The 237,361-nt window shown below is 41.0% G+C and overlaps 2 protein-coding genes across 16 annotated transcripts; one reads left to right on the forward strand and one right to left on the reverse strand.

The window, feature by feature from the left end:
• The first annotated feature begins 11,862 nt into the window (after window positions 1–11,862).
• On the forward strand, window positions 11,863–19,890 carry SMIM28 (small integral membrane protein 28). Its single transcript, XM_054064247.1, has 2 exons — window positions 11,863–12,193; window positions 18,235–19,890. Exons 1-2 carry the CDS (start codon window positions 12,083–12,085, stop codon window positions 18,631–18,633), a joined length of 510 nt encoding a protein of 169 aa, XP_053920222.1. The 5' UTR covers window positions 11,863–12,082; the 3' UTR covers window positions 18,634–19,890.
• A 17,657-nt stretch (window positions 19,891–37,547) lies between these two features.
• NHSL1 (NHS like 1) lies at window positions 37,548–220,574 on the reverse strand. Of its 15 annotated transcripts, none has more exons than XM_054062570.1 (10): window positions 219,881–220,573; window positions 85,959–86,111; window positions 70,033–70,160; window positions 66,943–67,014; window positions 60,771–60,963; window positions 55,776–55,907; window positions 43,999–47,427; window positions 43,334–43,463; window positions 42,854–42,921; window positions 39,595–39,811 (listed from the first exon to the last, which is right to left on the reverse strand). In XM_054062570.1, exons 1-10 carry the CDS (start codon window positions 220,206–220,208, stop codon window positions 39,735–39,737), a joined length of 4,710 nt encoding a protein of 1,569 aa, XP_053918545.1. In that variant the 5' UTR covers window positions 220,209–220,573; the 3' UTR covers window positions 39,595–39,734. The 15 variants fall into 15 exon arrangements, with proteins under 15 accessions (XP_053918534.1, XP_053918533.1, XP_053918541.1 ...); XM_054062572.1 differs by having other exon boundaries at window positions 39,633–39,811; window positions 42,870–42,921; window positions 219,881–220,572; XM_054062571.1 differs by having other exon boundaries at window positions 39,679–39,811; window positions 42,791–42,921; window positions 219,881–220,574.
• Window positions 220,575–237,361: the final 16,787 nt, after the last annotated feature.

A 237,361-nucleotide genomic window follows, 5' to 3' on the forward strand; every position in this document is an offset into this window, starting at 1 on the left:
TTTCGAAAGGCTGACTTTTAGATCCAGACAGGTCAGATCTGTCAAGTCCCTCTGGAGCCTACCAAAACACACTCCCTCTCCTAGGGGTCTCAGAGGAAGAACAGCGCTCAGCAAACCACGCGAAGGTACACATCCTCACAAAAGGTTTGGGAAAGCTTTTCCTTCCTCTGCCGCTACAAGAAGCGCCAAACGCTGATGCATGGACATGAAGTTGCCCTAATCTCTCATGATATACATTTATTTACAACACAGTGTGGCTACACTGTATTCATCTGTGGTCAACTAAAAGTTAAAAACCTCCCCTCATACCAAGCCAGACATCTTTCCCAATTGTAATTTTTTGACAGGTTGCCAAGATAGCGCCCAGACTCACCAATACCATTTTGCAAATGAAAACAAACAGAGCAAGTAAAAAACTGGTCAAAAGGACCCAGAGTATCTACAGCACATGCTCTGGCCTCTTGTTTGTCATAGGGCTGTAGATCTGTGGGATACAGGCAGATCTGACAAGAGGGAGGAAAAAAAAAAGCAACAGTAGAGGATTTATGGGAGCGATAATAGAAATGAAAATTAGAAATACTAACAGATACTTCAGGTATAAGACTAAAAGAGAAGGGAAATGTGCTTTGATTGCAACAAATAACATATGATGAGGCTGCATAGGCAACCAGTGGCACATTTGTACACCCAACATTCAGAAAGTACCAGCATGGTAATAATGGGGCAGTATTTCCTGCTGGAAGCACCTTCACTCCAAGACTGACATTTCTTAAACCACATCTGACAGACACACAAATCTGTCAAAATTTTTATCCACTGAGTGGGCCTGTGACAAAAGCAGAAATAACAGGTAGAGCCAGGCTTGGATACTGTCCACTGAGCCACACGAAACACAGGGGGATCTTCAGTTTCTGAGCTTCTAGGAAATAAGCTAGCATCAGGATAAATCTCTTAACATCTAATATCACCATTAACAAGCACAAGTTGAACTCCTTATCCAAACACCTGACAATGCCCTAGAACAGTGCATTCAGCACGCAGGTTTTGAAATCCAACAGAATCCCAAATAAACCAGAACAAGTTAGGTGTAATCATGAGTCAATTAGGTTCTAGTTTTATAATCAAGAAAAAAACAAAAAAAACCAAAAACCCAAACCCCAACACATTAAGTTGCCTGTGCAATTTTCTGACTCCTGACAGAGATACATGGTGGTAAATGAGGTTTGGGTTTTTTTGTTTTGTTTTGGGGTTTTTTTTTTGTCACAAGAGAACTGCACCTTTATCTACACTGTATTTACTGGTAGCTCTATATCCATAAGGTAGAGACAATACTTCTGGCTTGCCAGCTGTAAGGAGATATGGCCAAGCTGAAGAATTTTGTTTGCTGTGGTGAGCATGACCACTTCTAAGGAGGTCTCTCTCACCATCCTCTTTCCTCACCACAGTCAAACAAAATTACTTAAGATTAAAATAATTTAAAATACTCCCGTGTGGCACTTTTCAATTATTTACTATGGTTTTGAATGCTACATTACATTCCTGGCAGAGTGCTTTGTACTTCAAATCAGGTTCTCCTTTATGCCAGAGATTATGAGGACAGGAACAGATCAAAATAAAACTGGAAAAGATGCTGTATTGAAAACTGTCCTTATAAGTAAGTATGCCCAGGAGGTCAGAAAGAGACAAATCTTCAAGCCTAGTAAACAAGAATTTCAAGCCTAATGAGAAAGTTAAAAATGGTTTTGTAGACATAGCACAGTAACTCATATAAGGAAAGGAAGGTGACAAGGCTCTCAGTGGGTTTGAAACACTTACCTGCAAAAGCAATTAATCTTTCATTGAGAAAATACAGGAATTGGCCTCTGGGTAGAATTGAAATGGCTACATCACAAGAGCAAGTACCCTGATAAAAACGTTCTTCTAAAGTCCCAGCTGCAGGGGACAGTCATCAGAGCAGATCATACCTCTCACTTGCATACACTACATTTCCTGTTAAAGGGAAGCTAAATAATTGAATATCTCAATGCAGGCTCTTGTGACAAGCCCCAAGCCCAAGAGAATAAAGATGATTAGTTTGCAAAGCCAACCATGAAAAAAAGAAAAAAAAAAAGAAAAAAACCCAAAGGTTTCAATCTAGATATAAGTTTTCGAATCAAATCTCTTTTATCATTTCAGGGGAACAAGAGCAGCAAAAGGGACGAAATGGAGATGCAATGTAACAGCCTGCCAGAGATTTTTTTCAGGTAGACCTGTACTGAGAACAGGACAAGAAGAATGACCAGCATTAAGTGTCCCTCAAGGTTAGGAGGGTTCACAGGGTAAGCTGTGCCATTCTAAGCACAGATCTACAGTGATTGCTGAAGAAAAACAGCATGAGAAGGAAGAGCCCAGAGCAGGGCACAAGTGCTAAACTACATTATTTTTAATGTCTCTTTTAGAGCCCAAGCTACCAAATCAAGCCAAGCTGGCTGGTCAAGTATTCCTCTCAAGGGGGCATCAGTCTGAATGTGGCAAATAGCAACGTTTGGAGCCAAATGAAGTTTTTTTTAAAAAAACCCTAAAAAATGAACAAAACCCAAAAACCAAACAAAAAACAACAACAAAATACCCCACCTGAAGAGCAACATCAAAAGGAAAATGCCTTAACCAGCCAGGTCTAGTGCTGCCCCTACAACCATTTTCTCCTGCATTAACACACTAAGCATTCCCTCCAAGTCATTTGACCTTGAGAGAGTGAAGCCACCTGGAAATGGGATGAGAGACTCCTCATCTTGTTGCAAGAAATCACATCAAACAATTGCCTCAGCTGTTCTGTTCACAGCTGATTGTGTTTGAACCTCACTGCTCTAAGCAAAATCTAGTTCTTTTTTTAAGAAGAAAATCCAGATAAAATCAGCCTGGATCCAAACCTTCCCCACAATGCAACTCTGTTCCCAGAGAGCACCACTGGAGCTTCACATAGGAACAACATTTTGAACAGCCTCCTCCATGCAGGCTGAACTGGAACGCACCATGGGGCATCCTCTTCCCACTCGCTATCCAAGAGATGGTTCCTGCAGTGGGTATTTTCTCAATACTCTCTCAAATGACAATCAAGTCTTCTGACTTTAGGACATGACAGACTGCACACATGAGAGAACTGTTCAGATCATCCATTCAACCTCCTCAAGACCCAGAGAAGAATTTTACGTTTTGCTGCTGGTTTGTCCCTCCTACTTTTTCTTACATTGGAAAAAGTCTGCCATTCATGTTCAACTCCTTCCCATCTGCCTCCTGTCATTCTAGTTTCCAGTCTAGGACTCAGCAAGAGTTCTTTAGCCTTCCCCTTGAGTTTCTAGTTGGTAAGTCCAGCAGATACTAGTAATTACTCTTTATTTATCAAATAGACATTCCCAATTACATTTACATACTAAGGCTAGCAACCAATCAGCATGCAGTACATGCACCGCATTATTTGATGCAATTGATGCATCATAAGCATACCTCATGGAGAGTCTGAGCAGCTCCTGATGAAAACACTACAGTCTTATGAAGCAAAGTGCTACGGGGCACCTATTGCCCCAAGAGGACATCCCAAGGAGGAGATCACCTGTAGCAACTACTTCGCATCTCTTCCCAGCTGGCTGGTGAGGAGAAGTTTTCCCTTTTCTGTTTTTCCCCACTCTGCTCCTCAAGGTAAATTTGTGGTCAATGTATGACATGAGTGTTTAAGGCTAATGCATCTGTCTTTGTGCAACAAGGGTTATAGTCTTAAATCTAGGCTGGACTGCAGTTTTCCTGACAAACTGAACCATTAACAAAGGCACTTGAGAGCTCTCGTCATGTCTGCAGATTTGGGGCCTCTTCTATGTACAAAATTTTCTTCACGTGTTTCATTTCTATAGTGAACTTTATTTTCAGTTTGCAGGAGGCAGTGCATCACCCTGTAAGTTGGAAGTAGGAAGCTTCAGACTCACAACAGGAGGTTCCACTTCAGGATGTGAATTCAGAATTGCAACAGTACACAAGATGTGTGTTATTCCAAACAAAGGGGTGTTCCAGTTTGTCTAAATTAAAACAGCACAAAATTGGCCAAAGTCTCTCAGCTGATGCTCTGTCAAATAAAGCATGCTTCAACTTACAGAGTTTCATATTAATTCACAAGACCAGAGACAGGAATATTTTTCTTCCTTGTCCTGAAGGAGGGGAGCTCTCATTGACAATAGAGCACAACACTGAACAAGCATCTCCCAATTTACAGTTCCAGTTCTCATAGGGATGCAGTCTGCAGCTTCAGGGAAGACACTTAACCAGTAATGAGTTAGGATAACTGCAAGTAACCTGCGTGATCCATGTTAGAGACCAGTGAGACCTGGGTAACCTCTGCTACTTGAGCTTATCCTCCAGCTTACCGCTTCTTTTTCCTTAAGGTTTCTCTTGTAGCTCTCCAAGAGGCCATTCAAGCAGCCAGTAGTGTCTAACCTTTTTATCCTCCTTTTACAGAGCCTGAAGGGTTGCCACTACTCTGTCATTGTTCCAGTTTGTCATACCGCTTCTCTTCACAAATATACGGGCAATTGCAATCCTAAAATTAGCCTTACAAGCTTACATATTAAATTTTTATAGTTTTAGGTCAAGTAGATACTTTTCAAGTCACTCATTCTTATTGTTCCTGCTAAATATGTTTGAAAACCAAAACCTCACCAAAGCTGGTGAGGGGGCTGGAGAACAAGTCTTACGAGGAGCGGCTGAGAGAGCTGGGGTTGTTTAGCCTGGAGAAGAGGAGGCTGAGGGGAGACCTTATTACTCTCTACAACTACCTGAAAGGAGGTTGTGGAGAGGAGGGAGCTGGCCTCTTCTCCCAAGTGACAGGGGACAGGACAAGAGGGAATGGCCTGAAGCTCTGTCAGGGGAGGTTCAGCCTGGATATCAGAAAAAAATTCTTCACAGTAAGAGTCATTGGGCACTGGCAGAGGCTGCCCAGGGAGGTGGTCGAGTCGCCTTCCCTGGGGGCGTTTAAGGAACGGGTGGATGAAGTGCTTAGGGACATGGTTTAGGGAGTGTTAGGAATGGTTGGACCCGATGATCCAATGGGTCCTTTCCAACCTTGTGATTCTGTGATTCTGTGTGATTCTGTGAAGGCAGGAATGAGTTTCAAAAGCTACTTTTCCTCAGGCCTTCAAACGTTTCAAGCATTTTAACAATGACAAATGAAGATTTACAGATTCATTGTTAATGACAGGAAAGATCTTGGGGCTTGTCTAAATCTGTGATTAGAAACATTAACCTGTAAATATGTATGTTAATACCCACAGTAGTTCTGCTCTGGAGATGAAACTTGGCCTTAAAGTGATGACAAAGGTGTAAGAAGTAATTTACATTTGTTTTTTCCTACCTGGTAAAGAACCAAGCTAATTTTAGTACTTAGAGGAACTACTCCTTCTCCAATAGTGGTCTTTTGACCACACTGGTTCTAAGAAACAATATCAACTCCTTCTTTTGCAGTCTAGAGTCAACAGATTTTTGGCAGCAAACTTTTTTGGCCCAGCGTTACACAACATCAAAAATCAGGGTATGTAACATCAAATACAATGAACAATTCCATACTACAAAAATAGCATGCAGTTAGATGCAGTTAAATCTTAAAAGTTTACTTTAAAAAGCTCAGCTGAAGTTTAGTCAGACATTTGTATTTTCTCCTTAACAGTTCATTTCCGTATATCGGCATGTAGCACAGGAGGTGGGGGGGAGCAAAAACAAAACAGCAAAATAAATAAAGTGTGGATAAAGAATACAAAAAAGCATATGTTTTTTACCACAGATATTAAAGAGTGGCACACCTGCTCTATTTCTTGAAACCTTATAAAGAAGAGATACAGGCATCACTGCAGATGCTATAAATATTACAATTCATAATGGTACCCATAGTTAAATGCAAGCAAATTTTATGACTGCCTTAGACAATATTTTGAGCATAGATCTCCCAGACGTAGATAATCTATTAGAAAAGTTTCTTTTTAAAGGCAAGAAAGCCAATAGTTCAGCCTTGTTTTTAATGGTTTAACTTAAATTAGATTACATTACTGGTATTAGAATAATATAAATCTTTATTTAAAAAGAAAAGGAAAAGGGGAGACATTTTATGTTGCTACCAAACTAGTATCTTCTACAGGAAATCTAAACTAATGGCATTTTTAGGTATATTAAAAGAATTACTATTTTTCACTTAAGGAGACTTAATTTTTGTATACTGCAAGTAAGTTTCCCAAAATACATAATAAGCTTTCCTTCTTCTAGCAATACTTGTCTGGGTTTTTTCACAGTCATACACACACTGACACCCCATTTGCACCACCTCTCTCCCCATTTGCAGGATACACGCTGCCATGGAGAGTTTGTCCCCTTTTTGGGCATGCCAGCAGAATCAGATATGTACCCTTAGTTAGTGCCTTTCCACTTTCTTGCTCCCTTTGCCTTAGATGCATTTCTAATCCACTTCTTTTTTTTTTTTTTCTTTCTGGACTATCCTCCTTAGAAAGTAGCAAACTGCCTAATCTCTCACTAAGTTTATGGCAACACTTTAGAAGAATATGCATCCAAAAGAGCACGTGGGCAGCTTGACTCTTCAGAAACACACTGCTTCACCCAGAAGTGCTTAAATGCATGTGCAATTCCAGTCTTTAGTAATATCATCTCAGAAAAGATCTCTGCAAACTACTCATAACCTCATTCTAGGAAAGAGGAGGGAAAGGGGTACACTTACCTGCCTGTGAAACTCAGGTTAAACTAAATAGCTGTAGAAGCCAAGACATTATAGTTCTGAGAAAGATCAAAAGAAGACGTCTACCTTCCCGATGCCTACCTACTCCGATTCCTCTTGCTTATCACTGCCACAGATCAACCTACAAGTCACACCCAGTTGCCAGTTCAAGTTCAGGATTCCCAAGCAGAACAGTAGCAATCCCAAATCACTCCAAAGTAAACTGAAGTCAGCCACATGTTTAGGAAAGCTGGGATAAAGTGGAAGTTTTATTACATAAATCTAATGACTCTTTTCTATTCCCATATCCTATACATACATTATTTGGTTTTAATTCCATTTTTTGCCTGAGTGTTTTCATAAACGATGTGCTATGAAATTCAGCTTTAATTATTGATGAAAATAACAGCCTTGAGTCAGCGTAAGTTGCAAAAAATCTCTAATGCACCTTACAGAGAAGCAGAATCAGTCAAGAATGCTTTTTCTTCAAGACAAATGGCAAAGCACCAGATAAGCCACACCATGGGCTCCAGGGCAGGAGGTCAGAGTCACCAGGAGGCTACAGCACCAGGATAAATTAACTTTCATAAATGTTCAAGCAACTGCATAGTTGATAGTAGGGCACCTGAACCACCATGGCTGTCTTTACACTGTATTCCCTGTGCCAGATAAATGCCTTCCGAGTCAGGTTTTACTAAAGAAAAAAAGTCTTCTCATTTGATTACAATTACATTCAATAGGAGTAATACAATATAGTGAGAAACTGGATCACAGCCTACTTCAGCTACGCCAGATAAAACAATAGGGACAGCTTATTATCCACTCCTTTATTCAGAGGTAATGGTGAAGTTTTGACTGAGTGTGATAGCAGAGTCAGAGCCCAGGATGGCAGCACAATTTTCACCAACATTCCCACAGAGAGGAGTGGGTCTGACAACATCAGGAAGACAGAATAAGTAAGTGGGCATATCTCAGCTGAAAACCAGAAAACACACAAAAACAGCAGCTGCAGGACAGACAAGGCTTCCTGATGCCACAGACACCTATTGCACGACGGGACCTCAGGACCTGGCACCAGGCACCTCAGCCTCTCTGCCACAGCTTGGAGAAACCTGTCGATCCCATAGAGCCACTAACCCTCTCCAACAGGCACTGGCTGCTGGTAACAGCTCGCTTTTGGGCAGTGCTTTTATACAGCAGGTTGTTTGGTGTCCCACTGCCCTGAAAGATCTGTAAGGTATTGACAAGATGGCTAAGCGGTTATACAATGTAACATGGGCTCTAACTGAAAAAAAAAGCACAAAACCTAACCACAACCAAACAAACGAAATAGGAGCAAAATGCAATATAGTGGATACTGGCAGACTTAAACAATGGAAAAGAAGAATTCGTGGTAAGGGTGACTAACTGTAAGCAAAAGAGATTAAACCTAACTTGACACAAATTACAAAAAAATAACCCCCCAAAGCTCTAGACAGTATTGTCAGATGCATGCTGATCGGTCATCAACACTCCATCATGGCCACAGAGTTCCTCAAGCATTGCTGTGCTCACAAAACTCTAAGGGATATTCTGCAAGAGGCAAACCTGCTCTGGCAGCAACCTGAAGTCCATCCCTGTTACTCTCTCTAAGTGCTGTGCTTCCAGCTACCATCTGCGGCATCAGATAATACCTTAGCAGTATCTCCTCCCGCTCCCATGGCTTCTGCTGCTCCTACGCCATCGACATGCATACATTTTCTAACTGGGTTTCCCTGACTCGGTTTCTACAGGCTATGAGCATGTGCAGCTTGTCCACAAATGCTGCTCTCCAGAATACTGATTTTCAGTGGGTCTATGACATCTTGTATCAACCCTTTGAAGAGACAACGGGTTTAGTTTCGTAGAGGGAGGAAATTGCTCTTCAGAAAGTGCTCTCGTTTTTAAAAACGAATGTATTGACACGTGGGGAGTTTTTCACTCAGCACAGATCAGATAACGCCATGTTTTTTGAAATTCAGCAGAGTTGCATAAAAGCAGCCTTCTTTTGCAATAAACTGTCTTCTGTTCATACAAGTTCAGGAGTCCATGCCTCAATCCCCTCATTGACATTTAACAAAAAATCAAAGACAAAAATCCCAATATGGTGAAAAATTTACCAAAAAAAAAAAAAAAAAACAAAACCCCAAAACACTATGAATTCACCCAAGTGAAACACAGCATCTGTCATCTGGTTGTAGGCAAGAGACAGGATCTCCCTCTACTTCATCTGATGATCCTACATCTGATAACACAGTACCACTTAGTGGTCACACATCACTCACTATAATTCATGGTTTCACATTATTCATACACAAGAGCACAGTCATTCCAGCAGGGAAGGTCCACCACCATCTGTGGAAAGCAGTAAAAGAAACTGGGGAGAGAAAGTAGTGAAAAATTTGAAAGACACCTAGGTCACTGTGGGTGTTCTGTTCCCTACCAATATTAGTGGCACTACAGCCTAGAATGACACTGCTAGCCTTGAACGTTTCAGCAAATCAGAGACATAAATTATTTATGATGGTTTGAGTTTCCTACTGAGGACAGCGGAGGTACATATTTTCTGCAGCATCTTCCTCAGGAAATCTCTCCCTGCTCCCGTGACAGAACACTGGAAGCAATATTAGTAACACTGCCACATAACTACAAACATCACAGTCACTGTTTTACAAACCTTTACCAAACTTTAATCAATTTGGTTATACTATTCCATGCCAGACATTTCCTCTAGATTATTTGAGAGGGCAACTGTTAAACTATTCCAAAGGACAAATAGTTATGTCCATGTCTGAAGACCTTTGAAGGTCTACCTTCCCGTGCTTCAAAGTGGCAAGCCCGACATGTGACTATTGGGCTTGGATTCAAGGATATTCGACGTTCCTCCTCCCAACTTTCACACTACAGCCTGTCCAAGCTAATGAGGTATTTATGAACTCTTTGTGAGAAGAAGAAATGTGTCATGTGTGCTCCACAGAACTGACAGAAATATGTGACAGATTTGCCATCACAGCTACAGTCTTAAGTGGTACTGTTTCAGTTCTGCATAAGAGCAGATCTTCTCTACACAGGCAGTATGTCAGATGAGCATCCGACCACTGACAGTAGAAAGACATTATCTCCATTGCTCTCTGTAATCCTCCTGTTGGGTCCACTAATTATAAAGACAGCGCAAAAATCATCATTCTATATTCTAATTACCTGCATGTCAAAGGCCACCACATTTCACTAAATTCCCATTTGGCCTCAGCTCTACAAAATTAAATCATTCTTAACCATTTGCAAGGTGTGAAGAATTCAAAGCAGCACTTGGCAAATTGGGTCAGGAAGTCTTAAAAGCGCATATCTCATTTTGGCTAAAATTCATCCAACTATAATCCAAGGATGCCAATCAGAATGTTTATATTGTAAGTAAACGTAATTTTTTACTTCTCATTATTAACGACACAGTCCCAAAGCAAATTTACAGCAAGTTTCTAAGTTAATAATTTTAGGGATTGTATTAAGACCCTAATTAAAACAGTATACAAATGTTTCCTGCTTGCACAGGAGATGAGAGATTTAAGCTACAAAGCCACAAGACTTCATAAAGAATTTATTTTCGTAACAACATCTTGGAAAAGATGATTGTCATTTCTGCTTCCATTACAAAGTGTCAAGACATCAAGTCAAAGGTCTTGGTGTGACCTTGCCAGTCATGTTTAGGACCCAGATTCTCATGGGATGTTACAATTCACAACATAACTCTGCCAGATTCGGGTTGCAGTACCTCTGAAAATGCTTTCCAGGGTGACAAGCCCAGGAAAGCAGGGGTCTTCTTACAAGCCTGCAAAGGCTTTGTTGAGATGACCTTTATAGCTTCACACAGGAGCTCCTGAGCAGAGGCAAGAGCAGAGTCCAGTTTCCAAAGAACAATCTGGCTGCTTCAGCATCAAGACCAACCCTTCATTTGATGTTATTACTTCCTGTCCACTGCCCAGCTGGCAGCTTCAGTAGCAAAATGGGACAGATTTACCTCTTTTTTCCACAGCCAAGGTTCACCTGGAGGGTAAATCCCTTCTGCATGCTGCAGTTGCAGGGATGCAACCAGCCTTCGAACAGGCAGGTCCTCTCATTAGCAACATCAGGTGCTGGCACTGCTGTTGTTGGAACTGCGAGATTTCCGCCTGCAGCGAACTAAGCCTGTAGTTTTCTGGAAGCAGTGAGCTCAAAAGAAGAATTGACAAGCAAGAAAGAAAAGGTCACAATTCTGACCTCAATTTTAAATTATCAATCCCAAACACAACCTTTGCTTGAACAGGTGAGCCTTGAGAAACTAACTACTACCACGGCTGAATGGGATATTACCAACAGCCTCTCCCTGTGACAGCAAGAGAGAAAAAAACCGGACACTTCCAACTTTTCAGTGACAGTAAAACTTTGATTCAATTTTCAACTTAGAGTGAATATTCCTCCCTTTAGAGGTTGACATACATCACTGAATTATTTTTTTTCTCTGGATAAAGAATACAAAGACATCCTGCTGGAGACAATTGCCATTTCACTATGCATGTCCTAGAAAGCTGTAAAAAAGTCCTGATTTGACTGAACTGACAACTCGTTATTACAGAAAGCAATCATATGCTCTCAGTGACCAAAGCTTTCCTGGCAGAGCTGTGTCTCGATTTATCATTAGCATCTACATCCTAACACTGCTAAATAATTCAGTACAGCATTTAGTCTTATGTCCTTGCTTCTCTACCCAGAAACCGCCCTCGCTATTTGCTGTATGTTCCAGCAACAGGGAGGAAAAACCTGCCTGATCATGGTTCCTCCTCAGGCTCTATAACTGATGGGGAACCTTCACTCTCAACACAGAAGTGCAAGCTTGATTAATTTTATTTTGTTGGAAAAAAGTGTTTATTAGACACCTAAATATAGAGCGTTATTTATCCACGCAGAGTCATGACCATGTGGGCTCAGATTCACATGCAAATTCCCCTTTTAATAATCCTAATGCAGGGAGTGCTCCAATCAGAGCGCTATCAGCCCCAGCTCCCTGATACCTGATGCCAGCTTTGCTGGTAATGTAGGCCACCGAAGCAAATCCAGAGAGATTGAGTTGGAAGTGGAGAGAGGCTCCGAGATCTATTTGCTTGGCTTCCTGACAAGGCGGGGGGTGTCTAACTTCTTTTTTTTTCTTTTCCACTATAAACAGGATATCATTTAAGAGGGATCATAAGCTGAGAGCAGCCCAGCTGGGTCAAGGCTGGGAGGCGGGGACACACTCGCAATCAGTGAAGCAAGGTGGAGGCACAAAGACAGAAGACCAGGTTAAATGAAAGCATGAGGTGGCTCTTAGGCAGCAGCTGGAAAAAATTCGGACACGCTGACAGGGGAAACTACGACTGGCTAAACAGTGAACCAGGTGGGCCACTTCTGGAAACAGAGCTTCAGGTCTGTATCCCTCTGTTCGTCTCTGTGACACGTCCTTTGACTTTGCTTGTATGTGTACATCTGTGTAATGATTCAGCGTATAGCACAGAGTAAATACCTGGGTATTGAGAGGTATCAAAGCTCAATTACAGAGAATCAGAGCATTTACTTACTGCTGTTGTTTTAAACACATTTGTGGGGAAATATCATTAGACAGAAAAATCTTGCTGAAACAGCAAATAAAGAAGTTTAATTACTTCTTGTAAGCATAATACATTCTGCTATTTCTTGATTGCCTTTCTTTTAAATACATGTTTACACTTTGGATCTGGACCCATGAAGCCTTTCTGCAGATGTTAAGAGTCAGTAACAATCAGCAACAAACTCTTCTTCCCTAAGCTGTGCGCTGATTACTTCTCCTAGAGAGGATCACATGCAAGCAAGTGGGGGGAGGGAAGCAGCCCTCAGAGATGAAAACACAGTCTGCCTTTCTGGCTTTGTCTGGGAGACAGGGAAAGGGTTTCTCTGACCAGAAATAATAATTTAAGGTGCACATCTATCCCCAGTAAATGTCTGGGTCGAGTAGCACTAGCAAATAGACTGGTCACACTACCTAGCCGAGATACCAAGTGCATTATTGTAAAATAAAAGGGGTAGGAGCAAGTAGTCAAAACAGGACAAAACATCAAAATGTTTTACTGTTTGCCAGAGGTATATGTTTTTGCTTTTTACAAGCAATAATGAATCAGCTTTAAGAAGTAGGATGAAGCTTGGAAAAGCACCTATGCATGGACCACAGCCTAATGACTTCAAAGCAGACTTTGTTCCAAATCCACTTAAAACATTTCAGAAGTATTGGTTTCCTGATTCAACTTCAAAAGGCGTTAGTGTATATATATGGGTTATATTAATAAAAATAATTTTAATAAAGTTCTAAGTACCCTAGCAAATCATTAACAACATAATAAATCCTAGCACAAATCAATCACTTCAACAGGAATTAAAGTAAGCCAAATAAACTCTTGTTTTTCTATCCTTACACAAAAGCTTCCTTTAAACTCATGTTTCACCTTATTAAGTCACTTTCATCAAAGACAGGTACTAGGCTTCTTTTGTTTAGACAAAGACTGCAGTTCTAAACCCATCCCATTACTCATCATGGAAATGCCACAAAACTGGGCAGAACTCTGCATTTCATTCCTTTACCAACAGGCACAAGTAAAAGCTCATCTAAACTGATATGGGTCACATAATCCGTAAGCTGGCAACTGTACATGCTCAGCACATTAAAAAAAATGTCAGCAGACAGATTACTAATGAAAGGCTTTACTACTTCTAGTCTGTGCTCAGTGTTTTGAGTGTTTTGAAAACTGACCCTTTACTTCAGTCCCTACAAAGATATAAATGAAAGGAAGAGAACAAACAGCTGCTACAACAGCCAAACTAAAAATCAGTTTGGAGAAAAAAAGAGGATCTTTTTAAAACATAATCCGTTTTATCCTCATGCTCTTTTCTGCCTTTCTCTTTATAAAGGTTAATTTCCCCTTATTTGTGTGTCTAACTTATTTCGTGCTGGAAGTCAGAGCCTTATTTTTGTCAATTACAAAGCCAGCAATAGCTACTTGTGATAATGCAGGCAGAGCACAATTTTATCTCCAATGAAGTGGCAGTATCAAACCAAATCAATCAAGAAAACACTACCAAATAATTCTCTTAGGCCTTTCATATTCTTGGTTTAGAAATTCTAGTAGTTAAACAGTAGAGGATTTTATTTTATACATGTCCTGTGGTTGGTTTATCTGCTTACACTTTCATCTAAGTTACCTGAGAATCAATTTCATTTCTATTTTTTTTTCCAGTTTTAGAAATTATTCCTGCTACCTATACAGAGTGATTCCTTTCCTAAATCTGAGTTTCAGTTTTAGAAGTCAGTTTTAGTTCAGTTCAGAAACCTAGTTTTACTTTAGAACTTCAGAGCAAATACTAATATTTTTCTAAGTTAATTTTAATAAAAATTAAATAAAAGTATTTTTTAATAATCTGGGAGTTTTTTTATGGCTGCAAGATTTTTTTCCAAGTCCTAATGTCAAGATCTCTACAACACTCTTGGCAACTCATCACAGAAATGGACACAAAACAACAACTGAAAAACAGAGTTTAATGTTTCTCAATTGTCTCCCAATACTTTTTATACATTCCTGGATACACCTATAGGAAGTTTATCAGCTTTTTTAACTTCATCTCAGTATAAAGTCAGACCATGTAACATGTTTGGTAGGAGGCAGTATCAAAATGGGAATGTAACTCCTTGTTATTTATGCTTCAGGTTGTAGGCATCCTTGAGACAGTTCACTTGCTAAAAAACAGTTTCAACCCAAATAATACACTAAGTAGCCTACAGGTTATTTCACCCAAACAGGATAGCTAAGGTTTAACATTAACAGTGTTTAAAAGCTACGAACACTTTGAAACACAGACTGAGGAAAACTGGTCCTTAACGTCACCTGTCAGCACACAGAAAAACTTATTACCCAATCCTTAATCCTACTTGCTTCACAAGTTGCTATTTTGCAGATCATAGTAAGACATACTGTTCTTTCACAACTGCACAGCACATAGTATTCACTTCACTACTAACCATTCAATGTGCTATTCTCCTCACCTTTCTGAGCACACAGCCCAAGGTCTTATTTATTGCATCTTCTTCAAACAAGAAATTTGTCGTGTCTTGTTTTATACACATTACTGAATGTCACTGGGAACTTGCGTAGTTACTTTGGACAGAAGAGGACAGAATAGTTGGAAGGGGGTCTGCAATGATCATCTAGTCCAACAACCTGACCAATTCAGGGGTGCAAGTTGGTACAAACAGTTTCAGAATTACCTATGTCATTTTTGCCCAGATCCATCAGTATCAAAAAGTACTCACAGGCTCTGGACACTGCTGTTTCACCTTCAGAGACAGCAACACAGATGCAAAATTTCTGTAAACCAAACCCAGGCATCCCAACCTAGGCACTGCAAGTGAGGTATAATTAACAAATAATTGTCTTGCCCACCCACCAAGGATTCAGTGACAGAGAGCAGAATACAGCTCACCAGAAGAGCATTCACTGTCCTTAACTAGCAGATGGTCTTCTCTCTTCCTCTAGTCTCCCAACTCAGTCGCTACATATCCTGCAACACATTACCCTGACCTACTGTGGTCTTCTTCCCTACACTACCTATCACAACCCTACGTCAGGCACTTTGTACACAATAACATAATTATGCACAATTATGTGCATTGTGATTCAGATTAAAGATTCACAGATTTCCAAAATGCTGGCATTTATTCGTCCCTGAGGGCTTGAGTTGCAACTTTAGAAGCAACGCTATATGTTACTCTTGGAAGGCTTTTAAAAATGAGTAGTTTCTCTTCTATTTTCCTAACATTAGGTGCAAATTGGGCCCTCCAAGATAATAAATTTACATATTTCCATTGACAAATATTTCTTTGCAGGACCAAAGATTGCTGAGTTCCAATTGAGGCTTTGGAGCAAAGTATTACCCCGATACACAAAGGCATTTGTTAATTTCTTCTCTCATGCTTAACCCGTTCTTTTCCTGCTTCCCAGTTCATCACTAGCCCTTTCATTTTACTTCTTCTGCAAAGAGGATGGGACTGGTGCAGTGGGAGAGGAGCCCAGAAGTTTGCTGCTCAGACTTTTCTTCTCAGTCCTATCCAATCCTACCGCCTTCATTCTCCATTCCCTTTTGATTTTCCTCCCCACAACTTTGCAATTTCTGCATCCTCCTCACAAACCAATGCTCTCCATCCACACTGGTGTGCAATTCTGGTACACACTTTTCTCTGTTTCTCCCTTCTCTGATGAATTCACAGCTCTTCACTTCAGGAAAACTGGTTCTTATTTTGTGCTTCAAATCTGTATCCAGGCCACCAGCCCCTCCTCTGTCTCCTTGCATTCCATGAGTTCTCAGAAATCAAGTCTTTGTACTAGACTGTGTCTTATAACAGGATGCATCAGCCAGCGATAAGATTAGTCTGCGCTTCCAGTAGCGCATGAAGGATACGCCATCCTTGGCCATTATTTAAAACACAAACTTCCTTCTTCTCGAGCTGATAGTGAATAATACTGTCAAATGTAAGCTCAGCTCTTCTAAGTATTTATTATAAAAGTATTGGTAATATAACTGTATCAATGAGTCTCAATATATATAGTGCACAAACATAATACAAAATGCTTTTTCTCATTTTTCCTGTGAAGTGCAATATCCTGCCTTTCATAAGACACAATAATAAAGCATTAAAATAAAATTTAAGAAAACCCCCTCATTTTTTAAAGATATTTAATGCCTGCATTAGAATAATTGCTGGACAGTGTCTTTCAACTCTGCTGCTTCCTGTAGCTCATTTAATGGTCAGGTAAGACAACAGCTTGTACTGCCAGAAACTCTTTAATAAGAAATGATCGGTAAGTACGAGATATTTCTTTAGTGCGCATTTTTGTGGTTAAAGACAGCTGTGGAATAAAAGCTTAATAGCTGCTCCACAATAGTTCTGATGTATTTTAAAACTACTTTAATGCCTTTGGCCTCAGACCCACATTACATCATGAAAAAAAAAAAAAAAAAAGATAAGTCTCCTCTGCACTATTTGTTACGATGCAAAACCTATTTACATCATTTTTTTTTTTTTAGGCATGACCACATACTAAGAATTTCATAATATGACAAAGAATTGTAGAGGTAACAAATGCCTGGTAGATAATAATCGGGTGACTGTAGGTTACAGTGTGATTTTGCAGCTAAAAGAATGACTGTGGTTCTTGGAAGAATACACAGAGAAAGTTTTTGTAGACTAAGGGGGCACTGGATCTACTGGCCCTTTTCACAAGGCCATTACTGCAAATGGCCTGTTTGCATCCCCGTTTCCAGCCATTCTGAGGAAAGAAACACTTGATTTGTCCTAGCTTGCAAAGCTGTCTTCATTCAATATAAAGGAAATTTGATCCATTGATCTGTTTAGCCTCACCACAGAAATGTGAAAAATCGCAGTCTTCAAGCACTTACAGAGAGAATCATTTGATAATAAACAGTATTTTAGGGGCTGGGTTTTTCCCCCAGTCTAGATTAGACTCTGAATGAGAGCCAATTATTAAAAGCTGGAGCTAAAGTCAGACTAGAAATAAGATCTAAATTTTAAAAGTGAAGCTAATACAGTAGAAGATCAAAAACGTTATTAAAGAAAAAAAAAATTGGCTCGTAACTCCTGTTAACAGAACAGCACAATTCAAAAGCTGCAGGAAAGAGGCATTTTGTGCCATATTTTCCAGGAGATTAAGCTGACCAAATAGTCACAGCTGCTATTACTCTCACACCAGAAGTTCTTTTTCCACAGATTTAAACAAGGAAAAATGATTCCTGGGTAGCTGGCAAAACAAGCTCAAGAAAGAGCCCCAGTCCAGGCTGTCCTGACACATTGTGTTTTATTTGGGGCTGGCCTGTAAGGTCAGAACAGCCCAAAGAACAGGTATTGTAGGTAGTGGGTCCTGAGACAAGGGATAGTTGCTGTAATATTTGTTTTTTAAAGTAAACAGTAGAGTTTTCCAAATAGAAAGATGATGGTGGTTCAGCAACCCTACTCCTCTGCAATTCATTATTCTCCCAGGTTTAAAAGCTTAACAATTCCCTCACAAATAGTACTGGTACCATCATAATCTAAGTATAATAAAATCTCATTCCAAAATTCATACAGTTCCAGGTTATTGGAGTTTTCCCTGATCATGGAGGCAAGGTTTTGTAGAAACTCGCCTTCTTCGCAACTTCTCCATTTTTTTCTCTCTAGTTGTCAAAATATTTTCTTTTAATGGACCATCAAATGGAGTTTGACTATTCACAGCTCTGTAAAATATATTGTTCACGTTCCACTAATGCAGACGGAAGAGAACTTGGGAAAGCAACAGCTAGGTGGTAATGGAAAGCAGTGGATAATGTGCATTTCCTCCTTGATTAAACAATCTCCAGAAATCTAATACACTACCTATCTGCTTTACTAACAGAGCAAACAACAGACAAGTTCAACCAAAGACGACATAGAACCGTTTCTGTGCATCATATTGCCTGCCACCATGATGCTCTTCCTGGCATTCCTGCTGCTCTTCCTGTACCGCCGTTGCCAGCACCCCACTCCACAGGGACAGATCTTCAGCATCGACTTGCCCGAGGCACTGCCCGAGCATGACATGTCCAATTTCCTTTCTGTGCTCCCCTGGAGCAGTGAACAGAGCTTCCACTACTCCACTCTGCTCCCTGATGCCACATTCCTCACTGTGTGTTTGCCTCCATCCTATGAGGAGGCCACCATGAAGACTTCCATGGATGAGGCTCACATTGAGCCCTCTCCAGACCCAGTGCCTCCGTACGAAGAGAGCATAATGCAATCCAGCAGCACCAAATAAACAGAAGCACCTTAGCTGAAGCACACAGTCCCTCAAGGTACAAACGTGGAACTGCTATGGCCTTGAAAATTAGCAAAACCATTCCAAATGAATTAATGAAAGTAGAAACTTGAAATAACAGGGAATGAGCACCTTCACCTCATCTTTGGATTCTCCACCTTCCATTTATTGCAAGCGTACACACACGCCAAATCAGACCCAGACCAGTAACATGGTTACTCCAGTTAACAAAGCATATCGTGAAGGATTAAACTTAAGGGCAGGTGGACATTTGTCCCTCTGCAATCCCTCAGTTATAAGGAAACATGAATTATGCTATAGATTCACCAGTCACAAAAAGGGCTTTTAGCACATACCTGTTGTGGTTTGACTTTTTCTTCCTTATGTGTTTATTTTTAATTGAGTTTGTGACAAGCTGATTTACTCAGCCTGTGTATGTTAACATCACATCACTCTGCAGTGCTCTGGAATTATTTCAGCAGCTCTCAGGAAAACAAATAGATATATAACCTCTACAAAACTTCCAGCAGCTGTCCCAAAGGTTCAGACACACGCTGTGTATAAAGTTTTTCATTGGTGAGAAAAGATAGCCAAGGACAACCAGAGAAGACCTGATCATCTTGGGTGAGGAAGACTCCAGCACCACCACACAGGAGCACACTTGCACTGTTGATGTAGGCTACTTGCCAAGTTCATGTACCACAGTTCCAGACTACTGACTTGACTTGTTTTCCGATTTACAAGTCTACAATAATGAACCCTGTTACCAATTTGGTGCAGCATGGAAAAGAATCAAGGGAAATTTAATAAAAATAAATACACACACTCAAAACCCTGGTCTATGTTTCAAAACAGCATTATAATCCCTTCCCCTTCATCACTAGAGCAAAGTAAATCCCATTCAGGTGCATTGGTGACAGTGGTTCAGCTTCTCAGGATGCCTTGTACATGAATACTTTCAGATGATGTTAACTTTTAAGTCTTTCTTACAGGATACAATTTTCACTATGTTGATAGATGCTCTTGCTAAAGAAGGTGGCTATTACAGATCCTGACAGCCTCAAAAAATACGACAGCTTCTTCTTTACAGGTGTCCATGACATTACATTTGTCTGTCGCTTGCCAATGGAACAACTATTATGTATTACTGCGTGCAGTCTTGATGTAATTCCTAAACACAAACGCCTTCCTGGTTTGCACCTTGTGATTCCAGCAACTGTCATGAATTGTCAACATCAGCCAGTCCTGCCTCATGGATGTTTTACAGTCTTTAAAAAAAAAAAATTAAAAATGGTGGAATAGATCATCACTGTAGAGCAGAAGATAAACACGCCACATTTAAGCTGCAGGTAGTTAAGTTTCACGTTATTATGTCAACAGTGGCACAATTGACATTACCACAGTAACCAAGTAGTCCAACTCAAAACCTATCATCCCATTCAGATAGTTTCCTAAAACAAACAAACAAAAAAAGTCTGCCTTTTGTAATTCGGAAATGGGATTATTTTCTTGAACTACACTTTTGAGATCATTACCTTTTCTAACATTTGCTTTTGTTTACCGAACTATAAGACCAGCAGCAGCAGATATTTCAGACAAATGCAATGCATCCAAGCATTTTTCTTTTCAGACCATGTCTGGGATTAGTTCCTGATATATGCTGATGCATTTGAAAGTACCATATTTGACTGTGTCCTTGAATTTTGTTTACCTCCTTAATATAAGGTACATACACTCGTTGCCAGATACAAGGAAAGCTGGAAAAATACAAGAGTCTCAAACAACATATGCTACCTAATCAGCAAGGTGCAAAAGTCTGAGATTCAAAGATAAATCACCTCTTCCACTTCTGTCTGTATGTTCCGCTAACTTCAGCCAAAATTTACAAGTATGCTTGAAAATTCAGCCATCATTGTATTGAAGTGAGTATATTTTGCTTTAAAAGATATGCTTTGTTCTAAAACGAGTCACACTGTTCTTCAGCATAGTTTCTTCTTTATTCTTACCAGAGTAGGGCCTGAAAACTTGGCATTTTTTCAGGCAGTGAAACAATTGCACAGGTGGTACAAGCAGGGACAGGTAACCTGGGAAAAGTATAAGGATGCTGCCTGGCTATGCAGGGGTGAAGTCAGGAAAACCAAGATCTATCCGGGGCTGAACTTGGCAAGGGAAGCAAAGAGTAACAAGAAGGGCTTCTAAAGGTATGTCAATCAGAAAAGGAAAGTTAAAGAAAGCATATCGCCCTGATGAACGAAAATCAGCAGAGAAGGAGGTACTCAAGTTTTTTGCCTCTACCTTCACTGGCAACCCTTAAAATGCTTGGCTCTACCGTGAATATAAAAACAAACAGAGGACATTAGTATAGAGATGGAGGAAGCAAGGTAAGTACATTCGGGTCTAGCACAATTCCGAGACCTTCACCATGGCTTTTTTCCAAAGCATTACCAGAATTCATCAGCTGGAGAAGGAGCACAGTGCTACATAAGCAGCTAGTACAGTGTTCCTAGCCCAAGACTGGTGAGATAGTCCTTAGGTGTTTATATCAATAGGTCTGAGTAGGGCCACCAGGAGGTTCTGCACATCTCCCACACTTCTATGCTGCTCCCACACTTCAGCAGCCCTGGTCCTGCCACTCCCACCCATAAGAACAACAGGCCACGTAGTCTCAGCGTGTCATATCGTAAGAACTGTACTGGAAACAAAATAATCCTATTTTAGATGCTCAGAGCATACTTTTATTACAAAACTAGCAAGTTAACACACTCTTAACCACTGGCACACAGTTCTAGATGTTATTGTAGACTCTTTATAAGCCAGGCACCAAAGAAATTCTACTTTCTTTTCCTAAAAAGATGACCTGATACAGATTATCTTACAAGGAAAGAACTGCTGCTTGATATTGCATTTTGTCATTGCTTTGTGGGTCAGCTTGTAAGTCAGAAGGCTTGTTTTCTTATCTATTATTCTTTAGCTTAGGCATAACTTATTTTAAGTATAATATATAATAAAGATTTTACAGATGACATGCAAGCTATACTATAAACACGAAGTGTGCCTGGATACTGTATCCAAGAGTTTCACATGAACAGCTCACTCTTTTTAGCCATTATCACCTCAGAAACTTATCACCACCTTTTAGACCTATGAAGTTAATACAAATATTTTGGCAGCTATCTGGACTCCTTCCAAGGCTTTCCTCCACTCTCCAACCAGCTAACCACACAGTTGTCAGAGGCATTCATGATTTTGGTTTGTCCAGTTTTATTTATTACCGAAATTCCGGTGTTACCTGGGACAATTACAAAACATTTACACAGAGCATATTGATAGCCAATAAATATAATTTTCTAGCTTTGTTAGACGATAAAGACTATTTCCAGAATGGCTTCTATTTAGAGCAATTATATTCATTTTCAAAACGCTGGAAACACTTTTTCATTATAATAACCACTTGCTTCCCTGGCACAAATTAAGCCGTGTGCATTTCCCAGTTCCCAGAAAAGGAGAGCTTAGAAAGGCCTTCTCTCTATTAGAGACCTTGCCATCAGGTCTAACAGTTCAGCCACTGAGATTAAATTCTCACTTTCCTGAATACTCAGCTTGTTTGGAGAAATGGGACACCACTACACCTAACAGCCACTCTGAAGGAGGGTTGATTTACATTGCTGCTGAGCCTTAGGGAACTTGCAGAAGCTCACATAGTTTGCCCGCTCTTGTGTCCCCAACACTATACCAGTCATTTGTGAAGTTTTATGCCTTCATTTAGCAATTTTCATATATAGGACCCAACAATATATACTACTCCAACTGGTGTATTTCCAGATAATATAGGTTTGAACTGTAAGTTTTTACAACATATAAATGTTGTCTGTTTTGTTACAGCCCCTCTGGGAGGCCACTGAGCCAGCTCGGGGGCAGACGCTGTGCTGAAGCAGCACTGCCTGTACGCAGAGTTTGAATACGCCTTAGTCAAGGAGCAGGTTGCATACGCAAAGGTTGGATGACCTTTGAGGTCCCTTCTATTTCCAATGCCCATGCCGCAGACAGGGAGATCTCCCACTGGATCAGGTTGCTCAAAGCCCCATTCAAGCTGACCACAAGACACCTCCAGGGATGGAGAAATGACAACTTCTCTGGGAAACCTATTCCAATGCCTCACCAGCTTCACAGTAAAAAAAAAAAAAAAAAAAAATTCCTGATATCTAATCTAAATCTTCCCTCTTTCAGGTTGAAATTGTTACACCATTTCCTATACCTGCACTCCCTGAGCAGCCTCACACTGAGGAAAGTGGGAGCAGAGCAGTCTGCCGCACTGGGGGTGCCTGGGGACTCGCACTGCCACCACTCCATCCCATCCCATCCCATCCCGCAGAGCCACTTAGTGCTGCCAGACCAGAGGAGCAAGGACAGAGGGGTGGGAGGAGCCATTACAGGTGGCTTGTGGCAGCTGTCTTCCCATCCCCCACTCCAGTCAATCAACTTTCTCATCCCCTGGTAGCTAATGATGACTGCACCATGGGCTGACTGGTGATCAGCTGCCCTTGACCGTGCAAGACCTCTCACCTCCAGAAGTGGCTTCTGACTGAGGCTGTTGGGACATGTTTTTCTGTGGACTTCAAGTCCACACAAACTGCCAAAGCCATCCTGCAACTCCAGGGACCCCAGGAGCAAGGATGCAGCCAGAGCTGCATCCCAAAACCCAAGTGACAGTTCAATAGCACTGTATTGAACCATTATGTAAGTGCCTGGTAAATCAGCACAGCTTTAAATATTTAATACCAGATATTTTGCTCCGAGTAGACTAGCACTTAACTAGTTTTTGTCTCAGTTCCCCTCTCTAAGCACTTCCACACAGAAGGGACATGTGGCCTCCAAGACCCATCAGCGTTCGCTCCTCAGGGCTGCCCACAACCAGCAAGCGTCCTAAGGAGGTAACAGCACAAGGAGGTATAAGACATTACAGAGAGCAAACAGGGAGTAAAGTATAGGTAGGAGGATAGAAGGGCTTTCCCCAGCACCGAAGGGAAAGCTTGGACACCCGAAGAGCTTCCTAGAGAAGCTTCCACCAAATACCTGCTGAATCACAAAGTTTGTTGCACAGCCACAATGATCTCCTGGCACTGATTTTCATTATCTTAATTCACTAAATGCAATACTGCAGCAATCCAGAAGCGGATTCACTGGTCTGGCTTTGGAGAGGGCAGGCAATCGGTCTTGCAGTGTGGGGTGATTAATAAGGATAACCCTTACAGCCATCCAATTTTAATCCACAGCCTCCATATCTCTGGCAATCAGGGCACCCTGAGTCTCACTGTTCGTTGAATCAAGGGCACAGAAACTAATAGGTAGCAGCAGTAGTCCTTTCAGCGGTCAACATAAGGACAAAAACTAAAAGAGAAGGTTTTTCTTAAAAGCAACAGCCTGTTCTCCAGAGCAAGCGTTTAACACGTTGCTCCCTCTAAATCTGCTTTCCAGTTCTTCCTGTTGAAGGCCTTTCTTTAAGTACTGCATCCTCTTGCTACACTGCTTGTACCACTCAGAAAGTAATTAAATACAGGTTATAGTGACAAACATTGGTAGGACAACTCCTATAGTATGTAAAATGATCTGAACTTTTGACCTGAGCCTACTTGATTTGAACCTTTGAGAAGATTTCCATGACTATTTTCTGTACTACATACAAGGTCATATTTCAGTTTTGATATAGCTCCCTGAAGAACAAATTTTCCCTGACACGGTATTATGAAGACAAGGTTCCTTCCAACAGAAGGAATTATTTCTGTTCTGGGTCACAGTCAATAAAACAGCAACAAACATTGTAATGTAACTAAACACCCTGCACTTACCAAAATACTTGTAACAAACAGTGCCCCAGGAGCCCCAGGAAAGCAAAGTTCAGCTCTGGTCCAACATTACAGATGTCTTCAGATACAACCACCACCTTCATTGAGCTTTTCAAAGCCCAATAGCAAAACTAACCTCAACTCTCAATGAGGTTTCACCTGTGGCTTGTTTTTTGCATAGCAATCAAGGAGTTCCCAGGATTTAAAGCAACCCTTAAGCAATCATTATGCAGCCAAAACTTAATTTTCTTAGCTAGTCTGGCTAGTTTCAATTAGATGCTAGTGATTCTCTTAACTTCCCTGAGAACTACTTAACTGCTGCCACTCAGCCTAGCCTTTCCAATCCCACAGGCAGCTGTGGTCTTTACTTGTGCCCATCTGTGAGTAAATTTAACTCTTTCTAGTCCTTAGAGAGGAGATAACAACTGAACCAAATTAAATCCTTCTAGGGATTGGAACACTCTTTTTGTCAGGTCTGTAAAGTTCTTGGCCCATGGAGAGCTGCCCCCACTCCTAGCAGGCTTACTACAAAACAGTGTTCAGGACCAGTAGTGGTCCTGCAGACATACTCTGTTGGTCACAGTGCTGGGAGCCTACTATGTAGCTGAGAAGAAAGGCTGTGCTGGGCAGCAAGCTTTCCTCAGGGAACTAGTCTAACGTAATATGATTGTGTTGCATATCACAGAACATTAGGTGTTAGAAGGGACCTCTGGATTTCATCTAGTTCAACCTCTCTGCTAAAGCAAGTTCAACTGCCACAGGTTGCACAGAAATGTGTCCAGGCGGGTTTTGAATATCTCCAGAGAAGGAAACTCCATAGCCTCTCTGGGCAGCTGGCCATCTTGGAGTCCTTCCTTTCTCTCCTACTGGCTTTTCCACCCTGTTATGGCCTTTCCGTGAAATCTGTATGAAACGAGACAATTTAAAAAATATAAAGTTTCTTTCAGTTTCATGGAAACTCAGGTTTCAAGGAAAGTGACTATAATAGTGATCTCACTAAGGGAAAGACTAGTATATAGGTCATCTCTTATAAGACACTAAGAAAATCCACATAGAAGGAAGACTCCATAAATATGGTGAGCATGTCACTGCAGCGTGCGCTGTGTGACATGCAGAGGATCTGACAAAACATAAAGATATAGAAAAAAACCAGACATTCGAAACCTTGTTGCCCACAGGACTTCGGCAGAACAATGGTGTTTTATTAGATTTATTTGCGACATCACTGCCTCTGTACAGAATTAAAGAAGCAAATGCAGTCTTTGAACAAGCCACCAAGGCAGATGCTTTCTTGAACTCCATGCTCTTTGCTGATCTCTATGTGCCATTGGGCTGGTTTCATTTACCTGGTCTTCTGAAGGGATGACAGTATAGATGACCCCCTGTTGAGCCTGGTGTGACATCCACTCTGCATCCAGCTTTGCAGTCTCCCATTAATGCCACCCAAGCACCAGAGCGATGAAATTAATCTGTTGGAATTGGATATCTTTGCTGAAGAAAGAGCAGAAACGAGTGTATCCACCAGCTGTGGATTTATTTGTGCATTTTTGCCAAATGGTTCGTGTCCCTATAATCCAAAGGGAATCTCCAGAGTAAAAAAGCTACTAAACTAGTACCTATTTTCCTGCATTAGAGAACTGAGTTTTCATTTTCACCAATTAAACTATGCACTACCTGTAGCCAAAACCTGAATAAACCTGTGGTACAGCAAAATCATTAGCCTCTTAGCACACACATTCACTGGGGTGATTCTTACATGAACTCCCAACAAAACTTCCTTTTTTTTCTTACAAAGGCCACATTTTATGTAGATTATAGCACATTAGGTTCTGTATTATGTTCAGTAAGCACACTTTTTTCCAACTTGGTATGGAAGCACACTCCAGTGTGAGTCAGCACAGGCAGGATACAGAAACACTCACAAAACCATGGGTGAAACGCAAAGAGTAAATTTATTTTCATTACCTTACAAATGACAAATCATAGCACTCTGGCAGAGGCACATGCTGAGACACGGGCCCCACAGAGCTCAGTTCATGCTAGAGGATCACTTGCTGGTTTTGCCATACAGTTAGTATGATACATGTATTTTTTTAAATCCCAGCGGCAGGTCACTTGAGCATGTTTATAATCCTCCTCTCCAGTCTTCCATTATTATCCCATGTTCCACTCCCTTCTCAGGGGACCAGTTCCCCTGGCTGACAAAACTGGAGGTGTCTATTTGGGTTTGCAGGGTGTAGAGGAGGGTAATTTACACAGACATGTAATAAACATACACGAAGAAGGAATAAATATATCCCCACAAAAAGGCTTTGTCCTACCTATCCTGTCAGGGAATTCAACCACTCTGGTTGAAATTCAAACCACTCTGGTAAAACCAGTGGATTGTTTCATTTCATGCATTAAGTCCTGAGGACGCTGAATGTCATCCTTTACATGGGCTGATTCTCAGGTATGTAGAAGCAATATATGCCTTCAAAATTAGAACAGTGTTCATGGTGTTAGTCCACCACCAATTGATTTTGTAATGTTCCTTGGTGTACAGCCATTACCTACTCAGAAAAAAAATAACAATAAGAACTGTTAATATCAAAAGCACTTAGCATACTATAATCCTGTAATACAGCTACTGGGGTTGGCACAGCAATGAAGTGTGTTGTCAAAAGATCTGCAGCTCTTAATACTCCCTCAGCACAAAAGGCAGTTGAGTTAGTTACAGTAGATACCAAACAAATCCAAATATTTACATAGTGATCTTCTGGAACTGTATCCAGGGCATGCGTTTGTAGTACGAGACTACAAAGCACAACAAGCTGACTTTTGATAACAGAGAAAAACAGGACTGTTGTCTCCTTCCAGCAATAAGTACACCATTGCTTCACTTTCTTCAACTAATGTTACTCTGGATTTGAATAACCTTTTGTGGGGTAATTGCCTGCACAGACTGAAGATATATGGCTTGTGTTTATTAAGGTTGAACTTCATCATGCCACCAATAACACCATTCCAATGCTACCTCCTCTAGATAAGGCATGGGTATCCATTGAAGGTACTTGACTAGAACTCAAGAATGTGATATCAACAGAGAATGTAAAATAAAGAATCTGGAATACAGAACTGTATGCATTCTTAGGGGTTGCGGTCCCACCACACAATCCATTGGTGCAAGCAATTCCATTTTCCTTGTAGTTTTGATTTTATGAGAGACGTTATATAAATGTATTTCGGTCCTCAGCATGTTTTGTACTGGTGTTGTAAGATGATCATAGAGTGTTTGTTTATGACTATTCCCGCTGTTTAACAGAAAACCTCCTTTAATAAGATGTGAAGCCCAGGGTTGTAACATTTCAGTAGTAGTCAGCTTTTTTAATTGTTCCTTCAGCATCCTATTCATTCTTTCAATCAGAGCATTAGCTTGGGGGTGGTAGGCAATGTGGAATATCCAATCTATCCCTAGCCCTCAAGCCAAGTATTAGACATTATGTCCAAGAAAGCACGTTCCATAGTCACTTTGTATTTGATGAGGAGGTCTATATTGATGAATGAATTGTTCTAATGTTTCAATTCTGCTATGTTGATGAGCATATTTGGTGGGCCTACAAAAAACCAGCCCTGACACTATATCCACAAAAGTGAAGAGTTATCTCCACCCTCCCTTGTCAGGGCAGGAGCCCTTGTAATTGACCTGCCAGGTGTTCAAGGCTGGCTGACACTGTTTTATCCTTCCCCAAGGCCTATATAAGGCCCTTAATTGTAGCTGCATATGAATAGTACAGCTATATGCACATGCTTCATAAATACATAAGGGGAGGTGATTATGAGCAATGCCCTATGTGCTTGCAGTATGAGCTGATTGATGTCCACAATCTATCTCTACATTTACAGCCTGAGCACGTGCTTCAGGAGAGGTCATATAATCTATTATTTTGTGACTCAAGCAAATCATCTTTCTGATGAGATGAGACATGCCTTACTTTTAAAGGATACCTTTGTACATATTGCCAAACTTATTGCCATATATCTGCCCCCATACAGGGCATTTTTGTTCATGCCAGTCCTCTTGGGACCAGCAAGGTGACCACATCGTGAAGCTTTAGTATACAACCCAATTGTCGGTGTATAAGTAGTGTGCCTTCTTCCCTTCCAGAGATGCTGCAATCAATTCAGCCCACTGACTATGTGCCTGTATATCTGTTTGCCATAATATAATTCCTGGACCCAGAATATATGCAGCTACTCTCCATTGTCTTTGTCCAGGTGCCGTGCATGGTTCACCTCCATCAGTAAATCAGGCATCTTCTTTGTGCTTTGCTATTAACTGATCATAAGAGAGAGCTTCTCCCATATGAGATGTAGGGATATCTCCAAGGGAAAGAGTTTTCTCTAGCGTGGGAATATGATTAGACGGCACAGCTCCTAGGAGAATTGTGTGTGTTATGGTTATGTGTGTTTGTTTCCAGTAGAAATCCGTGCTGAAAATAAAGTTTCAATTTCCAATGTGTGGCTGCCTGAGCTACTCCTGCACGGGCCCTAACTACCATAAGTAACTCCCTCATGTACAGGTAAGAGTGTGTGTACAGTCACAGTATGCTGGCCTGTGATTGATTCAGTTTCTTGTAGTGCCCAAACTACAGCTAAAATTTGATTTTCCATCAGGGTATAATGTACAGTGGAGCCTTGTAATACCTTGGGTCAAAATCCTGCAGGTTCTTTCTGATTGTTTGCCCCCATCACCTGTCACAATCCTCACAAGACTGTACAGTCTACAACTGTTACTTCTAATTCAAAAGGGTATTTTCACTTAGGACAGTATAATAGCACATATTTAATCAAAGCATTTTTGCAGGCATCAATCCTCACAAGACTGTACAGTCTACAACTGTTACTTCTAATTCAAAAGGGTATTTTCACTTAGGACAGTATAATAGCACATATTTAATCAAAGCATTTTTGCAGGCATCAAAGGCTCCTTTTTGTTGCTTGATCAACTGCCAAACAACCTTCTTCATATTCAACAGCTGCAGAGAGTGCATTAATACTACCGGGCATGGGATAAAAGTTCTCCAATACCCAATGTCCCAAGAAGGTCTAGAGCTGTTTTACTGTGGTTGGTACAGGAAATTGATGGATTTCTTCTGTTTTGGCATCTACCAAGTAGTGCCTTGCCTTGAGGTGGCAGGCAGAGCGGAGGGTGGGTGTAGAGTTGGCAGTGGGCCTCGGTGCAGTCGGCTTTTTTGCACAGGTACTAACTTTTGCCATTAGCAAAACATTTCTGATGTTGTGATCCCATTTGTTTGTGATTGTGGGACACCAGCTTGCAAAAGGTCTTTCCACATTTGTTTCCTTGTCACACTGTAAAGGATGTAACTCCTTTCAGTTTTGCCAGCTTTTGTTTATCCACCACTTGCACAGATGGTCCTGAAGCTGCATCCCCAATTTCCCTCAAGGTACTTGCTAGGGCACCTACATTACTAGTAGCATTTGTGACTATCCCAGGCTCACAAAATCCATGCCTTCTGCACTCTTTTGCTGATAAATCTGTAAGAATTCCCATAACTCTTTTGAGGTGTAAGTACACATGACCTGCGCTCCCGTAGCCACTTGTTTCTGTTGCCTCTTCATTTGAATGACGGTGTCATTCTTCTACCACCCCTCTGCCTTCTAAATTCAACTCAAACTCAGCCTCAGAGTCTGAGGATTCAGTCTGAATATTTCCATCCCATTTCTCAGGATCCCAAGAAGGTTTTGTGGTGAGAGTGTGAACTTGGGAAACCGAAACCTTACTTTTTCCATATTTGTTCCTTTGTTTATTAGCAATACACGCTACCAACTGATCTACAGCACCTTGCAGCTTATGGCACCACTCTGCTTGAGTAGTAATCACTTCTTGCTTGATCACCTTCGCCTCTCATAAAGTCTGGACTTCCTTTTCCAATTCTCTCGTTTTACTCTCTAATGCTACAACTTTACAATCAAGAGCTCTGAGACTGGTAAATAATAACCATCCCAATCTCTCTGCTAACTTGTGAGAAGACTCCAGTGCTGCTTTTCATGGCAATCCACTCATAACCATTTCAATTGTCTGGGGGTTAATCACTGGCCCAGCATCTCTTCCAGGCCATGCTTCTGGTGGAGCCCATGTAGCCAAGAAAGTAGCCGCAGGGGTCCAGCAGTCACTACTGGGCCATCCCAAAATCCAAGGTGTCACTGTTGTGGCCTTCCCAGTCCCCAAATTTTTTGCAGACGACGGCATGGCTGTTGCTGGATCCTGCTAACTACTTCAAAATATGAGAGCTGCACAGGCAGGATGCAGGAAAAACAACAACAAAATCATGGATGGAATTCTTTTTCATTACCTCGCCAATTGGGGGTTCCTTGACGCAGCACATAGGTAGAGGCACACAGGCAGGAACACAGGCACCATGGAGCTCAGTCCAAGCTAGAGAATCACCAACTCCGCCTCCTTCGCCTTTTTATCAGGGATTTGCACAGGTGTAGTTTACCTCTGTGCTTTGATCTTCTCTGTAGCAAGGCAGGAATTTCAAGCATGTCTGATAAGGTGCCTCTACTTTTATTATAGGCCTGTGTTATCTAAACACGGATGTTCTACTTGTCAAGCACACAAGGATAAACAGGATTCAGTATGATACATGTATTTTTCTATGCTCCAGCTGAAGATCACTTGAGCTTGTTTATAACCCTCATTGCCAACCTTCCGTTATTATGCTGCATTGGTTCTCCACATACTACATTAAAAATGTTGTGGCAACAGGAGCAAGGGAGGAGAGGGAAAAACTTGCGTGCTTTGTAAACTTGAAGGAAACAAACTGAATTCCAGATTCCAGTATCTTCTCAGATGCAGACTGCTGAAAAGTGCAACTGAAGACTACCAGGAAAAATTTAGATATTTTCTGGTATTTTCAGTAGGCTCTGTTTTTTTCAATTAGGCTCTATTTGATTAGGCTCTACTTTTCCAGGCAGCATCTCTCAGGGCATCAGGTTCTTGAGAAAAGCAAATCAAGATGTGCAGCCATTTATCTTACTGATTTGTTAACTGAAAAGATATCTTTTTTCCCAGGACCGCTTCTCATCACAATTATTAAGGAAATGCAAACATTTGCAGGTGAAGAGATCATAGTAGAATAGACTGTAGGCAACAGTCTTGCAAGGTGCAGGCTTACAGGCTATAGGAGAGGCTCCCATAATGTGGGCATAAACTACAACTTGATGCTGGGCACTGGCAGCAGAGATATTTCTCTCCATACAGTGACGTGCACACTAGGTGTTGCCTGTCCATACTGTTATTGCTAAAGCAGTGTCACCACCACCCATAGCTGTTTGCAGCTCTTTCGTGGGTGGAAGGACAAGGTGGAGTGGCTAAAGATAAAGAGCTGAGCTTCTAGTTTGTGGGAGAAGGATGTGAGACGGGATGGTGAGCAACAGGTTGGAGGTCATGGTCAGTCTCTGGATTTCTGCTGGAGAAGAACGAAAAGAAGGCATCTAGGGTTGTGATTAAGGAAAGAAGACATGCGATGAGACGGGAAAGGTAGTGGAGTCAAGGTGTTGTCATATTAAAAGAGGTGAGAGAAACATATCTGCAGGAACCTCTCCTCTGAATCCTCAGTCTAGCACACTGAAACATTTTGGCTGTCTATAATAACTGAAGTGCCAACAAGGCTGGAGGCTTGCAGAAGCAGGAGTTGCTGCCACTGGCGGCATTTTGCCTTGGACATCCATGGTCTACAGGCTGATGCCTAAAGGCCAATCAAGCTTAGACTCCTTTCATATTTATTATTCTGGCAAGCCTTTCAGAAGATATATCAGTATCACAAAGAAGTCTTGATGTTAGCAAAATGTTTGAAGGAGGATGAGAAAATACCTGTTGAAGGAATACAGCTAAGGCAGTCCACATAAATTAATAGATTACATGAGATGTGGCTCACACAAAGAAAGAAAAGTTCAAGAAACAGGAGTAAAAACCAGAATTATTTTTGAGAAAGACAATGTCAGTTTATTGTCAAGATACTTTCTTCCCTCTTCTCTCAGCAAGTATTTTAGATAACAGACTCTACAGTTTCCCAGACATTTGTGATCCCTTGATTCAGAGCATGTTTGTGGCACAAAAGTAATTTTTATATCCAGCCCAGGTCTACAGAAGTTGGCACATCATGCAAGAAACTCGTTCCATGAATTAGATGACCAATTTGTTGCATAGTCAGTCCTGAGCTTCAGATATGCACTTCAGAAAAAGCTTTTAGTTTACTCAAGTTTGCTTGTCTATGGTTGTACTTAGCAGTCTAGAAACATAGCGCTGGTGATTTTTTAAACTTGGTGAATATAAACTACTTTTCATGTCCCCACATGCCAGTCTTCATTACTGACAAATTCTCCAAAAACTGCAACAGTAAATGGAGAAAAATAGTCGTATCACTGTTCCATGTTGGAATAAATAAAGGGCTACCCTCTTGAATATTACATTGAGGTACACTTTTTTCCCTGTATATTGCATCACAGAGACCTCTCTCTAGAATTTAAGTTTGGTTGATTCTACATAACAGATTTTTGCTCTAGAAGATCAAGTGTGCTGTGTATGGGAATATGCCAGTTTTACCTGGGATTTGGAACTGCACGTCATGTCTGTGGCTTACAGGTAGACATAGGCTACCTCAGAGCCACACTTTAACTTCTGTGCAACAGCATGACCTCTGCTCCCAGCCACATGCTCTCCGGTGCACACATTTTTGTTGTCTTAAGATCTCCTTGCTGAAATGTACTTCTGCTTTGTATTAGGACTCTATAAAAAGGTAAATATATTAAAATCATTATCACTCCCTAGCTTGTGATTTCTGTACTGATTATATAAATCTGGGCTTTGCTGTTTTTTCAATCCTCTTGACTACACTGCAACTCCCAGTTGGCACAGTAATTTACAAGAATCACCATTTTCCAGGCAGCCCATTACAACTTCCTGATTAAGGAGAGAAGGATTGGACCATCTTTCATACTCCACTAGAGCAGCTTCTCAAGTGGTGATGCTGTGCTGGGCACTGAATGCCCTTGTCACTGTGATGCTCTTTCACCAGTTTTAAACTGACCTAGAAATCAGTGTACTTTTTCCAAATTGAATCACTGGCTACACTAACTCATCCTCTCTTCACACCAGGCTACAGAAAAATGGACACAGAAATTCCTGCCTTTAGGAGTTTACAAAGTACATATATTTGACTGACTTTCAATAGAGACATTATCTTACTGCCAAGATGTAAAAAAAGAACACAAGAGTTAATGCTCAAATACTCTACTATGGAAGCATTCTTCTTCAGATGGCAGATAGGACATTTTGTTTCCTGTATTTCTTGCTTGTTGCCAGATTTTAGCTAATTGTTTTTGTAATTTACATACCTGTATGTATTTTTTCCCCCCCGCAAATTAGTTTTTACCATCTAAACACAGAACTTAAATTTTTACTTTTTTTTTTTTTTTCAAGAGGTAGTGGATACACAGAAACTTCTGCAGCCTACACGTCCTGACATATTTTTACCTTTTTTGTTCTTTCAGTAGCTAGAATTTCTGGTTTTATGCTGCAAGTCAGTGCATACTACAAACAGAGTCAACTCACATACATTGAGATTGGCCATTCTCTCTCTCCTGTCTGTACCCCCACACATGCATAGACACATACATTTGGACCCCTATAAGTGGACATTTCCTACTAAACATCGATGGCACTTTGCATTAGCATTGTTGGGAGAACTGTTTGGCTCTTAAAAGGCTGGTTGTGCATTATATGAAAGAACTAACTGCGAAAAGCTAGATTTACAACATAAAATCTACTCATTCTGCCGAGGAAGCACTATCATGGCTTTTCAGAATGATGTATGACATAGCACTTCTTTACCAGACGTCTGTGCATATTACTCTGAATGTTTATTAGTTCACATCAGTATGGACACAGCTGTGATCAAGTACTGAGTACTTGCAAGATTTTTTAATTGTGCACTCTGATTTAAAGTTGATAACACCTCTTTCTACCAAGAAAATTATCCATTTTATGTTAGAAGGCTTCTTCTAAGTTAGAAATCTTTCATTAACCATGAAAGAAATAACTTGTGGAAGTTATTCAGAAACTAAAATGTAATGGGGAAATTCAGAAAGCTAATACAACGTACCTTGAACATTATATAGCTAATATAATGCGATTTCTAACTTTGTGTTCTTTTTTTGTGAGTACTGAAGTTCTTTCAAATAAAATAGATCAAACAATTCTTCATTGCCACTGTAATTTTTTTAATACTTTGTTTTATTGTTGAAGTCCATCCTCTTGATCTTCTCTTATAGAAGCAAAAAGACAGTTTCGAACTACTTAAATAAATGCAGTATAGACACGGCTTTGTTGGGGCAGTAACTGCTGGTATAGATGGCTTTTCCAGAAATTTGTGGGATCTAAACAATATCTGATGAGGTATATTTGCCTGCCATATGATGAAGACATTATCCCTGTGCTGCACACACAAGTGGCCTCTCTTACTCCGTGAAATGACTGAAGGTTTTGCAAGTTTCCAGCATGCAGGTGCCTCTGGAGAACTGTAAGCCAGTCAGTAGGAATCACTGGACACAGGGATGTTGGCAGAAATTAGGCAGGATCAACCTGAGCTTTAGTCTTCTTTCTAGTCTTCTTTCCACATTTCAGGTAAAGCTTTTCTGTACAGAACCCTTCAAGAGTTGTGCTCTAGTCTGCAGCCACCTGCCCAGTGTTCCTAATGTGTCCCAGAACATTCTTCATTTCAGCCTATCATTGCTTCTCTAAGCTTACAGCATTTTGCTCTTTTTCCTCTTCTGAAATATTTTTTAACACGTTTGATTGACTTCAGCTTTCTATACCCCCTTGAACTGTGAAGAAATACATAGACTAAAATATTTTATCCCCTTTGTTCCTTTGCCTTTTTGTCTCTTCCATACTTGCTGAAGCTTCTTTATCTTCAACAATCTGCATTAGCCTACTTGCCTCACACCTAACTATCATTCTGTGCGGTCACTGTACTTTTCTTCTCAGTGACCTCCTTGCTTCTCCTTTTCTGCCATTATCCTGTGCCTTCTTTCATGCCAAGCTTTATGCATAAATCAGACTTGGTTCCTTCAAAACCCTATCTTTGTCAAATCCATTTCTTTCCCAATTCTTTTAGCTGATTTCCAGTTATCTTCCAAACTTGCTCTCACCAAGCTATTGCTCCTTGCATAACCAACCTTCATTTAAATTAAGATAATAAATTCTCCTCTTTACAGTATATAAACATTTGAAGGCTTGAACATGCCACAGACCCTTAGCAATGTATTAATGTAATAACTGAATGTAATTTAATGTTGTTAATGTAATTAACTTCCTTCTCCAAGTCATAGAGGACCCAACGAGGAGAGGTGCTATGCTGGACCTTGTTCTCATCAACAAGGAAGGACTGGTGGGCATTGTGAAGCTCAAGGGCAGCCTTAGCTGCAGTGACCATGAAATAGTGGTGCTCAAGACCCCTAGGGCAAGAGAGGAGGGCGCACAGCAAACTCACTACCCTGGACTCCAGGAGAGCAGACTTTGGCCTCTTCAGGAATCTGGCTGTTAGAATACCATGGGATAAAGCCCTGGAGGGGAGAGGGGCCCAAGAAAGCTGGTTAATATTCAGGGATCATATCCTCCAAGCTCAGGAGCAATGCACCCCATCAAAGAAGAAGTCAGGCAAAAACACCAGGAGGCCTGAATGGATGAACAAGAAGCTCCTGGATCAACTCAAATGCAAAAAGGAAGCCTATAGAGGGCAGAATTAAAGTCAGGTAGCCTGGGAGGAATACAGAGAAATTGTTCAAGCAGCCAGGGATCAGGTTAGGAAAGCTAAATCCCTGATAGAATTAAATCTGGCCAGGGACGTCAAGGGCAACAAGAAAAGTTTCTATAGGTATGTCAGTGATAAAAGCAAAATCAGAGAAAATAAGGAACCCATTCCAGAAGTAGATGGGAGACCTGGTTACCCAGCTATGAAGAGGGCCAAGGTACTCTTTAGCCTCAGTCTTCATCAGCAAGTGCTCTAGCCTCACTGCCCAAGTGGCAAAAGGCAAAGGCAGGGACTGGGAGAATTAAGAACCACCCGGTACAAGACCATCTAAGGAAACTTAAGGTGCACAAGTCCATGGGACCTGATGAGATGCGTCTAGAGGTCCTAAGGAACCAGCAGATGAAGTTCCCAAGCGACTATCCATCATATTTCATAAACTGTGACAATCCAGTGAAGTTGCCAATGACTGAAAAAGGAGAAATGTAACCCCCATTTTTATAAAGGAAAAAAAGTAAGACCTGCTATTTTTCACTTAGATGATTTTCCAATAAGTAAACAATAAAACAAAGCCCAAGCATTTTTGTCAGGATGGTGGTGTAAGGACTAGTTAGCATTTACACGTTGCTTTGAAAGGTAAAGTATCCGCTGTAGTTAGGACACAGTGCTCTCTGTTTCATGTGATCAACTCTGGGAGAGACACCAAAGCAACACTCATAAGATGTTGAGGAGCCGCAGAATGTTTTGCGCCTACTACCTCTCTGTAGTTCAGATCAGTATTAATAGTATCTGAAACAATTATCCAATTCAGTTTTCCTTCATTTAAAAAAATCCAATAGTTCTTTAAATATATTTAGCATGCAAAAATGGTAGAAAGTTTGCTGTGCACCAGTTAATCCCACCATTGTTCCAGTGAGCGCAGCTGGATTCACCTTCTCGGCTTCATTTCACTTTTCACCCATGCTGCTTATAATCTGGTTCTCCAAGACTTTTAGCTTTCTGGGACAGGTTGGAAGTCAAGAGAGAAGTAGTAGAAACACACAAATGGTACTGGAAAAAGCTTAGTATTAATTCAATTTTTTTAGTCCCAGCATTGAAATGCCAAAGCAGGGTGGATGTATAAGTACGCTCTAGTTGCCTCTGAAGTGAATTGGTAAATTTTGCAATGAAAACTGGAGATTAGTAGTTGGATGCATGGTTTATGGCATTCAGTGGGTTGCCATACGCTGCAGGACACATCTTTTGAAGACGATTTTAATCAACTCAAAAGACAATATGGCAACTGACAGCCTTTTTCTTTATTGAAGCAAAGTCACAGCATTTTCATCACTATTCCCCTCTCGCGAAGGGAAGAGTTAAACAAAGGCCCCTGAAATTTACATTACTAACAGGCAAAGGATTGAAGAAAGAGATTACAAGCATATTTCTCTAAAATAAATAATCTACAAAGAGTGCTTTTTCTTCTTCAAAGCAATCTAAAAATGTATAAATTCTAAGGTAGGAAGATCAAAAGATATTTTAACAACTTTCAATATTTACAAACAATACAAAAAATGCGCACACCATCAAATGATGCAAAATTCTTCTTAAAAATTAAAAGCTTCATTCCTACTAAGAACCAAAACCTCCAGCCAATATTTCAGTTTAATTAATGGTCTTCTTTACAATTGGAAAACCGTTAAAATGTTTTTATTATCTGTAAAATATACAATAAAAATGAACCTCACTAAATTATTAAGGTTAAAAAAGAAGAGAAATACTGCAGGCAATCAAAAGGGAAAGTAACTGTAACTTATTCTTTGGTAACCAAAAGTTAGCAAGTATCTGTATTTCAAGTGATGTACAGTAATAATCTTCCCATTTTGACAAACAGAAGAAAGACTTCTGGCAAAACACAGCTCCCAAGTTTCAGTTTTGAAAGACAGGCTCCACCTACAGCTCTGTAGTGCAAGTTCTCAAAGACAAATTTTGCTTTCTAATTCAGAAACATAACCCTTCCAAACTCTGGCAGTACACTGCTTAATTCCTCTCCCACTTTTCAGTTGCCTGCTCACATCCTCTTCACACATCCAGTTGTTCCAGTTCTCTAAGGGAATATTCTTGTCAAGGAAGCAATGCACTTGGAAACAAGTGTTTCACCAAGTGTACATGTGTGGCTGCATAGCAGCTAGTAGTGTGTCACCAAATTCAGCTCCCTTTTCCATGTTAACTACATATTTCATTTTCCCTCAGGAAAAAAAAGTACCCCAGACCAATTCATAACCTGGTAACCTCACTGCTTTAGCAGGACAGTCTTCATCAAACACTGGAGCACACTGCAGTAATAAGCCACGTAACCCCAGCGCCAACACTACTACCTTCTCATCGGTGAACGTGCCTCATTCTTCCTCCCTCTGCTTAGTGAATGCACTTCGCTGCACCACTACAATGCTTTCGAAGCTAATGTCCAGCTTGTACCACAGGAGCCTTCCCGTTCCTCATTTTCTTTTGCACAATTGCAGTCTCAAGAGAAAGAAAAACTTCACACCCCTACAGGCTCTGAGAAAACTTCCCCCCACCCCCTCGAGGACTTCTACGGCTTTACACAAAAAAATTCAACTTGAAGCCACAGACCACTCATTCAAAGCAAGTCCTTCCCACCCCACCCCAAACTTGCAGAACTGTCATTGCCTGAGCATTTGAACACACACATGCAGTTCACGGAATAAATGCTTAGCAAAGTAAACTTGTCCTGGTCTGGGCTTTCTTCTGGAATCTAGTCCTCTCATTTGTTAGATTAATAGCCAATGCCTTCTGTCACTTTCTTCAGCTGAAGGGCTTAGTTACTTCCTTGAAGTACCTGGTTGAGTCATTAAGTCTAGATGGGTTGGATCCAAGGTCTCCTTGCAGCCTGCCTCCTCAGCATATGGAAAGTCATTCATGTCCATTTCATCACTGTTAAACACATCAAGCTGCCTCTCTTGCTGCTCTTCCAAAATCCTTCGGACCCTGCTCTCTGACTGTTCCACCACTTCCCCATCTCCTTCACTAATGACAGTCATGGGGCTGCTCTGGATACGATTGCGGACGTTGTATTTGCTGCTGGCAGCAGATGGGGGTGTTCGTGACCGGCCATACCTGGTGCCAGAGAAGGACATGCTCCTTGGCATCAGGCCCTCGCTCTTGGCCCACTCTTCCTGGGCCCGTTTGCTCTTGCTGGGTGAGCAGGTGGCAGAGCTGTCTATGAGGTCAGGGGAGGCATCTGTCTTTGTCCGGTGGAACCGTGGGTCTGTATTCTTTAGCATCTCTGCTGCGGACATGCGGGAACTGGTGTCACAGCGGCTCCCTTTCTTCAGCAGCAGGGCTTTGAAGTTGTCGTTGCTGGTGCTGCTCTTGCGAACACTTCTCTGAATTGATCCAGCTTGTTTGAGGGTAGATAAGGTTGGGGAAGCACCAGTGGGAGTTACGGGGGGCGACGGAGAATGGTTGCGGGTACGGTCGTCTTCAGAATCTTTACGGCCAAGGACTTTCCTTTTGGATCTGAGTTTGAAAAAACAACAAAAAAATAGGACTAAACCAAAAAATGAAACTTTTAACCTCTCCTAATTAAACTCAGCTTAAAGAGATGGCAATGAATCAAGCTAAAGCAGGGAGACGGATAAAGGAGAAGTAATCTAAATCTAAAGCATGAGCAAGAACACCACCAAAACTGTATAGGCATTAATGCAGGTATTGGACATATAAACTAAATTTATTGTTCTTTTTCTGCACATCTGGAATAATACTGATGTCCAAAACACTTCAGTGACTTCAGTGAATCAAGTTTTCTGGAGCTAGTATCCAACTGCTAAGACTAATGCATTATAAAAATTAGACTCAATGCCATTTGTCTGTTAGTTTGGGGATTTGATTAAAAATATATCCCTCAGAGTATGTTGTTTCAGTTTGGTTTGGTTTACTATTTCATTTGATGCTTATTGAAGAATTAGAAGTGTAGTTTAGTGTACTTGCTTTTAGAAAAGGATATCGCAATGCACTGCTGCTGAAGTTAAGATGAAGTAAAATGAGCCACATGTAACCATTCTGGATTAAATTATTTTTTAAAAAATAATCCCCTCCCTAACCCAAGCATTAAATTAATAGTGAAAACTGAGTTTTCCAGCTTCTATTAAGATGTACAGACAAAATCCACAGTTCTGTTGGTGCTCTGTCATTCCAACTGTTCAACTAAATGAAAGAGAGACTAACGTCCCGACATGAAAATTATCTTTTGAAATGAAAGGGCAGAGTGTTTTTTAATTTAAATGTAAAGTGCAGGGATAACAAAAAAGATGTAAGAAACAATCATGGAACTGGGAGTAAGTGGAAACTGGACATCTGTCACCCCACTTTCACATTATTAGAAAGCTTGAAAAAAAAAATTTATTACATGCCTGGTATCTGTAGTAAAGCTGCTTTGCTTCTCTGCATGCTAAGCAAGAGTTAATTCATAAAGATTGTATAAACGTTAATTTTACATATGGTATTTTGGCAAAAGTTTAATACAAGTCAGCAGACTTGTTAGAAATACAAGTTTATCATGCCATAATTCCACACTAATTTTTATCAAGAATGCGTTCAATACAGACCATTCCCCCTGTAAAACAGGATTCTTCTTAATGTGATCTTTGGCTGTACTTTCTTAAAATCCTTAAGATTTTGCCAAAACAAGCTCAAATGTCTTTATGCATTGCAGCTTAGTGATAATTTAAAAAAAACCCAGAAAACAAAGTAGGAGGATCCATCAGCTGAGTAGGTGGCAGCAACAGACATTGCCATAAACTCTGCCAAGACTTTGGAATGATCCTGTTTCTCTTAAGTGGTGAAGTTTATGCATATATCACTTATGATATCCCCCACAGGCAGCTGTAACAGCTGTTATTTTCAGCTGTTGCCTCCACCTGCCTTTCTGGAAGAAGAATGTAACACCGACATCCATTCATCCTGAGGATGAACGGACACCAGAAGACAGCATAGGGATAAAATGACAGCTACAGTAGATGCAAATGTAAGAACCTTGTCTAGATTTAACTGTGTGTCAGTATTGCAGGCAGCAAATGAATTTGGTGCGTGGATGCTCTTCAAGCCTGTATGCAAATGTGTGTGCGTTACTTACAGGGAAAAGGTTTCCCTTCACTAGGGTTTTGGCTGCCTATAGGTATCTTTCTGAGTGTGTACTGCTGCCAAAAAACCAAATGAATTCCAAATAAACAGAAAGCAAAATTCAATTGCAAAGATCTGCAGGGAAAGATATAGTATCTGGCTTTGAGCGATTCAGTGAGACTGTGAATGCAGTGCAGAGCAGCCAGTTTGCTGTCAGCATCTAACCAGCTTTTCTCAGCATGTATGAATTATGGCAGAAACTTAAATTTAAAAACCAAATTTGATTTTGGTGGCTTTTCAGACAGAGATAGGGCATATATTCAAAGCAAACCATTGACTTAAACTTAGGTTGTTCTTCCTGCCCTTAACACACATACCACTAAATTTCTTGTCTTACACCGAATCACATATTCAAGAGTGCCAATCACTAAAATAATACCTTTCAGAAATAACAGAGGGGAAAACAAAACATTTTTTATTAATTAACAACGAAGGAAGATAGCAGTTCAAGTCTAAAGCCAACAAAAGCAAGGTCTTAATAACAAATGTGTTGAGCAGTTTTAACTATGTCACATCCAGTTCCATTGTCCATTTCCCCATAAACTCATGAATTTCACGTATGTACATACACACAGAAATCCACTCTCTATCTGTAAATTTAATGGAGAAAGGCTACTGGCCAGAATATTTCATTCTAAACCCAGATTTGTCACAGTCCTAGTAAGCGCCATGCGACATGACTGCAACAGATCATTTTTAGAACAGTTCCTACACGCCATGTCCTAAGGGGTAACTTTAAGTATATGATATAGGTTATAAAAAGTCAGTATTGCATATATACAATTTTAGTAACATATGAAACAGAATTGTTTCAAAATTAAAAATAGCATTTCCATCTCAAGCGCTGCACCCTCTCAGCTCCCAGCCACTGTTTCAAAAAAGGCTTTTCCCATCCCCCAGTACTCCCGATGCAGAACTCACACAGATGTGCAGGCTAAAACACCTGGATAAACCTATACAGATGCTGCCAAGCACTTTTTGTCACCAGTTAAGAGACCGCCCCTCTAAATTTTGAAGTAAAAGACAAAGCCACAAGATGGCACTATAACTACATCGAGTCTAGTCTAAAAGCCCGTTCAGTAGCTCAGAGTGGCAATAGTCTTCTGTGTGTACTGTTTAAATGGTGCACACATTTAATTTTGTGATTTTAATCTTTTTTTTAAATTTTTTTTTTGACAACCTAACGTGAACAGCAGAAAAATCTACTTTCCTATTCAGGATGATTTTGTTTTCAAGGGAAATGAATAATGTCATTAATAATATTGAGCCAGTACTGCACATTTCATTCATGAACCAGTTTGACACAAAACACCCGACCTCAGGCTGGATTATGGCAAACTATAATCCAGCGTTTGCCATATGTTTTGCCATATGACTGACATGTTGTGTTACTTGCCAGTTTCAGCCACGCTTGCCATGAAGCATTAGCGTTGAGCCTCTGTCCCAAACTGCACCATATAAGCAGCGAAGAGAGTAAAAAGAGATGGGAGAAGAACGAGAATGAAAACAAAAAGATACACAGAAAAAGCAACAGTAGAGTTAATATGGCAGATTGAGAACAGTGCAATAAATACTAGATGTAACTTGATATTTTAAGGGGCAGGATATTTATATTATAATCTACGTTGAGTTAATCTGGTAGCTTTTAGTTCAGAATGGAGTAAATATATTTGTAAAACAACAAAATGCAAGTTCTTTTCCTTATCTTTTTCATATATAGCCTTAGAAGAAAGTTGATAAATGTGTGCTTTCTGTTAAGTAATGACTGCTGTAATTGGGTGTCTTAGTAAAACGATGTTAAATTAATTTTTGAGAGAACTATCAGACCTGACAGTATGGAAAAGGCAATTTCTGCAGTACCTGTGAATGGCTGCAAAAAGATCCTCAGTAGTCCTTGGTCGCGCTGGTGTTGCCACTCCATCCGTCTCCTCCCCATAACTATTGCTTGGCAGGAATGAACTATTTGCTGTATCTGATTCAAACACCTCCACTATGTAGGAAGAATGAACAATATTGTCAGTCCATCATGGGAACCCAACAAGCATGTAATGCTGAAAGTAGCCTTCACTGATTCTAAGGCAAAGCATCCAAGAGACTGAGCAAGTGCTCTGTTGTCATTATTAGAATTTTAGTACAATGCTCTCTTGCGAAACTGCAGTGCACGAAATGTCTGTGTTGCTGACATACAGAAGCAAAGAACAATACTGAAATAAAATTCTTATCATTTCCACTAAAACACAAAATCAAAATTAACAAAGCTAACCATATTTTCATTGCATCTTTTAATCTTAGCACAGTTAAATAAAGCATCATTTTCTTTCCATATCTGCCATAACGAGAAGTCAGAAAGAAATTTTAAGAAATTTCATAAAGTATTAATCTTATCCCTGCAACTTTCTTTAGGCTTTTAGCTTGAACTATCACAAGAGGCTCTTTTCTCTACAGAAGTCTACCTGAAAGTCCAGATTGCTATTCTCACTCCCCTACTGCTGCATCTCAAGAAGAGTCAGGGAAAAGAGACTCACCACTTTCACTTTCTTGAGAAACGTGCCCGTCAGCGTTACTGCCGCTGTCCTGGATGCTGCCTGAACTGATTCCTTCATCAAAAGCGGACTGCTCCTCCTGCCTGGGTTCTTCTTGAACTGGTGATGCAGCAGGCTGTACCACAAAGGCACTAGCTCCCACTGTCTCAGAGAAGGTGAATGCGGCAGCTCCTCCCTCAGGAACCAGGCTGCCAGAGTCCATCTCGTTAGAACTGAGTCCATCTGTAAGACAATTTCTCGCCTCCCCGCAGTGTGCAAGCACAGCGTCTGTCTCAGTTGGGTTTGATGTGCTTCTGACAGTATCACTCACTTCAGCTATTTTCTCCACTGTAGGATCTAACTGTGGAGGTGGTACAACAAGGTACAATTTGGGTTTCTTTGAAATAGGAGGTGGTTTCTTGCTTGGCAATACACCCTGAGTCTTGTTGGGAGATGCTGGTGACCCCTGAAGTGACATGCCAGAACGGAGGTCGTCACTCTGCACTGAAGAGTCAGGTGTGTCTTCAGTAGCTGTCCTCAGTGAATCGGTTTCAAAAGATTTGTTTAGACCTTCTGCACTTGCAGGCTTTTGATCAGTGTCAAGCGCAGTTATGTTATCGGAGAAAATAAGAGGAGAACCCCGAGCCAGTGTCTGAACCGAAATTTTAAATGAAGTGCTTTGAGTTTTCATTTCCTCTTCACCTAAGTTATTACTGGGTCTTAGTGAGAGAGATGGCTTTAGGGAAGACTGCAATGATGAATTTACAGTACCCTTTTCCTGAGAGACGGTTTCAGCAGCAGATTCAGGTGATGGTTCACCTTCTGTCACTTTTTTCACAGATCTCAGCTGCACCATTTGCAATGCTTTGGTAGTTACTAAGGGCATCACAGGTCTCAATGCATCTTGCTTGTTGAGTGGCTGTTTCATTGCACTGTAGCAAGAATCTTCCTGGTTATGTTTCTTAAAAGAATACTGTGAGCATATTGTTGCACTTTTCGTTAGTTTGGGATCAAGAGGTGGTGCTGGTGGTGGGACAGCTATGGGGAAAGTAGAAGGAGGAGGAACAGAGGAAGAAAATGAACTGATGGAGACTTCCTGCGGAAACCATGGGACAGTCTGGGTAAAGGAAGAATTGACATCAGCTTCTGGCGGAGGAGGGGGGAATGTAGGAGAGGCTGGCAATGGTGACAGATCCATGACTTCTGCTGGAGGAGGAGGAGGGGGAGAGGGAGGAGAAAGTTTGGGACAATGCAGAGGAGGTGTGGGAAGAGGAGGTGGTGGAGGAGGTGCATCAGAATCTGGAGGAGAGCTCAGCGTGGGGTCCAATTTCTTCACACTCACACTCCCTTCAGTAGATGTATTTGAAGAAAGAGAAGTGGAGGATGACGATGTGGAGACTGAAGACAGAAGAGAGGATTTCCTTTCAGGCACTTTAGGCTTCAGCTTGGATTTCCCATTTCCTGACGAAGAAGATTTTAAAAGTACAGGCACTGGAGTAAGTGCAGTGGGTGTATTGGACTGACTGGAGTACCCACTCGATGGTGATGTGACCCTGTGGGACTTCTCTGGAGAAGTGCTCTTTGGTTTGGCCAGTCCACTGGGCACTTGTGGCATAGAAGCCCTTGAACCATCACTGAACTGGCTGATGCTGTAATCACTGAGAGCAGACGATGTACTGACAGAATGGGTCACCGTGGATTTTACCTGGTCATCTGCTACTGCGGCATAGTCGCTGTAGTAACCCCACTGGTCAGCATACTCTGACTTTATGCTACTTGTTTCACTCTGAGAGGGAGTGACTGTGCAGATGGAGTATAGGTTTGGAGCAGTGGTGGAAATCATGCTGCTGCTTGCACTGACTGAGCTTTGGCTGCGGGAGCGCAACACCCAGGGATCCTCATAATCACTGCAGGGGCTCTGGGAAGGGGAGCTGCCATTTTTGCACTTGAGATTCAACTGCAGAGAATGCTGGAGGGTGGCAATGAGCGTTTCATCAAGTACCTGTCCATTGGACTGGGCTTTTTTCTTGGGCATCCTTCTGAGGGAGTCTGTTCTGGATGGTGGCAAAGGTGGCTTCTTTGCCTTTTTCAGAGAGATGTTTCTTGCAAGGGATTTGTCACCTTGGCCTAACTGGTCATCCTGATGTTTCTTCTCCTTTCCTTCAAAGACATTTATCACGCTGTCTCTGGAGTCCCCAAAACCATTACTACTATTGCATGGCATGTCTGACTTCAGTCCAGAGTCCTCATGCATGGAACTATAAAAACCATCATGGTCTACAGAATACAGAGAAGTAGAATCATCCCTGACTGAAGTCCTCTCCAGGCTGCTGCTGCTCAGGTTGCTACCAGGAGTGTGACAGTCCGGTGAGGTACAAACCACCTTGTGTGAAGGAGCCTCACTGTTTTCTGCAGACTTGTACAGCCAATGCTCTGTGTTGTGCCCCGCTGCTTGTGCTCGCTCCCCTGAACAGCTGGATTCACTCCTACCATCGCTGTCCTGGGAAGGGTTTGGTAAAGCAAGATTGTTCCTACAGCTGTAACTTACGCTCTGAGACCCAGCCTCTACATTTCCAGGAGTGCTAAGAGAGACAGCAGAGTCACCAAGAGAAAGCATCATGACAGTATTAGATGGGATGGTATCTGAAGTCTGAGAGTGACGTGTGGAACTGCTCTCACTCCAGTTTCCGCTTGATGAATGGTGATCTTCTTTCCCACTTACTGCACTGCTGGCAACAGGATTGTCTCTTGGCTTTGGGTAGGCAGCAGAGCTGGTAATTTTACTATCCAATGATCCAACACTTTGGGCAGTGTGAATAACGATAACTTCTGAGGAGGATGACAGCGTTGCATTGGGTATGATGCTGGTTGAGTAGGTGGCATGAGGAGAGACCACACATGCTGGGCTTGCAGACTTTTCACTATCATAGCTTCTCACCTCTTGAGACTTCGGCCTCAACAAGGTCCCTGTCATGGAATTATTTGTCAGATGTACAACACTATCATCCACTTGCAATTTACTTATCTGGTGGGGTAGAGCATCAGTGATGTCATCTGTCTGCCTGCAGATGCTCTGTGTCTGCTCTAGGGACTGCAGAGACACTCTTGCACCAGCCCGAGGCAAGCTATGAAAACCTATATCATTATTTTGTCGAGAAGCAAATATAACTGCAGCAGAATCACTCATCACTGACATGTTTCCAGACGAGCTAGAGAACTGAGACATCTGGGCTGCAATGCCTTGTCCTTTCTGTGCTCGTATTCTTCTCATTGAAGGGGGCACAACTTTAACTTCCTCCGTCTGGCAGCTGGTGTCCTTGGTTTCAGAGCGTTGCATAGCAGAGCGATAGCTGTCTAGTCTCCCTAGTGTGGAACAGTGATCTGGGACATACATTGAATGCCCTCGGAAATCACTTTGGCCCGTGCCAACTGCTGGAGTCAAAATAAAATAATTATTCCTTGAAGCACAAATTCACCTTTATCTTCTTACAAATTTAAAAACTAAAATACCCCCACCAAACTACTTGATACCCATGGTCTTGAAGGTTATGCCTTCGGAAAAGAATCTGCAACAATGCATTTTGCAGAGGCATCATGTCTTTTCTGCATTTCTCTTCCCTTTTTCCTTATTACCAGGAACCTTCTGCTTACAGAACTGTCTGTGTTCCTGCTGCATGAAATCCTCTGTTTATGACATGGTAATAATTTCCATAGTAATCAGTTATGTCAGAAACCAAGTAGCGCTGTTTGACTTCCAGTAGGAAGCAGCAGGAACAGACAAAAGCCTGAGAAATGTGAAGTGTGTTTCCATGCTAATGCCTCATGCAATAAAGAAAAGGGAAGGAAATCTAGAGACTAATGTGCATAATCAGTTCTGCTTTTTAAGAGCACTACATTTAGAAAAAAAAATTCAATGGACACAGACAGCTCTTCAGGTCTTGCAGTTCATCTGAAAGGAGGCCAATACTTTAAAATACGCATGGTTTTACCACAAATAATACATATGCTGTAACAGCATTTATACAAAGACATTATCCAACACTGCAAAGAAAATCATTAAATAACATATGCAACTATTTTCTATTTATCATAAAGGAAAAACTCCATCAAGAGGGGAAAAGAAACAGCTACTATTGATGGTCATCTCATCCTCAACATCATCAGGGAATAAAAAACAACTGAAGGCTTTTAAAATGAAGTAATAATCATATATTGGCATAAAAAAAAAAAAAAACCTTTGAAGACAAGGGAAAACAGTTTAGTTTGAAATATAGTTATGACTGGGTCAGTAGAAAGGACTCAGGTTCTTATAAATTGACACTTTTATCGGTAGCTGCCTTTTAAAAGCACAAACCAGAGGACTGCTTTAAAATTGGTCTGTGTAAGGCTGTTGCTTTTCAATTCAGTTGCACTACTGTATAAATAGCAGACACAAGAGACAGGCATGCTGCTGGAGATGTCTGTAAGTATGGTGTATATATCACTGCTGGGGAAAACCAGTTATTTCGAGTCTCTCTGCCTTAAAGCTATTCTCAGAAGCATGCCTGATAGGGTTGTTCTTTCATATTTACTATATGGAGCTAGATCAAGAGAATAGGTATTCTTATCATGCAGCTTTAAACACTACTTAACGGACATATAATTATCCTTATCCTTGGCAGGCACATAGGATAAGGAAAAGAGGGCTCTGAAAAGGCTACAGTGAAAGCAGCACACACAAAAAGATTGTTTACTTCTTTTCTCCAGGCACATAAGTAGTCTTTTAGCAGCTTGAAGCCTATTTAATTTGCTTTGTGTAGATTCTCTTGCTATCATGAAAACGTAGACTCTTTCTGCTTCTGGTAGAGGTTTGCAGCAAAACTAAATACTAGGATACTGGCAAACATTCTGGATAATCTAATATGAGATACTGTCAGAAGTCAGAACAGATGGAATATTGCAGCCAGTCAAGAGACGTATCTGCATATTCTGTATACAGTTCTTAGTAACTGCACAGTAAGAAAAATAATTTAATTTTGTTTTCCACATGTACCTTTTCAATAGAATCAGGTTAAGAGCTAGAAAAACATTCAAGTAGACATTGTGAATGTTTCTGGAACCATGACATCTCTGATAACAACTGTCAGCCAATTAAAAATAGCCAGTAAAAAAAATCTGCATAGTAGGTTATATAAATAACCAAAGAGATGGGGTGTTTTTCTTCCTACTACTATGAAATGTACACACACACAAACACACGAGCCAGAGGATGCAGCTTGCAGAGAATGAAGCTATTGTCACTACAGCAAGTATCTAACACCGTCACATACTGACCTGTGTCTTCAGTATGCAATATGTTTTTATGCACAAAGAAAGCTAAATGCACTCCACTTCACAAGCAGCGCAATGCACATGGATACTTTATGCTTGTTTAAAACGTTACTGCCAGGGAAGGTATATGGCAAAACAGGACAGCACTGGACTTGCTAAGCTCCCCCTCTTGCAAAACCAGCAGTGTCACAGTGCATTATTGGGACATACTGTTCACTGCAAATGCACAGCGATGCTTTAAAACATCTGAGATAGATACAAAATTAAACCTTGGTGCTCTGCCTAAGATACTAAATGAGAGTGGCCAAGGACCCTTCTTATGTCAATCCAAGCTAAGCTCTTTTCTGGCAAGGATGGCTGTACCAAAATGCCTTGGGGAGCAGCTCCGGCCCTACCCCTTGGCAGCCATGCTCAGACAGAGCCTGGGAGACTGCTGGCTGGCCCAGGCCAAAGCAGTGCCATAGGAGCGTGCTAACAAAGGGGCAGCATAAACAACTGCAGGATGCTGTTGAGCATTAGTGCTAACTCCGTGTTTGTCATTAAAACAGATGTAACTTAGGGTTCAGTCTAATATGCTCATGGAAATGGCATAAATTGAGTCAACATCTTTGCAACCTCCATATTGCAGGGAAGCCTATCAGGGCAGGTCTTTGCACCAGTGCAAGGCCTCCTGTAGCTGGACTAGTTCAGAGCCGAAATGAACCCAGAGTTCTGAGAGGGCGTGTCAGGTCAGCCCCAGAAATATAAACCACAGGGCTATATCCTTCAATCATTATATGGTATATGGTATATGGTTAGGGAAGGGTCTTTTCATGGTTGTTCCTATTACAAGAATACAAATTTGAGGTTTTAAATATTTTTTTAGAAATGCAGCATGTTCTGAAATTATTTCAGCTCTGGTTTTGGCTTTATGTATATGCACAATCTCATGCAAAGCTGTGAGGATCTACTTGTCCTTTATAATACAGCAATTAATCTTTTTACAGTTCTGTTTCCTGAAGAGAGACAACAGAAATCTGCAGGGAAAGTGGTTAAAAAAAAAAATCAAGCAAAGGAATATTTAAGATTCAGATATTCTCTTAAAATGTTGAGGATTTTAAGATTTTAGTGGAATTCAGAGGAAGGTGGCAACTTACAAATGCACCATAAACCTCTCACTGGCTTCCAGAATAACCTTGAAGGTTTTCAAGAATCTTTAAAATCAAAGCTTCTTTATTGGTATTGCAGCTAGAAGATCAACAGTCCAATTCTAAGGGATAGTTCAAACCTTTAATTGACTATTACACTGAAAATGCTATGTTTTTTCAGAAAACTTCTAATTAAGTAATAGCAGTCAGGAGTTACAAGATTCCTGCAACACCAAAATTCTAGAACTGAATCAGGGCTTTTAAAGAACACCATCCACAAGTCCATCTAGTTGCAGGCACAATGTCTGTGCAGACAGCAGCAAAAAACACTGCAAAACTGGACAGCAGGTTACAGATGCTGAATGTTAGGAAGTCTGAAGTGGCTGCTGTTTGGTGGTATGATAAATGTGGCTGAAAGTAATTCATAATCATCTTGTCTGCATTTTATATTATCCTAGGTTCGTGAGCCTAGCAGTCAGTGCTATGTCTACCATTGGAGATCTGGAACTACGCTCTTTTCTTCTTTATTATCCTACTTCTTGCTGTGCTGAAAATATCTCTTATGGCAAATGTTCTTCTCTAATTCACGTGTTCAGTGTAGACTCCAGCAGCAACTAAAGAAAACCTACTATCTGGAAGAAGTGACACATGCAGTGTATTTAACATTTCTTGCATGGAAGCGCAGAGAAGAGGTTCAAATGAATACCTTAGTGCCAAGAGCTTGGTCCAAGATAGGCATATATAGGTTACAACAGTTTTCCTTGACTGTGGTAGGTAGTGGTACTGCTCATTAGAGATGACAGGGACTGCAAACTTGATGGAAAAAAGAAAGTGTCTACATGTAAACCCTAGCTACTAGAAGACTCCCTGTCTCCGTGTGACTCTGGCTGGTCTTGCAGCATCAGCAACTTGCTGCAGAGACTGGGCAGAAAGGCCCTCTGCCTTGAAATGAGTGCAGAAAACAGAGAATTTGAGAGGATAAAAATGTGTGTTGATATTACAAAGAACATGGTTATTTCAACTACTGAAAGCCAAAAGACAACAGAGTCTTTCTGTTTGATTAAAGAGAAGCAACATGTCTAGCAGAAAAAGAAGAAATCAAAAGGTGAAAAACTTCAAGACGGTTTCCTCTCTCTTCCCCCATAGTGAGGCATGTTTATTTGGAAGATGAACTATGGTGGAACCTATACCCCAGTCTGTGACTTGCCCCTCCTGCAAGACAGGGAGGGAGTTTGGGACACCAAAAGCTGTCTATCGGTACCTAGGACTGCACCGGTGCACAGCCCGGGAGAAACACTCACAACCATATAACTTCACAAAAAGAAAGTTAGTCTAAGCCAGACCCTAGAGCACTGACACAGAGGAGGGACCATGGAAACATGAAGGCATTTTCTGCCTTCATTTCATGTGAACAGTTGGAATGCGTGGAGGAAGCTAAAGACAACCAAGAGCCAAGAAATGAGCAAGGCCTGGAACAGGTTTTCCCAGAGAGCCCCTTATTTCTATCAAACTTCTTTTTGGGAATCACCATCTTGCCTGAGGTTAGAATACCAGTTTGCCTTATAAGGTACCTTCTAAAGATGACAGGTATAAAGTGATGGATAATGGCAACACAGAGCAGAGAAACTGAAAGAACAGAAACTTGAAATAAAACACCATCTCCAAGCTTCTTGCCCTTTCTGTAGTTTTGATCAAACACTGACTCCATTAAGCATATATATAATTATGTTCTATAAGACAATGAAGGTAATTCAGAGGTATGCAAAACCTATCTTTTCATTGCTGGGTTTGGCACAGAGAGAAACATGTTGCCTCCTCCTCTTGCTTTGCTGTTGCTCTGTTAAACAGTACTGAGAGGGTCCTCCTATTAAAAAATAACTGTTCCTTAAATAACTGACATCTCTAAGCTGGTAGGCATCACATATTCTGTCTTAGAATCCCATCTATCACATCACATTTTATTTATGCAGCCTTTTTTATGTATTAAGTGTCCGGGCTACACAGAGAGACTGGTTCATCACTGGAAGACACCTGTGAAAACACAGCAGTATTACAGTGCTTAAAAGTAAATTGTTTAAAGATATTTCAGCACACGCCTCAAGGGTGTAGTTAATGATTCCTTTCAGTATGTTTGGGTAAATTCTACAAGGGTATCACAGTCGCTGACCTCAGGCCAGTAATCAGCGCAAGCCTTCTCTTCTGTTTGCACTTTTTTGTTCCAAAGGAGCAAAAGCAGCCGGGGAGAACCCCAGCAGCTTGGCCTGGCAGAAGCTCTTCCAGGTTCTCTTGCATGAAATGAAAATAGTCAATCTTGGTTGAAGCTTTGAGGTTCTCTCAAGTTTCTGCTTCCTTCTGAAGGATAAACAAGAGGTAAGAAGAATCTCCTATATGTGGTTGTTATTCAGCCTGCACAGAGCAACTTTGGTGTATCAAGGGATTTTCATCTTTGTGTAAACATTATAGCCATTCACAGCAATGCTTTAGGGCAGAAACAAAGAGATTTACTCAGCTGAAACCACAGGGAGAATGTCAATATGCACAATGCAATGGCTTGATTTGGAGTTTAGTCCAGATCCTTGTTCTGATCAAATGAACTGTAGAATGTTTTAAAACAACTTGTTGTTTGTTTTGGGACAGTGTAAGGGAAATAGGGAACAGAGAGCTACAGAAATATTTTGGGAATGACAGGGAGAAAAGACAGAGAGAGCGCAGAATAAGGATGGAGGAGACTTAATTTATTCCCAGCCTTGCCAGCTGCCTGGTGGGCGACTTCACTGCAGCATGCCTTGTTTCCCCATCTGTAAGATGGAGACACTGATAACTGCTCTTTTTTTGAGCACACTTTGTGTTTTAGTGATGGAAAGCAATACACTAACAGGATGAGCATTGCCATCACAGTTTTCCTGGCATATATTTTGCTGTCCGGATGGCATACCACCACCATGGAAGCAACATGAAGCTCCTCAGACAACGTTGATGGTAGGGCAGATGGCTAAAGCCCTATGCGCCTGCTGATTGTGGGCCAGGGAACTGTCCTGAGTGAGCTCCTACAGTGAAATACTGACAGACCTGAAATTTCCAGAACTTAAAACAGGAGCCAAGGAAAACCTTCAACCAGTTCAACATGAAATGTGCTCAGTACAGCAATGAAAGACTGAAATCAATGCCATAAAACCTGTCACCTTTGGCAAACAGACTGGCAAAAGTCACAAACTTCTTTAATTGAAGAATTCTTTTAAAGACGGATGCCAACTGCATTCTCAGTTTATTCCACCAGGTAAACTATAGTTAATGTTTTTTTAAAAACATTAAACATCTATCTGAAATGTTCACAAATGTAACCCCAAAGTTTTGCAAATACTGCCAGCAGGAAGCATGTCATTTCAAAATATACATGCCTGAAAGAATGTCAGGTACCCCAGCAAGTGACAAATAGTAGTTTGGAACAAAACATTCTGCTTTGCTCTGCTTTTCTCTGCCCTAGAGGTAGCTCTTACATATATCAAAGATACTTTCCGTTAAAAACTATGACCCTAGTATGCATGTCATTTTTCAGAATACCACACTAGACTCAAGACCACTGTAACAACTTTGAAAATAAAAAGTTTAAGTGCAAAGTAATTTAGTTTAAAATGGAAAAAGAGAAAGTAAGAAGTATCCATCCTGAACAGATGAGAGAGGATGAAAGTTGTCTCTGCTACTCCTCAAACCAGCTGTAACCATGGTATCTGAGGGCTTAGCCCTAGAGAGACCTAAAACAGGAGAAAGGAATCTTTTGTTAAGAATAATTCAATATGAAGTTTTGTGTAGCTTTGTTTCCAGCTTTCATCTTTCTTTGGTTAGAACAGATGTGCTTTATTTTATTTAAATTTCAAGCTTGCTTATAGTTAACTGCAAGGCTGATAAATGTGTCGTTCTCTCAGGAAATAATTTCAAACTTCAACCTCCAGGAGGACTCCACGTCTGGAAAGTGTCTCCTGCCACATAGCAAGGCTCACTATGGACAGTGAAGAGGAAGGAATGGAACCTAGGCTAAGAGAAGAAGCTCCTTAAGAAACACACAAAACAGCACCCATTCCACAAGAAGAGATGGACAAAGACACCTGACAGCTTCAGACAAGTCTCAGTCCAGAGCAGCAGTTCTTCTTGTGAGATCCATAAGTAATGAAATTTAAAGCTGCCTAACTTTAGCTGACCTAACAGCACTAGGGCAAGTAATTTTTCATTCTTGAGCCAGAGGATTCACATTTCAAGGCACTGTTTCATTATAGATGCTGAAGGAGCACAGTTCCACTCTCAAACTGTACTTCATGTACCTGCTTGTTTCCTGGCTTTCTCTGTGCCTGGTTCTCTAGCTCATTTCAAACCCATCCAGACAAGTTAGATACTTTTGCTCCTGTTCTGAAAAATCTAAACAAGAACCAAGATTTGAAAGTATAATTTAAAAAGAAAGAGGTGCAAAATTCAAGGCCAAACTTACTGGAATTGTCAGCATATGAGGTGATTCCACACATAAAGTACCTAAAATTATTTTCTGCCAGACTATTCTAAAGAACATTCTTCCTCTACTCCAAAAAAGGGAGGGGGAGGATGACACAATTTTATCTGTGAAGTTATTATTTGGGAAAAACTGAAATATCTTTTTAAAAAATAAATAAGAATGACCAGAGAATTCTGCCAAAAAAGTGTCTGAAAGGTCTGCCAACATTCAGACTGCTTCATCAGCCTTGAAGATCATGTATGTTACTAATCGTGAAAGAGAACAGCCTAAGGTAGTGTAAACGTGATTGAGTAGGCATTTTTCCTTTGGAATACATGCAATAGATAATAAAATAAGCCCATGTAAATTATTTCCAATCAACTAACACTGCTGCTTAAGGGTTTGCCAATTAGATTGAATCTGAACTGGAAAATATACAGGGTTTTCACTGTTGATACAACTCTTGGCATATTCAGGAAGGCATCCATGAATTGTTTTACTCCAGTGCGTAATTATTTGCAAGCCAAAATGCCTGCCCACTTCAGTTTTGCTTTAGTGAAAATCCTGAGGGAGTGGACCGAGTCTCCAGAAAGCATTAAAGATCAGAAACCTTGCATCCCTGCAGATTTCCATTGTACTAGCGCATCATTTCCCAGATACCTTGCTCCCTTCAACAGATGGAAGTCACCAGACAAAAGGCCCTAATTCCCAGATGCCCGGTGGCAAGGAGGCACACACATATTTGGAACTGTAATAGGCTATCAGACTGTATTGGTTTCATGAGCACTGATAATGTTATTAGTCGAGTAACGATAAGCAGTGACAATGAACAGTGTATGGAATACAGTTCTGATGAGCCATACCTAGCTCCTTTTGTATGTTGTCAGGGATTCCTGTAATAGTCTTTCTCCTTTTGACTTTCTTCGGCCGTCTTACCACCGTGTCAGTGTAAATTAGAGACCGCCGAATGCTGGCCTGGCGGTCGAAATTCTCCCCTAATACATGGTAGAACAAGCAAAGCAACATTACTTCCAAGCACGCTGACATCATGCACTTTCTTCCACTAGTTTTGTTGTAGGAATGGAAAAAAAGGCATTAATAAATGATGTTAGCTTTGTCCTACAATGAAGATATACACTGAAGGAAGATACGGCACATCGTCACACTAAGGCTTTATACACACATATCTATTATGCAGTACTGCAGCTTTTAAAAGGAATTTTGAGTTTGAGCCCAGTTCAGATCTGATGAGGGCAGATTCAATTCTACAAGTGAACAGAATCCTTGCTTTAAATTGGCCCTTTTTGCTTTTTTTGTGTGTGGTTTTGTTGTTCTATTTTAAAGTAATGTGCTAAAGAAAAAGCAAGTCTGTTCATGAAAATGAAAGATCACAACGGTTCATACAGGAACAGACACTGCTGCTGGCAACAGCTCTTGCAATGTCTTTGCACAGCTCCATCATTAAATCACACAAGACACATTTTTTCATTCCAAGTTGCTCTGAACCTGTCAAGTTTTCTTGACATTTCTTGTGGTGATCTTTTAACATGAATACAAATAAGTACTACGGAGCATGCAGAGATCAAACTGATCTTGCGGTCTCATAAATATTTCAATCAGAGTGAAAGCTACTTAAAATTGAAACTTTATAAATGATTATAAAAACATACAATGACCAAGAGCTGAAAAAATGTGTTAAGTGCACATCACCAGACAAAGCCTTATGATGACCACGTGCTGTATCTTAATGGGACCCAGAAGCACCACTATCATTAAGCAGCTTCTCCTTAGCAGTTCACTTGTGTTTAGAGGTTTATAATTTGGCCTTTTTACTAGTAGCAAGATAAAACTTGCCCTATAGATTGGGAGCTGAGTTAACTGTCACTTCTAAATATTTTTAATGACTATCCCCCATAACTAACACGTAACTTACATCTTTAGAAGTTAAAGCATTTTGAAGCTCTGTCCTCTAGATGACCCATTTAAAACTTAAATGCAGGAAAAAACTTGACATATGCATATGTGTTTTTTGCCTTGTACGCTTTTTTGGAAAATTGATGACCAAATTATTTACCTCTAAAAAGTGATTAATGCACAGTAACTAATACGTCATAAACATTATCCCTGGCTGACTGCACATCATTATGATGTGTGTCATGCAAACAGCACAGAAAATCTCATTACCGCTATAAAAGTTAAAGATACAGTCATATGTGAAGTGTAACACACGGACTTGTGAAAATGCAAGAGGAAAAAATGTAGCAGTTTCATTCACCATATTGTAAATATAAAGACTCTGACTCTGTTTGACTGGAGCCTTGTGCTCTCATGAGCCACACTGGCACTAAGCGGAATCCTTGCAGCTACAAAGTGCCAGTTTTATCCAAGTTTTGGATTGATTGAAGTTAGGGCAGATTAAGGGAGGAGGAAATCCATGTAATGTGTAACTTTAGAGCTATGGATTCCCTGGCTTGAGTCCTGAAATATTCAGATAAAATGACTACCCACCATCTGGGGCACTACCACTGTTAGGATGTCGGGACCCTTATGGGGTCAGGGTGAGGACCATTAGGTAGCCCCGCTATGCAGGATAATAATTCTAGCCACATTATAACAAATCCAAATAATTTGAAGGAGAAAGTTTTTAATCTCTAAACACATCTTTATCCAGTCAAAGGCCAATAATTACATCTGAGATGGTGACCTGCAAGGAAATTAACAGAGCTTTGAATGCCCTGGAATAAAATGTAAATCATAAGTAGGAGGTGCAAACATGGAGAGAGTCTTTTTACATGAAGCCTCAGACAGCACAAACAAGATGACCATGGGGAAATGTTACTGTGTCAGCTGACCCCCAGTAACGTCTTCCCCTAAGCTACTGAAGAGCTAACTCAACCAATCCATCTTCAATGGCTCTTGATATATAAAGGCATTTTCAAAGCCACTGTGCAAATTTGTAGCATTTCAAAGTAGCAGCTTCAATAAATTCCAACAAACAAAATTGGAACATCTCAGGGTTTTTTTCCTTTCTTCATTTTCTTTTTAAGAAAATATCAATGTTAACAATGAATATATTTTGCAGATTTAGGGATACTTTTCTCCTTCTGTTACAGGTTTGCAACAAATTACCTGGGCATTCCTTATAGGGTATTCTAGTTTCCCCTCACACAGTTTGCTCAGTTTCCTTGGATTCACTGAAAACATTTAAGTATGTGCTTAAATCTTACTGAAGTCAGTCAAGCTGGACTAAAGCAAATGCTTAAATGTTTTAGGCGATCCAGCCTGGCACTGATCACTTCTACCACCACCACGCTCCTACATCTGGAAAGAAAGTTAGTTCTGGAAAACCCATGAAAGCAGACACCATTAAACATCTTTTGACCCCCAGGATATGTAAAAGCAAAGACTGGCCACCACTGAAAATTCAGCCCAGTTCCTTCCAGACCAGAATAAGCTCAGCCCAGGGACTCCAAAAGACTGAAACTGCTTCCAAATCTGGATGCCTAATCAGCAGCTTGTCAGCCTAATGCAATGCCCTGGCACCTTCAAGCTATCCAACAGATTTTTACTACTACTGTATTAGTTGCAATCTGTTCACCAAGGAGCCCCAAGAGCTGAACTTGCGGAGCATTTGTTGCACAGCCACACGAGAGGCCGTTGTAACAGAATCATTGCTAATGTACTGCTGAAAATGCTGTCGATTGCCGTCTCTTCGGAGGATGACTTTTTATTTCATGCCAGGAGTGATAAAGGGGAAATTTTTTGACCTCTCTTCTGGGAGAGTGAGAAAAAGAGCAAGCGGAGGAAAAAAAACCAAAACAAAACAGTGATGGTTTGTTCTACTGCACATTGAACAAACAGCATCGAATCCTTGGTCGTTTTTTTCCTGCCTCATGCAGTAACATTGGGAACTTCACAAAATAAAATTATTCAGTGTGTGGGAGGGTAGAGGAGGGGAGCAGATTGTGACTTTTTAAAAAGGAACAAGGACAGCAGTTTTTTTTTATCTGTTGCATGGGGACCATAGCCTGTTACTGTTACTTGCCTTGTTGTACAGTAGCAATATAATTTTTCCAAGGGAAAGGAAACAGTGGATCCCTGAGACCAATCCACATACTGCAACAGCAGTCTTCCTTTCCTGCCCTCCCTTTCTACCCCTTCCTATTACCACATTTATAATGGAATGAATGCTCAACAGCACACTCCTGAGAGGTGAGGTGTGATATGCACATGCACTGTTTTTATCAGGAAAGTTGAACTGCTGAGTGTAAACCTAACAATCCAGGGCACACAAGGTTTGCTATACCACTCAAATTAAACTGGCTGGAGAAACATATGTGATTTATCCAAACACAGTAACATTCACAATGATTAAATCTATAAGGTTGTTGCATCTCTTTTACCCCATTTTTCTTTCCAGCTGTCTACTTCCCTCATATATTTTCAGTATTACATATATTTCAGTCATTACAGCAAACAGCAGACTACTCTTTCTGTAAGCATACCCTTTCCTGCTGTCACAATATCTAAGCCTTGCTCAAGCTTATCAATTATGTCAGATTATCTTGGCCTTCTTGGCCATGACTTGGCCTTCTGCCCTTGTATCCAATATTCCCTAGATGATGCCAACTTTGCCAAGTAACAGTTCAGCATTGCATTTATTTTCCTTCTATTAATTTTCCAGAGGTGAGGTGTTCATAATCTTCAGTTGTCTTTATGCTATTCATTTCAAATATATGTTCTTTATTTAAGGGAACATTTCTTGTTGATTTCTTGAAGCTCTCTGATGTTTGTCCCAGAATTACTGTGCCTATACTATTTAAATACTATTAATACTATTTAAAATACTGGTTTCTAAAAATACAAGTGAAAAAATTATTGATAGTCATGCAGAGAAAGAGAACACCTGATTTACTTTCAAAATAAAACTAAGTATTGTAAGCTATTGATTATAAGAGTGAGAGCAGAGTCAGAACACGTCCTATAGCCTTTGAAATAAATCAGATACTGAATGTCATTGTAGTTTTGGCAGGCAAACAGTCAGTTATTTGAATTAACTAATAACAGACAATCTTGATACTGTGCAGAAAAAAAGATGGATTATTTAATTGAAGTGATAATTCAATCTTTCATAGAAATTCTATTTACACACAATGTAATCTACTCAACATTAGGCTTTAGCATAATTTAACTTTCACAGAGCAGGAGCTCTGCAACAGTAAAACCAAAGATCATTTTCAAAATGAAGAGTTAATACACAGTTCATAATAACAAAACGTGGGCTGTGGCCACATAACTGGAGTGTCTTACCAAGACACGAATGGGGCTTGAAGAGGTAGCCCTATTAACTTATCACTCTCTGACACTTAAAACCTCTTGTTGCTGATAAAAATAGTCGCCTAGATGTTTTTTTGTTTAATTTTGTAACATTTAGTCTTTGGAATAGAGAAGTCCCCAATAACCTTCCTTACATAGAACTCCTAGAAGAAAATTCTGAAATATCATTAGCATTGCATAAAGCCTGATATTCCATTACATAACTTCAGTGCATTCCACAGCAAAACACTGCGACTTCTCAATGCTCCTCTTCTATTTCATGAATATCTAATGCTGTTTCAAGCCCAATTTGTGTAGATTATCTTAATTAATAATCATTTTAGGAATTTTGAGGTTTTCTCATTAAGTTGTGAGACAGACTCTTAAACACAAAACACTGTTTTCACAGGAAGGTGCAATAAGTAATTTAAAATTCATGCATCAAATTCATGTCTGTCAAAATGCTATCCAACTGTATGTGTCCCCTTTTATCCCTTCCCTCCCTCATTATTGTAATGTAATTACTGAAATTAAAAGCCTACCAGTCACATTAATAGGAACCACATCTGTTTGAACTGCCTGTGCTTGTTGTCGCATTTTCTCTTCTGGTGTTGGCAGTGGGAGTGACTTAGTCCAGTTGGTCTGGGTGTTGATATCTGACAACTCACTCGAAACTGGAGTTTTAGGCCTTTTGATGGTAATAAGCTTTTCTTCTTCTGGGGAAGAGACAGGACACTACAAACAGAAAATCATGCAACAATGTAAGTTTACTACCAAAAAAAAAAAGTAGGACTGTGCTACTACTAAGGCATTGCTACTGTAGTCAGTATGATGCTTGTGGAGATGATTGCTTGTGGAGCAAAACACACCCTTACCAACATCACACTTTGACCTATACAAAGAGTGATTTTAAAAAAAATCAAACAACCAACCCACCCCACAATAAAACACTCGGTTTGTATTTATCCAAGGCATCCGATCAGTCTAAGGAATATATACCAATGAAAGAGAATTGAGTAGTCTGGAGCAGAGCAAAGCACAGAAACTAATTATCTTACACACTAACGTGGAGTGGCAAAGCCCTCCTCCAGTGCCCTGCTAGGAAGGTAAGATTTGAGCACTGCTTTGCTCCAGCTGCACTGGGTTGTAAGGATGCACAAAGTCTCAGCAAGAAGCCTGTTATGGAGAGATTTTGGGAGAGCCATGTAAAAGAACCAGCCAATGTGCCCTACAAAATTATCATTATCATTAAATGAGTGAGGGAGCAAGAATAACTCTGCTTTGGCCTTGGAGAAACTCATGCCAGAGTAAAGAGGTTAATTCTGTCCATTTTTCAAGGACACAGCAGTTAACAATATTAGTACCCAAAGAATGGTTATTTCTAAAGTCATTGCTTATGAAAGAGGCAGATTTCACCTCCCTGCTGGGTGTTTCACATAAAAAAATACTAACAAAAAAACCCACCCTCAACCTCCAAAAAAACGAACAAGAACACCCCAATGAATCAAAAAACTTTGTGCACCAGAAAAAGAGGTTGCAACAGCTTGTGCTTCCTTCCACCAAAGTTATAAGCCAAAAAAGCCATTTGCTTTCAGAGAGCAAATCTGTTTTCATTACAAGGTCCTCAGCTGTGTGCCAGTAATGGCAGAGAAAGCCATAATGTAGCCTTTTACTGACAGTACTAGTCCATAGCAAACCCGCAAGACAGGTAGGTTTAGGGCACACAGAAGACATCACTGGAGCTTCTAGCAGGTGGCCATAAGCTCCAGGCAACCCCAGGAGAAGCAGCCTTCTCTCCTACCCACTCCTGCCAGCAAGGCAGCCCAGGGAACCCCAGAAGGAAGACCTGGAGGAAAGCCAAACTCCATCTCCTCCTGCGCCCAGGCAAAACAAAAATAGAGAAGAAAACAAGGGAAGAAGAGTTGTGTAGAGGCTGCAGCACTAGCAGGGATATCTCTCTCTGCAGCCTCCTGACTCCTCTGCTTCAGGGGTGTTTGCTTGAGCTGCTTGGCACAATGGACTTCCCTTTCTACCACCTCACCAGTAACAGTCCTCCCTGCTTTTCTTTATTCCCCTGTCCCTTTGGAGAGAATCACAATACCCAAAACAGGGCTTCCAGTACTGAAGCACTGCCTCTCCCTCACCACTGTACACAGGCGTAGAAAGAAACATCATAGCTATTTATAACAGATGATTTTTTTTATTATTACTATTAGAGGTTTTCAGTCTAAGCAATCAGTTTTCTCTTGAAGCAGAGTGCTATACAAAAGACATGCCCAGACACTGCACCTCAACCATCGTTTATCCTTTTGGATTTAAATTTTCTTCCTGTTACCATGAGGCGCTCCCACTGTATACAAACAAATAACTACGTATTTATTCTATTATGCTTCCACTCTGCACCCTTTAGGACAGGGCCTAACATTTTATTTAATAAAAAAAAAAAATAAAAGCAACTCCCAGGCAAAAGGTAAAAGAATATAAAAGTAAAATCTCTGCAGGTAATAATAAAAGAAAATATTTCAGGCAATGAAATTATTACTAATGTCATCCTGCGGTTTGGAACACCACTTTGAAATGTGGGAGCTCTTCTTTGAGGAAATAATCCATTTTTGTCAGTCTTGCATTTCTTTACTAGAGAGGCTGAGGATGGGATGGATGCTGCTCTGTAGGAAAGGGCTCAGCCCTGTGAAAGCCCCAGCAACTCTTTCAATACAAGCTTCTTGGAGGACACCAATATTTTTTTCAGGCCCACATTGGTTTTAAAAGGCACTAAAACCTTTTCTATGAAAATACAACATAAACACTTATTTTTTTTATGAGGGTGTGTACTTCTACAGTTTATACACACGTACAGTGTGGGCACACATATGTCTACGCATCTACATACAAACATAAGCACTTTACAACCTCGAATCACTCAGATTTATAAAAACCTTCATTAACTTAAGCAATCTGGGAGAGAAATGCCATTGCAGCAGGGAAAGCTGCCTTCCCCTCAGTTAGGTTTAAAAACAGCTGAGAGAAAGAGTTTGTAAGGAACATGGCACGGGAGTGCTAGGCCAATGTCACAGTGCACGTGTACGAGTGCACCGAAAGGAGTCATCAGAAGTTGAGGCACAGAAACACTGCTTTCCCCCTTCTACAAAAAGCTTTTCTCCTACCTCAATCAGAGCACCAAAGGGGATGCTTTGAGCCTGATTTTGCAGTTTGTGTGGGGCGAGGATGAGCTCCAGTGACCTTCGGCTACCGCGCTTGGTTGATACTGTCAGCATTAGTATGTCACATTCAGACTAGACTGCAGTGCTAGGTCTCAGCTGTCAAACAGCATTCACCAGAGGCTACGCCAATACGCCAAGAGGCAGAGATATTGGTTACAGAGCCACCCCTCCTTTTCAAGGAAATTACCTAAACCATGCAGAACACTTTCTGTTACAGTATTAAACAGACAGAAAAACTGAAGAACTGAAGCATCTACTACAAAGGAATCCTAAATGTAAGAAAATCCCATGCAGCAACAATCACAAATTTTGCAGAATTAAAAGTTGAGAAAAGTGGCGACAGATGGAGGAAGACAGACAGAATGAATCAGCCAAGCGAGCACGTAACAAATGAACCACAAATGAAAACCCAGTTGTGCAGTTGAGGTCAAAGCACTGCATCAGTGAGAATGATTTTCTGTCATAGGACAGTGATGTGTACTTCTCCAAACTAATTTAGTAAAAGAGTTGTGGGTGGTTTTGTGTATAGAAGAAATGTTCAGGTTTCATCTGAAGGTACACTTTCCATGGTTCCTTCAGAAGCACGACTGTCTCTACCTACAGTCTTTCAAAGTATTTACAGTAATAGTGGTGTAGGATTTTTTTGATGTGAAGATACTTTAAACAGGGATAACAAAGCCACATGCAGCTTTATTGCACATAGACGGAAACAGCAGCTCAACTTTCAGCTTTCTTCACATAGAAATTATTTACCTCTGATCAGGATGAAGATAGGGATTTACATATTTTTAGCAAACATTCCCAGATTTACAACACAGAAGCTTGCTGGAAGGTGCAGTGAATTGCTGCTGTGTAACAGGAAAGTCTTCCCAAGTAAGGTCTGTTACATCAGAAACAGAAGTGGACTAGGCAGTACTTCGAGATTATGTATCAGGTCAGCAAAACTGATCATAAACACTTTGTTCATAATAGAACACAAAGCACTTGTTCCATTTTTAAAGCATCTCAGATGCATAGTAACTTTACTGCGGGACTTAAATGGCCAAAATTCTGTGCAACAGGATGCTAGACTCATCTCCTCAGAAAAATTTGGAATTAATCTTTTTTAATGGACCAGGGAAGAACTAAAGATGATACGAGATGTAAAAGAAACAGACTAGGACCTTGCAGTGTTTCCACAAACATGCATTAGAGGGGAAAAAGCATGAACTTTGAAATGGGAGTTGAAATGAGAATCCGGGAGAGAAATGGCCTATAAATACCCTACAGACAAGCTATTTGGCTCAGTAAGCCACAGCCTTGCCTTGTTGACATATTGTCCCCCAGCCTACTCAGCTGCTGAGATACAACAAAAGGGTTTCACTATCTCAGCACATTCATGGTATTTGAGAGGTCCCAGATGACAAGTGAGTATATGCTGTATATCTTGCAGCACGCTCTGCCTAAATACCCTGTGTATTCTTAACCTTTTTATGTTGTAGGGTTTTATACTATACTGTTTGAAAAAAGATGAGACCTCTGAAACAAAAATCCAATCCACACAAATTTTACCTTTCAGCAAAAGAACTTCAAACTTTCAGTAATGTCTTTTACCTCACCGTCTACTGCAATCACTTCTAAAATTATAATTCCTCACAGAAGCAAAATTGAGAAAAAAACTAAAACAAATCAGTATTGCGGACAGGAGTGATACCAATTCAGCTGTCTATTACTATTTGCCAATGCTCTGTTTCTCTTCCAGCCTTTTACTAGGTTTGATGGCTTCAAGTGCCCTTTTACTCAATGCAAAGACAAACAGTAACAGGGAAAAATCCTCCAATCTCCAAACCTTTAAATTCCTCTTTCTTTGTCAACTGCAAATGTCACTTTATGTGCCTGCTTAAGGTGAATTAGTCCTGTCTTGTTCTAGTCCTCCAGACCAAGGTCCCCAGTCTAGTGCCCCCAGATTTCACAGGATATTCCCTTTTATTATTCCTAAACACAGATCTTCAGCTGCACCAGCCAACGTTGCTATTCCACTAAATCCTTCACTGTCTCAGTAAGGAAGGGCTTTTTTGTTGTTGTTGTTGACAGAAATTACTGACCCTCAAGCAAGTTATCAAATTAATCAGCACGGCAAAAATGTTCCTTTCTTCCTACTCTGCTGCAATGGGACTACAAACACAAGAGCAGCTGTACTACATCAGATCAGAGCTCTAAATGCCTCCCTTGTATCTGCCTTATGGTAACTGCCAACCAATGATACACAGGTGAAATCAAATCAGAGGATACATACAGTAGATACCTTCCCTCAGCATTGGATGTAGCGTCCTCCCCCAAGACTTTACCCAGTAGCTTTCTGAACCCATCTACACTTTCAGCATCTACAATTCTTGCAGCAATTGCACAGTGTGAGTATGTGGCGAGTGAAGATTTACCCTCTTTTCTTTGTTCAAGGAATTTCTGTATTCATTTGCATATGCTCTGGCATTTTATGGTTTGTCTTGCTGTTTCGACCCAGTAAACTGAGAAGTATTTTTTTAAAAAAAAAGTGAAGTAGTATAAAACACACGTGCTGATTACAAGAGCACCCCATGCAATTGCAGCAGAGGGGCAGGGAGGCCAGCTGAGGGCACCATCACCTAGAATTATCCATAGTTCTGCCAGAGCCCATGCCTCAAGGCTCCCAGACATTCCCACCCCCAAACTGGAGTACCCAACTGCTTTAGCCCCTCTCAACACCAAGTAAAATTTTGAATTAGACCTCTTCAAGTCCCTCAAGCCAATACAGTTAATGCATTTGTTTAAATGGTCTCTCGCAGATATTGAAGAGACAATTAATTGTTTGGCTGAGTACAGTGGCAAAATTATACTCTCCCCCCCACCCCCCCCCCCCCACCCCCCCCCGTGAATAAGCGAAATAAATGTTTTTGCACCTGAAGCTTAACAGATTGTATCAAATCAAAGTTCATAAGCCAAATCACAGGACCTGGGGAAAAATACCACGAGTTTTTGGCATACTGACTTACAAACATTTTCATAGATGGAATAAAGACATGATATACTGCATGCCTGGGAGCAAGGACTCTCTGTAGCTCACATTCATCATTTAAGAAAAACACATGATTCCAAATTAGTAAAGGTTTTCCTTGGCTCATTAAAAACCAGTGAAGCAGCCAATTAAATACGACACAATGTTCATTGGGGAGGGGTTTCAAAGGAGGCAAATGTTAATAGACAAAAAGGAATTAGAAAATTTCAGTGAAACAAGTAAACAGTTTAGGATACTGGACTGCAGACAAGAAGTAAAGGAAAAACAAAGGAAACAAACCTGGTACAGCATTCTTCCATTGAGCAGTTGACTTTTCAATTTTTTATTTTTTTTTCAACCAAAACCAAAGCAGATAATAACTGAAGGCTAAGAGCAGAACAAGACTGCACATATGCTAAATGCTACAAGTAACATCAAGCTGCAGACTTGGCAGCTGGATGGTCCCACTCGTGGGCAAGGTACCTTGTTGCTCCAGGGAACCAAGTTACAGCAGGCGCTAATGCAAGACTGAGAGATGCAGTCTAACAGACTAGACTGTTGAGCAAGACAAAAAGAAACAAAGAGAATGAGTGATAAAAAGGGAAAGAAAAAAGAATGAGAAGAAAACTCACAAAAGACAAATACATTTAATATACATAATGTATACAGTCCGAATGTAAGAGGAACCAGAGTTTGAAAGCAATATCTCAATACACCTTTGACACTCAGAAAACAGAGCAATACTGAAAGGACAGGAATAGCTCCCAAGCCACATCATCAACAGCGGTATGTAAGAGATGAGAAAGAAGGACACTGGTGACAGTGCTGAGATGTAAAATCCAGATAAACCAGTTTAATCTCCAACAAACTCAATTAGAATCAACACAAATACAGTGTGGTGGAGCTTGGTGTGTGCCCCATTAATGCAACTTGAAAGAATCAATTTAAGAATAAAAGGACAGTTTCAAAAACTTCATTTTTTATCATTCAGAGACATCATGTTTCTGTGATTTCTAATTTTGTTTGCTTGGGTTTGATTTTGGATAACTTGCCTGTGTGTGTCTCGTGGTTTCCCTCCGAAACACCACGTTCTGTTTATTTTAGACTTTTTCTAAGACTCACACTGAACCATGTGCTTTGTATGAATATTATCTGGAGACAAACACCCACCTCCACTAAACATAAGAATGTTTGTGGATCGAGGTCTCCTCTTGAATCATCTAGCCATGGTTTCATATTATGTCTCCAGTGAAGACAGACTAGTGGAATATCAACCCACGCAGAATAAAAAGAATAAGGAAAGATGGTTTCCTTTGTGAAATCACCATGCAGCTAAACATAGTCTTTCTGCGAGTTGCCAAATATGTCAAACTCGGAAGCAAATTTGTCAACAGCAAATAGCTATTCATCTATCCCTCATATTCTGCTGTTCTTGAATTTCAACTACTGAATACTGGAGGTATGGAATTTAGATGTTGGCTTTTCTGCTTTGAACGACAACAAAGCCACAAAGTTTTCATTTGCTGGTGAGGAGTTCACATTTTGATTCATGGGGTTTTGGTGACACCAGTTCCACACTGCCACTGAAGAACTGTTCTTGACTCACTCAAGGCATAAGACTTATTAGTATTACTTAGCACTTTACTCATGAGATTATAATTCAAATTCGGAGGGCTGTTGTGGTTAGCATTCACTTAAAGCGTAAAATTTTAGGCCATTAACAAAAAGCCAGTTGAGAAAAGATAGTGCTCAAAAGACACCACTAAACACTAAGTTGTACAATATGAAAGGAGAATCATGCTACCTTTTACAAGCGATTAATGCCTTTCTGAGCTGCAAATAAGAGCAGCAGGGTTAAGGTTCTGAGGTAATCAGTAACATCTAAGCCTGTCAATTTGGCAACTATCTCTCTCCACAGTTCTGAATCATCCTTTCAGCTAAATATATTTGAAATGGAAGTGCTATACTGTCCTTCAAGCCTAATTAGTTGCATTATTTTTTTTCAGAATGTACAGAAATTGTTAGTAACACGTTATGTTAACACTCAAAGAAACCCTTAACCAAGATAAGGATGACAGCTCTTACTCTCTAAAAGGCCTCACCTATGCTTAAATGCTTTCTTTCAAGCGGTTAACAAAGTGTATTTATATATTTTATACGTTACATTAGTTCTAGATGTGCAAATGTTATGTGCTGCACAGCATTGGCCAAGGACACATCATAACATATAGGTATGCATGTATATGCAGTACACTAATACAAGCAATGCATTACTACTTTCCCCAGTGGAAATCATAATGCCACTAATTTCAGTAAAGTTTTGCAAATTATCATTATCATGCACGCCATGGTACGAATGTGCTTTACATTCTCTGTTCACTGCCAGAATACACCACACACAGCTAAACAAGATGCTCTAACATTTCCTGCCAATAAACAGATACAATGCAATCACCACCTGGATGAGACACTGTACATATTCCGTAACACCTTTTATTATGTGATTGAAAACTATGGAATATAGAAATGAAAATACTGTATCCTTTAAAGTGAGTTCTTGGGATCTGCACACTTTGTATTGAGACAGAGTTATTTGGTTCATGCTACAGAGGCACATATGGTTTAGTAATGATTCAAAAAGATCAAACCATGTTACATTCAAGGATAACCTCCCACTCTCAGAACAACAGTTTGTGGCAAAGTATTCTAAAACTATCTTGAAATCAAATCACAGGAGCTCAAGCATTTCAGGTTTGGACAGCCAGGCTTCATCCCATCCCCTTCCCCCAGCATCAAAGTTAGCTTCTCTTTCAGAAGCCACAGGCACAAACAGGGCAAGGTAACAACAGAGGTGTAAATTTCTTCTCTCGTTTAGAACACTACTGTAATTTACTAGTTTTGTAACTAAAGTGTGTATAAATTGATGTACACCTAACAACACGTCTTGAAAACTTTCTTAGGATCTTTGCTCAACTGACCCTTCTCTTTCTTTATTGGTTTAATTCATTTCTAGATTCTAAGTTAAGTATATACAACATGAGATGTGAGCCTATAAACTGAAAATCACCAAGCAAAGAAAGCTGATAAACCCTACTTAGCCGTCAATCTTTCACTCTTCCAGATGCCTTTATGCAAACAGTTGTGATGCATTAGGACAAAACCTCCACCTAATGAAACTACATAACTGCCTGTATTAGCAATTCAAAGTGTGCATAAGCAGGTACACTGATGGCTGGCTAATAGCTGTTCCTGCTACTTAAATGTAAACATGTAAACATTTAAGAGACTCCAAACAGCTATCCTTGCTGGGGTTTTCTCTCCAGAACATTACCAAACTCCTCTTGGTTTTCAATACTTTTATTTTGCCAGTGGTAACTTCATATAAATGCATGAGCAGAACTTGGATTTTTAAGAGACTGTAGACGTCAGATGACCTAATATCACTATAATACAAAGGAGTAAGCATCTTCACAATGTTCTAAAAGAATCTTAAATTATCTGAACAATGCTATGGCACGTGATTAAACTGCACCAGTTATGTATTCTTTCCAGCACTTCACCCCTCATCATTACCTTTTGTTCAATTTCTTCATAATCATCCTGGTAACTTCCACAGATCGCACTGGAGGATGAGGAGAAGGTGGGGCCCTGAGAGTAATACTGTGAGCTCCGGTAGCCATCCCGCCGCAGCTTGTCACACTCTGCAGAAGGACAGAGAAAGACGAGATTAATTAATGACAAGAGCCATTGCTGTTTACGCTTGGTGTACACCGCACTTACAAAAGCATACAGTACTTTCCCGAAACTGTTTACCATACCTTAGCATTGTCTGCCCCAAATAACAGAACCCAAAGGTGCATTTCTTCTATCTGTATCTATATTTTTCCCTTCCTCACATTTATTATATCCATCTGCCCACACATAGTGTAAATACAAACGGCTTTTATTAACTCAGAGATGGCAAGAGCTTTGGAAAGAAGGGGAAATCATGTTATTTATTTATTTAACTGAGGCCTGGCTTCGTGTCTTGACAGATGGCAGCATCTTCCAGGATGGGAGACAGAAGCATGTGAGTTAACACCAGGGGTCTCATTTGCCAGGCCCGTAGACATCCATTATGTGCCTTACACTTGAAATGATGATGATGATCACTACTCAAGCACCATCTGCTAATTAACTTTGGCACTGACCACTTGTCTTGTCTCCCTGCCTGTGGAAGAGACCATTTATTGTGACTTTGGAGAGACGAATGCAATTACAGGGATCTGAAAAATCTCATGTCACTGCACAGCCTGTATAGTTTAATACTAAAGACCTTTCAGAGCTCACAAAGAATTCAGAGCAAACACACATCCTCACTCAAAACAGCCAAAACCCCAGTTAGTATCTCATCCTCCTCACCCAAGTTTTCCACAACAATCTTCCCACCTCCTGATTGATATTCAGTGTGATTGTACTAAAGAATAACAGACGCCGGAGCATAAGGAAAAATTAAATGTTCAAGATGCAGCAACCAAATTTATCAGAGCAGTCAAAATGTTTGCTTTACTTTTCCAGAGACAGGTATCTGAATCTGTTGAAAAACGAGGAAAGCAAGAAGAAAATTAAGTATTTGGTATGATTCTATCTAAGGAACTGAAAATTCTGCACAATACACAGCCATTATCGTGAGAAAGCACTTTTATCAACATATGCTGCAGAAAGACTTTCTGTGATTGCATCACCTGTCTCTCTATCTTGACCTTTTTAATACCCCTTAAAATGGGAAACATGAATGTTTATATTGAGGTTTTAGAGAAGCTTTCACCTGGCAAATGATTAAGTGGAGTTACAACTTGCAACTCTAGCATATATTTCCTCTGTTATAGTCAGACGCTTCTGAGACTGAGGTCTGGAGGACTCCGTGCTGGTGGGTTAACCGAGCTAGAGCAACCACAGCTCTATGAGGATTTAATCAGTGCAGACCACCCTCTACACGCACATTAAGAAGGCAAGCTCACAGTCTGACAGCTACCCATCTCCATCAGAGCCAGATGTACATCCTGGCCTACCACATGTTTCTGTATAGGGTCAAAAGGGCAGTATGGCACAAACCTACCACTCCTCTGTCAATTCAAGGACCAAGTGTGGTGTGATGCATTTGGAGATCCAGGAACAGAGGGCTGGTAATCCCGTTTACCTGTTTCACACGTGTGCAGCACAATGCTGCATACATCTGGCTAACAGCTGCTGCACTTCAGGGGAGGGGTGTGTGTGTGTGAAAACTGACTGCCAGCAACTGCAGCAAAACAAATTCCTCCACTGCCCCTCTAAATCTGGCACTGGATCCAGCCAGATCCAGTGCATAATGCTCACAAACATGGGACCCTGACAGGCTGTCTGTTGGTTTGAGCTACAAATCAACAGGGATAAACAGGTTGTGGCAGAACAAGACAGCCCAAAGACTTGTGTCAACTTGTAGTGTGGATTAACACACTACAAGTTAACACCTTAGGCACTGCAAGTTTTACCTTCCGATCAGTTGTTGATAACCACAAACAGACATAAAAAAAACCTAAGGGGCAGTTGGGTTTCCTCCTGTTCCTGGGATAAGACCCAGGGTCATGGCTGGCCACTTCCATGACTCTCCGACATCGACATCGGGCATCACAGCAGGCCCCAAGGGCAATGGGGTCTTACAGGGCTTTGACAGATGTACTGTCTGGTATTAACTGATTGACCTTATTTATTCTCCTAACTGAGGAAATGAAGATGATGAATAATCCAATTCATGAAGTGCAGAAGAACTCCAAAAACCTAAGGAAGTCAGCACTAAAGGTCTCAAGTCCACTGCAAGTTAAACAAGTGGAATGGCAATAAAAAACTAGCAATTCATCAAGCTTGCAACCTCTGTTCCTCCACAAGACAACATCCATGAACACAGAAATTACAGCAGCGATGCTGCTGAAGAAGCCAAGAGAACTGCTACAAACCAAGTGAACACACCAACAAAAAGGTGATCTGTCCCAAAGAACAGCTTTTCTGTTTACATACTGTGAAAGTACATTTCACAGCACAGAAGGAAACACATTGTGGGCAGCACCCGAGGCCAACAAACCTTAGCAGAGATTTTAGGCAGGGATCTTCTACTTCACGTTGCAACAGCCCACAAGAGCAACACAGGGTAAATCATTGCATCTAACTGAAGCTACTATCACTGCCAGCCCACAAATGGCAACTTTGGTTTAAAACCTATCCTAACTGGAGAATGCACTTCCTCCCCCCCATCTCATCTCTATTATTAAAGGTGTGCATGGTCTTCTGTAAGCAATCAGCTTTGTAATTTTCATATAAATGTTTCTTTCATTTACATAAAATATATCCAGGAAGAAGGTAGAAATACTTATTCTAGGAAAGACTCCAGACACGCTTCCTTTTTCCAGGAGGAACAATACCTTGTCCTATTCCCACAACCCCAAACAGAATGAAACATTATACACAGTTAGTGAAAAAGTTCTTATAGTTATGCAACTTATTTAAAACACAGAAAGCTGACTAGGTAACAGAAGGGTACAGCCAGTTTCAGCTATTAATAATCTTCAGTTTTAGGAATGTGACAATACGTTAGTGCTAGCTCAGCCAGGGACAGATACACTCATGGACCCAACAGCAGGCCTGCCATTACCCACATTATCCAATATACAAAACCATGCACAGCCCTTCCATATTTCTGCCAAAGAACTGCCAAGGCAAACCTTAGGAGACCACATCAGGTAGGATACAAACCCATTCCTGAGGACGCTCCTGCCAGTTCAACCCTGGAGCACACGCAGAGCAAGCTCAGAGTCATCATCTTGTACGTATCTGATCTGAACCATGCAATAATTATTACTGTGCCTCAAATTAACTATTTATGTTTAAACAAACACTAACCATTTGCCCAGGAGGACCAAGGAAGAGCCAATGCTTTGGCAACTGTGATCAGAGGCTGCACTGGCTGGTGCCAAGGCACAGAAACTGGAACTACCTCCCTTTCATCCCCTGCTACTTCTGGAGCTGAGTGCGCAGGGGTGCTGCCCATCATCTTCTGCTGCTCTGCAAATACTTTCCTGGCTAGGTAAAACCCTAGATTAGTTCTTGTCCTTCTCCTTCTATACTAGTGATACGTTAAATTTGAAAACCTCCTTTGTATTACAGAAGTTGCTTAAAAACAACTTCAGTCAAATTATATCAAAATATAATTTATCCTCATTTATGTGGCACAAGTTAAACCCTTCGTAGAGAAGGAATTTTTGCTTGACGTTCAGTTCTGCTGTTCACAGGATGTTTTTAGTTAAGCATGAAGAAAGTGCATCAGAAATGTGGTAGAAAACCAATTTAAGCTCAGCTCATCACTTCCACAGTTATTACAACAGCGTAAAGATGATATACAAGAGATGCGTGAAGAAGCAGTACATTAAATCTGTACTCCAGCTCCTTTACATTTGAGCCACCGTCACACCCCCAACCACTTGTATGTCTGCTCAGGGCTGCACTACTACAGGGTTTGCTAAATCATGGCATCAGACAGGAGCGTGCTGGGGATGACAGCAGGTGAGCGCATCACCTTTCTCTGCTCTTCTCCTTCATGCTAGATAAGTGGGGGAACGTGTCGATACCAGTGGTACCACACTGACAGCGAGGGCTCAACCTAGCTGACTGCAATTCTGCATTGGATTTTTGAGCCAAAGGCACTGAATTCACTGCTGTTGTGAATAACTCAGCCTCTCCGTGTAAGCCTTATGTCCAGGCTCGTGTTACAGGCAGTCAGGCCAAGTGTATGAAAATATCTCCAAGGCCTCTCTGCTCAGATCCCCTCTCCATTTTACACAAGGAATGCACACTCGACCCTGAGCTGGTAACACTGTACCAAATCTCGCATGCAGACTATTTATTGCTTTTCCAACAAACCATATTCTTACGTGATAATTTGAGTCACAAATTACTGGAGCAAACAGAAGGCACAGCACTGATACCTCAATAATTTGTCTGACATGGTATTACTGTGGAAAACCACAATTAACATCTACCTTCTCTGCCTAGTCACACCTACACAGCCCTGCTCCTTAACAGAAGGCAGGCTGGGCTTGCTGGGAGGAGACTTGATGTGTTGGCTCCTACTCTCTCCTTTAACTGACTTTGGTAACATTTTGTACCTGCCAAGCTTCCTACCTAAAACTAGTCACAGTATCTAGAAAGTTTATATGAAGGAAAATGCATTTCCCTGCCAGCAGCAAAATCAGTCAGAGCGAGATGGATTTGTGGCGTTTTCAGAAGTTCCCCGTAATTATTTTTTTTTATTTGTAAAGGAACTGTGCAAGACTAGGTGTCCTTTTCCATAGGCTTCTTGATAAAACTGTTATTTTGCCTGGCGAAATCAGGGCACCAGTACTGACCCGTCTGCAGGCAGAAAAGCTCCAGGTGTTGATTTTCAGGGCTGGACCTCATGTGGACCTGGGATGTGTCCCTAAAGTGTGGCACCAGCAGCAGCAGAGCCACAGCGCTCAGCCACCACTCTGGACAAGTCCTCCACACCTACAGCCTGAACAGGCAAGCCATAACTTACTAGATTAGCCCTAATGAGACTACTCATCTAAGTAAACACTGCTCACGTGACCACTGGAGGATCAGACCTTAAGCTCTGTAGCTGCCTACATCCACATGTACATGGTCAGATGCACTCTGACAAGCACATATTGAAGAGTTTAACATTAAAAAAATCATTTTTCTATTTTTTTCAAGTATTTATTAGTAACCAGTAAAGACACCAGTAAAGACTTAAACTACCATTATATTTACAAGTATAAACTTAGAAACTTGGCATCAAAGATATTCAGACATCTACAAGCTCCAACTTGCTTGGAATAACTAGTCATCCCATGGTATGGATCAAGCAATGAAAGACAGAAACATCTGAATTGCCTCGTATGCAAGCACAGCTCCTGGAATTTCAGACCAATCACAAAAACCCAAGGACAAAATGCCAACCCAACAAGGGTCAGCTTCCTGGAGCAGCAGAGGCACTGTCTGCCCAGCAGAGCTGCCCAACACTGCTGGAACAGAAACCCCCTGATGTAAAAGGTAGAAAGAGGAAAGATCAGCAGACATTTTACTTGTCTTTACAATTACAACCTCTTGTTGTCTCCTTGTCAGCAAGAAGGGACAAGCAACAAGCTGACAGCTGCGTCTGCATGCTTGAAAAATTATCTCAGCTAAAGTCAGGGCGACTTCGTGGCAGAGTTTTTCACGTTGTAACTTCTATATTGTAGAGTGGGATTCTTTCTTTATTTTTCTGTACTAGAGAGAGGCTATTAACTGCAAGATCAGCTAAACTGTCAACTATAGAAATAAATCTGCAGACTAGCATATTAAACCACCTTTATCCATTCACTGCACATATCACTAGAAAACTCCTCTACTCCCTGAGGTCAAAATCTTTTTTCTTTTAACCTTCAAACACTGTAGCCAATCACTTTTTCTGTAAATACAAACCACTCTCCTCCGTAAGTCACAACTACAAATACAATCTTAGATGTTATTTTTCAAAGTTTCAACTAAATCCAGACAGACTGTAGTACAATATACATCTGTCTCATAAAAGCAAACTTTTAAAAAACACATTACTTTAACAGTTACACTGCACTTTAATAATAACAATATGTACTATATCACTGCTTTTGGGGTTAGAGAGCCTTTTGTTTCAAAGCTGATAAATAATTACGTATCATTTCAACTTACTTCATGCATATTTTGGATTTGAATTTGTTTTTCCAGCTGTGCTGAGACAACTAAGAGCTGGCAGGATTGTGACAGACAGGACTGGGTGTCAGAAGACAAGGACTCCCAACCCGACACTGCTGCATTTAAGCAAATTACTTCAGGTTAGGTCCAGTCAAAAACTTTACATCTACAGACAGATATGACACAATCTAAATTTCACATATTTGCCTCCTAAATTCAGAGGACATACGGATATCTACAATGCCTGCAGCATGTCAGTATATAGCTAGGCACCTCAGAGTAAGGCCAAGTAAGGGAAGAAACTGAGTTGCTTTAACTTTCACTCTCATCACAAAAGTAACACCCAACATGCGTCCAATGCTGCAGGCAATGCTCTTAGGAGTAGATTTCAACAGCTCTGCTTGTGAGGATTATGTGCTTTTCATCCAACAGTTGCTTAAACTAAGGTACTGCAAGTTGAAGTATTTTTCATGTAGATACAAATTAAGGATGGGGTAAGTGCAGGCTGTATCTCCAACTTTCTAACAGTGTGCTCTAAACACTAGGCAAAAAGGTTACCACCTGAAATGTAATAGCCACAGTCAGGTTTTGTGTGGGACTGGTCACACTGGTGTGTATCGAGACATGCCCCAAGTACACTTACTTCTTCAAGGGTGCAGCTGCCTCTCTGCCGGCTTGAAGCACTGTAGTTAAGACACGGGGAAGACCAGGGTAACTGGACTACGCAATTAACCAGAGAATTTCAGGAAGGTAACTTTTCAAGATAAAGAGCTTGTTTAGTCTGGTCAATGGCTGGGACGGTAATTAAAACAGACACCTTAGTTCAAAGGTCTCTTTGGTTACTAAAGCTAACTGGAATTATTGCCTTTCACTCTGTGCCTCTATGAGTCCCTCATTTGTGAACTCAAGGTAAGAATGCACAGCTCCCTTTATGCAGATGAAACAGGCTCTATAAAAGCAGAGTTGTACAAAGGAAATCTTGTTTTTGACAAATATCTCGTGCTAAAGATGACTTTTAAAAAAGCAGCTCAATTTAATTCCAATGCAGCATCTATTTTTGTCCCTTGATCTAAATATGAGGCAGACAGCTTGCCTCTACCACTTTATATTCCTCCAAAAATTCATTCAGCTTGGATCAAATCCCATTTCCCTTAAATGTATAAATCCCCATATCATTTGCAGAACTTGACTATCACAGGGAGTGCTTCTATATCAAAGCTCTACAATATGTTGTAAAGCCATAGTGATGATGCACTTGTGTAACAACTGAACTGTAACCAATGCTGACTGCAAAGCAAGTTCATGAACTTCAGCTGTGATACATCAAGTGCACTGTTTTGTTCAGACTCTCATTTCAATGGGTCAGTAATTTCAACAGATGTAGTACTGTGGCAGCCCAGCTAAAAAAACTTCTGCTAAACAGCTCAATCTAGATGCTTTGGCTAATGCCAGCCTTTGCCAGTCCAGCTACACTCTGTATTATTCCTTTCTCTTCCTTCCACATACAGTTTCATATTACTATTCCTACATCTTTATTTTTACCAGTACATATAGAAAAGTGTAAGACAAGCCTGGAGACAGTCCACACTGGTACTCAACACACATCTTCCACAAGCAAATGCCATATGAAGTTTCAAGTTTTTAACCCACTGGCAAAGCTAAATCGTTTACTGCAAGGCCTTCTCATCCAATGAGTAACAAGAAAGGTCTGTCAGATCTCAAGACTGTCATTCTTGAATAAGCAGCCAAGCCCAGCCACATACGTAGATTTTAATGACAGATACTGTGCAAAGGTTCCCAGGAACAAAGATGACGGGCTCTCTAGAGGATGAAGGTAACCCTAAGAGAGCAGTGTCAGATTTGGTGATGGAGAAGTCTATTGAATGCATACTTCAGAGAAATCTTACTGAAAGTGACCAAATGTATTTATATTAGGTCCATTTCCTCCCACGCACAATTGCTCACCCTTGTCCTAACATGGGAACCAGCTGCTCAGCAAGACTGGGAAGCCCACCATTCCAGACTGACTTATTCAGGGCTCAGTAGCAGCACAAGGATGAGGCATGAAACTGCAACATTAAAGTAAAGCAAGTACGCAGTTAGTTTTATTTTCGAGTGTACAAATCAGATGCAAGTATTTAAGTAAGATCCAGACTAAAAGGGAACTCTAATGTGAAAACAGGCTGACCACGCCTTTCTTTTCCTGAAGAACTTAAAAAACAAGTGTATTTATCCCCCTCTTAACTCCCTAGGTAATCTGCCTGATTTAGCCACACAGAAAACCTCTCTAATGGCACCAAAACGAAATATCCATTGCAAGTTAACTTTGTAAACAAGCTGTCACTGGGGGGTGCTTGAAATAATTATCACTGCTTGTCTTGAGTTCATTTAAATTTCTGCAAGTGTGTTATACCACTACATTTAGTGGTGACAAGATGTCCTAAGTTTAACAGTTTATCTGCTTCCTTTTGCATGCCTGATGCTGGTATTAAAATCATTCTTCTTGCTTTTTCTCAATTATTTTTATGCATATTTGTTGTTTCTTAGACAACTGAACACAGCTGATATAAAAACATGAAGAGAGCTTTTAGTTTTTCTCCTAAGATACTTAAAGCCATCTAAAATGCTGTAACCAAGCATATAAGTAACGCCCTCAATCTAAGAGAAAAAAGCAAAGAGGCAACCAACCAAAGGCTGATATTCCTGGTGATGGAAGTTGCTTACCTAGCTCTGAAACGAATACACCCCAGACAGATCACATTTCCTCTCTCCACTAAAGCCATAGGTCTGAAACGAGCTGAGGTTTGATAATGTTTTAACTAAATCCTTCTACTGTTTCTGAGTTGTACCATAAAACATTAAGAAATAAATTAATCTGGTTTAAGAAAAAAAGCCTAATTAGTGTTGTTTTGAAAAAAAAAAAAAATCACCTTTTAACACTTTCACTGGAGTTGCTTTCACTTACCACATATCTCATACAATCCATATACATATAATCTCCCGGTATGTTTTTACAGTCAGCACTATATAAATAAATCTAAAAATAGGGAACCTAAATGATTCTGAGTAGCTCAATTTTTCAGCACAAGGGCAGCTTTCAAACACATGCAGTGCAGACTCCCAGTCAAATTCTGCTTAGTTTCATTTGAATACCCACTTTTTAAAATTCCTCATTAAAAAGGACAGTTGGAGTATGGAACTTGGCCAAAACTATCAACAGATGTACTGTGAATTAATTCAAGAACAGTAAAAAGGGCAGGATACATGGGCAGAATTTCTGGTATTAACTTGACTACTGAAACGGAAATAATGAGAAATAAGTTGATTACTATTTTTGATTTTATAGATCCAAGACCTTTCCGGAACATATGGTCTACCCCTAGCCTTTAATGGTCTTTTACTTCATTAAGGTTTCCAGTCAGTTGGGAGCTCACATCTTGACATCCCACTGAACCTGAACTAGACCTATAGTTAATATGAAGTGATTCCTCCCATTTTGCAGCTCTTTAATGAAACATAAGATTATTTTAAGTCCATAATCTTCTCAGCAGGATTATCGACTAGTAGGGCTGACCCTAATATTGCTCATCTGAACAGTGATCTGGCAGATGCACTGAGAAAACAAAGGCTAAACACATACCTGTCTGGAGGGTCTTGCAGCAAGACATAATAGAGGCTTTATGAGTAACTACTTAAATCCGGTTTTATTTGACAATGCTAACCAGATGTCTTCTGGAAAACAAATCAAGTGTTTCAATCACTGCTGCTTAAATAGATTCCTTGAATCTGGCCAACAAAGCTAAACAGAAGCTACAGTCAGCCAAATCCAGCTCTTCTGTAGATGAGATAATAAATGAATCATCGCAGACATTGGAACAATGAGCCCTATACTATGTACATAGCTTGAATCAACACAATTACCCTTGAGGGGGAAAGTCACAATGTACAGGCAGTTGCGCATGAAGTCTCCACAGCTACAGTTTGGAAAGGATTGTGAAAGTCAGCATACCAACTGTTCCCACTACTTACAGGTACATCTTCCTCACTAAGTAACTGTCACCTTGCTATCTGCTGCCAAGACAGGCAGGCCACACAGTAACCAGCACTGTGTGACAAGACACTGCCCCTCAGCTGCAACTTGAACTGCACAGAGAGAGCACTCACAGCACCACAACACCCTTCTTTCAGGAGATGGCTATCCCCCGAAAGCCTGATATCATTTCAGTTCGGTTGTGTTTGCCCTTCAACATTGACATGGTTATTTCATCCCTTCCCTTTATGCCTGTCGTCTCGCAGTTCATAGACAAGTGACAACACACAATAGTGGAGATTGTCCTCCCTCGTTTTTTTATTTTTTTAAATTCCAAGTATTGTACACTGCTAACTGTGGCAACTGGAAGATAACTACTCCTTGGAAATCTAGCTACAACACTCCATCTGACTTATATCCACATTTGGGGGAATAGCGGGTAGTTCAAAAAATGCAGAAACAAAGACAGTTCAGGTGCACGATAGGAAAATTTTCTTCTGTTCCTTCACCTTATCAGTTTGCAAGATTATTTGAGACCAGTACATTCCAGACTATTTTAAGCTTTCCTTCTAGGACACCAGACCTACACCTCTGAACACAGTGCTGACACTTGCAAACCTGTCCAGAAGGTAGACAGGCACACTTATGATATGCTTCAAGCAGTTAAACAAAATAACTTTACAATAGTGCTATGTCTCCTCCACATCCTCATGCCTTATTGCTTGTAATTTTTTTATTATAATACAGTTAGCAAAATGAGGATTAGTCTCAATTTACTTTTCTTACCAAATATTTCCACCATTGCTAAACAATACTGCTGCTGTACCCGCACCCTCAGCTGAAGGCCACTGTACTTTAGAGACTTCTTCAGACAATGGTCCTTTAAATACAACCATGCTGCAGAGCAAGAACCCAGATCTGTCCACGTACCAAGTCAGGGATGGGGACTGCTTTATGGTGCCGTGCTATTCTCTTGACTCTGGTTGAATACTGAACCTCTTGGCCTCACAGACTGAAAAGGCAGTAGGAAGCACTGCACTACACAGCACTTGCCCCTTCAGCAAAGGTAAGTCTGCCTTCAAAAAAAACAAACCAAGCCAATGCCACTCCGAATAACATTAAACTCATAGCTCTGCTACCGTCCAGACCAGACTCTCAGAGCTGGTCCAACCACTGAGTAGATGTTAGCAACATGGGACTAAACAAGTAAAGCCGCCATTCAGCCTTGGAGCCGAGCACAGAGTGCAAGGAGATAGGATTGATTTGAGGATCCTGACCCCATGCAGAGGCTCAACTCTTCCTTCCCATCTGTCATCTTTATCTCCCATTTTCACAGCTCCCTAAGAGGAAATACCGACAGGGAGCAGAGTCACCCGAGACTCCTCAAGGGTCAATACTGTTTTGTTTCTATCTGAACACCTGTATGATGGAAAACACCTTCCAAAAGATTACCATGAAAACATGAGGAACAAGCCACTTAAGACAGGTTCTCAGGAAAGGCCAGAAGTAGTTTAACCCTGATGACAAGCAAACAGGCATGTCGGATGGCTACCTGTCTGCTCCACCAAGCACTCCAAAGTCCTGGCTCCTTCCTCAAAGAAAAGGAGAGCCCGTTTTATGCAACACAAACAAAATATTTTTTTAAATGGGACCTATCATCACAACCCAAGAATTGCATCATTTTCTAAGCATTTAAATCATATTGCAATGGTACCATGACTGTGAAGTCCAACTGACTTTGGTTTTCTGCTCTAGCCATCAGATAATGCCACTGAGAGCTTTCACATAAAATTAATTTAATGTATTTAATGCAGCCTCGCTTAAACATATCCAGCCACTGATTGTAGTCAATGACAACTTTACTTTTTAATATATGTTTCATAAAGGCACTTCAGTTCTCAGGAACAGATATACTGTGCAACACAAACTTTCCAACTTCTGAGTGCTTCATTTTCTAATTCGGACTACTGGACAATACTGCTTTTTAAAACTTCAGGTGGCATCTGCATGCCCAAAGAAGGATAAGCAGCTTTACCTCAGCTATGAACAAGCCTGAATGCAAGATCTCGCTATTTATACTTGAAAGTATCTTCATAAATGAAAAGCACAGTAGCTCCCCTTGATTTCAAAAGGGCAAAAGGCTAGTTCATAAGTACAAAAATCTAAAAAGAATCTCCCCATTCAACATCTACTATCATGTGCTGTAGCTACTTCCACGGTGTGGAAGGACATTTTAATATAGAATTAATACAGAAAAGGACATTTTAATATAGAATATACAAGTAAAAAATAAACTGCTCAAAAAGTTAAGGAAAAAAACTTCTTCCACCTCCAAACACAACACTGTTTCCTGTAAAGGTATGCAGAGCATGCAGAGATCACCAGGTACAGTCCTTTATTTCTCTCAAGACAGGTTAGATATCATACATTTTAATATCTCTTATTTGTAATTTTTTATTCTTAAATCAATTAAAGAATAAGCACAGATAATGGCTTTTATTCTCCTTAAGTGGTGCTTAAAAGTTTATTCTAGACAACAGACACCTTGCTTTCTATTTCACTAGATTTTTTTTTTTAGCTAGACTCTCACAGTCAAAAATTTGCTGCTAAAATTGTAGCTGAATAAATACCTTCAACCTTGTGTTGTCTTAAAAGCCAGTCAGGATTTCACCTGGTTTGTATTAGATGAGTGAAAACACTTGATAGAAAAGAGTACCTTGTTTGAATTATTTTGAAAGATTTCATACATTCAATATCTTTACAGGCAGTTTAAATGACTGCTGTGCGCTCTACATGTGAATCACTATGTTACCTGAGTTTACACTTACTTTTCCATTTGCTGGGGGAGCAATGAATGCAGTAACAAATTAATAGTCTGCTATCAGGTTGCTATGTACCAACAATGTCAGATCTCTTAATTTGAATGAGAACAGGACCGGAAAAATTTCAAACAGGTATGTTTTAATGGTCTGTACTACAGCTACTAGTTTAGCCCTTAGGACCACATTATCTGGTTAGATGGGACCACCAGCTTATCTTTTTCTTCACACCCTCCTTTAAAAGGTAGGATTAAATACACACAAGGAATTTCTGAGTAGTGTTTCTCTCAACTATTCTTAAAACCCTCCAATGATTCCATAGCCCTGAAAACTTATTGCAGCGCTTCAGCATCTTTACTGACAGGAAGATTCCTCTATGATCAAATCTAATTATTTCTCCACTGCCATGCACATCCACTATTCCATCTCCAACTTACCACAAAGAAAAAAATAATTTTACTTTTGTTTCACTCCCTTCTGGTTTGTGCCAGCACTTTCGGGAGAACAGGGAGATTCATCCCACTATTTCCTGCAGAGTATGGCGCACCCTGTCATTCAACACTGTTCATTCCCCACTACCCAGGCAGCACACTGTATCATACACAGCCATTCTACTACCCCATGCTTCACCCCAACTAATGCACCTGAAAAACCAAAAGGATGTCAAAATACAAGCTTCAACTTGAGGCTAAGAAATGCAGAATTGAACTTCCCATGACAGCCCAAGAGTGCTTCTCATGAGACTTCTCCTCAATGTCTTCTATGCTTTAATCACATGAATTTACTTCCGGCCTATAAAGATCCTTTGAAAACTGCCTTTTCTGAAGCAGCAGGTGTAAAAGCAGTTTGGCAGTTGTCACAATTGCATCACAACATCAACAGCACTTTTGCACTGAATGAAAAACTGAAGTTTGGCTATACAGCTGTTAACCCAATCCTCCAAATGTGATCAGAAGCACCGCTGTCCTCCTAATTTCTCAGTACTGGTTGAAGCAACAGCAGAGTAAAATTGATAAAACTTTAGTCAGTGCCTCTCTCACTACTCAAAACGAAGGCAAGAATAGAATGACTGAAAATGGTGTTAAATTCAGGCTGTAGCTACTCGGACAGCTACAGGCCACAGCAAGGAGTTATTTTAAAACCGCTCTTAAGGAATAAACATGGCCTGGGGACAGAGTCTGAGGTACAATAAATAAATATATAAAATAAATAGCAGAGTTTTGTTGACTACATCAGCAGCTTGAGGTCTGGTGAAGGCATCACAGTTTCTTCTTTTTCAGTTACTACCCTGAAAGCATGAAACTGAAATTCACATCATTACCAATGAGTCTTACGTCATCTGCACAAGCCAGTTTATTTAACACAAATGCCTGGTAAGTTGTAGTAGTACCGAATGGCTTGTTTTACAAAGAGTACCAGCTCTAGAGAAAAGCCCCAGGAGACTCAAATAACTTCAGATGTGGAAGCTGCAGGAAACAGCATGTATTACTTAGTTTCACACTATATATATTAGATATACATGTATTGAAATAGAAGATCAAACTGCAGTAGATACATTTCTGACAAAACACAAGAAAATCAGAGCAGCATTTTAGCCTGTGCAGTGTTCTTTGATAACACTCCCAAACAGAGAACAGGAATATTAAAGTTTACAAAATGCTAACTACAAGCAGTATTCTTTTTAATCTAAAGCAGGCAAATATTTTTCTTTTCTAAAGAACTAGTAAGTGTGCCTGCAAGGGAACAGTAAACGTTTCAAGGCTAAAGGGCTGCATGAATGCATTAATCCAATAATAAGTATAGAGGACACACAGGCTATCTGCTGAGCCAAGCATGAGCTAATAACTCATGATAGCATGAGCTATCAAGACTCCCCTAATAAATGATAACCAAAGGCACCTAGAAAGAGATGGTGAAAATTAATTAACCAGAAAAATGGCCATAAACCCCCTATAATTCAGCTGCCAAACACTTCCTACTCAAATATATAAAATCAAGTTTTCTGCACATTTAAAAAGCAGAAATGTTGTGTTAAACAAACAAAAATTACAACATTCTTTTAAATCAGGTTAACTCCGCAAGGTATCGAGTACCTCCAGTTCCTGCTGAAACAAAAACAGACTTGATATGAATTGGTTCTTTGCAGGGTAACCACCTATGTCAAACAGCCAAACTATAGAAAAATTTCAGTTAACCATTTCCAGAACATGAACATTAAGCTGCAATTTTAAACTTTGCTTCTGGCCCAGTGACAGATGTTCTGCAGTTCTCACCACTGGCTGCCTGCCTCTGTTCTCATGGCTGCACTAACAAAACACAACGCCAGATCGCATGGGTGCACCCCCAATGAAGGTACTACGGGTGAAAAATGGTCCTTAAAAATACACTGCACCCTTCTGCAAGAAAGCAGTTTCACTACTGAAAGAGTCTTAGTGCCTGATTCCTCATTTCCCTTCTTTCCCCTCAGCACCTTTTCCAACTTCTCACAAGTAGCCACATCCCTGGAAACGACACTGTACAACAACAAAAAAAATCACCAAATGAAAAACCTCTGATACAGTTCTTACATTCAAGAATAAATGGAGTAACTCAGGACTTACTGAAACTGAAGGTACCATTTTGGAAACACTCCTAAGACTAAGTGGAAATGGCCAAAAGACAGAAAGCTTTCCCATTTTCTAGAGTAACAGATTTCCTTGTCTCTTGACAGCAAAAGCATTTTCAAACCTATCTCTATATTTGAATGGGAAAACCTCACTCAATGTTCCCGATGTGCTGCAGACAGAACAAACAACATTCTTCTGAAGCCTGCAATTTGGATAGGTTTGGTAAGACTGTGGCAAAAACTACTATCCCTTTCGGACACATCAGCGTCAGCAACGGCATCTTACCTCTCAGTACTGACTTAAGGTTCAGCTTGGCTTGTCGGTGCAGGTCCTCCACACAAGGTGGTCTTGAGGAAGGCAGGAACACATTCTCCTGCTGGTGCCAGGGAGCAGTGTAGTGCACAGTCCATCTACTCTCTTCATCTAGGTTGGAAACAGCTGCAGAGAGAGACAATAATAAGAAAATTAAACGCTTATTGTGGGTAGCTGTATCATTAAACCCCACGCGTAAGCTTGTCATGCATAATCTTAAAACAGAAAAGATTGTTTGCCACTGTAATCCCATCAAAACGCTCTCTAGAACGTCACTTCCAGGACAGTTAAAAATGCCTTCTCTCATTGCTAGTCTAAATTTGTTCTCATGTGTTATCTTTCCCTCTTCCCCTGTTTGCACTTGCTGGTGTATTTTACTGTGAACTCACAATTCTGTTTCCCCCCTCTAGCTCCAAGTCTTCACAAACCATATCAGATTCTCAGACCCCTGATCCTGCCAAGCGCAGACTGTTGCAGGATAGCTTCCTCTTGCTCAAAGGTGACCCTGGGAACATGGCAATCACCATAAGAGATTATGACAGGTTCATATGCATCAGGAAATAACCTTCTCCAACCTCATGCTCGCTCAAAGCAGGAACAAAAATTCCAGTGAAGCCAATAAATTAGTTACTTCCCACTGCCATGAGTGGAAAGCAGACCTGGACAACAGCCACTCCCTGGGCAAATATCACTCAGAGCATTATAGCATTGAAAGATTGCTCTGGTCACCTCCTTCTCAGCGAATACACATATGAAAATAAAATACTGACATTGTTCAAGTTCAAAGTTCCCTACAGCTGCTCTAGTAATGAATCGGCCAAAGTACATATTGCTAAGACTTGTTTATCATTTATGCTTCCCAGAGACAGCCATTACCTTTTGTTTAAAGTTTATCATCAATAAAAACTTCTACAGTTGAATGTCCCTCCACTCTGTAGTAACTGGAAAAGGGAGTTGGTCATAAAATATGACCCCCCCAAAGCACTCTTCGGCCTTCAGCCAGCATGCTACATATCCTTGCTTTTAGTTCTCCAAAGCAAAAAAAGCCACTGCAGCTGTGCTGCCTCCCAAGCACCTGCCCTGCCAGCACAGCCGCACCGTGCTGGCCTTCCTACCTGCTCCGCTGCCCCTTCACTGTCCTCCTGCCTGGGCACTGCTTCCTGATACCAGGCAGCATCTTATTGTCAAGTTTTGCTGATGCCTCCGTAGTAGCAAAGGAGATATGTCAACTGAGAACCGAAATGGAGGCAACAGCCTCCTGTCATCTGAAAAATTACTCCTTCCCCAACACCACTGTGCATCTGCCAGGATCATTTCAGATGGAAATAACTGGTACTCGCTAAAGAAAATAAGCTATGCCTTTCACTTCATAACCCACCTCGAACCCGATGCTCAATGCCTGTTTTTTCCTAAAAGGACTTGAGGCAGGGGGGGAAGATTCTTAACTGCTTTTCCTCCCTGTTGTTAAGATTAGCATCAGACCTCGAAAAAGCGTTTTGAGGACTTTAGATTGGTCTCTCCATGTCTGAGGTGGCTTCGTCTGGTATCGTCTTCCCTCTCGCAGACATAGCGGCTACAACAAGGCAAGCACACACAGCTTTCCCCGTCCTTCCTAACTAGAGGTCAAACCTAAATCACTACAAACTGACAAGTCACCACCCACTTGGATACAGCATCAGTCATTTCGGTATTAGTGACCAAGTGACAGGTAAATTAAATGGCCCGAAAAGCAACCCTCACCATCCCCTGGCTGAGCAGAGAGGCAGGGGGGAGAGTAAGACTGAGGAAGGAAGAAGAAGACGGGAAGGAAGAAGAAGAGGGAAACACCAGCCTCCAGCCCACATTCCGGCTGTGGTCCCACCACACCAGAATTAAAGTTTACCGCCCATCACAGCCACGCGCATAAAAACTCGTCAACAGAAGTGCTGCGCACATTTGCCAACTCCCCTCTCTACCATTATTTGTCTGCCTTCATTAATGAAGAATGGCGATTTTTAAAAGCCATTCTGAAACTAGAGCATCTTTAAAAACCAAAACTTGTCTCAGAACAAGCTTCTCGGAGATACAATCCCACAGCTACACCTGCGCTCAGCAGCTGCACAAACAGCGAGAGGTGTCCGACAGAGGTTGGGCGGATGCCCCGGCACCCAGCAGGACACCTTTGCACCACAGCAGCTGACATCCAGGTACTCGGTTGGCCTCGTCACTGAACTGCTTCACATGAAGAGGTCTGCCTCCTTCAACACCTCTGCCACAAAGGACTTCAAAAGCAACATGGTATCCAAAACCAGAGGTCTTAAAACGCTTAATACAGTTGCCTCTGCACATTACGAAATACTCAACAGAAAATAAAGTGGGACAAACTTTAAGAGGCGTCAGGAAAGCAGAAGCAAAGCCGAAAGGAATTGCTCTTCCCTGCTGCTTCCCGAAAGCACAGCGAGCACGCACAACTACTTACTCTTTCTCTTGAAAAGTTTCATGAGAGATTTAAGCTTTGTATTGATGAAAACCACCATTTTCAAGGTGCTCTATTGCGATCCCGGGGTTTAAAATCCCATAAAAAGGAGGAGCTGCAGAAAGGTGACTTCCAGAGTGAGCCTGTTCAAACTCTGCACACAAAATTTCTCTTCTCCAAGCTTCTCCCCTCCACCTTTCTTTCCTGAAATCTCAACTATGTCTGCCTGGATCTTCCTGATGCACGAAACCATTTACAATTCTTTAGCTTGAATTTCTCCTCCTCATGTATAACCTTGTGGGCTTAAAACAGCCAGTTTCAAACACGCGAGGAAGGAGGAGGAGGGGAAAAGGAAAAAAAAAAAGAGTTAATTGTTATTCACGTTTGCACAGGACCAAAAAATCAGACTTTCTCGCTGCCCCTGCATTTACTACTCGGTTGTTCTCCTCATCCTTTCCTCTCCAAGGCTGGCAACTCCAGAGAGACGGAGCGTGCAGGTGGTTTCTCTCCCTCCCACCGCGACAGGCGCTGTGCGGGCAGAGCAGAGGGAGCCGGCGGCCGCACCTTCCCCCGCCCCCTGCACCTCCCCGGTCTCTGCCCTCCCGCTGCAAATGAGAGTTGCATTTTCGTGCAAATCAAGATGCCCTGCTTTCCCACAGCTCCCATCCTTCCCCCTGTCTATCTCCCTGTCTCCCCCCTTTTTATTCCTCGCTCCCACTTTATTAAGGACCCAAGAGCTGCCTGCCTTTCCAGATCCGCTGCTCCTCCCGTAGTCACTGCCATTGCCTGGGACATCAGCCCACTAGCTTTACTTATTGAATTTCATTCAGTAACACTCCTAATTTATTCTTATTAGTGTCATCTCAGAGCAGATACATGGAAAGCAAAATCGAGTTATTTCGGCTAATAGAGAACCTGTTATTCATCAAATGAAACTTGGGTACAGAGATGAAATAGCCCAGCTTTCTGAGATGCGCACTGTATCCTCATGCCTTAAAAAAATATATCTGTACAGAGGTCCACAGCCATCCTTCCTAGGAATGAACTGTAATTTTGCAGATGTTAAAGAGAAAATGCTGAACACCAAATCAATGTGCTCAGCAGGGCATGCCCTTCACACAATGTTCAGGCTCAAGAAGCAAGCAAGCTTAGGAAACCCCCTCGGGTTAACAATGGAAAGGATTTTTTCCTCAGGAAAAAGAAAAATGCCAGCAGCAGGGGGCTCAGGCTGACCCCAAAGCTGCAGCAGGATTCAGCCTCTGGAGCACAGCATGGAAAAAACATGCTCCACAGGAACTTCACTCCAAGTTTCACTAAATGGCTGAGACTCAGCACCGTGCAGAACACACCGTAAACAAAAGTGCCCCCATTGTTGTCTGAACACACTCTTACAAGCATTTTATCAGCTATTTTCCAAACTCAAAAATTTTACGATTACAATACGGTTTTGACACCAAAACTGCCACAAGCAGCAGGTCTCTCCGGCAGCTGCTGGTCCAAGAGAGTTTCTGACTGGCTCACTTCTGCCAAAGGGACAGAAGATCACACTGCCATGGCAGCAATGGCAGAGAAGGCACCTTTGCTTTTGCATCCATTTCCATCAAGCACCTTACACAAAAAAATGACCCCGGCATCAAACTCTGATAACAAGACAACTATGCAGCGTTGAGCTTTTTTAAAAAATAAGAGAAGCAAAACACATACACAATAATCCCCTCATTAGGAATTTGCTATCATCCATCATTAGAACCACTTTAAATGCACCCCTGCTGCACACACTCTGGAGATGAGTGCAGAACGACTCCATTTCTAACTCCAGCAGTGTTGCCATCCACGAGCAACCCGAAAAGATGGCAACTGCTTTTTTTCATGTGGTGGTCATCTTTTTTAGGATGTCTGAAGTGTCTCTATAAGTGGGGAGTACTGTGCATTTGTGGAGGGGAAGGTGACCCAGCATGTGAGGGATATTGGGCTACTAGACGTGAGACAGATTCTCCCCGAGGTCTTTATGGCACCTCGGAGAGGCTTGCAAGCCCTGGCAAGCAAGACTTAGTTCCCTTGTCATGGTCAAGCACCGTGGTATCAACAAGATCTTGGGTACTTCAGACGGCTCAGAAAACACTTCCCCTGTTCACCATGGGCTGCAATGTCTACTAAGTCCAGTGATACTCTTTGTTACTGGATCCTCAACCTGCCCTGAAGCATTTCTCCTGCCCTAGAACAAGCACTTGATTGCTGTCCTTAAGCCCAGATCTCCAGTACGGAGGCAGCTATTCAAACCCAGTAACAAACAATGCATAAGGTATGTCTGCCTTTCATTCTCACCCTCCTCTGCTTCCACCTTCCCTCAGGTCATGCTGATAAAGAGGTCAAACATCAAAAATGGCCATCTTGAGAGGATACCCCAAAAGGAACACTGGCTGGCTACTCGTAGCTGCATCTCTCAGAGTCTGCATTAAAATCATAGAATCATAGAATCACAAGGTTGGAAAGGACCCACTGGATCATCGAGTCCAATCATTCCTAAAACTCCCTAAACCATGCCCCTCAGCACCTCACCCACCCGCCCCTTAAAACACCTCCAGCAATTAAGGGAACAATGACCAAAAACTCTTCCTCACTTGAGACAAGCCCATTAACTTCCACGAAATTCGGTACATTGTCTCAACCCACCTTTTTAAAACACTTTTCCTGTCACAAGAAACTGTGAAGCAATTGGCTTCTACTGGCAGTTCTCTTAGAGCTGAAAGCATGAAAAAAGCTTGCTACTCCACAGCCTGCCTCTCCACACTGAGAAGGAGAAGACTGGGCAGTTTGAGAAAATTTATATTGCAGCCACTATGCAAACAGATAAAGGACTTCAGCGTCCTAGACTGCCAATCCAGCAGACAAAACTGAAAAAAAAAAAAAACCCACACCAAAAAAACAACAAAAAACCCACCTAAAAGTACCCTGATAGAAAAAAACGTAAGTCTCTTAAAGCTGGGTACACCCAGTATGAACAGTAGGTGTGCACACACTGCAGTATCAGTTCTGTAAAAGCAAATGACTCAGAGACAGGCACCAGACTGAGAAAACCTTGCTCTGTGGCACACTTCCTACTTCACCTTGGACAAGTTAATATTAACTCACCACCTAGATTCCCATATCCTTACCATCAGGGATTACACTCACTTGCCACCACACAAGGATACTATCACAAGGGATACAGAAAATAAAGAGATTTTCAACAAATGCTAATTCTTCCTTGATACTGGATGGGATTGTTAACTTAGGTTAGAAAGATTGGCTCAAAAGAATCTCTTTCCCACCTAACAAGTCAGAGATTGAAGCAAAGAAAATGGGAGGCACAGGATGCAGCACCAAATAGCACATTCAAAATCATACACATGTAAAGCACTCATTAGCAAAACTCTGACTTGTCTTAGTTCTCATTATAGTTGTTTTTAACCCCTGAGTGCCTCAGCGGATTTTAATTTTTAGTAGAGGCCAGGTACATCCAGAAGAGAAGTGAACATCAGTGGCTGCGTGTGCGTGGCGTGTCTGAAATGCTGCAGCCATTCCCTCAGTCCTCTTCCTGTTCTCTCCCCTCTTTGGAGGGGCTTTCCAGCTGACCTGCTCTGTGACAGCCATCTGGAACAGCCACCCCTCCACATTCATGGCAACATAAAACATCGGCGCCTGTGAAACAATCTGGATATATTTAGCTTCCATAGAAATATTTCAAGCCATCCCCTGAGGATGGGGGCTCTCTTGTTCAGCCCCCATTCACAACCCAGTGTCCTGAACTTTGCACCAGCACATAAGATCCGTGGAAGAAGCTGAGGCTTTATAAAAAGGCAAATGTTGAAAAGGGCCATACTTGGGTTGTCGGTAACCACAGTCAGAGCAGCTGCCCAGCAGCAGCTGTCCGTCAGTGACACTAAAAGTTAGATTGGTGAGAATCAACTGTTCTTCCTACTGCGCTCATCAGCCCATGCACACATGCAGTATGAAATTTAGAAAGTACTAAGTTAAAAAAAAAAACAAATAAAACACAAGAATAGTTAAAACAACCAGTTCCAACTCCCTCCCATGAATTGAGACAAATTTTACCTCTTGTTTTCATATAGGAGAGGTAAACCAAACACAAGTATCAAGTTCATGAAAGGAATGATGCCTCAAACTACTAACATGTGTCATCATCTCAAAACCTAAACTTTAAGTTGTAAGCCCTAGCGACTTTATTCACACAACAGGAAAATCCTCCACTACACAACTGTATAGCATTGATGTCATTTTAAGAGGAAAGATGTAGTGAAACCATACAGTGCAAAAGCTCTTCCAGTGAATCTCTGTTCAATAAGAAAAAGGGAATGTAGAAAAGTCGGCAAATAGATGTATTCAAAACAATTAAATGTATGCCTTTGCTTTTTACTGACATGTCAGTCACTCACATGAACTAAGTTCCCAACATGTCAACCTCCAGCAGCTTGCATGAGGACCCACAGGGAAGAAGCTATTGGAGGGCAGTTGTTTCCAGCACGTGTGCAGTGATGGGTCTGTGTAGGACACGCTCAGGATTGCTCTGTACAGCGTCTGCAGGTGATCAGCTATGGGAGTAACACCTGAGCACTGCACTCCCAGCTTCACAGCGGCATCCAGGCATGTGTAGGGCAAGCCTAAATGCCTTCCTCCAGGTCACAACCTCCTGCCCAGCTCAGACCAACACCACCCAGCACTGAAAGCTGCACCTTCACTTCTGCACAAGAATTCCATCATTAAGAAACATCAAGCACCTGAGATAAGAAATGCCAAATGTCTCAAGTGTTTCTAGAACTCTTGCCCAAGCTTTATGCCTGTTCTCGCCACCATCATCCATGCCGTCAACCACTTGCAGTGTGTAAGTGGAGTCAAACGCACCCCCGCAGACCACAGGAGTCAATAATTTATGGTCAGAAGGGGTTTCTCCCACCCTCCAGAGCCAGTCCGGCATCTTTCAGGAGAACAAAAGTGCTGCCTCCACAAAGGCCGTCCCAGGCGGCACTGCACTCAGCTGCCCTCCTGTCTCCAGCTCAGCTCCCTCACAATGGCCTCTTTCAAGGCAACCTCAGCCTTGGTGAAGCGCGATACTTCCCCGGCTGCTGAGAAATTACAATTCATTAAACCTGGGATCAGGAGGAAGAGGAGGAGGAGAATACACAGAGGAGAAGGAACAAAGGAGAAAACTATTTTATCCAAAAGCCACTACAACAAAAGGCCAAGAAGGACCCGTGCCCCCACCGAGCAGGTATTGCTCTAAAGGGGGTACCCCGGTAGTGCCCTCCTTGATTGATGCTCATAAGGGATTATATGGCTGCAGGGTCTGGGAAAGGGGCTGCCCGGCGGGGGCAGGGGGAAGGAGGAGGAAAATGAGAAGGAGAAGCAACACAACCTAAGCCAAAGAGGACAGAAAAGCAGCAGACTGATTGATCTGATGATCCTATTTAGGTCACAGCACAATAAAGCTAATTCATTCCTTTGACAATTCAAAACATCTTTCCACAGGATCCTCTGTCATGCAAACGCATTACCAGAGAGAAAAGGGAGCATTTGGGCAGGGCTGCCTGCAGACAAAGCAGCAGTTTCTTTTGGTTAGAACATCTCCCCACACACTACAACTGCAGACAGGAGAATGAAAAACATTTAGTGAATGTGCTATTTTCTTTCATGGTTTTGTTTTAAATTGCAGGGCACAATCCTTTGGCCTTTCCTGAATCCCAGCTAGGGCAACCAAGAGTAGTTTTCTCTCCCCCTAGGAAGACCCTTTTAAAATTCCACCAGGAAATAGTCTCAATTTAAATTCCAAATCCACCTCTAATGCTCCTATGCTAGGCTTATTCCGAAGAACCGATCAAAAATGGCTGGAGCAAATACATTAAGTCTTTAGGAAGTCTTGACTTATTTGCCCTGAAAATGCGCCGTAGGGAAGATGGTTTTCTTCCTAATCAGTGATGGAAAAAATACCCAACAGACAAGTTTGCATAAGCCTTCTCATTGATTCATCCTGTAGGACATGGGAGAAAAACCAACAAAACAGGCTGCAAAAATGCCATTTCTGAACTTCTGTTCTGAACTGCCTTCCAGTTCAGCCTGTAATTCCATCTTTGGCAGCTGTGCACTTGTGGATCCACACTAATATCCAGACATCTTCAACTAATTTCAGTCTGCATTCTCCTTATGGGTGTCGTGAAGGGGACACGCATCCCACTCACTTCACTTATTTAAAGATCACACAAAGAATTCTTGTAGCTTCTCTCCATCCCCCCACCCAAGTTTGTTCTTTGGGATACTGTTATTTATATATGCATTATCCTGGTTTAAGGAGTTGGCAGCTCTTTTTTTCCTTTCTGCTGACTGTCTTAATAAACTCAATAAACTGCTCATATCAAAATCAAGCACCAAGTGCTTGCTCACTGTCTCAACACAACAACCTGAAGAAAAAGTTCTGTTTCTCAGTCAGAAACTTGCAAAAACCTCCCCTAAAAAGATTATCTGCACAACACAACAGTAAAATGATAAGTGAAAGCTAAGGTTCACAAATAAGAAACAGATTCCAGCAAGTTGTGACATTTGGTATTGTCCCTAAAGCTCCAAGCTCTAAGATTTTTTAGGAAATCTGAAAACCTGTGTATGTTCAATTAAATAATGACACAAACTGCCCTGAAAACAGTATTTTCCAGCTAGAGTAAGGCATACAGTTCACATAACAGTCACCTAATAATTATATTGCTGTGGGATTCAGTGACCCGTTTCAATCTTCTAAAGAAAGAACTGAACCAACATCTGTACCACAGCATCTCCATGGAACATCTTTGGCTGGCCCTCGGCCCGTGAATCTCAGACATGATCAAATACCAATAGATTTTGAAAATAAATTTTAACATGACCCTCATCTGATAAGCATCTTCTTCTCAAGGCTCTCAATAAAGTCTTTAAAATTACAGAATAGCCTCCTAAATTCATACTGCTAATTGGTTCAACTTCCAAAATGTGTAATGTGGATGCCAATTTAAAATTGCGTTACTGCTTTTTTGTTTATAAGTGTCAGAGATTAAAACATCCCTGTTATTAACCATACGCAAACAAGTAGCTCAAACCTCACAATGCTCCGTCTAACTCTGCTTCTTTGGATTGCTGGCAAAATGCACCTAACAGTTTAAACAATGCTACTCTAAAAAAGGTGCCTTGCCACCAAACGTCCTCAGAAAGCACTAGTGAGCACACCACTATCATGACTTTTAATATCCTGGCAATGGTTTTAGTAAATAAGTATGTGGGGGGTCTTAAGCAAACAACAGGCATCATCATCTACTTCATCAACAGATAATCCACAAAAAGAAATTAAAAAAAAATATGGCTGCTTTTTCTGCTTCTCTCCCACATTCAGTCTACATTTCTGCCTCCATTTCCGGTCAGAAAGGGAAAGAAGATCCCTACTTTTTTCTACAGGATCCCTATTGCAGATATCTACAGTTTTTCTTAACATAGAAAAGTAATCTTGCCCTACTATGGCTGGACAACTTCAAAAAACTGAACAAACATTAAAGTTGCAACATGACAATGGGTTTAATATATGCCATTTAAAATGAAAAATACTAAATTTTTAATAGCAAAAAATGTCTTTTTTGGTATCCTTGGTTTGCACATTTAGCACCAAATATGAACTGTGGAAAAATTTATATTGAGTTGAAGTAAAAGTTGGAAAAGTTGAAGGAGGTGTCTAAGTTTAAAACTTGAGACAGCTGATGCTAGTTTTAGAAATATTTCTTGCAGTACTTTCACTATTTGTATATGAAAACCTTCAAAAGCATGCAATGATGGTGCCATCACCTCCATTTTGGCTCCAAACAGATCACACATTTTATAACTTAATGTCACATCTTTGGAGTAACCTTCCAGTGGTGAAATCTCACTTCAGGTCAACTGAAACACAAGCATGCATCCACAATTCAGATTAACATTATTGACACTAAAACTACAATATTTTTGAAAGAGCTTCTAAATGTATCATGTTGACAATAGGAGAGGCACTGCAATTTTGAGATTTCCAACACCTTATCAGAGCGGAGACACAACACAAACAAATATAGGCATATCTATGCAGAACCTAAAAATAAATTTCTGTGCAGAAATACCATGGGTTTTCGAGCCCAGACAATAAGCTTGCAACAATCAATGAATCCGCCCAGCTTGGTCAGTCCTGATACTTCCCAGCAGCTGTTATTAAGATGACAGTAAGAACAAGGCAGAGAAATATCAGTAAACTACTAATAAGCAAACAACTTGGCATCTCAAGACAGTTGATAAAACTACCGTGTATCCCAGCAGCTACATTTTTAATCTGTACAGAATGATCCAAATTCAGCTTTGGTTTACAGATTTGTCCAGAGCACTGTTAATTACTAACAGCTTGTGCTATATACCAGAACTGGAATGGGACAGCATTTTACCAGGTAACTGAGAAGAGAGGAGGTGCCCGATTTTAAAAGTCTGGAAGAGTCAATAGGGAAACCTGCTGCCAGCTCCAGTGCAGAGCTGACCCTTGGAGCAGAAGATGGGATTCAAATGTAAAGAAGGAGGTGGGAGATCAGCAACATGGTCAATGTGAATAAGACTTACACCCACAGAAAAAACAGTAAATAAAACCACAGCTGTGTTTTCCCAAAATTATTCTGCAGTATGTAGTATGCATGGGAAGCCTCTTCCTTTTTCCAATCTTTATGGGTAATGATACAAGCAGTTCTAGACTTCAGCACCCTTTAAGGATGCTGCAATGCACTAAACAAACGTCAATCCCAATCCACTTAGGTTAGACATAAGCATCACCAAACAGGATCCCAGCATTTTCAGGGATGTCAGGAATAATTTATGTTGATGCACATCAAAACTCAATTTACATTTTTTTTCGTTTTTTTTAAACGTGTCTAGTTTGAAGAACATAGTTGAAACTTCATTAAAACTATCTGACACATCCTGCAATGCCTAATATTCTGTATAGAGTGTACAGTCTGCTCCAGGAATGAAGAAGTTAAAAACACTGCATTCATATAGGCTTTGAAAATATTTCTTTTTATGTCAGGACAATTTGCATCCTGCTCCTCTTTGGATTAATTAAACCTAACAGCACAAGGTTAGCATCACACACAGGACAAAACTCACTTTCACCTTCAGCTACTGGACACAAAGGAGTGTCTTTTTCTCTGATGCTATTAATTATTTAACTTAACATTGCTACCACCATCTGCTTGGGGACCAGCTCCCACCCACCAGACAGCAACCCACTGCTCCTGGTCTAGGCATACCACCAAGTTTGTGGCAAACATCCAAGAAACAAAAGCAGGGCCACAACAATTAAAAGTTGATGCTGAGAACAACCAGATCATTCAGTTAGGACAGGTGCCAAACTTGCTTTGGCAAAACTACCCAACTACAAGTTTAATTAGCCCTCCCTGGAACAGACCGTGAAAGTGCAGAGAAATGGCTTCATAGACCTCCATTGATGCTTCTGGGCAATGACAAATGTGCTCCACAGGCCTTGTGTGTAAAAATTCCCTGTTCTTAAACTCTGTATCAAAATACCCAAAGGCACATGGACAAACAAATGACAGCACTGAAGCAGAGGAAAAAGCTTTCCCAAAGTCACTGTGGCCCAGGTCAGAAATCAGACGGACGGTGGACGAGACCTTCAGGATGAGCAGCATGTGGCCACTGGTAACTCAAAGAGTGGGTAGCTGAGCACTCCAATGGAAAAAGATCACACTTAGATAATTTGGCTTTCAAGTACAGTATTTACAAGCATTTCTTTCTCCTCCAGAAGCCTAGTCTCCAGCAACACAAGTACATGCTCAGCTGATGGGGAAAACCTCACCAGTAACCTAGATGGTCCCCAGCACATTGAAAAACAGTTTCCAAACAAAGCCAGGAGCTGTAGCTTAACAGCCACAAGCAGTACTTTTGGGGAATTTGGCCTTTAAATTAGTAATAGTCTGGCCACAGCCTGCCTGCCCGCCTATGCACAGGAGACACGGGGAGGCCGATTAAGTACCTGTCTGCTGTAACTGGAGAATTGGCGTCATGGGGCTTCATATTTATTCTTTTCCAATGACTCCAGGTCAAACCGGTCAGTTCACAAATCAGGTGCTGTTTCTGTAACTGCCAGAATGACAGGCACTGCTTGCAATCCAAAATTCAAGCTGTGTCTTTCCAATCATGCATTATCCCTATAATTCAGATCCCACTGCAGTGTATTACAGCACAAATTCAGATGTAATTGTGATGAGCCACTTAAAGCATTTTTCTGATCAAAAAAAACCAAACAAGAAAACCACTCCTCTGCCCCAGCTTCTGCTTAGGCATACAAACGGCAGTTACCATTTGGTTTGTGCCGCATACTCTTAGTATAGATCAGATCCAATCCACCTTTCAATTGCTTAAGAGTAATTTCTTAATTGTGAAATATTTGTGCCTCCCTTTGTCCTTTCCAATGCAGTTTGAAAAATGTTTTCAGAGTTCTTTTGGGGGGGCACAGTATGTTAATGAAAACAAAACTTTTGTTCCTCCTCCCTCCCCTTTTTTAAAAAATAGCCAATGTCACTGAATCGCAGCTCTTTTGAGACATTTAGAAAATCCAAGAAAAATGCCATCTGTTGGCAACGAGGTAGGACTAAGCCTTTAATGCTGAACTACTGACTAGAAAACCCAAGCAGGCACTGAAATCACCTGACAAGACCAAATTCTCTAAGTCATTGCATATTCCAGGCCCAGTCCCGCATTCCTATCACATAATTAGACACATTTCTATTTGATCTGCCGTTAATTCATCGCTTGCTTTCTGAGAATGCAATGAGCTCCCCTTGGTTCTTCCTCCTACCAAACTTGCTGCCCCTTCATCAGCTTAAAAATTATGGCACTGGGCTTTGCTATCCTTTCTAATGGGATGTGAAGGAAGGAAGAGAGCAAATACATTCAAGGTGGACCTTGTGTGGGGTTTTTTGTCTTGTTTTGGTAAGCTTCCTTTGCACGTATCATATAATTTGTCCTTGCTGTGGGTGCCCATCAGCAACTGCCTGGAGGCAGGAGACAGCAGTGCTGCAGCCTCACTAAAAAAGCTGCTCTATAGACCATGATAATGTCAGTCTGGCCGTGACAGGAGAGAAGTCCCTGTGTATGTCCTCCCACCCTCCACCTGCTGCCCGACACAACTGCTCCGAGAGTGGCTGCTGCATTCATGCATCATGAAAATAAAAAAGAAAAAGATAAGCTGAGGCCAGTTTTCTAAATTCTCAATTTTAGGGAAAGCATCATTCAACATCCTACAAGGTAATCTGATGCCAGATACATGCCGTGGCCACTCCACTACTGTTTGCTTTTTGCTGTAGATATTTTACACCAGGTAACCCACCTGTGTCAAGGTTCTTATTTTTCACTCTAAGAAACTCAAGACTTACTACCATTATCTAAAAAGACTACAAACTTGCAGCAAAATTGCATAAAGTATAAAAATCAGCATGCTTTGTACTCCTTTTGGCTCTTCCAGCCTTGCTGTGGTGGCAAGTGATTCCAGGCAGCACGAGTGCATCCGATGCACAGCAGGCAGACAAAGGCAGACGGCCACGTGCCAGGGAGGCTGCCTTCAGCAAATTGCTGAACAAATTCAGTACCAACGTGCTGGTAACAGTAGTACTTTCACAAATATACAGTCATCATGCAAGACACGGTTCTTCCTACTCAAATCCCTCTCACTTTTAAATACAATAATTTAGCATGAGGTAAAAATAAAAATTCCTTCTAAAACCAGATCTATGTAGCAAGCTCCGGCACCCTATCATTCTGAGATTTGCTCTCTGAAGTTACCACTCTGCCAGTTCATTTTCTCTTTTCCACCACTAAGTAGCCTTCAATCCACTCCACTGTCTCCCATATGGTTAACATGAATGTGGCAATTAATATGCAATTAATAAAATGGTGTGATCAACTGCTTTTGTTCACAGTAGCAGCTGGTCTGCATGTTAGAGTGTAATTAGACAGATTAAGATGTACCGCTTTTGTTTGTGCATGAACTGACAGCATCATTCATGCTTAAATGTCACTAAGGCTGTTGGCATTTCGGATTATTTTAAACATGTTTGGGGTTTTTTTATTAACACTACAAGGTATCTGTAAACCAGATTTTTATGTTGCCTGCTGCAATGCCAGAAAAGTGCAAATTTGCTTTACCTCCAAAATGTCTGCACAACCCAAGTTAAGAAGAGAAGTGATGGATTTCAGAAGACAAGCGCACTTTTACTTTGCAAGTATCAGAGCCCATAGTACGGAGTGGCTTTGGACATGGGGCAAAAGCAGAGTTGATCTGTAACCGTGTTTATACAGAGGTCTGAAAATCTTGAGGATCAAGCAATGTGCACATTTTTTCAATTATTTGTCACCAGATTAGGGCAGGGAAACAATAGAGGGCTAAGAATCTGTTGTAATCTATCAGACTTTTAATGACATTTCCCATAAAAGTTGTTAGAGCCACACAGACATTTCAGGGACAGTCCTGAACTCTTTGAGAGCAGGCCCCAGAGTGGGTGGCAGCAATGCCCTACCAGTCTGGTCTCCTCAGGTCTCGCTGCAGGAGCTGCCATCCAGAGTCAGATCCCTTTGCCTGTGCCTCAGTGGGAGCCTGTGTACCTCACAGGGGCTGTGTGCCCTTTTCTGGTTGTCCCTCACCAGCCGTATGCTGCACAGCCCATATTGCTCCTGCTGAGTGCAATATAGGAGGTCATCATACCCACCACAGAAATGGTAGCATTCTAACCATTGCATTACCACCTACCATGAGCTCTGCAAAAGCAGCACAGCAGGTTACCTGTATTCACCTTGGAGCAGCACATGCCATACACAAAGCATTGAACATGATACTTCGGAAATCAAAGTTTTCGCAAGGCAACGTACCATCATACCTTTTTGCAAGCAGTCATTATTAAAGTTTCTGGCTTCCCTACAGTGTGTGAAAACACAAGGGAAATGATACTGTTCGAGGAGCAGTTGACACAGAAAAAAAAGGGAGTGGCAAGGAAGCCTTTGAAGATTTTCACATTTATTAGGTTAAGCAAAAGAGACAAGTCTCCAGGAGGAATTCTGATGCAAGAATGCTGAAAACATACAAAAAACTACAAAAGCCCTCTGCCACCACAGTTTGGTATGCACAGGCACACAATATGACTCCAGAGATAGATGGAAGTCACCAATTTGCACAGTCCTGAAAAGTGGGCTCTAGAAGGGATGATATGAATATCTGCCTTGTTAGTTGGAGAATTTCCTTCTCTGCTTCCTCCAGCACAAGCCAACGCACTGCAGGTATAAAACCTGGTTTGCCTTTTATCACTTTATCTCAAAGTGTTGGCCTGGAGGAGTGTGGGATGCAGTAAGAAACATGGCATATTAAAATGGATTTTGATAATGCTGCCATAGCCCATTTGTGATTGCTAGTGTGACTCCATTAGACAGGCTGATAAAGGCATCCCTTAAAAAGCTTGGTCCTTTTCTGTGGAGTTTCACATCCTCCTCGTGGTGTTTCAGCTTTAATCTGATCTGAGTCTAATTTTCTTAGAGCACTCAAAACCATTTCTTGACTTCACTGCTTTAGATAAAGCAACTTCCAGTAAGATCTGCCAGTATACTGTTTCCACCATCCATAAACCCCAGGAGTTTTAATCAAATTAAGCATGGAAGAGCTTATTCAGTCTACCATTAATCACCATCCTCTACCAAAGGCTGTCCAATCTCACCTGTCTCACATGTGGATTTGCATTTATGTTGCTCCACTTCCTTAATTACAGCAGACACTCCCTGTTGCAACTGTCGGAAACATTATACAAATGATGTCTCTGAACTCCCTTTTTTTTCAGACTCCTCAAAATGTACTTGAGTGAGGTTAATGAGCTTTATACCAAAACCTTCCTGCCTCTTCCTTGTGCTCCTGAGTGCCATACACAGCTTTTCATCTTGCTTGCAGGCAGAGAGGAATGCATGGAGCGTCTACCACCAGCACCTCCTTGCACTGGCAAGCGCACGTTCACATCTAGCAGTGAGCAGCCAGGTTGGCAAAGAGTTTTCTTTCGGCAAGGCAACACACCAAGGCCTTCATGCTCACATTACCGATCCACTTACAAAGTATTTTGCAGCATCCCAACATGAATCTCTTTATACGCAGCATATTCCAAGTTCTGCTTCATTCCTTCCTTCAGCCACAACACTCTCTTGTCTGACTCACAAAAGGGCTTATAAGCTGTATGTCAACAGCATAGGAGATCAAGAGCTAGATCTTGATCCGCATGCCTGGCCAGAAAAGGTTTGCTATGGCATACACAGGGGAACGTGAAGCAGGATGAGCTGAAAATACAAGACACGGACTGAAATGCCTGGACACGTTTCTTACCTTTGCAAGGTTTTGGTGCCTTGTTTTGGACAAATGAAGAAAACTTCCAAGAAAACTCAGGCATAAGGTAAGTCCTTGCTAAGAACATTGAGAGAAAAGGGGAACAACCCTCTTTTTTTTTTTTCAGGCACATAATAAAAAACATATTAAAGTTACTTTCTCTTTTCAAAACAAACCAGTTCCCAGCTTTATCTGATGCAATCCGATATGTCAGCTGTTACACTAAGAGCTGGGTGCAGCAGATAAAGCTGAAGTGAGGATGGCCAGTCATTTGCATGAGGCTCTGTAAGTAGCAGTCCCAGTCATTCACCATGATAGACTGAGCCCTTCTGTCACGGAGGGCAAGAGAGGCCACAAAGGCTTGCTCAGTGCTCCAAACAGCCCAGAATCTGCAGAAATGGAAAGCAATTCAGTCTGTTTTTCCACACAGCTAAAGAAGGTGGCAAAGGATGAATCCTCCCAAGTTGAAAGGATTCTGACTTTTTTTTTAAAATATATATAACATCCTTTAATTGGGAAATTTAAATCTCATCGCTATTAGAAGAGAAACCTGGGAAAAATGCCATAGTAAATAGTGAATAATAAAATATCCAATTTGGTTCAGAATATCCTATTCATTTATAAATAGATTTATTATTCTTTCAAATTTTGTATGTTTTTCACAAAACACACATCACACACAAGGGTCTCAGCTTCACAGATAAGATGTAGCTGTTGTTCTTTGAAAGAGTAATGAATGAAAAAGAAGAAAGCATCCTTTCATGAGCTAGCAGGCAACAAAACACTGAGAAAAAAATGCCAATAACTGAAGCTACTGTTTAACAAACATTAGAAGTAATCTGATACTGCCATTGGCTCCCACCCACATCTGTAAAAGAAAGGAAAAACCTCCAAAATCCTTACCAGAGCTTTATCATCACAAAAAGCCAACAGATGCCACAGTTAAGCTAGGTTAGCAACAGAATACCACATCTTTAAATTGCGAATTTGATAAAATATGAATCAGCAAGGAGGATAAGAAGAGGCAGGCAATGCTATAACCCAGAGTAGGTGACAGCCTCTCACAGCAGCAGTGGCTGCCAATAGGCTCCAATTCAGCAGGCATTTAAACCAAATGAAGCCCTTTGCGTTGCTGCCAAACCTGGTCAATGGAAGACCTCAGCTTAACTTTGCTGCTGAGTTTGTGTGTAATGGTGAATGAACACATGATGGTCCCTCCACCTCTGTAATACCATTTCTCTTGCAGGCAGGCAGGCAGGCTGTTAAAGGATGGATGTATTGCTGAACTCTGGTTTATTTTAATCCTACACTGTCTATTTACTTTACAATCAATCTGGCAGTGAAGAACAGCAGAGAAACAGCACTACGGATGCTGAAATGAGGCCAACCTGGTAACGCATTCCCTCCACTTCAGAGTATCTTTCATTTAACATTTTTATCAGAACAATTGCTACAGCTTAAAAACCACCAAATCCTAACATGGCCACTTGATTGTCAGAGCTGCTACATCACACCACAAATATTTTGAATATTGAATATTTTGCAGCAGGGAAGCTGTAAGGTGAGCAGGAGCACCGATTACTGCTGCAGACCATGGAGGTCCCCTCAGCAAGGATGCTCTCTCAGCCTGCCAGAAGTTCAATAATTTGAATATATTATGCTTTCAAACAACCATAACAGTACTGGGGGCATTTTCTGCGGAGCATATCAGCACTGTGAAACCTCTCCAAGCCCAGTTCTCATGACGCTCGATAAGGACCCCGAAGGGAGGCCTTTATCAACAGAGATAAAGCTCAGCCAATAATCCCCTGCTGTGCTGTGCAGTTATCACTTGACCTGGTCCCAGAAAGCACTTCCACTCTTAAACACTTTTTGTTCCTTAAAATAAACATTAACAGAGTTTAAAAGCAAAGCAGCCTCCCTGTCTCAAAGAGAAATAGCACCTGTCCCACAAACAACACTTTTAACTGATGGCTTAATTGTGTTGCCATTTTTTTGTTTCTATGGAATGAGTAAGAAGGAAAGGGAGCCAGCAGGGCAGCGCTGGTGTCCCACATGTACACTGTTTGTGTCGCAGTGGGACACCACTACTGAAGCACAAAAAGTTCTCCTGGGCATAAAAGAGGTTAACTGATTTTTGCCATTCACTGTATCAAGGATTCAATGTTAAATACTGAAACTTCAGTAGTCTGTAATTCAAAAAGAAAAATCAAAATGCATGTGGTCATACCAGACACCAGTGAAACGCCATATAAAGGAAATGGTGATTAATTTGGTCTGAAACATGTAAAAGTTTGTTGTTAGGAGCCAGAAATTGCATTTAAAAGCTTCAGTAGACTGTAAGTCAAGCAATTCAATTGCTTATCTAAATGCTGTATTATAAATGAATGCATTTACACACATGCATACAACTTTTAAAGTATTAAATGGAATTAAATTGAATTCTTCTCTCTTCATTAGCAATATGCTGAAGCAACAATAAAAAATGAATGCATTTGGACATGGAGAGCAGACACTCTCACTGCGTATATAGGAACCACATCACACCCTTTGGCTACACGAAAGTTTGCCAGCTTCGTCTTTGCACACATAATGTAAATTCAGAAGTCATTAAGGTTTCATCCAAGAAAAGACTGGACAGTGCCCTGGAGCGACTCAGCTATTTAAACACAAAAATCACCAAAAAAAACCACCCTCAAAAAACCAGTCCCTCTGTCTCAGTTTCCAAACTTGTTAAATGCAAAGAAGATCCAAGATCATCAGCATGTATTTACTATCTCTTTCTAATACTGTAGTAACATAAGTACTGCTCTGTTCAAGAGATCTTGAGATGCATCAAAAAGAAGAAGAAGAAGGTCTATGAGCTTTGGAGGAAGGGGCAGGCATCTTGGGTGGACTACAGGGACGAAGTGAGATCATGCAGAGAAAAAATCAGGAAGGCTAAGGCCCAACTAGAAATCAAACTGGCCAAGTCTGTGAAAGATAATAAAAAATCTTTCTACAAATACATCAACAAGAAAAGGAAGACTAGGGAGAATATTCAGTCCCTATTGGATGCAGAAGGAACAACAGTGACAGGGGATAAGGTCAAGGCCGAGGTACTTAATGCCTTCTTTGCCTCAGTCTTTAATAGCAAGGAAAGTTGTTCCCTCTGTGTACCCAGGAGTTAGAGGAGCAGAATGAGGCTCCCGTAATCCAAGAGGAGGCAGTTAGAGACTTGCTTGCCCAGCTGGACACCCACAAGTCTATGGGGCCAGATGGGATCCAACCAAGAGTATTGAAGGAGCTGGCAGATGTCCTTTCCAAACCCATTTCCATCATCTTCCAGTGGCCCTGACTGACTGGGGAAGTTCCACTAGACTGGAGGCTGGCTGATGTTGTGCCCATCTACAAGAAGGGTTGCAGGGAGGATCCGGGGAACTACAGGCCTGTCAGTCTGACCTCAGTGCCGAGGAAAGTCATGGAACAGGCGGTCTTGAGTGCTATCATGAAGCACATGCAAGAGAATCGGGTGATCAGGCCCAGTCAACATGGGTTTACAAAAGGCAGATCTTGCCAAACTAACCTGATCACCTTCTATGACAAAATGATTCAACTACTGGATGTGGGAAAGGCTGTGGATGTAGTCTTCTTGGACTTCAGTAAAGCCTTTGACACAGTTTCTCACAGCATTCTGCTTCAGAAACTGTCAGCCTCTGGCCTGGACAGGCGCACACTCTCCTGGGTTGAAAACTGGTTGGATGGCCGGGCCCAGAGAGTGGTGGTAAATGGAGTTAACTCCAGCTGGAGGCCAGTCACAAGTGGAGTTCCTCAGGGCTCAGTGCTGGGTCCAGCCCTGTTCAATGTCTTTATCAATGACCTGGATGAAGGCATTGAGTGCACCCTCAGCAAGTTTGCGGATGACACTGAGCTGGGTGGAAGTGTGGATCTGCTGGAGGATAAAAAAATTCTTCATGGAAAGAGTCATCGGGCACTGGAACAGGCTGCCCAGAGAGGTGGTTGAGTCACCTTCCCTGGAGGTGTTCAAGGAACGGGTTGATGAAGTGCTTAGGGACATGGTTTAAGGGAGTGATAGGAACGGTTGGACTTGATGATCCAATGGGTCCTTTCCAACCTGGTGATTCTATGATTCTATGATTCCCCATTCCTCTGTCTCTACTCATCTTCTGAAGTGCATTTTAGAAAGGGGAAGACAGGGGATGAACATTTTTCCCTGCAGACAGTGCAGAGAAGAAGGACAAAGACAGCAGGGAGGGATTTCAAGTGCCCTACCTATGCTCCTCAATCTCATTTCCACACTCCTGAGAAGCAGGTTCAAATGGAGTGGCTGCTCCCAACATCCTGAGCTCAGCTGCCAGAGCAACACCTCTGAGGGCACTACAAGAACCAGCTCTGAAAGGGAACGTCATGTCTATATAGGAATGAACTAACCTGTCACCCAGCAAGAGAGACAAAATCATCCCCCCCCCCAGCTGGCTGGGGCAGAGAGGGGACATGTCCAACTCCCCCAGAGCATCCTTGGAGCTGTTCCCCAGCACTTCCAGGCAGCCACAGCCTCTTCAGGATTTCCCCAGGTCCTATAGTAAAGAGGCTATATAATTTTACATAAAGGAAGCGTTTTCATTTTCCCCTCTGAATGAACCAGAACAGACACTGTGCTCTAAAATGTAAAAATCCAGCAGGTGAGTTGTATTTTTCTTTCCCCGGGTTTTAAGAAATTGCTTTCTCTTGGAAGAGGCCTGGAATGCCTCTGTGGTAAATCACACTCCCACAGCAGGCGACATCAAACGAACCTGGCTTAGCACTAGAGGGAGAATCCTGTAACACAGAAAACAGAAATACTGGTGCTTTCACTAATCAGTGCGAGCATAGTGTGACTAGGCAGTGTTTTTTCAATTGCTGGTAATAACTAGCCATTGTCAGATTATCAGCGTGAGACTAATGAGGAAAGGACAAATCAGTACAGTTGCAAATATATTCATTTTTTAGAAAAAAGGGCCTGTGCAACATAGTCAGCCAGCTGGCTTTTGCAGGAAAAGCTTTCTTTGTCTTGGGAAATTTCTCCCCCATCACCTTTTCTGAGCAACCATTCCACAAACAGCTGGGTGCCTTTGCTTAGGTGGTCAGGAAAAAAAGGACAGCAAACAATGAGGCTAAAAACAAAACAGCTGAATATTACCACTGTCTGTCCCATTCTCTCCCTATTTCCCATCTGTACTTGCCAGTGAAACTTGAAACTGTATAGATGTAAAAAAAAAAGAAAAAAAGAGAGTTAACACACTCCAGAAATTTCTCACATTCAGAGGGAAAATAGCCTTAGACCTACATTTATTCAAAAGCAGACTTTAAAAAAAAAGTACTCATCAACTGCATTAAGCATCTTTGAGTCTTATTAGATCTTTTCCTTATTTTTCCTGTCCTTTTCATCCACTGATTGTTTCTATGGCTTTCAATTAGAATGCCATGTCAACAGCTCCACTCATCTAAACCTATCATTTTGTTGAAAAGGAGTATTATTGAACTGAAAGTGAGTTGCTTAAGACTTCTCAAACATAGATCCATCCCATACACAAAGATAGTCATCCTGTATCAACTTAGCGGTCCCACTGGATACAGTATTTATACTCTCCTGAAGTGGAACTACATGCTTTCTATAAGAAAATTGCTCCCAGTGCCTTCATCCTCCCGAAGAGTAAGAGAAACACGGGTGTTTCCCTTTGTTTGTTTATTTATTTATTTCCCCAATAACAGCAACACAATGCTAAATGACCAAAACGATTAACAAAAAGGAACCAGTCTTTCTTACTTGGCCAGAAGGAGTTGTCATCTTTGCTCAGTAACTTTTTCTTGAAGCGCCCAGGCAGCTTGGTGTGCGCGTTTCCCATTTTGCTGGAATACAGCGGGATAAGTTCCTCCTCCTCATCGTTGCAGCTGGGCTGCCACTTGCTCCTGCCGAGGCACCCGACCATCGGGTCCCCGGGCAGGCAGTGCACATAGGCGATCATTGTGAGATGCTGCTCTCAAGGATGTCCCTGCGGTCCCCAATGGCTAAGCGGGAGCAGAAGGGAGTGGCCTGCTCACAACCCTTGAACGGACGGACACATTCAAAAGTCTGCGAAGGACACATTCAAAAGTCTGCGAAGATTTTTCTCCTCCTCTGCACTTCGGGAAACTAAGCTACTCAGTTATGCTGGAAACTGCTTTGAATAGGGTTCTGTCAGCTCTTAATAAAGAAGCAAAACGACAACAACAACAACAACAACAACAACAACAACAAATCAAGCATCTACTTAAGCAACTCATTCCAAAGGTCTGGATGCCCAGCTCCTGCCCCGCTGCCAGCCTCCAGCAGGAAAATACGGGCTGCAGAGACCTGGGAAAGCCAGTCACCTGCCACAGAATTCTCCCTGCTTCCACTGCGGTATACTACTTCTCTTAAGCCTTATCCCTGATTATTCACCACCCTCTGAACAACAGGTACTATAGCCATACACAGATGGCCATATCCAAGAAGCTTATTTAAAGCTAAATTACTGTAATCACTGTGACAGTGATGGCTAGAGAACTGCAACTTGGCAGGAATCGGACAAGAACATTTACCTTCTTTAGAATGCAAAAGTGGGAAAAATACAGAGACTAAAGAAAAAAGATCAGTGTTGTGATTTCAGTACTTGGATTTTAGCAAGGGAACTCCGTTTCAAAGTCAGAATTATAACTGATTGTGACCAAAAGAAGAAGGTATCCTCCATATTAGACTACAACTGGATTGATGCTGAACACAAAGTACAAGCAGTTATCGGTCTGCACTCAGTTAGTACTGCATAAATACATAAATCCTCACAATGCCTCTAGAGGGTAGGTATTATTCCTATTTAAAGATGAAGACAGTCTCCAAGGGATTTAGTAACCTGCCCACAGAGTGGAAAAGCCAGGATTAGACTTGGGGTATTCTCAGTTCTTTAGCCTCATCTGCAAGCCAGTAGTCCATGGCACCCATCCCAAATACTGCCCTACTAAGCAAGTTTCCATGCTGGTAACCATGCCAACCCTGCTTTTGCATCCCCTATACTGTTGTACGCCGGGATCCAGGAAGTGTGCCCTTCCTGAGCTTTTGAATTGGCTGCAACAGCACAGTCAGATTGGCACAGCAAGAAAAACAGCACACGAAGAGACACGCGCCCTGCATAACTGCTGTCTTCAGCAACTTTCTAAAGTTTGCTATTTTATATTGTTTTAAAGATTACATGGAATAATATTTTTTTTTTTTTTAAAATGGGAAGATATCAAAACCCTAAGCAAAGTACAAGAAAGATCAAGCCTTAGTCTGCTTCCTTAACGCTTCTTTATAAATGCTTTGGTTGCAGCCCATACCATTTGTGAAAGTGGCTGCTCTATATATAGGAGCACAACTGTGTCAAGTAAGTATTTATGCATTACAGTAAATGTTTAGGAACAAAACAAGACACTGTTTAGCAACAACAAAAAAAATCAGATCAGATGCACATTTCCTCTTCCTCCCTGATGGACACACACATCTCCTGCCTTGGTGCTGCTGCTTGCATTGGCAGCTGCCCACACACTCTGCACCAGCGTGGCATCAGCATTCAAACATGCAAAACACAGAGCACCACCCAGCACAAACTGTCTGCAACACTGACTCAACAGGGCTGGCAAAGTGTAGAAAGTTAGCTGGAAACTGGTTTGTTTGGGATTTGGGTTTTTCATTTAACATCCTGCTACTCTGCACAGCAACCTGAACAGGTAATTTACACTACATAGCGTTTCATATACACCTCACAAGGTCAAATCTCAGCAAACTTGCAAACAGATGAAAACAGCTCTTAGCACGAAACGTTTCGGTAACTTTAATAAATAGGGATGAAACATGCCCTGTCTGCAATTTTGCTTTTTTTTTTTTTTTTTTTTTTTACCAACAATTTAAAGTATCTGCAAAAATATGGATGGAATGGGGAAAATGTGCCAATAGCATGGGTGATAGCTGTTGGCACTGCTGTCTTGCCTGTACATATAGCAGAAACTCCTTGGCATAAACTGAACACTGGCAACCAGGCACCTGACGCAAATGCAGATTCACAAAGCAAAGTACATTTACTCATCAGACTATGAGAAAGACAAACTGTGATTAATACTAGCCGAGTCCAACTCACCCATCAACCACGCTGATGTTCTTGCCTCTGTCAGAATAAATGACTGTCTAGACAGTCCTCCTGGGTGGGATGAACCTCTGACAGTGCTGTTATAGTGAACCAGCTCATAAGGTGGCCCCATTAACGCCTCCCTAATGGGACAGTATCTCTGTAGCCCACTTGTCTAGCCACCACGCCTGCTGTCTCACCCTTTCAATTCCCCCTGATTATCAGGATCTCAGGAAGAGTTGCTGTCATAGATGTGATGCACAAAACTTCTGAACATCTACAGGATATTGATAAACGAGTGCTTTGGGGTTTGTATTTATTTCTCCTGCGGATAGGAACGGTATCTTTTATTGGACAAGAATACAGCTGGAATTCTGTTACGCTCTTTATTTTCATGACTCAAAATCATGTTATTTGACATAAAATTTAAGTGTAGATCTACATATCAAACCAGTATTATCAGAAAACATGAAGCACAAGCACAGGAGGAAGAAGACAGGGGACAGACAAAATTCAGTGTTCAGCAGACTCATATATTCCCAAACACTTTACAAGATGACATAGGATAACATATTGGCCTGGAGTCCCCATGACATTTACCATGCACTTCTCTAGACTACACACATACTCAATTAGCCATGTTTCCAATGCGTGCTCACGAAGTAAGGCTGATGCACAATAATGGGATCAAGGCTAAAATCCAGTTTAACAAGTATATTTACCATATGGTAAGAATTAATGTCCCCACACATTTTTTACTTGAAGAATAAATCTAAATCTCTTCTTCCCGGAAGCCTGGAAGACCTTGGTAACATATATGATAAAGGATTTGGTGAGGGTTATGGCCTCAGGTACTAGCAAATGCAGAACTATTAACAGTTAGGAAGAGGATGTACAATATCATGTGAGGAAGACATCATGTACGTTGCCTTTTCCTGTTCTGTCTCCTTCCAAAAATCCTCTAAAAATAAACTATTACTTTAAACTGTGTCTATATGAAGCAATAATCTAAGTTTGACAAAGTCAAAATTCATCTGAAATTTTACCATAAAAAATCAGATTAAACTTAATTTATTCTACTGCAGGTACAGTACTGATTTATTTTTCCAAATACATGAAAGTCAAGCTCTTCATTTTTCTCAGCCTTAGGCTATCATTTATATAAAGATTTTCCCAAAAATAACATTTTATTTCTTGTACTATTCCTTTTCACGTCTTTCAAAAAATGAACTATTAGTAATGCCAGTATGGATGTTCTAAGTAGACTGATAAACATGCTTTTATTTTTTTGGGCATATTTCATTTTTGCTGAACCACCTCTTTACAGTCAGGCTCTCTTAGGAAGAAAATTGATTACGTTATATAGAAAATAACATTTGGTCTAAAGGAAAAACATCGTTAAGAGTTTGACAGACTCTCAAGACTGGGATTAATTCAGGGATTACAAGAAACAAAATTAAAAAACAACCAAAGAAAACATTAGCCCTTTTATTAGACAAGCACCTATGCTTCTGAGCACCAAGAACTGCAATGATACTGATGACATTACACATAGGAGTTTAAAAAGCCTATAGGATATACTAAATGGGAACTTGAGAGATTTGGAAACATTAAATATTTTAATTTAGTCATTTTAGTCCTACTCTGGTATTAAAGATAATCTTTATAAATATGCTACATAAGAAACTGTATCATCAGTCTTTATGTACAATTTGTAGGTCCTCTAGATAGAAGGAAAATGGTCACATGCACAACGTAGTGAAATAACGGCACTTTTATGAACACCATGCACAACAAAACCATCAAATGAATTAATTTCTGATGCAAGCCCAAAAGCCACATTGGAAATTAAAGAGAGCTTGTAGAAATCCACAGGGATAAATTTTGCCCTAATTAGTGAGTCTATTTTTAGCAGTGATGTGTTGATGCATTCTGGGCTTCTTAGCTGGATCAGCTGAAGGTTTTAAATTCTACTTAAACAGTTATTTTTAAAACAAACAAGAAAAAAAATTATACACTAAACATATTCCACTGGAGGCATATAGCATTAACTAAGCCTTAAAATAATACTCTCAGAGAGAAAGTATCCTCCCTTTACAGATGGATGACTTGCAACACAGCAAGAATGAGGACATGCCTGTGGAGGCAGAGCTCCCCAGTGTCTTTGGGAGCCAGCTCCAACACAGCATGTCCCGCTCTCCTCCCCCTCGTGCGCACCTTCCACTTCCTGTGCATTGAGTGTGTCATATTTATAAGTTTTAACTCGTGTTCCTTAAACACACATACAGCAGACAAAAGCTAAAGAATTTCAAAATGAAGGGAAAAAAACCCTTGAGGTATTGTAATTTGCTTTTTAACAGAACATGAATCTCTGAAACAGGAAGCCAGCAGGAGATATCAGCTCTACAGTATTTAAAGCAAGCCCAACATTTGATGAGCTTCCACAACATGGGCAAACATCAGGGCACAGGAGAGATGAAAGGGACCCAGGTGGGGGGCAGCAGGCACAACTGCCAGGATGCACACAAAGCTTCATGATGCTCCGAAAAGCTCTTTCCATGTGGCCATTTTCACATCTTCCAGCATTAGCTCTACCTCCTACTACTTTCACGGATGTATTTTTATCATATGCTTGCAATCACATAGCATCCATCAAGCTTTTAACTTTTTTTAAATGGACCTAAATAATGAGTCATATGCAGCTAAAAGGGCTCAAACAATTAAAAGCAGTCCTAGCAATGAAACACGCTTCATAAAAAGTTACAACAAGTGTTGCTGACAATTGTATCCCAAACAAAGTAGATGCAGACCCTGAATATGCTGAGGCATTTGGTTAATTTAATTCCTGGTACCCAAACACTCAGCCCTAGATTCAAAGCATCATCCTTAGGAAAACTGCAGCCCTCTGCAGGGACACGGATCAATACAGCAGGACCCAGAACAAAACAGAAAAAAAAAAATCAAAGTAAAAACAAACTAAAAGAAATGTGAGAAATCAATGCCTTGGTGGAAAACAGAAAAGTATTTACAAACCCTCCTAACATAAGTTTCTTGCTTTCTAACGCTCTCTAGCAACTCTATTCCTACTAGCAAAACAGCTACTCTGCTTTCATATTTGCTGTAAGATCAGAATCAACACCCTACCCATTAAAACCATGCAGAGATTGCTGCACATACTGCTGGTATTCTTGATTTTGTCAACAGCCCTCTTCTATCTCTTTATAAACAAATCACTTGTGTCAACAGCGGGGAGAGTCTTCCCTTATGGTCTGCAACAGTTTTCCCTTATTTCACCACCGCGTCAACTCTGAACATACCCATCACCCTCTCTTTTATATCTCAACATATCCATCACCCTCTCTTTTATATCTTAATTTCATTTTTCCTCTGATGTTATGTAATAGCCCTCTACAATTATTTTTAGTCCAAATGGAATTTTTACATACATTGCATATGTAAAACAACAAAGGAGAAAAACCCACTTTCTATTACATTATTGGCAGTCCCTGGGCACTTACAAATACACTTCTGTGCTCCAATTATCCATGTTTACTTTCAACTATAAAGCCTTCTTAAGAGCAAAAAACAATGTCGTATGTCTGATACTAACTCTTGATCAGTGGTTTGTAGTATTTAAATGAGAAAGCAAATAAAGTCAGCTGTATAAGACTCAGGTAACTTAGAAAAGCCTTTCCGTGCCTTTCCATTTCAGCTTTGTTGCAATACGAAAAGAAAGATGAAGTATTTTGGTGGCAGCATTCTGGGAACCAGACCACCTTTGGGAAGGGAGTGATGCACACTTGGGACAGAAGTTAAAGCCATTAGGGAGACAGAAGCAATTAGATACTACTGCTGGTAGTTGAAACAAAGGCTATGCTTGTTGCCTTACTCCAGAGGCTGGGTTCCACACAGTTACTGCTTTTTCCAAAAACAAAGAGCAAAAGAAGGTGCTGCCAAACGCTAAAGGAGAGGGCAACACTGGTCTGCCCACACAATCTACAAGCAAAGGAGTTGCATCTCTACTGGCTTATTTTACAACTCATATTAAATGGCAATTGAGAGTTGTGGCAGGACTATCCATTTCAGGGCTCTTCATTAAAATCATTACCATGGTAACAGGAAAAGAAAGAAATTGCCTCCCCACTCCTATTTTCTCTCTCAATTCCTTTATGGCATTAAAACCTGGAGATGGAAGTATTTTCCCAGTATAAAGCAGCAGCAACCTTGCTGCCACCCAAGCAGATCACTGGAAAAGTCCACACACAGTGGGATTTTCAATACAAAACGAAAGGAGGTTACAGTACTTGACAAAAGCCAGTGTCAAAAAGCAGCCTTCAGTCAGAAGGCTACAGCATCCCAGCCCTTCTTCTGAAGGAGATGCTCTACTGAGGCTGCCAGTCGCTCATGGACACCATCACCGCTGTCAAAAACACAGTGCCACCTCCTGGACATACACATTCCTGGGAAGTCCTGCTTTGGCCAGGTGCATAATGAACAATCAAGAAGGCTTTCAAGATTTAAATGATGAGAATTATTAGAAGAATTCAAATCCATATTGAGAGAGTTCATTTTTTTAGTGGGTACTTTAAAAACTTTTATTTTTACCTAGTCAGAGTGCTTCGATGAGTGCCCTATAAAGAACTGCTTTTAGCTTCCATGTAGGAAAGAAAAAAGTAAAACTAAGTTTTGCTAACAGAGCGCTGCTTCAGCGCATGGTAAGGTAAATCTGAGATATTAAAAGATGACCTTATCTGCTGCTCATCCATTTTAGACAAAAATTGCCAGATGATCCCTACCCCATGCAAGGTGAAGATTTTCTACTCTGTGGGGCATAATGCGCAACATTGAAGAGCACCAGTCAGCTGTTGCCAGGCAGAGGCATTTGTTCACTCTTTTTCAGACCACAGAGCAGCAGCTAATTAATTAGATACAAATATATTACAATATAATGCAACACTAGTAAAATGTCAAGGAAGGAGGAAGAAAGGCAAACCTAATTGTCATAAGACTAAATTCAACAGTTGTGCTTTTCACTTAGCGGCGTGAAAGGGTCTCCCTGCATATCGGCACACATTCCAGACGCACATTAGTTCAGCTCAGGGATGCTCCTTTACAGACAACCCTGGCCACCACCATATCTTGTGCAACTGGCTTGCACTGCATGCTCAAGGACCTCACAACTACTCCTCACTACAGATCCCTTTCTCTCTTCTGTCACACCACTTGCCACTGTAGATATAGTTTCTCATAATCATTACTGTGTGCTTATGATAAGAGAGTTTTACTATTTTTAATTGCATGACCAATGAAAAAAAGTAACCTTTTTACATACTTCTGTCAGCAGTCTAGGGAAAAGCTATACCTCAAAGAGAAGTATGTGGAAAGAACTAAAACAATGCTTTTAATCAAATATAATCATACTAACGTGGAAGGGTTCGGTACAAAGTTTTTAATCTAAACTATCACATTTGCTTGCAAATGGTATTTATGCAAGATAAACCAGGTAGCACTAGTTTCTTAGGAAGTTTGGCTAAATACAGCCCATTTATTTTACAACAGGTCACGTAGAGGCTTTTAAGAAAGAGTAAGTAAACTCTTGGATTTACAGATCATACCAGAGGAAGGTATCAAATTCCACTAGAAAGACTAATGGCAAAAGTATGCACCCATTGCCACAGGAAAGATTAAGCTAATGAGGAGCAGTATTAAGTAGCAGCATTTCAATCTGAAACAAAGTCACACCATAGGAATAATTTTCTTCAAGTCCTGGATCAATAATACATACATATACTGTGTAAACTTTTTAGCACTGATTATGTACGCTAGAGTTTTAGAGAAAATTCATATTGACTGAACAGTTTTGCATGCTTAACAACAAACTTCCTGGACTGCTCTTTCATGCAGAACATGAAGTTAATGGTTGAAGTCAGCTGTTCTTACAGTTACGGTACCTGATTCCCCAACAAAATTATTAAATGCAGGTGCTATAGCTGCTATGCAGCCTACCAGCAGCCACCTATGCTTCTGTTAATTTCAGAATTACATATTCTGAAATTTCATATTTTGACATAATAGATCCTCTTCAGGCTACTGGATAAAGACAAATTTGAAGTGAACAGTTCATTATAAATGATTTTGTTATTCAAGTCACCCAGCCTTTACATATACTTTACACTACATTAAAAAAAAAAAAAGACAGTAAAGCCACACAAACCAGGACAATAATTTAAGAACGGGTTTTGAAATTTTAGCAGAAAAGTAAAATTATTTTTAACTTATTTGAAAGCAATCCTTTAAAAAGAGAAGCAATAAGTCATCAGCACGACCCCTGCAGAAGAGAACACCACAACAAACCCTTAAAGACCTGCAAGGTGGAGTCACAAGCTGTTTGACTCAATAGGGTGGGACATCTGTCACCACAGCCATCCCCTGAACAGCCATAGGCAGGGCCGCTGCCCTCACCAGCCACGCTGCTCCACGGCATGCACTGAGTTATAAAGATACACACAGACATGCTGAAGATCAAGAAAAATAAGGCTTTGAAAAAAAAAATCAAAACCTGTCTTCCAAGTATCCATTAGGCAGGAAAAACAGCTTTTCTTTTTTCCTACTTCTATTCTTAAATATATCTTTAGTCTCAGCCCTACAGAGGAGAGTTGTTGCCATCTCAAGTCTCACCACAGCTGCCAAGGGGAAAAGGGTTTAGTAAGGTCTAAGTCCATGTCATGTGAAAGCATTCTTCTGAAACCTGCAGAAGGCAACACGGAAAAGGAGACGACAGTTTTTGTTTTGCCTTTTCTGATTCACTCTTCTGGAAAGGAAAGGTGAACAAAAGTGACCTTGCTCCTCATAAAATTCTCAAAACATAGCTGTGTAAACAGGCAGCACATATTTAATTTTTAAAAATCCAATTAATGGGCTAAGCTCATACTCCTCCTAACTTGACAGCCACCTTTACTCCACGTGTGTTCCCAGTTCCCCCCTCAGCCTCCTGCCCAGCACACCGCCTGTAAGGAGAGAAGTTTAACACCATACTTCTTCCTCAAGAATGATTCAGTGTTCCCTCTATCTGCTTATCTTCCAGCAGGCACCTGCATGGAGAAGGGCACCTGTCTGCAGGGTGCTACACAAATGATGGCTCCTGGTTGCCAGCAACCACAAAAACTCCGTTGTGATCCTGAATTCTTCTGAGGTATGCAACTGAGAAAACAAAAAGCAAACCCGACTGACTAAAGAAAGGTGCATTTGTGCACTCCGATGGTGGAAAGCTTTTCTCCAATTTATTTAACAAACCTCCCTGCAAATTAAGCCTTCAGGCAAGTGTCCAACTAATTGACCTTAATAACGAAGAAAGGAAAAACCTGGGGTTTCCTCATTACTTAGCGTCATGCTTCTTTATCCCACATAAGCATGTTTAAAAATGCAGCAATTCTTTTAAGGCTAAAAGACACACAGAATTATCCAAGACTTTGTGACTGAGTTCTAGGCAGAAAGAACTTTTTCCTCCTAAAAAGCAGGCTCTGCCATTGCTGAAGATGCCTTTGCTTCAGCACCACAAGTATTAGTCCTTCCTTGTCTTCACTATAGGATGTGGCTAAAATTCCTGTTTTCTCTGTTTCAGCAATTATTAAAGGGTTTAAACTAAAATGGGGACTTAAACTCTCCCCAAACTTATCAAGAACCATCTTAAAAACACTTCTTTGTCCACATTATCCTGTTTTGAATTCTGTTCTACAACTTCCCATCTTGGATAGTTTGGGACCTTTTAATGTCTGACTTCAATTAATTCAGAATGCACTCATAACCATTCATCTTGTGCCAATACTATCCTTGGACTTCAACAGGTTTCCTCCCTCCTTATGGTATTTACCTCCCAGGCTACCAGCTAGACTAAATAAGCCATACTTCCGTAATCCTTCAGCACACAACCAGCAATTAAGTATTACGTTCAAAATATTCTAAAGTCTTAAGGTCCAGATAAGTTACACAAGAGCTTCAAATGCCAGAATTTTCAGTTTTTTTTAAAAATATAACGAGAAATAAGTGGGACACTGTAGAGGACTGGGACTCAGACAACATTGGGATAATATTAAAAAAAGATGCCTGGGATAATTATAGACTGTTTTGCCAGCCATTAACCACAAGCAAGATCACAGCTGTGACAGGACTCTGAATAAAAGAACTAATAAAATTTCCATCACTTAATACCAGGCAATGTACTTTCATAGGGATTTGGTCTCCCATCTAATGAAGGTTTATGGTATTTCACCAGAAGTACCAGTGGCCTTATGCACAAATGCTGATGGAGAAGAGGGAGCAAAGCCAATGTAAGAGCCTGACACGCACTGACACCACAAATCTGGTAACGCTATACCTAAACAATGTGAAATTGTTACTATGCTTAAACCGCTAAAAAATGTATGAAGATATTTATAGGTTCCAAGTATGCACAGGCTGTTTCAAAGAGCACTTCAACATGAAATTCTTCCAGTGCTTATGAATCCAATCAGCTGTGCATGCTACATTTTTTCATCTGTTTTAATATTCTCTAGCCTGCATGCTTTTGCTGTTTAAAATCAAGTGTTGGCTCCTTGCTGCCATTTGACAGAAATTCACTGCCCTCTACTACTGCTTTGCATAGCCATCACCATCTGCGTTGTACTCACAACCCTCCTGATGATGGAGAGGATTAATAGATATTGTTTAAAAGCAAACATTAACAGGTCAAGGAAAACAGCAGATGATCTTTCTATCTAAGATTTAGATAGGCCCTCATTGGGATTGCAGTGCTGCGTGAATTGTGCAAACAGCTCCTGTTGCAGCCTGCAGAAAAGAACTAGACGTGGAGCAGAAAGGCAGAGTGTGCATTAAATGCTCACGTGAAAGTAAAATTAGAGTCCAAGGAAAAGCTGTGTGTTAATTATAGATCCTTGACAGAAGACAAGTCAATTTTCATAGTCTTAAACACTGAACAGCACCACTCGAGTAAACTAACGAGACTACAATCATCAAGTATCTTGATCTGTGTGTATTTATTCTGCACCGTGTTTGCAAAGCACAAATTCAAATACTGGGAGCTAGGCACATACAGCAGTCTGTCCTGACCGCCACATTTCCAATCATCAGCTAAAGACCGACTGAAGGAGAGGTTCAACACTAACTGATTTTGCAGCTGGATCTATACAATTTGCCTTGTCACTGCACACTTCAGGATGAAAGTCCTGCATGCCCTGGGAAAGGTGTAATGCTGGAAGAGATCATTATCTAACGCCCGATCATGTTCACCCTGCTTCGCTCACTGCCAGTGGCCTTCTTAAAAATTCAACGGAAAAAATAGGTGCCCACACCCTGTCCTAAGACCGAAAAAAGAAAAGCAAAACCACAGCAAACAATAGGCATTCATTCTGCAGGTTCTGTGCCCTGCCATTTGGTGGTCTCCTTGGTGGCAGTCACATGAAACAGCACCAAGGAGTGGAACAACATGTTTACACAACATGGTGAACAAACATCTTTATGGGCAATCTCTGAATCCCAGAAACAGCGGCTGGAGTACAACACTCTCCCCCAATGGGTTGGCGTAGCAGAAGTATTCTCAGAGGTTTCTATTTGAGCCAAGAAACGAGTGGGAAAGACAGTTTCTATCCCAGGCACTCTGCTACCTTTGGAAATCGACTTTGCTTTTACATATGCTGCCTTCCTTCGCACATATTTCCTTCCAATGTATTTAGATTGTAAATTTATACAAGCAGGAGCAGTGTTTTACTTGGTGCTCAAATACGTTACACAATAGAACCATAACTATAAGTGGAGCAGTTGAATGTTATTTAAGAGAAAATAATAGAAGTACACGGGGATCCCTCAACATTTCCAAGAACCTGGCCGGCTTCAGCAAGAATGTTATTATCCAAAACTATACTCTTCCTTTAGTTCTGTTCAATCTCATTTCATGCTTCCAGGCGTGGCTAGAAGCAATTCCTTTTCACTTCTGCCTGACAGAGAGAGGCCACTCCTGCGCCAGATGCTATCAGCCATGCTCCACCACAGACATATCTTTCCTCACCTCTGTACCTCTCCTTCTTTCAGTGTGAGGTAATAAAGTTGTTATTTCATCCATAAAACCTTCAAACTTCAAGTAGTCTTACACACTGATATCTCTTCAGTAATTAAATAAAAACCTAACTTTTCAATAGCATATGAATACACCGTTTTTGACAGCTCTCTCTGTGGCTCTCTGGCACAGCAGGGACTCACACAGGTATAACCATGAACACTTCCACGCAGCAGACAGAGCGAGGGAGCAGCAGCTGCATCCGAGATGAACCAGGCAGCCATTCACTTAAGTGGGACAGGAAAGTCAGTGGCAAAGAAAAGGGACTGGAAAAAGCACATCGGAAAGAATAACTCCATAAGATACAGGTAAAAGGAAGAAAACCAGCAGAGCTCTTCTTTCCGAAGCAGATTGTTTTTAACTCGAAATCATATGCCTGATACTTGGTCCTCATCCGTTTCTACTAATTCTGCATTTGTTCAAACTGCTTATATGTTTTGAAGAAATGCAGATTTGAAATGTCCTCTAAGTTACTCACCCTATTAAAATAATGCACATGACATAAAAACAATTACAAAAAGAATGGGTCTGACTCACACGTCCCATTGTGATTACACACAACCCAGACAGGAAAAAAAAAAAAAAGAATGAAGTCAAAAGAACAAATGCCACACAATTAATCTTAGGCTTAAACTAAACTCATTACATTCTGCAAGGAATCTTCACTTCGGCAGATTCCTTCATTTAGGTCACTATGCATCCCCTCCCTCATTCTGGCCTGCTGTTAAAGACACAAAAAAACCTAAAAACATAAACTAGAAAGAAATAAAAAAATTAAGAAAGCAACTTCTACAAATTTTTGCTTGCGTAGTTGAACTGTAAAAATGTATTTTTTCAAAGATATCAGAGAAAATCTGTTTCTGATTTCAAACATTGGATATTTTATGAGAACATTGCCAAGAAAGGAATCCAAGGAATGTCCTTATGCACACAGAACACACGAGACAACTGGTGAGCAGCCCTGTGATCTTTCACAAAAAAACAAATTAAAAAAATCTGCATTTCTAGCATGGAACCCCTCTCCAGGGAGCAAGCAGCACATGCCTGGGATTTTTCATGGATAGCTTCTATCATAACTTCTTGCTATTATTAGTGTAAAGGACTTCCCCCTTAAATCCACAGCTGTAAGACAAGCAAGGATGGAAAATACTTCCCAAGTGCAGGCAAGCAGTAAGTAAGCTCGTATGCTTGCCTTACAGCGTTCCTTGGCACTATTCTCCTTCTACAAAAACTATGAAGGAAATAGAAACTCTAGGCAAATATTACAGAAACATGAGCTCATTTTTCAGTGCATGCCAGTGAACTGGCTCATGACCCTTCTAGGAATTAATTCTTTTAAAAGAAAATTTATTTGAATCTTCTGTTTACACCTCTTCAGTCCAAAAGATTAATAACAAGCATTCAGCATTGCATCTGCTGCAGATGCCCAATTTTGATCTAACACCAATACAACTCATGCTTCGTGCAATGGAGCTCCCCTCAAGGGCCACACCAAAGAACTTAGCACTGCTCATGGGCCAGTGTGTGGTGCAAGGGCCACCCAACACCCTGGTGCCGGAGAGCTGGAGTAGTCTGCAAGAAGATAGTGGGTCGTCCACCACGCATGGGCAGAGGCTCCCAGCACCCACCGCCTCTTTTCCCCAAGCATCTTAAGGGGCAGCTGGGAAGGACATAGTGAGAAGAGGCTTTGTGCTGAACGGTTCAGGCCATTATACAGCAAACAGAAACAGAGAAATAAAAACTCAGAGGCATCAGGCCCTTAAAGCTCATGGAGACAAAGTTTTAGAGCAGGGATTTCATCAGTGCTGCAATGCACACCCAGCACATTCATACCCACCAAATACACCGACTGAGTCCCTACGCAAACCTGGGACTAATTCCTCTGACTGAGACTTTGCTGGACCAGACTGAGAAAACACGGTGCGAGTTGGTGGCCAGGGCAGCGCCTAAACAACTACACTGCACTGCTTCTTCCTGAGCCCTCAGATCCCAAACAAACCAGCATCTGAAAAACAAATCTGTTTTGCTCTTTCAAAGACAAACAAATCCTCCTCCCTATACAGGCTACCATCAAGGCAGTAAAAGGACTGGTATGTAACAACTTCTCTCCTACACATGTTAAGGTTAAAAAAAAAAAATAAATAAACCAAAGATAACACCCCAGTTGATTGTTTCAGGATCATGATTTTCAATGCATAATAATAACAACTGTTGTTCCTTGAGGTAGAGAGAAGTCTACTGCAAACTAACAAAATATTGCAAACCACAGTGACTTAGAGAAAGCAGAATGTAAGGGCTTGCAAACAGGAAAAAAGTTGAAATATGACAATCAAGATGTATTGCTACACAACAAATGTATTGACTGCTTTGAAGAATAGATCTAATATGGATTTTATAACTAACAACTTTTCTTATTCAGAAATAAAACCTGAAAACTTTGGAAAAAACATTTTCCATACATTCAAACTAAGAGTCATTAAAAACAAGTGTAATTCAATTTTAATATACAAGACATGAATATTTTACTTCTGTAGAAAGTCATTTGCTGCACATATGACATCTCTAAAATAATTCTTGCTTCATTTTCAATCGTGTGCTCCTGACTACAGAACTCTCAGTCTTCTTAGCTGCCTGGCTACCCAACTTGCTTGAAAATATTTTACCTGTTAACACTCTTTATTTAAGTAATAACTTCTACCTCTAATTTTATGCTTTAAAAAAAAGTTTCACCTTCCATTGTTTCTCAGTTCCAGTGATCTGTTGAACTGTCATGAATTGAAAACATCTTGTTGTGCAGGTAGAAAATTTGAAGCGTGTAGTTTTTTACTTTGTATGCTGCAACAATTTCATTTAAGATAAGCTACTACACAGCAAAAGGTGTTGTGCAATTCTTTCAGGTTTTGTCTACAAACACTGACTCACTACTCTGAAATTTGCAGGAAAGGAACTTTTTTTTGCCTTTTTCAATTTATGGTTGGCAACTGTACCAAGACCCTTATTGGGCACTTAGCACAACCAGGAATCATAAAAGCAGTAAAAGTTTTGAATGATCTTAGAGAGAAGAGCAAAACATTCTAAGCAAGCACTGATAAGCACTCAAATATTTAATCTAATTGCTATTCTTTCCCAGGGAAAATATGTCTTTTACAACTCCTAAACCCTTCCTTACTACAGCTCTTTGCTGTTAGCTTTCGACTACTATGCTTCGCTAAGAAATGTAGCAGTATAATATCAGTGTTGAATAAAAACAGATATACAGGAGTTAAACAAAAATAGCAAGCTTTTCCTAGTCCTTTAGTTTAAGAACCAGGTTCTTAGGAAGTGCGGTTAAAATAATTCTTTTAAATATTTGTTTGGACTTACAAACTCTTACTGCTGGGACGGCTCTAAATGACAGCAAGCATCACCCAGCGGAGCAGTCGGTGTTTCTACCAAGCCTCTGCAATACCGCGGTGGGATCAATCCTCCGTTCTCCTCCTCCGTGACATATCATCCATCACGGGGCAAACCCGAATAAAGGTAAATAAGCGCCTGGTGCAGCATCACCAGTAAAGATGCTCCACACCATGGGCTCACCGCAGAAATCCCCGCTCGGAGCCCCCGGTGCGGGCAGCCCCGCACACCCCCCGGCCTTTTGTCTGGCCAGCTGTCCCGCTGGAACAAAAGGAACGAATCCATAAACTCTCGCAGCCTCACCTTTCAGGCAGAACATCCTGCAGCCGTGCCCGGCAGAGGCGAGGAGGGACCGTGCGCTCCCGCAGTGCCCGGAGCAGCTGCCCCCCAGCCCAGCCCCCGGGGTCCCCGCCCCGCTCCGAAACGCGGGCGAGGGGAGCGGCCGCCGGTCATCTCCGGGCTGTCCTGCAGCCCCCCCGCCTCAAGGCGACTCTTACAGCTCATCCGGCAGCGTTTTCACTGCTGTGGATTTATTTTACAGCGTTGGAAAAATACATTGCTTCAATCCGCTCGACAGTTCGTTATGAATTAATAACTCCGCTCTTAATGATTTCTCTTTTTCCTGCAAGGTATGTCTGGTCTCTCTCCAGAAAGTGCTTTGTTTGTGCAGTCTTCTATTTAATCCACACATATAGGCTTAATTAAGAAAAATCATAGACTCATAGAATCATACAATCATACAAACACTAGGTTGGAAAAGACCTCTTAAATCATCAAGTCCAACCATTCCTATTTGCCACTAAACCATGTCCTTGAGTACCCTGTCTACCCGTCTTTTAAATACCTCCAGGGATGGGGACTCAGCCACGTCTCTGGGCAGCCTCTGCCAGTATCACGCAAGTGCACCTGAACGGTCCAGCTAGAGACAGCTCATCTTGCCCTGACTGCTAGCAAGAGACAGAGGACCCCTCCACCCAATCTTCTGTACAAATTAACAGCTGAGAAAATCTCAACAAGATATCAAACCGTGCTGCGTCTTAATTGATTTCTTATAATATGATGAATACTACAGTTTCAAGAATCAGGGCTTGCCTGCACTTTATGAGGGTATATTCCCTCTCACTAACATCTGCTGGTGCCAAATTTCCACAGCACCCCACTTACTCTCCACAGTCTAAGGCGAAAATGCTTATTTTTTTTTAATACTTTATATTCTTTCTGCTTACCCAGCTCAGCAACAGAAATGTGGCTAAAAAGATTTCCTGCACACACCATATTTCTGCAGAGATAACCTTCAGGAATAGAAGCAAACAAAGTTGTAAGCTTTTTATTTTTATAGGGGTCACAAAGAGCTGCCACCAACACTGGGATTACAGGTGATACTTGGGTCTAAATGTAGCTGTGTTGACTAACTTTTATAGGGTCTGGCTTTGTACACCAAAGAAACAGAAGAAGCAAGGAGCAAGGCAAGAGTCAGGGTAACCTACCTTGCTGAACAACCGAGAATTACAATTGTCTCCAAATGCAGGAGTCCCCATGCAAAGCCAAATGAAAATAAAGAACACACGCAAACAGATGTTATCTTCGGGTGGAGCTCCAGAAAAAAACCCGGTCAAGGCACCTTGAAAACAGCAGTTAAAACCCCAGATGAAGCAGCAATAATGAGACCTTGAGTAGCATTAAGCCATGCCTAGGTCCTAAAGCATCACGTTTCAAGTATGTCATCATCTAAGAAAAGTCATTTTAGAGTGGGATAAGAGCAGGCTGCTGTGGCAGAAAAGTGAGACATCACAATGGAGTAGCTCAAATTCCAGAAACAGGGTTTATATAGCTTAGTCTGCCTTTTCTCTTTCAAATCCTGCTAAAAAGGGTACAGGCTAACGTCGAGATTTCCTTATGCTCTGGGAAGAAAAGGGCCCTTTCTCCTTAATTGCATTTTCTGGTGCTTCAGGCACGCACACTGTATTTCCTACCATAACTCTTCAGAGGGAACCAGGAATAAACACTTCGTGGAAGCAAAATAAACAAAAAAATATTGTAGCTGGAGGAAGGTTACCTGGATACCAGAGGGACTGTAAGGTACAATCTTGTTAAGTATACTCATTAATTACCTGGAAGGGCAAGTAAGCAGCACATCAGTGATAGTCACCGGGGACTGAGTGCAGCTGCAAACACACTGCTGGATACTAAGAAACAGCACAACAGAAACACAAGTAGAAAACTAATAATAATAATAATAATAATAATAATAATAATAATAATAATAATGGCAAAACCAGCAGTCAAACTGCACATAGGCAGTGGGAAAAACCATTGATAAAACAAGGAAGAGGAAGCCAACTACAGGACAATAATATTGCCTGAGACATGGCTTAGAGACAAGACAATATTCAAGTACTGAAAAGTCAGAAATTGCTCTGGGCCTTAACACGGGCGACACATAGCCCTCTGTGAGGGTTTGGGCCAGCATCTCTTTGCCAGGGAATATTCTCTGTCCTGTTCACTGGCTCCCACTCTCGCCAGGAGGAGAGCAGAGGACCCTGAATGGGATCCCTACCTTCCTGATGCTTACTGGAAGAATGGAAATGCTATATATAATGTATATATTTTTAATAAATAAATTAAATAAAAACTTACAAAGTGGAGTAGAATTATCAAACCTCAGCATCTATTTCCACCCCCTTTTTAGTGTGTCAGGACTCTCTGAGATCCCCAAAGACATGTGCACAGCTTTACAAGCAGCAAAACTAAAGAGGCCTGGTATCCCACCAAGTACCTCATAGTGGGTGGACCTTGCTGTCTAGGAAGGCAAAAGGTCCAGGTGATGCTCTTCTGTTGCCTGGGCACTTGCAGCAACCAGACAGGTGCCTGAACCCCCTCTGTCAGCTGTGACACTTGCAGCACATCACACCTGGTCCCAACTCCAAGTCCCATGAGGGAGTTCTCTGGCTCCCTACATCTCAGTTTGCTTCCTGTGACAGCAAGGAATGAGGTTGACCCCTTGTACTGGGATGAACCCTATGGAAACAATATGGAAATACCTTCCAACAGCCAAATTACAAAGTATACTGACTGTGTAAAGCATCACATGTCAAGTTGTATACAAAGAGACAACTGCAAGCGTGAAGGAACGTATCCTACCACATCTACCCCATCAAGAGTGAAGTAGAGGTGACGATGCCAACTGCCATGACCACCTCTCACAGAGGCACTGCTCCTACTAACTAGTTGCTAAATAGACTAGGCTTCATAGAGGAGACCCCAATAGACATGGAGAGTTGTGCATTGTATATCTATAGTTAATAAGGACTAGTCATGGTATTTTAAATAGAAATGTGTTAACCACATGAAGTCAGGAATTTTGATGCACCAAATCCTGTCTTTCATGCTTTCCAGAAACTTTGAAGTCACTGAAGTTCCTATCAGCTCTCTAAGAACAACTAGAAGAAATAGGTCAGTGCCATTTTTCCCTTGTTGAAAGCATAACATCAATAGTGCCGTTTACTCTTAGCTGCCCTAACGTGAAAATGCAACAGGATGGAGGGAAATAAATTTAGGAAAAATATATATATATACTTGCACCATTTGTTGATACTAAAGATTGTACTATTGAAAAGAACATGGAAGAAAACGCAGCTCAGACCTGCTCAACTCATGGAAAAAAGGATGGGAGTTTAGTTATCTCTGTCTTGCTTCACATGTTGCTGCCCAGCAAAGCGCATCCCAATTTGACTGCTAGCTAGCAAGGCTGTTGGGATGTCTAATCAAATCTTTTTTCCTTTTAGAACCAAAGTGCTCTGCAGACACATACATTTCTGGTCCCCTGAATGGCTGCCAATTATATCAAAAGAGATTTTTTTCTAAAGCCTCTGACATGTTTCCCTTTCACACCGTGCATAAAATAAACAACAAACCCCCAACCCTGAAAAACTACCCAAAGAAAACAGCTGGAGTAAAAATAAAATTTTCAACTTGAAGGTTGTCACAGTCCAACACCAGTTAATCTACAGTCAGCTCAGGCGCTAAGGAAAGCCAGACCCAGAGCCTACCAGGGGCTGTGGTCCCACTGGTGATAAGAGGGGAGAGATAAAGAGAGGTCAGGTCAGTCCCAGTGTATCTTTAAAGAGGCAGCATTGACTCAGAAACTGAGCACTGGCTGAAAAGATATTAACCATTATTTTGATAAGTAAAACCAAATATCCTTGAAACTCCAAACTGAGAGAAAATATTTTGCTATTATCTCTTGCAGTTGATAGCATATATTATGTTACCTGTTCCACTTGAGGAATTCTTCACTGATTAGGGTGGAGTTTCCTCATACAGTGAGGAACAAAAGAAATATCTTAAGAATTATTATAAAAGATTAAAGTAGTTTGGGGAAAGTCACAGCAAACATAACGAAACAAGCAACTTACCCAAATGATCAGGCTGGAAATTATGTCCTTTAAAGCAGAATCCACTGTGAATAATTAGAATAACCCTATGATTAATTCAAAAACCTCAAGCTAATAAATATTCACCATAGCAGGATTTAAAATGATGTGTCTTATCCTGCAAAAAGTAAGGCAGGCAGGTGACTTGTGCTAAGTGAACCTTCTCAAATAATCAGTGAAACGAGTACTGAGCTACTCATGTACTCCCAGATATGCAGCTACGGGATCTTGTCTCACCTTTCAAGACCAGCATGAGAAACAGAATCTTCTAACTATTCAACGGTAGAAGAAAATTGAATTTTAAGCACTTTTAAGCAACAAGGATGAACTGAACCAATATAAATATTTGAAAATGCTTCCCATAATTAAAACTGATTTCTAAAACAACCTTCTTTCAACAAAACCTCTGAAACTATTTGAAATTGTTTTCCTAGCGAATTAAACCTAAAGCACTGACCTCTTGCTGAACGGAGGAACGTAGTTCCACTTTAGTCTCATGTCAATTCAGGAGCCAAAGTAAAATCCTTTACCTACGTGTCCAGTTCTCTTTCTTTAAAAGGCGATTTTCGGTGAAACAACTTTATTTCTATTCCTATCCTAGCTATAGCTGTACTGGCAGAGTTTGCAGTTAGATACTACATACAGCATTTGTGAAACTGTTATGGTTTCTGATTATTACGAAGTTCTTCTGCAGTACACCCAGCAATGTCTGCAGGTGCAAAGTGCTTGACGTTAAAAATAATAAAATAAATGGGTTTAGGTATGGGCTGCCTTCTGCCTCAAGTGAGGAAGAAAACATGCAATGAAGTCATTAATTGTTTTGCCTTATCTTTTGTTTGCCTTACTCTTCAGACAAAGGGCACAGAAAGGGCAAAATCTTTTTTTAAGAGCTGCTGTAGGTCAAGAAAGGAATCTGTAACTCACTTCTCCAAATTCAGTCAGGAATTTCTTTTCTGCAGAAGCTGAACAAAGAGGGCATTCCTATTTGTGCAAGGAGGACCAAAGTGTATAAAGGCTTACAATATGACAAAGAGAAAAAGAATTATACCACAACAGTCACTGATGGTCCTAAATCTGAAGACAGGCTAAGTAAAAATTCTGAAGAAAAACAACAGGCAATCCAACAATATCAACCTGCCACTAAAATATCTTTTCCTAAGTTATAGTAGAATAATAATAATAAAAAAATCATTGTTACGCAAGGGTTGTGCGTGTCAAATGATCTTTGATTAATGGATGCAACAGGGCTTTATGTTTAATTTAAAACAAAACCAAAAGCCCCTCGCGGGCACTTTCATTTGCCCAGTCACCTGTGTGCCACTCCAGAAAATCCGACAGGTGTACCATAAGTTGACATGGGCTTGCTCCTGCAGACTGTCAACATCAGTTTCACTAACCCAGATAACAACAAGCTGCTGAGGAATGCTCCGAGGCCACCTTTGGGTAACTGGGAATATAAAAATTACAGGCAGCACGAAGGACACCTGAATTAGACCCCATTATCATCCTTGCATCCAAAGACAACTGTACTGTTACACACCATCCTATAAGAAGGAGGAGGAGAAAAGAACAGGTTGTTTCTCAAAATACACACAGCTATGGCACACTGTCACCAAACACAGAGCAATGGACTTTCATCAAAAAACCTCCCCAAGGCTGAAACACTCACCAGACAAACACAGAGAAGCACACAGAAAAATCAGTTTCTCTTCTGACGTAAGGTGTACAACCGTGTAGGCATGCCACCAGTACCACCTGGGGAGCCGTCTTCACTGACATTGTCAAAAAGCTTACCGAGCAGACTAGAAATAGTTCACTGAATCACTGTGCTAAAACCAGCAGTACTTTAAGCAGTTCTCTTTTGATTTCAAGCTATGGGCCAAAATACACCCAAATCCTTGAAAACAAATGACAAGAACTGGCACTTGGGTATTTGCTGTCGTTAGGTGCCAAAGTGAACCAGCACTCTCATCAGTAATCGTGCACAGAGCAGGGTGACAGAACAGTTTGTAGGTTATTACTGCTTCACCTTGTGTTTCAATAGGAAATAGTCCTGAATCTCCACCTGTTTCAGCTTTCTCCTCACTACAAATCAGAGACAGCCTCAAGGCATTTTCTGCCATCATCCCTGGGGTAGGAATACGATTGCTTCTTCACTGAGGCTCCAGCACGCATGTGAAGTGTAAGCACAGAGCAGGGAGAACAAAATGAGTTATTTCTCACTTGACCTGGTTAGTTTAATAGATTTTGCTGTCTTCCCCACAGTCCCATCTGAATTACAATCCGGTGGAGACTGCGGAGGAGTTGCAGTCCACTCAGTGTTGGTCCACCTCCACCATCTCAGTGAGCCAACACTCCAATGAAAGGAGTTGTGCTGCTGAGCACAGGGGATCTTCTCTAGTGCAGGTCAAGTTGGCTACAAGTCAAACACATAATTTCATATCTGATTCTGCCACTGCATGTCACAATGACCTCATTTTCATTCTCAAATGAAAATGTCATATTTACTGTGTATGGCATTACATGCATTACTTGAGGCTAATAAAACTGAGTTAATAACTCCTGGACAAAAGTTTCCATGTAAGTGTACCATATGCTGTAATCAGTCACCCTTACTCATCAGCTCTTCAGCAGTCCTGACTGCAAGGGAACAGACACAAAAGACTCCATGGAAATTACAAGCAAGTACAAACAAATTCCAGTTTCCAAAAGGCAACAGACTCCCCTATTCATTAGTTTCTATACATATTTCAGGCATTGAAATGAGGCATGAATGACAGAACCGAAATTAAAAGCCTGTTTTTAACGTAGGTCTCTCTTTAATTAACATAGTCAGTAGTAAGGTGCCTACAAGAGTGTGATTCAGAGTATTAAGCCAACTACATAGCCTGTGAGCATCCCTGCTGCATTTGGGGAGCAAAATCTGCATGTGTAAAATCAAAACAAATCCAGAGGGAAGTAAGAAAATTCACACGTGCAAGCAAGCAAAAAGAAAGAGAGACAGCAGGTAATGCGAGCAGGTATGATGGGACCTGACCAGCAGGCACGTGCTACGTGCACCCAGGTGCACGATGCCTGGTGGGCGGTTGCTGTTCCCTGGCATAGCAGTGAGGAGGCCAAGCCATGCTCTCCTCCAGCAGCGATCCCTATCGAACGTGACCTGCCAACTGTAAAACACAGCTTCTTGTGCCACGGTTAATGGACATGGCCTACAGTTCATGTAAGAAGTGGGAAGAGGGGTCCTGTCTCTCCCTCTCCTCCCCTTCCAATATACATGCACACAAATGCATGTGCATTTTTATTATGCACCTGTTACCTTGAAGAAACTATGAGTAGGGATAACTTCTATTTGACATCTCCATGAACCACTCTCAAGCAATATGCAGCCCTCTCATTCCTTTGGCTTTGGTGTTTGATTTGACACCGTCTAAGCAACACTACTAAAAGCCTTCTCTGCTCTTCTCACATCTTTTTGTTTTAAGTGAATGGGCAAGTGATACCCCAGTTGCAGAGCATTTAATTCACAGCTCATAACTGTCTTTGGTACACTGCAAGTTCATCGAGACTCCGTGTCCAGGGGATCCATCTGCTTCGGGGAAATAAAGAGCCAAGCAGAAGCTGCCATGCCATATGTAAGGGAAGCTCTAGGAGGAGCAGAGGGTATACATATTAATTACCTTTCCTTGGGACAGAAAACACACCATACTCTCCTATGTCCAGCATACATGCTGACATGCTGAAAATACATCTTATAAAGAAATCATAAGTGCCTAAACCTTATAATGTTATAAAACCACTTCAGCTTAGGCTGTGGAACAATAAGCTCCACAAAGTTATACACAGAGATTCTTTTTCAGTTCCCCAGGAAAAAAAAAACAAACCAAAAAGGCAACAAAGGAGTTTCTACCTCCAAGTGGGAAAGAGAAGCTAGTAGAAAAATTAATAGGTAAATGTCAGCAAAATAAAACAGGTGGAAGGAAAACCTAGAGTTTAATTTCTTTATTTTTATTGAGATTCTGCAGCTAAAAGACAAGAAGAAAATTTATTTCAGAGTTTAAATTACAAACTATCAAATCCACCCTTTTTAATTGTTCCTTTTTAATTGTTAATATTGTAATAGAAGCTAAATACACCCTTGCAAAATTCATTCACTTTAGTCATTAAGCCACATTTTTAACCTTTAACTTTGCTTTCTTTTCATTTGTAATAGAGATGGGAGAAAAACAAGTAGCTGTAATATTTGCAATGTCCTGCCAGAATGGTGAGCTATAACCATGCTGGAGACAAAAGTCTCCTGTGTTTTAGGGGACAATTCACCAAACTATGTGCTAACAATTGCACGGAAACAGAAATTTTCATGTATTTTGTTACTCGACGAGCAGTGCATAGAAAAACACATACAAGGCGTTGTTTCAGGTCAAATAGTGCATACAATGTCTCACTGGAAAATGTCCAGTCTGCTTTATAGAAACATAGCTAGCTAAGAGTAAAATGTGAAGGTCAGCAGTTTTGACCCTCTGCTGAGGGGGAAACATGTACCCTAAGTTCTCAGCCTAAGGATTAGCTGGACTTTGGAGGAAACAAGAAGTATCCTGGGAAAAAAGAAGTATATAAAATGTATATAGTCTATAGAAGGGTATACATCATGAAATATTACTTGAAACCATTCATAAAGGTCAAAATGATACACTCTCAGAAAGAAGGAGAAACGCAGCGCCCTGTGCAATTTTTTTATCCCTGCAAAGAAGTGCCCAAAGGACACACTATTCTGTGAAGGGCGCTGCTCTAGCTACAAAGCTAATCTAAACATCAGGTAAAGCTAAATCGCAAGACAGTTGGGTTGTGATGTCCTTGTAACTTTAAAAACACATAGGTAAGGCAGGTGCTACTCAATTTGTTTGCATTTCCCAAGACTGTGGTCTTCTACAGCAACCGGACAAAAAAACTCTTACTGGAGTTACTCTGCAAGTAAAATTCAAGATGTGCAAAAGCAGTTGGGGTTTCTCTTTACAGCAGAGATTACATGCATTGGACATGCCACAAAGACATGAAAGGCTGAGCCCACAAATAGTTACTTATGAATTTAAAGGACTTTAAGCATTAAAAGAAAGTTTCACATTTAGACTGTTTATGCAAGTAAAAAAAGGGGCATTCCACACACTTATGTGTAGAACCAAGACTTGGCCAGCAGAAAGACAGCGGCTGCCACTTGTGAACTGTGTTTGATCAGTCTTTAAAAGACTACAGTTATCTGAGAAATGAGGTTTCTCTGACTAATGACTCCAAATAAGTTTTCCAGGTAGAACGGACTAAAGTAAAAAGCTTTTCACTTTCTCTTGATGCAGAAAAATTGGAAAGTGATCAAGTGAAATGGAGGCAGTGGGTAAAAAAAAATCAGAGCAATAAGCAGGGACAGGAGCTGGGGGAGAGGGGGAAAACCATCCTGCTGGGTAACAGCTTCTTTTGATGCATTGCCACCTGCGGCCAGACCTGACTGCTAACTGTGCTTTCTCAACACCTGGCCAGAAGATCACTGTTGGAAGGAAATAACAGGGGAAATCATGTCACTAGCTCAGGCATATTTAACTGCTGTGGAGGATCATCTTCCCTTTCTCTGCAACCCTTCCAGCATGGTGGAGTGATCAACAAGATCAGCTGTGAAAGCAGCACCACTCAGAGCTGCTGTCATAGGCTCTCAATGGTCAACCCTTGGAAGAAAGGAAACAAAAAAACAAAACAAAAAGTCAGCAAAGCTGAGTAAGATGTTCTGATGCTGAAATGACTAATCTTTCCTGCTCAAAGTAAATATGGAAAGATCTGTACCATAAACTGACTTGTGTTATCTCTAGTCCAAGTTAACTTGCCATGTCATATTCATGCTAAACAGCACAGGCACATGTGAATGACTGTTACATATTTCCACATGTCAGAAACCCTTTGCAACGCACACAAGAACCTTCACTTCAGTTTCAAAGAATAACTGTCATTTTTTCTTTCACTAATGTGTTTTTTAAAGGAAAAAACACTCTGAGGTTCAGCCTGAAAACATCTGCAGGCAGGAGCAGCACACCACCTGTTTTACATGCTTACCGCTGCACCTCCCGCACACACAGAAACACACCAAGACCTGTGGAACAGCCCGTGAACCAGGACCTGCTTGTTTTTCCAAAAACCACGGGCGAACAAACTAGAGCTGCTTCTGGCAGGAATTTTAGGCTCAGCCACCGCAAAAAAATCAGGCTGTTCCCTGGGTTCCCAGTGGGCATGCCAGAAATAAGCTGTGCCATTTGGAGAGCAAAGCAGATGAAAACTAGAATGTCTACCAACAAAAAGCTTGGACAGAAACTGAAGTCTGACTGGTCCTACACCTGCCTCTTCAGAGCAGCTGGACTAACAGCCGGCATCAGTGCACAGGTGTTTTCTGTGAAACACAGAAGTTATGGAGCACTGACAAAGCTGCCTCATGCACCCCAATGACCCTGCTCAGCCAGCTCTGCTGACCAAGGCAGCAGCAGAGCGGCTACATGATCCAGATGGCTGGTGTCTGCCACTCCAGTGGCTTTCAGGAGATGCACAGCCCCAGTCAGCAGCACCCTTCAGTACATGTGCCTTGGTAGCACTGCCCTGACACTCCACACAGCTGCATGAAGCACAGTCTGGTCCGTAGGCTCTGTCTCTAACAGGCTGGATGAGTTCAGATCAACTCCAGCCACACTGACCTGCCCTCTACCCTTGGAGCAACCTCTGAGAATGCTGGTAACAGAAGGGGATAAGGAGTACCCACTCAAGAGAAAGGTCACTTGAAGCACACACAGGGAATAAAAAAAATACCATTTCACACTTATACACATACTACAGCATAAAGGAAAATTATGCTACCTTGAAAAGTAAGAAATCTGAACTAAAAATTCAGAAAAAGAAGAGACAAGAAGATTCATCTTTCTAAAGAAGAGAAGTGTGAGTTATGCTGTGTTCTCATTTCAAAGGTCCTTCAGCTGACTGGGTAGAAAGAGGGCTGAGCAAGAAATGTTTCAACAAACCCAACCTTTATATTGCTGTCAACTTTTACAGTCTCTTTTAGTAACTCCTTTACCAAATGTTAAGTCTAATGGGTGCTACGAGTTCCAAAACACTCTGCACTGCTGTGTACATTTGAAAAACAGAGGAAATCAGCAGCCACTGACTTAAATTTCACAGAAACGGAGCTCAGCTGTGCAGGACATCAGGGTGTAGCCCAGGTTCATTGTTAACATTTGCTTTTTGTTTCTCTTGCTAATTTTAAACTGACAAATCCAACAAATCTCACTGTTTTCAAGTTCCAGTTTGTAGCCAATGCAGATTAGCCACTTCGCTGGCAAAATACCACACAACACATGCTGCCTTGTGCTTGTCACCTAGCAGCCCTGTGGGAATGCAATATGAGACGGGAAGAGCAATGAAGCGGCAAAAGAATAAGAGGTTTAAAAAGACAGGAAGAGAAACAGCTCAGAAAGAATAACAATTCCTTCATTTCCACTTTCTGTTAACGTTCCTTCCTTTGCATGTACAGGTAGCTGAAGGAAAAGGTAAAAGAAGGACCTGTGATTTGTCAGGCTTACCTTTTTACCGATTTACCTGAGGAAGAACTGGAGGCCGTATTATTCGGATAGATGAATTCTTAATAGTTTTTCAGCTAATTTAAAATAAACAGTCTGGCTTTCTATATAAAACTACCCATCCTTCTAGCCTGCTGTGCATCCAATTTCTTTCTAGTCTGTGTTAATTTTAAGCCAGGTAGTTAACTCAAGCACCAAAGACAATACTGTTTTGAACCCTTAGTTTTACAAAGGCTGGCAAGCAGGAATGTAACAGTTCAATGAAGCAAGCTAATTCAAGAACACAAGTATTCATTTATCACACATGTTTTGCTTTTGAACACAAACGCAAGATGTTGACTCAGCCAGGTACCAATTCTCAAACTGCTCGGACACCATATAAGCCTGACTTGCAGCCCTAGGTGAAACACTTGGATTCATGACAAGTTTTTCCTCTTCAAGTATTTAAGCCAAACTCTCTTCAGCCCTGGAATCCCCTGCCAGTTTGTCAGCTCCCTCCAAGCAGAACATCCCAGTCAAATAGAATTGCACAGCTAGATTTATGATCCAGGTAGATTTTACAAGTAGAGTTAAACTGTACCCTGCAGAGGCGAAATAAGCCCTGCCTAATCTCTACTGCCCTCCACCCTCCTTTCAAAAATGACGTATTGTCATCTCCACTATAGGCAGGCAGGGAGTCTTTCATAGCTTGCTGCCCAATTATGGGAGGAATTCTGCCCTCCCCCTCCTGACGGTACAATGGGCTCTTTATGTAAATCACTTAGAAAAATTAATACACAACTAATCCATCAGTAAAGCCTCCTTTCCCATATCTGTCTTGTGGCAGGAGCAAGGGCTAAGGAAGGCAGCATGAGAAACTTAATGGAAGTTACACAGTGACCAACAGCAGGACTGTGTGGTTCTTCAGATCCACAGCATGTAAGATCCCACAGACATTCGAAGTTTATCTGACACTGCGGTGCAATATCAACATGCCAACAATCAAAAGTAAAAATTAGCCACTGGTTGCAAATGCAAACGCCCTTTTCAGAAGCTTTTCAGCAGAAAAAAGGGTTTTAAAACCCTCTTCAAAGCACACATTAACATCGTCTCCTAGGATGCTGGAAGCGAGGCACAAGCACATACATCCTGTGTTAGTGTTCCTGCATCCACGCCATTTAATGAAACCACCGTTTATTCTGACTCGGAACAAACTCAGGACCAACAGCTATTAACTGCTCCCAGAAATAAAAATAAAAATTCCTTTGAATTTCAAATGCCCTTGGAAAGCCTGCCAGCTCTTACAAAAGTGACCTTACAGGAGAATTGAGTCAACCTTACACTTGCCATTAACAAACTATTGCTCTGGCAGTGCTACAGAAATTAACAACCAAATCACTTTATCAGGTATTTTTAACCACACATACACATGCCACTGCCTACCAGCCAGTAAATGCACTGGTAACAGCAGCTCACCATCTCAGAGGAGCAAAGTTCTGGAATTTATTTTGATTTATCCGATTTAGTCTCAAGTATGCTTGAATAAGTACCTGACAAACTCCACACACAAAAAGAATTAACACAAAAAATAAAAATACTTTTTAAAAGTCTCATAGAAAATATACTCTAGGTTTGACTATTTCAAGGGTTCCTTCACATCTGCCCATCTCACATCCTAGATCTCTGTCTTCCTCTCTGTGGAGCAATTCTCATCACCATCCCATCATCTCTTTTACTTTGCATCTGGCACCTCTGCTCAATCTGCTCTCATTAAACAAAACACTCTTCAAATTTTCCAGCAGGATCATGAGGCAGTCATCCAAAAAGCCATCCAGTCTGTTACAAGTGGAATCTTAGATGGCTTTTGGTATCACAGAGAGGAGAGATTCCTCCAGCACCTGCCCAAAGGATCTACCATGAGTGACTATTGGCTACAAGAAGCATAAACAAAGCTTAACCTACACACCACACAATCAACACCTTTATGTCACCCACACAGGAAATTGAAGGTTTCCCAGTTCATTACTATAAGTTTTCACACCGTTTTAACCCCCCCAAAAAACTCGGCAATGCAGTGTTCTGTGTAGGCTTTTGCACTCCCCTCCTCCTCCTACCCCACCTTCAGCTCCCACAGAACACTGGGATCTGAGCAGCTGGACAACAGCACAGAGCAGGAGCTGACACGGCAGCAGCAATCACAAAGGATTAAAGAGAAAGCAAGTCACCTTTTCTCTGCTGACTCCTGTAGGTCCAGTTCTCGTCATCCTCATCTACCTGCTGCACACACATGGAAGAGAGTTCACCATCGCTGCGGAACAATCTCTTTGTCTGCCTTGACAAGGAGGAAAAATTTATCCAGCTTACAGCACGTGAGAGGGAGCTTGAGTTTTGTCTGAGTTTGAAAGATCTTGAAACACACTCCTTTTTCATTTTCTTTTAAGCCAGTCACTGGCATTCGTTCCAAATAGCCCTTTCTGAAATTGTTCCCGTCCCTTTTCCCAACGGTTTTCGCGGGAGGCTAAACAATTTCAATACCACTGCTGTCCAGGTTTCTTCTCGTTGCATTTAATCCTGCAACAGTGTGGGGTAGGTCACCGTGCCAGCACAGCTCCCCTGAAGCTGTTTCGATACAGCGCTTAGGGAGCTGCCAAAGAAAACAAAAGGGAGAAAAGCAGCAGAAAGTGGCACCTTGCAGCAGCTCAGACAAGCATGTAACGGGTGAGCAGAAAATTGTACTAAGGCATGTGTTTTCCCCATTCTCCAGTGAACAGCAAAAAAGGTAGCTCCACTCTTCTCCCTGGCATTGCTCCCCACGAGCACGAATGCAATTCAGTCCTCTCTTCCAGCTTATCGAAACCGACTCACAATGGGGGAAAAGCAGGCAGAGATCATGTTCCAGCATGGCACAGCTCAGGAGGGACGATGGACTCACCATGCTTCTGTCTCCTCATTCTGACTGCCCTGCTCTCCCCTAGTGAAAAGCCTGGTGAAGGAGCTCCAGGAAGGCTCTTCTAACAATAAAACAGACTGCGTGGCTATCACTTAGGATTAGAGTGAAATACGATAGGCTTGCTCTCCTAAAAACATGACCGCAGTAGCAAAACTCCTCCTTTCCTCAGCCAGCTCGGTGGCTGCACAAACTTCTGAATCCTGTGTTCAAAAACAGAAAAGCATTTGTGTGCCTCTGTGGACTTGGAGAGAGGAAAAATAAAATTCTGGAGCTTGTAAACTGCACAAGTATCCTGAACAGAGTGTGCCCCTGTAGCTGGGGGTACATTTAAGAAACAAATAAATACAAGTGCATAGAGACAAACCAAATCTGTGTGCAAGCCAACATTTTCAGTGACCACACTCCCACTGGTGTGACTGCAGCTCACAAAACAGGTTTCATTCCCAGCTGTGCTACGTTCCACCACCTTCTCTTTAAACTAGCTGGAAAAGGCACTCCATAGCGTGATGGTTATAAAAAGTCAGGCACTACTGAAAGCCACTGCAATGCCCATCACTTCCCCTACGTGCCAACACCAGTGCTGTTTCCAGGAGGCAGTAAGTCTGGGTGGGAGAGAGGAAAAGACAGCATTTTAAATCAGACAGAAGCTGGCAATACCAAGGCATCCCAATACACGTGGGTTTTGACAGGATTTTTCACCAAGAAGCAAGTTGACAGAACCACAGAAGTTTCTGTCATGAAGCAAAAGAAGAGACTTGACTGTATGAGAGACCAAATAAAATCAGCTCAGTGAATCCTCAAGGAGATGCTGGTAGAAAGGAATACAGGGAAAAAAACCCACAAAACCTAAACTAAAAAACAAAGAAGTGCCACCTATCTGAAGAATAATCATTAATGCCTTAAGATCCTAATGGCTGCAGATTATGTTAGCAAAAAGAAAAGCAGCTTAAGAACAGTACAGTGTTTCAGCTCCCAAGCTGTCAGTCCAATGTACACCATTGCAGAACATGCCTCGATCCCCTGGCAGATGCACTCCCAGCCCTCTGGATACTGCTGCACAGCCTCTTCAAAACCATTAACAACAAAAGCTCTGGCTTTTTCTGAAACTTACAGTTCTCTGACTCATAATAAGAGGATAACGTTTAACCAACTGACTGGCAGGGAAAAAAGCTAAGTACTGTATCAGATTACCCTATGAATCAACCAGGCACACCAAAGTGACCTTTGGCTCCTACTAACACTGCACAATGGGTTGGCCAACTGTCTTCTGTAAATAATTTAATAGGCTGCATTTAAATCGAGCTTGCCTGGCAATGTATTGCACAAGTACATACACAAGTCTTCCACCACTTCCCAAAGTCAGTAGTGGTGTAATGGGGTTGGGAAGTGGGGTTGAGGGGGTGCCCAAATCAGAGCACGTAATGCTAACAATTTGCTTTTCTTACTATGTCATCAAGTCCTTTTATTTTGGAGGGTTTTGTCTTAAAAAAAGATGTTATCCCCCATCTCTGATGAGACAAGAGACTTGGGTTTCTGGTGTTTGTTTTGGTTTTATTCTTTAGACCTCTTTCTTAAGAGCAGATTTGAAGAATGTGGAGTGACACAACCGTAAAGATCTAAACTCTGGATTTAATGTAAATATCCAAGACTCAAAGTTAACTTATTGTTTCTTTTGTGAAATAGCAAACATTTAAAATTGCCAGTACTGCAAAGTACCATGAATCATAAGCTGCCACAGTTATTACTGGCTAAATTATACAGAGCCAGGTAGAACTGCAGAATCATAGTCATCTCCTCTCCACAGTGCTACTTAAAAACAGAAGATTAGAGAAACCAACAAGAAGGAAACCCTTTCAGGTTAGCCCAGAAGGCCAGAGTAAATCCCAGTGATCTGCCTGGAGTCTTGGCAGCAAATTCTTTTTAGGGATTTTCCTGACCTGTCTGGAGCTCTGTCTTTACATCATGGTGCTGAGTCACAACTTGATCATGCTAGGGTGAAAACATTGCTGCTGGTGGTTGACCACAACATTTCCCCTGTTACTGTAAATACAATGTGTTGCAAAGCTTTGCTAAGAGTTTGGTATTGCTATATTTTACTGCAGGAAAAGATCCATCGCAACACTGTCATTACCACAAAATGCTTTTCATTTGTTGGTGACAAGGTTAATATCAGTGTACATTGTTGCTCACATGGATCAAAAGTTTCCCAAGATCATGAGGAAACAGTGATTACCATTTGAAAAACAATACATATTGAGTCATTAACACCAATGGAAATGCAGGTTAATCCGTGCTTTAATCAGTAGCCAAATGCAAGACCAAGGAGTGGAAATCTTAGCATCTGACACACTTTGGAGGATTAAATTTAGTTTTGTAAAACACTCTATAAAACCATTTAGGAGAAACAAGGTACGCCTCTAATAAGCTTAGATAATTTCGTAATCTGTTTTCTCCCTTATGAAGTCATACAAATAAATAGTCTTCATATTTTCCATGTTACGCATGCAAAGATTAAGGCATTTTTCTTATTTACTTTATACAAGCCCACCTTGGTAAAAAAACATGAAGGAATCACAGAAGACAACACCCAGGGTTTGAAGTAAATTGGCTCCCCTCCCTTTTTTTTATTTTTAGAGGTGAACAAGAGCAAATATGCATAGCCTCACACATCATTAGGATTTTTACCATTTATCACAACCTGACCATCAAAGAATTCTCTAAAAGTTGTTAAGCAAACACACATACATAGCTCACAGCCACTGCTCTTTCCTAAGGCCCACAAACAAAAAAATTGTTGCACAGAAAAGGTTTCAGTTCAATGTAAAAACCAACAAAACATAAAGAAAAAAACCAACACCAAAACCCCTCAGATATGCTCTGGTTTTGGTTGGGTATCCATTTTTGGCATAATTCACATGTTAACGCAATTCCTACATTTTCTAGTCTATCATTTCTGATGACTCAACCAGACAGTTACAAGGGTGATTCACAAGTACAGCTTCCTGGGGCAGCCATTGCTCCAGCAGTCAAGAGGACATCTCTCTCTCAGGCTTCCTGAGTGTTTTCCTTCAGGGGGTAACAACTCATCGCCAGCCAGTCATAAAGCCATTTGGATTAAGCACAGACAAAAGCCCATTGAAAACACCTTGCCTGAAGACTCAACCCTTCACTAGGAAGCTCTTGCTGCTACCAGTGAATGAGGTGGGGTGCCCGGCAGCCCTGAGAGACCCTTTGTTTCATAAAGTGCCCCAACACCACCAGATCTGCTATGTATGGTCACCTCCACGGCGCCACTCAGCATCTCCAGGCAGAGATGGTGGGAATTTCAGTAGATATAAAAAGTTTGTGAACCTGGCCTCCATCAGAGGTCTTTATCTACAGCCTGCCTGTTCTTATACAGGTAGAATGTTAGAACCATTAAGGTTGGAAAAGAACTAAGACCACCATGTCCAATTGTCAGCCCAACACCTCCATGCCTACTAAACCATATCCTGAAGTGCCCTGTCTACTCATTTTTTGAACACGTCCAGGGATGGTGACTCCACCACTTCCCCTGGGCAGCCTGCTCCAATGCTTAACTCTTTCAGTGAAGAAATTTTTCCTAATATCCAATCTAAACCTCCCCTGACGCAACTCAAGGCCATTTCCTCTCATCTTGTCACTCAGTACTTCGGAGAAGAGAACAGCACCCACCTTGCTACAGCCTCCTTTCAGGCAGTTGTAAAGAGCAGTAAGGTCTTCCCTCAGCCTCCTCTACTCCAAACTGAACAATCCAAGTTCTCTGAGCCTCTTCTTATAAGATTTGTGCTCCAGACCCTTCACCGGCCTCACTGCCCTCCTCTGGACACGCTCCAGCAGCTGAATGTCTTTCTTGTATTCAGGGGCCAAAACTGAACACAGGATTCAAGGTGTGGCCTCACCAGTAGTGAGTGCCAGGGGATTATCCCTTCCCTGCTTTGTCTGGCCACACCATTTCTGATACAAGCCAGGATGCTGCTGGCCTTCTTGGCCACCTGGGCACACTGCTGGTTTGTGTCCAGATGGCTGTCAATCAACACCCCCAGATCCTTCTCCGCCAGGTGGCTTTCCAGCCACTCTTCTCCAAGCCTGTGGCATTGCATGGGGTTGTTGTGACCTAGTGCAGGAAACATTGTAGGTACACTATAAAATGTTCACATAGCAAACCAGCAAAGTAATCCATAACCCTGCATGATTATTTACAGCAAAGCAGACAGAGAGAACATTTTGGTATTACAGCAGGGCCTCAAACTTTCAGATAAGATTGTGTCCCTTTTTGTGCAGAGCATACAGTGAGAAACTCTTTTCCAATCTGAATTGACCTGAGAGGGGGAAAAAAAAAGCAAAGAACGAAAAGCATGAAAAATGAAGTTGTCCAAGATCACAGAAGGGATAAGCAGCAAAGCTAAGAAAAGAAAGTAGGTCTGGCTACCAGCCTCATGACCTACTTAAATGGGTCCTCTCTTGCACAAAAAGCAATGCCTATTAATTGCTTCTAACCCAACCATTAGAGAGTCTTTGATTGCCTTAACTATAAATGAACATTTCCTTTCTGTGTTGTTACCTATTTTACTCTTTTGAAGGTTTTTCCAACTTAAAAATACACCGTACCATAAATAAGCACCTAAAAGAAAAGCAAGTTCTGCACTGTAGGACTGCTTCAAGAATCCCATCCACATTTCCAACTTTACTAGGTACATGGGGAAGAAAAATAAAAAATAAAATCAGACTGCAGACAACCATAGAGGATAAAACACTTTTGGACAGGTCTGTGTGATGCATCTTGCCACCAGTCTCTCTCCCTTCAATTTCTGTACCCCAGAAGGTTTCTATGCATCAGGGCAAGCAATATTATTTCCAATTTAATAGCTGTACTTACCTTGGTAAGGAAATACCCTAAAACCAGGGGCATAGATTCTATAAAGCACTAGGCTAACCTGGCCCTGGTTCTCCCCCACGTCAACCACACATGGGCATAACTCCTGCCCAGCTAACCAAACTGCTCTTACGGTGAGAGAGGAACCTTGTAAGGAACACGAACAATGTGCTTTCACAACTTGGTTATTAGCAAAAAAGTAAGATATTTGTAAAGTAGGCAGAAAGAACACCAGAATCACCCGGAAATAAATGTTGGTTTTCTCTAAAACAGTTTGATGCCAGAAAAGCCAGGAAGATAACTGCGCATATGACACCTCCCTGCTTCAACTGGATACTAACACACTTGCAAGCTTTTAGTTTTGTTAATCAGCACAATTTCAGAACTGATGAAAAAACAAAATTTCAGAGAAAATCTGCTTGCAAGTATGCAAGGAGTTCAGCAATCACTGACTGCAGGAGCAGCTTCAGGTACTGAGCTCTGCTGGGTAAGAGTATGATGGATATTCTGAGGGATATAGGAAGAAAGGGCTTGAACTGCAATAAGTTTCAGCCTTGTCCATACACAGATGGGTTTTACCTCATAGCAGCCAGAAACTGTTTTTTAAAATAAAGCAGGTTATATTTATTGGTAAAATAACTCATGTTCTTCCAGCGCACAGGTATTGACGTGAGGTTTTCTGTCACTGTACAATCTAAAGGGATGGGTGATGAGACTTAGAATCATCGAATCATACAGTCATTAAGGCTGGAAAAGACATTCAATTGTCCAGTACAACTGGACAGTTAGAGGTCCACCACCATGACTACTAAATCGTGTCCCTAAGTGCGACATCTAGATGTTTTTTTCAGTGCTTCCAGGGACAGTGACTCCACCACATCCCTGGGCAGCCTGTTCCAATATGTCACCACTCTTTCGGTAAAGAAATTTTTCCTAATATCCAATCTAAATCTCCCTTGATGCAGCTTGAGGCCATTTCCTCTCATCCTGTCACTTGCTACTTGCGAGAACAGACCAGCACCCGCTTTGCTGCAACCTGCTCAGGTAGTTGTGGAGAGCGATGAAGTTTTCCTTCAGCCTCCTCTTCTCCAGGCTAAGCAACCTTCGTTCCCTCAGCCATTCATCATAAGATTGTGCTCCAGACCCTTCACCAGCCTCATTGCCCTCCTCTGGACACGCTCCAGCAGCTCAATGTCTTTCTCGTAGTGGGGGGCAAAAACTGAACACAGGATTCAAGTGCAGCCTCACCAGTGCTAAGTACAGGGGCGCAATCACTTCCCTGCTCCTGCTGGCCTCATCATTTCTCATACAAGCCAGGATACTGCTGCCCTTCTTGGCCACCAAACTGCTCGCTCATGTTCCGCCAGCTGTCGACCACCACCTCAAAGTCCTTTTCTGCCAGGCAGCTTTCCAGCCACCCACTTTGAAGCATTCAGACAATGTAGAAATACTTAGAAACGTCACAGGTAGCCCTCCTCACCAGCACGGCAGGGCAAGACCCCGCAACTCCTTCCATCAGGAGCTGCCAGGTGCCGTGCCAGGAGCAGAGGGCATCGCTGCGGGAGGGAGGGACCAGCAGGTGGCAGCAGGGATCCAGGCTCCAGGCTGCCAAGCGCGTTCCTGCCTCCATCCTGCGGGATGCCAGGGTCCGCGAGAGATGCCAACAGCCACACAGTCACCGGGACACACGCTTGTCATTTCGCTTTAACAATTTGCTTATAGAAAGCTGCTGTTAAAATGCAATTAACGACTGTAGTGGTTTTTTTTTTGACTCGTGCATGACACTTCACTAATTAAGATGGCTCTGTTAAAAGCTCCAACTAAATGTAGCCACTGGCTCCTTTCCTACACGAGGCCCGAGTTGTTGGGTCTCTGCTTTAATGACACAGAATCTTCTTTAAAAACTCTTAACTATGGGGTCACCTCTCCTCCAAAGCTGAGGCTTGGCCAAGGAACTACTCCACTCGCAACTGATAGCCAATACATGCCAAGCATTGACAGCCTGTGGGATTGACTATTGAATTTTTGAGGAGGGACTAAGTTTTCTGTCTGACTAAGAGATGATTTTTTTTCCGCAGGTCCTTGTCTGTTCACTGAATCCCCAAAAGTTACCAGTAACGGTTCCGATCAACACCAGAAGTGACTTACAGGGCCTGAGAGTTAAACTGGAGAGGTGCTACAGAAGTCAGCCAGCATACAGCACCTCGTTACTCCCCCATCCCTGGAGGTGTTCAAGGCCAGGCTGGATGGGGCCATGGGCAGCCTGATCTAGTGGGATGTCCCTGCCCATGGCAGGGGGTTGGAACTGAGTGATCTTTAAGGTCCCTTCCAGCCCAAACTATTCTATGATTCTACTCCTGCACCACACTGACACTTACTCCGCCTCAGGCACTCACCAGCTCCAAACTACTGTCCCAGCTCACACCAAAGATGCTCTGAATCAAATCACCCTGTGTCTCACCAGGTGGCTCCTACCTCCAGGAAAGCTATGTGCTCTTGTAATACTCTACTTCACAGATATTCATTCATCTCTGCTCTTGAACACCCTGCAATGAACACACGAGTTTAAACAAATACTGACTTTAAAGCAACGCAGGTTGCATTTATAATCTAAACAGTAAGATCAACTTACTCTCTGCTGGTACTTTACTCAGTATATACTATGTTCATATTAAAAGGGGACTCAAATCAGTTTTAATACTTGAATATGCACACAAACCCTTGCCATATTTCAGTTGCATTAGAAATTTAGAAAGACGAGATTTTGCTGAAGCACAAGAAACTTCTACTGGATCATCCAAGTTTCCTGTGTAAATGCTGACAGCTGTACTAAAAACAACTGGAAGATAGTTAAACACAAATTGTATAAAAAACATTTCAAGATGTAAGTGAGGATCTCTGCCAGCAGGAAAGCATCCTAGACAACTAAATAACGTCTTTCTCCATGCCACTCCTCTGATTAAGAGGATACCAGGGAAACTACAGAGGGGATATGGCTGTTTGCTTTGAGGTGGAAGCCCTCTGCTGGTTAACATAAACTAATTAATGCACTAATCTGAATGTTTTTGTAGATAACAGAACCACAAAGAACAAGAAAGGGGAGTGGCTAAAGAAGCAGAGAGGAGTCATCAGTAATCTCAGAAATCCTCATTCTTCATCTTATTTACTAGGCCTGAGAGCAAAAGGTGTTTGTTTCATTTTCTTTTTTCATATTTGTATTTACACACTCTTTGACTTATAAAACATGCAATTTAATAACTCTTACTAGGTATTCGCAATAATCAAATGCTAAAAAGGAACTTTAGAACCCAGTGAGACATGGGCAGACACGACCATACCAACACCGAAAATGTAGTTGATATGCGAGTTACAACCAGGTCTCACTGTCTGACATGCAAAACACAGGCAACTATTTCTTCCTATAGATACAAATGCTGTTGCGCACATCTTTTTGTCTTGAGTCCTGCATCTTTAAAACGTATTTCAAAGTTACTTCACAGACAAAACAGCAAAATTATTTTACCTTACTGACATGATATGTATGCCTCTTAAGAACCAACCTAAGAATGTACTGTTTCTGCAAGCCATGCATAAATATTGAACTTCAGGAGAATGACAGAAGGCTCACTTTTGCATGTGTGAACGCAGGTATAGGATTGATGTCATGCTTTTTCAGTTCATTTCTAAGTTTGCATGCCTGCTCAGCCAGATACATAGTAAGTACAGAAGAGAGTGTTGCAACTCTGGACAAAATTTGTAAATGAAACCCAGCCCCACCACGCCTGGAGGAATGCTGCAATCAACTCTTTTCCTCACAACAGGCTCTATGCTAAAAGAAACTCATTTCCAGGCAGAGGATGAGCACAAGGAATGTTGCTGACACACTGAGAGCAAGAAGGAAGACACAGAGTTTGTTTCTTAGTTATTGTCCTACAAAGTTACGTTTAACCCCAATTAAAACAGCTCTGTAGAAAGCTTGATAAAAATGCAAGAGAAAACTTCTAAAATAATGAACATATGGCCTCAGTACGTGTATGCTCTCTCTCTACATGGAGTGCATGTGCATGTGCTCACTCCATATGTACACATCCGCATATTCAGCAGGAGCACCAACTGTGACCAATGACAAAATTTTTCTACTCCCCCCTGCAATTTCCCATTCTGCCATATACGGGCCTGAAAGCAACCTCGGTTTATTTTTTGCAGCCCTGAAATATTTTTACATTTCTTCTTATCTATAGCAGTTTCTAGGTGGAAAAAGACCCAAGAACATAAAAGAACAATATGCAAGTTCATTCTCTTAGAGTCTATGGTTCCCCTAGCAGACCCTATACAAAACATTTGACACCCAGGAAGGATTCCTATTCATCAGCTGCCAAACCAAGGTAAGAACAGAAGGGAAAATGAAAGCCCAAATTATCCTCAGTAGAAAAGAAGACAGGATAAAAAAGGACATTCATGCTAGCAGCAAGAATAATCTGACACTGCCTCTCAACCACTGGCATGTGAAATAATCAGCCTCAACACAGCAGCTGTTTAGTCACAGTTAAAAAAACAAGTGTCAATTTTTAACTGTTGCTCTTTGCTCACAGCACAGAGAAAACCAAATCAAGGCTTTGCAATCTTCTGTAATTTGCACCCACAGCTTCTTGTTTACATTTCTAAAGAAAGCTCATCTTCTGGCATACCACTTACTTGGTGAAATACAGGGTGGGAGCGGTAGAAAGAGAAATCACGTATTATTGAAATTACAGGTGGAAAATTGTTTGTTCATCAGATACTAATCTGTTGAGAGCCCAGTGGATGTCTCCCACAACTAACACCCTAAATCAACATCTCCCAAGGAGGAAGGAGTTTAGAGAGCAGACTTACTGACTTCTCACAGCCAATGCCAACCACCAATCACTATTTCAGGCAGTTTCATCAAGACAAAGAAGATTCACACCTTGATAGTAATTTTTAAATGAAGTTACCCTGACGTTTCACTATTAACCAGTGGAATAAATTACAGGCTTAGTAGTCAGCTAGGGCTTTTTCCTGCTTGCAGTACCTTGCTAGTCTGAAAACAACTCTTAAGCTCCCCAATCACCCAGGTTCTTCAAAGCCTTCCTCTTCAGATGCTTGGAAACCAAGTATCAATCTTAATGCACCATTAACTCCTAAACACCTCCTTCAGCATGACTTTTATGGGCAACGCCAAAATACTGCTCCTATCTATATGATTTTTTTCTTCTTTTTTTACTAAACGAAGTAAAGCAATTGGCACAACTGGAAGCCCATGTGCCAAATCCAGTATTCCGTGAGGTCTTTAACCTTGTCCTTGGCAGAAACAAGGAACATGGCTTGAGCTTGCACACTTAGGTAGGAAGAAGTGGAGCAGCAGGAGATCTCCACTAGAACCGACCTAGGTCCCAAGGCAGTGCACCACAACAGTGACATGCCTTTAAATCTTTCAGGAGCTGAGGGCTGAGGAAAAGAAGTAGGACCCAAAATGGAAGTTAACCCCTTTCTTACTGTATTCTCTGTGTAAGCAAAAGTAAAGGCCACTAGACATAAAAGGAACTATCAAATTAAGTTTAAATAAAACGCATCCCCGGAAGAAAATATTCAACATACACTTTAAAAGATAGATTTTTTTTTTAATAGGAAAGAAATAAAAATGAAGATTTAATCACTGTGGTTTTTTTACTTAGTTTGGCCTATAAACTCAAGCCACCTCCATCACCAGGAATCCTATTGCAGTAAACGCAAATGGAAAACAAATAAGATTGAGAAATAAGGCACACTTATTATTTCACTTGCAATAAACATTCCTTATTTATAGGCATCTGGCAAATTATCAGCAGTAGAAACAGACGCCATATAGATATTCTTAAAGAAATATGAGTATAGACACATGGGATTACATAGAAAAAAACATATGCAGAAATACTTATCTAACCATGTGCTCCATCACATACCGCATTCTTATTATGCAACCAAGTTTATTCACCTGGAGGAATCCACTAGCAAATAAGGAGAATGCTTCATATTTATTCGTCAAATAAAAATAACAATGGTCTCTAGGTGGGAACTACTATCTTCTTTTGATTCACATGCCTCCCATGCTACCTGCTCTAAACTCTTCGAGTTGACGAGATTATCAAGATTGCTTCAAGAGCCAATATTTCTCCTTGGTACTTTTTTTTCCTGAAATAGCAAAGTGGGAAACATGGCATATAAGGCTTTGGCATAGAGATAATGCCATGTTCTGTGGTTAATTGCTTAGCTCTTCTTCCTCCAGGGCACTGTGAGTCATCTCTGCTTTCCACACTGGTGTCTTACAAAAACAATTCTGGGTAAAACTGTGCTAGTTCATTCTCACCAAAGACATTGTATGAGAGCACAATTACACAGAAGGGATCACATATTAAACAAGTTTTTTTAAAGCATTCCATTAAAAAATGTGCAAGGCAAATATTGCAGTAACTATTAATCAAGACAAAAAATAAATTATAATTAACTTCATGAAAGATGCTTTGGCATTTGCTGACATTGAAAGCTCTTCCTTCAAGTATGAGCCCAACTACAGCAGGATTTACTCCTCTCATCCAATGGCACCTTTTCCCAAGCTTAGACAAACAGATGTGAGGAGGAGACACTTTCAATCTTTACTTGCAGACAGTATTGTTTTTTCATTACAACAAAGCATTACTCAGCTTGGTGGTAGAAACCACCCACTTTCAGGAACTTTCAGTGTAGTTAATATTCTTCTGCTCAACAAAAGATTCCTTGATCTAATACTGTTTCTACAAGCTGTTGATACAGCACTGCGCCCAACTGACCTTCATTTATGAAGGGCTGCTCTGGTTACAGGATCCTGAGTTATTCTGTTTAGTTTAGGACCAGCAAAAGGCAAGAGACTGACAGCCCTAAAGATCACTCGACTAAGAAAAAAAAAAAAATTAAAAAATCACATCTTGGCTGAAATATATGGAAGTTGCCGGTATTCTTCAGCAACGAATGGGTAATCTTGAAAGACAAAATACAGTTTGGTTGTCAAGTTATTAACATGCATGGATTCTCTGAAATGAAAAGGGGGAAAAGAAAAAAAGGAAAAAGTGCCATTTTATAGACACTTACAAAACAACTAAGCAAACAGACAAAGCAGCTCCTTTATGGCTCCCAAATTCTGGGCTTCTCCAGGCATTGCTGTGAGGATCTCCAGAAAAAAGTTCCATCAGCACCCAGGAGAGTGCCCTCCTGGGTAGTCCATCTCCCCCCATTTTTTTTATTCCTCTCAAGCAAAACTTGAAAATAGAGCTCCCATTCTTCCCTGCCTTCTTGTGTGCTTGTTCCTGCACTGCAGCATGGCAGGGCTCCTCCCATGCAAGCACTGCCACTTTGGGGACTGCCCGGGACACCACTCCGCTGCAACCACAGCCTTTCAGAAATGCTGGGATTTAATTTAGAACTCTGCAGTGAACCAATGTACAATCCCAAAACAGCTGTGTCAGCACACTGAAGGAACAGCAAACTGAAACAGAAGGTGAACTCACACACTGAAAGAACAGGAGCTTCTTCAAAAGCAGAGTGAGGTTAACCAGCCATATCCCCAAGACTACATCTGTCCAGAGGCTTCTACAAACACCCTAGTTCTCTTCTAGACAATCCAGGGTATTGATAAAGAGAAGAAAGTTAGAACAGAGTGTTTTCCTGGATCCCTATTGAACTTCCCAAAAAATCCCTTTGATTTTTCAGACAGAATTTTTCTTCATGGGAAAATCTGTTTGTAAGTGTGGGGTAGTTTGGGGTGCTTTGGGGGTTTGTTTTGTTCTATTTTTTAAGTAGTGTTTCATGGCATGTGGGAAAATGATACCTCAAGTCATTGGTAGTTTTCAACACAAGAAGAAATACTAAAGAATCCCCATAGTGGGGTGAGGTCAGGGTTGGGCAAAGAGAGCACTCAGAACATTTATGTGAATTATATCACCAAAAAAAATTCAAAACACTTTATAAATATGTGTGGAAAAGTCATTACCACAGCACAAAAGGGATATGGCATCCAAGATTATAGGAAGTTCATTATCGGATACAGACTTTTTTTTAGGTTTGGCTATCACAGTTTTGCTATGCTGGAAGTTCTGTACTGTGCTAAGAAGGTTTCATTATATCCAAAGCATCTCAGCAAACAACCAAGACAAGGATTAAGAGAGGGAAACATTGTTAAGCTTTCCTCAATTCAGCAGAGGAGGAAGCCAAGGTAAATCAATTAAGAGTCACCTTCTGAAGTAAACTTTTCTTTTAGTTGACAGGTTATTTCTACATTGTCAGCCAACTATAGGCATTACAATTTGTTAGGGCAGCCTGTTGAAATTAAGTGGGAATGTATTTACACCTTAATTCCAGGGAACCTTATTTCCTTTACAAATTTTTAACTCTAGGCCCCATTGGCAAAGTTATTGCCTGCTGCTTGGCTTTCAACACTTCTGAGTTTTTTTAATGGAAACCTTTGCCTTCAGACTTTACTGCAGAAAGCGACTATGTAACAGGAGAGAAAGCACCTTCCTGTGCATGCACAGACATAAAAAAGGAAAAAAAGCACAAACCCAAGTCATTCATGAGAGCAGAAGGTAGGAGAGGCATCCTTGGCCCTCCAGCCCTAATGGAAAAGAGACATCACTGCCTTGCAGGCAAGGTGAGGACAAAATCTGTCCTCAATCCAAACACATACATGCAACACACCTCTTCTCGGAAAACCAGCTCAAGATGCAGGCTGAAAACCCTCCTTGCTTTCAGCAGCGTGTCCACTGGGCAAACACTTATCCTTTAGGCATTACCAGCTAGTTTTAAGGTCAGAGAGGGCTGTTGCCTTTGCATGTCTTCAGCAGAGGTTCATCTGCAGTTGTCCTACAGGTTCTACCTGTAAAACTGGGTCTGCTATCTCCTTGCAGGGAAGGCTGGCCTCCTTCCTACCTTCTCTTCTCATCCCACAGCCTCTCCATAATGACTGCTTTCTTCTGTAATGGACACGTTTAGTCAGAGCCACACACTGACACATGAGAAAATATCTTTAACCTCATCAAATATTTTCTCCAGTATCATACCATCTCTATATGCAGCTTCTCAGGATAGTGCAAGTGGGAAACGAAGCCGAAGAAGGCAAGGTAGCAGAGGGCAACCACACTGCTGCTCTGCATCAGGGATGTGGGGGGAAACACAACGTATGTACACCCATTTCCCCCAGCCTTTCACAGCACTGACAATTTGTGCAAAATTCAGGGTCAATCATATTTGTGCCGTTTCTTATCACATCCCAGTTCCTGGGAGTCACATATCTAGGCAAGTGTCTCATCCTTTATGTTCAAAGAAAAGAGAAAATTTCTAAGCTTAATTTGAGGGATGGGGAAAATTCACACAACCCAAACATCATAAAAGTTCAAACCTCAAGAGCTATTAGAAAAAAACCTTTTCTATTTTCATATCTCATTAATTTTTTTTTGAGTAAGCTCAAGATCCCAAACACTTTTGTTAAATTTGCTTCTACAGGTGGGAAGATCTTAGCCAAGTTTTCTGTAAGGGAAGCAGTTACATTACAGGAATGCAGTAAGAGCAAGATAAGGGATGCTTTCCTGGGGAGGGTGCTGAATGCTTGCATATGGTAATTTTAATGTCACTCCTGTCAAGCCAATGCCCCATCAGGGTGGAAGTAAGAAAAACACAGGCTTTTCATTATTGGATAATTGGGTGCACACCCTCAGTAGTGAAAGCAGTTTACTAAGTAGTTGCTCACCTCCAAGTAGCTAGAAAAAAAGTGCTAACAAAAATAGTACAATATTGCAAGTGTTAGGAGAGAAGGAAAAATTAATGTAGTAACTGTATGAAAAGAAAGCTTTCCATATAGCAAAGATGTCAGCCAGTACAAACCAATAATGCACACTTTCCTTCCAGAAAACACAACACCAAACATAAGTACAAGTGACTAAAATTAGCTTTAGACTAAAATAATTAATGAAACTTAAAATTCTTGTCCTACCATAATTATTTTATTTGGTTTACTGAAAATCTGATCTTGATTCTTAAAAACTCTCAACATCGATTATACTCAGATTGTAATTGAACTTTTTTTTAAAAAAAACAACAATCATCCAACTTTATATTTAAGAGCTCTCAGTCTGAAAAGGGTGACTTCATAGCTTTTTTTTTAAGCACGAAGTAAGCAACATCTGAGATAATCAAAAGGGGATCACCAGTAGCAAGTCCCCCTCCCTACCTTTCTTCACTAACTCTGTAAAATACGTGTGTCGCTGAATCACCCAAAGTTGGGTGTGTACAAAGGCAAGCACGCAGCTCTGGATGGATGCCTCCACCTAGCTATCAATTACTGTCACAAGATTTATACTTCATCTGGTTTCCTGTTTCATTCTTCCTGCATCAGTAATTAATTTAGGAAAAAAAACAAGACTAAAAATTCAATCACTGCCACCTACTGAAGCAATTCCACCAACAAATAAGCTTAGCAATTTCTACACTGTATGGTGTGAAAGATTAAACCACAAGTTGCTATTGAAAAATCTCTTTGGTATCCCTGTTTTCATCTAAGAGGGAGCTTACTACTGAATTTGCAGATCAGCTTCCAGAAGCTGCTGGTGTTATCCTCAGAAAAAGCAAGACAGGAATAAATCAACATCTAATACTGTATCTCAAGATGAAATATGCCTACCCATACAGCCAAGTGACCTACATCTGCTATAGACTGACTGACATTTTCTTCTTTTCTCCTTTATTAGGGAAAACTAAGCCCATATATTAAGAGGGATGAGAAATAAAAAGCATTAATGACTGACTGGATAAATCAAGAGCATAGTGAAAATATTTTTAATGAAATTGAATAAACTAAGCCATCTATTGATAGATTTGCCTTGAACACAAGAGTGATGAACTCAGGTTGCTTTTTGTGTTTTTCTGATCAAATGAACAGACAGCTGGTAAGAGATATGTAGTACAGAGGAGTTGAGTTACTCAAAATGAATCCTAATACCTTCAAACTAAATAATGTTTTAGAACTAGAACTAAATAATACTCTAGGGCATTTACAACAAACGTTACATGCATCTGCCACGCAAAGGAAGGCAGTGATGAGAGTGCTGGACAAATGAGGAGCTTACAAATGAACATTTAGGATATTAGGGATTTAGATATTAGGAAGAATTTTTTTCCTGTGAGGGTGGTGAGGCACTGGAACAGGTTGCCCAGAGAAGTTGTGGATGCCTCATCCCCGTAGGTGTTCAAGGTCGGGTTGGATGGGGCTTTGAGAAACTTGATCTAATGGAAGGTGTCTGTGCCCATGGCAGAGGGGCTGGAACCAGATGATCTTTAATGTCCCTTACAACCCAAATAAAAAAAAAACAACAAACCAAACCCAAACATAATCAGTAGAACAATAGTTGATGTTTCCACACAAAGATGACCTTCTGCCCACAGGAGAGATGTCACAATTGAGGGATGAAAGAAGGGAGTGTTTCCTCCACTCATGAAAGGCCTCTGACCGAAAGCTTCTTCAAAGGGAGAAGATTTTACAACAAGCATAGGGGTTTGGTTTGTTTTTTTTTTTTTCTCCTGACAACTCAGCACAGCCTTCTTCATAAGATATGAAATGAAAAATTTCTTCTATTTCATTGATCCCTTTCACTGCTCTGAAACACAAATCTTCTGTAAAGAAACAGAAGCTGTGCCCTACTGTAAATCACTATTAGTTCACAGGTGAAGCAATCTGCTAGGGCTCCCATCTACACTATATTTATTTTACCGCTTAATTCCCTCTTTTGGATTTATGGCATTTCTGAATCATCAACACAAAAGACCAAAGTAGGGTTCTGGTCATTTGACTGGGAGGTTCTCAGGAAACTTGGGGATAATATTAAAGAACAGGAACCTCACAAACAAGAGAAAAAAAATACAAGCAAAAATAAACTCCATTTAGTAGGATTATACAATCAAACTGAAAAATGATTTTTTGATCTGATCTCTGGCTTGTTGGCCCTTTGTTAAAGCCAACACACATATGTTGAAGGTCTGTTTAAAAGCAGAATACAGTCACTAAACCATACTGGAGCTAAAAACTATTTGTAACTGAGACCATAAAAGGAAGAAACCTATGGAATGTGTTATGTTCATCTAGCAAAGCTGTTCTCCAGCAATCAGCAGATTCAGGCAGTGTATATCAATCCTGCTCTTAGACACAATAGAGTTTAGTCTGGAATACAAGAGTAAACTAAGACAAACCATTAGAAAGCTCTCCAGAGATTTAAATTTTTTTGTGTGTGTGGGATCAGACATCATTGGCAGGAAATCCTTATGGCAAGAAATATCATGTGTTCACTGCTCAGACTTTCTAGCAGGAGGATGAAATCAAAATATCTCCCTACACATTACACCTTAAAAAAACAAAACAAAAACTCAAACAAACAAATAAACAAAAAAAAAAAAGAAAGAAAAAAGAAAAAAATACAGAAAAGGAAAACATCAACAGAGGTCATCATCATAGTGAAAAAAACAGTCTGGAAACAATTAACAACTAAAAAAAAAAGGAGGAGGAAGAGTAATAAAGAACACACTTAAAGTACCAAGTAGTGGTTTACGTATGGTTTTATACTGAAGTAGTGAATTTTTATGACTGGAACACCCTAATCATTGTAGAGATGTAACTTAAAGTTTGATACATACTTCTACAGAATTTCGTGCAGTTCAAAATAAAACCATTCTCTTTAATTACTTACATTATGAGGCCATAAACCTACATAGCAAATCATCAAATCAAAACATCTGCACACTGTCCATACACAGCACGTGCTTATGAAACAGAAAAGAATTATGTCATTTCAGCCTGTTTTTATTATATTCCTTTTTCTAAATTCTCAGCAGTACGGTCCTACCTCTGTGATTAAGAAACAGCCCAACAACACTTTGGAATCATTTAGGGCAAATTTACAGGGCGAGCCACTTGCAGGCAGCACCTCATGGTACACACGCTCCTTTTCACAGGCTAAGAAAGATACTGCACAGTTTCTTTTACCCACCACAGCTGTGAACAAACCCTTGCCTATAAAGGAACCTGAAGAAATACTGATTTTGTTGGCTTCCCTCTCATGCCATCACAGCACAGCCAGCAGCCTGCTCCCTGAACTCAGCTGTCCTCCAGCAAAAGCATGCAAGTCCATGCAAAGGAACACAACACTAAAATCCAGTTTATCATGGAGATGAAATCTGCTCTCCAACCATGAGCCCTAGTAAGCAAAGCTGAAGTTCTCGGACACCTGACACTTAGATGTCCAGAGCACGCTTGATGCAGCAAGGAGGGAGCCGTGTGCTTGAGAGAAAATATCTGAAGATATACACATCATTGCTTCTCCAGGCCAATTGTGCTGTGTCCATTAGCTTTCATGCTTCACCTTCCCAGCCCTTAGAAGCTTCATTTGCACCAGCCTCTCACCACTGGTTCAAAAATTCCACCAAACAAGTCTCCATTTTACCACCTGCCAGTGGTTAGTTGAAACTAGCATCCCCCTTACCATTTCCTCAGTTCTCCCTATCACCATTCCCCCTCACCCATTACTTCCCCCAGAGATGATCACTAATGTCATCAACACATTTTCTACATGGACAGGAAGTGGGAGAAATGCTGTTGCCATCAGCAGAAGCACTAGAAGGCATGGCTATGGTTACAAAGCCCTGCTTATTTCTTCCCTTTTGGGGAAAGTTAATGTAAATAAAGTCAACAGATGTCTGGTAATGAGGCCTAGAATTGCTAGAAACTGTCAACAAGACTGGCTTCTTTTTAGACTGGCTTCCTTTTTTTTTTTCTTTTTAAATTTACTACGCTAAAGAGAAAGAAAATGTTATCGAGTAAAGCATACGGTTTTATGCACTTATCGATTCATTTCTCATTTTTAATTACTTAAGGAGGACTAGTACATTTCAACAAGGGCTTTGTAAATGTGGACCCTTGGTAGTTTCAGGGAGAGATACCGTACATGTGTTCTGTCTCAGACCAGTTCCAGCAGACAATGGAAAAAAGCCATACTCCTTGATTCAAATGAAGTCACTTCTGCTTCTCTTCCAAAAAATACAATAGAACCATGTACAAAACTCATCAGTAACTGGAGAATCTTGGATTTCATTATTTAAACCTGGATTTGATGCAACATGAACTCTTTTTTTAAAAACAACTTTTCACATAAAGGCATTTATATAAACTTGGTCATATGTATTATTTTTACACATACCAATACTTTCTTGTAATACTCTTGGACGATGTAACATTGGCCTTACACACTACATGTGAAAATAGCCTGTCCTCTTACCAAACAATGGGCCTGAGGAACTCCTGGTGTTTTAAATTTACACAGATAGTAGTAGAAACATGGGACCTGCTTACAGACTCCGAGTGGGAAGCAAGTATCTCTCCTAACACTGCAAAGGACAACCTCCTCATGTAATGACCTACTTTGGCACCCCTCCAGACATAGCAAAGCTCTGGGCAGCACAGAGAAAGTCCCATTCCCTGCCAGAGTCATTGCTTTCTTTCCATTTCTGTCATCTCTTCTCATTCTTATCTCTTCCTATATGGGTGTTACCAAGGTAGTGAATGCATATATTATCTGGACTAATTGCACAGTGATATGACATCCTCTTTACCCATGCATGCAGCATGTTAAACCACACATTTATCAAAACTTTCACAACTGTTGTACTTGTCCTGAAATGAATACAAATCTTTTAAATTCCCAAATGTAGCAATTTCCAGCTTTAAGAAAGCCTTTGCATATAAGGTGACCTAAGCCAGCTAAAATCCACAATCAAATATCTGAAATTCTCCTCACTGAAAGACTGAGAGGAATGGGAGAAATGTTTCGAAACCCTAAATTTAGGCCCAAAATTCATGTTTACTCCAAACCAAAACGTCAAGAGGAAGGGATACTAGCAACAGATAAGGGACTTAAAATTGCACATTTTTACTGATATAAATGAAATTGTTAAAACTGCTACCAAGAAAGAAAATACTGTTGGCAGCTCACCATTCTTATCATTGATAATAATTTCTTTAATACACTTTAAATTGATATGAAAGCAATCAATAGCCAGATGACTTCATTAAAGGCTTTTGCTGTTCTACAAAACACCTACATGTGGTGGGGGGTGGAATCAACATGCATGAAGTCAGCATATTCTCACTGCAGGAAATTGCTCCCATCACATATCTGCTTATATCTATTTATACATATACACAGATAGATACACTTCCCATTCCTTTTATATATTGCACACTACTTAAACCTACTAAGTAGGTAAAGTCCTATATCCAAAGCAGCTAACAAAGTCGTCCAAAGAGAGATGCTACCACTGAAACACATAAAATATTCAATCCCACTTTTAAAATATTTGTATTTATACACACTTCAATTGATAAATCTCCTCCATCTGGAGTAAGCAAGTGTGAGAACACTGACACTAATTTGATTGTATTGTAAATCTTAATTTTGAAGACTTCCAGGTAAAAGTGTTACTTCAGTTGTGCTTCGCTTAAAAAGCAAGGAGTTGAATCTTTGCCTTGTTTTACTATTCACTTGGTTAAACTGGTTCTTCCAAGCATTCAGTGAATTAAGTTTACTCAGCAGCATTCTCTGTTGTTATTTACGCTTGATTTAAAGCATATTATGAAACCAAAAGGACACATACTTAGGTTAGAATCTGTGCACTTGGACTCTGACCTGACTTTTATAGACAACAACAAAAAAAATGCAAAGCTTTCACCCATAAACCAAAGTGCGGCATTTATCTGCACAATCATAAATGCTACACAGTTGTAATAAAAAACCCTCAGTTGATCCTGCTATATTTAATTGTTCCTTTCTAAATATAGAATAATTCCAGGCCTAGAGACTCAGGTCACCAGGTAAAGCTTTGCAGAGCATAAATCTGTCACCACCTTTGCTTAAAGCATCTCTTTAATCAAAATTCATTTACCAGTGACAGTGAAAAATAGCCAATTTAGACAGCACAGCCAGATGATTTTGAACCCGTTCGTCCTGTTTTCAAAGGAAGGAGACCACAGTGGAAACTCAGAGGAGTCAGCAGAAACTCTAGCAAGTTGTCAGCCTGCCAACCAACGTTTTTATCTTTTTGTTTGTTTACTTAATCTTCTTAAAAAATGCATGTTCATTGTAATTGTTACCAATTCCCAACGAAATTCATGTAGCATCAGAAAAAAATGCGTTTCTTTGTAACAATTATAATTACTAGATATATGGGTAGCAAACCTCTACCACAAATAATATCATGTATTTCCCATAATTATAAGGGGAAACATTTAAGACCAATATTATTCAATTTTTTCAATTAATATAGTTACCACTGAACTCTAATTTGGCTCATCTGTGGGAAAGTGGACACCTAACAAAAGTATGTTCGTAAAAGGAGTCCATTTCAATTACTGATGTCTAAGGCATAAATGCATTTGTAGTAAGCTTTTTCAAAACCAAAGCAACTCTAGACACAGGTTTCTTCCCTCTTTTCTGCTTCTGATACGTATAAAAATTTACCATTGATCTACATCTAAATGAAGGTATTGGCTTTACAAAAAAATGGGAGGTGTTCCCTTTCCTAAAGCAACTTTCATTTTGTGAGGCATAGTGGCACTGATCTTTAAAGAAATAATAAAGCTGTGTTCCAAAAAGATCTGTTCAAAGTACTTTGAAATATTTAAGTGTTTCTACTTAATAGAATAGGACAAGGGGTAACAGTTATAAGCTGAAAGAGGGAAGATATGGGTTAGATATTAGGAAGAAATGTTTTACTGGCACACGTTGCCCAGAGAAGTTGTAGAGGTCCCACCCATGGACGTGTTGAAGGCCAGGTTGGATGAGGCTTTGAGCAATCTGATCCAGTGGAAGCTGGCGGGAGAGTTGGAACTAGATGATCTCTACAGTCCCTTCTGACCCAAACCATTCTATGATTCTACGATTCTATGATTCTATTGAAATATAAATGTGAAATTTTAATGGGAAACTAACATTTCTTTACAACTTTATTAAACACTTCCGTGAAGACTAATGAAATAGAGACACAGCACTAGCACAGCCTCACGTTACTGAAATTCAGCACTCCTGGAGCAAAACAGAATCACCGAGTTCCATGTAGCACATCATGTGGTTAATGAGAAAGGAATTAGTCAGGCAATGTTATTGCATTTAAGTTTTCATAACAAGTGGCTTTCTCTAAGGAAGCCAAAACAAATTAAGCTAAGTTTTAGAGCAGTGCAAGCTGCATTTCGGTTATGGTTCAACATCTGGCGGCAGCACCACTTCAGCAGCCGCCACTGCTCCTGTCCACACCCTACACCATCAGGATAGCGACCACTGCCACCCCAGCAGCCACTGGCCTGAAGAACTGATTTGGCTGAAAAGTGACCTCACGAAGTCAATCAATTAAAACCTTTATGGGCCATTTTTCATCCTCTTCAGTCAAGTCTGGTTCCCTGTGCAATCACACACATAACACGTGGCAGTGCAAGGAGAGCACAGCAACAGGCACTGGTGCCAACATTTTGCTCAAAACACACCCCAAATTTTCTTTGCTTTCCAACTAAGTCCATCAAGAGCAGAGGAAGACCTATCAGCTGAAGAGCAGGTACTAGGTGCTGCTGAGATATAACTCCAGCTGCTGCATTCCTAGGAGCTACTCTGGCACTTACCCCCAACTCAGCCCTGCCAGCTGGCAGCGCCTGCCGCAAGCCCTGCCCGAGTCGGGCAGAGACCAGCTAGTCAAAGCTGAGAAACACAGCAGAGGGAAGCCCCAAGGCCCCAATTTCATGCAGCTTAAGCTGATCTAACTGCTGTCTGTCAGCACCTCAGCCCTCCTTTCCTGAGTCACCAACCCAACAGAAAATTATGGGGTTTTTCTGTTGTGTTATCCCACAGGTTTTTTTCTGTCAGCTCACTGAAATGGCTCAGCAGAGAGGGGAGGGTGCAACCACAGCAGTGGAGGAGACACCACTGAGTTCACAGATAGATTTTCTTAGTCTGCTGCCAACCTGCAGCCTATGTTAAATAATCATTTTGCAGCAATTCCTACTGTCTTTCTTTAGGTATTTGCATTGCCGCAAACCTTTGCAATGCCCATATTTCTAATTTGGCTTTGCCTTTGCTCTGCAGACTGTACTTTAAAGCTAAGTTAATAGATGTTGAAAACACTTTTTTCATCTTTCAGGATTGTAGAATACACAGGCCTCACTGCAGCACTGCTTCACAATGCTCCAGAGCAAGTCACAGAGGGGCAAGGGTTGGCTGATGATTCCTGTGGGTCTCATAACTTGCATACTAATTCCCAGACCCATACAAAATCAGTCAGGACTTTCTCAACTTTCCCTCTTCAAAGCCACAGAGAAAGGCTGTGATGAGACACTGGGGGGGTGGCATCTCACCACAGGCTGAGGGAAGCCCTGATGGAAGCCCAGCCTTTGAAGGCTCACTCAACTCCCATGACTCATCTCTAAGCTCAGTGGAGCTCTCCAGGCAGGCGCTGAGTGAGGAGGAGGTTATGCACCTGCCTCTAAGCCTCAAATTTCCAGTGGTCTGGTTGGACCACCACTGCCATGACTACCATCTCTCTGTTCATCTTCTCTGACAGGATCTAATGCAACAGAGCCAGCACAACCTGTCATCCTTAGCATGTGACAGCATGGTATTTTCTACAAAGAAACATGGCATAGACTGTGTGCTCATGCTATAAATGCGGGGGCACATTCTTTAATTTCCAGCAGTAGGTGGAAAAAAATACAAAGAAAGCCACTGTAAAGATCATCAAGGAGGAGGTGCCTATCCAGCTACAGATGCCTTAAAAGATTTAATTGGTACCTGCTTAAATACACCTTCTCCTAATAAAGGAGATTTCTTTCTGTTATGTTTCCACTAGTGATTTAGTGTTTAGGGAAGAAGTAACTTTATTAGTCACAAGAGACTCAATAATCTCTCTACATATCCACATCATGCTTCAACCAAAACAATCTAACACTCCATTAGAGATTATTAATACACGAAGCCCCATGACTATCTTGTGATTTATGGTATCACTTCCTCCACTTTACAGACAGAAACAGCTACAGAATAGCAGTTATCTCAGTCAAGTGGTTTATTAAAAAGCTGTGTGAGGAAACCCACAATAGAAGTCAGCTAATTTCCATGAGGCAGGATTTCACGTCTGTTTTTCTGACTCTGTGCCTGTGCTTTAATTTTACAATTACTACCAAACTTCAGCGGAGCAAAGCTCAAATAATTAAAGAAACGTAGCCTGCTTCCACCAAAGCCCGTGGCAAAACTCATTAATTTTAACAGAAGCAAGACTAGACTAAGTGTTTATAAAGCATTTGTGATCACTGGAAGGCAGTCCCAAGTTTTCAGTACTATTTGCTATGAGACTAGGTCTACCTAAGAGCTTCTGTTTTGAAGCATTCAAAACCTGGTCTCAAAACCCACTAGGCTTTTAAAAGTTCTTGTTTTTCAGAAGAACATCACTGAAGGAGCACAGAATGGTTATTACTCACATCGAAATTTTTTATATGCATAATTTAAATATGTTGCTAAAGCACGTACAAAAGGCCACTCCAGCAAGAGCCAGAGTCCCTCTGAGGATTCTCACTTTTTTCATATCGGCTCTTGCCCCTGGTTATAACAGCTTTTCATTCATTTTCCAATTAAAATGGTAATGTAATAAGATTTGGAGGATTCATCCAATCCACAAGTTTATTGCTGTATTCGCTGCCAAAATCATGTAATCCCTCGAACTAGAGGAAAGAAAGCTTTCCAAAGTCTTTTACATCAAGACATTAGGATCGGTGGCAGCCTGGGCTGCAGTGATCATGCACTAGTGGAGTTCAAGGTCCGGAGGGATATGGGACAGGTGAGGACTATAGTCAGGACACTAAATTTCAGGAAAGCAGACTTTCAGCTCTTCAAGAAATTACTCAGCAGGATCCCCTGGGACGTGGTCCTCCAAGACAGGGGAGTGGAGCAGAGCTGGAAAATATTTAAGGAAGCTTTCCACAGGGCACAAGAGCGCTCAGTCCCCTTATGAAGAAAATCAGGCAGGAAAAGGAAGAGACCGGCATGGCTGAGTCGAGACCTGCTGGTTAAACTAAAAAAGAAGAAGGAACTGCACAGGCAGTGCCAGCAGGGACAGGGAGCCTGGGACGTGCATGGAGACGCTGCTCAGTTGTGAAGGGATGAAGCCAAGAAGGCCAAGGCACAGCTGGAGCTGAACTTGGCAAGGGAAATAAAGACCAACAAGAAGGGCTTTTACAGGTACATCAATCGAAAGACAAAAATCAAAGAGAACGTATCCCCACTGATGACTAGAAATGGAGATCGTGTATCAACAGATGAGGAAAAGGCTGAGGTACTCAGCAACATTTTTGCCTCAGTTTTCACCGATAACTGCTCTCCTCGGACCTCCAGGGTCATTGGACAGCAAGATGGTGACCAGGGGGTTAAACCCCCTCCCACAGTAGAGGTTCGCGAACACCTGAGGAACCTGAACATATTTAAGTCCATTGGACCTGATGAGATGCATCCCAAAATCCTGAGGGAATTGGCAGATGTGGTTGCCAACCCACTCTCCATGATACTTGAAAAGTCATGGCAATCAGGAGAAGTCCCTGATGACTGGAAGAAGGGTAACATTGTGCCCATTTTTAAAAAACGTAGAAAAGATGACCCTGAGAACTACCAGCCTGTCAGCGTCACCTCTGTGCCTGGGAAGATCATGGAACACATCCTCCTAAAAGCTATGCTAAAGCACATGGAGGACAGGGAGGTGATTAATGACAGTCAGCATGGCTTCACCAAGGACAAGTCCTGTCTGACCAACTTGGTGGCTTTCTATGATGGGGTAACCGCAGCAGTGGACACAGGTAAACTGACAGATGTGATCTATCTAGACTTCTGTAAAGCCTTTGACATGGTCTCTCACAGCATCCTTCTCTCTAAATTGGAGAGAGACGGATTTGATGGGTGGACAGCAAGGTGGATAAGAAACTGGTTGGATGGTCATATTCAGAGAGTAGTTGTCAATGGCTCAAAGTCCAGATGGAGATCCATGACAAGTGGTGTCCCTCAGGGTCCATACTGGGACCAGTGCTGTTCAATATCTTTATCAACGATGACACCAAGCTGGGTGGTGTAGTTGCCACACCGGAAGGAGAGGATGTCATCCGGAGGGACCTCGGCAGACTGGAGAAGTGGGCTTCTGAGAACATCATGAGGTTCAACAAGGCCAAATGTTGGGTCCTGGACCTGAGTCGGGGCAATCCCCATTCTCAGTACATGATCGGGGATGACATGCTTGAGAACGGAGAAGGACTTGGGGGTGCTGGTCGATGGGAAGCTCGACATGAACAGGCAATGTGCGCTCACAGTCCAGAAGGCCAACCATATTCTGGGCTGCATCAAAAGAAGCGTGGCCAGCAGGTCAAGGGAAGTGATTCTGCCCCTCTATTCCCCTCTTGTGAGATCTCATCTGGAATATTGTGTCCAGTTCTGGAATCCTCAATGTAAGAAGGATATGGATCTGTTGGAACAGGTCCAGAGGAGGACTACAAAGAGGATCGGAGAGCTGGAGCACCTTCCCTACGAGGACAGGCTGAGACAGTTGGGCTTGTTCATCCTGGAGAAGGCTCAGAGGAGATCTCATAGCGACCTTCCAGTACCTGAAGGGGCCTACAGGAAAGCTGGAGAGGGGCTATTCATAAAGGCTTGTGGGGATAGGATCATGGGGAATGGGTATAAATGGGAGAGGGGCAGATTTAGACTGGACATAGGGAAGAATTTCCTCACCATGGGAGTGGTGACACTGGCACAGGTTACCCAAGGAGGTTGTGGATGGTCCATCCCTGGAGGTGTTCAAGGCCAGGTTGGATGGGGTGTTGGGCAGCCTGATCTAGTAGGATGCCCCTGCCTATGGCAGGGGGGTTGGAACTACATGATCTTTAAGGTCTCTTCCAACACTAACTATTCTATGATACTATGATTAGCATGAAATTGTTTAGATTGTAAAGCACAGCAGATTTCCTTGCACCTGACTGCCCTGTTTCTTTTTTGAAAAATGAATTTTTCTCTGCATAGTGTTCCACAATGAAACAAATATATCCTAAAGATCATGAATTATGTGTTCCACATTTCTGTGCTCAATTTTAAAACAGAAGTTATATCCTGCGTATGAAATATACCTAACACAAAGACATACACAAGTTACTACCAAGTCTTTTGTGAGCAAGTCAGCAAACAAGCACAACTTCATCATGCTTTTAACTATGACCAAATCAGTACAGCTGAGGGCTCTCAACTAGAGAATCACACCAACAGCATAAAGGACTTAACTTTATTAAGTGTGAGCAAGAACTACACTAACAAACATGAATACAGCAGATTTCACAGGGAAGATCACAGGCAAATCACCTCTGTAAGCCACACCAGGCAGCAAGGAAGAAGTCATCTACAACTTTCCCTGCAAGGAAAGTGATGAACAGGTGGCTCTAATCTTGCTGTATCTCTCACAGGCTTTTAAAGAGAAGGCTTTGTTAAATGCCTCTCTAAGCCAAAAACGCATAGCTAACAGCAAGTTTCACACAGGAAAAAAATGCTACAATTACTACATAAAACAGAGGACTCTTCAGGAAACAAGAGATGCAACAGCACCCTGAAACCACACACATCTGTATGTTAAATAAAAATAAATCTCAAATAATAGTATTATTTTCATGACCTTTCCTCTATTTTGCAGCACAATGTAAACATTTGGATGATGACTGCCATTTCAGTGTAGTTGTTCAGACATATTCCTCCAGATTAAAGAGAATGGAAGCAAAAGCCCAGAGCGCTGCTGCTTAAAAGGAATTCCAAAGTTTCGAGCATTCGCAATTTTCACTAAAAACATGCAAGGCTATGTCAAGGCAAAGTATACAACTTCAAAAAATGCAGCTTCTATCCTACCCATAATCACAGAATTCATATTACTGGATCACAGAAGACTTCTCTTAAACAAGGATATCTGTGAACACTCAAAGCTTTTAATTATCATTTTAAAAGATACAAAAGTATTGCAAAGCAGCTTTAAGGTAAAAACCATCATTGTTCTTTGCTAGCCAGTCTACAGTCCCTGTGAGTTTATCAGTGTAAGGAAGTTTAAGTTTAAGTTTTCCATGGTCCCACCCGAGATTCCAGGACTCCTTGAAGTACCTCACAGCTTCATCATATTATAATCCCTACTTTTTTACTGAAGATAAATCAGTGAATAAATCTATTCATTTAAAGCAAAGAATAATCACGTTTCTCTACAGCAGCAGACCTTGTACATTGTGTTTGCTTTGATACATTTTTTAAACTAGCTCACTTTCACATGAAAAAGCTACATTGTTCTGAACAGCAAGGACAACTTGCATGGAGAAATCCTCTTTCTTCTCTTTCGTCAGCTAAAAGTCAAAAATATAAGCCCCTATTTAAATCTACTTGCCATAAGCAGGGACTAGAATTATACCCATATTATTTGCAAACATTTATACAGAAAGAAAATTCATTATTTACCCAATCAATGACTGCATCCGGAAATGGCCCTATTAACACCTGTACAAAGAGACAGAGAAATTGGCATCTTGTCCCCATGTCCATCTTAACTCTAGCAAATGGGAATCCCAAAGCTGCCCATAAGTGAAGTTTTCACCAAGCACTACACACCACACACATCTGCCTCCCCCTGCCCATCCACTAACTGTCTCCCCAGCTGGAGTCACAACAGATCTGCTAACTTAAAACACATTTACAACGAGCATTACCTGCTGCTTCCTTGGATGAATATCGTCAAGTAGCTCAACTTTCCATAAAGCAACCTGAACCTTCTCCATCCTTCAAAACACAGGATTTTCCCTTGTAAGGATTTCATCATGCTGGCAAGCACAGAGTAGACAACTTCAGCTGTTTAAGCCATCTACACCAGTGGATCCTTTTATTCAAACTAATCCAATTCAACCTCATTCATGTCTTTGCAGTTGTCTGTATATTTTTATTCTTGCAGATAACTGTACATCTGTGCCAGCTACTAACATCAGTCACTCACTTTCCATGTTCGCCTGCCCCCTTTCTAAAGCTCAAGCACTAACCAGTTTTATGTTACTCCTCGATGTGCCAGGTAAGCATCGGTTTCATTTCACAGCTGAAGACACAGATACAAAAAAGTTTCCTGACTTGTTTAAACTGAGGGTAAAAAGAAATGGGCTTGTGAGTTAACACTTGTTGCTAGCAACAAAAATACAGTAAAGAATTATTTAAGACACTGTGATATTTACTGTGCTACTGAAATTTGAAGTTGATGGACAACAATGTTCAGTGATGTTTTGAAAACACCCAATTAAGCCCAACTTCCATCATACAAAGGCTACATGCTGCTAAAGTAGAAGTTTGAAATACAAATAGGCATGTATAGGACTGACATTGGGGCTCCTTTTGAATATTTACCCCTGTAAAAGTAAAAGGGAAGGAAGCCTTCACAATACCATTCACTCTATTTAAATTGTACTATTAAGCAGTACTACTAAAAAAAAAAATAAATAGGTGTAAATCTACTTACCAAAAGGGTAATTTCTTGCTTTATATACCCAGAAACACACAAGGTGATTAAACTATATATTTGATATGAAAAAGCATTAAAGATGAAAAAAAAAAAAGAAACTAGTAGCAGATCTAATTTCACACTCTAAGGATTACAATGTAGAGAATACACACATGCATTCTTAGCTGACAACAGTGCTGTTAAATGCTCAGTAGATTGCCGGCACTCTTAGGATTTAAAAGATTTAATGTTCTGCTTTGTTACTTCACAGCATGCAAAAATTTGGAGGATGCTGGAATACTGAGCAGCTTAGCAGCATAGAAAAACACAAGAAAAGGGGCTCAGCAAATCTACGGGACCCTGCTAGACCTTATTTGACTGTATTTTACTGTGCATAAATCACAGTAGAAAGAGAACAGAGTACTTCTGTTCCCTTAACTGCATAATCATGGGCATGTAGCAGGTGCCTTACTGACTGTCCCAAAAGCAGATTGTACACACACTGACATCCTATATTTACTAAACCAAATAAAAAGAAACTTCAGTTCTTTCCCCCTATCATTTAAAAAAACCAAAGACTTGCAAGGGCCCAAACCAGCAAACTTACACCTGAAGCAGCTGCATTAGAAATTTTATTTATACCTGAATATGGGCCGTTTCTCATCCTGGATCTCCAGGAGCGGACACTTCATGAACACATGCTTTCTCATGGTCAGCACTCAGGAGGACTATTGCTCCTCAAGGAATAATAAGTAAGGCAAAGCATCTCTGCAAGCTGCAGAAATTTCTCCCTTTTCTACCCCATGCAACCAAGCAGGAGAAACCCTGCAGGGCAGGTGACAGCACAACAATAGCTAATCCCAAGAACCAAAATCCCAAGCAAATAAATGTTCTCTGAAAAAGCAATATTTATTTCTAAAAGGACGAGACTCCTGAGAAAAGAGAAAGCTTCAGTAATTAGTCTTTGGGTGGCTCTTTTGCCTGAGAATTCTTTTCAAATCTTGGGTATTCAAGTTTAGCTCAAAGGAAACAAGCTTTTTTTGTAAGCAAATATCTAGGCACCTCTAAATTTTAGAGGCATACATACAACTTCAATGAAAACTAACCTCAAACAACTGAATTTTGTGTTTAAAGTGCCCTGTAAATTATCTGCATAGCACTGATTGTTTTGTGGTTGTTTTTATACCTTTTATGAAAAACATTTTGGGGCGAGTTTTGTTTTTCCTCTTCTGTTCAGAAGAAGCTTGAGGGGAAAGTTGAAATCCCAAAATACACCTCCCCTGCCCTTCTCTTCTCGCAGCGCCTCCTGGGGTGTGCTGCAAACTTCTTCCAGCACATAGGAAAGAAGTGACGGATCCAACCCACGCACGCAGCCCAAACGCTGCAAGGGAAGCCAATACCCTCCACACACCTTATTCCACCTTCTTGGAAACCAGTACTCAAAGACCTGCCCTCACAAACTTTTTCCCACTTCCATCACTAAAGAAAACCATCTGGGTTGGAAAGAGCTCATCCCAGGAGGAGACGGCAAGACAGTTCCTCAAAGAGTGCACACAGAAATCAACATGGTTTCCATCTCGTGCTTCTTCAAAAGTTAGAAACTGTTAGTAGAAAGCTGGTAACCAACCACGCATTGTCCTGAGCAGTCCCAACTAAATAACAAGATAGATTAAATAAACCATATTCACATGATTAAAAGCATATATATCAGTGGAAAGTTCTGAAGCTACATACAAAAAATCTAAGCTTGCAGTAAGTCCATCACTTATAACCTACTGATGTATTCCTAGACCATTGTTTTACTGCTCAAAGTGAGAGTGGTGCACTGGTTTGAACAATTTCCACTCCTCACCACCTCATCCCTCCCCTTCCTTTCCCTGACAGTCATACCCAGTAAGGATCTGACACTGACAAAAAAAGCCTGCTCTCTTTCCTTTTTGCTTTTTCCATACCAGCTCAGTTCCTGGTGCCGGCTCACAGCAGAGCTGAACAGCTTATGGCACCAACATGAGCAGCCCGCACTGCAACCCCACATGGTCACAGGAGCAAAGGACGCAGCAGGTGAGGGGACAGGAGGCAGCAAGGGAGGGACAGCCGACACAGTCAAAATAACTACTGTAAATATACAACTTTTTGGAAATACAGGCACATTCACACATTCACAACCCTTCCTTAAACCTTTTCCACCTCCTTGCTGTGGCAGCACCAACCCTCATGCAGACCCACGGACTGATCTTGGCAGCGCTGCTGAAGGGGTGATCAGCAGCTGAGCTTCCTGCTCCCAGTCCATCACCATGGCGGACAGCTCAAGGGACATATTTTGACATTTTCTAATTCTTTCTAATTTAAAACAATTCAGACTGCATTTCTACAAACAGGATCACGTTTTCCGGGAGTTCATCCACTCCCAAGTCTTACTGATGTCTGTCATCCACTTCTTAATCCTGTCACATTTTCCCAAGCACTAGGAAAAGGCACCAGGTTCATATAGGGCATCCAGTAGCTTTCATAAATAAAACATGGGAAGGAAAACAGAACTGAAGAAATAAAACTGGATTCCCTAAGCAGGTCTAGCTGATGCAAAGCTCGTAATATCTATTTCATTTTACATCACATACGAAAATGTTTGTACAGCAAGTACAGCATAGAATGTAAGCAGTAATTGTTTTGGAAGGAATAGTAATATGCAAGATGAGAATAAGTACTGGAGGCTAGGAACAAACAGGAAGAACTAATCTGCAAAAGAAAGATATTTGAATTTAAAAGGTATATATTAGTAAGCAAAGGAAACATCAGCACAAAGTGCACATGTATTTTCATCAAGTATAAGGCAGGTCTAAATGCAGTACGAAGTAGCTGCTATTTACAGGAAATTATTAGAGCCATACAATACAGTGTTTCATTTTGAACGCTCACTGGACTTAAATTAAAGTGGACAGACAAAACAGACGGTTGCTTATTATTTCACAAGCACTTATCTCAGAAGGATATTATGTATGTAGCCTGATGCTTCTTACTCATAACAAAGTCTAATTAAAGCCTAACAAGCACACCCACTAACTTCAATGAGACTAGTTGAAGAATAAGACAGGCTTTACCGTACGTCAGGTTTGGCAGCTTCCTGATGAAATACTCTAGAGGAAATAAAACTATTCATCCAGTAAATAGAGGAAACTATTTAACACAGAAGCCAGAGAAGTGATGCAACTTGCTCGCCACCGTGGCAGTCACCATCAATGCCAAAAGCATTGGGAACATTGCAGCTTCCGTGTAAGTGTACAAGACCATCAGGCCTTCACAGAGAAAACGATCACCTTCAGTAGATCTTCAAATTCGCTGCTTATTTACAGCCTTAATAAAAGGTTGCTGCATCACCTGTTTCTATTATACTGGTAACTGCACAGGGACTTGAGTTATATATAGATCACTGCCTTTCCACGAAGATGATCAGAGGGCTGGAGCACCTCTGCTATGAGGACAGGATTTGAGAGTTGGGTTGTTCAGCCGGGAGAAGAGAAGGCTCCAGGGAGAACTTATAGCGACCTTCCAGTACCTAAAGGGGGCCAACTAGAAAGCTGTGGAGGGACTTTTTACAAGGGCACGTAGTGATAGGATGAGAGGGAATGACTTTAAATTGGAAGGGGGACAATTCAGATTAGACACTGGGAAGGAATTCTTCACAATAAGGGCGGTGAGGCACTGGAACAGGTTGTACAAGAAACTTGTGGGTGCCCCCTCCTTAGAAGTGTTTAAGGCCAGGCTGGATGGGGCCTTGAGCTGCCTGGTCGAGTGGGAGGTGTCCCTGCCCATGGCAGAGAGACTGGAACTGGATGATCATCAAGGTCCCTTCCAACCCAAACTGTTCTATGATTGGAGGAATGTACACTTTTGTAGCTGTATTAAAATGCAGAAAGGCAATAAAGGAAAAGTAACCAGGGAAGAAACTCAGGACTAAATGGCTCTTGCTTTCAAGCTTCACTTCCCATCATTAGCCAGACATCAAGTGATAGATCAGATCTGCATATCTTGCTTGACATACTGCAACACATTTAAGACATACGCATCCAGCTGATCTCTCTCCTTCAAAAGACTGAATATTCAATGCCAGCAATATCAACCTATATAGCAATTTCACTCCAAGAGCTATTGCTTGGGTTTGAGTAGGACTCTCTGCTCCGCTCTTCAAAATACACTCACACACTCCACGTTGCCTGTACACTACTCCCGATCTTAGCTCTGCTCAAAGAATCGGAATTTAATCGGGATGGACAACTAAGTGGCTGTGAGGTACCTCTGTTACAGGCTAACACAACTGGGACCACTGAATGTTATAGAATTGCCCTACAGAGAGCATACTGAAAAACAATACTAGTAGTGTATGGACCGGAAGACAGTGACACATGATGGGGAAACTGCCAAAGTGACTCAATGCGGAGTGTTTTCTAAATAACTTTTGTGTTCTTTATTTATATGAAGTTGCATTCATGTTCTGACTGCACATGGATTTGGTTTCACAATGACGTTAAATAAAAGACTTTAAACATTTATATATGGATTTGTAATTTTACGATTGAGCCTGCATACTCACATTTCACACACCGTTTACATTCCTCCTTCATTTGTTTCACCCTACACCCACCCGAATTACAACCACTCAAGCTCCCATCAGATCTGCACACAGCTCTGAAACACAACCCCTCTCCCTTCACTTTCAAACCGTGCTCCTCCTGTCCAGGAAAGCTTTCCTCTCCAACTAGAAGGGACTGGAACCAGCCAGAGCCCTGCTGCAAACATCACCCCACTTTGTGGCGGGCAAACTCCATCCAGTAGAGCTAATGTAAGCATAATTAATAGAATCTCAGTTACACAGGCGTAAGGGTTGTACGCCTTACGCCTACAACCTTTGTCTCGACAAAGGCAGACTTTCCTAAGCCACACAGGCTCATGCGTGGAGTTGAACCTGACTGCACTTGAGGGCTTGCAATTCATAGCGAAAAGCCTGCGTTGTGTTCAGAACAAACCATGTATAATTTATTGCAACAATTGGCCTGGATAAAAAGACTATCCACAGCAGTTGGGCTCCCAATGTATCACAGCATTAGCACAGTCTTAAAATATCCAGTGGGGTTCAAATATCTGTGGGTTTGAAAAATAACAAAAAACCTTTGGGGCAGGAAGAGGTGAGAATAGAGCACAGCACATACCTCCACTGACAGATTACAACTTAGATGTCTCTGGTCAAAAATTCAAACAAACTATATCAACAGTACCCATTTGATCTATCACAAAACACACTGGTGTTTTACATGCTTTTATAGTCAGTTGAAAGCAGAGTAGTCAGCAGATCATGCGCATGCGTGGTCCTCCTGCACTGAAGCTTGCCCCATCGCCAAGCTACCACAGCTAGGAGGAGGACAAGCAGATGCAAAGGGGAGCAGTGACACCCTGCAGGCAATTAGCATACCATCCTTTTTGCCAGTTTTCCTAAAATGCTGTTTTGTTCTGTGCATTAAGCAAAGGGGAAATTACAATCATGCATATACAAAATAAACTAAAATCTAACATGACAAGACAACTTTGGATGTGCACCAACTGGTGAATCAGACATTTTTCCACCTCTCCTCTCTTTCCTCTGTTGAATGAGAAGTCAAGCTAATCCCTGCCCTCTGAAACTGAAATATTAAGATCAGAGGTGTAAAAGTAGACTCAGGTTGATCTTTAATTATAATTTCTGCATGTATTTTGGTTACAGTCTTAATAAGGGCAGGCTAAAGGCCCTTGGGTCTTGTTTCCTTTCCTCCTGATTTTATCTCGCTTCATTCAAATTACTTTGTATAACTTTATACAACTTTATACAGTTTAGGTCTTTCAAGCATTAAAACTCGAATACAGCATGAACTAGACCACCACTAATTTTTACATGTAGGGCCACCTCAGCACACACAGATACCTGTAACTTCTTTAACATGCCAATCCTAGCAATGCTAGATAATAATTACATGATTTTGTGCTGCTCCTCAGTGAGTTGGAAGGAGCAGAAGGAATAAAGGAAAATGATAAACAAAACAGGGTGGCCATTATGTCACTGCATCCATTTTTCAGAACACAGTCCTAAGGAAAAGCTCTTGGGTTCATGCATCAGCAGGGACAGCCAGTTGGGATTCTTGCCTTGCTGAAGAGGAAGGAGTTCAAAAAGCACACACAACTGGTTCTCAGGCTCTTCAAAGAACTCCAGAAGCAGGAAAATGCCAGACTACAGCATATTCAAAACCAGTAATAACAGTGGCAGCTTCTGCCATCTTCTCACATTAGAGATGTATCTGCAACCTACCCCAGCAGCGAACTGAGATAAAGAATAAACCGATATAATCGGCCCACAGAAAAGTGGAAGTCAAGCAGAGGGAAGATAGAGGCTTATTCCAAAGTACTTAAATATAACTATTTTGGTCAGCTATGGCACTATAAATTTTAAAGACTAACTTTGAGGTAAAGGGTAGAAGCTGCAAAGAAGCAGAAAAATGCAGTGTTGTTAAATGTTGTCTTCAACTAATACCTCTGCTTCCCCCAGTGAAAAGCAAAGAAAGCCATAAAAGGGTTGCTAAGCTTCTGAGCAGAAAAAAGGAAAATAAACAAACAGGTAAGTGTCTCAAAGACATAGCTTCAAAAGGGACCGACAGCGCCTACACCATTAGCTGGAGAGACTGCCTGCATAAATCTATCTGTATTTGAGTGTGTCAATTTTCCAAAAGCTTACAAATGAATCAAAAGCTATTTATTATCTCAAGGAAAGGGCAGAGGTCTGAATGAAGCAGAAAGAAAAAAAAAAATCAGCATGACTGTGCTGGTGACAGGAGGGCAAGCCGACCCCACGCAGACGTGCCATAAGCTGATGACATGATTTCATCCACTGGAGCCTCCCACAGTATTGGCTGTTTGAAATGCTGCCACCTGCCCTACAGCGATGCCAGCACGCCTGTTTATACAGCCACGCTGAGAATCAGATCTGGCTTTGCCGAGCAAAACAAAAACCACAGAACACGTTGGGTTTTTTCCCTCCCTCCCTTTGCATTTTTAAGTCAGACCCAGTCTACACTCTGGGTCACAGGACTGCGGTATGGTTGCGCTGGAACAACTGAGAGGGGTGTGCATGCGGGCCCGAGGTGGGGACACGGGATATGAATTCATCTTGTCAAAACACAGTTTAAGCCAGTTCTCCCTGCCAGAGACAGATTTATCTAGGCTTAGAGGAATTTATAAATGAGCAAGTAAAATCTATCCACATCAGCCTTTTGGAGACAAGACTACATCTCATGCAGTACTGTATCGTGTTTCCAATGGGCATTTTCAAAGGGATGAAGAAATAACACCACATTCTGAAGACTCCCTGTCACTGACAACATCTGCTGTCACAAGACTGCAGAAGAGAGTCCCCTACAGAGGGTAAGACATGAGCAACCTGCTGAAGGAACTGCCTGTGGCTGGCACGCCCAGGCTGCAATCCAGATTTTCATTCATGAAAGGACAAATAATGAAACCGAGTCCCAAGAGAGGCAACCGTCCAAGGCCTATCGGCTGCACTCTCTGAACAGCCATGCATAAGAAAAAGCACATAGTAAGATGTGACTCGCAAAAGCCAATGCTCTGGTGTTCTACTGCGTGTAATCCCTGCAATCAAACAAAGCTTTCAATTCAAGGAAAAAATGTAGTTGCTAAAACACTTGTGTTATTAAAACGGTTCTTATGCAGCCAAATGGCTGTTTCTTTTATTCCATATCAGTTCCAAATACCCTGAACCCAATTTACTTCAACTTTTTAAAAGAGAATTTCTCATTTATTTGCATTATTTTCACATTTTGTTTCATTCATACATAAACAACTGCTTAAATAAGCATGGATTTGAGAAAACCATTTATCAAATTCTCATTTGCAAGGGAAACTACGTTCATGCCTGAAGAAAAAAAAGATACATCACTTCTATTAGAATACAAATGCCTTCCCATCTTTTCAAATGCTTTATTCCTGCTCTCCTGGGTTTTAACCCTTCTGCGGAGTTATTACAGTGCACTCAAACAGACCTTTCCCCCTACTAGAATGAGAAAACATTCAGAGGTGAACTCTTGCTTTGAAACAGAAGGAAAAAAAATGGCAGGCTTCTGCAGATGTAAATGAAGCCTCACATACGTAAGTATCATGCTTGCAACAACTCAGTGGAGAAATGTAGCAAGAGTCATTGGTTTGAGCAATTCGTGCAAAGAGACATTTTGGAGAATAACGTAACTATATATAAAGTAATTTGAAATGGTTAACAGGACCCACCCCAGCAAACCTCACAATTACTTAGACAAAGAAAGGTAATTTCTGCCTTTTCTTAGCAGAACAACAACAGGTATAAATCTCAGATGCATCTATGCACCCTTGTAATTCATTTTCCACTTACTTTTATAAGTTAGTAGTTTGGAAAATTAGTATATACACACCTGAAAGTTTGACCAAACAGCAACTCCAAGAAGTGTCTCAACCAACTCTAGTACAAACACATAGAAGCTTTCAGCTTACTTAGAAGTTAAGTTGCAAAGTTAGATCTTTAGCTCTTTGGGTCTCTCAAAGCCAGCTCCTGGCACTGTACCGTGGTAAATAGATGAAAAAGTCATCAAGATTTGGAAGTACATGAAGTAGTTAATTTGCACAAAAGGTATTTTATCAACTCTCCCAGCTACCTTCCCTGGGTTTACACTTATTTCTATTTAACAGATATTTTCTTCCCATTTAAGTATTTAATAAAAAGCCCAAACCAAGGAGATTATATGTTTTGAGCACTGTTTCCTTGGGCTCTGACATCATCAAGAGGAGCTCTGACTCCATAGCATTACACCAGCACACAAATACATAAATACACTACAGGTGCTGCAAGAAACTTGCGCTGCTCACGAAACCTCCTCAGAGTGCATGTGTTTGGCACAGTTACTGTGCTTCTACAGAAGGATGCATTTTATGTAAAGTAAATCTAACAAAACTGATTGTACACGTTGAAACACAAAAGGAGTACAAGAGATTTGATTTTTTTCTGGCTTCTTAGAAAAACATCATGGACTGACGGAAAGTCCATGCCTACTGGAATCCCTGTTTGGTAAAAACTGTTCACGTTAGAAAATTCCCTACTGTGAGGATGCAAACTTCATAGGCTTGATCAAAAGCTACATGATACATGCAAATAAAGCCACTATTTCCAGCTTCATTGCTGCTAGTGTTTGGGCTTCTTTCTGTGCTAAGTTTTTGCTGAGTATGTAGCCTTTGTTAGTCTTTTTGGTGCCATATCTTGAAATGCTCCAAATTAATGGCAAACTTGATACTTCCACAGACATGGAATTACACAAGTAATGGAAGAAGAACATGGACTTACTAGAAAAAAAAACTATTACTCAAGCTCAAATATTTTGTAGTTATTCTCTTCTGAAAATAACTAAAATTTGTTTTTCTCATGTATGTTTCAGAGTACAAACTCTTAGGAAACAGGAACAGACTTGGAAGTGTACATTCAGAATGTTTCTCTTTGAGGATGAAAAATATTTTTGTCTTTTATTTCTTTTAGTTGTCTAACACATGCCTAGGAGAGATGATCAGCTCAGACAAGTGTTATTGAGTCTGGTGTAGAGATTCTTGGATGAAATTCCATGAGCTGCGCAGGAGGTCTGACCAAGCATTCCCAGAGACTTTGCTCTGGAAAAGCTTAGTATGAAACTACAGACTTGAGCAAAAGAAAAACAGGCTACCCCAATTTTGCATCCAAATTATAATTTGGAGTTTATGCTCATCCTAAAATTGGCCCCACCTCTTTACTTTAATGTTGGTGCCAGAACTACTGTCTTTCACCTGCATCACTCCCATGGAAAATTCCCATTGCCTACAGTAAGAGACTCCAACCTGAGCTGTACAAATACACAAAATAAAATGTTTTCTCCAAGTCATTTACAGCCTTAAGAGAAAAAACAAATTGGGATAACAAGCACAGCTGTCCATCTGTGGGGCTGATGGACAGAAGGAATGGAAATAGTGAAAAAAAACAAATGCATCTTCACAGTACTGTCACAAGCATGGTCAGCTGGAGTAGAGCCTATGGATTTGTACTGTGTATTTTGAGTTACAAGTCATAAATAAAATGCTGCAGATTAAACAACTATTTCCTTACTCATTAGACTCAAGTATGTATTAAGATTTTCTATATTAAAATGATGAGTAATTCTGCATATATCACTCAGCAAAAGCTCATGCATGCTGTGTAACATGAAAGAAAAATAAAACAACAAGCAAGTCAGAGAAAGACATTCAATTCATTAGAACTGGCAAGGAAAACAACAATGAAGCAATCATTTCACTGACAGGTAAAATTAATACATAATACTGAGGATATGGCCAAACTACTAGAGCATCAGGAGAAGGCAGCAAAGCTTGGAAGAAGAGGATAATAGCAAACATTTGGAAAGACCGATGTGCCTACTGCTTTCTGATGAAGAGCAAAAAGTGTTGAGAGCACAACTTTGCAAGATGCTCTGACAAGCTGCTACCCTCTCCCCTTGACTGCCGGCTCAACAGCATGGGAATGGCCTCAGACAAAAGGGAATATAAGTAAAAAACATAGAAGACAGAAAACCAGGAACGTGATTACACAGCCAAAGCTCAGTCTTTTTAAATTACTTGACCCCCTAACATTACCGCAAAACTTTCTGGACATTCATCTATAAATCCAAGTGTGCATTAAGCACCTGCACAATGTACAAAAGAAGGCAAAGATGTAAGAGTTCAGGCACATGCCAGCTGCAAAATAGGCAAATAGCAAATACGGACAGATTTAATGCTTTTAAGGAAGTCAGATACCTTCTGGAGAGGGCAAATTTCCAAGAGTCACAATGATATCTGGTTTGAATTTTTACTGCCTTGCAGTCTATTATAATAAATTGCGGTTTAAAAGAATTTGTGTAAAAATGGGAGCAGGTTACAGAGAAGTGAACTATTTCTCAGTTTATAAAACAGGCATGAAAATATCCTGCCTTATTTACATCTCCATTATTTTGAAACCTCAAAGTAGACTGAGGGTAATTTTTTTTTAAAGAATCTTCATGATAAAGCACTTGATAGATAAGCTTTGGAAATTCTTGCTGTCAGGGCACTAACCTGCAGCAGAGGTCTTGAGGCAGGAACTCCCAAAACTCTGTGGTGGTTCCTTTCTCAGACAGCAAAACTCACACGAGGTTTCTGACAGATTTGTAGCAGTCAGTAAAAGTCGAACAAGTAAAGTTGCTCCTATCTCTAACCACACACCCTGTCCCAAGGCAAAGGGTACCTGGTTTGCACATGAATCAGCTTGGGAACAAACGCAGTTTTCCTCCCAGACACTGGAATCTGTTTACCTTGGTATATGCCCAGTTAAAATGTGTAGATTCTGAAGAGCCTGCCAGTTGTAGCCTCTGCTTGAAACACTGTTTTCAACTTCAGAATAGTTTCCCATGGCAGAGCCAGCCAACAGCACTAGAAAATCGCTCTAAAAGACTTGAGACTGAATTGTGTATGAAAGTACTTGTCAAACCAGGTTCTAGCAGCAGAGGCTAAGGACAAATGCTCCTTGTTGCTACATCCTGCACCACAGTATAAGGAAGTCTCCAACTAAAAGGCCATCTTTAGATTTAAGAGGAACATACTAAAATTTTAACCGTAAATTCAAAAGGCTGTTCTACTATAGCACCAACTTTCTGTTGCAGTGCTTTCGACACAACGCCTCTGGCTAAATTGGTTCTATTTCAGTAACAGTCACTTTGAATCTGCTCAATACCTATTCAATACCTGTTTGTGTAACATTCAAATCAATCATGATGTGCATTTGCAGTGATGTTTGATTTCAGCTTTAACCACACACAGTGAAATTTACCCAACAGTAGAAGAAATAAGGAGGAAACCTCTAACTAGAAAGAACTGTGAACACCACAATTAAATGTTGTAACAGCCAGTTATAAACATGACTCTATAGCCAAAACCAACTTCCAAAATATTTGTTAACCCTAAGCAACTTCCAGTGTTCTTCCTTAGCCAACTTATTTGTATAAACTATGAACACAAAAGGATGTCCATCTCAATCACGGTCCTGCAGAACTTCTACCACCATTCCACCCCATACCAAAATCTAGCATTTACCAAAAACATCACCTCAGTTTTCCTATGGTCATTGTTACTTATAGCTAAGATTTGTTATGAAGAATCATACCAAACTTGCATTAATTCCAGTGGTGGTTAGTTTGACGAATGATGGCAAGAGAGATGGTGACATTCATGACAAATACTGAGTGTGGCATGGGAAATGAGAGTATAAGCAAGCTTTCATTCTTCACTTTATTGTTTTCATCAACCCTACCCGAGCTCTAATTTGGGAGCATTTTATTTTGGTTTAAGAGCTCATCTAGTAGAACAAGTCAAACTTCATTGGTTTTTGCCTAGGGGGTAGGTGTGTTTTTCGAATTATACTCTCACAGACTAGGAGTAAAGAGGGTAGGCTGGGAAAAGAAAATCATGATGGAGCTGGGCTTCAATTTAGTTGGAGACAGTGGAAAAGAATATACTGACGACATATTAGCACGCTTGTTTTTTTTTCATATAGCGAAATATCAGAAAAAATGTTCTAGAAAATATAACTTCAAATATTTTTAATGCACCTTATTCTAATAAAATATCTGATTTCATTACTTTTCATGCTTCACCCTCTAACCTTACATCCCTTTGCAAGCTCCTGAACAACCTTTGTATTTTGTATATATATACTCGTATACAAACCACAAATTTTATATTGAAATTATCAAAATTTAGTCCTACTAAAGTAGTCCAGGCAGTACTAGAGGTACTTTTTTTTTATTTTTTTAAATACTTCTGAAAATTTGTGGATACTTCAGTATTTCACATTTCAAGGAAAATAGCTGCAAATGACATGTCATTGGTAGTTTTGAGTAAATTAATTAGCGCTCACGCAAAGACGCCCAATTAAGATCTCTGGAGAAACTTGTCTACTTTTGATCCATTTTGATCTGTAAAAACATATGAATTTTTGTATTAGAAATGCAGATTATGTCTAGCCTGGATGATCAAGAGTTTGCAAAATGGTGACACACAACACAATGGATGCCAGGAAGTCCTTGTAAAAACTTCTGAGTTTCACAAAAACTGAACTACTAGATCGGGTAAGGAAACACTGGGTTTCTTTCACCATTAAAAGCCTAAAATCTTACCCCATAGCATTCACAAGAAAAGAAAAAGATCAGAACTGACATTTTTGGTGTTGAGTGGTGGTGAGAAGGAGAAGGAAAACAATATAGTGTCATTCAATCCCTACTTTTTTGTTCCACTGCATAAGATTACTAAAACATAAGCTGCAAATAAATTAAAAGCTATCATTCTTCCACAGTTAAAAGAGAAGACCCATTGGCTCTATCTATATGCTACTGCAGTAGGTGTAGGCAGTGCCACTGTCCATATGGTACTACACTGCAATATAGGAAAGAGTCTAGTGGGGTCACACCAGCTATTATATATAAAGCTTCTTATCTCACTTCTGGGAGGTGAGGGAAACACATCAAACTACTTGTGTCAACAGTTAAACTTGTTTACAACCCAAGTTTTATACCTGTTTCTAAAAGTTTTTACCTGTTTCTCTCCTCTAACACTGTGAAGTCTGTAAATTAATGCTAACCATAGTGATGCCTTGGAAATATGAGCAATGTGGCCATTTGGAATACAACTGAGATCAAAGATTTCATGTGCTAGCAGAAACATCAGACTGCAATAATTTTCAGCAATTTACATTTGAAGAGAACTAGATCTTAGGGAAAAAAAAAAGGCAATTAAAAAAAAAGTTTTTAAATCATTTTGAAGTAGTAAAGCAGCATAAGTAATTTGCCAGTTAACAGAAAACAGAACTTTATTCTTTTTGGTCAGCAGGTAAACCAGGTTCTTTCTCATGAATCATAGAAAGGGTCAAGAACATCTCTGCATAGCACACAGAAGGCAAAAGGCCCTCAAGGGATACTGCTTCTGAATTACCCATAGTCAAATTAGCAGGACCTGAAATAGTCAGAAAAGTCTCAAATTTCAGCTCTAGCCTGTCCTAATGCAAATAGATGGAAAGTACAGAACTTATAGAAACTCTCATTACAGCTCTGCAGTTCAGTTTAAACTTTGTACTATCTTAGCCTGACAATGCTTTCCCTTTGCCTATGGTTTTTGAAGGCACAGGACAAAAGCATGGAAAAAGAATTCAGACTCTGCATAGAAGTCTATATTATTTTATTCCCAAATACAAGACTATTAATTGATTAATTTAAAAGTCTATAGACAAATACATAAATAACTTTACTGCAGTCTGAGCATTACAATCATACGTGTGGCATCTCTACATTCAATTTTTCAGTGACTTCAGTTCCTCTATCACCTATTGCCTAAGAATTTAGGCACCTCCAGGCAATATACAAAAATCCCAGTCTTCAGTTTAAAAAAAAAAAAAAAAACCAAAAAAGGCTTACTCTCAAATCTATCAACCTCGAATAATGGTGTGTTCTCCCTCAAAATTTTTCAGACTTCACTTAAGCCTACACACAGTAAAATAGAGGCACATTTATGCCTTCATACTCTTCCAAAAAAAAAAAAAATAACCACCTAGGACTTCTCCCAGTGGGTAAGGCCAATTTTAAAACAATCAGGAAAAGCTCTATAAACTAGCTGTGAACAAAAGAAGTTTCTAGTGTCATGATGAAGCCAACACTGACTCAGCGGAGTTAGCAGGGCGTTGTATTCCTCTTGAGCAGTTACTGCAAGCTTCAGCAAATGGAAAGAACAGCATCGCAGTTTGATTACAATTTATTACCAAGTTCTAGATCAATATGCCAGGCTGACAGAATTCTGCCCGCTGAAAAGCAGGTACAGTCACTTTGTTGGGGAAAAAAAATACCTAGATAGAAGAATCATGAAAATAAGAGTAAATTCAATTGCTGCATAGGCTGTCCCCTAGATTTTAAGCCTATGGGCACCCAAGCGCCTGCTACATATGCCTTCCGAGTGATCAGCTTGATCCCCAGTACGGAGGCTGCCCCAGAGCAGCTTGCCACTTGCCACCCAGGACCATGGCAGCTACTGGAGCAGTTGAGAATACCGAGTGCTGCAATCCTGCTCACCTCATTAGCTGAATATTGAAGACTTGACTGCAACCACAGCAGCACCTATTACTTATAACATGACAAAGAAAACAAGGTTTTACATAATATAGCACAGGACACAAATGAGAGCAACTTCAGATTTAAGCCATCCTTTAGACTAAATTCTTCACAGTCATTTTCTCAAGCCCCATCTATTCCAACATGATAAAAAATTAACAGTGAAATAAATAAAACTATTTTAGCAAGTGTATGAAATGGGACACGATACATATGACTCTTTATTAGGTAATAATAAAATAATACTATATAAAACCAGGAAGAACGGAAACACTGACACAGGGCAACCAGGATGGCAGCTGTGTGCGGGGGTACAGGGCTGCTGACCACCCAGAAGTGGCAAGGGTTAAAGAACAAAACATAGGGAGGAACATCTGCAAACTGGATACCCCTCTGTTTTTCAGTTCCCTAGGACGGTTAAGAAAACAGAATGGGGTGTTGATTGTTTTGTCGTGAGGAAGGGGCAGCCTGACTTCATCTGCTTAAACAAGTTCTAAATTCACCTGATAGCAGTAGGAGAACAAATTCAGAGCTACAGTTTGCATAGTCGTGAGGAAACTTCTTTTTAAGTAAATGAAGAAGGTTTTTTTTTTTAATTCAATTAGGTCTTCTACATTTAAGGATAAACAAAATTAAATATGCTCTGGAAATTATGTTTTATTTATGCTTTCCTCTCCAATCCTTTACAAATCTCCAGGTACATTACATAGAACTTTCTGTGCCTGGCAGTCCTGCATTTTAAGTTGAGTGAATGAAAGTAGTGAATGCTGGAACTGCAGCTGTAACACACCTTAGTCCTGAAAACAGGGAGATTTCAGCATTGACAGGGAGCAACCTGGACTAGGGACACTGTGGATTAAATGCATGTTCCTCGCCTATGAAAGGTCACGTCATGGTGCTGCTGTGTCCCACCTTGGTCAGCACAGCTCTGCCAGCACAGAACATCCCATCCTGGGCACCACCATGCCACTCTAATTCTCTGTGTATCAGCAGCATGCACAGCCGGCAAAGCCTTCAGACCCAATCCTGGGCAAACTGCACTGCTAGATTGCACCTGAAGACATAACACAGCGCTTTGCCCTCAGCTGCTTGTATGTCCTGTATTTGCACCTTTACTTTCAGGTATGCTCCCTTCATTCCAGCCCACTACGCAATGCTATAGATCAGACGCTTAATTTCCTTGATCTGGGAGATAACGGCAGCATGTTTATATATTGCACCATTTCCAGCTAACCCTCCCAATGCCGCTTGGACTGCTGCCTCCCTCCTTGTCTTGACACTACCCCTCACCCTACCTTGGAAACCCAACTCAGGACTTGGCTCCCCAGTTCCTGCTCTTACCTCAAAGGCTCCCTCCATGTTAAGATGGCCAGAAACATCTAGGGCTGCTGCCTCTCCCACCAGGACCAGCTCTGCCTCACTGATACTTTATTTTTAAGACAACCATATGAAAATCAGCATGACGATGAAGCAGGGCCAACGCATTAATCAGAAACCATTCAAAACTAACTTCCTTAAAAATGTATAGTATAAACACTTACACAGTAGGAAGAGGAACAAAAGCTCTCCAACATCAAAATGAAAAAAACCAATCTTCTTTTTTAAAATATGATATCATTGAGGCTCCTCTAGATTTTTAGAAGTGATTAATGTTTAAAAGTGTCTTTTTGTTGAATTAAAAAATAAAGAGAGTGTGAGCATGCAAAAGAGAGAAACAAAATGAAAGAAAGAAGTTGGAGTTTTCAACTGTAGAAATTATGGAGACACACATATATGAGATAAAATACCAGCTACATTTATTCCTTAAAAATATTAAAAGCATAAAAATATTTTAGAAATCTCTTTTGTAGACCATTTAAGATTTAATCCTACAAAAGCTTACTCATTTGATAGACCACATGAGCAGTTCCCTTTAGGTGGTGTAATAAAAGATAAATATTGTGTATTTGTAGATTTGTGCCCTAATAACTGCATTAGTTGCTAAAATACAAACAAGAATTCAAGAAATGCATCAAAAGGTTTCTTTGGAGGACTCCACTCATTCCAAATTTAACTATTTGATATGACATTAACTGAGCAGAAATACCTTTAATAAAGTAAATGTGCAAAGAATGCAAGGTGCAGTCCATAGGCTATTTTATATCTATTTCATCACTCTCTGTAGACTTTTGTGCAATCTTCTCCCAAACCCTAGCATTTAGTGTACACCCAGAGTTTCAGGCTTTTCTACATTTTTTTACTATTTCAGCGAGGCAGACATTCAAAACGCCTTTTTCTGGCAGGTTCCTTCTCAGTTCTTGCTGTTTAGCTTTGAATGCCCTGTAAAGTCAGGTTTCACAAAAGACCCTTATTCACTACAAAATACTGTTATGATCCTACAAATTTATGTAGGTTTTTTATTATTTCAGAAATAATAGAAGACAAAAATCTTCCTTTGTTCACACAGGGACGTTCTATGATTTTTTTTTCCACATGGCTTGTCTGTTTTCTACTTATTCACATCCATGGGATTTTTGCCGGCATTCGGAGCTCTGAACAGTACCCTGACCTCTTCAACACTCAATCACAGTGATAAAACAAGTGCTGGACTTAAATAAAAACAATATATAAAAACAGCGACAGAAATAGAAGACTCATATTTACCATTTGGTTCAGAATATTCTGCATCCATCGTCGGGCATTAGCTGGGACAAAGCGAAGCGTCTCGGAGCACAGGCAAATGGGCTGCTCCAACTGAACAGTATGGATGTGGTTTGACAATGAAAATACTTTTTAAAACAGAAAACAAGCAGACAAGAGCAAGCTGAATAGCGGGTGGAAAGCACTAGTAAGCGCATTCTGTGACACACACTGCTGCAAATCACAACAGGCCATTCAACTGGTTTGTCAAGGGATCGTTACAAGATAAAACAACTTACAAACAGTAAATATCATTCTGGTGGCTCGCTAAGAATCATTAACTTCACATTTATAAGAGTTTTCTATCTCAATGCATACAACGCTACTCAGTGTCTAAAAGAGCCTGGCTTCCAAAACAAAATTACATCAACTCTTTATTAGTAAATATCTTTTGAAACAAAACAGGAGTCAAAGCTTTCACAGTTTAAAATGCACAAATGAAAAATAAAAGGGGGTTAAATCTAGTATAAATAAAACCTTACTAGAGTGAAACAACTATATTCCCCAGCATTTGTACCAGGCAAAACACCCGTGCAGATGGTTTGTTCAATATCACTTTTTCTGCAAAAGAAGAATCAATGTTGTCCATTTGCATTAGAACAGCCAGACAAAATCTCAGCCAGACAAAATTTGCTGTAGCTGGAGAGAATTTGCAATGAGAGCTTGAAAGTTTTCATAGCAACCCACACCATCCCTGTATGCATGGGGGTTTAAAAAGGAGATGTTTTTTTCGCTTCCTTCCTGAACCCACTGCCACACAGGGCACAATCCCAATGCAACACACCCTGAGCTTTGTCCAGACTCAAACCCAGATTTCCTCCCTGGTCTTTCCTTAGGTGTTTTACTTAGTCATCTTCTTACTCTCGCCTAAATGCACCACCTCTCTTCCTCTTTTCCTCCAGCTTCCCATTCGAAGCCTTTAAGTCAAGTCATCCAAATTCTTGCACAGACACAGGTGTTTCTTGGGGCTGAACTGTACCAGTTTAGTTCTCATTTCTCTCTAATTATATTGTTTACTTAGAAGTCATCTAAATGAAGGCCAGTTCTTACGCTCTAAAGATTTAAGCAGATCAATGACTTCATACACATATATTATTTATTTTAAATACAGAAACACTATAGCTGAGAAAATATTTTATACTTTGATGCTTTTATGCAATACAAAATGTGAAAATAAGTTAAATAGGAAACTCCCAGCACAGTAAATTCTTTCTGATTTGAATCAGGAACTGAAGCATGTATCTCAATACATTTTAATTGACAGCGAAGTGTATATCTCAACACATTTTTTATCAACAGTAAAGCCAATAGATTACAAAGCCAATGGGTAGGCTACTTGTAAGACTGGAGTTTTCATTACTGCCTAAGATACTTGGAAGCCTATACAGATTAGAAATGTAAACATAAAAGACAGCACAGCAGTTTTCTAAAACTATTCTGGCTAATTGCTACAAGAGGATATCATAACGCACGGGTAGACACAAACCCCAACTACCACAGTGCCCTCCAACCATTCCTCAATGGTCCAGAGAAATCAAATTTCATCAGGAAAAAGAGCACTTCAGCTAACTGCAGTGCTTATTACCATGCAAAGCCTTTCCCAAATAGATGGCAAAACACCATTTTGTGCTCAACTCTTATTCAAGCTAGCTTAACTCAAGAACTATAAATACATAGTAATGACATGCACAGGGAATGGTTAATGCCAGGTATGCTTAGTTAAGGGAAGCCCTTTCGCAGCTGCAAATGTAGGCAAAATTAAAGGAAAATTTTCAAGAATTACCTATAAAATATGTAAGTCTGCACTGGAGATCATAAATCTTAATTTACAATACTTTATGAAAGCGAAATGATTAAACATCAGACAACATGATATCCCTGGGAAGAAACACAGCAGCTGTTACTTACAAAGCTGAAAAATACCACAAAAAAGTTTGGCCCTTGCAAATTCAACAAACGTTCAACTTGAACGGCTTATTATTGTTAAATATCACTAATATCTTCCACACGCAGGATAGAGTTTGTAGGATATGTAAATAATGCAGAAAGTCTTTCATCAGTCTCAGTGAAAGTCGAAGTTAGCAAGATCATCTTTATTGTTTCAAAAACCCACAATCTGGAGAATAATCATGATATTTTATCCATTGAGAACAACTCACCGTACTATCAATCGTATAATGTAGTGTGGTAACTTTGAATTCCCTTATGACCAAGAGAAGGACAGGAATCAATTGCTTATCCTCTGCCCTTTCCCAATCAAGAGGAAAAGGTGAGCTACTTGACATATTGTTGTGTTTCACAAAACATACTATGTACCTAAGACCATGCCTGTGGTAGTATGCTGCCTGGGATGCAGGAAGGTACTCTGCTTGGGATAACGTGCTTGCTGCTGTCTGATGAAGAAGAGCAGGGGCTTCCCAACAAGAAGCAGCATTTAAGAAGCCTCTGAAAGGGGAGGGGGGGAAATAATCCTAAAACGCCTTTTCCATATTCCTGTGGCCTCCGTGGATTTCTGGTCTCTCATCGGGATTGGTTTCTCTTTCTTTTCCTCCAGGTAAGAGTCTGCCGCAAATGGTGTGGTGTCCCTCAAAAGTGATGCAAGTGAGAGAAGATGCAACTGCTGACTGCTGGCCACTGCCGCATTGCTCCAGCAACAGGGAGGGAAGGGAAGGCAAGTTTACCAAGAAGCACACCAAGCATTAGAAGCAACTGCAAGAGCCCAATTTGATGACTGCTGAGCTCATTAAAACAAAGGAAAAATGAAGAGAAATATATAGGAAAAGGAAAAACATGTCTCGTCATCTTAATAGTGTTTGAAATGGTATAACTAAACCTGACTTTAATATGTGTTTTAGTTAATATAGAATCATAGAATAGTTTGGGTTGGAAAGGACCTTAAAGATCATCCAGTTCCAATCCCCCTGCCATGGGCAGGGATACCTTCCACTCTACAAGTTGCTCAAAGCCTCATCTGACCTGGCCTCCAGGGATAAATCTAGATGAAGGAAACTTGCAGCAAGTAGGTAAAATTCTCCACATTAGCAAGTGTACTCCCATCATAAAAAATAAGTGACCATTCAAATTTCAGTGAGAATAAAAATCACTTTATCTCATTTATAATCACGTTAACATGTACAGCATCTTTCCTTTTTTTGAATAACAGGCATCACTTACAAACCTTAATGCATTTCATTTGTAACATTGCTTCCTGTCCTTGATAGGGAAAGGAAAATTCATGAGGCAAATATTTAGCTCCAGGCAACGGGCCAGTATAGCAACAGAAAGTTTTACACTTGTGCCAAGATTTCTTGGTTTCCTTTTAAAATGAAAATCGTGACAATTATGTTGATGCTCTCTGATGAATCAGATCTGTCTATATGAAAAAAAGACTTTTTTTTTGTTTCCAACACGCTATTTTACAAGCTCATTCACTTTCTCTAAAAAAAAAGCAGCTTATGTACCAACTTAAAAGCTAATGTGCTTGCATGAAAACATTCGTAATCAGTCAAGCCACAGAGATTTTCAGTCGGTAAACTTGAAATGCCAATTGAAAGCAATACAGAATTTCACCAAAGGGATGAATTTAGAGACACTTTTAAAAAAAACAGTTATTATCCACATTTTTGAATCCCCATTATACATCTGACTAGCTTGTCGTGCCAGTCCTTGATAATGTCGTTGTTTCAAAAACCATTTCACCACAAATTATGCTTCAATTGAACTTGAAAAAAACCTAAGTACTTCACACGCCATGCCCATGCTGCTTCATGTCACAATTCCAAATTCAAGATTATTTTGCTGATCCTGTGTCTCATATTTGCTTGCTTTGTTTGGGGTCCTCTCAACACTACTTTTTTACTGTTTTCCCACCACGCGTGGAAGGTAACAGTTGTTATCTGATATGCAGGTAGGAATATGAACTCTGCTCATTTTTAATCTCCTATTTTAACTCTGTTCTCACCCTGAGCAGCCATTTAAGAAAGGCTAACATCGTTCCAGTTTGCAAAAAGTTCTAGCTCATCTCCAGAAGGCGTTTTGAAGCTAAAGTTATCCTGTGATTTTTGAATTCAGATTCAAGAATCAATCTGTTTCTAATGTGCATTTGTTTCCCTTGCTTTTGTAGCTCTTCCCCCAGAAATCTCCTCCTGGCTCTCATGCACATGCTTCTTGACCAGCGGCTGATTGCTCCCACTGTGAAAGCTGAATTCAAGCATGCTGCAGGTACAAAAGTTCACAGCAGAAAACAGCATCTACATTCAGGCAAGAATTTACCATTTTCTGAATTTCTGCCTCTCCTTCCTTCTCCCCTCCCTGGCAGAGCTGCAAGTGCACTTTCTACTCCCTACAGAACGAACACACAAGCACATTTGCAACGAGTAAACTCTTCTTAAATACAATGTCATACACAGGGTTCAAATCTCATCATGCACCAACCCCAATTCCTTTGGCAGTCAGTCAAATTTCCCCACTGTGAATTAGCAAAATTCATGACTGTGAGGCTGCAAGCAAAAAGTAAGGTAAGTAAATAAATACAGACAGTTGGACAGTAGCCAGGGAAGCCCTCACTGTCACACAGCAGCTTCTCTCTCGGCTTCCAACCTGCCTCACTGGTGTAGACACAATAGATCTCCATCACTCTCTGCTTACACAGTTACTACACAAAAATATTATTTACAGTATAGGAGGAAAGACTCAGAAACAAGATATTCTGCAGCTCTTCAACTGGTACTCATAATTCTTTACGAGTCCAAGCCCTTAAGACAGCACAGCACCCTGAAGAAGTATTTCAAATCCATTTCAAAAGGAATCACAAATTATGCAAAGCTCCTTTTCACAATAGACACCAAGACTACAGATCCATGTTAGAAAGTCAGCAGACCTACACATAAAATGTAAAACCAGGACTCATGGGACCGGATTCTGTTTTTTCTTCAGCCATTCACTTTCTATGTTATCCAAACCTGAATCTCCTACCCGTATTACCACTGTGGTCAGACATGCTCATCCTTATCATAGATTCCTGTTCACATGATTGCATATTTGAGAAACTTGGAGACATGACAGTCCCTAATTTTAATTATTAGATCTTTATCCATGAGTTTGCTTTATTTTTTAATACTTTTTAAAATTTTTTTTATCAGTCTAGTGGTTGCAAAAATATCCAGTAACTTGCTTCATTTTTATTGGTAAAGTTTCCATCAATTGCCATTAATAAAACTGAATTCTGGAAATTAAAACTGCCTCTAAGCAGAGAACTGCTTATATCAGTTTTGCCCAACCAGAACTTTTGACCTGTGAGAAGAGGAATCCTTGTGTACTTTTAAGCTTGCCCCATTGAAATCCTGTGGTAAAAACCACTGTTCTCCCTCTGAACATGCTTCATCTGGATCTATATAGGGTTGATGCCCAAAACCAAACTACCAGAGACTGTACACAGAGAAAAACATAAAAGAAAAAAAAACCAGAATACAGTATATTATTATTTATGCAGCATTGTATTATTTGTGGCTGAGTTCTATTTCTGTTAGCTTTTAAGCAAACTCATGTTATACAGTTAAGTATAATTACTATATTTGACCTCCCCTGAGACCACCTATTATGATTTTATGGAGTTAGTGCATTTCGTATAGCAGCTGAAAGCAGAGAAACATCCTCGGGCAAAGAAAAGCTGGATGATACTTCCACAGACACTGTGCTAGAAAGGGCAGGGATTGTCTGGTTGGGTTTTTTTCCTCTTTTTTTTTTTCCCCCCCCTAAAGACATTTACTATTTTGTGGAAGAGATTGAGCCTATATTTTTGTATGAATACACAAATTCTGAAAAAAAAGTGCTATATGTTTTGGAATAGGGAAATAGGGAAAGGGCAATAAGTAAAGTTGGGCATGCTAAAACAATCATAATTATATTTCAGTCTTTGGAAGCCAAACAGTCCTTTAGAAGGGTCAGTAAGCAAACATTTCATCATGAACAGAGTATAATTTGGTTTTACTTTCTTCTGCAAGATCTTACGCAACCTCAAGCATGACAATGGCAGCAGAGAAACCATCCAGTAGCAGAAGAGACATATCCACATACAGCGTAACATTTGCTTTTTCTGAAATACCACATTCCAAGCCTAAATCAGAAATCTCTGCAGCATTCTCTGTATCAGGCTTTGTACAGAGAAACAGACACTAGTTCCCATGCTTAAAAGCCCAGTAGCTGATGCACCCACACAGTCTCAACCAGGCTCCAAGCTTCAGTTTCTCTCTCTCCACAAAAACAATCCCATGACGGATTATCCACTTGTTTGTTTAAAAAAGTTTCCTTCAAAACTAACAACAATACTCTCCTTTTCCTTCACTCACTCTTGCTACCGCTATCTGATCCCTTCTTTTATCATCTTTCTCCTCTAGTATCCATCCGGCACTCCCACATGTCCCAGTGCTTGCCAGTGACCATTATCTCTTCTCACCACTCAATGCCTCCTTCCTTTCAGACTTCCCACGGCTCCATCAGACCCCTCTACCCACAGCCCTGCCAAGATGTCCTGACTCTATAGTTTAAGGTCACCAGGACCGTTGCCTGAAAGTGCTTAAGTAGATGGGGGCTTCTGCTTTACTATTTCTGTTCTACCATCCTTAGAACTCTGATTTGGAGCATGATGAGGTATGTAGCAGCACGAGAAGAAGCTGAAGCCCCAACTTCAGTTGAATTCAGCACTTCTGATTAGAAGGGTGGCCCCTGTCCTACCCCTCCACCCTACTTGTCACAATTTAACCCTTGCTGTTGAGCAGGCAAAGGGAAGTGCAGGGCAGGAAACTGCCCCAGCGGAGAACACATCAACCTCCTCTTCCTCCTCCTCACAGCACTGTCTTCAGCCACAGCACAGAAATGCGAGTCACTGCTCCAGTTTAGGAGGGATTATTAATGGTAACAAGACTAAAACAGGAACTGGAGAGAGGCCTTGATTTTAACAGGAAGAACTAAAGACATGCACTCTTCACTGGATTGTTCAGTGCTTCCTATTAGCTCACTTGACTTATCCCTGGGTTTGTGGGCGATTAATAGTACAGCTGGAATTAGGTGTCCAAGCCTTGTGAGTCTGCTCCTGTGCTCAACCAAATGGACAACACTATACACACATGATTAAAATGGCTTTTGATGGCATGCTTTTCCTGATTACAAAAAGGCATCATGTTTACTTCTGATGTAGTCAGAAAAAAAAACACTAGAGAGAGGGTTAACAGTGTAATGACAGAAGGCAAGGTTAAAAGAAAAGGCTGAGTCCTAAACTCAAAGCCCTTCACATTTTTTGTTCCGCACTTGCATACATAAGACAGTACTTACATGTTAAAAGACAAAATATTATTATCACTGCGAAAAATATTATTAACACTGTGAAACCTCTAACAGTTTTCCTCCTATGGTAGTGCTCACAGGCAAGTAACAAATGCATTTCACAAAAGTTGAGGGGCACATGAAATCTAACCAACATGAACATTCAGAGCACTGGTTCACATCCAATACAGATCACTAGCAGTCAAAATGACTGTAACACTAGCTAGCCAATCACTTCAACGTTTGTGGAGGCAACATTTGATCAGTTCGCTCACTGGTATTGTGACTATAATTAGAGACAGAGGAGGCATCATAAATTCACACTTGCTGAATTAATGCAAAAAGATTTACTGCCCCTTGATGACGCTGGTTCCAAAAAAAAAGAAGTCCAGACCATGCTAAAATCCAAGAAAACCCGACTCAAACTACATTTCTGAGAAACTACAATCTGAGCACTTGGGATGTTAGGAATGGCCAAGCATTCGAGACAAGGAAAAGAACCACCATTAATTTTTAGCATTTCCTTCGAATAGAAAGTTTTCTATTAGTGACACTGAAAGCAAGGTAAAAACTTCATACACTGTCTGGATTGTGGTCTGGGGGCAATTTTGAAAAAAGCCTTTTTCCTGTGGAGCAACAAAATTCCAAAGAATGATCACAACCCAAATCATCCCAGATACACAGCCTGTGCAGTGGCACTGGCTTCACACTTTTGAGACAGCTTCCCAAGCCGTGTAAGAGTGGCCTAAGAAATGAACACATGCATAGAGGTGGAACCAGTTTAAAAAAACCAACTCTAATGGAAAGCAAGTAAGCAATAATTGTACACTGGGTAGGTAATAGCTACCCACCAATATGCCTACTCTTACTAGCATCTCCACTAGTTATCATATACAGTGTTCTAGGCTAAACTATCTGTATAGCCATGCTTACAAACACAGAAAAGGGAAAATGTGCTGAGCGATAACAATCTCCCACCCCCCAAAAGGAATTTCAAAATCCAGCGCCATATATAGAAGAGAGCTGATATTAAGGGGCATGCTTGTTATAACCCTACTGAATCCTGAAGAGGAGAACTTTTGGGGAAGCACCAATACTGAAGGCTAATGTACAGAACAAATTAAAACAGGGTAGAGATGTGCAAGGTAGGGAGAAATCAAGCAGGAAGAGAAACTTGATCTTAATGCATATGGAGATGAGATACCAACGAATGCAGAAAAAGTCAGACTGGGCTGAACACAGTTCAGCAGCAGTCCGCCTGCCAGGATAATGGGAACGGCTTAAAAACCCTGAGTTTCCAGCAAAACAGAACAGATGAAAAAAATGACAAGCGCAAACCTGCCTGTTTGGACATCAGCACTAGTTTCTGGTTAAATTAAACCCATTATTTGTGAATAACCATAAAAAAAAAAAATCTTTTTTCAATTCCTATCAAAGCAGCTGCAAACAAGAAGAGTTAATATCCTTTCTTCTACTAATTTAGTATCTGCTGTGCTCTGAACTCCAAAGCAGCTGCTTTCTGCCACTGCAAAGTAAGTCACAGACTGTTGTGCCAGGCTAAAAAGTTCAGTGACTCAGGTTTTTCAAGAGTCATTTTTAATTAGTGAGTTGTAATGCAGACTAACATTGAGCAAAACTGGTTTAATTTGCATTTAATTACAGCAGTAGATCAAGCCACACAGGTCTGGCATCAATTTCAATAAGTGAATCTAATGAATACTTGAAGTGTGTGAGAGAAATAGGAATTTCAGGTAAGTGAAAATTCCAGTCCCTACAGACAAAGACAAAGACGGCGAAAGAGCAAGGAGGTATAATGTAGAGAAATACAGGAAGCAAAATGTTGCATTTTAACATGCCAAAAATAGTTGGTGATTTAGGTTAAGGAATTAGGTTTATCAATGACATGGAACTGGAAACCGAGACTTGGACATGAAGAACTTTTATTAATAAAATAGTTGCATTATTAATATAAAGCATGAAAAAAAACCCACACTGCACTAAAGCAGAAAAAAAATCCCAGAGCGCAGACCATAACCCACATTAATCCAAAGCATCCAACTGCCCTCACTCACAAAGCCTAGGAGGCTTCTTTCCAAATTTCTTCCTTTTTAGTCCTGTGACTTTCACTTTACCAGGAGGTATGCAAAGTGCCGCTATTCCACCCCAGTCCAGTGACTGAAGCTCATGCAATCTCATTGCCTTCAGTCTGAAGAGACCATATGATGAAAAGTACTTACTGTTGTCCTTAAAGAATTTTAAAACAAACAAAAAAACAGAATGCCAACACACAAAAACCAAGGAGGGAGGTATCAACTGAGTTCAGGCATTCAGAGTTAGCTTCAAGATGAGCTATTGAACATCAAGTTCAGACTCCCAAGTCCAGCAGCCTCCCAAAGACAGGGATACTCATGCAGAGGTTTGTATTAAGCAAATGGAGAACAAAGAACTCCTACCAAGTTCTTCTACTTCACCACTATCTCAACTTGGCTTATTTCTGTGATCCCTTTGGTGCTGAGTTAGCACAGTGGAGAGAGGGCAGAAGCCGTAAAGGTGGACGCTGCCAAAGTGAACACCCTATCACACCTCCACGGGCATTACTCCTAATCTAGTAAAACAGTGTATCGTCCCTTCTGCCAGAAGGTTTCCCCTTGGATCAGTAAACTGACCTAGCACTGCAGGTTTGCTAGATCTGGCCCAAGGAGCCTGCAGCAACAGCAGGAGAGAACAACGGAGAGCTGCGACCTGCAGTTACACAGATCAGGCGTCACCTAGCATGGTGGGCTGAGCCCACGCACCAGCTTGCTGCCACCATCAAACAGGGCACTCACATTCTTCTGCCTTCTCTTGGGAGTCAAAATGCATCAGGAAGAGGCCTGGACCATTTAAGCGGTACCTCATTCCTGCTACTTCCCCCCACAACACTGCATCGGGCTGTTCTGGTGTATTAGGTAAGGCTGGACAGGTTATGCCAGGGCATAGCTTAGATGTTCTAACAGATGAAACTTACTGAAAAGCCACAGAAGCCAGTTTGAAGCAAAAATCAGGATAGACTGAAGTACACTGTAGTTTTATGCAGAGCACCATTCCAATAGCTAGTGCACACGCTGTCCGTGGCTCTGTCACATCATATTAGACAGAGAGAACACACTCATAAATTAGGGCGAGAGATAATTATTCAGTTTGGGAACATGCAGCAACTACATCTCTTATATTTTAGACCAAAACAATAAGAGTTAAAATATAAAGTCCTCTTACAATCACTGCACTATGCTAAAAATGCCAGCTCAAACTTATGAATTTGTTTGATCCTTGGAGGCAGCTCAGAAGAAGCTGCTGACACCAGTGTAGTGACAACCCTCAGGTTTGTATCTGAGAGCAGCCGATGCTACTTTCCTCAGCCTTGCAATGCATGCTCCAACTTCTCCATCACTGGAGCATCTCTGCGCAACCTGTGCTGCTGCACTTTTAAAAGTAAAGTGAAGAGTCACATAGAGAAAAGCTGGATAACAACTATGGCTGGAAAAAAACCCCAAAAAACAAAGGTCTAAGACATGATAGGCAAAGGAGAGGAAAAGCAAACCGCAGAATTTTCAAAGCTTTCTAGTGATACATGCATAAACCAAAAATAATCAAAGCACCTGCAAGCAGCAGGCAGAGACTTGGTTTAACAGGTGATGAAAGGAATTCATATTATTTGTATGAAGGTACAAGGCTTCCATGGCAGCAAAGATACCAGAAATAGAACATTTGTTATCAATTCTGTGACATAAACCAATACCTCACTGTTTTTTTGCCTCCTATATTTTTCCTACTGGCTTCTTTTTAAGCAAGATATAATGACTAACAGATGCTACAGCAGTGCAGTCCTCAATGAATGGGTAATTAACAGATGAAAGTTCAGCAGTTGTTTCCAGTTTCAGTCAGATGAGCTGTACACCTCTCATCCAGTAAGTGAGGGAAGGGGATGAACAAGGCGACCTCGACTCCCATTCTCCACTGTAAAAGAGTATAAAGTTGTACCTACCAAGCAGGATTTGGAAATGTTGAGGTAAAACAAATCTGGACCACTGTGGGTTTTTTAAGGTGTCATCTTCATGATTTAAGAACTGCAAATACAATACTAACATTGCCAAAAGCCTGACAATATTCACTAAATTTAGTAAAGCCGATGACAAAAATCAATACTAGACATACGATAGTGACCAATGAGATATACAGATTCATTGTAGTTAGTTCATTAAAAAATTGTAATTTTTCTATTGTGAATAAAGTTTGTGAGTAAATAACTTCTGAAGCTCTGCTGATCTTCAAAATGTAATTTATTACCTACAGTGTAAACAAATGAACAGACCTACACACAGAACATGGAGGAACTGCCACATATGAATGAACACAATGTATGGCTTCAAATAACCCCAACCCACTTTAATTGCTACTTGCACTACTTGATAGTTGTCACAGTTTTCATTGCTGCTTCGCTAACCTTAGAAATATGCCAACTGGGGCTTGTTTGCAATTTCTGCTTCAGGGTTTGGTTGTCAAAAACATAAGCTGCAACCATAAAAACAAGGAAACAATACATAAAGTAAGGACAAGCTTGGCTAGTCTTCATAATTATTCAGCTGACCTTTAATTATTGGAAGAATAAGACCAAGCAGCTCAAATGATTACAAATGGAGTGTCATTCTGTGCATGTAAATTAGAGTAAGACTGTTGTGGTTGAAAAATATCACTATTGTCAAACACACGGTGCTGAGACACTCACTGTTTCAGAAATAAAAAAGCATTACTTTGCATTATTATATTATCCAGACAGATTTCAGCTGGCAATAGTGTGAATGACTCCATTTGGAGACCAGGCTACACATGCTTATAGGTAGCAGTGGGCTGGGGAGAAAGTTAATGAAACTCAACTTGTAATTTCTGAATTACGTCTGAGCTAAAAATAACATTTTAAGATATTTCCTTTTGCAGGAGGCAAGGGTTGGTAGAGACTATAGTAGGTTTTATTTTAAGGACTGTGAGGAGAACTTTTTAAAAAAAGAAACCCTAAACCAAACACCGTTATAAATCTGACCCTAAGACATTAGCTACTGTCTAATGGTGTGTAATTTTTTAAAAATCTAAAATAGATTAATGCATTTATAAACAGACAGGGCTATATTATTTTTTTCTTCTATACAGTGGACTATCAACCCATAAGCTGAACAAAATTCCTGAAAACCTACTCATACCATTAACTGCTCTACAGAGTTAACAATCGTTCATGACACTTTACTTGGAACCACTTATTAGAGAAAACATTAAGCCTTATGATAAATACTGAAGTGTTTAAGTACGTCCTTTGGAAGTGGTTAGAGAGTTGAACTACAAACCAAATTACACCAAAATAACTAAATCTGTTTTCATTTCATACTTCATGTTAATTCTCAGCAAATCTGCACATGCACATTTATTTTGGAATTGGACACTTTCAAAATGTTGCCACTGGCACTGAAGAGGTAGAAAGAGGTGCCACCAACACGAATCAGTCATAAAGCCACGGAGGGCTGGCCAACAAAGAACCAGAGCTGGCTCCCATTTGATTGTTTGGGTTTTTTTTTCTCTAGCACCACCAAAACCAGGGGCACTCCTCTTTAAACCAGGATTAACTCCCATTACCCGGCAGCAGCCCCAAATGGCAGCATTAGGCCACACTTGCTCAAATCATTCCCTCCATTTGTTCATCAGGAGCTGGAAGATACCCCACGTGTCCTGTGCTGCCTCGATGCCAGACAGACAGAACTTCCTTTGGGTCCTTTTCACTATATGCACACCAAGACAGAAGAGTATAAAGTCAACAGCTTTTTAAATGAATGCAAATGTGGACTGATGTCTCTCTCAGTATAATAAAAAACCCACATGTGATTTTCAGAGCTTTATAAATTCCAGTTCTGTATAACATTGCTTCCCTGAAATCCAAGCCTGTTATAGCATTGTGATTTAGAGCTCAAGCTGGTGGAACCACTGTTACTGCATTGCTTCAACGACAGTACATTCTCCTCCCTGCTTCTCGGTACTCTCACGCATGGTCCAACTAAAACACTACAGCAAGAAGCTACTGGTCACCAGCTGATGGAGTTAGGAAGATCCATCTTCCCCTACAACAGAAAAGGCAGCACTGCTTCGCATGATGGACTGGAGATGCGGATATCCTTAAAAATCACACAAAACACACAAAAAATATGTACTACATTCTTACATCAGCAAAAATTCCCCTTTTATATTTTTAATAATTATTCAAGCCTGATTACAACAGCATTCCAGTATCTCAAGGTCTGTGCTATGGCCCTCTAGCTAAAAAATAATACCAACAAATCAATCAGCTGTGTTTAATACTGGCCCCATTAGTCAGCTGAGCACAAACAGATTAAGTCTGATTTTACTTTTATTTGCACCAACACTAAGATCTTGCCAGCATACAAGAAGAAACCAGTCTGTAACTGAAGCAGGACTGGTCCCACAAACAGCCTACTGGACAAGTCTGTCTGGACTCAGGTGGCAAGCAAGGGGGGCTGCTGTGAGCTAGGACAGAGTTGTCACGGACACTGTGGATGGGCCAAACTTCTGCCACAGTTGGGCACAGCCACCACTGCCATATAAGTGGAGCCAAACACATGGGTGGCATGATACCACTCAATAAATTTACTGATGAGTGATGGACAAACAAAGCCCAACGCAACGGAACATGACTTAGTGCACGTCATATGGAGAAGCTTCAGCATGTCAACAGCTTCATCATTAAAAGCTGGTTTTGATGTAGTAGTGAGTGAGAGCAATACAGGCAAGATAAGCACAGGCTGTCTGCCTACCTGGATTGGAGAGTTCACACTTGCATGTGATCAGGTACACTCTCCTTTACCACAACAGATGTTTTACTCTATTTCCCTTACGCCTAAGCAGAGCAACTGTTCATTTTACCCATCCCCTGCATGCAGCAGGCACAGGGCTCCCAAGTCAGTGCTGACCTCAGTACTGCAGCACAAGAGGTAACCCACTCCTGACTCCAACCACCTCAGGAAAGCTACACCCTTGCAAATGCCATTTTCAACCAAACTCAAAGAAAACTCCTACCTTTCTCTGTCACCTTCAGGCATCAGGACAGGTATTGTAAACCGTGAAATCTCATTTTCTATACTTTCTGAAAACCATTCAGAAATTTCTGGGTTTGTCCATTCTCAATTTCTGGGTTGCCAGCAAAAGTACTCTGAGAAATTTAGTACTCCACTTAACCAAGAAAATTCTTAATCATCCTGCTGCCAAAAAATCGGAAGACTCAGAAATAGCACCCTATCATACATACCTGCAATATAGCAGATTTTCACAAGCAGCAGTTGGAATTAGATACACACCTTTCCTTTTTTTTTTTCCACTTCTCAGCCTTAGTAAAATTTCTTTGAATACACTCAACTTTTGTACACTCAGCTTCCTTATGCCAGAAGCATAAGGAACAATTTATAGCAAAGCCTCAAATTTTTTAAATCAGTGGGAGTTAAATGCAAGGCCTTAAAAAATTCTAGACGCTGTCTTTATCTTGGGAGCTATGTAAAATATTTTTCCCATTAGCACTTTTCACATCTAGAATTTCAAAAGCAACTGCAGACATTTATATCTACCATTCACAGACTTTTTATTAGGAATCCTTCAGAGAATCATATTACATAACTCAGCTGGGATAGGTATTTGAGAGTAATTAATCACTGGGGATATCACATACACATCTTTTGTGCAACTAACTTAACTGAAGTCAAAAAGCATTTGACCCCTTCCACAGAAATTCTCAGACATCCCTCATGAAGTAATTTTGGTATGTACATTATAATCCTTTACCAATTTATGTGGTTAAACCATTCTTTGATTTGTTGGCAAGGATTTGTTAGAATTAATAAAAGGGGGGATTTTTGAGGAAGGCTTTTCAGGATTGTTGAAGGAAAGATTTCAGCCCAGGTGTTAACCAGCAGACCAGCGAGAAGGCTGCCAGCGCGAGTTGTGTTGAAAGGAGCATATATGAACCATGGTGTAGCAAAAACCGTCTCTGGGCGCGCATGCAGCCGAGCAAGCAAACAGGAAATCCAGGATACCTTTGGACCATCACAATACTGATCTTCAGAGAACGTACTTTCGTGGTGAATTCCCTAGTGCACCAAAATGAAATGCTGTAATGATAATAAAAATACTAATTTCATACAATGCTGGCATGAAAACCAATGCTTTGTATTAAAATGTCTATGAAAAGTTACAGGGAAAGCTGTAATTATTTTCTTTTACCATTAAAGTCATCTTAATCATCACTATCAGACCAAGTCTGCAAAATACCAGGCACTCCTACTCCTTTCCTCCTCAGATCTGGTGGATAGGTTTGATGCCCTTTTAATCAAAGCCAAACTGATCAAAGCGAAGTTCAATAGAAGGCAAGCCACTTCCAGACAGATCAAGCTTGTGCAACCTACAGATTGGAGAGCAGCTTAATCTATTGGGATATCCTATCACCGGGATTGAGATGCAGGCTGTGATACTAGCTTACTTGGACATGCCATTTGATCTTGCTGGATTTTCTTTGTCTTAACTGTAAAATGCAAATTCTGACATCCTCAAAGCCCTTTTGACATCTTTGAGTGACAATGTCTTTTAGGTATAGCTATGGCCACATCACAAAGGCCACATCTACGCTGTGGCTCACTTTGAAACATCAGCCTTCAAAGGAGAGATGCTGCTCTTCCATTTAAGGATTTTTTATTTTTGGTGGTGGTGGCAGTATTTTCATACAGAGGTTTTCCCAATTCTTTGTGCCTCAGTCCATTCTTCTGCATCCCCGAATTCAGTAAGAGTATTTCCATTTTCCAAACTCAAGACCTCTCTTCAAGACTTGCAGAGGAAGACCAGGCAAGTCTTAAATCATATTAGAGATCCTGCAAGCTAACAGTACAAGAGTGCTGGTCATTACTAGAGGTCTCATAGGGATGCTGGCAACCACAAGCACTCTTAAGCATCGGCAGTACAGATTTCATCTGTAGCATTTTTCACATTCACTTGTGGTGTTTGGTTTTTTTTTCCTAAAATTCCCCCCAGCAAAACAAGTGACAGTTTTACTCCTTCCCTCTATCTGTTTATTTTTGTTTCACATACAAAAAAAAGCCCACTGGCAACAGAAAGACAAAACACCTTAGAATCTAACTTGACTACAAGATGGTTGCAGAGGAGAGAACTTCATTAGTTCAACGGGACCAATGCCTGCCTCACCCTAATTTTGTTTCTCATCAATCCATCCCTTTCCATTTGTGCCATCTGCTCTTGTAATCACTTTATCTTTTCCATCCACCCATCCACAGAAAAACAGATTAATTAATTAAACACAAAGGAGATATCAACTGGATATAACAGCATGGGTAGCAAGTTCCCCCACTTTCAGACCTCGGGACACCCCACACTGCTGGCAGAAGCCCAGCTGGGAGCCACAGTACCAGCCCAGCAAGGCACTGCTTGCCCCACTGCTGTACAGCAGTCCTGCTCTTGCAATGTACTGATTACTGAATAATAATAAAGCTTAGAATATTAATAAAGCTTGATTAAAAATTTAAGGATAATCCTTTTTTTCAAATTTAAATATTGCAAAATCCAGCATCCAGAGCACTCCTGGATATACCATTGTTCAGGCTGCTACTTCCGCTGCTGGTAATTCTCTCTCCTCCCAAAACAACCTCCTCTCTTCTTTACAGCATTTCAATGAAAAAGAATGAGGGGTAATCTAAGCAATTTTGTTGAGACACATTCCTGCAATAGGCAGAGCTACTGAAATAAATGAGGGGAAAGCTGGAGAATGATAGGGTAAAAAAGATTTTTTTTTGTTACAGAAACAAATATTAAAAAAACATATACCACCGTTCACACATAAAGCAAGTTTTTTGCAGAGAGAAGATAATAGGAATATAGTAGCATTTCCTATGCAACAGACAGGCAAAATGTTATTCTAAAACAACCACCTAATTAGGAAAAATTGGGGGATATTCTCTCCCCAAAAGAAAATAAAAAACCCAAAACTTACCTACACGCTTCTCACTTTTTCTTTCTCTCCTACATCTTCACTATTATAAACACACTCCCAAAGTGCCAGCCTCAGCATTTTTAACTCTCAAAGCAAGTAGGCTCTTCCCTGAGGAGACAGTGCTTCAGCCTAATAACAAACTGAGCTCCAAGGATGTGAGCATGCGGGAGGGAAACTTCAATATTACAACCCATCCATCAACCACTTCTATAAAGCTCTTTTGTTCCAAGTTCATACTTAGCAACTCCAGGTCAAAACTGATGTTGGAAAATGAAAACCCAGACTTTCACCCCTCTGTGTCTTCTTGACCTTAAATGCAAACAAGAAACAGGCAAAAAAAAATTTTATCTACATTATCTACTTACAGAAAATGTATATCAAGGAATATGATCAACTTGAACATTACTGTGGTTTAGGTTCTTGATCTACACTACTAATGATACAATTAGAAAAACAAAATCAGAATATATGCATTTATGATACATATGATGCCTTTGTTACTCTGGTTTTCTTGCAGTTTGGAGAAAGTCAATCAGTTGTTTTCATCTGGTGGGGGCTTTTAAGGGGGAGGCTTGGTTTGGGTGGTTGTCTTGGTTTTAGTGTTTTGGGTTGGTTTGTTGTATTTTTTTTTTTTTTGAGACACACACACACAAGGTTTGACTGAAAACACCACAGGGAAAACTAACTGGTTTAAAAAAAACAACCTTTTCCTCTCTGGTGAAAAAACAAAGGAATACATCTCTATTAGCCTTTGGCTTTAAGAAGTCCTGGGTCAGATGTGGGCAGCCTTAACAAAGAAGAAAAATAGTAGGTATTACGAATAAAAAGCAAGGGTTTCACTGCAGCAGAGAAAACAGGATGTATTCCACAGACTATAACTATTCTCCTTAGAAACACAATAGGGCAGGGGGGAATGATTCATTATGCTCAAATACTACAGACCAGACTTTTCAGTGAACACCATTTTTGCAACGTTCCACAGCAGAAAGCAACGGAGGTGCCAAATACCTGAGATTACAAGCTTATCCAGTGGATATTTCCCAGAGGCGCTATAACAAAAATCAATTTACATGTACGATACAAAGATGGTGTAAGACAAGATCACTCTGACACAAAACTGATCTAGTATTTAAATCTCTTAATTTTAGGATGATTTGATAGTATTTAGAATTGTCATCTCAAAACTTTTTAAGGTTTTAGTCTAAAAGCTTACACATAACATCTTTCATACAGGAAAAGTCCTGCCAAGAGCTTTAAACAGAGCTTTATCAAATGCCAGTTTGGCTTCTTCCATGAGAACATGGATCCTTTAACAAGAGTTTATGAACTTCCATTGGAAAAGATAAAAAAAAAAAAATTATAATAATAGTTTGCCATCCCTGTGTGTAACTAATAGGTTATGTGAAGTACCAGGTAATCCTACAGTCTAATAAAACCACTTTAAAACAATTTATTTCTCTCCAATAGCTTTTATCTAGCCCTTAACTCATGTTTCAGTACTCATTTAAAGTACCATCATGCATACAAAGTCCTGGCAATTAACTCAGCCTAAAACGGTGCTTACTTAAGGGAAGGATAGGAAAATTCGTTTAATTAGCAGCAACTCAGAATACTGATGGACTACTTTATTTGATCAACTGCCACTGCAGATGATGAAAAAGGTGTTTCCTGTAATTCTCATTGGAGTTCACTTGCTTGGTCCAAGTAAGATAAAGAACAGAAATATATAATATCTTTTCTAACTTGCTTAATAAAGCTCCCATCAATAAGCAAAAAAAAGGGTATTGTATGTAATGCAACCTAGATCCTAGACAGTTTCCAAAAAACTAGCCAAGAATCTTTGTCAGAATTTCAAAAAGAAGCCACTGCTGAAATTCTTAAGCACACGGAAGGGTTGTTCAGGGCTCCTCCTGCAAACACTGAATGCTTTTCACGCTCTAAGAGACACTGCTGACAGTAGTATCTGTAAGCGGAAACTGTTTCCAGTGTCTCACCTGTCTCCACTGGAGATAGTTTCCGTCTTTCTGAGATTAAATTTATTATCTTGCCTTTCTACAGAAGCAGTAGGTATTGAGAGCATTAAAGCTCTTCCAAAGAAGTACTGCAAGGTCAAAAGTCCTCAAGTAAATAACAAATAACATTACAAAAATAATTATCATTTTAAAAATGTGATTTTTGGCCGCCAGCTTTGTTATTTGATTAACTAACAACTTTCCCTAGCACATTTGTTTGAAAAAGGATGGGTATGACATTTACCTAGGGCCACAGAGTGGCCCAGCTCTCTTGATCAAGTTGTCCATCTTGGATGCAAATTAGCACCCCTCTCGGACAACCTTCCAGTTAGAAGAGTATATTAGTGTTCCCACTTATAATGCTTTCACAAGAGCCAACAAGCCCAAACTGAGATACAAGAAACTTTGATTTAACCATAAGGAGAAACTTCTTTATTGTGAGAGCAGTCAAACACTGGCACAGGTTTCACAGGCAGGTTGTGGATGCCCTGTCCTTGGAGGTATCCAAAACCCACCTAGACAAAGTCCTCAGCACCCTACTCAAACTGAGCCTAGTCTGAGTAGGGATTGGATTAGGTGGTCACATCCAGAGGGCAGTGTTCAATGACTTGATGTGCAGATGGAGACCCATGACACGTGCTGTCCCTCAGGGGTCCATACTGGGACTGCTTAATCTCTTCATCAATGACATAGACAATGGGATCAAGTGCACCCACCCCAAATTTGCAGATGACATCAAGCAGGGTGGTACAGTTGACACACTTGAGGGACAGGATGCCATCCAGAGGGACCTGGACAAGCTTGAGAAGTGGGCCCACGTGACTCTCATGAGGTTCAAGAATGCCAAGTACAAAGTCCAGCACCTAGCTCAAGGGAACCCCTGGTATCAATACAGAATGGGGAATGAAGAGCTTGAGAACAGCCTTGCAAAAAAGGCCTTGAGGGTACTGGCGGATGAAATGCTGGATTTGAGCCAACAATGTGTGCTCACATCCCAGAAGGCCAACTGTATCCTCGGCTGCATCAGAAGATGCACGGCCAGCAGGTCAAGGGAGATGATTCTGCCTCTCTACTCTGCTCTTGTGAGTCCCCAGCTGGAGTATCGTGTTCAGTTCTGGTCAGCGTTGGTAGGACATGGATCTGTTGGAGCACATCCAGAGGAGGCCACAAAAATGATCAGAGGGCTGGAAACACCTCTGCTACGAAGGCTGAGAGGGTTGGGATTGTTCAACCTAGAGAAAAGAAAGCTCCAGGGACACCTTATTGTGGCCTTTCAGCTTTAAATGGGCTTGTAAGAAAGATGGGGACAGACTTTTCAGCAAGGCCTGTTGTGATAGAACAAGGAGTAATGGTTTTAAAGTAAGGGAGGGTAGATTCATACTAGATGTGAGAAAGAAATTTTTTACTATGAGGGTGGTGAGGGACTGGAACAGGTTGTCCAAAGAGATGGTAAATGCACTATCCCTGGAAACATCCAAAGTAAATGAAGGATGGGGATCTGAAAAAACTGATCAACCTAAAGATGTCCCTGCTTATTGCAGAGAGGGGTGAACTAGATGACATTTAAAGGTCCCTTTCAACCCAAACTATTCTACAATTCTGTGACCTCTGTAAGCGCCATCCTGTGTCTGGGATTCTGTGATTTCAATGACCACAGAAAGAGCATTTACCCTTTCAGTTACAGAGCTTTCAATACACGATCTTTGGTGACTGCTCAAGCAGCTTCATGAACCTTTTCTTGAGAAGTTTCATTCCATACAAACTCACACAGTTACAAGCTTCAGTAACAGCCACCAAAGCAGGGGGAGAAATCAAAAAAGGTACTGCAGCAAACGGCACACAGTTCGAGTATCTTTTATAACACCCTGTAAGTCAAGACTGAGCTTTAGTCTTAACTGAGATCGTGCAGGACTTTCAGGTTGAGTGATGAGAGACACTCTGGTCACTTCAGCATTTACCTACAGAATTCATACTGAAACCTGCTATTTGGTGGCATCTGCCTTTGCACTCAGTCATTTTTCCAATTTTCTATTTGTGTTGAATGCTAATACTTACGTGGATGCTCCTTGGTAATTTCAAGCATCTACTAGAATTATGCTTTCATTTGTTTTCAAGATTAAGTTTATTCATATTTTATTTTTATAAGCCACTAATAATAATCTGAAGTGGAAATACTGTACGTGCCTAGCTGTAACTAGTGATAAAACCAACGGAGTACAAACATGCCAAGCTGACAGGAGTTCAAATGAAGACAAGCTTTTGTTAATTATGACCTAATTCATTTTTCTACCAGTTGCACTATGCTACGCATTTAAATCATTTAAGTATTTGATGTGCTAACCTGCAGCACATTATCTCTATGTACAATGCTAAATTACCTACTCTTCAATCTACAATTTACAAGCCCTAACTATCTCCAGATTGTAGCAAGTTTCAGAATTTGTCAGCGATGTTACTAACAGTAACAAAATAGTTTATAAGGAAAAAAGCTACTCTATTTTTTGTGCTGGGAAAAGGAGTGAGAGAAGAAAATATGCTCTGTTAGAGCAACAGGGTGAAAACGTGCCTTGAAGAACACTCCCTCCCACGTTACATACCATGCTCTTCAGAGGGGACATCACAAGTTACAGAGTTCAAGAAAAACTCAGCAATGAGTGCAAGTGGGCAAGATAATAAATACATCAGATGGTTTTGATCTTTGCTCCCATCAGGTAGACATGACACCTCTGTAACAAGAAGGGAACAAACAGAGGCTTCTGTAACGTGACAAACTAAAAAACACCAAGAGCTCTATGTTTTCATGGTATTCTTTGCCTCAGGCAAATACTCCGTGGATTGTGGAATTCTAATTGCCTCTCTTCCTCTAGACCTCAAGAAGGCCCAGAACTATTGCGAAACTTTGGGTTCTTCAAAACAGATCTTTTTAAACCACACTTAACTAAATTGCCATCTTCTAGCTTGACTTGTATGTGTAGACTAGACTCTCAGGGCAAACAGCTTACGATCACAGTTACATCTGTATTGTGGTTGTGCTATATAAGTACTTTCTAATGTTTTAAGGAAATTTGTGATCACAAGTAGGCCAACACTGCAATTCCACCTTCCTTTGGGATAAGCAAACACAGCCTCCCTTCTCTCCGTGCAGGGAACTTACTGCTAAAAGGCAGCTCTGCTTTACAGCTGACCACCAAGACAAGGTAGGACAACAAAACTGGCTCACCTTCACCTCATTTACTCCAGATTTCCTGAATGCAAGATTCATTACTATAGAGCACAATACTGTATATTTTATAATAGTTACTGTATTATTAAACTGCAACTATAAATTAAAAATCAACTATAATAACCTATCTACATTTAAACCACCCTTGTTAAGATCATGCTTGCCTCCCCATTACAAGGTAAACCTACACAATGCCACCTGGCATTTCGGCAAGTGCAGAGGCAGAGTCACTTCAGCACATGTTGAGCTACTTCAGCACATCTTGCACAACTAGGGACGAGCCCATCTGCAGCCTGACAAGGTCAGGGCCCCCCAGCCTCTGCAGGACTGCTCCCTGCAGGGCTCAAGCTGTCCCAGCCTGCCCAATGGGATTACACATGCTCCCCACTGCGAGGGTGGCAGCCAGAGATACAGGGAAGGGTGTTGGCCCTGCGGAGATCAGCTGTTATACCAGTTTCCTATATCTGGGCTTCCATCAAGCTCCCAAACACAACTGGTACAAACCCCTGCTATTCCCCTATTATTGCCCTTCTATTTCCTACCCTACCCATTCCCTACAGCATACATTCAGTGCACAAATGGATTTTTTTGTGATAAATATGCTTACACTTACACTTATAATACTCTTGATCTTCTATCACATACACATGCTATCAAAAAAATAAATCTATCAGGAGGAACCATGCAGTAACAACCTACGTTTATTTTAATAGAACAAGGAAACAGTTTTAGAAAACTGCATCTAAACTAACACAACAAGGCATAGTATGAAGATAACATTATTTTCATTCTCCTTCTCCCTCATAACGCATTTAGAACAAACTGAAGTTCCTTCTATTTAAAATGCTGAAGTTCATAGTACAGGGCCTTCATCTTTTCAACATTACAAACCAGAATAGTATAGAAGAGACTATGGCTACATACTTCACTCAATTATTTTTCATATGTACACTAACATATATCTCAATCTTAATTTATTATTTCCAGAATTTCTTGGATCATTCAAAATTTGAGAAAAAAGCATTTTATTTTCATCATGTCCACAGTAAGTGGGGTGGGAGGGAAATCTTGCTTTGTAATCAATCAAGCTTTGCTTGTGCTATCTGTCTTCTAAATTGAAAATCAAGTACCACAGTTAAGAAAAAAAGTGAACATTTTAAACAAGTTTCATACGACCTTGTTCCCATTTCCTGGTAGTTGGTATTTGCCTCTAAGGACAATGTGGTGAACAACATTTTGAGGTTTTCTTTTTAATATTTAAAGATATTGCCTTATCCGAACACCACTGAGTGGTTTTTCAAGCCACTCAGGCGGATTCAGTTACTTAGCATCAACTAGATACTGAATAGGGAGGGAAAGCCAACACCACTGGGGAACTCTTTCCTCCCATACAACAGGAACAAAAGGTGCCACTAGAGATAACCCACAAATCACCCCTCTTGGGTCCTGCTGAGCTTCCCATAAGCAAACTCCATCTGTTGCCAAAAGCCAAAATTTGCCAAAACAGAAAACAGGAGACAGATGTCCATTTGCCAGGAGAACGACTAAGCTCGCTTTCTTACTGAAACTCATGCTTTTGAGAAGGCTTACCAACATAACAACCAGATACAGAGGAACACATGCAAGTCATTTAGAAGCTGATAAGCTCATCTATAGCCAACATTTTGATACTAAAAAGGAAAAAAACTGTGCAGAGCAAGGAGAAAGAAAAGCATTCAAATACAATACGCTACCATTTAGAATATTCAAGGGGAGCACCTTGTTTTCATTTTCCACTTGGCCATTCAACCAGAAAAAATAAAAACAGAGCATTGTCACTATTACTCAATATGCTTGAAATCTCTACTTTATCAGTCTCCCATTACAATTTACATTAATATTTATCGCCAGTAGAAAAAGGAATTGGCTTAATTCTTCAGATAGCATCCATAGTTCCCATTTACTTCAGGGGGCATCTGTTAATAGCCCTAATCTCTGAAAAGTAGGAGATAAGTTAATTAAAAAATTACAATCGCAGATTAATCAGAATTTGCTTAGACAAGACGAGAGCCTGAATACAGTAAAAGGAATATTCAATCAACTAACTTAACAAATTGACTGGTTGTCAAGATGTTAAATTTCAGATTAAAACAGACTGCTACTCACATGTAGACTGAGAAAGTTAAACCCACTGAAATATTAAAATGCTCTTTAAGTTCAAAAGCTGCAAGAACTTAGCCACAGATATACATTAAAGTTATTTTTTCTGCATTATTTCTTTTAATTTCAGGTAGTGCCTGGATGCTCTTGCTTCCACTGCTGTAACAGCGTAAATGTTTTTGTTCTTGGTTTGTGTTCCTAGAGCACAGAATAGACATCTCTGTTTGGAAGGGAAACATTAATAAAGAACAAAGGGATATACTCTGACAGGATTAACACTATTAATACAGTGCTATGCACAGTGCCACAACCCCAGCCAGGGAGGCCTTATGCTGAGGCTAACAGCGAGGGTTATGAAATGGAGGAATGAAAAGGGGTTGTCATGAGAAAGCCAGAAGCTCCATCAAATTTCACTCTTTCCTGTCTCTGCCACCCACTCCCTCACCTCCTTCCTTCCAGATCCTACCAACTACCAGACATGCATTGTACTTGAGGAATGGGAGATGCCCCAGGTCAGTTTTATCAGGCAGGACATGGGTGATGAGGTGCAGAGCAGACATTGAAACTGCTGCCCACCAGAGCAGGCAGGACTGAAGATGGAAAGGCAGCTCAGAGCACACCTGAGATAGGAAGCTTAAACTACTCAAGAAAAGGAGGAAGAGAAAGGGAAAGGGGGGGGAAATCAGGCCTTAACCTGAAAAAAAGTATGCAGAACAGTGGCTCCAATGGGGAAATTACCAAGAGGAGTTATGGCAAAGTAATTCCTCAGTACTGCCTCTCGCCCTTGTCCCCAGGCTGCACAGCGATGTAAGCTCAACCACATTCAGTAGAACCTCAAACATTCATATTCTAACTACTTACAATTCTCAAAGGGTAACAAAGTCTCGTACGCACAATGCTGATTAAAGGAAAAGAAGCCGATAAATAAATAAATAAATAAAACCTGACTCAAAACACCATAATTCACAAATGACAAAGAAAAAAACCATGACAGCCTGAAGCCAGAAGAAGCCCTGCCCAACTGAAATGCAGTAAGATACAAATATAAACAACTTGCAAAGTCCACCCACAATAATCTGTGCCTAACCCACAGGTAGAAAGCTACTTTTCTCTAGTCTCTTAAGTGGCACGTCATCCAGGCTCTCTGGAGACTGCCATCGAACCAGCAGGTTTCCTATCCACCCTACAGCGGAGAACAACATTTAATTACCACGTTTAATTGATCTTGTTAACTGTTAGGGTGGACAGCTTTGATCTCGCCTGCTGATAGCTCGTTTAGGACTACAAAAGCAACTGGGACTTTGCATAATTGCCAAGGCTTCAATGTGCATTTTTTAATTCCTTCTCTTTCTCAATCTCCCTTTCTGTTTGTGGTGCACTAATGCTCCCAGTAACCAGAACCAAAGCACACACCCTCATTTATCATATCATTTATTTGAACGTGCAGGGGAAGAAAAGAAAGATGAGGAAAGGGAAATTGCTGCTCCTTCACACAGAAATACAGAAAAAAAGGACAGGAATTACCCCAGTAAATCTGTCCTTGGCAATGTTAAGCGCAGTGTCCTGTTGCTGATGGTGGCCAGCACCAAGCATTTCAGAGGAAGGTACAGGAATCACTAAGCACGTATGCTCCTCATTCCCTTTGAAATCCTCATCTGACTCTCCACTGGTTACAGGCTGGTTTAAACTTCAGGGTGGAGGTTTTGAGGAATTTCAGTGGCTTTCCACTGTGTTATTTTACGTTTGTTAATAGATTTACCCAAAAAAATGCCTCTTCTGCAGGAACTTCGTATTAGCAGCTTAGGAGAGAAGCCCACAAGACCAAGATTGCTACATTGCACTCTACCAAGCTGAGACTATGCCAATACTAATAGGAAGAGAAACTTCTGAGGACATTTTATTGTACCCTAAAATATCTAGGAACCTCCAAAATAGATCCTAATTAAAAACAACTAAATACAAGTATGTTTAATTCATTAACTACCTCTCCCAAACACTGTTTTCCTGAACGACCAAGCCAATCATAAGACCTATGGAAATAGATGTTCATAGGTGGTGTATAATAGGTTCTGAGCAATGTACAAAGCAGCTCTAAATTTCAGCCAAAGTGTGTCAACTGTTTTCAAAACAGCAAGCCAAACCCCCATCAAACTGAATTCAGCTGGAGCTTTGCCACTCAGCAGGACAGCGACTTGGCCCACCATCCCCATGGGAAATCTTTTTCTAACTCAGACTTTCTTCCTGCTTATTTCAACTGAAAACTCCTTTGGATCAGGTTGAATTTCCACAGATAATTAGTCTTGCACTGGCTAAATAAAACAAGAATTATATTGCTTCTGAGCAGCAATCTGAATAATTACAACAGGGTAAAAGAGAAAATACCTTTTTTTTTTTCTTCTAGGGGAACTTAGCAGTTAACCATTTAACGTTGTTTGAACTTTGTTGCTGAATCTTCATATTACACAGCAACAGAAAGAAGAAAAGTACCATTGCAAACAGTCACTTGGTGCATTTGTAGAATGTTATAGCCAAACAATAGCTACCAAATACTGTTAGAACAGATTTTTTCTCCTGAAAGTCAGCCCTTGCTCACTAAAGCTTCCTCAACAGTGCACCATGGTTTTGGTGGTTGGTTGCGGGTTTTTTGTTGGTGGTCAGGGTAGTGTTTTCACTGATTTGGGCTTTTTTTTCTAAATCTTTTTCTAAAGAACATTTCTTTTTGTTATTACAAGATGATAGGTATCTCACACACTCTTTTCTTACACCACAACCTATAGAAAGCCCAGAAAGTCAACCAGCCCTTCCACCTCCTGCCTGCTGCTGCTTACTGCCTCAAATAATTCTCACTTTTGGTGGCTAGGGATGGAGGAGGGGTTTCCCTAGGAATAAGCTGAATAAAGCTTCCTGTTCGGCTAAAGCAGGAAATGTGCTCCAGTACTGCCTTACACACAAAGAGTGGAAAATACTTACTAAACAAAATAGCAGGAGATGAAGTGTAAACTGGACTGTCCTTACATCATGCAGACAAACAGAAAGCCATACTACTCATCCACCCAGCTCTCTTTCATTAAAGTGCTTAAGCTTGAAAAAAAATACATACATATGTATACACATTCGGCATGAACATCAAATGATTATGCTGTGCCTTTAAAACCAGCACTGAAGGATTTTAAACAACAACAAGGCTAATTATGAGGTAGCATTTCCTCCCTCCCACAGGATCAGTTTCTTCTTGTTAGAATAGAAGGTACAACTGGCCAAACCCCACTCTACTCCTGGAGAAAATGAACTAGAAGTTGTCATTAGGTTAACCTCCCAGCATTTCTCTCAAAACATCTCTTTATAAAGTCTAAAAATAAATAGCATAGAAGATAGAAGGGACAGCCTTTCAGTCTGTCAAACTCTTAGGACCCACAAAAAAAGAACAGTAATATTAATTTTTGCATAAGTCTCTGCAGATGGTAGAAGACAAATATTAATGGAAATAATGTCCTTCTTCGTCCCATATAAGAACAATGACTGTTTAAGGCCTCACAACATTTCCCAAGAGCTGGCCTTGTAATTCACACAAGGTTTCTCTACTGCCATCATATGTTTTTTGATGAGGTCTGATCACTTCAAAGAGGCGCTTGTCCTCATCCACCTTGACGTTTAAGAACTGAAAGTGATGAAAAGTACATCACCTAATGCTAGGTCACAGCTACAGATGCATACTGCTAAAAGATGAAAAGCTGTTAGGCAAGTTTGATGGTTTAAACTATATTAGAGCAGATGGATGTTGGAAACATACAACAAAACACCACACAAAACAGCCACGTACATAAGTTTAATAAAAACCTGATGAAAGACTGTTAAATAAAAAGTACTGAATCTAATTAATTCTCTAGACCTGGCTAGTGCAGTTAAACTAAGGTCACAAGTACTGCATGTTGCTCTCGAATTTTATAAACCACCTTGAGCGATTAATGCCTACCACCACCATGAGTTATAAACCGGTCATCCACCCCACTGGGACATGTCTCATTATATTCTCATGTCCCATCTTAAGGCACAACATCCTGCTCATCATGCAAAGATCAAATACGTGTCAGGAAAGCATTTTACTAAATGGCCTTAAAAACATCCTAGTACTGAAATAGAGTCAGGCACAAGTTTCTCTGTTGAGAGACAAAGAAAAGCCTCTCTACCACTGTAAATGTTAAGTTTAAGTCAGCTAAATCAAACCAGAGAGAGTTGAAACATTCCAATGAACCCCAACATCAGTGGCAAACCCTGGAAAAAGCAACTATCACTCAGACCACAGCAACGGAAAGCTACCTTCAGTATCCTGAAGTACGTGAAACTAAACTCTCCAAGAGTGTGTGGGACACCAATACAAAACCCTTGGAAAGCAGACCTCCCAGCTGAAGAGCATGGCAGAAGTCCAGCCACTCCTGACAGATGAGGAAGTTTCCCGTTTGCAAGGGCTGCAAAGATGTAGCACCTACTGTAATGCAACGTATCATGGATCAGTTTGCCACATCAGAAAGTTCTTTCGCATGTGGTGCAATGAATGGATATACTTGAACTAATGCATTCACCACAGGATACCAAAGAGTACGTAACAGAAGAGAAACAACGACATCGTTCAAGACAAGTTTACCTACTGGCATTCCAATGTGTCTATCTAGGAGCATATGGGTCCTGCGTATACAAACAAGGACGCACTTAGAGCCAGGCAAGTGAGCACAGTTCATGGCTGTAACGAACAGCTAACTGAAGACAAAGAGCTTTGTTCTGCCTGCTTTCCCCCCCTTACACACCCACCCATGCTCGGTGAGGAACAAACACTAACAGACCCTTGTTATCTGAAGGATACTGCATGGGAATTTTACTTTGAAACAAAATTATGATAGTACACAGAAGAAATATCTCCTCACAATTTTGAAATATATACTTTTCCAAGCACCTGGAACATACATAGCATAGCTTATACCAGCTGCCAGTCTGCAGTTACTTCCCCAGAAATGACTGTGACCCAGATTTGAAGTTTGCTCATTTTTTTCTGGTTCTTCCCGTATAAGATCACGCCGGGGACAGAAAAATCATCCTGGAACCATCAGTTCCAAGAAGAAATTATTTCCTGGACTCCACAAAGAGAACAGAAACCATTTTTTCAAGCAGAAATTACCCATAATTTGAAGAGCAGGTGTACAATGTCCTACCCCCTCATCCTGAAAGCCAGAGCAAAATACTTAAGTCATTTGATACAACATCATGCTGTATCTGCCTGTGCAGCACAAGAGATACAGCAGTTTACGCTATTTTTCCGCGCAAGAAACGGTTTGAGCAAAAAGAATCTAGTAAATGGGAAAGCAATTAAAGTTCATTTACAATCCTTGTTCTTACAGTCCCACAAGCACTTTTCCCCATGAAGCTTCTGCATCTTCAAAAATGGCAAGGAAAAAATCTCCCCTTTTCACTGTTCCCAAACAAAGCTAGCATTATTAAACCATTCTCTCCATTTTGCAGGTATTTTCCTGTAATGCCAGCAACAGGGTTAAACTTGCAGACAAGCCTTGACAGCTTGCATTATAGAGACATTCATGATGCTAACTACAACTGACAATCCCACCCCATCTCCTTGGCCACATTATGATATGTAGAAAGCAAGGAAGAAGAGAATTGACATGTCTTTATGTGTAACTTAATGTCAATATGCTTAGCTTACACATGAGTACCTTGCGACCAATAGGCAAATAAAATAATCTTTCTTTACTAAAAGGCCATGCTTTATAAAATTTAAAAAAAGAATAGAAAGAAATAATCATTGATTCTCATTGACTTTAATAAATGAGATCTTTGCAAAGTAAATATTAGTAGCAGCAATGCAGTTATTAAGTAGCAAAATTAAATTTGACAGCAGAGACGCCACTTACCAAATGGAGAAAGCCAAACATAAGAACTGCACCCAGTTTTGGGAATTGCCATGACAGCAGGAAAGATCATCAAATTAAAAGCAATAATAGGCTTAGCTCAAAGAACTGAATTGTAATAGAAAAAATTAAGTAGTAACTATATAACTTGTGCAGCAAACAGATGAGCAAGAAAGGATACAATAACTAAATGTCTGACACACGTAGGATTTCAGGGTTTGCACAGTGCACTACCCTCATATCACCCTTGTCTTTAGATGTGCAGCATCAGTGTACAGTAATAATTAGCTCACTGTTTAAATTAGAAGGAAATAAATACCGCTTCCCATCAGGGCATCAATGTAATATTCTTGCTTCAAGTCTGACTGTACAATGCCCTGACAAACTCACGTAACTATACTTGCAGAAAAGGATTTATCTGTCTTAGAGAAGAAGAAAAACTCCTTAAGTTTGTCAAACAGTTACAAAGCACCAAAAAAAAAAGTCACACTGGTTATAACAAAACTTGAGTCTAACACTTAGAAACCACAGAAATAGCCTTTTGATAACTGTGATGATGGTTTCCGCCTTTGGAGGAACTGTATACTGAATTATACTGTAAGAAGTAAATCTGCAATGAAATAGGTAAACTGCCCATACAGGGTTCACACTCTGAATCTTATCTGTGAAAGGCCTTCCTTATCAATGTTGTTTATAAGTATGCCAAAAGCAAAATAAACTTTCTATTTCCATTTAAAAGAAAACTATCAGTGGTCTCAGAACCACAATCCTTTTTAGGCCAGGCTTATGCGTTATACAGCTGCCACAGAAGTTGCAACACAGTTCTTCGGATTCTTGAATGCTTCCAGCGCATTGAGAAAGCTAAGCTGATGTTGCAAGCCATCTTCCAGTTACTCTGTGGGGAGCTAGGACACACACAAATGAAACACCATGTGGCAGACGCAATTTTTACAGGATCCTTTCTCCAAAGTTGGATTAAGCTCTGACAAAATTTCTCCTGTATGTCTGTGTAGCTGTACAGTTAGTGCCCCCTGAGAGTCACTTTGCAGGCTCAGAAAGAAACTTAACGAGAACTTCTCCACACTGCCGCTACTTAGGAATCCGAGGCTGGATGTGGATGTCGGTGCTTGTGCTCCAGGTGAAGTTGAAAATACAAACTTAGGATCAGTTCTGCACGCGGCACAGAAGCTCAGGAGAACCGAGAGACACAAAAACATCTGCAAACTATATTCAGGTTTCTATTTACTGAGGTTTTCCCATGCACATACAAAAGAACTAATCAGGCATGCGGGCTGAACGCTCAGAAGCCGGGCTGATCCGAAGTCTAGCGCAAACCTAGCACCAGCACCCAAACAAACCCAGCCAGCCCTCCCTCGGGATCACGGCGCTATCTCCTAGCTAACATCTCCCCGCGCTGGAAGCGCTGACAGCCGGGCAGCTCCCCTCTGCCCCGCCGGATTACATTCCTGCCAGGCAGAGGCAATGGGAAAGCACCAGCAGCTCCAGCCCCGCGTGCTGACACCTCCTGGCCCGGAGTCACCCGGAGGGGGACGAGTCGGCAGGCACCGGCGGGGCCCGGGAGGAGCCGGGGGGCAGCACCTGAACGCGGGAAGGGATACAGAATCAATCATAGAACCATAGCATAATTTGGGTTGGAAGCGACCTTAAAGATCATCCAGTTCCAACCTCCTGCCATGGGCAGGGACACCTCCCACTAGATCAGGCTGCCCAAGGTCCCATCCAACCTGGCTTTGAACACCTCCAGGGATGGGGCATCCACAGCTTCCCTGGGCAACCTGTGCCAGTGCCTCACCACTCTCATAATGAAGAAATTCTTTACGTCTAGAAGATCATAGAATCTTAGAATCACCAGGTTGGAAAAGACCTCTTGGATCATCGAGTCCAAGCATTCCTATATGCCACTAAACCACGTCCCTGAGCACCTCGTCTACCCATCTTTTAAACACCTCCAGGGACTCAACCCCCTCCCTGGGCAGCCTCTGTCAGTGCCCGATGATCCTTCCTGTGAATTTTTTTTCCTGATATCCAGTTTGAACCTCCCCTGGTGCAGCCTGAGGCCATTCCCCCTTGTCCTGTCCCCTGTCACTTGGGAGAAGAGGCCAGCACCGGATAGAAAAGGATGCTTAAGTTTCCCTCCTTTTCTTTTCTTCTTTTTTTTTTTTTTTTCTTTTTAAGCAAATAAATGAATAAAGCAACCCCCGTCCCGGCCAGGGCAGGCACTCACGGATCTTGACTTTGCGGTGGTCGAGGCGGGCGAGGAGCTCCTCCAGGGCGCCGAGCCGGCGCTGGAGCCTCTCGTTGCGGTGGCAGAGGGAATCCGCCTCGCTGAGGATCCCTCCGAAGATGTCGCCGGCGCATCGGGAGAGGTCGGAGAGCTGCATCAGCAGCGACACCAGCGCGTAGGAGCTGACCTGCTCCAGAGCCCCGAAGAGCGGCGGGGCGGCTCGGCGACGCCCGGCGCTCCCCTCGGCCGCAGCCCCGGCGCCGTCCCCGCCGGCCTCGTCCAACCTGCACAGCCTCAACGGCTCCAGGGTCCGCAGCGGGAACGGCATCGCGGCAGGGAGCCCGGGCAGCTCAAGCGTCCCCGCCGCTAAAAGTCCGCATCGGTGACAAAAGTTCGGAAAGAGGAGAGGGAGAGGAGAGGGAGGAGGGAAAGGGAGGAGGGAGGGACGAACGGCAACAACAACAAATGAATCGGGGCGGGAGGGCTACGGAGCGGAGCCCCGAGCGGCGCACATGTGCGGGAGCGGCCCCGGGAAGAGGGAGGGATGGATGGATGGAGGGGAGCGGCCGGGAGGCAGGAAAGATCCCGGCTTTCTCTCCCCGAAGTGGAGATTGGAGGGGAGGAGGAAGCGTGGGAGGGGGGACGAAGCGCCCTGGATGCGGCCACAAAGAGGGAAAGGCAGCCAGGGAAAGAGGGAGGAAGGAGGAGGAGGGAAGGAGAGAGAGAAAAGCCCGGAGCAGCCCCACCTGGGGAACCCCGCGCCGCTGCAGGCACTTTTCTGAACGCACCAAACTCCCAACCCGGAAAGCGAGAGCTGCAAAGAGAGGAGGAGAGAGGGGAAAGAAAAAAAAAAAAAAGAGCCTCCACGAACCTGGAAAAAGAAAAAGAGGCCGCCGCCTACCTGTAGCTCCCCGAACTGGAGCCTCTGCCAGAGCCTCGCCCTCCCCGGGCAGCCGAGAGCCGAGGTGGCCGCAGCGGGGCTCCCCGGGGACACCGGCCTCTGTCCCCGAGCAGGGGACAAGGAGGACATGGGGAGGGTCTTGGCCTCAGCCTCTGCCCCTGCCCTGCTGCAGGTCAGGCTGGAGTTGCTGCTCAAAGAGAAGAAGAACAGCCCTCTTGGGAAACACGGGGTGCGGAGCGAGTGGGGCTGTAGTTGTCATTTGTGGTTAATTTTTAGTAGGGTTGACACCAAGGTATGAAAAGCAAAGCCTGAGTGTCACGGTGCTGGACGTTGCCCCCACACATAATTCTGGTATGGACTGAAGGCAGATTCAAACCTCAGAAGCCCCTCCGCTTCATCCTTGTAAGACACTATCAATTCTTCATCGAAATGCCTGCTCTAATGGGCTATTCCCCACAGAACCAATTTAGCCCACTAACAACTGTCAACAGCTGCCATTTAGTTTTAATTGGACAGTGGCCTACTGGCTCCAGGCTCCTGCTATATGATAAAGAGAGGAACCCAATCCCACTTTTCTTATGGAAAAGGGCCCTGGGGAAAAGTGGTTTTATGCTCCCTTCCTCCCCTATAGTCTGTTTCAGTTCCCTCTGCAGCTGCAGCTGATGAATCTACTGATGAAAGGAAAAAGAACCAGCTGGATTAGGAAGGGTGCAGGGACAGATCCACTATGCCCTTTCATCGCTATCTTGGGGCCACACGATTTATAACAAAATATTCTGGATCACAGTAATCCTCATATGTCATCTTAGCCTTGATGAATTAAGGGAAACTTGAAGAAAACAATTCCACCAGAGTGTATCAGAAGCTACTTGGTGCATGGACGAATCTGGGGGCAAGGCTGCAGGCAGTGAAATGTGAACTAAAGACTCAGTGGCATATGGAAGAGTTAAGATGTATGGGAAACACATTTAAGGATGATACTTATGCACAAAAATTGCAATTCACTAATTCTTCTCATACATTAGGCTTAAAAAGGCTTTCATTTTCCTTGGGAAAAAAAAATGCAATCTAGTGTTAAAAAAACAACGAACAAGCCCGCCTTTCTTAGACCTCAATCCAAACAGGTTAGTGATGGATAACTTTGCAGCTTGGAATGCTTTCACTGATTTTCCGTTACAGACAGTACCACTGAGTGCATATGTGCAGTATTTGTAGAAACTGATGAGAAGAACATGGTGCAAACAGGCTAAGTGATGTTTAATCAGGATTTTAAGCACATGAGGAATCCTGAGCAATAGTCTTGCAATGGGAAAGCTGTCAGGATCGATTAACAGAGGATGGAAAACAGTCATTTGCTCATATTGAATTCCTCTCTTTTTATTTTGGGACATAATGTCTTCATTAGTTCTTCACCATGTTTGTTTGGGATAGTCATTTTAATAAAAACTATAGCCTATTTACTGGCATGTTTGAATTGAGGAGTGTATCTTCATATGTTTTTAAAAAAAACTATAGGAGTATCATGGGGAAACCAAGTATGAGGTGGAATTAAATACAAAACACGGTAAGAAGAAAATAAGCAAAGAACTCACTTCAGGTGTCAACTGAAAAGAACCCACAGCAACATATCTGCCTGGGCTTACCATAAACTTTGATTGAGCATTACTCATTTTTATGTAGAAGTTTAAGTAATACATAGTTTAAAAATTGTAAATGTACTATTCTAATATCCTTTCTTGCAAGACAAAATTCAGATCAATTCCTGATACAGTAAATAATTTGTATGTTCTTATCTTTAAGCAGGAAAAAGTATTTAAAACAGATTTGAGCACAGGAAGAATAATAACAAGAAATCAAAACTTTAGGCAACTCCAAAATGCAGTAAAGAGGCTCAGGAATGAGCCAAATTTCACTGCCAGTGAAGCTTACTTTACCTATTTCACCGCTTCCTGTGTTTGCAGACTGTAATATGAACTACTGTGACAGCCTGGGTATTTCTGGGAGGAATAATATCTCATAAAAAATAAGGTGGGTTTAGGACTGTCAGTTAAACCAAGTTAAGAAATAAATCTGAATTTTAAATGACATTCATGAAACATTCAATGTCTGTATGTTTATTCCAGAACAATACTTTTTTCTCATTAATTTACTTGGATCTATTTTTCTGAGATGGGCTATTACTATATGGAATACTCAGGAAAACAAAACAGGTGTGAAAAAAATATTGAGTGGCAAATGTGAACATTGGTAAACTGAAACCAGTAAAAGATTATCTTAGAGCTTGTTTCTTCTCATGAAAAGGAAAAGGAGCTTAAATACTTATGCAGTTGGAGATTCAAAGTATTCATCGTGTTAGAAAGGAAGCATCTACAATTTTTAAGTTCGGCGGAAATACTTACTTTCTTAGGGACACACCCCCGCAGTTACCCACGCGTATTTTCTATTATTTCAAATAGTTACAGCTGGAAAATGTTTCCTTTTCTCCAGGACATGAGGATGCTCCTGTCCCCTTTTTATACTCGGGTAGGCACCACCAGCTGGGAGGCAATGCCTGGTGGTGCAGTAGCAGTGACTGCCCCTGTGCTCACCCAGGCCGCTGCCCTTGGGTGAGCCACCCTTGTGGCTCAAAGCCTTGCACATTCACATCAACACAGTTTGTGACAATAGTGGTGTGTAAACGGTGGGAATGAGGGCTTACTTTCCATTTAGCTGCATCTGCTGGAGAAGGTGTGTGAGCTCAGTGGGCAGTAGTTGCTTTCATTCGTTCAGTTAAGCCTGGCAGAGCTGTGACCAGGAGTTCCGAGTCTAACACCGGCAAATAGCCTCAGTCAGGAGTAGGGGGTCATCTGAGAACAGGAACAGAGCCTAGAAAAACAAGATGCCAAGGAGGAAGGCAGACAAAAGGACAGTAGTGACCTTACTAAATCTTTCAAGTCAATATTGATTTCATTTTTAATGAAAGTTCCAAGTTCACTGGGAAGCTCATTACATCTTAATTGTAGCCTTCTTCCTATGGTAGTCAAGCCTCAAGTTAAATTACCAAATTAAGGACCTGAAAACTTTCATGTTCTATTTCAAGAAACAGAAGACAAGTCTTGTGGGAGTTACTCATCACCTACTGTGGAACAAATGCTGCTCTTCCCTCAGCTTGCTTTCGCAATCCATTTGGGTTCTCAGAAGCAAATGACGAGCAGTAGTAAAAGAGCCACATGGTCAACCATGAAACATCAGATATCTCTTTCTGAAATTGTATTTACATACCAAGAGGGTAGTTTAGATGTGGTCAGCTGGGATCACCAGGCTCATCCATTGTAGCTTAGCCCACAGATTCAAGCTATAAAACCCAACCAAACTGATAAATAGGAATAAACAACAGTATGGCTTGGAGGGATGGAGGAGGGCGTTTCTTGGTTGCACCCAGAGCTAATGAGCTCTGTTTTTTTAATTTAGAAAACAAGCTTAATGTTCTGGGCACATAGTCAGCTTCTATATTTTTTTGTTACTTTGGCTGTTGAGCTGTAGAAGTTTGGTGCAGGCTTAAAATAGAGGCAATTCTGCAAGAGATGGGTGCTTTCTGACATTTTATTCTGTCCTGGTTAACAGTAAGTATGTGGATGCTCTCAGTCTTGTTGGGGCATTGGACTCTTTTAATCATCATACATCTCATTTATGTCTTCGATAGAAACCCTTTTTCAAATAAACCTGAAGAAGATAGGCAGAAAACAGGAGTAGATCTGACTTCCGACATAGTTAAATAGTATCAGAATTTTACCCATTCATGACTGCATACTTTTTGTATTTTATATAAAAATTAACAAACTATTTAATTGCCACAGGAAAAAAGTGATAGCTATTTTACTATGTTTCTTTAAATTTAGAAGCCACTATGTTAGACTGAAGATCACCTTTCCCTGACAATGTAGCAGAACTTTCAGTCATCACTTTTCTTCCAGCTTACTGATGTTAGAACTGGTATTTTTGTGTGCTGAAATTCTTACCTAGCATAGCTCAAAAAACTCACTCCTTGCCCAGAACAGCAGTCCTGTGGATATTCTTTTAAACATAATAGCAGAACTTCTCTGATGACAACAGGAGTTTCTTCCGAAGTCCTATTTCCCTGCGCATTCATCGTATTAAACTTCTGTCAGCCCCAAGCTCTCCTTGCCTGGCTTATTCTGAGTCATGCATTTGTTTGAAGCCTGCAGCTGAGCTTCCTTTTCTATTCTGTCCTGTAGTATTTTTGCAGATTTTCTTCACCACATTATCTTCACCCTTAAACAAAGGCAGCAGTATAACTCTGACACCTTCATCCTTGTTGTTCGAAGTACTTAGCCAATGTATCCACACTTTCATAACGGATGAGTTTAATATTTTCTTGAGCATTATCTTAAAGGTTAGTGGTTTGTTGCATCAGTTGCTATGATTTTTCTGTCCCTGCTCTCTTTTCTCAGTCCCAACATTAAGCTAAAACTTGTTCTTTGAATCTGTACAGTTTATGGTTTAGACCGTGGGTTATTCTGCTAACTGGCCTCTGAGCTTTTGAGAGCTAGAGAGCTCTGCAGATCTGCACAAGTGCAAGAGTCAGCACATTGTGTTCTGCCAGCTTAAAATCTTTCAAACTCTTTCTAATTTTTTCTGTCTTCACACGGTTGTCTTTGGATAAAAGCTATGCTAGCAATGGTGAAATGGAACATCAAAGCTATCTGCAGTAGGAATGACACCGTGGAGGAACCGGTAGTTGTGATGGCCGTAGGATATGATTCAACAACACATCAACGAGGCATAAACAACTCTTTGACACTAAAAGAGGAGCTCTTCCACCCCTACTTCCTTCCTTCCATTCCTACTCACAGACACATGATCTGTAGCTTGCTCTGCAAGCGTCTGAAGTCCTCAGTGTAGAACTATTGCAGCTTTGCTGTATAAAGTGAGGCAGATGATGTGTTGGGAAGAAATAGCAGGAAAATGTACTTTCCACACTTCAAGACACAGTGGTATGTTGTACCACTCTCACAGAAGCAGAACAGTGGGACAAAATCTCGGCTATGAAGAGAAAAACATACAAGAGATCATACGGCCTATGGAAACATGACTATAGCATTACAGCCCACTCAGATCTCAGAGCATGTAGTGATCATTAGAGGGTTTTGGTCCTCCTGTTCACTGGACTACAGAGCAAAGACAAGACTGCCCGTCACTATGGCAGTGATGGACTGAGAGACAGCATGCCCTCAGGACTCCAGTTCTTGGAAAAAGGAAACAACCCCAAGCTCCCAACAGAGAAACCAAGTTGCTGAGAAATCATCTCAATGGATCAATATTAGCACTCCTGAAGTTGTCATATCATGTCTTCATTTGCTTGAGTTTCTGTATCTCTTAAGAAAGCACATTCCTCACTTCCACTTCCTCTGTGACAGAAAAAAATTCTGATTTATTATTTTTCTAATTGATAAAGTGTTTAGGTTTCTGCTTCACAAGGACTTGGGTCATCTAAATATCATGGAATCACAGAATCACAGAATGGTTTGGGTCGGAAGGCACCTTAAAGTTCATTTAGTCCAGCCCCCTTCAGTTGCCATGGGCAGGGACATCTTTCACTAAAATATGTTGCTCACAGCCCTGTCCAACCTGGCCTGGAACACTTCCAGGGATGAAGCATCCACAGCTTCCCTGGGCAACCTGTTCCAGTGCCTCATCACCCTTATAGTGCAGAATTTGTTCCTTATACCTAACCTAAATCCAATCTAAGTAATTTATAATTATTAATTATTACTGAGTTACATAGCTACAGGTATGCATACAGCAAGTGACTATAGGGCAGGAAGATGGGTGTCACTATTTGTGAAAGAAAACTTTCATCTGAAAAAACATGGAATTATCGCCTGAAAGTCATACTCAACATACGGAGACTTCATAAATGCTGAGAAAAGTCTTTTGTTGCTGTCCCTAGCTTTAATGAGAACAGTTTGTGTTGAAAGCTTTTGCAAATTCCATACGCAATTTTTATTTATTTAAGATGCTGACACCATTTGTGTCTTCACTAGTAGTGTTATATGCAGTCTCCTTTGATGTAATTACACAGTTTACATTTTGATTCATTAACTAAATATTGTAACAAAAAAAAACCCTAAAACAGATTAAAAAACAATTCAATCAAACAAGACTTGTAATTATATTCCTTTAACAAAACTGGTTAAGTTCTCTAATTAATGTATCAGGACTCAGAGTAAACAATACATCCAACAGACAAGAGCCTCTTTAATTGCTTCCCAAATGTGCAGATTGTGCTGGTCAATAAAGCAGAATTCGCTTCTCTTTAGGTATTAGCTTCCCGCCGGCCGTTGCTACAGCTACAGCAAAGTACTTGTTTAAATTTGTTTCAGAAATACACCACCCTGTTTTGTATCAGTTGATGAACACAGATGAATGGTACACCAGTCACAAATGATTTTTTGATACGTTGCAGCAGCTCCTGCCTCATAAATGAAATAAAGGCTTTGGTGACCAAAAAAAAAGCAGAGCGTGATAAACCATCTATCAACACGGATTCTCCTGTTTTTCTCCTTGTGAGTGAGCATGGTTTGTCACTGTGATCTACACTGTGGATGAACCAGCTGCTGGTGAAATTATAGTGGGGCTGTGTGCAACAATCTGCAACAGGCTCTCTCACTGTCTAAACTCACCTCTCCATTTTTGTAAAGGTTTTGATATCTCTTGAAATTTTCAGATTAAAAAAATAGAATTTTTTTCCCCTAATTACATTTACTATAGTATCCATGTTTTGGGCATTTACAGCATGCCAGAAAAAAAAGAAATCTTTAAGCTGAATTTTAAAAAATATTGATTTGGGGAGAATCTATCCCTATGATCATGAAAGGTCTCTGGCTGCCTTGTTTATGTTCCTCTGCCTAATTTCATCTGCCTGGTGTTTGGTTGGGATGAGATTCAATATGTCCATGCTGGAAAGCCCAGTGTTTCTGTTTAAATACCCAGACAGTCTTAGAGACTGGCATACTGCTAATTAATAAAGTCTAATAAAATATTATCAACTTCCAAAATAATTATGTGGAAGATGGACAGTAAGGCAAAAGCTATTTTATGACTATCTAGAAATTACACTGCATAGCAAACTCTAGATTTAATGGAATAAGTGTTGAGGATCTATATGCCTCCAACTAGTAAACTCAAAGTGATACCTGTGATAGCTGGCACGTTTGTATTTTCTACAATGTGTGCAGTGGTAGCACCACTGCTTTACAACTAGTATAAATTATCTGAATTACTGGTGTTGCAGAAACATTACTATTAACATTTCTAACTTTTACAAACAAAACCTTGTATTAAATTGAAAATAAATTGAGAGTGGTATTAGAGAAAGTAGAGGAAATTAGGATTTTTACCGTATACTGCTTTCTGAATACTTCCAAAACTTTGTGGGTACCAAATACGTGATTAGGCAATCGCTGTAACAAATGCAGCTGTGTTTATTTCATTGCATAGGTCAGAAAAACTGTACAAGTGAAGCATCAGTGTGTTGTTCATAAGTCAGTTAAAAAATATGTAGCACTGTATGCAAGATTTACTCAGACCTTTCTGTTCCAAGTGTTTTCAGACTTGGCAGGGTATGCATTCCTCAGAGGACTATGAACATGCTGAGTTCTAAAGCATTTCTAACAACATCATTTTGCAGTTAGATCAAGAAAAAAACACACACCCCCATCACTTAATAGCATAGGAATCAACTTTCAAATACAGTAAAATTCGGTTTAAAAAGTTTTGTTTAGTTTTTCTTAGAAAAGGGTAAAAGAAAGTGTAAATAATTTCAGCCCAAGTAATAGCTTCTTTAGAAAAAAAAAAAATTGCTGACTATATTTGAGGCTCATTCTAGGAGCCTCCCTTACAGTTTCTTTCAGAAATGTTTGCAAATTTAATCTCTGGTTGTATGTACTCGGAAAAAAACCCACCACTTTCACAATGATGCAATTTTTGTTCTTTAATGTGTTGATTTTTTCTGCTTTGTATTTACTGACAGCTATAAGCACAGTTTTGAATACTAATGCAATTATTGCGATCCTCAAACAAAACTTGCATATACGTAAAGTCAGTTATTTTCCACTGAAGTCTGTAACTTATACTATGCTATAAAACCTATAGGGTTTTTTTTATGTACTTTGGTAACAGATGTCATTTAAACTGCTATTCTGTTAAGATTCATTTCAGAAAACCTTAAAATAGAGATCTTCTCACTAATGTCTATTGTACCATACTATAATTAAGTACTAGGCGATATACAATTGCCTTCCGTGAAACAGTGATGTTTGCATGCCCATTGTATTCCATTGCATATTTAAGCCTTAAATGTTTTCATAGAATCACCATGTTGGAAAAGACCTCAGACCATCGAGTCCAACCATTCCTATCTGCCACTAAACCATGTCCCTGAGCACCTCATCCACCTGTTTTTTAAACACCTCCAGGGATGATGACTCAACCCCCTCCCTGGGCAGCCTCTGCCAGTGCACGATGACCCTTTCCGTGCATTTTTTTTTTTGCTGATGTCCAGCCTGAACCTCCCCTGGTGCAACTTGAGGCCATTCCCCCTTGTCCTGTCCCCTGTCACTTGGGAGAAGAGGCCAGCTCCCTCCTCTTTACAACCTCCTTTCAGGCAGTTGTAGAGAGCAATAAGGTCTCCCCTCAGCCTCCTCTTCTCCAGGCTAAACAACCCCAGCTCTCTCAGCCACTCCTCATAAGACTTGTTCTCCAGCCCCCTCACCAGCTTTGTTGCTCTTCTCTGGACACACTCCAGAGCCTCAACAACCTTCTCAGAGCGAGGGGCCCAGAACTGAACACAGGATTCAAGGTGCGGTCTCACCAATGCTGAGCACAGGAGGAGAATAACCTCCCTGGACCTGCTGGTCATGCCGTTTCTGATACAAGCTCTACTACAGAGGCCCTCTTTATTCTGCACAATACAGTGCACACAGTCACAGATGTCCTATTTGGCCCTGCAACCTCTCACTGCTATTTCTTTTTAATTTTTCCAATGCATAGGAAAATGGTTTGAATGTCTAACTTCTCCTTTGCTAATCAGAGTTGCTGGAGCAAAATCATATTATAAAGAAAACTCTAGTACACCGTTCAGCCTATGCATTGCTTAGAAACAGTTTTCTAAACAAATATTTCTGTGCACATTAATGCTCTTTAAGAAATGAATTTTTGTTTGGTTTCAGTTCTGCATTTGAGTATGTCTACCAAAACAGAGGCTGAAATTACAAACATGCTTTCCTACGGCTATTTGGGAGAGTCCATAGTCAGTGGAACTTTTCAGCAGTGTATCTTCTAGGCCGGAAAAACATTGTAGCAGTTGTATATGTACCGAGCCACAAAGCTATAGAGGGGGAAGGGAATTAAATTTCCCAAGCAACACGAAGAACTGTTTTGAGACCAACTACATAGCTGAGAAAAAATAAATTGCAGACTGCAAATAATTCCTATCCTGCTTTGATATTAAGATAACATTTTGACTTATATTTCTAGAATATAACTATATATTTCTATAATGTATTTCTATGATACAATTTTATTTCTATAACTGTAACTATGAGAGCTATAGTTCATGCTCTCAGCACATTCAATAAAGGAACTCGACCTTGCTTTCACATTTCTTTGTTGGCATAACCCTCACAAATCTCCCCACTTAGAAAAATTACTGGATTTCCTTGAGTTGATTTAAAGTTTCAAACAAAGGCTTATAATTTTGCATATGGAGTTTACCATTTAAAAAAATATACATATTCAAGTGAGTTCTATATTGTGTGGCTCAAGAAGAAAATTATAAGTTTGCCTGGTTTCCTTGTAAGCCAAAGGATCCATCAACAACGTTCACCTACAAATCTTTTCATATAAGTTACTAATTCATCTTTGCCCATGATGCTAACAGAATCTTGGACAAAAATTAGGTTGCTGCTGTGCTTAAACTTTAGTTGATCATGTAGATCCAGGTTGTCTAATTCTTTTTTTCTTTTTTTTTTTTTCTTCTTTCTTTTTTCTCTTTTGTCTTTGTTGTAGTTTGAGCTAAATTAGAGTCAGTTTTTGTGACTAAAACTGAATTGCTCTAAGTAACTTCATTCTCTGAAAGCGAACTGCATGTTTTTGAGATGGTATTCTCCAAAAGTGATAATGCAGGCAGGGGTATGCAAAATGGCAAATGCTTTTACTTATTCCAGTAGCAACCAAGGCCATCATCAAGCTTGCAGAACAGGGCTGCATCTGCGAGGAGAAGTGACCCTAAACTGACCAATAGAGTATTCCGTCCCATATATGTCATACTCGGTATAAAATTGAGAGATCATGAGGGGCTCGCTCTCTTCTGCAATGGCCGACATCCAGCAAGGACCTTGTCTGTTTGATTGCTCCTGATCCCCAATCCATGGGTTCCTAAATCCACTTCCTGAGTCCAGCTCCCTCCAAGCCGTGGAACCATTCCCTTGTGTCTGCTCTACAGTATTTCTGGTGCTGTATAGTCAGCGAGGGGTGGGGCATGATCTCAGATATCTGTAGGTATTTTATTACATCATCATCATCATCATCATCATCTTCGTCATCACAACAACAACAACTATAACAATAACAATAGTATTTTAATTATTCTTTACTATTACTATATTATTATTATCATCATCATCATAATCACTATGTTATTGTTATTATTATTTCATTAAAGCTGTGGTTTTAGTTTCCAAACTGCAAGTCTTTTTCCTCTCATTGCGCTCTCCCCTTTTCCTGGGGGTCGGGGGAAGGGATTTGGGAGTCCAACTGCATGGTTTTACCTGCAAAAATTTAACCAGGCTGGGGCTAAATGGTGACAGTCTTCTACTCATCTTTTGTATGGTTCTTTTTGCACAGTTTCGAACCATTGGGATTCTTGGTTATGACTGAAGATTCAGAGGGGTGTGGGGGTGATTATGTCTACAAGCCCATGTTTGTGCACACTAGAGGCGAGGCTGAAATTGCCTTGAAAAGTTAAACTTTATTTACTGGACCTTCCCTGGCACTCCTGGGTTACTCTGTGCTAGCAATAGCCACTGTTCAGTGGCATTTCATTGACAGAACGTGAACAGCAGCTTCTCCTGCTGACATTAAGTGTAAACACTGGCAAAGAAAACAAAACATCTTTTGTAGGCACTTAGCCAAACTACTAAAACAACTGAGCAAGTATTTTATTACAATTGCTAACTTAAGACTGCTTTGTTCTGCAAGGTCTTACTCCATTACAATCTTCTTGTGATAAATTACTGGATAGTTTAAAAAGCAGCCTTCAGAAAAAAAAAAAAATAAACCTTGGTTCTATGTGGCATAAGCTGCATGTTCTATCTCATTATACTAAATTAATCATAAACATTATTCAATATTTAAATATTTAAAAGGCAGAAAGAGCAGGTGCCTGCCAAGACCAGGTGTTACAAATTTAAGCTTAAATGAAATGCAACAATCCTTTCCATGTGTTATTTCCACAACATACACCAGAAACCATACTCTGCACTAATAAGTCCCCAGCTGTGCAGGAGAAAAGCCTTTGTCACATGTTTTCTGATCTGGTCTGGTTTCCAGAATTTACTTCCCACTTGGGTTTCAAAGGGTTCAGTTTTGCTGACCTTGATGGGATTCCGTTCCAGTGTCTCACCACTCTCACAGTATCATAGTATCATAGAATCATAGTATAGTTAGGGTTGGAAGGGACCTTAAAGATCATCTAGTTCCAACCACCCTCATGTTGAGCTTCTAATCGACCAGCACCCCCAAGTCCTTCTCCGCAGGGCTGCTCTCAAGTACGTCATCCACCATCGTGTACAAAAAACAGGGATGGCCCCAACCCAGGTGCAGGACTTTACACTTGGCTTTGTTGAACCTCATGAGGTTCTCAGAAGCCCACTTCTCCTGCCTGTGCAGGTCCCACTGGATGACATCCCATCCTTCCAGTGTGGCGACTACACCACTTGGCTTGGTGTCATCTGCAAACTTGATGAGGGTGCACTTGATCTCACTGTCAATATCATTGATAAATATATTAAACCCCAGTATGGACCCCTGAGGGACACCACTCATCACGGATCTCCATCTGGACTTTGAGCCATTGACCACTACTCTCTGAATATGACCATCCAACCAGTTTCTTATCCACCTTACCGTCTACCTATCAAATCCATCTCTCTCCAATTTAGAGAGAAGGATGTTGTCGGAGACTCTGTCAAAGGCTTTACAGAAGTCTAGATAGATCACATCTATCGGTTTACTCATGTCTGCTGCTGCCCCATCATAGAAAGCCACCAAGTTGGTCAGACAGGACTTGCCCCTGGTGAAGGCATGCTGGCTGCCATTAATCACCTCCCTGTCCTCCATGTGCTTTAGCATAGCTTTTAGGAGGATCAGTTCCATGATCTTCCCAGGCACAGAGGTGAGGCTGACGAGTAGTAGTTCTCAGGGTAATCTTTTGGACACTTTCTAAAAATGGGCACAATGTTACCCTTCTTCCAGTCACCAGGGACTTCTCCTGATTGCCATGACTTTTCAAATATCATGGAGAGGATTGAGATAGTGAAGAAATGCTTCTTTATATCTAGTCTAGATCTGCCCCTCTCCAGTTTATACCCATTGCCCCCAGTCCTATCACTACAGGCCTTTGTAAACAGTCCCTCCCCAACTTTCTTGTAGCCCCTGCAGGTACTGGAAGGTCACTATAAGGTCTCCTTGGAGCCTTCTCTTCTCCAGGCAATTTATAATTCCAAAGGAAAATGCATTATACGCTACTGAACCGCCAATGCATTTCTCGCTAATCATACTTTTACATCCCTGACAGAGTCTGAAAAATTGTACTAGGTTTGGGACTATACCAGAAATATTGGGTGTGCTGGCAGAACCAATGACAGCGCTTTTGGAACTGGAGTATCAGGATATTTGAATAACTAATGTGCAGTTCAAAAGCACTTTTTCCTTGGAGGATTTTCATGCATGTTACAAAGATTTAAACTAAATATTTAGAGGAAGGCAAATACAACTGCACAATAGCTTCTATATCTATAGAACACCTACAGAATATTAGCATATTTTTATGTAACTAAAAATTGCATAAGGAACAACTTCTTCACTAGAACTGTAATGCAGTGCTGGAACAAGTTTCCTCCAGGGATGGTGGAATCTAAATTCTTGAAGGTTTCACGGCCTGGCCAGACAAAGCAAGAGATGACCTGACGTGGCAGCAGCCCTGCTCTCTGCAGGAGGTTGTGCTACAGGACATTTGTGTCGTCTTCATTCTTGAATGTTTTCAAGATAGGCTGGATCAAGCCCTAGACAACCTGGTCTGAGCACACAGTTGACCCCACATTGACTTGGGGACCGCATGATATCCCTTCCAACATGAAGTACCCTATGATGCTATTACCCCAAAAGCTGCTTTTGAAGCACTATTACTTCCATGATTTTGTGAATATGAAATCCAGACTAACTAGTAGTAAAGTCAACAATATTCTTTCAAGTAACTTTCCAGGCATAAAAAAAGAAAAAAGTTTGCTTTTTGGTTTGTTTTGGGGTTGTTTGTTTTTTTTACTGGAGAGAAGTCCACAGCTACCTTCCAGGCGTCCATCCAGGAGCTGGAGAGAGAGATAGAGACTCTTTCAGCATAACTCAGGAAGGGATTGAAGGCCCCAGGCTGAGCTGAAATGGGGCTCCTGGGCCCATGGGCAGTGTGGTGAGGGGTCGCAGGTGGGACTGGTGAGGGCCATTCAGCCTCTAGAGACTCAGTTCTTGGGGTTATTGCCATGTAGCTATTTGCTATTTCCATAGAAACTACATCTGAATTACAAACCTGTTGCAGACTGGAAAGTACTCAGAGGCAGCTTCACATTTTTGCAGCTTCTTAGAGGTTTTTGCAGGCATCTTTGGAGTTAGGCCACTGGGTTATGTGGACCTTTGCTCTAATCAGCAGAGGTGTCTTTAGAGTTGATGAAATTCATGAAAGTTCCCATGATATGAAGAATCAGCTTTCATTCCTAGGGATCTCCTAGATCCTAGGGAGATCATCCCAGTCTTCTACGGACTATAAGAACAAAGGGCCAAAGCAGGGCTGGAAAGCTGAAGATAGACAAAGAGGAGAAACTGGGGCGTGACTGGAGTAGACAACTCCAGAAGTGAAGGAGGCTAGAACAAAACTCACCAGGAAAGGCCGAGGAGGACATCAGCAAGTAGTTAACGTGTTGGTGTATAGTAGGAAACTAGGGCAAGCTGAAGGGAAAAGCTTTGAGCAGCCATCCTACTTCAGAGGCAGGCTTTCAAAAGATTCCCCTTTCCGAGCAAGTCAGCAAGTCCCTTCTGTTCTCTCTCCTTCCTCCCCTCATTACCACACTGTGGGGTCCTGAACTGCGATACTGCTGACCTGAAGAGGTGGTTTATTCAACATCCACATTCTGGCCAACGATTTATTTAGTTTTTCAGCAGGTCACATATTTGTAATGTTTTGGTAGCTAACAAAGAGTTGATTTTTTTTTTTTTGCAGTAGACTGATACTGGATATGCACATAATACTGGCGGAGGTTTTAAATGACTTGCTCTCATGTATAACAGTGCTGACTTCAGTGAACTGTTCATGTTAGAGATGAGTAAACTGATCAGTAATAATACAGAAGTCTAAATATTTATATACGCTTCTTTGTACATATTCATTCACTTAGATAGTCAAATCATAGTGTGTGTTTATATAGAGATACAATGTAAGTATACATATTGACATGTTTTCAGTGACATTTCTTCAGAGCATATCTGTCATTACTCTGTAAAGCAGAATACACGTGCCAAACCCACACAATTCTACGTCCATATCTATCCAGTGTTAACTAGTTTTCTTAATATATTATTTCCACTTTGCTGTGTTGTTCTGTACATTTAGCTGGCTGATAAATACACACACTCCTTGTTATGGTCACAAACCAGATATAAGAGGTTTTATTCATATAAACAAGTAAACTACAAAAGCCTTTGACATAGTCCCCCACAACACCCTTCTCTCTAAATTCAAGAGATATGAATTTGATGGGTGGACTGTTTGGTGGATAAGGAATTGGTTGGATGGTCATATTGAGACACTAGTTGTCAATGGCTCAATGTCCAGATGGAGATCCGTGATGAGTGGTGTCCCTCAGGGGTCTGTACTGGGATCAGTGCTGTTTAATATTTTCATCAATGATATAGACAGTGAGATTGAGTGCACACTCAGCAAACTTGCACCAAGCTGAATGGTGCAGTTGCCACGCTGAAAGGATGGGATGTCATCAGAGGGACTTGGACAAGCTGGAGAAGTGGGCCTGTGTGAACCTCATGGGGTTCAACAAGGCCAAGCACAAGGTCTTGCACCTGGGTCAGGGTAATACGCAGTTTCAATACAGGTTGGGGCATGAAGTAATTGAGAGCTGCCCTGCAGAGAAGGACTTGGGGGTGCGGATTGATGCGAAGCTCAACATGAGCCGGCAATGTGTGCTCACAGCCCAGAAGGCCAATGGTATCTTATGCTGCATGAAAAGAAGCGTGGCCAGCAAGTCAAGGGAGATGATTCTCCCCCTCTTCTCCACTCTCATGAGACCCCACCTGGAGTATTGTGTCCAGTTCTGGAATCTCTGACACAAGAAGGATATGGAGCTGTTGGAACAGGTCCAGAGGAGGGCTACGAAGATGATCAAGGAGCTGGATCACCTCTGCTATGAGGACAGGATGAGAGAGTTGGGCCTGTTCAGCCTGGAGAAGAGAAGGCTCCAAGAAGACCTTATAGTGACCTTCCAGTACCTGAAGGGGGCCAACAAGAAAGCTGGGGAGGGACTTTTTACAAGAGCATGTAGTGATAGGACAAGGGAGAATGTTTAAAACTGGAAGAGGCAAGATTTAGGCTAGACATTGGGAAGAAATTCTTCACAATCAGGGTGGTGAGGCACTGACACAGGCTGTCCAGGGAAGTTGTGGCTGCCCCATCCCTGAAGGTGTACAAGGCCAGGTTGGATAGGGCCTTGGGCAGCCTGATCTAGTGGGAGGTGTCCTTGCCCATGGCAGGGGTGTTGGAACTGGATGATCTTTCAGGTCCCTTTCAATCCAAACCATTCTATGATTCTAATTATCTCCAAAATTATACTTTTTTTGGAAGGTGATGCTACAGCACTGTCATGCTTCCGTGAGCACAAAGTACCACCCTGTGAAAAACATCTGAGATTAATTATAGAAGCTAAAGAAGAAGATGCTTTCATCACTATCTTGGAAACCTTTAAAACTGACTTGCCATCTCATGTTAACTGAACAGGGTTTTCAAAAAGAAGAATCTGATTTTATTTGCATGCATATCTCAATACAAAGTACGGTCTAACTTCTTTGAAGTTCTTCTTCAAAGCATCTTCAAAGGTGGGGCTTTAGTTTGTAAGGTGATATACATGTAAATAAAATCAGATTCAATTAACTTTTTAATTTGCTTCTTTAACAATAACATTGTTCCTATTAAAACACTGTTGCCCTTCAGCACTTCAGTCAATAAGTATATACAAATGCTACAA

The sequence above is a fragment of the Cuculus canorus genome, chromosome 3 (genome assembly GCF_017976375.1).
Source record: "Cuculus canorus isolate bCucCan1 chromosome 3, bCucCan1.pri, whole genome shotgun sequence".
In the NCBI taxonomy this organism is placed as follows: domain Eukaryota; kingdom Metazoa; phylum Chordata; class Aves; order Cuculiformes; family Cuculidae; genus Cuculus; species Cuculus canorus.

Coding starts and splice junctions, on each gene's coding strand:
- SMIM28 (XM_054064247.1), top strand. CDS start 12,083: ATGAGGTGGCTCTTAGGCAGCAGCTGGAAAAAATTCGGACACGCTGAC. Junction 12,194..18,234: donor TTCTGGAAACAGAGCTTCAG/GTCTGTATCCCT, acceptor CTTTACTAACAG/AGCAAACAACAGACAAGTTC.
- NHSL1 (XM_054062558.1), bottom strand. CDS start 220,208: ATGCCGTTCCCGCTGCGGACCCTGGAGCCGTTGAGGCTGTGCAGGTTG. Junction 86,112..219,880: donor CCACCGCAAAGTCAAGATCC/GTGAGTGCCTGC, acceptor CTCTCTCTGCAG/CTGTTTCCAACCTAGATGAA. Junction 47,428..55,775: donor CAACATACAAAAGGAGCTAG/GTATGGCTCATC, acceptor TTTTGACTCCAG/CAGTTGGCACGGGCCAAAGT.